The sequence below is a fragment of the Asterias rubens genome, chromosome 6 (assembly GCF_902459465.1).
Source record: "Asterias rubens chromosome 6, eAstRub1.3, whole genome shotgun sequence".
Taxonomy (NCBI): Eukaryota; Metazoa; Echinodermata; class Asteroidea; order Forcipulatida; family Asteriidae; genus Asterias; species Asterias rubens.
In genome coordinates, this window is record NC_047067.1 from 5,926,775 (window position 1) to 6,186,800 (window position 260,026).

The 260,026-nt window shown below is 38.0% G+C and overlaps 13 protein-coding genes, 1 long non-coding RNA gene and 1 pseudogene across 17 annotated transcripts; 9 read left to right on the forward strand and 6 right to left on the reverse strand.

Moving 5' to 3' along the window:
- Window positions 1-2,098: 2,098 nt before the first annotated feature.
- On the reverse strand, window positions 2,099-31,049 carry LOC117291626 (cryptochrome-1-like). Of its 4 annotated transcripts, none has more exons than XM_033773457.1 (13): window positions 30,775-31,049; window positions 17,108-17,286; window positions 10,501-10,574; window positions 9,407-9,472; window positions 9,022-9,164; window positions 8,235-8,410; window positions 7,948-8,048; window positions 7,400-7,540; window positions 6,646-6,813; window positions 5,731-5,871; window positions 5,180-5,325; window positions 4,511-4,704; window positions 2,099-3,520 (listed from the first exon to the last, which is right to left on the reverse strand). In XM_033773457.1, the coding sequence occupies exons 1-13, from the start codon at window positions 30,918-30,920 to the stop codon at window positions 3,402-3,404; spliced, it is 1,794 nt and encodes a 597-aa protein (XP_033629348.1). In that variant the 5' UTR covers window positions 30,921-31,049; the 3' UTR covers window positions 2,099-3,401. The 4 variants fall into 4 exon arrangements, with proteins under 4 accessions (XP_033629348.1, XP_033629347.1, XP_033629349.1 ...); XM_033773456.1 differs by having other exon boundaries at window positions 5,180-5,337; XM_033773458.1 differs by lacking the exon at window positions 30,775-31,049 and adding an exon at window positions 22,648-22,723 and having other exon boundaries at window positions 5,180-5,337.
- A 6,639-nt stretch (window positions 31,050-37,688) lies between these two features.
- Window positions 37,689-59,744, reverse strand: LOC117291692 (circularly permutated Ras protein 1-like). The gene is made up of 20 exons (XM_033773539.1): window positions 59,593-59,744; window positions 58,577-58,676; window positions 52,636-52,694; window positions 52,050-52,103; window positions 50,998-51,135; window positions 50,672-50,728; window positions 49,981-50,147; window positions 49,400-49,570; window positions 48,170-48,307; window positions 47,642-47,731; window positions 46,838-46,989; window positions 46,348-46,554; window positions 44,928-45,012; window positions 44,594-44,700; window positions 43,571-43,695; window positions 42,790-42,840; window positions 42,139-42,309; window positions 41,343-41,557; window positions 40,880-41,002; window positions 37,689-40,417 (listed from the first exon to the last, which is right to left on the reverse strand). Exons 2-20 carry the CDS (start codon window positions 58,654-58,656, stop codon window positions 40,307-40,309), a joined length of 2,301 nt encoding a protein of 766 aa, XP_033629430.1. The 5' UTR covers window positions 58,657-58,676; window positions 59,593-59,744; the 3' UTR covers window positions 37,689-40,306.
- A 736-nt stretch (window positions 59,745-60,480) lies between these two features.
- LOC117291597 (protein phosphatase 1 regulatory subunit 32-like) lies at window positions 60,481-67,335 on the forward strand. The gene is made up of 12 exons (XM_033773413.1): window positions 60,481-60,626; window positions 61,241-61,479; window positions 61,651-61,804; window positions 61,950-62,081; window positions 62,466-62,526; window positions 62,894-63,006; window positions 63,177-63,248; window positions 63,694-63,795; window positions 64,216-64,404; window positions 65,030-65,118; window positions 65,630-65,794; window positions 67,147-67,335. Exons 2-12 carry the CDS (start codon window positions 61,256-61,258, stop codon window positions 67,241-67,243), a joined length of 1,398 nt encoding a protein of 465 aa, XP_033629304.1. The 5' UTR covers window positions 60,481-60,626; window positions 61,241-61,255; the 3' UTR covers window positions 67,244-67,335.
- Window positions 67,336-69,819: 2,484 nt separating this feature from the next.
- On the forward strand, window positions 69,820-70,617 carry LOC117291300 (annotated as a pseudogene).
- A 572-nt stretch (window positions 70,618-71,189) lies between these two features.
- On the forward strand, window positions 71,190-77,287 carry LOC117291687. Its single transcript, XM_033773534.1, has 2 exons — window positions 71,190-71,274; window positions 75,746-77,287. The coding sequence occupies exon 2, from the start codon at window positions 76,037-76,039 to the stop codon at window positions 76,841-76,843; it is 807 nt and encodes a 268-aa protein (XP_033629425.1). The 5' UTR covers window positions 71,190-71,274; window positions 75,746-76,036; the 3' UTR covers window positions 76,844-77,287.
- Window positions 77,288-80,068: 2,781 nt separating this feature from the next.
- Window positions 80,069-81,691, forward strand: LOC117291301 (branched-chain-amino-acid aminotransferase-like protein 2). Its single transcript, XM_033772938.1, has 2 exons — window positions 80,069-80,182; window positions 80,859-81,691. The coding sequence occupies exon 2, from the start codon at window positions 80,909-80,911 to the stop codon at window positions 81,689-81,691; it is 783 nt and encodes a 260-aa protein (XP_033628829.1). The 5' UTR covers window positions 80,069-80,182; window positions 80,859-80,908.
- A 3,933-nt stretch (window positions 81,692-85,624) lies between these two features.
- Window positions 85,625-133,883, reverse strand: LOC117291302 (sn1-specific diacylglycerol lipase alpha-like). The gene is made up of 16 exons (XM_033772939.1): window positions 133,789-133,883; window positions 102,292-102,500; window positions 101,435-101,536; window positions 100,606-100,768; window positions 99,757-99,841; window positions 98,755-98,967; window positions 98,151-98,275; window positions 97,179-97,689; window positions 92,001-92,162; window positions 91,256-91,336; window positions 90,629-90,771; window positions 89,916-90,057; window positions 89,359-89,567; window positions 87,761-87,887; window positions 86,663-87,488; window positions 85,625-86,390 (listed from the first exon to the last, which is right to left on the reverse strand). Exons 1-16 carry the CDS (start codon window positions 133,881-133,883, stop codon window positions 86,062-86,064), a joined length of 3,522 nt encoding a protein of 1,173 aa, XP_033628830.1. The 3' UTR covers window positions 85,625-86,061.
- Window positions 133,884-135,456: 1,573 nt separating this feature from the next.
- On the forward strand, window positions 135,457-139,111 carry LOC117291181 (39S ribosomal protein L10, mitochondrial-like). Its single transcript, XM_033772761.1, has 4 exons — window positions 135,457-135,536; window positions 136,213-136,397; window positions 136,909-137,218; window positions 137,867-139,111. Exons 1-4 carry the CDS (start codon window positions 135,479-135,481, stop codon window positions 138,070-138,072), a joined length of 759 nt encoding a protein of 252 aa, XP_033628652.1. The 5' UTR covers window positions 135,457-135,478; the 3' UTR covers window positions 138,073-139,111.
- A 4,235-nt stretch (window positions 139,112-143,346) lies between these two features.
- LOC117291303 lies at window positions 143,347-159,886 on the reverse strand (the record flags this gene model as incomplete). The annotated part of the gene is made up of 5 exons (XM_033772940.1): window positions 143,347-145,860; window positions 147,512-147,680; window positions 151,049-151,134; window positions 151,521-153,824; window positions 159,865-159,886. Coding segments are annotated over 5 exons (2,904 nt in total), but the record flags the coding sequence as incomplete, so codon positions are not given.
- Window positions 159,887-160,141: 255 nt separating this feature from the next.
- Window positions 160,142-173,647, forward strand: LOC117291182 (mannose-1-phosphate guanyltransferase alpha-A-like). The gene is made up of 12 exons (XM_033772762.1): window positions 160,142-160,301; window positions 161,067-161,164; window positions 161,394-161,497; window positions 162,148-162,340; window positions 162,869-162,928; window positions 163,943-164,073; window positions 164,535-164,666; window positions 165,579-165,723; window positions 166,563-166,655; window positions 167,242-167,413; window positions 168,743-168,869; window positions 170,809-173,647. Exons 1-11 carry the CDS (start codon window positions 160,259-160,261, stop codon window positions 168,841-168,843), a joined length of 1,272 nt encoding a protein of 423 aa, XP_033628653.1. The 5' UTR covers window positions 160,142-160,258; the 3' UTR covers window positions 168,844-168,869; window positions 170,809-173,647.
- A 550-nt stretch (window positions 173,648-174,197) lies between these two features.
- LOC117291183 lies at window positions 174,198-176,650 on the reverse strand. The gene is made up of 3 exons (XR_004519136.1): window positions 176,489-176,650; window positions 175,679-175,701; window positions 174,198-174,616 (listed from the first exon to the last, which is right to left on the reverse strand). It is a non-coding gene; the product is annotated as an uncharacterized LOC117291183 (long non-coding RNA).
- Window positions 176,651-177,896: 1,246 nt separating this feature from the next.
- LOC117291237 (carbamoyl-phosphate synthase [ammonia], mitochondrial-like) lies at window positions 177,897-212,938 on the forward strand. Its single transcript, XM_033772852.1, has 34 exons — window positions 177,897-178,193; window positions 183,958-184,136; window positions 184,957-185,066; window positions 185,479-185,770; window positions 186,221-186,403; window positions 186,735-186,863; window positions 187,318-187,424; window positions 188,003-188,144; window positions 188,805-188,882; window positions 189,583-189,678; window positions 189,830-189,925; window positions 190,359-190,595; window positions 190,902-191,012; window positions 191,467-191,595; window positions 192,114-192,258; window positions 192,600-192,810; window positions 194,886-195,084; window positions 196,415-196,585; window positions 197,332-197,450; window positions 198,219-198,360; window positions 198,946-199,011; window positions 199,573-199,636; window positions 200,406-200,587; window positions 201,008-201,132; window positions 201,547-201,616; window positions 202,241-202,308; window positions 202,694-202,847; window positions 203,857-203,964; window positions 204,836-204,925; window positions 205,904-206,149; window positions 206,653-206,811; window positions 207,576-207,691; window positions 208,783-208,912; window positions 209,843-212,938. Exons 2-34 carry the CDS (start codon window positions 184,020-184,022, stop codon window positions 209,939-209,941), a joined length of 4,491 nt encoding a protein of 1,496 aa, XP_033628743.1. The 5' UTR covers window positions 177,897-178,193; window positions 183,958-184,019; the 3' UTR covers window positions 209,942-212,938.
- A 14,410-nt stretch (window positions 212,939-227,348) lies between these two features.
- Window positions 227,349-236,572, forward strand: LOC117291661. The gene is made up of 2 exons (XM_033773503.1): window positions 227,349-227,670; window positions 233,644-236,572. The coding sequence occupies exon 2, from the start codon at window positions 233,702-233,704 to the stop codon at window positions 235,070-235,072; it is 1,371 nt and encodes a 456-aa protein (XP_033629394.1). The 5' UTR covers window positions 227,349-227,670; window positions 233,644-233,701; the 3' UTR covers window positions 235,073-236,572.
- Window positions 236,573-243,167: 6,595 nt separating this feature from the next.
- On the reverse strand, window positions 243,168-249,842 carry LOC117291723 (protein FAM207A-like). Its single transcript, XM_033773588.1, has 5 exons — window positions 249,605-249,842; window positions 246,740-246,962; window positions 245,772-245,925; window positions 244,623-244,685; window positions 243,168-243,557 (listed from the first exon to the last, which is right to left on the reverse strand). Exons 1-5 carry the CDS (start codon window positions 249,710-249,712, stop codon window positions 243,425-243,427), a joined length of 681 nt encoding a protein of 226 aa, XP_033629479.1. The 5' UTR covers window positions 249,713-249,842; the 3' UTR covers window positions 243,168-243,424.
- A 140-nt stretch (window positions 249,843-249,982) lies between these two features.
- On the forward strand, window positions 249,983-259,217 carry LOC117291500. The gene is made up of 7 exons (XM_033773246.1): window positions 249,983-250,359; window positions 251,925-252,098; window positions 252,800-252,876; window positions 254,280-254,393; window positions 255,866-256,033; window positions 257,280-257,373; window positions 258,071-259,217. Exons 1-7 carry the CDS (start codon window positions 250,050-250,052, stop codon window positions 258,319-258,321), a joined length of 1,188 nt encoding a protein of 395 aa, XP_033629137.1. The 5' UTR covers window positions 249,983-250,049; the 3' UTR covers window positions 258,322-259,217.
- The last annotated feature ends 809 nt before the right edge of the window (window positions 259,218-260,026 follow it).

Below are 260,026 nucleotides of genomic sequence, written 5' to 3' on the forward strand. Positions count from 1 at the left end.
TTTTACGCATCTTTAAAACATGGTTTATAAACCAGAAAAATTGAAGCATCAAATTCATGGTTTACAAATCATGGTTTGTAAACCATTAAAAGGATTTGGCAACACTTTCTATGGTTTACATCTAATTGCTATAAACCATGGTAACAACATGCCTTATAAGTGACCAAACAATTAATTGACAGACGGCGCCCTAAAATGACTCTGAAGATTAATGGCAATACAAAATTAAGTATGGCAGCTCATAATGCGTTGAGAAACCTTTTGTTTTGAAGTACTGCAGTTATAAAAAAAGGTAGCACCCTTTATATGCCAATCTTTTTTTTCTTCTAAGAAGCATTACTGAAAGTTGTATTTCTCAGTTTGTGTATTCCACGTTTATTCCTCATGCGTAGACAAAACCGCTCCAGTTTTTATTTTTCAAAGGATTTAAACAAACATTGGTACTCAATAACCAAACGTATACACTCCTTTAATGTCTGCTGTAGTTCTGAGCCATTCAGAGATAACAACTATGACTGGCTCATGCTTAACAGCAACTCAAAACGTTGAATTTTGAACATCTCTCAAATAAAATACTTCAAAATCCTTATATTTTACTTTGTGCTGCCAATGAGGTTCCAAAACATCTACCTCAATAAAAAAATCAGTCTCGTCTACAAAATTATGAAACTTTGAAGTAGAAATGTTATAACTCTCAGTGATCATGTAGCATGCACTGCAGTTTCATTGCCTGTAAAAGTTGCATTGTGTGATCAAGGCTCTTAGAAAGACAAGTCATTTATTCCACTGAAACTTTGAAATTAAATAATCCATCAGATACCAAATTACCGGTAATAAAAGTATCAGACAATACTAAAAACAGTGCCTTGCATTCTTGTAAAAAGTCAGCCGTTAAAGTGAAAACATTTTTTTTTTATACAAAAGTTCATACAAATATAAAGTGCATTTGACAAAATACAGATTTTAAACTACACATCTTATTCACAAGGCATGCAAGCTCAAACTTAAAATTATGTTCCTTAATGCAATAGGTAATGTTTTCCCATTTTGTCAAAACTACAGAAATTTCCTATTTTGTTTAATACTATAAATAATACTTGAAGGATTACTGTTTGTGATTTTGAAAAGCAAATGTATTGAAAATCCTCTTGTTAAAAAGTACACAATAAATGAATATTAATAAGCAAACCTAAAACATAGGGGGAAACAAAATCTTGGCTAGGTTTACAACTAAAGCTTCTCAAATTTTGAACCACAGACCATTGGTCCACTTATTCAAACTTGAGCCAGGAATGTCTAGTGTCTCGGTGATAATAAACAAATCATGAAACGTACAAATCAGTCTCTCCATTGTCTCAGTGGTTAAGCCTAAACACCACAGAAATAACAACCAAGTCCTTGGACTAACTTTATAAAGCTGTTAGACAGAAAACATAGTATAGTTGTAATGAAGTACACTCTGTGGAGTCTTTTGGCTGACTATGAGTTTTTGCCAAGCAGTTATTTTTTGTGTGCATGCTTGATACAATTGGACCCTGCAGTGCTGTATTATGCCTAACACATACTTCTGAATGCATTCTTTTAAAAACCAAACCTCCACCTTAAAAGTTTAGCAAATAATATCTAAAAGGAACAAAATATTAGAGGTCTTTTGGTTAATAGAATTGCTTGTCAATTGAAATTTTCTAGCTACAAGAACAATACAGTACAGACTTTCTTGAAGTTTTATGTTCTTACTCTGAAGCCTGATTTATCCCTCATGCAAATTGAGAATAAGAAGCAATTGGTTTTTTTTGGGATGACCATTTGCATCATGTAACTTTGCTCACATTTGGAGCATAAACCTGGGCTCGTCTGAAGCTGCTTAAAGCATACGTGTCACATTTAATAGATGTTAAATTTGCATCTGGATTAAGAATATTTATTTCGGTTTTTACCCATATACACCGATGTGTGTTAGTACTGTATGCTCGGTACTTACCCTGAGTTCTGTGGAAAAGAATCAAAGGAACATGACTCGAGTAGGATTCGAACCCACGACCTTTGTAATTCTAGAGGAGTGTCATACCAACTAGACCACCGAGATTGCCCGGTAGCTAGAGGCAGTTCGAATCCTATGTTTAGCAGCAGGTATTGCAAACGATTTAATAGATGTTAAATTTGCATCAAGGATATTAATGAATGTGTCACATTGGTGTTTATCAAAGACCAGTATCAACACTTGATGTGATACCACATAATATGAAATAACAACCCTGTAAAAGTATGAGCTCAATCAGTCATTTTGAGTCACAAGAAAAAACTGCAAAAATACAGTTAAGTGTAAGAGTAAAAGGAAAATAATTTTTTTAATCCCAACCCAATCATTACATCAACTTTTAACTTAATGTTAGTCACACACATTAATTCTTGTTTCTTTAAAAGCATAACATACTTTATAAGGAAACACACACACTTTGCAGATCGTATATAAACACAATTTACATAAATTCATAGCAGATAATGGAAAGTGCGGCAAGCTTTTACATTTTGTTGAGTTGCTTTTGTTTAAGGTGAGTGAGCTAAGAAAAAAATACTACGAACAAAAAATTACATTAAATTTGCTGTCATTTATATATTTACTAGCCAAAAAGGACATAATAAAATATTACAACTTTTACATTGTATAAATTGCACCTTACTCTAGAGCTGCCAACATTTAATAATAAGTATAATAATAAAGACCTGTAATGCACACATATCCACCCTGCTAGCTGGGTGTTCAAGGGGCAGTAAAAATCCCTAAAAAACAAAAAAAACACAACAAAAATTAGTCCTTGACAAATTTGCATTTGTACCCCAATCAGGGAGATAGTTAGAATTACTTTCAACTTAATAGGAATATGGTTTCCATAGTCAGGAAGATGTTCCAAGTCTGTTTACCAAAACATTAAAAGATTTTATTTAGGGAACTTTTTGTAAAATAAGGGCGAGTTGACAGCTCTGTTAAATACTCTCACCTTCCAACAAAACAAGAAAATGAAAACACAAAAACTTTCTTAACAAATGAAATTTCCAAGTCTGTTTATCAAAAAGTTGAAAAATTTATTTTCAGTGAACTTTTTTGTAGAATCATGGAGAGTTGACAGCTCTGTTAATCTCAACTGCCTTCAAGAAAGACAAAAGTTGAACCACAAAGCCTTTCTTAACAAATAAGATTTCCAAGTCAGTTTGTCATAACATGTAATGATTCATTTTCAGGGAACTCTTTGTAGAAACAGGTAGAGTTGCCAGCCTTGTTACTCTCACCTTGCTAAAATACAGAAACAATTGCAACTCAAAGCCTTTCTCAACAAAATCCATCAAATGAACAGAAAGGGAGAAAGAAAGGGGCGGGCCAGAGGAGTGGTCAAAGGGAGGATCTAGATCCCAAGAATTTCGCACAGATCATCGGCAGTGCATTTATCAACTCCTCGGGCTGTTTCAGGCAGCCATGAGAACTCCAGAACTTCTGTCTTGCTGGACGGAGTGCAGTATGAAACTGAAGAAAAAAAAAAGACACCCAAAACAAAAAAATAAGTCATTGCTTTTGGAATCGTTGCCATCCTACCTTCATGCAAACACCCATTCTTATAGTTTGTCCACTGTCCCTGTAGTTAAGAACCTCCCATAGACTTTGTACACAAAAATCCTTGTGGAGCGCCCCAGTCTTCCCCTATAGAGACCCTTTGTTTTCCCTTTCTGTTTTGTTCTCCGTGAGGTAGTGAATATGAAATCAATGCACAGCTGTGTACTCAAGACATTCAAGATAGACCAATCATCAACTTTCTCATAATAAATAATAATAATAACAGTAGGTATTTGTAATGCACAAATCAATCTTTACAGATGTTCAAGGCGCAGCAGAGACAATGTAAACACAACAATACATGTACATACCCAGTGAATGCTAAACAAACAATAATAATAACACCATTTAAAAACAACAACAATGGGAAGAAATCAGAAGAGGGAAACCATGACCAGACCTGCAGCATTGAGCCAAAGAAAGTCCTGCCAAAGCCGGTCTCTCTATGACAAGAACGTGCAGGCCAAGCCGAGCGATACCGGGCACACACTTAAACATAATATGAAAGATAAAAAAAGCAAAGATCATCAGCCTCTAAGAGTGGACGCCCTCTCTTCAAACTCTAAGTGGGAGCTCTACTCCTAGAATGATTATCATAGGTTGATTACTCAAGGGGAAATAATAATATAACTCAAAATTGTAAAAACGCATTTTAGAATAACGTACCAATGCGCTTATAAGTGCCCTGGTCATTAAGCCAATAACATTCCTGTATTTTTTCTCAGCTCCTTGGGGAGTATACAGCCTGTGCTGCCGCGGCGCTCAAAATGCTCCAAGGGCTTTTACAAACACAATATCAACCTCTATCCTCGCAGGTACCCGTTTATACCCCTGTGCTTCAATGCTTGACGATCAAGCCACAGCCGCATTCGCAACTAATAATTCAGCCCTAGCCATACTTACATTTGTCTTCAAGACGAGCCACGGTTCTATTCATCTTCTCACGATTGCTGGATGCGGCAATGCGGTGCTCTACGATCGGTTCAGGGTAGTCCTTACCGATGATGCAACCGGATTTTTCCTGGATGGCAAGAGGGGCTTTCCAAGGTTCAAATAAATATCGCAGTGGCATGTTCCGAAGTACTGGCAAAAAATTCCTGTGAAAAAATACATTATTTTATTATCATTTTGTTTCTCTACACATGTTCAATCAAGTTACACACAAGAGAGATATCAAAAAGATACGGAGAAGGCTAGACTGAGGAGGAAAAGGTAAATTTTCCTTTAACCTAAAAGTTCAGCCTGCTGTTGAAAATATTTCTAAAAGGTACAGACATGCAATATACCCCGGGGGGGGGGGAGGTATTGATAACAAATTACAAAAGATATAAAAAGTATTTCTTAGAGCAAGTAAAACACGTTAAATCATACATCTTACCATCCAATTGATAAATCTATAATCTCCCAGTTTCAGAAATGTCTTTCTTACAAAAACGTCTTACACATAATCCCCCCCTCCCCCCCAAAAAAGAACATACAGCTGAATAATAAAGAGTCAGTTGGGCAGAGAGTGCACTCATGGTAGTTGCTAATGATTGTGATTGATTTAAGTACAAACAGAAGGACACCTACCTGACAAACTCTCCAGTGGGGTCCATACGACGGCCGTAGCGCACTGGACAGAAACAGTTCGGACACTGAAGGACCTTCTCAAATGCTGAGCTGGAGATCCACATCCAGTTGCCTGCACATATGCTCCAGTCTGCATCAAGAAGATACTGAAAGAACACCTGAAGATAAACGCCACAGTGAAGATTGCATGAGAGAAAAACGGACAGAAATTAAATGTCGGAAATGAGGAGAGGAAAAAAAAAACGAAAAAAAAACCCATTTACACTGATGTGTGTTAGCACTGTACACTCAGTACTTTCTCAAATTTGGTGATAAAAAACACAGGCATATTAATCAGTCAGGATTCAAACCCAAGAGCTTTGCTATTTTAAGGGCAGTGTTTTACCAACTGGGCCTCCAAGATTGCCTGGTTGCTAGAGGCAGTTCGAATCCTTTAGGACTCAAGAAAGTAATGAGTATACAGTGCTAACTCACATCGGTGTTAGGATAAAAAAACAAAAATGTATACTCTTTATCCCAAGAGGCACTCAAGAAAAAACAGACAAGCCCACCTTGAGTCCTTCCTCCCAGCTGATCCAGAGATCACCTCGAGTCAAGAAGCAAGCCACAGCATGCCTAGCTACTTGATGAATCCATCCTTCTTGTTTCAACTGTTTCATACACGCATCAATCCATGGATACCCTGTTTGACCCTGTGGACCAAACAAACATTTTAAGGTTGGTGAGTAAAAACAAGTAAATGATAATAATGGGTTATTAAATAAAGGAATCAATGTGTGGTGAAGAGGTTTTCAACTAGTGGTTTAACCCGCGTCGAGGCCTGGACTTGATAATTTTACCGAGACGAAGTCGAGGTAAATTATCAAGAACCGGCCCCGGCAGGTTTAAACCACTAGTTGAAAACCGATTCAACACACTTTGATTCCCATTCATAAATACCTTTTCGGTCAAAAAACAGCAACACTTCTTGGTCAAAAGGTAAAATAAATGCAAAAATTATAATTGTTCAATGATTTCCTCCAACACAACACCCCTCCAGCTATGAAATGGTAATGCCCTCGGGTAAACGACTCCTTATAAGGAGATGCTGTGCGCGTCGCGCGTATCGCGTGATGTGGCACAACTGTTTCAGCCGCTGCTCTTGACCAATAGGAATGAAGAAACTGTCTTATAAGCGCAGGTGCAAGCGCGCGTGTCACGCCCATATTATAACACTTTTTACTGGTGTTATAATCATCCGTTCAAACAACCCCTCGTGATGCCCTCTCGACCAATCAGAATGGATAAACTGTCTTAGGTATTTATGAATAGTGTTTAGCACCCCCTACAGGCTTTATCACATCCAAGGGGCATATTATTGATTGCTGTGCAGATCCAGCGTACCTTGTGACGCTGTGGCAATACAATTTTTAAGTTTATTAAGTTTACATAGATGGACAATGAGGAAATGGCCGGGGGGAACTTACATTGGTCCATTTCTGGAGTTTCTCCTGATCTTCGCTCCAGTCAATCTTAAGGCAAATGTTGTTTCCGTTCATTTGGTCAAAGTTCTTGTTTCCTATGGACATTGTGTAGAAGTATTCTCGCCAGATGAGCTGTGCTGTCAGCTGGGTCGGGGAGATGACATTATTCAACTGAAGAAAGAAAAAAAAAGGTGTACAAAATAAAATACATTGAGAACACCTGCAATAACAAGTAATAATAACAATGGACATTTGTAAAGCACCATATCTGTCAGAAAGACACTCCTGGTGCGTAGAAAAAAACTCTGTTAACGACAATATTTAAGGCTGTAAACGACTGAACAAGTGAGTTTTCAGTTTGGTTTTGAAGTTGGAGAGAGCGTCTCCTAGACTGAGGTTCAGTGGAAGAGTATTCCAAAGAGATTTCCCACATATGATTAGATCGAGGGATGTTAAGAAGCATGGTGTTTGAAAAGCGCAGTACTAAATTGGGAAGGTTGTGCATTCTGCTCTACCAGCCAGACTCCTATTGGTTGATACCCATGCCTACAAGGGGGTATCCCTCCTTCAGTCCCAGGAATAGGCTTCAGCATGCTCCTCTGGTGAATTTTGATTTGGGCCAAGAGCCCAAATCAGTTAATTTGTAGCTCTCACCATGAAGTAGCCATCCGAAGCCTTGTGGTGTAGGCGATCTGATAACCCACTCCCCTCATTCTCCCACCCTGCCCCCCCCCCCCCCCAAAGAAAACATCCTGACCTCGGTATACGTGTCATGAATTCGCCAGTAGAACCTCCTGACAGAGAGACAGCCGAAACGCAAGTAGGGGCTCAGACTCATGGGTGGGCCAAGAAGCTCTGGCATGTACTGATTCGGGAGACAATAACCAGCTTTGAAAGCCTGGATGAAAAAAGAAATGAGAACAAATACACCGTTATTATGTAGGCATGATGTCAAGCCCTTCGGGAAAAAACGTAGGAAATTGTGATTGAGCACAAGGACTGACCTACATACATGTACATAATAGAATTTTCAGGTTATTTAATAACAATTTTACATTTTTTTCTAGGGGCAAAACAATATATAGCAAGGTTAAAGTAGAAAGAATATCATGCTTGCTATAACGCCAGAGTTGTTAGAGTGTAAGAATGTTTTTATGAGGACTGTCTTAAATATAAACCCAAAGAAAAAAGGGGGCGACTGATTGGGAGGCATCTTGTGGGATGGGGGGCTAGTGGGGTAGGGACTGGTGGCACTGGCTGTAATGAGGGGGGAGGGGGCTTCTCTAGAGAGGGGTGTTTTCTTACAGCAGCTTCTTTGCGGATTCTGACTTCAAAGAGTTCCAAGGCTCTGGTTTCACCACCAATCCACAGCTGTCGTTCCTGTTCTACATGCTCCATCTTTACTCCTGTAATACAACAACAAAATCATATGAAAAATTATGCAGGTCAACTTATAGATGAACTCAAAATATGATAGGATTCTGCAGAGGCTGTGAAGCGACCAGGGCCAAATTTCAAAGCTCTGCTTACAGTTAACGGTTGTATGGCTTCTGACTGGTGCCCCCGAACAAATGAATATGTATTGTACTCACCAAAGTCTTCAAAAGGAGGTAACATGTAGGTACTAAAGGTTTCCTCACAGATGGGCAGTTTGACTCCCCTGAAGTCTGGCTCATCGTTGGCTCTATGAGGGAGTCCAATCATGGAGACCACCTCTTGGAACATGGCGTAGGTTACTGGAGGGGAACCACCATTCCTTGAGATTACTCTGGTGGCATTAATAAGGAGGGAAAAAACCAAGAAAACTTGAGTCTACGAACAATAGGGGATTCACAAGACCAACCAGGTGATATGCCAAGTCCTTCTTGAGTTATCGCTTGGACAGTGATTGCACACACCTAGATGCACATTCTCAAATATGCATCCCCGTGGAGACATCTTTTGTTCTATCCATTGTCCCAGTACTTAAGATTCTACCACGGACTTTGTTCACAAAATTCTTTGTGGAGCACCCTTGCCGTTAGCATTTCCCTATGGAGTCCTTTAATTTCCCCTTTTTTGTTTTGTCCTTGAACCAAATATGGGGGTACACACACGGACGGAGAAGGCAAACACTATTATGCCCCATGTTTGCTTCGCAAACAGGGCATAAAAAACACCGTCTGGTTCATGTCCATATCTGCAAAATGACTCTAAAGCCCGGTTCATACTTACGAATGAGACTACAATTTTTACCTCACAAGGCTGTTTTTGCTGCGCATTTTTCACAGGAGTTCAGCCAATTTCAACTGTTGTCGTCTTGAATTTGTGATGTCAAAATTTGTATCGCATTCGCATTTGCAGGAAGTATGAGCCAGGCTTAAGTGGGATGTGACTTACTCATTGGGATCCCATAAGGTGTGTGAGACTCTTTCGATGCATTTGATGCCACGCTCCTCACACAGCCTCTTGACCGCATTGTCCCGATCTTGCCAGATTGGTTCCGGATCTTGCTCAAACGTCAATAAGTTCATTCCCCATTCCTGGTAAATTCAAATCACACAAAATGTTGACTCCATAAAAAGGCCGACCGTGTTAGTTCGCGACGTAAAAGGAAAACCATGCAATTTCTAGTGATACTTGTGTGGATCATTATATTCTACTTGTAAACTTTCTGACCATGTGCATTTTATAACAAACGGTTTCAAACGCTTTCGACCGATCCAAGGCAACGTGTTCCTTTAATTTGGGCCCAGGTTGTTATTACAATGTACAATGCACTCACCTCAATTAATTGACTAAAAATCGTACATGGGTCACCCTTGAATGTGTACAACCTGCCACCAAACTCCTGCCAAGACAAAGTACACAATTGGTAATTGTGGACAAATAATATGAAGTCTGATAAACACCAAGATTAATTTATCCTCCCAAGAATTTTGTCTGAGATACACATTGTACCATCAAAGTTAAGCAAATAAGATTTCAAGACCTCCCAATTTACCATCGGTTCTTTATTCATTATTAAATATTTGACTAAAATGTATAACTAAATCATACGAATATTACAACAAAATATTGTAAGTAAATGATTATTCTCGAATAACTAACCAAAACAAGTATACCTAGGGAGGTAGAAAACCAAATAGTTAAATCATGATTAATTAAAAAATATTTAAAAGCCAAATAATTAATAGGGATTATTCTTATTGCCGCATTCAAAATAAGCGCATTTAAGAAAATGCACCATTCAAAACAATGATCAATAGGCCCTATGCACCCTTTATTCCCATTAATAATAACAATATTTGTATTATAGGGCTGGTACCTTGAATTGTTTCAAGTCAGGTTAAGTTCTAAGAGTTGTTGTTCCACAGGTGGGAGGTTTTATTTTTGGGGGGGGTATTTATGTGAACTTGCCCCAAACAAGGCTAAAAGGCCACTCTTGTTAAAGACACTGGACACTATTGGTTATTAACAAAGACCAGTCTTCTCATTTGGTGTATTTCAACATATGCATACAATACCTAGCCTGTGAAAATTTGAGCTTAATTTGTCAGTGAATAGCGAGATAATAATCACAGAAAAAACAGCCTTGTCAAACGAAGTTGTGTGCTTTCAGATGCTTGATTTCAAAACCTCGAAATCTAATCTGAGGTCTTGAAATCAAATTCGTGGAAAATTACTTCTTTCTCGAAAACTATGATGCTTCAGGGGGAGCCGTTTCTCACAATGTTTTACACCATCAACACCTCTCCATTGCTCGTTACCAAGTAAAGTTTTATGCTAATAATTATTTTGAGTAATTACCAATAGTGTTCACTTCCACTGCCTTTAAGAGGGGCTTGAGAAGAACAATTTTAAAGATGAAAATAATACCTTTAAACGTCTGTCAATGTCTTCCAAGGATTCATAGAGAAAACGCCACCTGTTGAATCCACAAACCTTGGTGCCTAAGATAAAAGAAGATCATATCAGAAGATTAAGAATGATTGGTTGCATTCATTTTGCTACGCACTCGATATCACAACAAGAATTACAGTCTGCAAAACAAATTACTTGAGAATAGATATCTGTCACACACAAACATTTCAATCCAGATTTATAGACTTGCCCAGTCCCTTTAAATCGGCTTCCGAAAAACAGTTGATGTTGCCCTGCTACCGGTGACGAATACAAGACAAACTAGGGTTAGGGTATATGTACATGTACATGTACATGTACAGGTCTCAAATTTGGGGATGAAATCCACAAGACCCCAGGGCTTGTGGCTCAAAATGTTTACTGGACCCGAATCAAAATGAGAAAAAAACAAAACCTTGTTTATACAAACTAACATGTAAACTTGGAGAATATGTGTATCTCGTCCTTCAGATGGGACGTAAAGCCGTTGGTCCCATGTGTTGTGTAACGCATGTAAAAGAACCCAGTGCACTTATCAAAAAGTGAAGGGGTTCGCCCCGGTGTTGGCTGTGGCTGCTGTATGCGCCGTAGCACCTTGTAAACCATTATAAGGTGCTGAATAATTGGGTCTCAGAGTTCATCACTGCAATAACCTATCTTTCTGAAAGTATGTATATACTCAGCGCCTTGAGTACCTTGTTTGGTAGATATGTGCGCTATATAAGACTTATATTATTATCTTCACTATGGGTAAACAGAATTGAAAGATATACACAGTGAGGCATTACATGCCATTGAAAAAAAAAGAATTCTGGACTAGTTCTGTCCTGAATTTACTAACGAAACAGTAGATGTTACATGCTAAACATTTCACTGGCCTCGGGCATGTGGTCCAGTGTTAATTTTGAACCCCAGTATAACTGACAGACCTTTCAGGGAGTGATTTTATCTAGATCCTTTTTGCAAAGCAAAATGTTTAGACTGAACATAAACACACTGGATCATGATAACGGGTAGCAAATGATGACGTTTGAGAAGCAAATACAATTTGATGTCACATTTTGCTATGCTATACTGTATACAAGGGTACGCCTTAAAGACACTGGACACTATTAGTGTTTGTCAAAGACCAGTCTTCTCACTTGGTGTATGACAACATATGCACACAATAACAAACCTGTGAAAATTTGAGCTCAATTGGTCGTCGAAGTTGCGAGATAACTGTGAAAGAAAGAACACCCTTGTCACACGAAGTTGTGTGCTTTCAGATGCTTGATTTCGAGACCTCAAAATCTAATTATGAGGTCTAAAAATCAAATTCGTGGAAAATCACTTCTTTCTCGAAAACTAAGTCATTTCAGAGGGAGCCACTTCTCACAATGTTTTATACTATCAACCTCACCCATTACTCGTTACCAAGTAAGGTTTTATGCTAACAATTATTTTGAGTAATAACCAAAGTGTCCACTGCCTTTAAACTTCACTGAAGCAAAGGAGGCCCTCATCTCCATGCCCCTGGTCATTGCCTTTGTGCCCCTTGAAATATTCCAATTGCAATTCAAATTTCTCCAATAATAATAATAACAAACTCTTAGTGCATATTACAATAACCGTTTGTAGATGTGCCCCTCAAAAAGAAAAAACAAACAAGTTTTACCCATTGCAGAAAAGGGGGAATAATTTCTCAGCCTTTATTGTGATACAAACTTCAATCACTCATTTGCCCGACAGTTCAGTGAACTTGCTGAAAAGACTTCAGAGATTGTTGTTTACGAAGCAACATATTAATAAGTGCAGGAACAGATTTTCATTTAAAGGCGCTGGAAACCTTTAGCTATTTTCAAAGACCAGTCCTCTCCCTCGGTTCACTCAACATATAGGCCTATATATAAAATAACAAACCTGTGAAAATTTGAGCTCAATTGATCGTCGAAGTTGCGAGATAATAATGGAAGAAAAAACACAGTTGTCACACGAAGTTGTGTGCTTTTAGATGTTTGATTTCGAGACCTCAAAATCTAATTCTGAGGTCAGCGGTCTCAAAATCAAATTCGTGGAAAATTACTTCTTTCTCAAAAACTACGTTACTTCAAACTAAAGGGAGCCGTTTCTCACAATATGTAGTTTTCGTTTTATATTATCGACAGCTCTCCATTACTGGTTACCAAGTAAGGTTTTATGCTCACAATTATTTTGAGTAATTACCAATAGTGTCCACTGTCTTTAAAGGCGAGGACACCTTTAGTAATTTTCAAAGACCAGTATTTTCACTTGGTGTATCCCAACATGCATAAAATAACAAATCTTAACTCAATTGGTCATCAAAGTTTTAAGAGAATAATGAAAGAAAAACACCTAAGTTGTAACACAAATTTGTGTGCTTTCAGATGTCTTATAAAAGGCTTCAGGCCTGAAGTCTTTAAATATTTGAGTGAGAAATTACCTTTTTCTCAAAAACTACATTACTCCGACATGTGTTGTACTATCAACAGCTCTCCATTGCTCGTTTACACCAAGTAAGTTTTTATGCTAATAATTGTTTTAAGTAATGACCAATAGTGCCTTTGAACACTGTTACTGTATACACCAAAATGATTGAGCGAAAACAATGATGTATAAATAGATGACAGATTATTTGATCGCGTTGTTATTCCCATGTAAGTACCCTGACTACTCCGGGGATCCTTTTTACTTCTTCACTACATCCTGCTTTCAAGTCCATACAAACACTTCCTTGCCCGGCTTGTCAAATCTATCAAAGAGCTTTGCAAATTTCCTTTCACTAATTTCCCCTGAGGGTGTTTTCTGTATTTATTAAAAATCGCACAACAAACTTGTTTTGTCCTTTGTGAAGTTGTCATACATTTTATAAACAACTATAATAAATTTGATGAGTGCATGCATTCAATTTGTTCTGCTTGAGCACATGTTAATCTGCAAACACTTATATATGAACAAGACTTTTAACAAACAAAATTTCTAGCCGTAGCATTCGTGAACGGACACAAACCCAATACAAAGCTGAGAAACGAATTGTTTCACAAGATTACAATTCATTTATTCATTCATTTTGTTGTTGTCTCAGATCATAGCCCAGAGCCAAATTCCAAAAGATAATTACATTGAAAACAAAAAAGCTCAAAAGCTCAAAAAAAGAATAAAACTTGTTTCTGACCAACAATTTTAGTTATTTTTGTATCAACAAGATGGGGTGCTTCTTACCAAGTACCGTAAGTTTTTATGGTCATTATTTTTTAGAGTATTTATCCATCTATTTTTGTTTGATAATCTCCTCTGAAAATAAATCTACATATTAGTGGCTGAGCAATCTGTGATTTTGCTATATTTTTTGCTTCTGTTTTTTGTTTCCCTTCAATATAATTATTCATAGGGAAAACCCTATTAGTGTCCACTGACTTTAAAGACAGTGGACACTATTGGTAATTGCCAAAGACGAGCCTTCACAGTTGGTGCATCTCAACAAAGCATAAAATAACAAACCTTTGAAAATTTGAGCTCCATCGGTCATCAAAGTTGCGATATTAATAGTAAAAGAAAAAAACACCCTCGTCAGTGTCACACGAAGTTGTGTGCTTTCATATGCTTGATTTCGAGACCTCAAATTCTAAATCTGAGGTCTCGAAATCAAATTCGTTGAAAATTACTTCTTTCTTGAAAACTATGCACTTCAGAGGGAGCTGTTTCTCACAATGTTTTATACTATAAACCTCTCCCAATTACTTGTCACCAAGAAAGGTTTTATGATAATAATTGTTTTTAGTAATTACCAATAGTGTCCACTGCCTTTAAGGCTAGAAATCTCTAGCGAGAAAAACAGAATAGATGGAAAAATAACAAGGGAGGAGTGAAATAAATTGGATTATTCAGATCCAGGATATGAGGAGAAATTTCCCTTGAATTTTTCTCTATTTACAAACAAATGTTGAGCTTAAAATTTGATAATCTCCTTCGGACAAATATCTACATGTTATTGGCTGTGTAATCTGTGATTTTGCTATGTTTTTTTGTGTAAGTTTTTTTCCTCTTCAATTTAATTATTTAAAGGGAAAACCCTAACCAGTTATCATAAATTAGCATTTCAGTTTGATAACCTCCTCTGAAAATAAATCTACACGTTAATGGCTGTGGAATCTGTGATTTTACTATGGTTTGGCTTTTTTTCCCCCTTCAATTTATTTATTCATGGAAAAACCTTAACCAGTTATCGTAAATTACTATTTTTGTCCAATTTAATTTTCTAAAGGTCAACTCTAACCAGTTATCATTAATTAGCATCTGATAAAAACCAATTAAAACTCAAACTTAAAAACAGGGGGAAAAGTACATATAAGATATGCACCCGAGAACTACATGTAAATGATACAAGATATTTGCGCTGAACAATAATTTGGAATTCCCAACCGGAACTGTTTTGTACTACTTTTGTACCTGCTAGAATACCGTATATAAATTGCAAATTATACAAATTGTTTTGTACATGTAGGTTCTTCATGCAAACAGAAAGTTCAGTGACAAATACGTTCTAAGGAGTTTAGGGATTTCCATTATCCCATCTCAATAGAAAACTAATTCGTCTGGGAAGGATCGGTAACGAAGGGAATTATGTTCAAGACGGATTCAGGAAACCAACTAGGTTTCTGAATTTTCTCTGGCCTACAAAGAATAATAAATAGAAAATTTATTCTAATAATAATTGCAGATGCTTACTGATGAGGAGTCAGTGAGATGAGTGTATAGAGCATCTTTGAGAGGGCAAGGCCAATTTCATTTTGTAAGGGCACTTCCTAGAAAATCTTAAAGTGAAGGCATATGTTTGGTCATCTCTCTTAAAATTAATGAGGGAATCAATCCCAACGAGGCCTGGTTCTTGATAAGTTCACCGAGACGAAGTCGAGGTAAACAATAAAGAACCAGGCCTCGGCGGGTTCAAACCACTAGTTGAAAACTGATTCAACACACTTTGATTCCCATTCACAAATACCTTTTCGGTCAAAAACATCATCACTTTTTGGTCAAAAAGTAAAATATATGCAAAAGTTATAAAGTGTTCAATGATTTCATTCAACACATTGCCCTCCAGCTATGAAATGGTAAAGCCCTCCGCTAGGCCTGGGCGAATTATTTGAATATCCGGTTAATGGCGAATAGGTTTTCCTATCCGTAACCGCGAATGCCTTTTTTTTCTTAACCGGATATCCGCATAGGGCGCGAATAATAACTATTTATAAACCGGATAGTTCTGTAATTACGACCAAGTAACCGGATATTCTTTTAATATCCGAATATCCGCGGACGTCGGGTGACAACTGATAGGAGTGTTTTGTCTGAATCCTTATGAAACTTCTATTCAGACAGCATAAAACAGCATAAATTAAGTATTTAACTATGCTCACCTCTGTGAAGAGTTAAAACAATGACATTTCTGACGTAATTTGTTCAAAGACTACTAAAGTTTTCCTTCACGTAGAGTCAATCACATCAAAAGAAAAAGCAAATCACCATCTTTAAATTAGATCCGGTTATTTTTATGAATGAACCGAGTGACACTGTCTAAAACTAATATCAATCCGCCCATACGATCTCATTCACAAACGAACAGCGCCCTCTAGCGGCAAAAAAATATATATATATATATTTTTTTAAATAGCGCCCTCTAGCGGCGAAAAAACTATTTGAATATCCGGTTAATTTCGGATAGTTGGACAGCGGTATCCGAATATCAAAATTTCACTATTCGCCCAGCACTACCCTCCGCCGCCCTCTGGTAAACCACTCCTTATAAGGGAATGCTGTGCGCGTCGCGCGTATCGCGTGATGTGGCACAACTGTTTCAGCCGTTGCTATCCACCAATAGGATTGAAGAAACTGTCTTAAGTACAGGTGGTGCAAGCTCGCGTGTCGCGCCCATGTTCCAACACTTTTTACTGGTTATAAACAAAGGTTTATACACACCCACGTGACGCGCTCTCCACCAATAGGAATAGCGAAACTGTCTGAGGTATTTATGAATGCCAATTTAAAGCTTTTGGTTAAAAGCCTAAACCACACTTTGATAAACATACATGTACATGTAAATCATTTTGAGAAACATTTCAAATCGAAGTAATGTGGTTATTTAAAAAGATCAGTTTTTATGCTCAAAAATTTAAATCGGAGAATCAGATTGTGTATTCCTTTTAGGAATTATTCTTCCTGCAATAGGAACTTCTGACTCAAATATTAGAAGACTTCAGGCCTCAAGCCTTTTAATATGCATCTGAAAGCACACAAATTTATGACACGAGGGTGTTATTCTCAAAATGTTCAGAGATTTGTTATTTTATGCATGTTTGGAAACACCAAGTGCGAGTGATAAAACTGGTCTTTGACAATTACCAAAGGTGTCCAGCGCCTTAAAACAGAATGCTGATGAAGACATGTCCTTGCCGATATGGGCATAAGTAATCAAGGAGGTTTCAAACTCTGAATCAGGCAGAAATCACTGCGCACATGATTACCTCTCATCAGCTTAAATATCTTATTTCTTCTTTTCCCGTTTTATGGCAAAGTACAATGTACTCACCAGCCACCTCGCCGTCAAAAATAAATATCGGATACAGCTCATCACCGAGGTTGATGGCGTCAAGGAGGCTTGGGTTGTCATGGAGACGCAGGCCATGGCGAAACCAATGTACAGCAATAGTGGTTTTCCTCAGGTCTAGACCCGATTTAGGTTTTGAAGGCATACCGATGAAACTAATCCTGGAAAACAAAAACATTATAAAACCATTTTATGTGTGTGGTTTTTTTTTTTCAGGAAGAAAATGATGCACAGAAATCAAAAGAGTGTGACTTTGGCTAAATTGCTATAGCTCTTGATTCCACATGCACAAGAGCAGGACAGGGGCGTCTGAGGCTTGCTAGTGACTGGACAAAAAACTTCCATTAACATTTAAAGTGGGGCCATTTATTTTTTAACTAAACAATTTAACAAGCATCTATACAAATCTTTCAAGGGAAGAGAACCATAAGTCTTATATTAATATTAATATGTATTGGGATGAAGGGTACTACAAATATCAAAACAACACAAAAAGCTGGGGAAGTGATTAGATGGTCTCAAGAGGGTTGCCATAGCAACAGCTTATCTGAGCAACAGGATGCAAGAATAAAAAACTTATAAGCCGTGTTGTTTTGTGGATTTGTGTACTCAAATAATGTAAAGGGAAAATACATAAAATCACGGTTTTTGTTGAACAGTAAGTTGATTCACATCCTCCAATAGTCATTGCAGACAAAAAAAGATCTGAAATTTAGATATAGTGTTTAGATGTGGTATATAGACTTACAGGCAAAGATTTGTGGAACAGTTTGATTGTTTCAATCCTATATAAATGGAGATACTTGTACAAGAAAATTAACCTGTTAAAATTTCTATCAAGGGTGGTAGCGTTTCTGAGATGCCGCTAAAAATCTATAGTGGAATGTCCACTCAGGAAGAAGAATCTGAAATGGAATACACAAACTGAACAAAATTAAAACAAAATTAATGCATACAAACTACATTGCTGACATATGAAAACAATTTTTTTTAATGTTTTTAAAAAGCTAACGGGCAGTCTCAATGGTCTGGTTGGTAAGACACTGCTCTAGAATGCAAAGGTTGTGAGTTTGAATCCCTCCTGAGTAATTTGCCTGTTAAAATTTTTCACAGACCCCAGGAAAGCCTCGAGTGTACAGCATGTACAGTGCTAACACACATCAGTGTGTATGGGTAAAACAAAAATTTATATTCTATTAAAAACATTGTTGGAGGTTGTCTGAAAATTCTGTCTGAATTTCTGTGCCTTTCCTGAGATCATTGTCATCTTGGTTTGCTCTATGGTATACATGTATACATTGATATGACAATATCAGCCTTCCCACAGGGCAGACAGACGGGCGTACACATGAATTATTCTTGACTTATGCATAAACTGTAAAACATAATTATTATTATTATTATTTTATTTGCCATAACAGTACAAAACAAATACATTGACAATATACCCCGAGATGGGCAAGGGACAACAAAAGCAAATACATACTATGATCCGTAGATCCGTAGATCTGTTGCCCCACATCTGGGGTACACAATAAAATTAATATAGATTTAACATAATATAGTACAAAGCAATAATAAAAGCAGATAATTATACAACAAATAGTAAATAATAAAGAATAAAAAAATAAATTAAAAATAAATTAAAAATCTAATAAGAATAAAAAATAACGTAAAAATAAATAAATAATGTAAAACTATGTGGTAGTTAATGAGAGACCTGTATCGCTTCGCACCACCTGCATTGAACGTCACAGTAATGGTTATTACAAAAATGTCTCTTTTTAAAAGCTTATTTTGGACAATTACTTCATAAATCTCTTTATGGTTGAGACGACCAAAAGACACATCCTTGCATTCTTTGGATCGGTGAGAACATATCTTCAAAGACTAATTTCTCCAAAAAGCTTGAACTCGTGCGTACTTCACGTTAGCAGGGAATTTTTGCTTGTACTCGTGCGTACTTCACGTTAGCAGGGAATCTTTGCTTGTACTCGTGTGTACTTCACGTAAGCAGGGAATTTTTGCTTGTACTCGTGCGTACTTCACGTTACTTCACTACAAGGATTTGTTTTTGACAGTCCCTACCAGACTGCTTAGGTTTCCCCTGGAAGAATTCTCCAGTGAAGAATTATCCAGCAATAGCTTGTTTTCTATCCACTGCAAGGCTAGTACACTGATTAAGCTCACGTTCTCTGAGAATCCTTGGCTTAAATTTTTTATTTTTTTTTTAAATCATGAAATAAACTGAGATATATGCATAAAATTGCATGTCAACGTCTGGAAGCTAGTACTGCCGCAGCCTTCACTTAAACTTGTAAGAATATTGTCAAGCTATTTTTTTCAAAAAAACAAGATTTGCCTTTACTCGTCTTTTGGGAAACATGTCTGCCATTTCTTTGCCAAAAAACCTCTACATCGTGAAAAAAAAGCAATTTGCTTTTGCTTGTTAATAAATATTAAAATTATTTATATTCATAAGTTGTTTAACTGAATTTCGGTTTTGCTTTTCTTGATTTTTTTTTGTTTTTTGTTTTTGTTGACACCCTCAGTTATTTCCTTTGACAGCCCCACACCCAAAATCTTGAATCAACGTTTTAAAAAATCTACAATTCTGAACAGCCGGCCCCTAAGGGCAAACAACTCACAAAATACTTCTCCCTGATAAAAAATTAACATTTGTTTTCTGATGTTTTTGCTGTACGTACGTTAGCCAAGAGAACCATTTTAACATGGGGTGCAGACTTTTTCCCCGCTTTCATGAGGACTCCATCTATGTTGGAAAATTAGTGGGTCACGAAACTCAATTTCACCTTGGAGCCCCTTTTTAAATCTGCATGGAAATTGTACTTGATATATTACAATTTTGTCCCTGTCACATCTGCACTGCATTTGATATTGTTACAATGAACAGCATGCATGTAATTACTTTGAAAGACATTTTCAAATGATTTGCCCAAGAGCCATTTCTGTTGCAATCATAAATGTCTCTCCGCAGACCAAAACATTTAAAGGAACTCGTTGCCTTGGATCAGTCGAGTTGGTCTTTGAAAAGCGTTTGTAACCGTTTTTTATAAAATGCATACTGGTTAGAAAGATGTTGTAAAAGTAGAATACAATGATTCACACAAACATGCCTCGAAATTGCACGGTTTTCCTGTTTACCTCGTTAACTAACACAATCGGCCATTTATGGGAGTGAAATTTTTTACTCCCATAAATGGCGACCGTGTTAGTTCGCGACGTAAAAGGAAAACCGTACAATTTCGAGTGATACTTGTGTGGATCATTATATTCTACTTCTAAATATCTTTCTAACCATATATGCATTTTATAACAAACTGTTACAAACGCTTTTTATAGACCAACTCGTCCGATCCAAGGCAACGTGTTCTTTTAAAGGTATAATGCATACTATACAGGAATAAAGGCAAACATTTTTATTTTGTTTACATAAATTTGTAAAATTACAGTCTGACAGCTTAGAGCTTACTGTATTGGGTAATCTGGGAAACAAGCAACAAGAGTGGCCAGACAAAAGAATCAGCTCCTTTAGCGTGATGTACATCATGACTGCCACGGTGACAACATTTAATGTGTTTTGAAAAGAAGCTGTATTTATAATCTGATACAGTGCTGTTTCTGAATGTACTGGAATGAACTTGTTTTTATCAAAAACGAGATCTCAAATCAAATACCATGACATTTGCATGGACTCCCAGGGAGGTTGAAAAGAATGTTATGGGGGAGTGAGTCAGTGAGCTACATGTACTGCCTTAATTACTGTTATAGAGCTACTATAAACTAGGGTAGCCAGGTTGTTTTTCCCCAAATTTACTATTAAGCAAGGGAGACAACATTGTTTTTAAAGTTGAATAGAGGTTTTCAAAACAAGTGAATAAATAAATCAATTGCAGGTTTAGTAGGAGAAAGCCTAAAAAGGCTTCAGGCCTGATGTCTTTTTTTTTAATATTTGAGTGAGAAATTACCTGTTTCTCAAAAACTATGTTACTTCAGAGGGAGCCACTTCCCACAATGTTTTAAATTAATAACAGCTCTCCATTGCTCATTACCAAGTTATTATGCTTACAATTATTTTTAGTTTTCATCAATAGTGCTATTAATTCAAATGACATATGTTTAATATAGGCGTGGTAATTCCAATCTTCATAATAAATGCACTTCGTTGTTCTAATATGAACGTGACATTTAGTTTAAAATGTTGTTAAAAATGTTATAAATCGCAGTGAAAAAAATAACGTTTTAATCGCGGGAAAAAATGTTGTAAAAAAAATAGTTGTTCATATTGGTTAAAAACAACCAAGAAGTGAACAAAATAGTACACGAAACGAAATGAAAAAGAGAAGAACAACTCACAAGACGTCAGCCCTCAAATAAACAGGGCCTGGATGGACACAAATGTGTAATTCAGACAACTAACTGCCTTCAAGCCGACTCAATGCCTTCTTTTGTATTTTGTTTTATTCCACTCATAGTCATTACATAATCCCTCACTGATGAGAACATCTGTTTCAACCATTCAACAACACAGTATCAGACCACGGCTCAATTTCACAAAGCACTAAGATTCATCATAAGTTGTCAGTATTTCAATAGTTATTTGTATTGAGGGACTGTATACTTTATTTTTTAAAGGCAGTGGACACTAATGGTAATTACTGAAAATAATTATTAGCATAAAACCTTTCTTGGTGACGAGTAATGGGGAGAGGTTGATGGTATAAAACATTGTTAGAAACGGCTCCCTCTGAAGTGCCATAGTTTTCGAGAAAGAAATAATTTGCCACAAGTTTGATTTCGAGACCTCAGATTCAGAACTTGAGGTCTCGAAATCAACCATCTAAACGCACACAAATTTGTGGCGACTGTGACACATGATCACCATTTTGGTGGTCAATAATAGGTTTACATGTAAACCCTGCGTCACCTAAAATGCGCACTTCACTGAATAACGCACAGTGACGTTGCCCACCAAAATGGCGCATTCAAGATTATTCTGATGATGACATGAGGTGAATCGGGTCAATAGTTTGTCTCGCAAAACAGCTTTTCAAACAACAAAAACCAAATGCCTAACTCTATTTCTCAGTTGCAATACATGTGGCAACATTTTTTATAAGGAAATCGTAACTTAAGAAAACCCACCAACATTACTTGCATTTTGTCCACTCGAATTTTCAAAATTAAATTGATTAATGGGTGACTTGTACAGTAATCTTGCTCATAATACTTGATAGTACACTTATAACACAATTTTTCCACTGTATCGAGTTAATTTTTTTTAAATCATATTTTCAAATTTCCGACTTTCATTAACAATTGTAGATTCAACAGAAAATGGAAGGCTAGAATGTACATCAAAACACAATTCATAAAGAAAATGTTGGCGAAATAACCTTTAAGAACACCCAAAGGGGAAATATTAAGCGATCTTATCTGAAACACAAAAAAAAAACGATTGAAATTAAAATAAAAACCATTAGTATCAAATAGTTTGTTACCTGCGATGGTTAAAGAAAGGTTGACAGAAACAGCTAGGCGTCTTTAAAATGTCAACCAGACAGAGAAGCCGACCGAATCCAGCCAAAGCCTCCGAGCTCACGATGAATGTGTGCTGTGACAGTTTGTGGTACGGTAAGTTGTCTTTCAGCAATTTGCATAAAAAGGGTTTTGAGATTTGATCAAAACGACACAGAGCAGAGTGATTTGTCAATGCCAAGTCTAATTTAAATATTGCAGTGACCAAATGGAAGTGAATGTGCCTAAGGAATACACATCATATAGGCATACAGGAAAAGAAAAAACTATTAAATTTACCTACTATGTGTTTCTGAATGTGTATAATATGTTTGTGAGTTTGAATGATCCATGGGTAACAGCAACACAGGTATAAATGTCTTTTGAATGACGTTTGGAGGGCTTGAATAACAACTTGCAAAAGAGTCCAAAAGTTCTACTAAGAATATTAAACCCCAAAAATCATTCAAAAATTTACCCAGTCAGTTTCCCTTGTGGTTATATTGATATCTAAAACAAAAAGTGGCACCCCTTAAGGTGATCCCCTGGCTCCCGCTTTCCAGGTTGTATCATAATTAGGGTGTGATCCCTGGCTTTGAGGCAATTAACCGTTGTATGGCTTCTGACCGGCACCCCCGAACAAAGATATTGACAACATAGGGAGACCGCCAATATAGGGCGAGATAGCTAAAATGGTAGAGCACGGGCACGTTAATCCGGGGGTCGTTGATTTTAATCCCACTGTAGTCAATTCTTTGGTCAACCCCAAAAATCAAGAATATTATTATTAATTTTTGTTTTTACCCTTACACCAATGTGTGTAAACACTGCAGTGCACTGTATACTCAGTACCTTCCTGAGTCCTGTGCAAAAATATCACAGGCATAATACTTGGGTGGTTTTTCGAACCAATGACCTTTGCAATTCTAGAGCAGTGTCTTACCAACTAGACTACTGAGACTGCCCGGTAGCTAGAGGCAGTTCGAATCATACGTTTTGCAGCGGGAACCAGAACAAAATAATAGTTGTAAATTTGCATCTGGGTAAAAAGAATATTAAAAAAATGTTTACACATACACTGATGTGTCACCCGTTTCAGACTACATTTGCTTTAAAGGATTTGGGTACTTTTTCAAATAGATTTACATTAAACTTAGATAGTGGAAAGTTTCTCTTCAAATATTACGTGCTGAGGTGCTGTAGTTTTTGAGAAATGAGTGTCATGAAATTACGTTTGTACATGCTTAAAATAATTTTCGTCTCATGAGACGAAAATTGTTTTCATGACATTGTTTTACTAATTTCCCCAAAACTACAGCACCTCAGCACGTAATATTTTCAGGGAAGCTTTCTACTATCATTATCTTCGAACTGTGTAAGTTAAGTGTAAATCTGTGGACATTGTGTTTTGTGTTCTACAAAAAGTACATACACCCGTTAAGCCGGGTTCATACTTCCTACGAATGCGATATGAATGTTGACGTCAAAAATTCTTAACGAAAAATTCGCAGAAGTTCAACTCTTGCGAATATCGCTGTGAAAGGAGGGTTGTGACAGGAGGGTCTATTTTTTAGTCGGTCAAGGGATTTTGTTTTAGATTGACATTTTTTAACAATCTTTTGGAAGCAGAAGGGACCTGACATTGCTTGAGTTTAGAGGACTGAGTGGTGGGGATCACACCTTTATAATGTTAAAGCAATTATTATCTTTCGGTACAGAAACAAAATTAAAGTTCACAGATTTACAAATAATTTACAGGGTTTACAGAAGGTAATGGTGAAAGACTTATCTTAAAATATTATTCCATGAAATGCTTTACTTTTTGAGAAAACATAAAAACAATATCAATTCTCGTTAGCGAGAATTACGGATTTATTTTAAACACATGTCATGACACGGCAAAACGTGGGGAAACAAGGGTGGGTTTTCCCGTTACTTTCTCCCGACTCCGACGTCCGATTGAGCCTAAATTTTCACAGGTTTGTTATTTTATGTAGAAGTTGTGATACACGAAGTGTGGGCCTTGGACAACACTGTTTACCGAAAGTGTCCAATGGCTTTAAGGCAGTAGGGATCCTAAATAAACTCAAATCAGTTGAGTTTTAAGGATTGAGGCAGTTGGAATCCTACATAAACTCATATAAGTTTTTTGCTGACTGTTCAGAGGGCAACAAAATCATAAATCAGGAAGAATATCAGGCCTGTTAATAACAAACCTTGTTCTTTCTTCTTATATGGTTAATATTTTAAGGGTATTATGCTGGGCCCAATTTCATGGCTCTGTTTACCGCCGAATTCTGCACTTACGATCGCGATTTCCCGCTTACGTGTGCAAGCGCCGAATTTCTGCACTAGCCTTGTAAGCGTAGAATGCCTAGTAACGTGAAGTTCGCACGTGCAGAAGCCCAAATTCGCCGCTAACCTGTGAAATACGCTTGCCGTAAGCACAGAATTCCCTGCTTCCGTAAGCGCCGATTCTGTGCTTACGGTAAGCAGAGCCATGAAATTGGGCCCTGGTCAGTGACCGATCCTTGAAGATGGAAGGATTGTTCCATTTTATGGACAGACAAAGGGGTGTCAATAAAAATCATTTTCTTAAATTGAGAAGACTTATATGTCAGCTGCACTCGGGCGTGGCATAAATCAATCAGTCAATTAATCAAAATATTTATATGGCGCAATATTCCAAGGATCATTGCTCATGGCCCTGTAGAGTAAGCTCTCGTACACAGGTGAGATTTGACGTCTTATAAATGAGAATAGGATGCTTTTAACAGGGAAATATACACTGCCCATGGTCTTCTTTCTAAGGTTGTTTATGTTTGTTTGTTTTTTTACTACTATCATATTTGACGCAAGTTAATTTTCAAATTCTTTGTGCACGTCACCATCATCATCATCATCATCATCATCATCATCATCATCATCATCAGCCCACGTCCGGACGAAAGCCTCTCCCAAACTGTCCCAAGATGTTTTGCTCTTTGCAGTCAGCATATCTAAGAGAGAGTACGTGGGCAGCTTATCCCCCCAACACCCACACCCACGAAAAACATCCTAATATGTATATGTCCTCAAAATAAGTGAATCAAACCTTTGCTGCGCAAAAATGGTTCTGTACTTCTGTGTACGGCTTTACCAGGTTATTGATCCCACACTGCCCACTATCTCTCGTCTTTCATTTGTGCACGTATACACATTACATGTAATAGCAGCCAGGCTTTTTCGCCACAAAATTATCAGTTTTTGGGGGTTCCCATGGCTATTGAGTTTTTGCGATGCTGATAGTGTCGGCAGAAATGATAACCCTCATTTGACTTGGGAGTGCCATGTGAGATTCCAAGCTCTTTTTCAGATAAAAAAAAGAAGAAGAAATCTTTAGGTTTCATATATCCGATGCGGATCTGGCTAAGGCTTTGGCTATAAGTATCAAGAAGCTCAAGAAGCAGAAGCCAGAACCTTCAAAAGATCCAGAGTCGGAAGTCATTCAAAGTTCTTTTTAAAGAAGTTTAGGGCTCAGAGCTAGGTTCATTTTCATCGCGCTGCTTACCACTTAATTTCTCACTCAAATAATAAAAGACTTCGGGCCTGAAGCCTTTTACTAGGCATATCTGAAAGCACACAAAGTTGTGCAATAAGGGTGTTTTTCTCTTTCATTATTCTCTTGCAACTCCGATGAGCAATTGATTCGAAATGTTCACAGGTTTGTTATTTTATGCATGATGGGATACACCGAGTGGGAATACTGGTCGTTGACAATGACAAGAGGAGTCCAGTGGCTTTAAGGGAAACCTAGGGTCATACAAAGAGGCCAACTCCTGGGAAATATATAGTCAGATATGTTATCAACAGTGAGTCAATCGGTTTTGGTTCCTTTGCTGTCAGATCATCGGGAAAAATAAGGTTCTGTTGCTGGTCATATCTTATCTGACACAAAGATAGTCAGTGGTTGCTGTCTAAAAATATACTTTTACAATCTTTCCAAAGAGAATCTAAAAAGAACATTCTTGCAGGCGTGGAATTTAACCTTTGAAAGGGTCAAAGGCCATGAAGTTATTGGTCAAAGGTTATGAAGTTATTCTGGCAATCCGAAGTTGTTCAGAGCGACCAAAACTGTCCGCTGTAAACCAGTTAAGAAAATTTTGGTGGGTAAGCATTCCAAAATTAAAGTGTGGACCCAATAACAAAGGAGGTCCACCATACATGTAAGGCAGGGATTTGAAACAATATGTGGACTTACACACATCCGCACAAGAATTTAACCAGTGTTTAATACATTTTAGAACTTTGTGTTCAGAACAAAGATATGTCCACAAAGTAACTGCAACCATAGCTCCATGCTGCAACAAAGAGCTTTGTGGCTTACACAAGTCATCCAACCAAATGATTACTGTAAAAGTTCATGAATTTAAGCTCTAAATACAGAGGAAAATGGCTCACAAAGAAAATGACTCATGGTTTAACACCATTTTTTAAATGACTGAGAGTGATGGTGTGTGTTTGAAATTTTGACATAGACCCAGATTTCTCAACCAATCATGCCAATCTTGAGAACAGGGTTGGTTTCAACCTGGTTTGGGCACTTTACATGGGTCAACATCGTGTTGAAATGTTGTAGTATGAAAAGGTCAGTCCAGATTACATAGGACATCTAGGTGAGATGCGACTTTCAAAGACTAATATTTTCAGTGATGTGCCTATAAGTTTTCTGTTGGCAGAACACGCCTATTATACAGTGTTCTCTCAAAACAGTGGTCTGCTGGCCAATTGCCAGTTAAAACACATGAAGACAAGTCAAAATCTACTCCAAGTGGTCCGGCTGGATAGTTCAGTTTTGAAACATGGACTAGGGAAAAAGCTGACAGACTTTTGTAACAAGCTAACTGGTCCTGCAGGGCAAACCCTGGTTATCAATCAAAGTGGTTTGGCAAACCTTGTCAAGTCTCGTTTCACTATATTTTCCTTTTCTTCCATTCTGAGCATTTTAATTGTGCATCACTTTATGTAGAGGGCGCAATATAAAATGTTAACGCATTTTCAGCTGTTCCGACATAGTACATCTGAGCACAATTGCTTGTGCTCCGTCTTCGCTACAGGCATAAATTGAACATGTGGACTCAGGGATGTTGATTTTCTTTGCTAGTACAATAGGTTTCTCCAGCCATAACCTGTAAGTCCAGACGATGCACCATATCATGGCCGACTGCTAAAAGCCCGAACTGTGGCCTTCATCAGACTAATGACCTGGCACTGGCAGTTAACTAGCTAATTACAGCATCATTAGCAAATCAGTGAAACCTTTGAAATGTCATCTGGTGTTATTATTATTATTACTATTATTATCCCCAAGGCACTAGTATGAGCATAATCACTTGGAAAACCTCCCCACCCCACAATTATAGTAAATCACAAAGGGGACGGAGCCAGCACAGGAAACCATAGGTACATGGCATAACTATCAAGACTAAGACTTGACCCCAAGGACTTGTGACTCGCGATTCACATATTTTCACCACCAAAACTTATTTTGTTTAGAAATAAAAACAATTCTGCTCATCATGCACACGAAGGAATCCATGATAATTTACAGTCCTTTTTGCAGCGAGTCCACTCTAACTTTCAACCTCTAAAGAAATCTTCATTGGTGAACCGCTCTCAAGTTAATGATTCTTAACTTAAAAAGATAAAATATTATTTATAGTTTTACCCTTACATCGATGAAGGTAAGCACTGTACATTTTGAACATGTACTCAGTATTTTGCCGAGTTCTGTGAAAACAATCACTTCTATTACTCAAGACTCATGACTCGACACAGGTGACTTGACTGCAACTCTGGTTCATGCTCATTTGTTCAACCTTGAACTATAGGATTTATAAACCAGTTCCCCGTAAACAAAAATTTAACGCAGCCATCCACTACTATCTGGTTAGGGTTTTGATACCTTTCATAGATCTATCAAGCTTTGCTCTGGCTAAATCTTTATGCATGTAACAGAAAATTAGAGTGCAACCTTATGGGAGATACTGACCTACACCGATCAAGAGAGGGTGCTATGCATGGTTGTTGCTAGACCAGTTTTGGTGGTGGGCAATAATTCATTTGTTTAATCCACAAGGGGGAGCATATCTACAATTTATGCATGTCTAAGTGAAAGCTTCCGGTAGGCATAAAGGCAGGTTTTGCAAATGTTATGGGACCATGCAACACGGCTTTTTGACTGTGGTCTTTCTCTATGACATTTTATACTGCTTTTAAAAACATTAACTGTGTGTCAGATCAATTTGACCAGTCCCAACTACAGTTGGGAGGATTCTAAAGTTGAGCCAGAACAGCCTGATGGTAGTTTAGATTACGTTATGTTGGCTGCGTAACATATTCAAGGTATGTGTACAAATTCACTGGCGAATTATTTTCCATGCAGTGTTTGTACAAACATGGGGTTTTCAAACTTCAAAGGGTCACATTGGTGACCTGTTATAGTGTTTCAACTCAACGGATGACTACACTATCTCAAAGGAGGGGTTCTAGGAGTGGATTACGGGTGTAACTGGAATTGACTCTGTCAATAATACATAAAATAATAATATCAAAAATATTTACTAAAAATGTGTCTTGTTGTTAAAAAGGCGGTCTCTATTGTAGCGGGGTGCCGGTAAGGGGCGCCATCATGACTCCCTGTCGGAGCACTACTGGCTGATCGGGGAACCCGCTCACCAGAGAGGGCGTCCTTGGCTTGGGCGTCCTCTGGCTTAGGCTTCTCCCTCTTTTAAAAATCATGTCTTGTCGAGTGTAAATAAAGCTCCCGAGCACGAGACACTAAGGCCAGTATTTGTATTCTTGTGTCATTTAAAACTGTGTGCATCGCAACCCCTGGTCAACGCTACACTATTTTCGAACAATTTTCCCTTCAATAGTGGACACTATTGGTAATTACTCAAAATATTTATTAGTATAAAACCTTACTTGGTGACAAGTACGGAGGAGAGGTTGATGGTATAAAACATTGTGAGAAACTGCTCCTTCTGAAGTGCCATAGTTTTCGAGAAAGAAGAAATTTTCCAACGAATTTGATTTCGAGACCTCCGGTTTAGAACTTGAGGTCTCGAAATCAACCATCTAAACGCACACAACTTCGTGTGACACAGGTGGTTTTTTCTTTCATTATCTCGCTAGTTCGATGACCGATTGAGCTCAAATTTTTACAGGTTTGTTATTTTATGCATATGTTGAGATACACCAACTGTGAAGGCTAGTCTTTGACAATTACCAATAGTGTCCACTGCCTTTAAATGACTTTAAAATAAGTTGAAAACCCTACATTTAATAACAAAATGTGTTATTCTGTAAACAAAAAACAAGTTCAATTGTCTATGTTAGGGTATCCAAAAAAAATAACCTCAGTAAACAATTCAACAAAAAAAAGGCAATATGAAAGGTACACGGAAGTTCATTAATTCATTATATAATAACAAAGGATAAAAAGGGCATTTGTGGGAATGAGGAAAAAGCCCTGTATGCTATGCCCCCCTATTCCTTTCCACAGTGCCTTTCAGCAATTCAGCAAAATCAGCCAGGCCAGAAGGGAAAATTGCGATACGGTCTAATGAGCATACCCCTTCAGGTCCTAGAAATATGAGGTTCGTTCGGCTATCGTCTCGTTCATGCAGTCAGTCAGTGCTGTAAGTCTGTCGATGTATTTGTTTGTTGTAGTGTCTGTCCGTAGGCGTAGGTACAGGAACAAAAGCCCTTGCTTCACCCTACTGCTATTTATTACTTACTCTTAATGTCCACTTACTTGCCACATCCAGCTGCAACTTATCCTGTGAGGAGTTTGTTGCAGTATTTGACAGATACACATACAGTGTTAAGTCTTAGACCCAGTAACTGGGGCGCTGTATACTTTTTTTTTCTCCCTTTTTTTAACATTATTTGTGATATGACAGATTAAATGTCAAAATTCGAAATGACAGATAATGTCCCAGGGCCCAGTTTATACTCAACTGGGTCACCTTATTTATAATATATTTATTACCGTGTACCTCAATCCTGGTTTACATATGTATTTAATTGTAGCAACATTAAAGTAAATGTATTATCTTTCTATTTACCTGTCCCCATCCTGCTCGGCTTCCAATCTTGACTCGCTTTCCATACACTGCACAGTGGCACTAGCAGCAGCAGTCTGAGGCTGACCATACTTTGATAATTTTGGCTGAGAAATGTCTTCTAAGTCGTCTTCAGTCTCACGTTTCATGATTGTTGATGAAGAGCAACACAGACACAAACACTTAGTTTTAGCTACAGTACACTAAATAAAGCAGACAACTTTTGTTTCTTTAAAACAGCTGCATTGTTGATGCCTCTTTTCTCCGTCTAGTCTAAAAATTGCTTGTATTTTGATTATGTACGAAAAACAGGAAAACAATGACATAACACATGTGATATAATAGGTAATGGGGTTGGGAACCCAACATAGTCGGTTGTGGCGTAGTCTTGGTTAAAAACGCAAACACTACACACGTTGCGACTATCCATCATTGGACCGTATGTAAAACGCGATAGTTGAGTGGTATTGAACAACAACGTCTTGCACTAAGACTACCTATGCTATGGCGTGAATGGGGACAGGGTAACATCCAGGAGACCGAGTTGGGAAAATCCATCACATAAAACCACTCATCTTCACCAGAGGGCAAAATAAGCATTTTTTTCACATGTAATATTGGGAGGAGAAATTTACTGGAAACAAAAATCAAAACTCTTCGGAAATATGACCTGAAGATTTTTGTTTAGATTGTGTACTGTCAGAAAATGTTGTGACGACGCACAGTGGGCCAGGCCGAAACCAAAGTGCGTCAAAAAGGGTGAAACGTGACCCTGCTAGTTTTAATTTTTTCAACATTTTTAAGGTTGCTTATACCCCATGGGACCATTTTATGGGGAAATTAAGCAAAAAATATATATATTGACTTGTCATGACCTCTTAAAGGTATGCAAATCCACAGAAATTGGCCATAAAATGAAAATAGTTGCAGAAATCTTCATAAAGCAAAATTAGACACCTTGCATTGAGTTACGGAGCTAAACTTTCACTTGGCCCTAGTTTAGGGTTCATATTTGATGGAAATTAAATCAGTTTTTATTTTTGTTGAAGTTTTCTATGAATAAATACTGACAATTGTGTCAACATTGACATGAAATATACGTTTTCTGTGTTCAGCAATACGGAAACTAAAGATTGCCGTCGATTGCTGCCTAAAGTCTACTCATTTCTAATAGAGCAACTTGTTTGCATCATTTTGGTACCAAATTTAGCTGCGACAACCTGCGATACACGATTTTAGAGCAGTTTTTCTGAAGCGATCACTGTACGTTTTCGCCCCTTTTCTGAGTATTACATATGGCGCGCTCCACTGAGAAACACGACACCCGAGCAAGGCTGCGCTCGCCGGAAAGGTGCAATATGATACATGTCTGATTGCGCAGTGGAAATTTCAATGTACTTGGTGTCTCATATGTTGTGATGAGGGATACTGCCGCTAGTTGTCTTTAAATGTATCTGTCAGCTGTACCACAGTGCACAATGGCGTCTTTACCAAGAAAGCGATTATTTGAAGTTGTTAGTTCTGTTGATGATGCATCAAACATTGAAAACTCTTGTCGTGGTTGCTTAGAATTATTCACAGATGCAAGCAATTAGTCACAATTTTACCGCGATAAACAGTCCATTACATCAGGACCAATCAAAAATCGGTATTTTGCTGACGTCATACTCCGATCTAATTATCACCATTGGATTGTACGGGTCGGAAAATCTAAGTAGGTGAATCTTCCTGCACAAAACTTAATGATTTTTATTTTTGGCGCACTTTCATCCCATTCTGGCCCACTGTGCGACGTAAGCCTAAACTGAAGATAAAAAAGAGACCAGAAAAACAACAGCAGTGTCAGGGTCCCAGGAAAGATAATTAAGGGAAAACTTAACAAGTGAACATGATTGTTAAGCGTCATGTTATAAACAAAAGTTGCAGAAATCCACCACATTATGCCTAGCAGTGTTGTTAATTAACCACGTGTTTAATACTGCTCTATAGTCCATCGTTTATATTTATTATAGGCCTATGCCCCAAATTCAACGATTTTGCAAATTCATTTATGCTTTATGTAGGCCTAGGTCTATTTTGTTCACAGAAATTGTCCGTGGCAATTGCGAAATTGTGGTTGCATTTCGTTTGTCTTTGAAGCAGAACTCTATCTGTCAAATTCGTTCAGAGAGAAAAATATGCATGGGAGGCAAAACGCGCAGCTATTAGTTACACGCGTCACGATCGTCTGCCATTTTGGAAAAACTTGCACAGTGCAGTTCCGAAATGTGCAGTTCCGAAATGTGCAGTGGGTCAATATAGCAAAGTGATCAAGTGCAATCAAAGGCCAAGTGAACAATAATCCCGATAGTGATTGAACATGTCTATAGAGGTAGCCTAATTCAAGCCAACCTTATGTGTGCCCATTTTAATTAGGTGGGGATCTGAGCTAATTAGTGGTTGGGGCGGCATATTGAAGATCGAAATCTGAAGATTCATTCTTTTTAATTGGGAAACTTTTCAAATGAAAATTATGTATGCCTAATGTTAAACAGAGTGAAATCGCATAATGGTGAGCGGGACAGTCTCAGATTAGTTTTTAGTCACTTGTAGGTTGGAACATCTGACGTCACACGTTGAGGTTTGTGAATACGCCAGAGATCTGCCGTTGCGTTGAGCCCACATCCATAATCACCTTTGCCTCGCACCATTGTGGTTCTGGGTATTCGCAGGTAAATCCGACGCATATACATACACGTATACATAAAATCAATACTTGTCCCTACCCTCAGCGGGAAGACAGGGGACCAGTCTAGTCTAGCCTATGATGGCCCTTTTCAAATCCACGGCTTCGGCTCCAGTTTCGGCTCAGGCTAGCTTGGCCCCGCGGTCATTAAAGATGCTATGTCAGATTTTTGGCCGATTTGACCCCAAAAATTTGATTTAAAATTCAATAGGTATTTTGATGGGGGTCGAGAAAGTTACAAGCTTTCATTTGAGCCATTGCTCGAAAAGGTCCGCCAATTATTAGTAGCAGTGAAATAAAGTGCTCAAAATTAGTTTTTGTCGGGATCCCGACAATATATCACGTGACCAATTCTTATGTGTTTTATAAGAAACGTTTTGAAATTTTGTCATGGTTCCTGACCATAAGTAAAAGTTAAACTTTTTTTCGTTACAGCGGGTGATACTCTTTATAATACCATTCACTAAAAAAAATCAATTTGTTAACGTTTGGGGCCAAAAATCTGACATAGATCTTTAATTTTACAGTTTGCACGTGCTTTGCGTACGGATGCTCGCAGAGCTTCAGACGAGAGGGGAGCCTGAAGCCGAACCAGAAGCCGTGGTTTCGAGAAGGGCCGATATATCACTGTATGCCTAAACAAATAATAATTGCACTACATACACTGCATTGACTCCTTGTTTCCCCAACCTCCTTTTTCTCAATCAGTGTACTCCACATCATCACCGTCAGTATTATCATACTCCTCTCGGTTTAGTATAAACCCATCTTCGTCTTGTTGCTCCGTATCGCTTTGGTACACTCCTCCTTCCTGCTCGTCATCATCCTCCGAGGTCCCGACTAACGGGAGGAACACATCAAGGTAGAGTTTCCTCCGAACACTTCCTCCATCCTTACCGGAGACTTCGATGACGCGTCTTAATTTGGTCAACCCCTTTCTTCGAGAAGAACGAGTGGGTGACATCGAAGTTCCGGATGAGGCAGATGGTCGCCGTGATCCTGAAGATGAACAAGGGGTTCGTTTTCGTGCTCTGTGTTTCGTTGAGAGGGGTGTTTGGTGGCGTCGCTTTGCACACACGGAGCGATGGTTGCCCCGAATGGGTTTTTCATCAATGGCTTTGGAAGATAAACTTGGTTCTATGTTTGTTTCTGTTGCACTGGCAGAAGTCCCTAAATCTGGATTTGGCGACATCATCACTACCCCACTGCTGCACAGATTCCTCGCCAGATGACGCACTTTTACCTCCCGGACAATATTTAAGATGCCGGAGGTGAACTCATCTTTAGGCCAAAGAGGAGGCACGATGGGCGAGGCGTGGACGTGGGGTAAAAAGTCCAGAAAGGTTCTCCGCTCTGGTGCCGGTAGAGAAGGGGTAAACCGCCGCGATGCTAAGATGCTATTGGAGACACCAGTGGGGTGCTTACTCCAACGGTTATAGTAGTCCCGCCCGAAGAATTTGTTTTGGCAGATACCTCTGATGATGTCTTTCTCCCCTGGCGTAAGAGATACTCCTGAGGAGCGGTTCTGAAAAATTTGTCTCCCCTGTGGCCGGGTCTGAAGATGGGGTTTGGATGAGTGGTCTTTTCTGGCTGTCATCATTTTTTTGTGAAGAACTTGTTAAAGTTCTCACCCATGCCCCAGACACCAAAGAGCAATTCTGCGTCCGCTTTTTAGTTTCACACAGTCGATGAGTTCAGAGGTTTTTCTGGAGTTGAGCTTTCACATCGGGTTGGGAAGTAACACAATATGGCACGTGTCACCAAGTAAAACATTCGAGCAATTTCATTCACCAAACTGTAGTTTCAAAGACAGCATGTTCCCGGGCAAAGCCGTCTAATTTTCACACAATTCCTTCCTTTGGGTTGCATTTCATGCAGTAAAAACAACAACTTAACAACATCCACCGCGAAAACCCCCCACCAAACTTGAACCTACCGACTGGTTTACGGTGAAAACACTGTGCTGTATTAATATCCATCAACATAGTACACGCAGGTATGAAGTGGGTTTCTGTTTTCAAGTTGAAGTGATCCCGCCAAAAAATATCACTCATTTATTTCGACATTAAACTCTAGCGTTGACGATAGTCACACTTGAAAACATAGGGTGTCAATTCAGAGTAGAACATTCTGTAATTGTATACTTCAAGAGCTTCTCAAGTACTGCCACGAGCAGAGGCAAGACTAAGTAATAGCCCATCATAAACCCTATCGTTATCGGGGGAGTGAGCAACTGTTGTATTCTCACGGGTACAGGGATACAGACAAGAGCAACTCTTCATATTAAATGTACCGTCTGTGATTTGCAGGAAAATGAGAACCCGGCAGTCATTACAGTGGTTAAGTAAAACACTTAGAATCCTCAACTCTACACAATTAGTGCAACTAAAACCACTCGTAGGTTGTCTTGTGTAAATGAAATCATTGAAATATTAAGATGCAAGCGTTTTTTTAGGTGTCATTTTTTTAGGTAGTAATTTTTGTTTCTAAATTCAGACGAAAGTTGAAAGATTTGTATGCATGTGAAACCCAACATGGTGAGACCTCATGGGTTCAACTCAGTGACTATATTGATATCCGAGTACCCATACCACATGTGACATAGTCGACATTGACACTTTAGAACATTCATGTATCGGTTTCAAGTTTTTTAATTAAAAAGAAACACATGATTCCTTTAGACTACCTCAGTAGGCCTACATGTACAATGATATCACTTGAAATTGCCCTCTGGTAATGCAATATACAGTTCAGTGAAGAAAACTTTATCTTACATCCACCAGCCATGTAAAACCAATTATGTATGGTACACCTGTACAAGTGGTGCACTGTCTGTGGCATATGCGAAAGAACATAACAACATTAAAGAGCCAATAAAGGATGATCCCAATACTTCAACTATTACCTTTTTATGGCCAAATAGACATCGTAGATACCGGTTAATAACCATTTTACTCTCAAAATTTGCATTTAGTAACGAATAACTCGAGTCGAAAATGCACCCGGCCGCGCGGCTTTTTTAGCCGAGAGTCAAAAACGGCTTATCTATTATAATGGCCTCTTGACGCCAGTGACGATATTCCCCTAATTGGGTGTGAACACAGTTCTACAGCTTTGGCAAACTGACGGCGCTATTTTCCACACCAAATAGCCGCCACTGACGTCACGATTCCTTTGTCGCGCAGGTTTGTTTGACCCTGCATTTTTCAGAAATTTTGCTATAGAAGCGTTCTGTAGAAAAAACATTTTTACCATGTTTTAACATGAGGTAAGAGACTCGTAATGTTTTGTTTACGTTTCCTATGGACTCCAGCTATTAGAAAACTGTAATATCTATATATTTGAGATCATCCTTTAGTGGCTGTTTAACAATAAGATAAACACCTTTGGAGATTAATTGTCCAGTAATACACTTTTTCACAAAATGAGGTGTCGGTTTGAACATGATTTTATTCTTTCTTCTGACTGAAAGTTATACCATTAATACTAATTTGAAGACATGTTATTAAAAAAAATATTATTGAGGTATTGTAGTACATAGACGGAAAATATCTAAGAAACCAGTAAATGGAGTACTTTGATTTCTATTGAAAAATATGATTTTAATTGAATATATACAGGCTCACTTTTAAATAATTTATAAAAGATTAAAAATAGTTTTGATCAAAAGTTCAAGGCACTACCACGAAGATGATCCTAATAATTACACAGTTTATTCATAGCAGTGAGTTACAATTGGACCATTTCACTGTAAGTTACAAAAACAAAACAATTTAGATTTCAAAAAAATAGCCAACTAAAACAATAAAAAGCAGATGCACTATAAAGTACTGCTGGTCAGTTCAAGTTCTGTTGTTTTGTTGTTTATTTATGATGGTGTGGAGGGTGTTAAGACGCCTGTTAAAAAAATATTTATTGAAAACTTCTTCTAAAGGCACTGTACACGTTTGGTAATTGTCAAAGACCAGTGTTCTCACTTGGTGTATCCCTTGATAAGCATAAAATAACAAACCTGTGCAAATTTGGGCTCAATCGGTCATCGAAGTTGCGAGATAATAATGAGAGAAAAAACACCCTTGTTGGACGAATTTGTGTGCTTTCAGATAGAAATAGAGAAATTACCTTTCTCAAAAACTACGTTACTTCAGAGGGAGTCGATTCCCACAGTGTTTTATACTATCAACAGCTCTCCAATGCTCGTTACCAAGTCAGTTTTTAAGTTAATATTTGTTTTGAGTAAATACCAAACGTGTACCTTCCCTTTTAATCTTTTTCTGGACCACCTTTTCCTGTCAAAGTAAATATTAAAAAGTTAACAGTAACCATTTTTGACATGTGAAACCGAGAGTTTGTTGCTAGCATAATTAAAGCCCACTGTGTATTTTCCCCTTGCATTAGTTTGATTTTACTAACTTATAAAGTGCAATATATTGCACCATATAAAGAACAAATACATTTGGGAGTTAAAAATCTTCCCAAATGGTCCAGCTGCATTGAAAAACCTCAAGATAAAAATAGTCATCACTGAAAAAAAAATATATACTCATGATTTGATATTTCGGAGTAGTTTCATAAAATTTGTCTGCACTAGAAGCAGACAAGTATATCAAATTATTTAAAAAATAATAAAAAATAAAAAAGAGAGGAAACTGCCTCAGAAATTTTTTTGTTTACAGTGGTTATCAGTTTTTCATTGCACACAACCATCCAAGAAAAAAGGAGGAAATCACTGATCCACTGAGTGAGTTGCATGCATGTGCAAGAAATACTGCTACAAATCTCTGTGTGTCCTCAATGAAGACCAGACTCCAAAATTTACCTTTTGATTTAAATCAAATCTCATCTTTCCAGTTACTGTCCTTTACGTTCGTTTTAAGTTTAACGTTTTTCTTGCAAAAGTTTGCTTTTTATCATGTTTTGATGTTCTTGTTGCTCGATATGTAATATCACCTTTGTTCATTGTCTTTTATAAACTAGCATCTTGTATCCTTAATGTATTGATCTAACAGTATGTGTTAATATTCCATTGAAGATGTTTGTACTTTGTTTTCACTGGTGATGAATAAACGGAGTCTTAGAGCTCCACTCAAAAGAAAGAAAAAAAGAAATACTGCTGATAAAACAGTACTTATAAGAACATTTGAAGTTAATTGAAGCTGCATACATGGGACTAAAATGGCTTTATGTCTTTACAAGCAGATCAAATATCCCTGGGTGTCTGGGTGTGGTTATCAAACACATTTGAGATAAAGAGAAAGGGGGGGGGGGATAAACATTCTTGAGCCGATCCTTTTTTCCTTATCAAAAGGCACTATGTGACAAACAAAAATCCTTTTGGAACATTTGAGAACTAGATGTATTGAAAATGGGGCCATTCATGATACAGTGTGCCCACTGCAGATTGCCCATAGCATGGGGAAAGGGTGACAAGTTTGTATTAACTTTGGACAAAGACAAATTGACTGGCGTTGAACATGCGACCTCTTGATTAGAGTACTGTCGGCTCTACCAACTGAGCTTTCTAGCCCTGTGTTGGCAGTTTCCCTTTTATGCCAATATCTTTAATAAGGGTGCCAGTCAGAAGTCATACAACCTGAAACTGCCATATAGCCAGAATAACACCAAGTTTATAAGACAATCAGGAAGCGACAACAGAGGGATCACCATAAGGGGATGCAACATTTTATCACGTAACAAGCAACAAGGGAAACTGATTGAGTAAATTTTTGAATAACAGAAAAGATTTTGGTGTCACATATCGCCAGCCGCATCCTGACCTGTTTGCGGTTTACATGTAGATAAAATAGCAAGGTTGAATTTCTCTGCTGGTTCTTTTTTCGGCACAAGATGCAATGTTTTCCATAATGTTTCACAATCATATAATCCTGCACTTATGGTTCCAAACTGCACACGCAGTACTGCAATGCGAGTGCCAGTTTTTTTAAACCCAGCTTTGCAGAAAAAAATTTCCCCCACCTTGGATAAATTGTTCTGTGAATCGTTCGCTTCTATTTACTCAGACAATCCTACATGTAGTGTAAATAAAATGTAAAAAAATATCAGTAAGCTGAACAAAAGCAGAGCTGACGAAAAAATGAAAGCTTTTTAAAAACAAGAACCATCTCATAGCCTCGATAAGTAATAACAAATAAACATGTGAATTAATAACACAAATAATTTGAACAACATTGTCAGTCAGCCAGTAACAGGCACTTATATAATAGAGGGCACTTCTTATCAGAAACAATCAACATGGCAGTTTGTGTAGAAGTATGTGGGCAAAACATAAAATAGTGACACATCTATATCATTTATCTTGACACAAGGCTTTCCAAAAAATGTCCGAGCTCACATATGATTTTTTTTCCATTTTTTTTCTCAGAATTATTTGTTTTTAAAAATATCGTTTTCACGATGAAACGATGCCTAAACCAAGTGAAGACGATGACAATTTCATAAAATGCACCAGGACTTGTTTTTCACTTTTGAGAAAATATAGAATGTGTTCAAAATATGGAATGTGAATTTGACAATCCTTAGCCAATAATTGGCCATGGTATTCGGGTATCTCGGACTTACCTCTGATTATGCTGAATGCAATGACAAACAATGTTGGCAGCATTTTGGATCTCTTTTATTACGAGATCCTCATTTGAACAACAAAAGGACGAAGGTATGGAATCAAGTAATACACAAGAATACCAGGAAAAGGGAGATTTCAAGCATGTATCCCAGTACCCTTTGTCCCTCTTCTAGGAGAAATTTGAATTGGTGCATGGGATGTGCATGCCTCTTGCTACACCATGTACTTCACATCTTCATCTGCCCCTGGGTCTTCTGAAACATCTTGCTCGTTGCATTCTTCATCTTGTAGAACAGATTTGCCTGCTTGTCTGTAATCTTCTGTCTCCTCTTCTTGGCCTGCACAAGAAGGAGGTGGAAAGGGAGATTGTGAAAAGGTAAAACAAAACTTTGAACATTTTAATTCCACTTCGTGCATTGCATTGTAATAATAATAGCGGACATTCACAAAGCACCAGTATCTGCTGATTTTTTTCCAAGAAAAGTGACTAAAACAATAAGTCAACTCTACCCAGATCGTGAAATCAAATCTTACTTAGCGAAAAAGTAAGAACCAGAGTTGAGATGATGCTGGCCTCCAAAGTTTCAAAAACAATATACCTTTGCCATTGGCAAAAAAAAGAGTCTAATATCCAAACATTGAGGCCGACCCCAAAGATTACATCATGCAAAACTTATCATCTTACAACTCTATCATAAACACTGACAATATCAACTTTTAATATCAAAATATTAACAAAATCTCTTCTGCATGACCCACAACCCCACCCCCATGTTCAATGAAACATGAAAAACACCAACCTTCTTGGACAGTCCTCTCTTAACGGATTTCTTGTCGCCAATAAAATAGGAGTAAATTGGTGCCTCATCGTCCATATCGTCTAGATCTTCACTTGGTCTTTGGCCAGGTTGACGACGTGCCGACTGGAACAAACAAAATAAAAATAAACAAGATAAATGAGATGATGAGTGAAATAGTGATAAGGTGATAGATCAGGTGGCAAGGCATCAAGTATTTTGGTTAACCAAAATTTAAGATGTGAGTACCGACAAAAGTGAAGCTAGTTTTTCAAAACTGTGAAGAAGGCGACTTATGTTTGCATTGTCAATTAAACAAAACTCCAATTTGTTTTAACACAATATTCAAGTTCTACGCAACAAATAATTTGGCATATACCTTACTTTGGCCACATCAATCTCTGAGGGAGAGAAAACACAAATTAAAACACTCTGAACATCATTCAATTTACATCATCGATCTTACCGTGTGAGCTCTGTACAGCTCCGATTGTATAGGAGCTAATGTAGCTACAAAGCTCTGGTACACATCCTCCCCTTCATCCCCTTGTTGCTGGGCGTGTCTCTCCACCAGTTTCTGCGTCACGAGGGCATTCATGCGCGCTTCACCGTACAGACCCTCCACAGCTAGCTTAGCAGCTGACTGGGCAGCGTGGGCTCCAAGAACACCAATGTTGGCATCTGAAGGATGAAGCATTTGATTTGATGTTCTTTTTACCGTCAAGAATGAAAATTAGTGTATAAAGTAACTGTTTCTATTCTTTTTCTTATACCTTTTATAAAGTACCATATACACCGATGTGTGTCAGCACTGTATACTCAGTACTTTCACAAGCTCTGTGAAAAAAAATCACAGGTATAATACTCGGTTGGTAATCGAACCCATATCCTTTGCAAATCAATGTACATGCACCATTTGCGAATGGTATCCTGCTAATTTTTTTTGCTTATAAGAAAACATAAGGCAACATTTTCTGCTTCAGCAGCTCTATGAACTTCAGCCCCCTTTAAAGCTTCTACAGGTGTTTTCGCATGTTTGCTGTCGTCTCTGCCTGTTGTATTTTTAATGTGTGATCATGGGTTCCCATTTAGTGGGCCTGCGTGCCTGGTCAGGGTTTCCCGTTTGAAACAATGTATTATCATGTTTGTGCAATAAAGGTAATAAAGTAAACTCAACTAAACTTTAATATCTTAATTATCTGTCAAGATCAAACATTTTTTGTCTACCGGCCAATCCAAACCCTTCACTTTCAATCACTTACTCAGTTCAGCAAAATGTCGATCTTTGGTGATTGGACGTTCCATAGTGATGACCCGTAGGTTTTGTGCACCGTCTCTTCCAGTATACCAGATGTGGAGCTGGAATGGAAGGCTCTCCAGCCCTTCAATCATACTCTTGGGTGCTACTGAGTCGTAGATTGGCTCTGCCTTAGCTGTAGAGGAAATAATAACATTGAATAATGTGAACTCATAAAGCGCAAGATTCCACCAAGATACAATTTAAAACCCAAGTTAAATAGAATTTATATGAGTAATTAACCAAGTATGATAAGAAATTATAAAACAAAGGAACATTGTTAATAATAAAAAGGTCTTTCACCCACTCCCCCCCCCCCAAAAAAAAGTAAAAACAATAATACCAAAAACCCTGGACCATCTAGGAGCGGAAGCAGAACAATTATTCAAAGACAAATAAAATAATATATAAAAACCTGAACAGAAAAAAATTAAACGGGACCTGGACCACTCTCCATGACCAAAGTAGAGGAGAGTGTTAAACTTGCATCCTGAGTAAACTGTCGAACAACTTTGCGGGCAGTTAAGTTGCCACATATAAATAATACCCTCAAAACAATACTGTGTGAAAAGTTCAGCAGAAATGATTCAACTTTGGGAATTTGAAAATATCTCACCTTCATCATCTTTGTGAGTTACAGTCAGACCACCGAAATTGTCATAGATAACTAAAAAAAGGAACAGAAATCATTACTTTTACAAGGATAAAAATTAGCTTGTATACTTCAAACTCATTTAAATTTCCACACCAAATGTGGTAATGTGGTTAGACTGCAGGACTTGCAATCACATGGTTGATCCGGCCAAAGCTAAAGGACTGATTTCAAAATGTTTAGAAAAAGTATTGTTGTCAAGGCCGACTGAATCACAATTTATTGATATGTGCAATTCGTAACCATGGACGTAATTAAACAAATATGTGTATGAGAGAGATTGTTTGGTGTTTATATCCCCTGTTGGTAAACAACATCAAACAAATGAAGAGCAATACATATTGCAGAAATGCGTCATGTTAAATAAAAGGAAATCTTGGATAAAGTAAACCAGAGGCTGAATGGGCACAGAGGCATCTTCTTGAAGCTGAGGTTTGTGGCAAAGTCGAAGGACAGACAAACAGACACAGGCCAGGAATAACAACACACAGAAGTAACCGAGACAGAACCAAAGTATGAAAACAGGCAGATGAGCTAGAATAAAAATCAGTGGTAAAACAAAAATGTTGAAAAGCAAATCGAGAAGCAAACTATAAAAGACATTGGGAGATGAGAGCCCTTTAATATAAAAAGGAAACTTAACTTCAAATTTCTCATGCTCATTTGATTCTTTATCTCAATTTAAACTAAACAATAAGTTGTCATCAGTTGGTCCTCTTCCTGTGGTGCATGTCTAATAGCTCACCTTCTCTGATGGGTTTTGTACGAACACCAAACTCAAAGGTGGTCTCCGAGTCCTTGGTAACAATACCAAGATTCCGAGAAGACTGACTCGCTTGCTCACCAAAATTCTCATCATTTCGGAAGTACCTGCAGAAAAGAAAAAAAACCCAACATATTTCACAGACTAATCATATTTGTCTGACTTCCGAAAAGGTCAAAAAATTTAAAATCAAACTAAGGAAGGAAGAATATCATGCCTGGCAATTTAAGACGGATTCATTGGCTAAATTGTTCCAACCCTGTAGAGACCAACGCTGCCGCATGCTGCTTGTATCAAAATAACCAATCCGGCCTATATTGTTGCCATTTATTTGACCTACTGTTCATCAACCAGTAGGGAAAAGTTAAAGTTGTGCTTTTACTCGTTTACTGTTAATTTCTATTTTCATAACTTTGTAAAAAACTTTGTAAATTTGAATGTTGTCAACCATTTTTTATTATTATTTTTTTTTATTCAAATGAACAAACCATTAATAATAAATATTACAGTATCGTGTTTTTTAATTTCTGATCTTACCAAGAAGCTGGCTTTTTATCATAATTAAAAACGCAAAGCAAACATCAGTTTCACATTATTTTTCAAGACTATTTTTTTCTAAAAAGGGACAAGAAAACAGCACGAAATCAGACATACCTTGTCCTTGGTGTATGCTCATACAGAAATTACTGGGGTGGATTTCACAAAGGTAGTCCTAACTTAGGACTAGTCCCAAGCAATGCTAAGAGATAGGACTGGTCCTAAGTTAGGACCAGTAACTCATCCTAACTTAGGACTGGTCCCATCTCTTAGCATTGCCTAGGACTAGTCCTAAGTTAGGACTACCTTTGTGAAATCCACCCCTGGTTTCTTGTGGGCTATGATGAATTTCAGTGCATACTTCATTTGATCACAATTTGAAATGAGTCTCATGACAAAACAAAAATATGACTTGAAATTATTTTTCTCACAATCTATGAGAGATTACTCAGTCAGAAATTTACTTACATTCCTTTGTGGAGGACCAATTTAGCACAGACATTGGTCGCCAGGATTGGGTGATCCAGTATGTTGGAAAACTCCTCGTTCAGTTTCAGTGGATCTACAACATTGACCTGGGTAAATCAGGAATATTTGTTTAGTTTGTTTAAAAACAAAAAATCTACCTGAATCCGTTTTGGGAAGTAAATGTTCACAATTAAATTTGCATGGCCAAATGAATTGTGTTTCTTATAACACATTTATTACTCGTTTTAAGTTTTCTTTATAATGTTTGGATTTTCTACAAATTTTTTGTTTGAACTTATGTGAACTTAAAAAAAAAAAAAAATAGAAGCCTAACCTGTCCACCAGTTTTATCAGCAACGCTTCCGAGTTCAATTACTCTGCAATCCTCTCCTTCTACTGTTAACACTGACACGCATGTCCTATGAGGTGAACACATACGATTACGAAATGAAAACAAAAAACAAAACAAAAAGTCTCCCCACAAAGTTCTACACCAAAGAACAGAAGTTTCACTAAATGTAGCAAATTAAATTTTAACTATAGATATGGATTTCTAAGAGCAGTTAACTCCTCAAAGACGACAGTTAATAGATTATAATTTTGAATTAAGGTAAAAAAATATCACTTGTTTTAATACAAAAAAGCAAAACAATATCAAAACAAAAAACCTCCCCACAAAGTTCTACACCAAAGAACAGAAGTTTCACTAAATGTAGCAAATTAAATTTTAACTATAAATATGGATTTCTAAGAGCAGTTAACTCCTCAAAGACGACAGTTAATAGATTATAATTTTGAATCAAGGTAAAAAAATATCACTTGTTTTAATACAAAAAAGCAAAACAATATCAAAACAAAAAGTCTCCTCACAAAGTTCTACACCAAAGAACAGAATTTTCACTAAATGTAGCAAATTAAATTTTAACTATAAATATGGATTTCTAAGAGCAGTTTACTCCTCAAAGACGACACTTAATAGATTATAATTTTGAATCAAGGTAAACAAATATCACTTGTTTTAATACAAAAAAGCATAGGTACTGAACACGATATGAACTGCCTCTAACTGTTGGACTAGCATGGTGGTCTAGTGGTAAGACATCTGCTCTAGCAATACTGAGGTCATGGACTTGAATCACAACTGAGTGATATTCATGTGGTTACTTCCACACTCGGGTGAGTACTACTGGGAAAAACATTGGGGTATGTATAAGGGTAAAAACCAATATAAAAAAAACACCTCAATTAAAACATTAAAAGAGACTCTAAAACCAGTATTTTCATCATTTATTTTAAAATTATATCTTGATTTGGTGTGCAGTAATACAGTCCTAAAAACCCCCCACCAAAAATGGTTTTAAAGCCATTGGACCCTTTCGGTACAGAAAAAAAAAAAAAAAATCACAGATTTACAAATAACTTACAGGGTTTACAGAAAGTAGTGGTGAAATACTTCTCTTGAAATATTATTCCATGAAATGCTTTACTTTTTGAGAAAACAGTAAAACAATATCAATTCTCGTTAACGAGAATTACGGATTTATTTTAAACACATGTCATGACACGGCGAAACGCGCGGATACAAGGGTGGGTTTTCCCGTTATTTTCTCCCGACTCCGATGGCCGATTAAGCCCAAATTTTCACAGGTTTGTTATTTGATATAGAAGTTGTGATACACGACTTGTGGGCCTTGGACAATACTGTTTACCGAAAGGGTCCAATGGCTTTAAAGAATTCAATGAAATATTCTTACCCACTGTCCTGGGCATAATGCCCAACGTGCTCGTAGAATTCCGAGGATGTGTTGTAGTGCTCATCATCCACAACGTCCAACTGGCCCAGGCCGACATTTGCCAACCCGTCTGTGCACACAATGACCTTTGACCCGACCTTTTGTGCTGCCATGGCAACTGACAGCATTAGGGCTGGTCCAAGAGCAGTTTGTCCTCCCTCTGTAAGGCTGTAAAATGGAATTCAAAATAAAGACAATAAAAATATTATACATGGAGTGCTCCCATCTAATGCTTCCTGTAATAGCCAAAACATTTGCACTCATGTCTTCGAGACCTTCTTAACCCGTGCATAGTACTATATGTTGTAATGCCATGCATTCAAAATTGAAAATAACTACTTTTTGTATAAACTGCAAGTCATAAATGTATCGAAACAATGACTGCAGATAATGCATAAACAGGCCTCAGATTTTTTTAAAAGACCAAAGAGATAAAACACCACTCATCTACCTGAAGACCTTGTCCGAAAGACATCTGCGGACTTCTTTGATGGGAGCTGGCAGAGGAAAGATCTGACCCAAGCTGATGATGCTCTGCTCATCGGTCAATCCGGCGCCCTCTAACGGCACCGGCTCTTCACTCCCGTCTCCAATCACCACCACCTGAATAGTTTAATTAAAAATTTGTTTTACTTTAATTTTTAGGACACAATGTTATGAGCAAGGCCGCCCAGGGAAAGGCAATAGTCAAATAACTATCATCAAAAAAGATGTGCCCTCCCAAAATAAAACAGACATCTCAAGGACACACATGACATCTCACGATTCCAACATTCTCTCAAAACCCATCTCTTCAGATTAGCCTATGCAGATATTGAATGAAATTTTCTTCTTGTTCTTGACCAGCGCCTTTGAATGTTCTACAGATCTAGTGCGCTTTAAAAATGCTGTATTATTATTATTATTACTCAAATAAATTAGGATTTAGAACATGATGTCTGGGATGTTAAGAGTAAGCAGTTATGAAATAACCCCCCCCCCCCCAAAAAAAAAAAAAAAAATGTTATCAGCAAGGAGTGTCGGTTCTGGATTACACTAATCTTTTGATGTTTCCTCAAAAATTTAATAAAAAGAGAGAACCTACAATCCTACAATCTAGACTGTTTGAAAGGAATAAAAATTCCTACCTTCACCTCCTCTTTTCATCTGAAACCCTTTTTTAGCACCTAGTTTAGCTTTTAGCCTTGTTTGGGTAAAGTTGCATTAAAAAAACAAAAACCAAAAACAAACAAACAAACAAACAAACAAAACTCACATTATCGTTGAAAGCAATGAGTCCCACTCTTTTGTTTGCTTGAAGTTGTTCCATTTTTGACAGCTGCTGGTCAATGGCCGACTGCATGGCCTGTTCAATTAAAAATCAACAAAAAAACATGACAAATAAAATTAATTTGTCAGTCGAAGTATGGATTTGATTAGGTATCTTCAGGTTAAGGTTACAGTGATAGTTGCCTTTGAGAATCCCGTTTTTATTATTAGACAAATATAACAATGATAATTTTTTTCTGAATAAAATTCGAGCTGATCCATTCCAAATCGTGCCTGTTGCAAGACTCAAACTACGGATCGTATCATCAATGCTTGTCCTATCTACAAATCCCCTCACTGTGTTTCTGGACTTTGAGTGATTGATGATGAGACAATTAGCTGGCTAAATAAAGATCTTCCTTATTTGGATGATGTATTCCTTGACAATCTTCAAACGAATGAACAAATGAACAAGCGAACAAACAATGATAATACTAAAACACTTCCACTATAACGTCATGGTGTGGGACCATACCTGCAGTCTTGATATGTAAGTGACAGTGGACTTGGGTTCTACAGAGTACCGGTCGTGTTCCGCCATCTCTTGCTGGTATGTAGACAAAGCAGCATTAGCATCATTCAATCTCTGGTTACCAACCACTCCTGTAGGGACCTGAGTGTTCATCAGTAATATTACAACAAGTTACGAACACAATGCAAACTTTGGTTACATTTGTACAGGATTTTCAGAATAAATTTTTTTATTTGGGGCAAATATAAACAAGTACATAGTCATGCCTGTTGGGCACTTCTGGACCAAACTGGCTTTCATTTGTCAATCAAATTTAATTTGACATCTATTTTTAAATACGGGGCCTACAAAACACTGCTTCCTGGGGCAAACGCAACACTTAATCCAGCCCTGGCATTTTCCCTCTCCCCAATCCAAACCAAACCATAACCTCCTTCATACTAGTTTAAACTGAACGTTTTTTTTCCCCACTAAGCTTTAAACTAAATAAGCCATTTTGATATATGGTTGACACATAACTAGAACATTATATTCGGTTCACATAAATTTTTCTGTATAGACCCTGAATGCACCTCCTAAGAATACGCGGCTACCATTTCCATCATTTTGTGCAGAATTTTGACACCAAAAATAGCGGACAAGATAGGCACATGCTAGTGTGCTGTGCCTTGTGCAATACACCGCCGCACATGTGAGCCTCTCCAATGCCATTCTGCACAACTCTGCTGCGCTCGCCAAGCATACGCACTAAACATTTCAGACTTATAGTGTCGGACTTTTGGTTGTGCAATGGGTTGTGATTGGTCAATACGCAATGGGGCGGAGCTTAAAGCCATTATACACTTTCGGTAAACAGTATTGTCCAAGTCCCACACTTCGTGTATCACAACTTATATATAAAATAACAAACCTGTGACAATTTAGGTTCAATCGGTCATCAGAGTCGGGAGAAAATAACTGGAAAACCCATTCTTGTTTCCGCGCGTTTCGCGTGTCATGACATGTGTTTAAAACAAATCCGTAATTCTCGCTAACGAGAATTTATACTGATTTAATGTTTTCTCAAAAAGTAAAGCATTTCATGGAACAATATTTCAAGAGAAGTCTTTCACCATTACCTTCTGTAAACCCTGTAAATTATTTGTAAATCTGTGAACCTTTTTTCTTTTTTTTCGGTACCGAAAGGGTCCAATGGCTTTAATGGATCGGTCTATTGATCTATCCAAAACCTACCTCTTTGGTGACAGACATACTGCCTGATATGTCCACCATGAAGATGACAGCTGTATCGTCCCCTTCTCCTGTGCCTTGGTGGATTCTGTATGTCACGTCGGACTCTGGTGGGAACCTCTGCATCTCAGTGGTGACGGGATTGTCTTGATCACAGAATTCACAATGCCACACCTGAGGGGAAAGAAAGAAACGCAAGACAGTTATAAACATCAAAACCGGAATGACTTTCTAAATACTTGACTATCCTTTGTGCATTTGTCAAAGGCACTAGACACTAGTTGTAATAACCCAAAATAATTGTTATCATAAAAACTTACTTGGTAACGAGCATAGGACAGCTGTTGATAGTAAAAAAACAGTGTGAGAAACAGCTCCCTTGGAAGTAACATAGTTTTTGAGAAAACTCTCACTCAAATATATGAAAAACTTCAGGTCTTAAGCCCTTTTAAGGCATCTGAAAGCACACAAATTTGTGTGACAATGGTGTTTTTTTTTCTTTATTCTCTTGCAATTTTCACAAATTTGTTATATTAAGCATTATGTTAGGATACACCAAGTGAGGATACTTGTCTGGGACTCACTTGTGAATCGTCTCCACCTGGAGTGACCTTACTGAGCACAGAGAACACAGCTTCACATTTACTGCAGAAGTCGGGCTTCGCTGTGTGAAGATGGCTTGGGTTGACCAACATGTCAAACTTAACGGCAACGATGTTGGTGTCTGCCCTTCTATGTTTATGGCTTGGATCTGGGATAAGATAGGTCGTTAACACTCACGATAAGTTTCTTTTTCATTTTCATCTGAAATATTTGATTCTCGAACCAACTTATCATCTTTTCGGGCAACAACAACGCAATGATAGCCTTAAATTTCCCGACATGAGGTCGGAAAGTAGCTTGGTGCCAAGAAAATCTGAAACTTTCGGTGCATGGGTTTCCTTCAGAAAAGAAAACATTATTGGATCAAGGTTCAATTTCATTACACCTGTTAGCACAAAAACTTGCTAAGCACAGAAAAATCTGGCTGACCCGAAACAAGCAGGCAGCCAACATTCAAGGCATTTTCTCCTTGGTAAAGGAGAAAATTGTATATGAGAAAATTGTAAACTTCTACTGGAGCATTTCATGGGCACCAAGGCAATGACCAGGAGGCATGGAGGCAGTCACCTTTGTTGCATCCCTTAATTATCAGACCTTCCATCAAACTTATTACTCGGTCTCAGAAAGATTTTAAACAAACACATTTATAAACAAGAGCTTAAGTTTTCCGACCTTTCCTCTTTGGTTTTCTCATGGGTGGAAGTGGAGGTGGCTGTTGGGGCGATCCTTCTGTAAGAAAAAAAAGAAAACAAAAGCTACATTTTTATCATCGGAAAGGTTTTTTGGTTTCTTTCTATTTTATTTTGATGGGGTTGGTAGTACACAGCCAAAGCAAGAATGTCGCCAGGCTTGGATTTTTAGTTATTGGATTCTTATTCATTTAGAAAGGACTATTGCTTTAAAAAAACAAATCCAAGAATTTAGAGTTGAACAAAATTTCAGGAAAGAAATGCACTGTTGTAAATTATCTTTGTGCAAAATATTGTAGACGTACTCACCACCCTGAATGTAGTAATATTGATTGGTTGGTCCCAACAAGTCATAGGCGGATGCATACTCCCCATTATCTTTCTTCTTAGGTTTGGGTTTGACCCTCGGAGGTGGGGGAGTGGGTATTGTATTGTCATAGATTGCCTCTGTAAATTACAAAAGGGAGTAATATATATTATTATTTTATAATAAATATCCAACAGCGCAAGCGCCGATAACAGGACGGATACAAATATTTTACATTTTACAAAAACAGAGAAATGGTATTCTTTATTCCCCTGATGCAAAATTTAACATTATTGAATCGTTGCGGTACCTACTGCTAAGGATTTAAACTGCCTCTAGCTAGCGGGTGAGCTCAGTGGTCCAGTGGTAAGCAATGCAAAGGTTGTGGGTTTGCATTCCACCTGGGTGATTTGCCTAATGCCCGTGAATCTTTTTTAACAGAACTCGGGAAAATACTGAGTATACAGTGCTTGATACAGATCGATGTATGGGTAAAAACCAAATTGTAAAAACTTGTTGGCTTTTTAAACCCTCCTATTGTCAATATCATCTATGTTGGTTTTGAATGATGCCAGCCTGGATTATGCAAGGCTGAAATATGGTGGATGCATCTACACAGTACATGGTCAACCCTCCTACTGTCTGACCATTCAGTATGATCCACTGTGGCTTTGAAAGGTAGATAAACTATGCCAGCCTGCAATATGATATCATGTGGTGAATGCACCTATACAATGTACACGGTGCACAGTCAACCCTCCTACTGTCTGACCATTCAATATCACCCACTATGGTTTTGAATGATGATGCACTTTGCCAAAGGTAATAGCCAGCAATACACCTGGGCGCCATGTTGACGCCCTATTTTTGTATTCTGTTTTGTGGTGAATGCATCGCATCAACACGTAAACAGTACAAAGTCAACCCTCCTACTGTCTGACTATTGAATACCATCCACTGTGGTTTACTAGAAACATTTCTTTAAGATGGATGGCTCAACATTTGAAAGTCATCCTTTCAATGTTCAGCTAAAAAAAATCTTTAAGTTCTTCACCTGTTCTTTGTGTTTGAGCAGGCGGTAAACCTCCACCTAAATTGTCGTAAATCACTGTCAAATAAAAAAATATATACAATAAAAATATGGAATGCAACAGTTTTATCTTGAAGTAATCCTATTCGACTGCCAGACTTAATATTTAAATTAACCTTCACAGTCTATGCATACATTGACAGTAAAGGGAATTAGGCACTTTAGGATATAAAAAACATTTGTTTTAAAGGGAATTGAAATAAATATAAGCTAAAGTATAAGCTAAAGTAATAGTCCCAGCTTATTTCTATACCATCCGCCCAGGTAATAGTTAATAAGCAGGACAGTTCTTTTCAGAACTGAGAAGTCTCCCGAACACCCGAACAATCTTCTCCGCGGTAGTAGAATTAAGCAAGACAGTTCTCTGAGAATAAACTCTACCTGGCAAGTACATTATACACACATGGTGTTACCGCATTCCAAATATATATATTGATACCTCACCATGCAATGCCTCAAATCCTTTATGAAATAAATATGTGAGAAGATAATTAACTTGTGTCTGTTGTTTACAATTTGTTTTATGAAAATAAGTACTTTTAGTCCATACCTTCTGGCGGGTTATTGAAACCACTCTGAAGTGACATGTACTCGGAACTTGCCTGGGCACTATCCGTGAGAGAGGGGGAGAAATAAAATTGTTAAAATAGACTGTAACTAAGTGTTGAATCCAAGCTTAGGCGTTTTGTAAAAGTTGGTTCTGGTTTAAAAACACTACTTGCACAACATTTGCAACCATTCATGGCCCAATTTCATGGCTCTGCTTACATGTACTGCCGAGTTCTGCGCCTACGATCATGATTCCCCGCTTCATGCAACCACAGAATTTCTGCACTAGCCTTGTAAGTGAAGAATGCCTAGTAACATGGAGTACGCATGCGCAGAAGCCAAAATTCGCTTGCCCTAAGCACAGAACTCCCTGCTTCTGCAAGCGCCAATTTCCGTGCTTACGGTAAGCATGGCCATAAAATTGGGCCTAGACTCATTCAACAATATGTTCTGTTGTATCAGGTGGCACGATGGCACAACTAACTGTGCACGAGACTCATTTGTACCATGTACACATATTTAGAGCATTCACCACATCTTCTATTGCAGATTTAAGCCCACTTCATACTTCAGGACTGCGAATGCGGATGTGAAGCAAATTTTGGTGATGCAATAATCACTACATGCTGTTTTTCCAATTGTGATGCAAGGAATTTAGCATTCGCACAAAGTTTGAACCAGGCTTTATGCATTTACACCAACTTTATAATTCACTCAAAACCACAGTTGTGCATGACACTGAATGATCAGACAGTAGGAGGATACCATATGATGTCAAAATGCAGACTGGCATATTAAACCAATGTACATGTATGTGGATGATATTGAATGACCAGATAGAAGGAGGGCGACTGTTCTACCTATAATATAAATACCACTTCCAACTTCAGAGAGCACAGGTGAGCCTACAAACTTTTCCACAAGCTGTGCATGCAGAAAATGAGTCCACAATCAAAGTATTCATTCATGAAACCTGAGACAATCCTTAGCATAATTTCATGACAGTTGTAAAATGAAATTGCTCATGATAACAATAACAAATGGAGTACATCCAAAACATACATGGAGAGAGTGAAGAAAGGGAATAGCCTACCAATATAAAACAACAGGACAAAAACATCATTCATAAATACCCCTGACAGTTTCTCTACTCCTATTGGTGGAGAACGCGTCATGTGTGGGTGTTCAAACGGTTGATAATGACCAGTATTTATAACCGGCTGGCTTCCGCATGTCGGCGCGCAAGATTATCACGCGGAACGCGCAATTCATAGCTGTGTAACAGCGCGTAATATATTTCTGAGCGCGGGGGGGTGTAATGTATTTCTAAGCGCATGCGTAATCTATTTCTAAGCACGTGCGCGCATATGCATACACACAACCCACGCACAACATACTCTTAAAAAAGTTTTTGAAAAAGATATTTCAAACTTTGAATTTTCAACTGTAAAGTGTCTGTAATTGTAATTTGTTAACGTTTTTTAACAAAAGGGCATTTATGAATGGGAATAAAAGAGTAGTAACTCGTTCTTACACGTCCGTTTAAAACCTTGCAGGGCCGTTGCCGTGTGATATTTTATTACACGGCAATTCAACCCTGCCAGCTTTAACAACTGTGTAAGAACTTGTCGCTACCCTTTTATTCCCTTATTTCAAATGGGACGTAAAGCTGTACATTTGTAGGTCCTGTGTTTACCCTCAATGCACGTAAAATACCCCAGTACGCACTTATAGTTAATAAGAGATGGGGTTTACCCCAGTGTGTCTAGCAATCAGTGCTGCTGGCTATGCGTTTATCTTCAATCATTTGAAGACTGCACTCAGTAAGAGAGAAGAAGAAGCAAATATGTGAAACATGCCTACTACATAGGAAAGGAAATATGCTTTTTGTAATCAAGATTTATGAAAGACTCAATGTTGTGCACAAACTTCTCGTTTGGGTTCTTGAATTCTTCAAGTGGAAGTGAATGCAAAGCAAATTACATGACGCAAACAACCAGTTAATGCATTGTTTGCCTATTTTGTCACAAGGAAATTTGCTTTGCTTTCACATTCCAATAAGTATGAACTGTTACTACACTGTGATTTATCAACACATTCAGAGCTCAATTGATCCCAAATTTCCATTAAAAAATCTTCAAAATGTCTGTGTGGTGTGCCTCAAGAATCTTCCAGTAGAAAACATCATCATAGCAATTTGGCTTTCTCTGCACAAAATGTAAATAAACAGAAAGGTTATTATAAGGCGCAAACTATTGCCATTCTACAAAGAGTGAGAAGATCCAATTCACCTGCTGAGGCATATTTGGCTACTTTGGAAGTTAGTTTTCACATGTTACTGTGCAGGGTGCATTTTATTATGCAATATGATGCAGGCATGATGTCCGACACTCTGAAAAGAGTAGAGCCATCATATTGAGTACCAGGGCTGAGCTACACTGTACATGAATTATACAATTTTATAGACTTTTAAGGCTAATTAAAAACTTTGCAGAAATCAGAATAGGTCGGAAGACTAGAGAATTAGTCCTAAAGAATATTATACAGTTTGTGTTATAACCTTACACTGATGTGTACTAAGCACTGTATAGGCCTACTCAATACTTTCCAGATTTCTTTGAAAAAAATCCACAGGCAAATCACTTGGATTGGATTTGAACCCATGACATTTGCATTGCAAGAGCAGATGTTTGCAGTACCCTCTGCCAGCACGTAGGAAATTATATTTGTTATCCCAGATGCAAAACAAATATTGTTTGTAGATGATGCACACCATACAGTTTGACTCCCAAAATTGCAGACAGTTACATAGTGTCAATTGACACTTCCTGTAACACAAAATGGACGACTTCCTATAGGCGTTTGATTACTTCCAAAAAGGTTTTTGATTTGACGAGAAACCAATTAGAAATTATCCCCTAAACTTGATTCTGGTTATAAGGCTTTTGTAATTTTACGATTTAACTTTTGTTTAATTGGCATGCCTACGAGTCAAGTATGAAGAGCCTGAGCCCATTTCATGAAATGCTAGGAATTAGGCCTAATCCTAACTTGAGTTACATGTAGGACGAGTAACTGAACTTGTCCTAACTTAGGATGGGTTCAATGCGTCCAACGTCTTTGGATACGGAATTGAACTCATCCTAAGTCCTAGGATTAATCCTAAGTTAGGAAGAGTTTGGTGAAATCGCCGGCTAGAAGGGTAAAAATCAAACTGATAATACTCATTTCAATTGATCCCTTGCCCAATAAAAACATTGATCATAAATTCCTCCCAATCTGTCTTGGTAAAATTTTCAAGCAAGTTGACCAACCACTTGAAACCATGAAACAGTGCATATGTGGCTTGTGTTTTAATGCAAAATTTGTGCAGTACATTCACCACGGCACTGTGTAGGTATTCACCATTGCGGGCTTGCATAGAAATAATGCATGGGGATACGTACATGTAGGCGTATTGTGTTACAAAACCACAATTGCATAACATGAAATGCTATGGGACGCCGAGCTCACGCAAACAATTTTCTGCACATAGATCAGCTTTCGTCCAATCATTTGCCTCCTTTGAACCCAGTGAGGCAGACCTACCAAGTCTCACGTATTAGGCGTGAGACTCACGCATTTGGGCTCTGTCTCACGCTCACACGCACAGCAACCATTTTCTCACGCATTGGGGCCTTGAGCTTTGAAAAATCTCACGCATAGCTGGTCTCTGGACTTGGCATTTCTGTGAGGGCGCTTTTTGACCCCAGTGAGGGCGTTTTTTGACCCCAGTGAGGGCGCTTTTTGACCCCAGTGAGGGCGCTTTTTGACCCCAGTGAGGGCACTTTTTGACCCCAGTGAGGGCGCATGCAAAAGGTCTATTTTGGATGATATTGAATGGTCAGACAGTAGGAGGGTAAAAACAATAAACATCTTCCGGTATTTGGATTATTCGTATGCAATAATATCCTCTTTAAAATCAACAACACTACATGTAAAATGTGCAACAAGTGCAATTGTAAAAGGGGATAGTTGTGTTTGAGAGTGAGGAAGTACATGTATGGTAGGCTCTACAACAAGTAAGCTTGGGCGATATCAATTGATTTTAATCACGATATATCGCGATATTCGATTAAATTTGACATCATCACTCTTCAAACTCCCAGTGAAAGTTGTAGAAGAGACAGTCATAGCATAAGAGAGGCGATCTAATGACCTATTCTTCTGGTTTTACTCCAAACCTATGGGGTGCAAGATGTCGCAGCTAGGAAATACATCGCGATATTGCGATACTTAATCGATATCGCGATATATTGCGATATATCAATATTTCGATTAAAACCAAATCGATCTGATATCGAAATCGTTTCCAAATTAGTATCGCGATATTTGATAATATTGTGGTATCGCCCAAGCTTAACAACAAGGTCCTCTTCAATGAATATACAAAGCAAGTGTACTATGTAATGCTCATTATGGAATGCAGCAAAAGCATTGATGTTCTGGCACAATTTCCCAAAACAAAGTGTGTAGGTCAACAGTTGAGTTACTAGTCAGTTACAATAGGGGACCTTAGTGCGTCACATGCCTGGAATTACACGCAGGCTACGAAGGTCACGGCCTCTGGGCCCCAGGTGTTGCACTGGTGCCCCTTCGAAAGTATTTACAATGGAAGTGCCCTTCGCAAAATGAAAATGGCCTTGCCCTTTCAAAGATGAAATCTAGGCTTGACGTAATGTAAAAGCCTAAGACTGCCTGTCGTTTGTAAGAAATGGGGTGGTTGCCTTGAAATCTTTAAGGCCGCCTCTTGACACAAGGTTATTGAGGAATGAACGTAAATTTATCTTTGTTGCCACTGTCTTTGTCTAGTCCCCTGCCAACCATATTTATTGTGAATACTGTTTGTCATTATGCCACAAAAGGGGCCTGGGTTTTTTCACTCCATGTTTCAGTTTGGTTATATTGATTTCAATGGGAGAAAAAAAAAGATGGCTGCACCATGATTAAGCCTTGCAAAGTATGTTCAATTTACTTGAAGAAAGAATGTCAAAATGAAATAATGTGAGAGACAAGCACAAAGAACCCAAAGACTAAGATGACATTAATCGAATTAACTGTCTCTTACCGATATGGTTGGTAGTGACAACTTGTGATTAAAAGAAATGAAATTACAAAAATTAAGTGAATATTAGTATAATGTTAGTACAAATGACTCCCAAGCGACTGGAAGGGGAGACCATACACTGAGTGGCGCAGCCACGAGGGCCTTTTGCAACTCAATTGAGGTTTTCTTTATAAATAGTGACTTTTGCTATAAACATATCAATCTTGACTCGAAGCAAAAATCAAAACCAAACAGAAGCGACGGGGGTGAACAGGTCAGCATACATTAATAAACAAATAATTATGCACCCTGCCCTTTGCACAAATTTTAAAAAGACCTTGCACTGTGAAATTTTATGAATTTCCAGACATGTAATACATGTTCTGAAAACAAAGGCCTGTGAACAAATTAGGACTTTTTAAACCATTTACCTCCTTAATATGGTTTGCCATAACCCTCTGGTAACATTTTTTTTACAATCAGTTGAACAAAATCATGTAGGAGAGGTTCAGCAAATTCAGTAATACAGGTTTTCAGATAGTATTTAAAGATTGACCAATTAAGCCTGGTTCATACCTCCTGCAAATGGGAATGCGAAGCGAATTTTGACGTCACAAATTCGCAATGTATATTCGCAGCAGCTCAACTCTGCTCAACTCAAGTGTGAATATTGCTTGGAAGGGCAGGGTGTGACGTCAAATTCGCTTCACGTTCGCGGAAAGTATGAACCAGGCTTAAGGCAGTGCAGGTTTCGTACTTAAATTTCGATTTGGGGTTGGGGGAACAAAAATGTCAAGACTAATATTTCATTATTAAGATAATATCAATTCAACATAAAATTCTTAGGAGATCTTACTTAAGATCCAGATCCATTTCTGTGATTTCTTCTTCATCAGACTCATCATAATTGTACACATGCGTAGAAGCAAACTCCATCTTGCAAGTGTTGCCTCTTGCTACATAAAGAGTAAAAAAGAAAACAATGAAATATTTATAGCGTTAATTCAGCACGAATCATACAAATCTTGAACCTAACACCTCTGTTTTCCTGGATTTGGAGATTCTACTCCAGTTAGTCTGGAGTTTTACCACAAAAATTACGAGCCCCGTTGTACTTGTAAGCCATGAAAAATTTGAGAATTTTTTTTTTTTACCTCAGAGTCAGATGCAAAGAAAACGTGCGGAAAAGTTTCTGTATGACGCCACAACTTTTTCAATTGATATGAAATAATAGTATCTAATTTACTTGAATGAGATATCCCTTTTTGTAAAAACTAGTGAAAAAGTGGTGGCGCCAATATACGGAAAGTTATCCAAAACGAGCAAGGCTGTACACTATGTGCACTTTTCTTGTAACAACATTTTAAAAATTATAAATTTTTAAAATGCAGCTTGTGTGGCAAGTGTATAGTACAGAAATTCTAGAATTGATGTCAAGATGTCAAATTGTACAGCACCCCAGTTCTGGGTTTAAAGTTTTGGGTAGGCTAATAGTTTCACAAATTGAAGAAACAATAATAATTTACAAATCTTGACCTTACTTGATCAGTTGATTCTTCAATTATTCACGTACTGAACTCATTGAACTTGAACTTGTCCAGAGCAAGCAAGAAAAGAGTCCATTTCCCAAAATATTCTTGCAATCTTGGCCCAAGATTATAAATTAGAACACCACATAGTAATTGATGAAACTTCAGCAGTTATGTAGAACTTACCGAAATTATACTAGATTGATGAGTTAGATCAATCGTACCCTTAAGAAGCAATCTCCTTCGAATCTTCTTCTCGCCACCAGTTTTAACTTAATTTCGGTGATGTCCTTAATTTTGTGACTTGCATTATTAATGTTTTCAATTCTGGAAATGTACTCACCTTTCTACGTCAAACATGTGTCACAAACAGCTTCGTTTATTCGCAAAATCTCTCAGTTGCGGAAGTGATGATTCAGATGAATGGCTTTTTTCAATAATGTACAAAAATATCCCATTGTGGAGATTTTTTTGGGTGTGCTCGCAGGTCGTGTATTCAATTCTACAGGGCAAAGTGAACCGAACAACACACTCAGTAAATAATAATGTTTATACAATAATAAACAAAATAGGTCGTAAATAGTTGCCTGAAAAAGTCGTTAAAAAATCTCCTCGGCGAAATGAATCAGTCTATTCACTCACATTGATTATTCTGGATGGTATCAGTGCAAAATATCAATTAATTTTTGCATTTGTACGAGCCGAATTGTCAAACAAAGTTATAAACCAATCCGCGAAGTTGGGAGGCTTTTGGTATAATATAGAGATAGCCTGCAAAACATAAACCCGTACCATAACTCTATGACCCGTACACATTCGCACGTGTACTATTTTTAGCTTGTTGATTCCCCATCGTCAGTAATAACTATGGTGCCCAAATAAGGCCAATCAAATTATTCATAATTTACTCGTCGCAACCCATTAAAAATCAAAACAGTGATTTGACCATTATCATTCCTTGAATCAAAATACTTTGTAAAATAATCTGTTGAAGTACTTAAGTAGTTAGAATATGAAAAATAAATTATTCTCTTTTTACACACTGCTAAACCTCATGTGACTGGTCTTGTTCGGACACCGTGGTAACTTTATTACTAGCCAATGAATGAACGCGCAGACAGGCTACGTCAGAAATTTTGATGAATATTTAGCATATGCAAAAATGTTACTTAGGTCGTCAGTGGCAACGTGTACAAGCAGCTCTGTGTGTTTGTTGTGATGGGGTGTGATTTACTTCCGCATGGCGTGGGTGCTGCGATAATTCCTCTGTGATCAAGTTCGAGTTTTCTATGCTCAGTTCTCAAGATCTGAAGACATTTTGTACCTTAACACATAAGAGAAAAGAAAACAACTGAAAGAAAAGGACGATTGTAACAGGTAAGGTTAAGAAGAATGATAGACAAAAATTGCGATTAATTTAAACCACCGGGCTATTTTTTATTTTCTGCACAATGTGTGTTGCTTTGGCGAGGCAGTCAGAGAAATCAAGCTAGTGCTACCACTGGAAAGGAGCTGCTGCATAAACAAGCAATTTATATCGACTTACAAACATAATTTATTCTGTAGTAATTATCTTCAAAACATACTATCATGTGAAAAAATTATAAAACTGTCACAACAGACAACAATACAAAGTCAAAGTTGCCTCAACTGAACTTGGTTGGAAGTCTTGACTCTTTGTTGGGGTTAGTTTAAAAAGAAATTTAAATTCTTGAAAGAAAGTGTTTTCTCTTCTTTAACTTCTTTACAGCAGTTGTTGTGATATTTCCCTTAGAATGGTTTGCCAACTGTAGTGTAAATCAGTTATCGTTTGATTAAGCTTCTCAGTAAGATATATTTTCTCCACGATTGTCAGGCCCGAATGAGGAATCCGAATGAGAGTGGAACACATAAAGTAGCAATCATCGTAAACACAGAAAAAAATATTTAATGTATGTAATATTAAAATTTTATGATATTTTGTATAATGACACGATTTATTTTATCCACAGTTAAAAAAACACAAGATGGGACGTCTACCCCATGGACAGAAGACGGCTCACGTTGATGCCAGCTATGGACCTGACGCAGACATCATGAAGTTCTTCTCAACTTCCTATGCTTCGTCTCATGGCAAAGATGGTTTCACTCCAAGAACTGGGAAACATGTCGGGACTGGATACCAGTCTAATTTCCGTCCAGGGGTATACTACAGCCATCGAATTGACGTCCTTGATAACCCAGCCATGGAGTGAGTGACACTGATTAATCTAAGAACTAGTTTCACCCTACTTAAATTATTGTTGCTAAGAAAAACATAACAAAGGTTCCAGCTATTTAAGGTCAAGTCCTTTAAAATGTTTAACATCATTGCCCGCACCTACAAATCTTTAGTCAAATAAAACTTTGAATTGAATTGCAGGAAACTTCTACGCAAGAACTACACGTCCATCACGAAGATGCACTTCAACCCAGCTGAAGATTCCGATGGGCGTGACCCCCTGTCTTCTAATCTGACCCAGGTCGGCAGTGGCTTCACAAGACAGGATCCCATCACAACACCAACATTCAACAATGTAAGAAAACATATTAATTTTTTTAAAGTTGCACTTGTTGTAATTCCTTCGTGGTGATCAAAATCTTCTTGTTTTATTCCCTTCAAAAAGTCATTTGTCAAATTGAGATGCTCTTATTGATTTTATTTTATTTTCACAATTACAGGTGCGGCATGTTTGTGTCGATACACGTAACCATGGTATGGGCCCAGCGATCAGCGGTGTCCTTCCTAAGCACCGACCACTCCTCCACAAGCTTCGATCTAAGGATCCTGTTGCAGCAGAACACGCAGCTCATGTGAGTTGATGAGCAAAAACATATAACTGAAAAACTAAATCTAGTTTTAATACCTTAAGGGAAGGTATACATTTGGTAATTTCACTTTGAAGTAATGTGGTTATCTGAAAATGTAACAGATTTTATGCCCCAAAGTTTGAGTTTGTGTAATACGGGTTATTCTTTCTGTTGAAATAGTCACTCTGGATTTTCGGCAATATCTCAAAAAACCCACAACCTTTTCAAATGAAATTTTCAGATGATAGTTATATTGTGTACATCTACATTTGTATAGGATTAAAACAATGGAATGCTTCCAAATACAAAAGGTATACTTTGCCTTTAAATTTCTTCTCCTTGAATGCAACACCTCTTCATTTAATTGTTTACTTTTCTTTCTTTCAGGGGCCAGGGTTCATGTCCACAGAATCCAAAGTCCGCTACCAGGGAAAGCCAAGTGTGCGCCGTAAGTCTTAAATCTTGAGGAAACTACAAAAAATATTTTTTGTTCCAGGCTTCCTCTTAAAATTTTCAAAGTTTTTACTAGAAAATAGGATTAGCTGTTGAAACTGCTTACCAACCTAAAGGAAAGATCAGGCCATTAACTATCAAGTTTAAACTACTAATAGTTAATGGTTGTATCGCACCAGAGTGACTTGCCTGTGGATCTTTTCCACAGAACTCGGTGAAAAGTATGCAGTAAAATTGCTTAATACTGACTGGTGTAAGGGTAAAAATAAATTATATAGGTCTAAATTCCAGTTTGCAACTTAATTTCTAAATTAATTCTCTACATTTATTCTCCAATTGAACTTTAATTGTTTTCATTTCAGTCGATACATCAACCAAGACAGTTGGAAAGAAGGAAGGGTCTGGTTACACACACGCCTACAATGTTGAACCAATCAAATTCCATCCAGGCTCCTCGCACTCCAATCAGTATCCAGTAAGTCTCAACCACTTCATGAATATTCATGAATTTTCTTCTCATCAGCAATTCCTTTACAATATTCCTTCCAAGGGCATTGAAGCAGTGAACATCGCTTCATTTATACTCTCGAATCAATCAATAAAACATTCAATATTTGACTGATTTTTTTCTTCTTATTTTCACAGGGTTTCTACACAGATCGCCCGACTGGTACGAGTCATATGAAAACTGCATATTTGCCATCCAAGTTCATGCAGGTAATATATTAGCGTTGACAAACAATTAATCAATCAATTAATTAGTTGTGAATCAAAATTGGGACACTGAAACAAATAAACGGTTTCTAGGTTTAGAATCTTCATTAATGTCATATTGGGGGGGGGGGGGGGTTGATTGTACAAACATTTTAATTCTTGAAAAATTCTTTAAAAATAAAAAAATGAGTCGAGCCTCTTTCACGTATGTGAAACTAGATTTGAACCCATTAAGGGTCGAGTCATTCCTCCATTGATAGTCAGTTCAAACAATATACAATGAAAATTAAGAACTGGACAAGACCTTTCAAATCGCAGGCTTTAACTATAATGTTTTAAATCTTCTTTCCATTTTAACTCTCTTTCCATTGCAATTTTTGTTCCCTTTTTAGAACAAGAAACTTTTGACAAAAATAAGCAAATTAGTAAACTATTATTTTTATCACAGGGCGATGAGAAGCTTCCAATTGTTGCCAATCGATCAGACAGAGAGACAGGGTTCACACATGAGAAAGCCAAACCCCTCTACGTCAACAGGGTCATGAGAGATGTAAGTTATTCCCTGGTGTCCTGGACTGCTAAAGAAATGCCGTTTTATAGTGTCATCCAGCCAGACAAACATTTGTCTGGTTGTCTCGTTTCCTGTCAGAAAAAAACTAAGTATTCAATAAGATTAAAAAGGGGCCAGTCTATGACTAAATGAACCTCATCTTGGTTCACACTAGGTTTTTTTTTTTTTTTTTAACTCTTTCCCTGGGATTCGTTTGGTGTGGGAAACACCATACAAAATGTACACAGCTCTAAAATGGAAGATAGAGACCAGGCAGGTTCAAATCCCACTACACTGATGTCAATTTTTCTTTGTTCAACCCCAAATAGTTTTGATATCTACCCATTTAGTTTGTTTGTTAAAATACATCAAAATTCGTTTCCAACTAAATGTTTTATTTTGTCTTCAATTTTTTTGAAGGCGTACACAACCAACGAGCAAGTACCCGGTGCTGTTGAGAACAGAATGAGGAAGAGTGACCCAGCGGAGTATCTCAACATGACAAACCCCGATAATCACTCCTCTATCACCTCTAAGAGTTTCCTTGGACAGCAGAGGCCCTCGCTGAGTGAACATGAACGACTCGGGAGATACTACGTTGGAAATAAGGTCAGTGGGGGTTTCTGAGACCAGGTTTGCCAGATATTAAAACAAGAGCAATCCGCTTGAGTTGGTTTGGGGTCTAAGAAGCCAATCTAACAAAGGACTTACAATTTCATCGGTTCAACACAATGATCCACAACGACATGCTTCTTTTTAATTTCCTTGGGAAGTATTAAGGAAAGTTCATAGTGGCCTTGGTTCAAGATAGTCCTGTTATTTATATACCCATCGATCCTGTTATTGATAACGCTTCATTGAGAGAAAAAAAATTGCACCCAAATTCCAAATGCTTTTGAGACTCTAAAGGGAAGAGTGACCATCACTTTAAAATATGATAATAACATTGTTGAAGTAAGGGAGGTAGTGCATTCTGCCCCACCAGGCTCCTAGTGGATGATACCCATACTTACATCATTACAGACTGTGAAGGGGGAACCTGTTTCAGTCCCAGGAGTTGGTGGCAACATACCCATAGCGGCAGTGGATTTAGGTCGATAGCCAAAATCAGATAAATGTAGCCTTCACCTTGAAGTGGCTGTCCGTGGCCTTGTGATTTTACGCGATCTCTCGTAAAAAATAAATAAATAAATATTACATTTACCTTAATAACTTGGGTTTTTTTTTATTGCAGGAGCTGTCTGGTTACAGCGATAACAACGACAAGCCGCAAGTACAGATTCCCATCGAGCCAATGCGATGGATCACACATTACGACACAAAGTAAGTTCTGATGTGGAATACACAAATATTGAACTTATAGAGTCTCAAGACTAGGGTCTAATATAATGGCACACAGCTTACTAGGCCCTACAGCTTACCAAAAAGTTCTGTTCTTATAGTGGCCTGTTGCTGACTGTAGATCAAGGTGTAATCCTTGGGCTCAAGTGGGCTTAAACGTTTCACCTTTCAAAGCTGATATATCTGAAAACTGTATTTGACAAACATAGGGCTTTTAGCCATAGCTCCATATTTGAGTATGTTTATATTTGTGTTAATAACTCTAGGGATCTCAATTGCAACCAATAAATATTGGGAACACAGATGCAATTTTAACTTGATCAATGAAACTCAGCCTTGTACATTTGTATTATAAAGTCATCAACCAATTGTCAGTACCCTCCACATATTTAATGTGAGTGGTTGTATCCTATTACACATAGCTAAAAAAAAAAAAAGACATCCAAACAATTTTCCAAAGTCAGTACTCATGTTTATTTTGTTTCTACAACAGATTCTACAACATGAATCCAAAAGGCAAAGCTAGGGCCGGACGCACATTTGGTAATGTGATGGACCAGCTACCCGATGGGTTTACCAAGAGTACATCCGTGCACTCATATGGTCCAGATATAGACTCCACAGCTCAGCTAAGAACTCTCCATCCATACGTGGCGAGGTGAGTTTAAAATCAAGAAATCCATTTGAATTATTTCCTGACATACCAAGGATGAGAAAACTCAAGAAATTTATTCTAATTTCCTCTTTATACTGAAATGTAGAAGAGGCAATTGCATGCAGTTGTTCGCCCTTACGTATGATTCTAAAACGATCTTGGAGTTAAAGGCAGTGGACACTATTGGTAATTGTCAAAGACTAGCCTTCACAGTTGGTGTATCTCAACATATGCATAAAATAACAAACCTGTGAAAACTTTAGCTCAATCGGTCATCAAAGTTGCGAGATAATAATGAAAGAAGAAAACACCCTTGTCACACGAAGTTGTGTGTGTTTAGATGGTTGATTTCGAGAACTCAAGTTCTAAACTTGAGGTCTCAAATCAAATTCGTGGAAAATTACTTCTTTCTCCAAAATTATGGCACTTCAAAGGGAGCTGTTTCTCACAATGTTTTATACCACCAACCTCTCCCAATTACTTGTCACCAAGAAAGGTTTTATGCTAATAATTTTTTTAGTAATTACCAATAGTGTCCACTGCCTTTAAACATGTATTTGCTCTTCTAATGATGAATCTTCTCATTACAATTCAATATTAACGATGAGAAAAGCGTGACTTGTGAATGGATTCAGACTGTTATGGTGCTAACTCAAGCAATCCGTGCTGGTAACTGTACAAAATAATTCAAAGTACATGGTTACTGAACATTCAGTCGAACAAGATTTGTCTGCCTGTAATCATGCTAAGAATAGGTTAAAGCTTGTGCGAGTTGTGTTCACATTTAAACATTTGGTCTTGTAAAAGTGTGCAATTGATTCTTAAAGACAGTGGACACTATTGGTAATTGTCAAAGACCAGTCTTCTCACTTGGTGTATCTCAACATATGCAAGAAATAACAAACCTGTGAAAACTTTAGCTAAATTGGTCGTCAAAGTCGCAAGATAATAATGAATGAAAAAACACCCTTGTCACACAAAGTTTTGTGCGTTTAGATGGTTGATTTAGAGACCTCAAGTTGTAAACTTGATGTCTCGAAATCAAATTCGTGGAAAATTACTTCTTTCTCGAAAACTACGTCACTTCAGAGGGAGCCGTTTCTCACAATGTTCTATACCATCAACCTCTCCCCATTACTCGTTACCAAGTGAGGTTTTATGCTGATAATTATTTTGAGTAATTACCAATAGTGTCCACTGTCTTTAATCGCAAATTCATGTTCAGAATGCTGGATCTGCGAAAAAAGAAAGACCAAGAATTTTATGTCATGAATTATTTTGAGAAACTGTGACGAGGTAGCAATTTTTTTCAAATGTACATATATCTCTTTTTTTTCTCCTTCTTCTATTCTTAGGAGTATCAAGGCCAGGGATGTCTACTATGACGACCACACTCACGATACTAAGAAACACGTCAACTTCGGCTTGCCTCAAGTCTTGGCTAGTGTGTAGTGTCATCCAACCCATCAACCTGCCGTCGATTTCACCAAACTCTTCCTAACTTAAGATTGATCTTAGGGCTTAGGACGAGTCCCAACCCTGCGCTGTAGCATGCAGACCTTAAGATTAATCCTAAGTTAGGACGAGTTACTCGTCCTAACTTGAGATAGGATTAATCCTAGCGTTTCGTGAAATCGGCTGCAGGTCCTGCCTACTGGTCAAAATAATCTATAAAGGTCTTGATCCTTACATTTCAACAAAGAAAGAAATCATATTTAGTAGGTGTCAATTTGAATTTTGCATCACGGATATAGAGTAAGCTAAGTATTATACCTATAGAGACAATACATGCTGTTATTTGCTTAGCTAATTCTTGTGCTTAAGCAGCTCAATGAATTTGGGCCCTTTTGGCTGACAACTTGTTCTCTAGAAACTTTCTTAAAGGCAGTGGACACTATTGGTAATAACTCAAAATAATTGTTAGCATAAAACCTCACTTGGTAACTGAAGTGTTGTAGTTTTCGAGAAAGAAGTAATTTTTCACCAATTTGATTTCGAGACCTCAAGTTAAGAATTTGAGGTATCGCAATCAAGCATCTGAAAGCGCACAACTTTGTGTGATAAGGGTGTTTTTCTTTCATAGTTATCTCGCAACTCCGACGACCAATCGAGCTCAAATTTTCACAGGTTATTTTATGCATATGTTGAGACACACCAAGTGAGAAGACTGGTCTTTGACAATTAACAATAGTGTACACTGACTTTAAAGGTCTGGTCATTGTTTGGCTTTTGTGAATAATAATGGCAAAATAATGAATAATATTGGCAAAACAAAAAAAGTCACATGAGAAAGATTCAGGCAATTACATTGTCTACAGCTTGTTGAGAAAACAGCCAGAAAAAAAAGTCCTGGTGTAGAAAAAAAAATTAAAAAATTATAGTGTCATTTAGCCAAACAATAACCATCTTTAAGTATTAATGATCAATTGAAATCGTCATAAAATAAAACCTTCCTAATTATCCACCGATTTAAAAAAATAATTTATTTGTTTTTAAATCTTATCTTTGCTACTACAAAATGTATTTGCACTTTATTTACCAAATCCAACTATTTTGTTTTGTAAATATTTTGGTATATATGCATTTTCAGACTGATGTCTTAAACTAAGTTCAAAGCATTATATTTAAAGTACTATATGCTCTTTTTTTTTTTGTATTTCAGCCATCAGTGAGACATTTCATGTTAATTTGTCTTTGCTTTGACATTTTTAGCTTTTTGCTGAAAATTTTTCAGAACTATGTAATACTTGTAAATCTTGATTTGCTTTCAAGATGTTTTTCTCAAGATGTTTTTTACTGAATTTGTTGCTTCTTGTGCTGAACTTCTTTATGCTGAATTGACATTAATTTCCGCTTTTTTCCTTGTCAGCTGCTTTTAAACATTTGTAATTCTACTTCTTTATTTTTCATACCACGCCCGCCTTTAAAGCTATAAATAGCTTTTATTTCTTCGTCTGACAAATCAAGTTATTTTAAAACATCTGTCTTAAATATGGTTATATAATGTGTAAATTGTAATATGAATTTAGTTTTATGGATGTATTGTTTGCCAGTTTAAGCACAGTAATAATGGAAAAGGTCATTATTTTTAAAAGTTTTTTTTTATTTGATTGTGTGAAATAACACTCATGCCTTATACTGCAATCCTGACTACATTGTCCTCTGTAATTGAATTTGACCATTACAACAAATATTTTTAACTCTGTATTTTGGTCAGTTCAGAGCATCAGTTTGATGGGGCGTCATGGCCGTGGGGTCTAGGGCGGTGGACTCTGTAATTTTCAGAGAGTGCATTCTAGACTACTGAAATGTTTGCACTATCTCAACCTCGCATCTCCAAATGTTACCCATTTAAGGCAAACAAAGCTAGACGTATTAAATATAAAGAGGATGCATAAAGCAACCATGGATACCCTCGCTTCGCCCCCATAGCCTGGCAAGTGGATGACTTATGACTTGATGCCATGATTAGGATTGTGTTGATCTCTGTCCTCTGCAACTTGAAAAAGCTCCTCCGGCCGAGTCAAAGGGACACCAGCCGTATGCTATAATTAGAACCAAAGGACATAATACACAACCACACCTGTTCGGGAAGGGGGGGGGGGGGGAGAACAAAGTTAATAACTAAATGTAAATTTATTTATTTATTTGTTTCCAGGCAAACAGTACATGCAGAGTAATAACACTAAAAATAAGACTACAGAGAACAAGCCTTTGGAGTTTGCTGGTATAATTATGCCATTTAAAGAAATAAATTAAATAAAATTAAAAAAACATAAAAATAAGACCAAATTAGTGTAGGCAATAAAATGTAAATAAAAACCAAAATTTATAAAATGTAAGTTATTAAGGCCTAAATATGAGTAGGATATACATGTACATGAATTCGCTTTTCTAAAAGATGTATCTTTTCATTACAACTGAGAAAAGCATGACTTGTAAATGGATTCTGATTAAAGACACAAGATAACCAGCTAAACACCAAGGGACATTTATTGTAAAAGATCTTTATAGGAACAGAAATCATCATGGCTACCAATCCAATTAATCAGAAGCGGATTTTCATCTGGTGCACTGCAAGATCTCTGTCGACGGTTTTCACTCGATCTCTCTCTCAAATTCCGGACTCCTACGCTCTCGTGGCACTGTTTGCCTCAGCTGGGTCATTTGGACCAGAGCGCAAGTTTCAAGATTGCAAGTATGAATACGCTGGCACAGATACCTACACATCAATGAAGGCCATCTATGAGCAACCGTGGCCAAGCCAGTCTGTTGTCATCGGGAAGGATTGCAGTTTTTATCTGGAAGGCAAATATGACTTCATACCAGAAGGTTACCAGCATGTTTTCCTGATCAGGCACCCTTTGAAGTCAATTTCATCTATTGCAGCACGCATCAAAACCCTCCCCAAGAAGTAAGTGTATCACTTCAAGGTAAATCAATACAAGTCTCTGCACAACCTCCACCAATATCTGAAGACCACCCATGGCATCAATGCTCCTGTGCTGGATGCTGACGACCTGATTGCACAACCTAAGGAGATACTACAAAAGTTCTGCAAGATCCTAGGTCTACCGTTCAGCGACAAGCTTCTCACCTGGGACTGGACTGATGAAAAGCCGGATAAATGGATGGTAAGAAACAGCCTTTGGGAAGATCATAAGATCCATGGATGGTATTCTAGTTGTCTCCACAGTACTGGTTTCAGAAAGCCAACAGAGGCAGCAAAGACAGACAAGAAGGCTCTGGAGCCAGAGTGTGTAAAGATGGTAGAAGAAGCTCTACCATACTATGACGAGCTCAGAAAGCTGCATATTAAACCTTGACTCTGAAGCTCAAAAAAAAAAAAAAAAAAAGGTTCTTAGTTGTTCCCCATTCTGTACTGCATTGTTAATAAACCATGCACAGTTTTAAGCTTTATCATTCTTTGATTCATGTTTATTTTCATATATCAGGTATGTGGTATTGGCTTATACTGAAACTTGCTTCCAGGGTTGTTTTCAGTTTACCTTATTATTATTACTAATTTATTCACACTTGGGATACTTTTTGTTGGACACATAACATGTCCACAGAATTTTACTAAACTCTACACGATTTGAAGATCATCATGGCAGAAGGTTTCCCTTAACATTTTACTCGCTGATGTGCTGTAGCTATTGAAAAAGGAGCAAAACAATGCCACGGAAATCAGTTTTTAAATCTAAAATAAGTTTTGTGAATTATTTTTACTAATTTCTCAAAAACTACAGCACCTCAGTAAGTTAAGGGAAGCTGCGATTTTTGCTTCAGCCCGCTTAGCTACACCCATCATAAATATTTCGTATTGTATATTTTGCACACACCTCATGTCAAAGGTCACACCATGACCTGCATTCCTAGGTTTAGTGAATAGAATGTTTTTTCCAGTATGGCAGCTCCCTTGCAATGTGTTCATTGTCTGCAATCCGATGTGAAATACACCACAGACGCTTTCAAACCATGTAAGTAATGCAAATCTGTAAACATTGTTTTGTGTCCTACAAAAAGTACCCAGACCCTTAATGTCAATGGACACTATCCATAATTACTCAAAATAACTGTTAGCATAAAAACTTACTTGGCAACAAGCAATGGAGAGCTGTTGATAGTATAAAACATTGTGAAAACAGCTCCTTTTGAAGAAACGTAGTTTTTGAGAAAGAATTAAATTCTCACTAAAAAATATTTGTATTGAATTCGACAGCTGAAGGCACACAACTTGTGCGACAAGAGTGTTTTTTTACTTCCATAATTATCTTGCAACTTCAACAACCAATTTTCACAGGTTTGTTATTTTATGCATATGTTGAGATACACTAAGTGAGAAGACTGGTCTTTGACAGTTACCAACGGTGCCCAGTTTCTTTAAAGGAATAAAGGAAAGTAATCTTGGTGTATAAATAGTTAAAATCAAAACAGTCTGCAACTTTGTGCGAGTGTTGGAAATTTGTTACGAACAAATAAAATGTATTTGACAAATCTATGTATTTATTATGTATTTCAAAAAACTTTATTGAGAAGGGCAATTCCAAGCAAACATGGACGTGACACCAAAAAAATCTAATTTTTGTCACAACTTTCTTTCCACTTAGAATGTATAGCTGACATATGAACAACTTGCATATGAAACCAATTTATTTTTAGTTGTTGACAAAGAATGAACCAAATTTTGCCAAAAAGGAATTCAGCTTGGGCTCCATGTAGGCGCGGCTAAATTGACTTGAAAATAGTAGTGTGACTGACTGTAATGTGACTGACCATGGTTTTGCCATCTATACCTACAAGTTCAAGTTGCTGACCATTTATAAGTATCCTGTTCTATACCTAAAAGTTCAAGTTGCTGACCATTTATAAGTATCCTGTTCTATACCTAAAAGTTCAAGTTGCTGACCATTTATAAGTATCCTGTTGGATACTCATGTATAAGAGTTGTGTGTTGCATGTAGTAAAACTTTCCTAAGTTTTTTAGTTTCAGGAATTTTTTTATTTGTGAAAAGTGAAATTTGTCCATGTCCTCTTTGTGTAATGCGACTGATCACTTTTTACATATTAATAACATCCAGAGCACAATGCCCACAACATTCATTCAAAGCCTTGGGTGTCAAGTACAAATCCGTCCATAAACTTAGTAGAAAGAATATATCACACAGAACTACTAGCACCAAGATCAAGAAATGACACATAAAATTTTAATGCGACTGACCATGGAAGTGCCCAGAAGTATTTTTACAAGTTTTATTTTTTTACCATTTGAAATTTGAATTTTTTTTTTTTGTCATTCAAAAAGTATTTATTAAGTTGTCGGGAAAAGAGGGTGGTAGGCCCTAAAAATTCACCAAGGAGACCAGAGATACTTGGATCTCAGTTCGGTAAGAGTCAAATGGCTCTAGCAAGTCTTTTGAACAGGCTTTCCACTCTTGAGTAGCCTTTTAGAAAATCTCAGCCAACCATCTTGCGCCCTTTTCTCTTAAAATTGTCTGTCCTCTCTAAAAATTCTGTTTTTAATTTCAGTTTCATTTTTCTTTCAGTTCAAAGCTTTTAGGACTCAAATACTTTTCTGTCTGCATCTGGTTTGTTTGTTTTGTCAAATATTTGTTTTTATCCCTCAAAGTTGTTTTTCTTCCTCAAGAAAGAAAACTTAGTCAACAAATCATCGCTATATTTGAAAAAAAAACAATATTTTTGCTGTTTGGTTTAAGATGCATGCTCTGTATCTTAAAATCTTTTTGAATTTAGAATGTTTTTCTTGTCATAAATTGCTTTTAGCACTAAATTCTGCTCAATGCAGAATTTGTTTTTGCATTGTGTTTTGTCTGTAAAGTGGATCTGTTAAATTTCTTTACAATTTCATATTAAATAGGCCTACAAGCAAGAGAATTTCATTGGCTGCATCAACCTAGTCATTTTATAAATACTATTTATAAATTCTAACAGGATATTAACTTTGTTGATGTAATGTCTGCAGTTTTAAAGATTTAGAGTGTTTTCCAGAATCATTGATGACAATTATTGATGATTGTTTGTGTTAAAAAACTTACACTTATGTCCTAAAACTGTGATCCCAACTACATCTTGATTCTTTTATTGTTTCCAGTGAAACAACCCTTGCTTTTGTTGAGATTTTATTGTTTGTAACTTAAATACTATGAAACTTTTAACCAAACAATTCTCTATGATGGTTTGATCCCAGAAACTGATGGTCACAAATAAAAGTGTAAGCCCTTCATCTAACTTAGAACAAACAACATTACACCATAATAGACCCTTCCCATGAAATATGTAAATTGCACATAGCGCGTGCGCGCTAACGTTTTGGTTGGCAAAGTGAGGGAACATCGCGCTGTTTTGTACACGGTTAATGGGTGCGTGACGCAGACGCGATTGCGCGTCTGCTTAGTGCACAACTCTATGGCGTTTGCCAACCAACAGGGTCTGTACGCATGCGTGAATGTGATTAGCATATTTCATGGGAAGGGTCCATTGCATCACATTTACCTGTACATTGTACTCTACTAGAGAGAAAGCATTTCAAATGCATGGCCGGTGTCGCATGCAATTATGTCCTCTATGCAATTCTATCTGGAGGACATGCGGGACGGTTTTGCATATGCAATCACGTCCACCCGGACGCTGCTGCATAATTGTGTCCGCCGGGACACATTTGCATATGCAGTTGTGTCCGCCTGTGTGCAAAACCGTCCTTGCAGTAAATTAAACGCACTTGGTCGACGGAACACGTTCGCCATTTTTTTTACAAGCTGTAAGTGCCGGTCATGAATGACATGGGAAATGTTCGGCCGTAATCATAATATGTGAATATTCATGCTGCAAACGTGGGTTCAGTGCATGCACGCTTGTTACCTGCACACATACACGTACAGTCATGTACATGTCCGCTGGACGGTTTTTGCATAGCCCCGGACACGATTGCATGTGAAAAAGTGTCTGGAGCGGACAGTATTGCATGGCTGACACAATTGCATCTGACACCGGCTGGTTTTTGCATAGCCCCGGTCACGATTGCATGTGCAAAAGTGTCCGGAGCGGACAGTATTGCATGGTTGACACAATTGCATCTGACACTGGCACCCGATGACTTTGACACTTTCAACAGTGAACTCCTTTTGTGATTATTATTTGGCCAGCCGACCAATCTCATTATTTGTTCAACATTGAGAGTTCACATAATTCTTCTACACTGTATGAAATCTTAAAATTTTGGAAGTGTGAGAAATAAAAAGTATGAAATAAAAAAATATTAAAGGGATATTGAGTGGTTTGCATCGCCTATTACCAACACATTTCTTCGATCATAATTCCTAACATGGCCCGACTTTGATAATTTCTTGACTTTCTTACAGTCCAAACAGCAAATTCACAGAGTTTTTTAAAGCCATTGGACACTTTCGGTAAACAGTATTGTCAAAGGCCCACACTTCGTGTATCACAACTTCTATATAAAAAAATAACAAACCTGTGAAAATTTAGGTTTCTTTTCTGTACCGAAAGTGTATAATGGCTTTAAAGGGTTTTACGACCAAAGTTGAAATTTTGGGTATGACAAAAGTTATCTGTTTTTTTTCTTCTATCAACCAAAACCCCCAGTGTTTGATTCATTGACACTTTGTGAGCTTTTTGACCTTGCAGGGGAGAGACTGTGCTCCGAGTGAGGGGCGACAAACAATGTGGTTAAAATTTCACTACAGTACAAAATTGTCAGAATTGATGTGCATGACTTGGTTTGACACATAGTGACCAAGGCCTGATTTCACTATAGCTGTTATGTTCATCTCTGCCCGGGCCCCCAAAGTTACGCCTTTTTGGTCTAGCGCCCTCTCGTGTTGCCCTAGTGCTTTTCGCCAATAAGTTTTCTGAAGTGATTAGTTTTCAACGAACCACTCCGTAGAAAGTGCCTCTTTTTCACCTTGAAGGCCGTTATATGACTTGTTGTAGTTACTATGAAGTCTAGTGGTAAGCTTGGATTTTATTGTAATGGTATTGTAGATTAATTTTCAGTAAATGTTGTCTATTTAGGGTGTACTTTTTAGACTTGTTTTCCCGCCGTATCTCCTTTACAGCCTCTTAAGTTTATCTCTCATTTACGTAGTTTCCTTATTTGGGCCTTGCCTGCTTATGACTGGAGGGCTTTCACTCGCTGTGTGTATTGAGTGCATTAAATAATTTATGCATTGTTGTTTATTTTTCGGTTGAAGATGATGAGAAGAGTAGTGTTTTGAGCAGAGGTTTATATAGTTAAGGACATCTTGAGCCCACAAGAGAACAGTTCTGTAAGAGAAATTTCATGCTATGGAAATTGTTTTTTCTTTAAAAAGTTGGTTTTGTGATCTTTTGTTAATCTTAATTCAGATTTTGTACTTAAAACTATTGCTCTATGTACTTATAGTTGTTGTACTTTCTGCATTAAACTTTCAGTTTTACCGTTTTGTGGTACACTACACATTGGTTATCTGTTTGGAGTAGAGGGCGCCCCGGCTCCCCAAGTCCTTCACAATAGCTATTCATCTCTTTAATTCAGGCGTGGAACTGGACCCTGGATAAAATATCAGGACAATACTATTGTGAAGAGCAGTTGACCTGCAGACATCAGACACGGTGTAGGATTTTAGAGGCTTCTTGCATAACCTGAAATTTGGCACATACCTTTCTCAAATGAAAGAGTGTTAATGTATGCATCCTGGTTGAACTTTTGGAACAGAAGTCATCATGGCTACCAATCCAAGTAATCAGAAGCGGATTTTCATCTGGCAAACTCAAAGATCCCTGTCGACAGTGTTCACTCGATCTCTCTCTCAAATCCCGGACTCCTGTGCTATCTTGGCACATTTCTGTTCGGCTGCAAAGTTTGGCCCGGAGCGCAAGTACCTACAAGACTATGAGTATGAATACGCTGGCACAGATACCTTTGAATCAATGAAGGCCATCTATGAGCAACCTCGGCCAGGCAAGTCTGTTGTCATCGGGAAGGATTGCAGTCACTATCTGGCTGAAAAATATGACTTCATACCGAAAGGTTACCAGCACGTCTTCCTGATCAGGCACCCTTTGAAGTCCATCTCATCTATGGCAGCACGCATCAAAACCCTCCCCGAGAAGCAAGTGTATCACTTCAAGGTAAATCAATACAAGTATCTGCACAACCTCCACCAATATCTGAAGACCACCCATGGCATCAATGCTTCTGTGCTGGATGCTGACGACCTGATTGCACAACCTAAGGAGATGCTACAAAAGTTCTGCAAGATCCTAGGTCTACCGTTCAGTGACAAGCTTCTCACCTGGGACTGGACTGATGAAAAGCCGGATAACTGGATGGTAAGAAACAGCCTTTGGGAAGATCATAAGATCCATGGATGGTACGATAACTGTCTCCATAGTACTGGTTTCAGGAAGCCAACGGATGCAGCAAAGACAGACAAGAAGGCTCTGGAGCCGGAGTTTGTAAAGATGGTAGAAGAAGCTTTACCATACTATGAAGAGATCAGAAAGCTGCGTATTAAACCTGGATTCTAAACTAATGTCTCCTAAAGCAAACTCCACCTTGTCCAGTTCAGGGAATATGGTTCGGATGTAAAGAAAAACCAAGTTTCTTACAGCTATCCGATATTTTGTGGCTTTATACTATGTTGTTTTATACCATAATACACAGTTGTAAGCTTTTGTTCGATTTCTGTTTTTGTTCGTATATATATAGGTATTGTGGTATCTGAAGCCATGTGTTATCCTGAAACTTGCTCCCATGGTGTTTTCTGTTTACCTTATTTATATTACTCATTTATAAGCACTTTATACTTTTTTAAATAGCATGATATGCATGGAGTGCCTAAAGGGAAATGAATGAATGGAAAGTTGGGGTTGGGATGGAGAAAACTAGTGGCTGCTTAAAGCCATCGGACACGTTCGGTAAACAGTATTAGGCTCAATCGGTCATCGGAGTCGGGAGAAAATAACGGGAAACTCCACCCTTGTTTCTGCACGTTTCGCAGTGTCATGACATGTGTTTAAAATAAATCTGTACTTCTCGATATCAAGAATTATTAATTGTTTTAATGTTTTCTCAAAAAGTAAAGCATTTCATGGAATAATATTTCAAGAGAAGTCTTTCACCATTGCCTTCTGTAAACTCTGTAAGTTATTTGTAAATCTGTGAACTTTTTTTTCTTTTCTTTTTCGAAAGTGTATAATGGCTTTAATATAAGCATTCAACTGTTACTTGATTGTGTGAAGTTTTTTTCAGTTTTGAGTGGTACAACTTAAAGCATGTTAACATGAGCAACATTGGAAAGTGTCAATAAGCCATTTGCATGTTACATTTGAATCAGGTCTGGTTCAATGACTTGCTTAGTCACAAGTTACCACTTAAGTTTGAATTCCTCAGACTACATAGAGACAGTTGATGTGTCAAATGGTTCACAGCAAGCCTTAATTGTATAGCAACCTTCAGTTGAGCAGACCCTGGGGTGAATTTCACAAAACGTTGAGACTAGTCTTATCTCGAGTTAGGACGAGTTACTTGTCCTATTGTAACAGCAAGCCTTAATTGTATAGCAACCTTCAGTTGAGCAGACCCTGGGGTGAATTTCACAAAACGTTGAGACTAGTCTTATCTCGAGTTAGGACGAGTTACTTGTCCTAACTTGGGACTAGCCTTCTATTTTGTATAACTCTTTGTGTAATCGACCCCTGTACCATTGTGCCATACAAATTCATTCAGAACTGTATGGGTGTTCACCATCTGTTAGCTCACTCCTGGGCATATCAACTGTATCTATAGTCTGATGAATTCAAATTTAGGTGGTAACTTGTGACCGAGCACATAATTGTACCAGAAAATGATCAAATCTAACATGCAATGGCTTATTCAGGATACAACCTTTAATTTAGTCGGTAAAATCTTGTGACCATTATGAACGAAAAAGTGTAGATTCATGGATAGAATGTGCGAGCCTAAGGCTAGTACATCGTAATCACGAATCTACACTTTAGAATCTTTAGAATCTTAAATCTTTGACTTAAACTATTTCCCCATATCTTTGTCAAACGATTGGTCACATTTGTAACTATTTAAAAACAAAATTATAAGCATATTATATAGTGCTTGCAACATTATCGATTCCATTTTGTTTTTTTTAATTATGTCAATTAATAACATAAATGATTTAACTGGAAAAATGTTTTGAGACATTGAAATAAAACATGTTTTCAACTGAGTTTTTTACATCATGTTATTTGTGTAAAAACAGTAGTTTTCACCTACCGGTATCACTTTAGTTTGTACACTCAACTGTACATTCATAACAAATCTACAGCTAAGTGTAGATTTGTTACGAATCTACAGTTAAGTGTAGATTCGTAAAAATAATCTACACTTTCATCAATAGAGTGACGCCATAGAAATAGTTGAATTAATCTTACCAGGTAAATCCACTGATAAATGTCGTGCACTCTGCTGCCACCAAGTATCTCAATGTATCCCAATTACTAAAGATTTTTCTCCGTGCCTCCCAAATTTGACGAAGCTCCTCCGGGCCGGGTCAGAGACACCAGGCTCTTGTGATAGTTATAATGAGCAGGTTGTACACAACTTTTTCCTGTCAGAGGAATACAAAACAAAATGAATTATTTCATGCAGATTTAACAGATGTAATAATTGCATCAGGGGATAAAAAATAATATTTTTGGTGGTAAGAGCACGGTATACTCAGTGATTCCTCCAAGACATGCAGACAAGAAATCAAAAAGCATAGTAACTCAGGGAGTAGGATAAGAACCCAGGACCACCTGCACCTTGGAGCAGATATTTTAACCACTAGAGACCATCGAGATTGCCAGGTGATAAGAGGCCAGTTAAAATCATTGGTTTGAATCTCACCTGGACCCAATTTAATAAAGCTGTTCAGCATAAAATACTGCTTATCAAATTTCTTTGCTAAGCAAAAAATTAGTGGGGCGCCTGGTTGCAATAATGTAAACTTCATGGAATTTTGACTGGTGACCAGTTTCTGTTAAGCAAGTTTTTCAGTGCTTAGCAAGTTTTTATGCTTACAGGCTTTATGAAATTGTGCCCTGATTTCATGGCTCTGCTTGCCGTAAGCAAAGACTTCCGCGCTTACGTCATGTGTATTTCACAAATTAGCAGGAATTTATTTCGCTTTGATTACAAGGCTAGCATGAAAATTCAGCACTTGCACAGTAAGGGGAGAATAGCGATCGCAAGAACATAATTCAGCAGTAAAAGCTGAGCCCTCAAAATGGGTCCTAGATAGTAACACCTTTGCATGCCTTTTCTGCAGAACCTACCGCCCAAAGATGTATGGGGGGGGGGAAGTTAAATAAAACTAGTGCACAAGTTACCTTTGAACAATGTTTTTTTCCCAGTAGTATATCATTGATTGTTTGTAACTATTAGGTGTCATGCATGTATGCAGAGATTTTTCTCCATGGCAGGACCATTAAAAACGAATTGAATTGAATATTGAATTAAATTATGGGGAAGTGGGGGGGGGGGGGGGGGGGCTGGGACTTGTGCATGACTGAGTTTGACATAATTTGGTCAACTTCAAATGCCTTTTCAATGCATTTCATTTGTTAGAAGGCTGCATAGAAACCTTTGACATGACCTGATCTCACAGACGTGGAATTTGATCATTGGAAAAACATGATTACAGTACAGGCCAACCACCAATATATCTATTGTGAAACAACCTTGACCTTTATTATGCAGACATGATGCAGACATGTTGTGAAATTTTGCATGAGCCTTCTTTATGAAAGATAATGTGAATACCAGCATATAATACTGTTTAATATATCAAGTTTGAAGGAACTTTTATAAAAGAATGCTTGATAAAGGTAAGGCACTTTCTTTGTGAGTTAGAAGTTATATTTACATTGCTTTTTAGACAACAATTCAACATATGCTTCATATATAGCCATGTAGGAAAGATCTTGAGTAGTAGAATGTAAAAGTTTGCGTGGTGGACTTCAACTCAAGAGAAGTTTGTGGAAAGATCCCTTAAGATTTTTGTTAGATCTGAAAATATTAAAAATAGTTAATGGCCTGAGGTTTCGAACCTAGCAGTCTTACTCAAAAGGCTAAATGACAACATATCAAACATGAACGGTTCCTGTTTGTAATGTAACACAACCAAACGGTTAATGCTGGTTGAGTTGATATTTAGCCTTAGAAAAAGACTCTGCTAGGGTCGAAACGTCAGGCCATTAACTATTTGTTCATTCTATTTTAGCTCATTCTATTTTCTCTGAAAGTAATCAGTCTTTTTGAGATATTTTCATGATGCTGCAATACACCGGTTTCAAAACGTTTGAGACTGAATTTCATTATTTTGTTGGTACTTACCTAAGCACCGAGTTCTTGATTGCAATAACTGGGCATTTTGAAAACCAGTGGGAAAACATGAAAAAGAACCGGAAATACAAAACAATTGGATTACAAAACAATTGGGTTTGCATTTTCTAGTTTGAAAATGAAACTTTCACATGCATTGGTATAACATATTCACTGCAGGTTTGTTTCTGCTATCACCACGTTAGTAGATCTTTGGAACAGAAATCATCATGGCTGCCAATCCTAGCAATCAGAAGCGGATTTTCATCTGGCACACTGCCAGATCTCTGTCGGCAGTTTTCACTCGATCTCTCTCTCAAATCCCAGACTCCTGCGCTATCTTGGCACACTTCTGCTCTGCAGGGAGATTTGGCCCAGAGCGTAAGTATCTACAAGACTATGAGTATGAATACGCTGGCACAGATACCTATGAATCAATGAAGGCCATCTATGAGCAACCTCGGCCAGGCAAGTCTGTTGTCATCGGGAAGGATTGCAGTCACTATCTGGATGGAAGGTATGAATTCATACCAGAAGGCTACCAGCATATCTTTCTGACAAGGCACCCTTTGAAGTCCATCTCATCTTTTGCGACACGCATCAAAACACTCCCTAAGGAGCAAGTGTTTCAAGTTGGGTTAAATCAACACAAGTCTCTGCACAACCTCCACCACTACCTGAAGACCACCCATGGCATCAATGCTCCTGTGCTGGATGCTGACGACCTGATTGCACAACCTAAGGAGATGCTACAAAAGGTCTGCAAGATCCTAGGTCTACCGTTCAGCCACAAGCTTCTAACCTGGGACTGGACTGATGAAAAGCCGGATAACTGGATGGTAAGAAGCACCTTTTGGGAAGATCATAAGATCTATGGATGGTACGATAACTGTCTCCATAGTACTGGTTTCAGAAAGCCAACAGAGGCAGCAAAGACTCTGGAGCCGGAGTTTGTAAAGATGGTAGAAGAAGCTTTACCATACTATGAAGAGCTCATAAAAATGCATATTTAACCTTGACTCTGATTTACATAATTTTTTTTGCAGTTTATTGAATAAATTTAGTACTTTGAAATAGCCTATGTCTTTAATGTGTGTAACTTTTGAACATCCTTTGATTGATTTAATCATTAAATTTAATTAATTATTTTGGTTTAAGACACATGTCATATCTTTTCTAGACTGGTCCCCTGTCTTTGATAGAGACAGGCACCGGTCTTACAAACCCTATGGTTGCATTGGATTGACATGCAGCGATTTAAGCTTTCTATGCAAGTTATGATTGGTCTAAAGCAGTGTAGTTCCTCAGCTACTAGATAATAATACGCTATCTTGCTCTTGCAATTTCAATCGCTGCCTATATGCGATGTTTGAATTGAATGTACATATCTCTGTCTGTGTGTACAAAGTGATTGAGAGACATAGTGTTCAACTTTAACCACAACGACTAGTCCATCTCATCCACTATGATATTGTCTTTTGTGTTTCAAACTTCTTGTGATTAAACCAGCCCCTTCCTTCTTCTCTCCCCCAACCCCCGACTCATTCTTTTTTTGTTCATCCCTTCCTTTTTCTGTGAACTTTCTGCCTCTTTCTCTTTTTACCCACTCGACTGCTTCTGTCACGTGTTCATGTGTGTTGTGTTCATTTAGATTTACACGGGTCAAAATTATCAGGCCATTAATTATTTTGTAAAAAATAATGAGACTTTCTAAAACTAAATCAAGATAGTTAGAGCCATCAAATAACAAAACAGTCTTGCTGTTATTTCAAGAAGGAAACAACTTTATTCCACCTGTATCATCAAAGTTCAATTCGTTAATCATCTTAAGAAAAAGAAGTGAATCCCATTAAAAGAGTGTTTTCAGCAACACATTGAAACTATAGTACTACTTCAACTTCATCACCCAATAAAGTTCTCACTCGAAACTCCAACATATGTTAAAAGTGTGAAGAACTTTAATAGACTTTCATAGCAAATTATGTCCTATCAGTAGGGCGCCCTCACCTAGGGGTAAAAAAAATAGAGGTTTATTGGCCGCACCTGTGCGCCGCACGTACAAAGTCTGTGCGTTTTGATTGTTTAGCCATAGTTTTACCTCTTAAGATGGCTGCTTGATGACGTCAATGCATAAGGTGTACAAGTGACCTCTGACCTTTTTATTTGTCACAGCCAATCAAAAATACTACAAGATACTTTACTATTCACACGGTGTTTGAGTGACAAGAAAGTAACTTTACTAAAACATTTGCACCATCTAATGATACAAAGCAATTTTTATCAGAATTTATTCTTCTGATGGAAATAAAAATCATCACCACCGTTCTTTGTTCCTAAAAGCTCTTCTCACTGTTTCCAATAACTTGGAATAACAACAACTAAAAAAAGTCTTTAAAAAAGGTTAAAAGACAAACAGTATATTTAGTCCATTATCAAAATGGGTCTAGTCAAAACTGACAACATAAAAAATAAGTAATGATCAATTTGAAATTTGTGAGATAAAAAGTCAATGCTCATCTTTGGCAAATTTACAGAAAAAAAATCCAAATATACACAATTCTTCAAACCAAATTCTTGCAAATAAACATGTACACCCAGCTCCTCGCATACCATAATTATGACAAAAAAAACTCCTATAGCTTGTCAGTGCCTACTCCTAGAACTATGAGGTTCATTCCGCTCATGTTCGTGGAAACGATAGAGGTACGAACCTCATGGTTCTAGGAAGAGTCAGTGCCACTCCCATGCTTCATTGAACTGTCCTCCGGGACAGCTTAAAATTCAAATTCTTTTTTAACCATAAATAATATTCAGGGCAAGTTTTTAAGAATGTTGAAAAAGCACACAATTTGCCTAACATATAAAATTGATTGTGAGACATGAATACAATCCAAAATGCAAGCATGATAATTAGTTCTTACAAAAAAGTACTAACAATTTGATTGAGAACAAGGGTTGACCTACATGGACACATAGTGTAGGTTTTTAATAAACTTTGCAGGTTATTTAAACCTAGTTATCAGATTCGTCCAAGGTCGTGCCTGAAAATGACAAGTACATGTTTATTGCTTCAGTTCAGCTCATTGCTTACTTTTGCGAAGCTTGAACAAAACACTATTTGAAAGTCTTGTTTTTAAACAAGTGCAGTCTAGAAAGAAAACAAATCAGTTAGTTTTTTTACCAAGCTTAAAGGGAAACCCGTACTCAATAGTTACATTTTTTTAAATTTTAATTTTTACCTGTTTACTATATTTCTAGCCCAACTTTGGCCACAAACGTGGGACTGTATCATTACATCTGTTTTAATGGAAGTTGCGTCCGACTACAAATTATTTTGTATTGAAACATGAGATATTCTGTGGTAATAAATTTATATTCTGTTACATTACAAAATGATATACAAATTTGTGATTTATTGGGAGTGGTTGTGGTTATGGCATTGTGAGAATTTTTGAGAAAATGTTGAGTTGAACTAAATCCCCTGTGAATTGTGCTTTGCTGTCCTTATGGGTTGAGGATTGCATAAAACATATTGTTCGAGGAGTATAAGAATATTTGCATCAATTTATTTTTATTTGATGTGTGCATACCTGTACGTAGAATTACTAAAAAACCTTTAAAAAATATAAATAAATAAATTAATTAAAACAAATTGACACACAATGGAATGTAAGAAAAGCAGACCAAATTCAAAACCAAAGGTGGCACCTAAATTTCTTTCTAATCCTATGCACAGTACATACACTTACAATGTAGTATGGTTGCATGGCATACAAAAAAAACAAGTAAAAGAAATTTTTTTGCTGATTTTGGCAACTACATGTATATTAAAAAAAGGATCTTCCAATTTACTAGATCTGTCTACTGAATGAAATGATTGTATATATTTCTAATTTCTTTGCATTTCTAAATTAAAATGCTTGCAAATGGATAAACTTATATGGACAGGAGAGTTATGAATAATTTTTGCACAGTCTATTTTTTTGCCAACTCCTATGAAAACAAACTTCCTGGCTTTTATGTGGAAACTGCAGAATTTTGCATATTATGGGCAACATGTTGATGAATCGGGGAAAATTCTAATATTGCATCAATCAATTGAGGAGAACTTTAAAGATTTTACCAAAAACATTATCTATTCTGTAAAATATATCTTCATGAATAACTATTTATCAATTTTTTCTTCATTCAAATGATCTTTTGACATCATTGTAAATTATGAAATATATGAATACATTTTATTTGAATTTAATCCTTAACGGTAATACCTCTCCTCTCATATTGCGATGTTAATCATTTTTATGATTTATATTTTCAATAGTACTTTGTCATTAAAGTACTAAAAGAGGCCAAAATTGACTTCATAATGGGAGTACAAAAATTAATCGTAAACGTAGATAAAAGTTTTGGGACATTTAAATTTCTGCTTATAAGTGCCTCTACAAAGATTGAAATAGTCCAGAACTAAACAGAACTAGTCTTTAAAGTGGTCTGAACCAGTACAAACCAGTCGGAACAAGTCTCCACAGTGCCAGACTACTTCAAAAGTATGTACCAGTCTAAACTTATTTAGAATCACCTCTTAGTCATAATCTGAATTAGCACTACACTAGCCTGAACTAGACTGCACAAGTCCGAACTACTCTGAACTAGTACAGACTGCACAAGTCTGAACAAAGGTGCACTAGACTGAACAAGACTGCACTATTCTGCTTTAATATACACATGATGACTGACAATCAGGTAACTAGTGTACGTCTATTCCCCCCGTGTGACTTTTTGAGTGACTAGAAGAGGGACCTATTTCCCGAGGCCTCTTCTTGTCACTCACAGGCCCGAGGATTTATAGAAGTACACTAGTTACCGAATAATGCCAGTCAATGTGTTTTATAATACACCTTGGTCTTAAATGTGAAATAAGGACAGAAATCTGGAAAAGAAAGGATGTTTTGTAGTTGCTGTTCACGGTTTAAGTCAAGAGAGGGCGCTGTAACCAGGCACTATTTTCAAAGACCAGTGCCCGCCCAGGTACTATTCTCGCAAAACATGCATGTGTGATCACTAGACTATTTTAGTTCATCCCACGTGACCGTGTTTCAGCCAACCAGAATACTGAACAAGCAAGAGGTGTGTTATAATCTGAACTAATAGGACAAGTTATTTCTGTACTGGTGAGGAGTCATAAGAAATTAGGTTTTGTTGGACAGTGAGTTTAACAATTTGTAAAAACCTAGAGCCTTTTCCAAAGGCTTTGTCTCTGGCTTAGGCTTGGGCTCTGTCTTCGATTTTGGAGCAGAGCGCATTCTACATGATGCTTTAACTTTAAAAAGAGCCTGGAAGTGCAGCCTAAGTCGTGGTGTGGACAAAGCCCCAAAACTTTCTTTTAACATTTTGTCTCTCCATATTTTTCCCGCAATTGTTGAATTCTCTCCGACGGCGCCGACATCCTTGGTCCCTTCCTCTTCTGCGAGTCATCCGTTTCCATAGTAACACCACCTGCTTCATTGTTTCTCTGTAGAAGCTCCGTGTTTTCCATGGGTACTTGGCCGTAAAGGTAGGAACCACCTGGCCGCAGGGTACCAGTTGGAGTCGGGATATCGTCTTCAAAGTCTTGACTACTGTCGAAGGAGAGAGAATGATAGCAGGTGTAGGCTTGACCGAGGAGTGCCTCAGGGCTGTGGTCGGATGATAAGTTGCCTGATGATGTGAAACCTGATGAGAGATTTAGATAAACTATAATCAAAACTTAAATATCTATGACTTACGATTAAAACAATCAAACGATTCCAAAAACCAAAGGTATTCTTTGCCTTTAAATCCAAAGTGTAAGAGGTTGGGGAAAATTGGAATGTGCTGGAGATAGGGTAAGAATTACTTGACGACAATTATGAAGTAACATTTATGCATGTGCTTTAAGACTCCTCAGAGCATTGCATGCTGGCATTTAAGGAGGAGTTGCCCAAGGACTGAAAGGGCCGACTTACTACTTCCATTGGTGCCTATGAACACGAGCTGCTCTGGCCGAACGGCGCCTTCTTTGTTCACCGAGTTCTGTGATCCACTATCATACGTTAATGTGTATCTATCATTTGTGGACGTTCTGCCTTTAATATTGCCATAGCGGTCAAGGAGTTTAGTGCTCCCATCCCGATGCAGTTTCAGCTGCTCAGTAGCGTTCAGACCGGTCCTGACCGGTTTGGGCTCGATAAATGCAGTCGTCACAATCCGATTATTTGGGTCAAGGCTCTCATCAAATTTGGTTTGCAGCTGAAATGGCGACACTGGAGTTTTGACGTCCTCATTCACATAGTAGCAATAACCATCGCGGACTCTAAACGAGAGCTGCGATCTAATTGGCTCCATGGGTACACTCTGGAATGACGACATAGATCCGATCTCGGACATCGTATCGAACCGAGCCAGCGGCGCTTTACCGTCCGTTTCGTCGTACCCAGGGAAAGTCGGTAGACTCTCACAGGAGGCAAACACGGGGGAAGAGCTCCCAGCCCTTTGCATACCCTCCGGGCAGCCTGCAGTGGTGCTGGGCTGAGTATACGAAGCCCGCTTGGAGATCGTTGTGGAAGTCTTTTCATTCCTGCACGGCGGGACCGTGTTAGAGTTCATATCAGGAACAGGATTGTTTGGGATCGCTGAACCCATGTTTATACATGATGAAGGTGAGGACGTACTGGAAGGTGTAGAACATCTCTCCCCCGTGGACTTTGAAGATGAGCGAGGTGAATTTTTTGGTCTATAGGACTCTCTGTTTGAAAACTTGGGAGGGCCATGAAGTCTTCCATAATTAAGGCACTAGCAGAAATAAAACAAAAAAGACAAATATATCAGTAATAATAGTGATGCACCAATTTCATAGAACACTGCTCCTCAAAACTCTTTAAAAAGTGATACAAATTGAAGCATAAAATATTTGAAAATAATAAAATATATAATTTTTTTTAAAGAAACCTCAAACTAATTGCAAAGAAACCACAAGCTGATTGCATCAAATGTATTCAAAGTCCCAAATGTCATACTAAAATAAAAATAGAATTTCACAGACTAGCGCAGCATGTAGCGCGTACCTTTTGTAAGGCGTTCATGACATTGTTAGGTAGATGGTCCCCAATCATTACTGGTGATATTAACACTTCATCGAATGCTGTATTCTTGCACCATACAGCATACCAGGCACAGTCTCGCTTATCCAGTCTGTCAAGAGATAAAGGTTGACAAGTAATGAGAAAGATGATGAAAGCAGGGAATACAAAAACAAATTAAGGATCCTTTTAACAAAACATTAATTTTAAAAAAGACTTTTTTTTTCATACTTCTAAAACTTGGGTTCTTAAAAAATTAAATACTTAATTTAATTTAATCAGTAAATAATCAATACTTCTACTTGTTAAATGTCTGTACACCCTTATATTTTGTATTATTTTTGTTTAACTTTCTTAAAAACTTTAAACAGGCCTTAAACTACACGGAGACCATAGAGACATTGGCGCCCTGTTGCCATGGCGCCCTGTTGCCATGGCGCCCTGTTGCCATGGCGCCCTGTTGCCATGGCGCCCTGTTGCCATGGCGCCCTGTTGCCCTGGACTGGTATTTGCCTTGGGGCCCCTTCAAAATTTTCCAATGGAAGTGCCCTTAAAACAAAATCATGTACCCTAAGATGAAATTCTAGGCCTATGGTCACATTATTAAAAACTTTTCCTGCCTAAGATGATGTAGCATTTGTTGCTGCATTCCAATAAAATATACTTATACATTCTGTAAGGAGATCACGTGGCTATGTTTAAACAAGCAATATAAACACAGTTAAGCGTCCTTAAACATGACCTGACCTTAATGGGTCAAAAGAGGGCGCTATCAGATTTATTTGGCATATCAGAAAGGACAATAGAAATATAGAAAAGGAGCAATAATGGCACACGCATGGAATTAACAAAGTTAATGAAATAACGGTGACACAAAAGCCTCCACCTCCATTGCCTCTAGCTATTTAGCTACATCCAAATGAATAAAAATATCTGTAAAATTGACAAAAATACAACATACAAAGACAAAGTATACCCCACAAGAAAATACACTAACACAACATCCAAGAAAAGTCACAAATCTCCTCAGGAAAAAAACAAAACAGAACAACAATATTTTTTCATACTTTCTAAAAAAAATACAAAAGATAAGGTGCAACCATGATTGAAATGAACTGAATCAGTTGGTAGTTTATGATGAAGACTCTGTAAGGAAAAAGAATTATCACGGAGCTGGTAAGAAAAAGTTCACTGACTCAGCCATAAGACAAGAAAACAAGAAGTAACAATAAATAAGAACTTGGTGGCCCAACAATGTGTATACATGTACTTATCATACAAAGCAATAATACTGGAAATTGAATAGTTACAAGAGAGATGTGGACTTTGGAGGAAGACCTGGGTTCAATTAATAGAGCTGCTTAAGCAGATAACTTTGCTAACAACTTTGCTTACAAATTTTGTGATAAGCAGGATGCCAGTCACAAATTGTGCATGTGACATGGTGTTTTGACTGGTAACTGTATTCCAGTACATGTAAGCATAGTTTTGCTGTTCTAATGTACTTTTTGTGCCTAGATCCAACTCAATGAAATTGGGCCCAGTATTATATAAATATAAAAATATGTTTATTAAAAACTTACCCTTCCCTCTTAGGATTTGTGCGTACAATCTGCAAGATCCTCCCTGGTGGGTACAAGGGATTGTGGGTAGTGAGTAGGAGCGAGAGGTTGGTCGGGTGGACGGCTTTGGTCATTCTCGGAGGGGAGGGGGAATCGGTTGAATCTCTCGGTGTAAGATTCTTGCTGTTGATCTCCCGACAGCAGAGTAGTCCGTCAAAGATGATCTTCCACTAATTTGGGAAAAAAAAAAAAACTTAGTTATTTTTAATACACTGTATTGTAAAACACTGTTTCTTTTGTAAAGAAAAGGTCAAATTCCAGTCTTTAAGAAAAAAAAATATCATTTAATTTCATGAAAATCTCCAACTGGATTGTAACTTTGAAAAGTCTGAATAGTGGAATAGAGAACAAGTAAAGTTGAACCTACAAAAAAAGATTGCCTATTAACTCTATCCTATAGAAAGAAGTGTTTGTATAAATATATCACTTTGTTCTCATACAAGTGAGACTTGCAGGACCCCCGCCCCATCCCGCACTTTTGTTCTGTAACAAAAAGTATTTTTTAAGCGGCCATGTACCTTTGTGTCTGTGCTCCTCTTGATGCAGTCTAGGAGATCCGTTCTAAGGCTCTCCATCTGAGAGAGCCCCATCCTCACTACGATGTCTTTCCCGACGACCAAGGACGTAATGAACTTCTTGGAGTACTCCACTGCTGGCATGCTGTGACCAAAGATGAGGACACTATTATTATTACTATTATTATTATAAAAAGCAGTGGACGCTATTGGTACTTACTCAAAATAATTATAAGCAACGGGGAGCTGTTGATAGTATAAAACATTGTGAGAAACAACTCCCTCTGAAGCAATGTTGTTTTTTAAAAAGAGATTATTTCAAATAATTCAGGCCTAAAAAGATGGGGAGGTTCATCATGGCGTAGGGTTTTGCAAACTTCATTATAATGTTTGTCATGAGAGGCTATTAGAATAGTCAATGGCTTTGTGTTATAATCTATACACTGAAAAACAAAGTCATCTCTCAAATATAAATACATACTTTAGATCAAAGGCATCCTACAACTTTTCATTTGTAGTGTACTCAAAAACAATATTGACAATCGTGGCCATAAATAAGCAGGATAACAGTCACAAATAATACATGACAAATCTTATTTCTACTGGTAACTTTATTCTGGTAAGCATACTTTTGCTGTACTTTTTAAACTTAAGCAGCTCTATGAAATTGGGCTCTCAGGAGGGCAGTATTTCACTCCTGACTACACAACACTCACCTGAGTAAACCACCGGGAGGTGAGTACGAGTAGCAGTGCAGATTTGGATAGTCTGGCCTGAGTAGTAAACTGAGTATGGACACGGTGCCTGCACCTAACGAGTGTCCCACCAAGACCAGGTCATAATTCTGGGTTCCTTTCACCTTCAAAAAGAGATGCCACATTTACACAAAATGAAAAACAAATTAATTGCCTGGCGCTTCACCTCTAGCAGATTAATACAAATAATAATAATTTATATTGCGCTTCTTATATACAAATGATCAAAAGCGCATTACACATGTTAAAATGCACAATATGGGAGAACAAAAATAAACAAAAGTATTGGTCAACTGTGAAATACAACCTACTTAGTACATAGGCCTAGCCTGCTGGCAAAGTTAATGTTTGATCTGTTCAAGAGACAGGCTACACTAACCCTACCTATGTAAAGAATCTAAACTGAAAACATACAAAAGAAGACAAATAAAAGACATACAAGAACAAAACATAAAAAACACCAAAATGTGTCATATTAAAAAGATATATTTTTATATTACATTTAAAAGAGTTTCCGCTCGCTACTTATATATGCATTGGTAGTGTATTCCTAGGGGAGATTAAGAACGGATTAAAGAGACAACTTACCGGATCATGTGTGAATGCTCTTGATAAGATCATCTCTTCCTGAAGTTTCCTCTTGATGTGTAACGCAGCCCCTACCATCCCCTACGGAAGAACAGACAGGACAAAATCAGAATCAGAGCCCATTTTCATGGTTTTGATTCTTGTTGAATTTAGTGCTTAATTAAATCACCATTCTCATTTTACTATACAATATAGTAAGTAGGGTAGATGGCCTTAGCTTTCGATCCAAACCGGACCTTCTTCAGAGGCATAAAACAAGTACAAACTTGTACAACATAGTACATGTATATAGGTTCTTATATAGCGCTCAAACCCCTAGGAGCATATCAAAGCGCAAAGTATTTTTTCCTGCAAGGTATGTGGAGCTACGATTGGAAGTATGAGACCTATTCCTTTATTGACCCCTTGCACGCACGTCACACGCGGCGACTGTCGTGCGCTCACCATTTTGGTTGGCAGTTATGTTTACGTGTAAACGTCGCTTTGTCTTACAATGCGCATTTCACTGAATAACGCACAGAGACACTGCCCACCGATATGGCGTATCCAAGATTATTCTATATGACGTCAGGTGAATTGGGTTAATAGCACCACGTAATGGTTTACAAGGTGCGGTGCCCCAATATGCTGTTGATCGAGCCAGGAACGAATATTTGGAGTACGATTTGCTGAAACGCTGTGTTGGAAGTTGTAGGAGGTTCTAGGGAAGAGAAGGGACCTCATCAATGACTTCATGGTAACTCACCTTGTGTCCGAACCAATCAGAGGGACAGTTCTCCAGTGGTATCTCTGAGGTGTCAGCGGTTAAATCTGTCAGCCAGTCTTGCATAGACAACGTGCCTCGCACTGAGACAATCACCTTACATCTTGAGTGATCCAAGGCGACGAAGAATGGCGTCTCCCACACCTGCAAATAGAGGAAGGCCAATCTGTATTCTTAACATGCTCAAGGTTCTTTTGGAAAGCCTTTTCTAGTTCTTCATTTGGTGATTTAGTTGATGGATGGTGGAATTGCCTTTTAATGCATTAATGAATCTATTAGGGTGTCATGGCTGAGTGGTTTAGAGCATCAAATTCAAATTCTGGTGGTTAAGTCATCAGGTTCTGGGTTCAAATCCCGGTCATGACACTGTTGTCCTTGAGCAAGACGCTTCACTATAATTGCTTCTCTCCACCCAGGGGAATAAATGGGTACCTGTGAGAGTTGAGGGTAATATTGTGTTCGAAAAAGCTTTTGGAGCACCGTGGCAGCCCAGGGATCTATACTCCCCAGGAAGCTGAGAAAGATTAGAGGAATGTTATTGACCAGAGCACTGATAAAAAGTGCATTGATACCTTATGGTAAAATGCGCTAGATAAGAAATAGTCTTTATTAAATTCGGGCTTAACTATGAGAATTGTTTCACTTGGTTTCTAAAGTACTTGTGGATAAATTTGGGTAAATCAAGACAAACTTGAAAAAGAACTGGAATCTCACCTGGTATGCAAAGAGGCGATGAAGAACCATCAATGACAACATGGGAATTTTAATGGAAATTTAAAGAAAAAATTAACAAGAAGTTAGAACAAAAAGTTGATTTAAAAATGCTAAGTACTTCATATTAAATGAAGTGAACCGTCATCTTGGTAATTAAAAATATATATTTATATGACATAATTTATTTTGAAATGCAAATTTGAAAGTAAAGCTGCAAACTTTTAAATAGTTCATTTGTTTTGCAAACATATTTTTGAGGTTTAATATGCAATATGCAAATGTATGCATGCTGGTGGAAGGATAGCTTCAGCATCAGAGTAAGGTTTGCTAATGCATATGCATGATTATGCAAATGAGATACATACCGCTTATTAGAAGGAATTCTGAAAGGGAAGTATCTGGGTTGATAAGAGCTTCAACTTCAATTCATATATTTATCTTAGCACAAAAGTTTTGTGAAGCTCAAGCTGAAGCAGAAATAGTTATTAGCAAAAGTATAAAAAAAAATTTCTTTTGAATGAAATCAATGATGTGCCTGAATTTTGTTTAACCAAACAAACGAAGCTTAATTGATGCAATTGCAAGAGATTGCAAGGGATATTTTCATGATCTTCAAAGTGAAGAAAAATGTATTACAAGGTTTTCAGCATTTCCTGTTTTTGTAAAACAAATCCATGGTTATGCAAAATCAGGGAAAGCTAGCGATTGCACACGCATTTTAATTTGCATTAATAAGAAGCAGTATTTAGAATGCAGCAATATTAAATTTCTGTTATCAAAAATGCTTTACTTCCTATAAAGCATGCATTATAGTATGTCACCTTACCCCAACGTTCTCAACCCACACCTACTGCAGAGTGGTATCGCCCACTGAAACTACTGCAGCTTTGGAGCTGGGCGGAATGCTCGATTCTCAAGTGGGGATGGTCAGCATGGGCAGAGAGGAGCAGAAGGAAAAGGGATGCTGGAGTGTTGTGGTTAGAATTCCAAGCAAATAGGAATGAGGTAAAAACACGCAGTGAAACAGCAAGCTCGGTCAGTAAAATCGTAGGGGCGGATGACTGGATTTATGAACACACCATATTGTTAGTAATCACTCAGTACTCAACTCAAGTTTCATATAATTTATGTACAAATCAAATTTGCAGGCGGATAAGAAACTATACATATTGAAGATAATGCAAGTTTACACAGGGAGAAACTATTTTCACTCAAAAATTTTCAGTGAACTGAGAAAACTTCTTGATCAATAATTTGATTCACCTTTTTTCATATCAAGTTTTGTAAACAAGATTTTTCTCTTGACTTCCTTTTGAAAAGTAATGACAGGTCAAAAATGTCCTTCCTGAATTGCCATTTTATCATAAAAAATTCTCTGGCTTTGACCTACAACTGTCTCCAATAGATCCTAAGCCAAAACAGTAGCCAACGCTTTGAAAAAAACATCAGATGAACAAATCTTGACCCAATTTCATGGCGCCGCGTTCCGCGGAATTCTGTTTTACAGTGTCCTGAAAAGCATGTGATGCTATGAGCGGAGAATTCAGTATAATAAAATTGAGCCCATGTTTTCTTTGTTTGAGCAAACCATGCATTAATAATCATAAACAGTTTATCATGCAGTCAACTTTTAAAACACACTCTCCCTGTGAATGTTTGTTTTCTTTGGGGACACCCCAATTAAAATTTCTGTTCAATACTTTTGAAGCCGACTATGAAAACCATTTTCAGTTTAACAAAAGAAATTTCACCCAAAACAGTGATTATGCATATATACAAAAAACACATGAGTTGCAGGGGCGACAGAAAACAAAAATGAAAAGATTACAACTAAGTTCAAAAGAATGCTCCGATTACTAAAACAAGAGAGAAGAAAAATAAATATCTAAACAAAATTTACATGCTCCAAGATATTCTAGAAAAACATCTCGACATCTAGAAGGGGGTCATTGTTGACTTACTTTGTGAGAAGATGGTGATATCAAACGAGGGGTAGCTTTCTGTCTGCGACGCTAATTGTTTTAGCAAAAATTAAAACAATTTATACCAACTGGGTCTACTTTTTACAGTGTCAACATTCCACTGTTTTGCTTTTTTTGCTAACTAGAAAACTGCTTCATGATTCTTGCACAGTGTCCATGCTTATCATGACATTGAGAGTCGTTTGGGGGGTAATTGGTGAGAAGGGTCATGCACCTACACGATGCAATACAGAATGAACTAACAATATGGTGAGGATGACTAAAACTCTGAACTTTGTATGCTTTCAACACTGGATTTCAAAGTAAAAATTTGAAGCCAATGGCAAATGAAATGACCAAATAAAAATAAAATATCCATAACGGGAAAGAAATATGGCCAGGATGAAAATCTGGATTCCAAAGTAAAAAATTTGAAGCTAATGGAAAATGGATTGACTAAATTTGAAAAAAACAATTCAGAAACTGGAAAAGGGAATGTATATCAATGGATCAGATACATTGATGGCTGATGAGCAAGAATTTAAAAAAAAAAAGGTCTTGGAGTAAAAGATGGACAAGTGGCCACAATATGATGTATAGCTACAACGGCCATTTAACCACTAAAGGCACACGGATGAAAATGGAAAATCAAAGGAGAGAGAAAGACCACTACATTCAACACCATTGTAAATATCATGTGCACCATGTTTGCAGAATGGATGACAAGCCAATAGAATGCTGTTATGTCCATAATAATTGTCACCAAGGAGAAATTGGGTAGAACAGATTCAAGTTATCATGTCATTGCAGCTCATGGACTTGGCATTGCTAATGAACTTGCTCAAAGAGAGAGCGAGTGGCTCTTTAAAAATATTGATTTTTTTTTTTACATTTGTATAAAATAAAATAAATGACTAAACAGAACAAAGCAAAAAAGGCATGAAAATTCACAAAATGCATGCAAAGCAGTTAGGAGAGCCATTACTAAGCAGTGATAATGGAACAAACATGCTGCACAGAAAGAGAGAGAAGACAAGTTACCATGGTTACATGCAAAGTGATGAACATGCTTCTAAAGAAATTAATGGCCGCTACTAATGCATGCAAGCAAACTCAAACAATAAGAGAAGAGTGTTTTGATTGTCATACTGTATTCATTCACACACAAAGACAAGTTCTTTCTCACACACAAAAAAATAAAATACACTGAATAATTGTTACCCCTGATGTAATTTTAAACTTATAATTTGTTTGTGTAAACAGTTGATTGGTTTCCCCAGGGCGTGGATCCATTTTCTTTTTTTCCCCCTTTTTTCTTTTTTGAGGGGGGGGGGGCATATTTCCGATAGTAATGCGTAGCTTTAATTTCCCCAAAAAACTATTTTTAAGGGCTGTTCTTCAGTCCTTTATATGAGATAAATGTTGTTTTTTTTCTTGAAGAAACCGACAAGACATAATTGATGCAATCATTAATTAAGGTGATCCATCTTTTTACAACTAAATTGATGGATTTGTGACGTGAAGTGCTTTTTTAAAGCTCTCGAGCATAATGGATGACCTGTACCATCGAGAGTGGTTGTAATGTTAGCCGGTGTAGCTTGGGGGCATATTTTTTATCACAGAGTGGTTCCGTTAAAGAGAGAGCTAAGAGGAGATCTAGTTCCCGCGCTTTGATTCATCTGAAATTGGCTTATTATTGGTGATGTAGTTCAGCGCGGTGCCGTTAATGGGACAGGTGGTCATGTTAATTCCAGAATTTTCTAAATGGGTTTTGAAATAATCGGGATTGGGAGTGAAGAGGCAAAAAAACTAATGCGTGATTTATATTGCATATTCTTTTTGAAGAGTTCATGTAAAATGCTGCAAGTAAAACAGATTAACACGCTTGATTTTTCAATAAGGTTTTCATGCTATTAAATCACAATTTTTCTGATTTTTCCTCGGGCAAAAAAAGAAAAAATCAAACTAAAGTAGGAAGAATGTCATGCCTGTAAACAGAACTGACATCTATGTTGCACAATGAAACATACAATAAAATGCATGTGAGTGAGACAAAAACTAAAGTGGACCACTTCTTGGACCATAAATGACACTCTAGAGACGAAATCAGACATCTGATATATGGAACAAGGCACATAGGATAACTCACATCACATGACCATAATGCTATCAAATACACTAAGCCGTGTCTGAAACGGTGACTTTGACTAGAGCTCCAGCTAGATCAGCCCCTCTGCCAGTGATGAAGAATAGGCAGACACACACTATCTAGCCGTAGCTGTAGCCAAAATCGCTCTTTTGGTTAAAGCCTTATTCTCACTTTACACACTAATTACACATCACATAAAAATGGAGATGTAGACTAAATTTATGCAGTGTATTGGGGTGAGGGATAGGGGAGGGGGAAAGAGTTGTTTGTGAGTGATTACTAAACAATTTGTTTTCTTTCCTCTCTTGCCGAGAGAGATCTTTTGAGCGATCATACCGTAGCAGTGGTCGAAGCCACATTCTCAGCACTGCTACCCGCCGCAGATGAACGCCGGGAAGGGGGGCATTCTGGGATACGTTGCGGACAAAGACACGCCATGCATGATGGGAATGACGATCGTGCAGAGCGCCCTCGCTTGTTTACCCCACCACCGCCACCTTCTGCTCCTCTCAGGCACCGCTCATCCATCTCCTCCTGGAACGATAAGCTCGTTTCCAGGCAGATCCCAGACTCCGAGGCCATGGTGGCCCCTCTGGAACAACCCCTATTATCGACAGTGGTAGAGCCCACCAGGTTAAGGCCCTCCATGTCCAGGCCGAACTCTGTACTGAGGCCACGGGGTTGATCGCAGAGGAGGCTGGTACTAACCGCAGAGTGGAATGTTGCATAGATGACGTCGGCGTCTTCTAGTCCGCTGAGTTTCTTAAGGGCAGTGAAGTTACAACGGCAGCAATTATCGTCTGAAAGGTCTAGATAGTCAAAACTACCGGAAGAACCACGACAGCATCTGAGCAACAAACAAATATACATTTAATTCTGGTACATAGCTAGACGTGTACACACTACTCACAAAAAGTTTAGTTACTCAAAAATTTGTTTGCAAAATTTGTCTTTCATTTCTTTGTATTTCATTTCAGTACTCGCTGCTAAAACATAGGATTGGAGCTGCCCGGTAATGTCAGTGGTCCAGTTGTTAAGACACTGCACTAGAATTGCAAAGGTCGTGGGTTTGAATCCCACCTAAATAATATGTCTGTGATTTTTTTCACAGAACTCAGGAAATAATAACAATGCTTACACACATTGGTGTAAGGGTAAAACCGGAATGAATAGATTGTCCACCATATATCTCAGAAAAGCTAACACAAATACCAACATTGACCAAAAGAAGTGAAAAACTACTTTAATTTGTAATGGTTTTCGAGTCTCCAGTTTCCATGTAACAAGAATAGATAAAATTGAACTCACGAGCATCTACCAATGAGATGGCAGCATCCTTTAGTTGGATGGAACATGGCGTACCCAGGCCAGCCGTAGGCTGCTGCAGCATACTTGTAATAATAAATCAGCTCCTCAAACTCTTGGCGTTCATCCTGAAGACAAGAAAAAAGGATGAGAAAAAGAATTATACTTATAGTAAGATTTGAAACTTTGCATGGTGGCAATACATTAAAGTAAGCTTTGCGGTAACAGCATGCAATGAAAACCTCTAATTGAGTTGGGGTGGTCCTGAAAAGAACTGTAGGTTTCAACTCGACCTTTCGATCAGTATGCTCTGATCGTCTCCTGGAGAAAGTTACACTTTGTTTATGTAAGGACACGGCAGTCTGTAAAGACAGGATATATATGTTTGGTAATTGTCAGAGACCAGTATCCTCACTTGGTTTATCACAACATATGCATAAATTAACTGAATCTATCGTATTTGTGATACATGTAAAAGTACTTCTACAATCCCCCATCACCACATTTCCACAAAATACAAAGCACTTGCACAAAAACACAGAGAACACAAATTCCTCTTGCTAACAAATCCTTTTGACTTCACATGTGGTTACAAAGCTATACTTACATGGTTGCTGAAATCCACAAACTTGGTGTCCGGCATGACTGGTATCCCGGAGAGAAACTTCAAGACTTTGTTGTTTGGGTTGGTCTCGGTGGCCCGCCTGCTTTGTTTCTGTTCCTCTCTAAGCAGCATCAGCCCAGCGACAATGTCAGACGGCACAATGTCAAGATCACGAAAGAAATCCGAGAAGAGTAGTCCGATCTCAGTGAACGCGCTCTATAGTATGAGGAGGGTGGAAAAAGTAAACTCTTTCTGTGAATTTTGTTAAGTTAATTTTGCCTTGAACAAAAAGGAAGCTGTGTCAACATTTACACTAAACTCTATCAAGCCTTTAAGGGAAGGTATCCAGTTTGGTAATCACACTTGAAATTCATGGCAGTAAGAACTTTAGGATCCAGAATGCTATACGAACGGGTTTATCATTTCATGCCCAAAGCAGACTAGAGGATAGTTTTAGAGGACCTCTTAGGATAAAGAGGTCCTCTTAGGATTCAAAATGTCCGCCAATTTATAATTTCAGGCCCAAAACTCTGGTGCAACAGAATGTCTGAAAGACTGAAACGTTTCATTTCAGGACCGAAGGTCTGGAGAAGCGAATAATTTTGGAGGACCTCGTACGTACAGAGTGTATGATAAAGATTGCTTAAAGATTTCCAACGCTCTTGATTAGAGAAAAGTTTTAGAGGACCTCTTAGGGTACAGAGTGGCGACCAGATTGAAATTGATTATTTAAGACCCAAAGTTGTCGCCTAGAGAACAGTTTTGGAGGACCTCTTAAATAACAGATGGTCTAACAGATTGAAATTTATCATTTCAGGCGCAAAGCTGTAGATAGAGAATATTTCAGACGACCTCTTAGAATACAGAATGGCCATAATCCGATTAAAATTTATAATTTCAGATTGAAAAATATAGAGAATGTTTTTTTAAGGAACTCTTGGAGAATGAAAGGTCCATTCTAAACCAACATGTATAAATTTAAATATTACTTATTATTATTATTACCTCCTGTGTTTCTTGTACTTGAATACAACAGCAATACCGATGAAAACGCTTCTCCCAATTGCGGTCATACAGTGCTCTAGTTTTTCTGAGAGGTTGGATTAAAAAAAATAAAAAAATCAGACTTAAAGCTACGTTACATTGGGAGAACCTTGTAAACAGAATAACTGATAAGGATCAAATAGCAAGTAAGGTGAAGTGATACCAAAATGTGATGGATAGAGAATGCTGCCAAGTGAAATGCAGCTTAAAACCTTGTAGAGACAAATCATTTCTGTATAGTTATCATCATACGACCTGCCATAGTTGATCTAAATTATTATTATACAAATTGGGGGTTTAATACTTGATAATTCCAAATAATTTCTTTAAATAAGCGATCATCCCTCTGCTGTACTTCCCAGGTTGAATGGCTTCTGATTGGCACCCTTGAACAAAAATATTGACAAAATAGGGGCACTGCCAACATTAGGGTGATTAACGTGTACATGATGCTCAGTTAGCAGAGGGTCGACACTTGAATTCGGTGGGCGCAGGTTCAAGTCCAGCTTGAGTAAATTTTGTCATTGTCCAACCCAATTTCGAAGTAAAAGAAAAACACTACCCTATGAAAGAGATAAGCCCAATTCATGCTTCTTGCGAATGTGAATGTGAAAAAAAATAATGATGTCAACAAATTTGCAATGATTTATTCGCAAACGTTCCTGTCCTCAAATCCTATGAAACATTCGCTGTGAAAACAGTCGCATGACCTTGATAATTGCTTTGCATTCACATTGGCAGGGAGTATGAACCGAGCATAATGCAAAGAGGGCTTTGTCATATTTGACAATGTTTGAAACAGCTACTCACATTTGTCTTACTCTGTTCCTCTCGACCCGACTCGCAGACCGTCGAATTGCACATTGCTTCTCCGTCCTCTGCAACTTGACGAAGCTCCTCCCGGCAGAGTCAAAGAGACACCAGGCTCTTGCCATAATTAGAATGAACAGAAGGATATTGTACACAACTATACCTGTTGACAAAACAAAAGGCACAACTAATTACTTCATGCAAATTTAATCAAATTTAATAGATGTAATAATTGTATGAATGATAAGCTATTAACTATGCTTTCCTCTAAGGGTTAATCTACAGGTCTGAATCTGAACTAAAGTTAAACAGTTGTACGTTTGCGTTTAAGAGGTAAATATTGGCAATGATGTGGCCGGATCTCACACGAACACATGCAATTTTATGCCTTTGAAGGATCTTTCATTAGAGACGAGCAGAATAAAGGTGAGGTGTTATTTTCTTGGCGAGTCGGTAATTATAGAGAATAAAATATGGATGTATGAAGCACACATTCTAATACACAATACTCATGGTATTATTTATATGTTTTGATGGTTTTGTTTTTACACATATAAAGATGGATTTCAAATAGTGTCATCGACCGCCATATTTGATGATAAACAACGAAAAAGTTTACGTGTGTACATGTAGCCAATGATACCCTTTCACGCGTGCACGTTTTATCAATGATGGTGGTCAATGACATTATGTGCAATCCTTCTATTGTCTATGTTCTCCTATATGTTTATGATTTCTTCAATTTTTCTAAATTTGGATATTTTATTGTAACATTTTAATGTTTTCTTATTTGATTTTATCTGTTAGAATTTATCTTGTTTGTTCTCACCTAGTACTGAATTCTTGATTAACATGACCGGGCAGTTTGAAAACCACTGGGTCAGCCATACTATGCCAAGAATTGTCCAAAGCAGACACAGCAAAAGCAGAACTGCAAAAACAAAATGGGGGAAAAAGAAAGAGAGAGAGAACAATTATAAAATTACTTTTAAACTTTGCCAAAAACATTTCATCAACTGCAATTTGTTTGGAATGTACATGAACAATACCTGTAAATGTGTACATATTTTGCTGTACCATTTAAGCTTGGGCGATATCACGATATTATCGCAATATCGATTAAATATCGCGATGTATTTGCTAGCTGAGACATCTTGCACCCCATAGGTTTGGAGTAAAACCAGAAGAATAGGTCATTAGAACACCTCTCTTAAGCTATGACTGTCTCTTCTACAACTTTCACTTGGAGTTTGAAGACTGATGATGTCAAATTTAATTATTCGCGATTATATTGAATATCGCGATATATTGTCGGCGATATATCGTGAATAAAATAAATCGATATCGCCCAAGCTTAGTACCATTGTTTCTTCAATCATACCATTGTAGGACAACTTTGGAACACAAATTATCATGGCTACCATACAAGCAATCGGAAGCGGTTTTTCATCTGGCACACTGCAAGATCTCTGTCAAGATATAAATTCTCCAGTTCAAGTTTGAGTCATCAGTGTTCGCCTTCCGCTCGTCTGGCCACAACCCTGCCGGTTTTAAACGAACATTTAAGACCTTGTCCCACTTATAATAAATAATACAGACTCTGTCAGTTTGACTGTTGGCATAAAAATTTGGCCCGACTTGGTCTGTTATTGGATAAAAAAGAACACTCTTCTACATTGTACCTACATGTTCGACCATACAGCAAATATTCCATCGACGATCGAGGCCGTGTGTAGAATATCGTTCCCCTGAGACTGATGAAGACGATCAATCCCTCCACAAACAGACAAGCTGAGAGAATGACCAAGTAACCGACGATGTAGTTTCGGAGACTGGCAGAGCATTCGTCATTCTGAGGATGGTCGAGCCCAAGGATGACTGACAGGACGATGAGCCTGGGCAGAAAATAATATCAAATCATACGTTTTATAATAATAATGACAATAAAAAAATTTAAACTTGGTGCTCTTATCCGCTCGGCCATGACATTCCACAAATGAAGCAAAAAAGAACGAAGGGTGCAGAGCCATCGCTTACAAAAATGTCTGAAACCATGCCCCAAATGTAAGAAGGTATGTTGACATTTCCGACTTTTAGTAACCCCTGGAATAATAGATTTCAAGGAGCTTTCAGAAACAGTATCGTCAGAGCTATTGAAGTATTTTCGGGGATAAAGAATATTATTTTGGTAAGACACTAACTGGTCATGGGTTTAATTCCCACCTGAGTAATATGCCTGTAGTATTTATAGGAAAGGAATGGGTATACATGTATCAACACCAAAAAAGTAGATCAAAGAGCAAGATTGCTTCATCTACAGAGAAAATAATAGCTACATTTTCAGAAGACAAAAAACATCTGATTTCAGATAAAAGCTTGAAAGATCTAATCCCTGGAACTGGTTCATGCAAAAAATCTTGGGTTCTTGCACCAGACCTGGAGCTTCATCTTTGAAAGGGCAAGACCATTTCATTTTGAAAAGGGCATTTTTTTTAAAATCTCATTAATATTTAGTTGTTTAGCCTCTTTGTTTAAATATATTTTCATGGAATAAATTGCTTTTTGGCTGTGGCAGTTAGTCACTTTTTTAAATGAGGCACTAAGCAAATAGTATGTTTCTAAAAAGAGTCTGCGCATAAAATACGGTGACATCAAATTTTTCATTTCGGCCAGGAGAGTGTTTGACATAATGGGGACTGTACTCTATATTGTATTGACTAGCATGTGTTAATGGCATTGATCGATTGTACAGAAAGCAAGGCACTTTATGGATGTAATTACCTCACTGTGAGATAAAGGCACACAAAATAATTTGAACGGCCCGACTTGCTGACAAGCATTTCAATCAATATTGAGTGTTTTTTAAAAGAAGATGATGATGTGTACATTTACAACTCACTGGTGCAATACCATATCCCCATATCCGCGATGCAATCGTACAATAATTTTAAAGACACTGGACACTATTGGTTATTGTCAAAACAGTCTTCTCACTTGGTGTATCTCAACATATGCATAAAATATCCAACCGGTGAAAATTTGTGCTCAATTGGTTGTCGAAGTTGCGAGATAAGTATGAAAGAAAAAACACCCTTGTCACACGAAGTTGTGTGTCTTTCGAGACCTCAAGTTCTAAATATGAGGTCTTGAAATCAAATTCGTGGAAAATTACTTCGTTCTCGAAAACTATGTCACTTCAGAGGGAGCTGTTTCTCACAATGTGTTATACCATCATCCTCTCCCCATTACTTGTTACAAAGTAAGGTTTTATGCTAATAATTTTTTTGAGTGATTACCAAAAGTGTCCACTGCCTTTAACATTCATGTACTTTGTAGTTGTATAGTACTTGCACTTGTGATACACATGTTACAACTGTCATGTGTACTCAATGTTTATCACATACACAAACAACATGCATGTGAACTGTTATCATATTAAATGTGGGCCAATACAATGCATGGTGTAAATTTTGTTCCAATTTTGTTCTGGCAAAACAAAAAATTGATTACATGTATAACAGCTAAGGCCACATAAAAAAAAAATTGTTGATCGTCCCCGCCCAACCGTTTAAAACCCCCCGACCCCATTTTTTTGTTTTCCCATGTCTAGATTTTTCTTTATACTTTTACTGCCCAGATTTTTCAGCTGATATTTTTTTCAAAATGTACAGGTTTGAAAAGATGTTTAGAGAAGGTTTTTATTCATGTTGGCAAAGCAAGAACAATTCTTCAAATATTTACTGGGGCTACACTGTGCTTGGTTGTTTGAAAAAGTTTACAGAAAATGTCATCTACATGTAGGAGTTAAATTTGTTTGACAAAACTATTGAAAACATCAAAAACACACAAACCCTCTGTTTTATAGTGATGATTTCTTTATTGTTAATTTCATATTTGGCATGTCAACAAAAACAAAACAAAAAAAATCCCTCCCTCCCCCATCCGCAAAAAAAAGGACGATCAAATTATTATTATTTTATGTGGCCTTAGGTAACATTATTTTTATGAAGTTAAAGAAGATCAAAATAACTTCACATCAAAAGCCACCACTTATTTAATAACAATAATAAAAACCTATAGGCACAATATGTCCGATCAATATTACTCATAGATGAAACACAAAAAGTAGAAAACCTATCGGAGTAAAAAATATAAGAAAGAGAGAAACTAAATAAATGAAAAAATCAACATCCCAATTACAATGTAGAATTCAGTTCAGCTACTGCAAAAACTCCATTTCCATAAATTACACACCTTTTTTTTCTACTGCCAATTTAACAATTTATCAAATAAAATCTCCTTCATACCTACTTATAATGCACACTGTCCCATAAGCCCCCTTGTCTTTCTTTATTTGACAACACAGTACTAAGAAAATGTCATCTTCCAAACCGCTTCCCTTTTTAAGGATCCAAGACGCTAAACATGTTTTAATTTTTTATTTTTTTTTTACTCTGCCTAGTAAATTACAGACATTTCTTTGTGGCTAGGCATGATGTGATATTATAATTTACTGTTTATCAAATAAAATCTCCTTCAGCAGACCTACATGTAAGCACACTGTCCTGAAAGCTTATAGTTTGGTATGCGTATACCTGTGATTGTATTTATTTATCATTCCATGCACGGGTGGACTTGCCAATAAAGCCATTCGTTTTGTAATTAACTGTATTTATTCTGTGGGGACATCCCGACAGCGATGAACATTAACACTCGCTGAGGCATTCCTCATGCAGTGATTGTACAAGATAAAATCCTGGCATATTCGCCACACTGATGTGTGCAAATTTACAATGACAACCTGGCAATATGTACAGTACATGTGAGTACCATCTCCATTACAACAAGACAAGGCGTATGATGCCTCGCTAGCTTAAAAAGCCTGTAATTTTAGATGCTTGAATCATGGAGGTAGCTACCTCCATGCTTGAATTGACGAAGATTATACACACCATCAACAAAGAAAAACTTCTCCCATTCGACTAATATCACATTATGCCTAGCCACAAATTACTCGACCAAGTAAACTTGCATTTGTTGACAGTTTTCGGTCAAGTGCAAAGTGGAAATGGAGGCGTTCCTTGTTATCTGCATAGTACAGGGCCTAATTGCATGGCTCTGCTTTCCGCTGAATTCTTGTTCGTTCGCTTACGGTCACCATTCTCAGCTTGCAAGGCAAGGGCTAAATTTCTGCACTAGCAATGTAAATCAAAGTTGCTGGTAATGTCGAGTACGCACGAAGTCAAAATTTCCTGCAAACCCATTAATTACGCTTGTCGTAAGTAGTGCAGAATTCTATGTGCACCAACTACACAACACACAGGACAATGGCTTTACATTCCATCCGAAGGACGAAGCATAAACGGCCAAGTGTCTTGCTTGTAAAAGGTCCGAGTGTCACGACCGGGACTCCATCCCATACTCTGCTGATCAGAAACAACTGAACTTGTGTTCAGTGCTCTTAACCGCTCGACCATGACAGGCCGTAAACCAGTTATAAATAATATTATAAAGCATTGTTGATGACAAGTCTTAATCCGAAATGGAGTGAATTTGGATCTGTCCAACATTAACAACTGGGCATATATACTCACTATTGCAAAAAGGTAAACTACATGGTTCCAACATTGATTTATTATTGCATTCCTTTTTATAAAGCTCTTTTGGTCTTGTTTGTATTGCAGAGTTCTTGTAAAATACTGTTTTTTGTTTAGTCCAAGTGTGTACGTGCGTTTTTGTTCCTTTATGTGTGTGCTGGTGTGGTGTGTGTCTTGCCAAAGGTGTGTGGTTGCTGTTTAATTTTATTCCCCTTTTTGCTTGTGAATTTTATATAATTATTTTTGTATATAAATTGTTGTTCTGTTATGATGTCCTTTTAATCTTTTTAAAATATTGTATCATAGTTGCAATTCAGTTTTTATGCTGTGATGGCTATTGTCAATAAACCTTTTTATCTATCTATCTATCTATCTATCTATCTATCTATCTATCTATCTATCTATCTATCTATCTATCTATCTATCTATCTATCTATCTATCTATCTATCTATCTATCTATCTATCTATCTATCTATCTATCTATCTATCTATCTATCTATCTATCTATCTATCTATCTATCTATCTATCTATCTATCTATCTATCTATCTATCTATCTATCTATCTATCTATCTATCTACATGTAGGTAAGAGAAGTCTCAGTGCCTGTAATCTCTGCATGACAGACCACAGGAAGGCAGGGCTGGCAGCTCAAAATTCTTACTGGACCAGAAAATTTGTTACATGGTAAGAATAGAAAAATCTACACACTCAAATATTAAACTGTTTTTATTTTTAAACAAGCACTAAGAGAAGAATTATCTTATACCAAATGGCATTTTTGTTGTAGCATACAATCATGTACCATTACAACAAATGGAAAATCATTAACAGTTACAACAGTAAATGTAGACAATAAAATGCCCTTGTCACAGGAACATACGAAGGCATATAAAATGAATTTGCAGTACTTGAATATGTTGCTACAACACTGCCTACTATTGTTGACCCTCAAGCCTTGGTTTAGTTACATTGATTAAATAAATAAAAGGGTAGCGACGAGTTCTTACACGACCGTTTAAAACTGGCATGGTCGTTGCCTTGTGATAAAGGCCCGAGCCAAAGGCGAGGGCCTTTAAAGGTTTTAAACGGACGTTTAAGAACGAGTCACTACTCTTTTACACCCATTCATAAATGCCCTTTTGTTAAAAAACGTTAAAACAACACAATTATAGACACTTTGACAATTGAAAATTCAAGGTTTGAAATATTTTTTTCAAAAACTTTGTGAAGAATCTGTTTGATGCGCGTGGGTTGTGTGTACGCACGCGCGCATATAAATAGATTACGCGCTGTTACTAATAGCTATTAATTGCGCATTCCGACACACTGTAGTCAGCCGGTTAGAAACAGCTCCAGCTGGTCATTATCAACCGTTCAAACACCCCCATGTGAAGCGCTCTCCACCAATAGGAGTAGCGAAACTGTCTGGGGTATTTATGAATGTCTTTTAAAGTAACACTTTTAAAGTATGAAACACAAGATGACTCTTTCGTTGTAAAAACTAGAGTGGTGTGGGTGTGTGCTTTCATTTTCACTACCATGGAGATCAAGGACAAAACAGAAAAGGGAAAATAAAAGGACTCCATAGAGAAATTCTAAAGACCTGGGTGCTCCACAAGAAATTTTGTGTACAAAGTCTATGGGACGACCTACAGTACAGAGACAATGGAAAGAACAAAAGATATCTCCACAGGAATGTAAACAAGGGAATGTGTGGGTTCGAATCCAAGTCATGACATATGTTCTTGGGCAATACACTTAAGCTATGTGTAATTGCTTCTCATCACCCAGGATGGGCAACTGCCACAGTAGAGATAAGCAACCTGTGTGCCAATTTGGCTGCATAACTCCAGAGGAGTTGAGATGGTTTCAAGAATGCATCCAATGAACAGGTGTAGTAACAGTAACAGTGTAACGCGCTTCAATACAAGGTTTCAAATGCCCCTTTATAAGGTGAACAAAGGTGATTGCCTCCGTGCCCCCTGGTCGTTGCCTTGGTGCCCTTGAAATGCTCCAGTAGAAATTTTACAATTTAATCATACAATGTAGGGTGCCCTTAACCAAGGAGAAAATGCCTTAGTACCCTTTTCAAAAAACGAAACATTACAGGCCTGATAAAGGTCAACTGCAAACAACAATTTTCATGCGCTCACAAAAAATACTAAGCATGAAGATTTGAGAGAGCAAGGAGTGTGAAGATAGCTGTACGCTAAGTGAGGACAATCTCGCCTTCTCCCCCATGGGGGAACCTCTACACTACGGACCCTGTTTAAAAAATCACACTGGCTCACACCACGGTACCATGACCACCTCCTGGGAAACCCCAGTAGACAGAAAAGTTGATGGAGCAGGAAGTGTGGATAAAATTGGCTCACGGTTAAAACCAATTTGAAAATCTAGACTAGTGTGCTTTCCAAAGGGATCAGGTTTGTGTTGAGTGCCGTCGGTAATTGACGTTTTCGCCAAGACTTGAAGTTGGAGTGACTTTTTGCCGAAAGTGTTTTGCAGTTTCAAAGCCGGCTATAATAAGCTGATACAGTGGCGTATGAAACACATTGTCAACAACAACTGAACATTCAGAATCCTTTCTTTACAAATCTTTCCAGAATTTTCAAAATGGATTACCCTACTCGAGGCCTATGGATTAGCCTACTCGAGGCCTACCTTTTTGATACAAGTGGTAGCTTTATCATTCAAGAAATTGCAGACAGGGTTTACCATTTAGTGCACAGACACAACCATAGGTACATTTTTTTTTTTTTTTTTTTTTTTTTTTTTTTTTTTTTTTTTTTTTGAAAAAACAGTTTGAAAACCAATCATTTGCCTCCTTTGACCACAGTGAGGGTGGTTTTTGACCCTAGCGAGGGCACTTTTTTAAGCGTTTGACGTCACATGCAAGGGGTCTATTGGTTTACAAAAATAAATTCATGTAGATCTGGTTGTATTTTAGATATCAGCCTTTGGTTGTGATGTTTGAATGTTTTGTAAAAAAAACATAATTAATAATCATTATAACAACATAATCTTGTTCAATATGGAAAATGAAAAGACGAATGCCACCATGCCTTTGAAATGCTCCAGATTTACAATTTCCTCATAAGGTTTAAGCCTTGGTGCCCTGCCGTTTCAAACATGAAGCATTTACAGGCTTGCACATAATGTAAGTAACATTATTCTTATCAAATTGAGACTGGGGTGAACACAGATTTGTCAAATTTTGGAAACCACTCCAGTCCTCTCCTCCACATGATCGAGTGCCCCATTAACAGCTCTCGGAATGAGACGGACTCAAAGATGACTGCTTGACTGCCTCCACTAACAGTGGTGGGAGTATACCCTCTTGCTCCTTGCCTCATCATGGCCCGGAGGTGATGGAGTGATTCTTAAGGAAATGGTGGCTCCAGGATGCAGCTGCTCTATTGATTTTAGAGGGAAGGGGACGCTGGCATTGCAATCAACAGTCTGTAACAACCAAGGATATTTCTTTGTCTGACACTTGCATCTCAACCACCCCCCCCCCCAACCAATCTAAAAAGACGGAAAACTATCTATACATGTAGATACATCAGAGATACATTATACAGTACATGTAAATAAATAGTCCTGTATGCTTCGTTTTTGAAAGGGCAAGGGCACCAAGGCAATTTCTCCTTGGTAAAGGGCACCCTATGATGAAATTGTGAAAAGGGCACGAAGGCAATGGCCAGGGGGCATGAGTGGAGGCAATCACCTTCGTTGCCTCCATTAGGTATCAGGCCTAAATGTACGTGTAGATGAATTCAAGTAACACAGCTTTCACCAGATCAGCTGTGGCTGAGAGATTGCAATGCTGATTTACAAGCTGACAAATACGCTCTACGATGAGCTTTTATTATGTACACGTTTGAGGCGATGTATAGTACATTGTACTGAGCGACTTGCTCCTTGTGTAAATTAGACCCTCTGGCAGTTTTGGCTATTAAAAAAATCAAAACCAGAAAAGTCCTCTGACTTTACAGAAATGTATGCACAAAAGGGTAACAAAACATTGAAAAAACAATATCAAATACTTCACATTTAAAAAAACGAAAGCAAATAATTTACATTAAAAAAAACCAAAAGCAAATAATTTACATTTCAAGCCAGTGCAAAATGTCTACATATGTGTGAGATTCCGTGCTCAATCGAGGAGGAGTCATGTGCCCTACTCATGGGAAGGTTGCAAGCACGCTTTACATAATGGGTGCTACACACCATTATTTATTAGTCTCGCCACTTGTGTGTAAGAGCGTGCACAATTTGGCTGCGTTAACATTGTGAATGTACGCGAACACTTGCGGTAAATGACATGAGGCATTGAGAGGTTGGCGACAGCGGCACCCATCGCAAATCAAGTATCACACATGTGTAGTACAGCACCTTCCATTACAAAATATCAATAATATATTATCAACAATTTAATTTATTTTCCTTATTGGTTAAAACCCAACTTGTGACTTCTGTTTTAAAAACAGTTTACCCATTTCTACTGACTCTTATCGGAACTACACGTATGAGCCCATCTGTAAAATGAGCAGTATACAAGGATTAAAATTATAACACTATAATAAAGCAATCTTTGCAGTCACAAAACCACAAGAACAACAATTTGTATGGGATTAAAAATTATGATTACCACCATTTGTTGATGGGATTAGGATAAGAAACATTCCACGAACAAAAGGGTTGTCAATCATTCTCCCTTGATAGTGTCTTTGACTAAGAATGTGTATCTTTTTATTGTAAATTTTCTTTAATCATTAAGGAAATTTTGAAAAGATTTCATCGTTTGTTCACAATTAAGCAGTTAACCGGTTAAACGTGCCAATCCTAATATGTCCACGCGGGAAAACAAACTTGGACTACACAATCTGTGAATTGTTACTGTCCGTAATGCTCCTCAGATTCAATTTTATGTCCACAACCACATTAGTTCAAAGTGAAATGATTCTCAAAATGCTTTCTCGAAAGCTGCTGCACTTCTAGCTTCTAGCCAAGCAAGTTTGTATCGCTGCCATTAATCTTTAAGGCAGTGGACACTATTGGCAATTACTCCAAATAATTATTAGCATATTGGGAAGCTGTTGATAGTATAATACACTGTGAGAAACAGCCCCCTCTGAAGTAACGTAGTTATCAAGAAAAAAGTAATTTTCACAGGTTTGTTATTTTATGCATATGTTCAGACACACCAACTGAGAAGACTAGTCTTTGACAATTACCAATAGTGTCCAGTGTCTGTAAGAGTGATACTCCAAACATATACCGTTCCTTTTTGTTTATTTCAGATTCACTGACCGGCAGAGATGACACCATAGTACCTCTACTAACAGGAGGATCCGTGGTGACACAGAATAATCGTGGGCCTCTCTCTCTCTAGCTCTCCATCAGAAGCCTAGTCAACATTGCATACCGTGAAAGGGGAATAGGTGAAGGCACTGCATGACGGCATACCAAACATTTACTTTCACGGGATGGATGTATTCTGCGCTGTATTACTCATGATTCTCTTTGGATGCAATCAGGTCACAGATGGATGGCTTTGTAAAAACAAAATCAAGCCAAGGGATTCCACGCTTGATTGGGTTACAGGATATCTGGTTTTATGAAGTTTATAAATTACTGTGAGTGGTAAAAAAACATTACCAAGTCTTGGGATATCCATCATCCAAGATTCAATTTCAATAGAATGTTTTTTTTCTTTTAAAGGCAAAGTATACCTTTGCTTTTTTGGACCTGATTGATTGTTGTAATCCTATATAAACATACATGCAGATGTATACAATAAAACAAAGGTTGAAAGGTGTTGCGTTTTTGAAATGTCAAAGAAAATCCAGAGTGAATTTACGTCTATGCAGGAAGAAGCATCCATAATAGGAATCAATAGACATTCTGAGAAGTGTTATCTTTTTACATATAACCAAATTACTTCGAAGTAAAATTCACTGTACCAACTTGTTTTAACTAAACTGATGCTCGAAGGGGAGAAGTAGTCAAGCCCTATCTTCGATAAAGGATTATCTCTAGTGGAACAAGACAAAAGATGTTGGCAATTATAAGAATGTCGGTCTAGTCTAAGACTTCACATTCCGATAGATTTCATGAAAATTTTCATTTGTCTGTTGTTAATTTTCTCAGGCTATTTTATGTGGTAATTCTGCCTGACTCAGTAAAACAATAATAAACCGTAACTTTTTATAATAGATGTTAAATTTGCATCGGGGATAAAGAATATTAATTTTGGTTTTTACCCATAAACCGATGTGTGTAAGCACTGTATACTCAGTACTTCCCCCGAGTCCTGTGAAAAAATATCACAGGCATATTACTCGGGTGGGATTTGAACCCACGATCCTTGCAATTCTAGAGCAGTGTCTTACCAACTACACTACCGAGATTGCCCGGTAGCTAGAGGCAGTTCGAATCCTATGTTTTGGCAGCGGGTACCGCAACGATATAATAGATGTTAAATTTGCATCCGGGATAAAGAATATTAATTTTGGTTTTTGCCCATACACTGATATAACAAAAAAACAGTTTCCTTGTTCCCCTTTGGACACATTCTGTGCACAGGCCAAGTGTTGTTTCCTTTTTGCATGAAGGAGTTCTTTTGTTGTAAGATCCAGACACATCCCTTTTTGTCATAACTGATGATAACTCACATTCCACTTGATCTACTTTTGATAAACACCAACTGGCTGATGAATCCTTTGGGGATATGTGCACAGGCCATAGGGAGTTCGCTTCATGAGGCCTACATACTAAAGGCAGTGGACACTATTGGTAATTACTCAAAATAATTTTTAGCATAAAAACTTACTTGGTAATAAGCAAATGGGGAGCTGTTGATAGTAAAAAACATTGTGAGAAACCCTCTGAAGTTACGTCGTGTTTGAGAAAGAGGTTAATTTCTCACTCAAACATGAAAAGACTTCAGGCCTGAAGCCTTTTTTAGGCATCCGTATTGCACACAAATTTGTGCAAAAATTGTGTTTTTCTTTCATTATTCTCTAGCAACTTAATGACCAATTGAGCCCAAATGTTCCCAGATTTGTTATTTTATGCATGTTCAAATACTTCAAGTGGAGAATACTGATCTTTGACAATTACAAAAAGTGTCCAGTGCCTTTAACCCACTTCACATGACACCCTCACGCAATAAATCTCGCTCGTACACCATTTCGGGAGTCAAGTTCCCTGTGTAATTAGGCAGTGCTGGTTACTGCGGTTACATGTAGAAGCGCTAAAGTATTTTTACTATGCAATTTGACTCACAAAATAGCAGGCCAGTTTTGGGTTGGTTTAATGAGGGTAGTTGGGGGTCAGTACAGTGAATTAGGGTCAGGTATAAAAATTATGAGCTCATTGGAGTATCCAACCATGTTTGTAGTAAAATATTTTAACCTTTACACTGATGTGTGTAAAGCACCATACTCAGTGCTGTCTGCAGGCTACTCGGGTTGGATCTGAACCGTGACCCTCTCCTTTGAACTAAGAAATTTTAATTGCTAGACCACACACTGTTCGTCAATAGTACTTATTTATAATGAAATAAATTTTATAACACATCCAACAGTGCAATAACTTTAGCAACAATAACAGGATATAGGAGATGATTAAGAAATGCTCAGTTACAATTAGATGTGGGTGGAAAACCCCAATGGGGAAGACAAAAATATTAGATAGGGACTGAAAACCCAATACATGAGCTCAAATTTGAGGTGGGATTCGAACATGGGTCCACAGGTGTGAAAGGTAAGGAACTAACCACACCAACCCAACACGATCCCCCATCATGTTTATGTGCATTTCAGTCTAATTTTGTGGACGGGTAATACACATCTAATGTTGCTGTAGCAGACACAACATTTTACAATGCAACCTACATGTAGACTATGTATGCAAACATGTAAGCCTTGTAGTTCAAGTTTTACAAGTTACAATCCATCATCACTAAGCCCGGCTCTATTACATTCATTCAACATGAGTAGTTACTGTACATTAAAATATGCCCTAATAATCAATGAAGCATGCAAGTTACACATAGCACCACACTACCCAAATACAGACCCAGCATGCTCAACGCTAGGTGACTTAAGCATTGTCAAATACATGTAATAACATTCCCGTATTAGTAATACATTAAATCCCTGAATCAGTCGCCCTTCAATGCCTCATTTCGCCCCCACAGGCACCCAGGGACTCAGCAACCCTTAATTGATTCTTAAGGGGGCACAGCGTTAAAATATTCAATCGTCTCACACCTATTCTGTGCAGTTTCCTCACCTCGAACTGGGAGGGACATTGGAACCTCGACAAGAAATAAGGAAAAAAGAGACAACAACTAAAAGGTCACTGCTCACTCCAATCTTACCCCGCAGGCAGTTCCGACCTAAGAATGCAAATTACAGTTTTGTATCAGAAGATGACTTTCAAGGTTAGATGTGCTTGCCTGCTGTGAGCTATGGAGGAAGGACAACTGAGGAGGAAGATTTCTAAAGAGTCTTGAGAATTTTGTTCTAATGATAACCAAAAAAAGGGGGGAAGCTGCAGCCCGGGCGACTTTCTACTCTAACACTTTACTAACAATGGGCAAGTAAAATCTTACTGGCTTAGGCGCCATCCTTGACATTATTAAGACCTGGACCTAATTTCATAACACTTATTAAGCACAACAAAATCATGCTTAGCAGAAATAGTTTACTAGACATGGGGGAAGGAGAACTGAGGAGGAGGATTTCAAAAGACACTTCAGACATTTTGCCGACGATTACAAAAAAAGGGAAGCTGCAGCTTGGCCGACTTTCTACTTTCTAACAATTTATTAGCAACTGGGCAAGTGAAATCACGTTGGCTTAGGCGCCATCCTTAACACTATTAAGACTTGACCCTAATTTCATCAAACTTATAAAGCACCCAGAAATAGCTGGCCAGCCATGAGGAAGGAGAACTGGGGAGGAGGATTTCAAAATATTCTGAACAATTTTTTCTGATGGTTACAAAAAACTACTCTAACAATTTATTACCAATGGGCCGTTGTATCACGCTCACAGGTTTTGGCTTAGACGTCGTCCATTACATTACTAAGACCTGACCCTAATTTCTTAAGATATATTGAGCACAAATGGTCATGCTTAGCAGAAACAGCTTGCCAGCCACGGGGGAAGAAGAACTAAGGCGGAGGTTTTAAAAAGACTCTAAAAGAAATTTTGCAGATAAAAAAAAAGAGAAAAGCTGCAGCACGGGCGACACTCTACCCTACAGTTTATGTTAACAATGGGGAAGTAAATTCACACATTTATGAGCTCTGGCTTAGGCACCATCCTTAACTTTATCAAGATCTAACCTTAATTTCATCAAACTTATTAAGCAAAAATTAAGTCATGCTAAGCAGATCTAGTTTCTAGCCAAGATGCCGTAAATTGTATATTACAGCTACTGGCGCACCACACTTTTTTCGTTTGGAAATATATTTGCTGAGCAGCATTTTCGGCTTAATTTGTTTAAAAGAAATTTAATCCTGGTTACAATTCCATGGGGAAGCTCAACTGTAGTCAAAACCATAAAGAAAGTCCTTGCTCTATGGTCAAAAAAAGATAAATTCCTCGCCCAATGGTCAAACTAGAATTCCTTTCTCTATGGGCACTGGGAAGCCTAGCATGTCAAGCATGCCTTAAAATTAGGCCCTGATTTGGCCAATGGTCTCCAAAAATGGCAGAAGGATTCACATCACAACCAGAGCCTTGGTCAACCAAGTTTTTAAAAATTCAGTCACTCTTTGAATTTCAGACATTCAGAGACCAAATCTTGCTCAAAGAATGGATGGAGTTCAAGGTCTAAGTGTAGCCTGTCCTCAAACACTTGGAACTGTAATCACACTTGAGGGAAAACAAAAAATCGCAATAACAACAAAGTAAGTTTCTAGCCAAAACATCTCTATTGTACAGGAGGTATGCACTGAAGAAATCTTCAAACTCATATTATGTGTGACTATGATATACAAATGTAGGAAGGCCGGAATTCACACAAACAAAACACCCCTCACAAAACTACTGTTGGAACCCAGTTGGGATGCACAGGTTATAAATCTCACACACACGACACGATAAACATGACACCACAAACAAACGCATCTGTGCGCCTTCAACCGTGTGTTTACTGTGTTTGTGCACGTGCTGTACTTGTATCATTGATGTACAGAAAAATAACCACTGTACATGTGCGCTGTATGATTATTATTATTATACATTTCTGGTAATGAAACCAAGCCAGAGGAAATTTGTAAATAAGGGTGCTTGCTTGGTGAACCCGTTGAGCACGGAAGTATACTTGTACCTATTCGCCGAATGAAATAAATAATCTCTTAGCGCTTGTTGTTGTAAGCTATGTTAATACCGTGTAGACAATTTTGTTCTCATTTTGATTCTGGTGTTGTTTCCGGTTCGGTAATAAATTTGCTCAACACGCCCTGCCCTGAAATATTGTGGAATTTTCTCCCAATCTCAAGCCCTGCATGTTGTCATGCTGTGTGTATTTCTGCATTCATGAATTCCCTTCAACATACCCCTAGTTCCTATACCACCTCCCCCCCCCCCCCCCAAACCCACTCCCACACACACACCAGAGAAATGAGAGGACGATGCTAGATGTTGGAAGAGCTGCTTGATGCTTTAGCAGAAGAGGATAGGAGAGGAAACTGCATCATGAAAATGCACCAAACGCGTCTTCTTCACCGGAGGCATTAAAAAGCCAGGATTTGGAAAGAGTGAAAGTGTAAAGACAGTTAATATTATTTCCAAAGAAGCCTCTTATTAAGAAGCCTCTACCTCTACCCATGGAGGAATGAAGAGAAGGAGCTCGAACGAAGGGACTTCAAAAGTCAAACCTGTGGTACCGCGGTCGTTTAACGACACCTCGTAATCACCAAAATACCTTACACAAACAACGGGCGACCTGGCGTATGTAAGTTTGCGCAGGCGCACTGGGTTCTTCACTCAACTATGGTGTCGTAATGGATATATAATAAAGGAAAAACAACTTTTTTGAGACCTGATAAAATTTGTGTACACTTTCGCCCACCAAATCGAAAACACAATTGAATACCAACCACCCTCGTCTGCTAATACCCAAATTTTGAACCACCCCTAGTGACAGGAAAGTTGCAAAAATGTAAAAATATGCTATGGTATTTCCATGTAAACACCACAAACAGTAAATGAAAACGTGTATATATTCAAAATTCTTGTCTCAATGATTCAACTTTACAAGAAGGCAACGGTGCGGAGTGGCGGTACCACGCCTTCTGTCAAAGAGATCTAATCGCGCTCACTAATCGGCCATCCAGCTGGAGGTCTCCTATCTTTTTCCACTGGTCAGAAAGGGGCATTGTCAGGGTCATTTTCTTTTGTTACTCAGCGGTTTTGCAGGTCGTTCGAACTCCTTCTCTTCCTTCTTCCATGCTCTACCAATCTAAATAAATATGAAAACTACATGTAGCTTACTGCAAGGAAGAAAATACTTTCTTATTATGAGCACAATTATTGTAAGTGCAATAAACAGTATACATTAGACCTGGGCGACTAGTGTGACTAGTGTCATAGTTGCGACTACCGTTTTTCAACTACTCGGTTAATCGTGCTACCACGACTATTACAAAAACAAGAATTAGCTGTTGCAAACAACTTACCAACCAAAAGGACCGAGGGTATCAATGCAAAACATAGTTAATGTCCTGATGTTTCGATACTAGTAGCAGAGTCTTTATTATCAATTAATGTAACTTTCTGAAAGCAGTTTATTGTGTACAAATTTATCTGTCTTGAGTCTTGAGTCTTGAGTAAATTAATCCCTAAACAGCTCACGTAGGAAGCTAATCTGTAAGGGAAGAAATAGTGTGTGTTATAAACAACCTTGGTTGCACAGTTTTTAGTCGCCCACAGGGCATATTGAGAAGACCGTGTGTAGTACTAGTAGTTTTTACTAGACATTGTATGTACAGTGCTTAAGTGTTCAGGATAAGCCCTGAAAATACATACTATGACATGCATTTTTTTCAAGAGCCAACATCCCTTTGTACTTAAAAGCAATAGAGCCGGTTTCGCTTTCATTGCTTTTCAGCAGATATACATGTAGTCTGTAGACAAAAGACAAAACAGATATTCTTTTGGCTTACTACAACTCCCTACATCCACCAATCTATAAGTAGCTTACTGCAATGAAGACATCTGATCCTAGCTTACATGTACTGCAACGAAGACATTTTCTGCAGGGTTCATTTATACGATGTATAGCTCAATCAAATTATTCAAGAGCCACTGTGAAAAAATTCATAATTGCTTTCGAACATGTACATTGACAGCCATAGGGCCAAGACCCATCAATCACAATGTGCCCTAAGATGAGGATAAAAGCCCTTTCAAGACGTCCCTATTAATCAAGCCTTGCTCATGTTTACTATTCTCTCTAAATCCAATTTGTGATTAAAATCTATAACACAATCACTCTTAAGTTAGTAATATATGACAGCCCTATAGGAGGGCCCTATTGAAGCCAATTCTCAGATTGATGGTTATTTTTGGCAATTTTGAAATAAAACCGCCTCTTCTTTATGTCGTTGCTCTACTCTAATTCTCTCCAAAAACAGATTTTGAACCTTAAATTAAAACCTAATTCATAAATATCCGAGTTTATTGGTTGAAAGGACTGGTCACTTGACTGTTTTATACTAGTCTTGGTGCAAGAAGTTTCTCATTGTCCACCAAGACTACTTTTATACCAGTGTTAAACAGCTGATAAAGAAATTAAATTTGAAAGTATGTGGAAATTACAATGCTTGAAACAAAATGTAGTTTCTCATAATGACCAACCTACAACCTTCCCTGCCAGAAAGGCCCTTGAATATAACAATGATAATAATAAAATCAAAGTCTTATATAGTGCACGTATCAACCAAACAAGGTACTCAAGGCGCTGAGTAATACAAACTTTCAGAAAGATAGGTTAATGCAGTGATGAATTTTGAGACCCAATTATTTAGCACTTCATACATTATGTAAGGGTTTTTACCAGGTGCTACGGCGCATACAGCAGCCACAGCCAGGAACACCTCTCTTCGAAAAGTGCACTGGGTTCTTTTACATGCGTTACACAACACATGAGACCAACGGCTTTACGTCCCATGCGAAGGACGAAGCAATGGTTAAGTGTCACTGGGGATTTATGGTCATTTATTTTGAAAAACACATGTATGGGGCCTACTTAGTCAAAAACGGCTCAGCCAGACAAAAAGCTCAATTAACCCATCTGAATTAAATAATAAATTCTTTTTTATTAGCTCCATAGTGCGGAAGCAATACTACTTGTAAATTTCCTCTTTATCTTTTTACCCAGTTGCTAATTTAAATCCATAAAAACTTCTTAGTGGCATAGTGCGGAAGCCGAGACTACTTGTGCTTCCTCTTTTCTTTTTACCCCAGTTTCAATTTTTACATTAAAACTGCAACTTCCACTTCAGTCGTCTGCGTCTTCCCTGTCATCGAAAGACAAGAAGTATTTTGTTATTCCCTAAACTGCTGAGGCTATATTTGATTAATTTGAATTAATAGAAAACTGGTGATTGGTGGCCAGCACCGCTTGCAGTCATGCTGGTCTAGTGCGTATAAGTAATATCCGCAGCATGCGCAATGCACTCCAATAAAAATACCTTCCAATTTCCTGGACAGCTAAATAAATGAAATCATGCCGTTGGAGAGATCCTTCAAGACTGTTTAGCAGACTGTGCACGTTTCGTCTGAATCCCTTTCTACTACATGTACACCAATGATATCTTGTTAATGTATTTCTCATTCTAATCTCTAAAGGGAACAGACTAGTTTTTTCCACCGACCTCATTCTGTTTACACTGTACATTTGTGAGTTAGATTTGATTATTTAAAGGTATAATTGTTTAGTCAAACTTGTAATAATAGTATTAATAATAATATACAGCACTTATAAAGCGCACAGAATCTGACAAAGAAAATGCCATTCAAGGGCGCCGGTTCCGAAAGTCAAGAGTCCATGATTAAGATAATTGTTTGAAGAGGTACAAAGTTTTGTGCAGCAACCTTCAGATGAGCAAAACCTTGGTGCCATTGTGCCATACACATCCATTCACTTCTTCAGAATGTTCGCGGTCTTTAACGTAATTATGCAGAAGCTTGCCCCGTGTGCCCTAGCAACTGTTCTGATAGTCCGAGGAATTCAATTTTAAGTGTAAACTTGGGATCAATCGAGTCATTGTACCAGTAAGTAAATTTTATTGCTGTTAATTTTAGGAGTGTGGTTATGAAATGTTTAACCTTCCCTTTAATTAACTCAATGTCTGAGATTTTTCATTGTGCCCTACCATGACACACTTTCATAACAGTACAAACTAAGCCCTGTGGTCACTCAAGACACATTTTTTCTCCACCATTCACCCATGTTACCCAATCCACCTCGGAGTCAGAGGTATACCTGTTTATTTATGAATTTCTCAGATTGCACAAGCTCATGTTTGTTAATGAGAAGTATCCCTTGATCATGGCCTTACTCCCCTTCTGGTTGAGCGACCTCACTGAAAACCTCCACACACTACAGACAAAGCCCTGTCCACACCGATAACAAAAGACGAGGCTGTTAAAGAGTGGGTGAGTGGGCGTCGCTTAATACAGTATTCAGAACACTGATTACGTGTTCTCTATAAAGTGTACATTGTTAATGGGCAAACAATTTTAAGCAGATTTGAGACTTAACAAGCCAAGCCCAACAATAAATAAAAAACATATCCTGTGAAAATTCATAAAAAAATAATAATCAAATAACTTACTTTTACATGTAATTTTAATTTTTACTCCCCCAAAAATTATACGACATGATGTCACCCCGCCGCCATTTACGAGGTAAAACAATGAGAACAAGATGGATGGGTCAGGGACTCGGTGAGGAAACACTTTTCTTCACCCACTTCATGAGGGAACCCTAAAAATCCTTAGATCATTTGAAGATCCATAACAAAAACCTTCACTTTTACATGTAGATTCAATTTTTGTCCCACGAAAAACAAATTGTATCATGGACTTAAATTAATTTAAGTCACCCTGCCGCAAATTTAGAAGTAAAACAATAGAAAACACACAAGATTGCCCAACGAGAAGATGTCATTTTTATAAGCTATTGACTCAGTGAGCAAACAATTTTCATCACCTAGTTCATGAGGGCACCCAAACATAACTCTGGTCAGAAAGGACCCTTGCATTTCTTTACTTTTGTTTCGTCAATTATTTCCTTATCATCATTTATCTTATCTTGGCCTAGTTCTTCCTCAAACCCACCAATTTATTTCGCTGAGTAAACAAAACTAGTGACACCATTCGCAGAGCAACGACGGGTCCGCGTAGTTGCTGTAATTTGCAGTACGGCCTAATCACCAAGCAGCAGACACATTACTGGAGCTCTCTTCTCTGGTGACCAGATAAATTATTAACTATGAACAGAACACCAACTTGATTGGTAATAGGATGAACGGCCACTGCACATGACCCGCATACAAGATGAGCAGTGTCTGCATGAAGTACCCAGCGTTGTTTTTAAAGGCAGGGTATACTTTGGGTTGGGTAACTACTCATGTCAGGTTGGTGTAGTGGTGTCTTGCCTCACCTTCCACCTTCTGGGGTTTTTCTCCCACATCTAAACCTGAAATTATAGTCTTCTCTATTCTCGCTGGGCTCTAATAAGAGCATTTAGGATAGATGTCCAAATCCAGACCACAAAAACTTATTTGGTAAAATGCACTGGATAGTTGTTGGTATATAAAACATTGGTAGAAATGATTCTCTTTACAGTCGTTTAGTTTTAGAGAAAGGGGTAATTTTCACCCCCAAATATTTGAATTTGAGAAAGGCTTCAAGCATGAAGTTTTTTTCAGGCATCTGATGAATGCAAATGATTTTTTGCAACAAGGGTGTTTTTTTCTTTTCATTATTTTCTTGCAGCTTCGGTGGCGAATTGAACCCAAATTGTCACAGCTTTGTTGATTTATACAAGTTGGCATACACAAAGTGAGGATACTTGGCCTTGACAATTACCAAGAGTGTACCCTGCCTTCGAAGGAGATGTTACAAAGATTTCCAAGACATGTAAAACTGGTTTTCTGTCTCTGTGATTTCAAGGAGCATTTTGTTTTTGAGGATCAACCCAGTTTGGGGAAAGGTCATTATGTAGGCCTACATTTATAATATAGAGTAATATAGAGTATTGTACATTTTATAAATGGAAATTTGCATCGGAATAATGAATACTCATTTTGGTTTTACCATTATACACCAATGTGTGGTTGCCCTGTATACTCACTTGCAAGCTCTGTAAAAAATAAAAATTATTGTGCATACTGTACAACTATCATCTGATTCCTCTCACCTCATAGGTTCCAATTCAATAAGAATCCATGCACAATGGATGATGTGACATCATTTGACATTTACATTTTTTTTACATGGATTTCAATTAAATTTACGGAGGTGAAACAACGTATGGTATAGTTTGAACAATTTTCCAAAACCCAAGTGTTGCATACTGTAATGTATGAACATGTAGTATGCTGGCCTATCCATGTATGGACCAAACAACCTAACCCTCAATTAATATTCTTTATCCCCGATGCAAATTTAACATCTATTATATCGTTGCGGTACCCGCTGCCAAAACATAGGATTCGAACTGCCTCTAGCTGCCGGGCAATCTCGGTAGTCTAGTTGGTAAGACACTGCTCTAGAATTGCAAGGGTCGTGGGTTCGAATCCCACCCGAGTAACATGCCTGTGATATTTTTTCACAGGACTCGGGAAAGTACTGAGTATACAGTGCTAACACACATCGGTGTATGGGTAAAAAAAAAAAAAAAAAAAAAAATTAATATTCTTTATCCCCGATGCAAATTTAACATCTATTAAACCTAACCCTCAAACAAAGTGAGGAAGCCACAACGTATAATTCAATCTTTTTTGTTTTTCCTCGAGCATTGGAGCCACACATTATTTCAGCCTTGAGATAAAAACCTTCGCACACTCTAAACTAACCTTCAACTTGGTTTGGAATGTGGACTGAATACTGAGGCACTGAGTCAGTGCAGACAAGTCACACTAAACACGAAAAACATTATGTTTTTAAAATGAAGTGGGAATTTGTTCGTGTTTTCTACAGGTATCTTCATATTTTTAACATCTCGGGCCTTCAGTTTCAGTCAGTGTATGACCTGAGAAAAAGGTCTTGATACATGCTACAGGGGGAAACACTTTGTACAGGTTTACCGCCCGTCAAGATCATGGCAACAAGTGTGTCAGTCTCTGTACAATGCGCCTTATTTTTGACCGCGCGAGGGCGCTATAAATAGTACTTTTATCACTTCCGGGGGTATACGCGATTCGCCCTGCACAGATTAATAGGCATTCTGTCACTAGTGTTGCGCCGTAGTTTCAATTTGTTTTAGAGGTGGATTATAACGGCTCCTTTAAAAGTCTTATTGTCCGTGATGGATTAGATGTCTGTGGTGGTAATGTGTTCCAATCTTTAATAACTGTTTTGGGTATGAATGAATATACCACCGGAAGTGATTGAGAGCGCCCTCACACGGTCAAAAATATGGCCCATTTTAGACAGAACAGTTTGAATGACACTGTTAACCAAACATGTACATCACCCTTTTCTCCAGACCGCCCTCACAAAAATAAGTATTTTATAAACAAGAAAATGTGAAAAGGATAAATAAATAAACAAATAATAAATAAATAAATAATTAATACATAATAAGTTTTAAATAATAAATAAATAAATAATTAATACATAATAAGTTTTAACATATATATTAATTATTTAATTAATAACAAAAAACATTAATAAAATAAAAACAACAAATAAAGTAAACAGACAATTTTTTTTTAAATAAAAAAATATAAACAAACAAATAACCAAATTAATAAATTTAAACAAACCAATTGCATTCGCTAGCATTTTTAATAAAATTGAACTGATTAATAAAAGTTTTTCCTAAATTTTGTTATTGTTGAAACACTGTTCTCTGTTCATTCAGCATGCTCAGTCAGACAGCTAAAGGGTAAGAAATGACCCATGAAGAAAGGTCATAAAAGTGAAGTCTGTCTGAATTTTGAACAAAAAATTCAGGGCTTTATGGTTAATTTAGGTCAGATTAGCTAATCCGAAGGATGCAGTAAAAAAGGTCAAACAATGAGCCTTTCTTGACAAGTAAAATATCCCAAACTACATACAATGTACATGTCATAGGCCTACACTGTTTATAATTCAGGCCTGACACACGGAGGCAAGGATGGCGATTGGTGCCCTTGAAATGCTGAAGTAGAAATTTACAGTTTCCTCATACTAGGGTGCCCTTTACAAAGGAGAAAATGCCTTGGTGCCCTTGCCCTTTCTAAAACGAAGCATACAGGCCTGTTATAATGCACAATTACACACCCAACTCTCCAATGGTGTGAGCAGTGTGCATAAACGGCAGGTATTTCTCCAATTCTTTACAACAACCCTGCAATCAATTGAATGTAAATTAATACCAACATCTGTACAGCTGCCGCAGAATTATACTTTTAGAAATAACTGAATGCTGTAACGCGAAAAGGGGATGACTGAACACAATTTAATGCAGTATGTAACGGTCTGTTCACTTTATGCATGAGGATAAATTGCGAGGATGTTTTCGCTTTATGCGTGGGGAGGATTGCGAGAGGATGTACAGTTATGTCATCAATTGGATGAAACTGGCATTCATGTGAGACGGCCCCTTAGTGTGGCCGAGAAAATTAGCCTCTTGGAAACCAAGCTGGGAAATATAAATAAATAACCCGAGTTGATGGGTTGGAGATTTGCTGTTGGAAATTTAAAATTAGTAGACTCTTTGGCGAGGCACTTCATTTATGAGTCATTCATTTCATTAAACTTGCATTTTATTCTATCATCCATCGGTACATTTAACTTCTTTTGCTCAAGGGCTTTTTAAAGAACCCTTGCACAGTACAGTTAACTGCTCCGTCCCAACACATGGTATCCCCTTAATTAAAAGAAACCCCAATGTTTAAAAAATATATTTTGTAATGTAATTTGACGAGAAACTTCCAGACTTTTTTGTTTACTTAGTTTTTACAAAGTGTTGAGATTAAAAGTTAAATTCACTTTGGAAAATGAAGCTTTTTACATACATATTTTTCTCCTTTTCCTATACTGTACACACTTTTGTTGCAGTCACATACAGATACTATTGTCTGAAAAATTCTGCATGTTCAACCCCTAAATGGAAAGGTAGGGCTCCCATTGTATTATATTACTGACCGTATTTTACTGATTTGTCCTGTTTTTATTAAATTATTGTTTACCTCTATGGTAACACAGATCCCCTTTTGATACAAATCTGGGCCAAATTTGAATAGGCACAACAAATGTCTGCTCAATAGTATTTATGAGCAGGATACCAGTAACCGATGGTGTACAAATGTATTTTGGCTGGGGACCTTGTTCTGCTTAAAAAGCATTTTTTGTGTGTTGTGCTTAGTTCTTCTTAGTTCTTTAAAAGTAGCTACTATGGATCATGGAAATGTTTTCATTGAACCCATCAGTGTGGAGCCGACAACAGAGTAGACTTGATTTCAAGTCTAAGATCACGGTTACTATTTCAAGCAATAATGTATTGGCTATCAGGTAGACTAAAAGCAACGATCGCAGACTTGGAACCAAGTCTAACAACAGAGTGGCACTAATGGTTTGAGTACACTAATAAAAGACAGTACCTTTATCAATGTATGCATTTGTTGCAATGTTGCATTTAAAATAAAAGCAATCACACTAAATCAATACTGAGTGACAACTGACTCCCAATTAATGAGTTGATTTTAAAGGGCAAGTGCAACAACACTTTGTGACTGTCCCCAGCCATCATTGCTTCCCTTTAACCAGGAGTACAAATGTGAGAGGTTGTCTTAGTATGTTCTGAATTTTAAAATCTCACACTGATATTTAATAAACCATCATACATCACATGGTTTTTTGGTTTTGTTTAGCAAAAATCTACATTTGAAGAATTTTAAAGTGGTATGTAAAATGTAAAACAGTCTGATACATAAAGTTACAGTGCATTGCACTTCATTTTATTCACAGTATCCAGCCCTGATATTTGATTGCCTTCATGCCACATGGTCATTGCCTTTGTGCCCTTTGACATGCACTATTACACATTTTAATTTCCTTTGCACAGAGGAGGGTAACCTTTACAAAGAAAAAACTGTCTTGCCCGAAGAAGAAGAATGAAATATCAGGCCTGAGTATCTTGGGCTCTATGTTGGCCCCTTCAGCTCTCCTCCACTCCCGCCTAAAAAATGCCCTCAAAGAGAGGGTATATTTGGTAATTGCATGTACTCCAATAAATGAACGACCATAACAACTTAGTTGGTAAGAAGCACTGTGAACCAATCTTGATAATGTTAACAGTTTGAGAAACAATTCCCTTCAAGGAAATGTGGTTTTAGAGAGAGGCATTCAAGAACATTTCAATCTAGACTAAGGAACGTTTACCGCATGAAACGTTTCTCAGATAGTGTGGCAACTTGCAAATTATTCATCCTTTTCAACACAACCACTCCAGATTTTCAGAGATGTCTCGAAAGGGCTGCCACCTTCTGTAATGAAATTTCCACAGGCTATTTATGTGTGTATGTGTACATTTTTTCCATTTTTTTTAAAGGAACACGTTGCCTTGGATCGGTCGAGTTGGTCTTTGAAAAGCGTTCTGTAACTGTTTGTTATAAAATCGGTATGGTTTGAAAGATGTTGTAAAAGTCGAATACAATGATCGACACAAATATGCCTCGAAATTGCGTGGTTTTCGTTTTACAAACACGGTCGACTTGACTCCCATAAAACTTGACTCCCATAAATGACCGACCGTGTTAGTTCGCGACGTAAAATGAAAACCGTGCAATTTTGAGTGATACTTGTGTGGATCATTATATTCTACTTTTAAAACATCTTTCTAGCCATATGCATTTCATAACAAACGGTTTCAAACGCTTTTCATAGACCAACTCGTCCGATCCTAGGCAACGTGTTCCTTTAATGGATCAAAACTATCGATCAGTTCCAGACACCAAAAACTTTAGTTTCAAAGGTTGGGTTTCAGAGTGGCTTGCCCTCCGCAGCTTATTTCTATGCGACCCAATAGTGCTTGCCTAGTGCCGATGCTGCTTATATCAACACAATTATTTACATGATCATTCAGCGGTTTTACAAGTATCAAAGCAAGAACACAAATTGTATGATCTGTTTGCTAGTGAGTGGATCTCTGGTGGTACACAAGTGTCAATTGTAGAATGTCTATCTCACCTACAGTATCAGGGTCTCTTATACTGATGGGACACCGTGACCAGGTTGTCCTGAGCGCGAATCAAATTTGTGTTTTGCCCAAAAACTCAAGTACCCAAATCTCTTGGAAGAATTGCCTATTTCTGACTACAATGATGGTACCAGACGTAGAAGAAACTGCACTAGACCAAAAAAAATGGTCATCAAATCTTGAATCATTTCTTAAATTACCACCATATAACTTGTATGGTATTGTTGAATTTTGTGTTGTGGACCTTTTTGTTTTGTTTGTTGCATAAAAAGGTATTACAGGATTGGTTGGTGTGGATAAAAAACATCAATGTTAAATTCTAGTCTGAAGAAAGCTTACTGATATGAAGTTCATACGAGAACCATTTTTTTCTTCTGTCAACTATTTATCTCTGATGAAATGAAGTCATTATTTAAAAAAATAATGTATCCTAAAGCCTAAAAAGACGCAATCAGCAGATTTTGGTTGTTACCAGCAAATGCTGAAAAAAAAGTGTGCGCATAGTTTTTCACTATTTTCTCATGACTTACACGCCCAAATGTTCACAGGGTTGTTATTTAATGTACGGTTGATTTAACACTGTCTACGACTATTTTGTAAGCTAACAGCTTTATATTTTTAATGTACCAAAGCTGTATAATACCTTTAAAGATCAAGTTCCACAAAAAGACCAAAAAATGCATAAAAGTAAAACTCAAGTGAAGCTCAACAAAACCAGAAGACCCACAGACCTTACAATTCGTACAAAATTACATTCACCTATGGGATAGCTAATAATTGCTTGGCAAAAAAACAAAAACTTTATTAATTTCATTGTACAATAACATACAATAGACACATCATTACTGTATTAAAAGATGCAAGTGCGACATCAAAATGCCATGAAGCTGCTTCTTCAAAGTGGTCATCAAACATTAAACAGTTTCTACTGGGCACTCTGAAAAATAAACACTATATTTACATTGAACCAAGGCCGTGTACACAATGCAGCAATTGAAGAAACACAATAGTAGAAAAAAAATTGTTGCTTAGTTACCTAAAAAGATGACTGCATATAATTTCTGGGTTTTTTTTTCGAAATGTACAAAGAAGATAGGCTGTCAAGTGCAAAAGAGGCAATCAGTGCACAAATGTTTTTTCTTCCATCAGTTTTGGAGAGCAAGTGATGTTTTTTGAGTTAGCAACCCCAAAGAAGTATTTTGTAATGCTACCTAAAAAGGCTAAACAGGGGAAATTGATCACAAGATTGAAAGCGATGACCAAGGGCAAGGAGGCAATGACCAGAGGCACCAAGGCAATGACCAAGGGCATGTTCATGAAGGCCAACCATGGGCACCAAGGCAAAGACCAGGTCTGGGGGTGGGGGCATGGAGGAAATTACCTCCATGAATTACATACACACTCACAGTAACATGCTTGCATGGGTACCAATGTGAAAAAATGGACACCTTGTATACAATGTGAATTCATATTGGATTCCATGGTTGAAATAAGGTTGGGCAATTTATATTGGTTATTATCCATTTCATCTGTGAGGATGCCATCCAAGTACAGTACCAAACACAGTGTGCTGAACATTTCATCAATAGCAAGCCCGAGGCTTACTCCACTGAGCTTCAACTATCAAGTGCTATTTTTCTGCCTACAACAATTACAGCAACTGTGCGGCGCATAATAAACACACAGTGTTTATGAGCTCAGGGTTCCCTCCAGTGCGGATATAACATGGTTTAAAGGATGGGACAGTTGCATTGGCTGGGCAACTCAAGCAAAGAGAATGTTTTGCATTTAAAGGCAGTGGACACTATTGGTAATTACTCAAAATAATTATTATCATAAAACCTTTCTTGATTACGAGTAATGGGGAGAGGTTGATAGTATAAAACATTGTGAGAAACAGCTCCCTCTGAAGTGACTTAGTTTTCGAGAAAGAAGTAATTTCCACGAATTTGATTTTGAGACCTCAGATTTAGAATTTGAGTTCTTGAAATCAAGCATCTCAAAGTTCAAATTTTGAGCTCAAATTTTCAAAGGTTATTATTTTGTGCATATGTTGAGATAACTGTGAAGACTAGTCTTTGACAAATTACCAATAGTGTCCAGTGTCTTTAAGTAAAACTATAACTTCAAAATTCAACTGTAATTGTGCAAATTAACAAAATGATAGCTTCATCGTCTCTGTCCTTAGCTATGTGGTACACTATGCTGTACATTTATGTAATTCTACGGATAATATTTAGTAGCCTACTACAACACTTCCTTGCACACTGCATTTACAGTGCAACCATGGTACAACCATGTTGTATTACAGTAGATACACGATTCTGCAATCTTCGGATTTGGTGGCCACTGACATTTACAGAAACATGCATGTAGCTACTTGGATTACACCGGATCAAAAGCAAGACTGATGTGCTCTATTTAGATACAGCTTATTGAACTGCCTGGGGCTACATGGCAGCAAATTTGTTTTCATAAGGATCAACAATGCATCCCCATTGAGAACACATCTGACAAGTTGACAACTGTAATTTCAATACACGTGGTTATTAAACGTGCCATTGTGGTGGTACAATCATAGAGAATGGATTCATTACAATGGTACAATACACTATAAAATTTTCAGTAATATGACAGATCAAATACTCAGTATTTTTATTGTAAAGAGAAAAATTACATTGGATATGACAAAAAGTGTTTAGAGATTGGATTCATTATCAAGATTTACGAACAGCCAACCTTGGGCAACTCATCAGGTTCTTGATTCTGATAAGTTCTAATGTGATATTTGTAATTTCCGATTTCCCTCATACAGAGCTGTACATTGGCCATCAAGTCCTCAATTTGGAGTTAACAAAAGATTTGTTTTTTACTGGACCAGAAAAGACAAGAGTCAAAATGACAACACAGTTCAAACATACCATTATAAACTGTTTTTATTTGAACAAGAAATGAGAGAAGGTTTCAACCTCATTATAATATGTCTTATGAGAAAACTTTGACAGAAACGCAACTATCAAACTCAAACTCAACATTATTACATTTGACCATCATTTAAAAAAAAACATAGATAATTCTTTTAGACAGGAGACTGCCAGCACAGAGTCTACAGTTAGGTTCGGCCTTGAGTTCACTGGCCCAACACAACTGTCCTCTGAATGGAACTTTGAAGCCATTACCTCAATACCTCCCATACAACCATTAGTATCAAGCGAGAGGTTATAATTAATTGTCACAATAGGGTACTGCCCAGAAATGTAAACAATACACAATGTAGAAATGCCATGGTGTAAGCTGCACTGCAGACATGCCTGTATTTACTATTTGAGTAATACAATTACACAAATTTATGTATTGTGTGAAAATTACATTACCTAATGTGATATATTTAAGTTTTACAGTGCTTTATAAATAATTATAAACATGTAGAAAACATGTAGAATGTATAGAATACTGGGTGCAGTACATAAGTTTTCTGTGAACTTTGATATTTTAGGAATTGAAGCACAAAATAATCATTAAAATCCACAATAAACAAACTTGGCAATCTAGGAAGTCTGATGACTACATCTGCAACAATAGAGTCAGACTGCATGTCCCCAGACTACCAGCAATTGTTATCAATTGTTTATTTTACCATTTAATCACAATGTTGAACAAACATAAGTTCAGTATTGTTTAGTTCTCCATAAAGCATAAAGTTTAATTATTCACTTCAGTAATAGAGCAACATTGCTCATATCAGTTACCACTTGAACTCCTCATATAAAGTGACATGCTAAAAATACCCACCCCTGATATTTTAAGTTGAAATAAATTAAATTTGTTTAAAAAAATATATTATATTAGGGGCTCTGTTTTAAAGGCAGTGGACACTATTGGTAGTTACTCAAACTAATTATCATCGTAAAACCTTTCTTGACTACAAGTAATGGGGAGAGGTTGATGGTACAAAACATTGTGAGAAACAGCTCCCTCTGAAATGACGTAGTTTTCGAGAAAGAAGTAATTTTCCACGAATTTGATTTCGAGACCTCAAGTTTAGAATTTGAGGTCTCGAAATCAAGCATCAGAAAGCACACAACTTCGTGTGACAAGGGTGTTTTTTCTTTAATTATTATCTCGCAAATTCGACGACCGATTGAGCTCAAATTTTCACAGGTTTGTTATTTTATGCATATGTTGAGATACACCAACTGTGAAGACTAGTCTTTGACAATTACCAATAGTGTCCACTGTCTTTAAGTCACAGAGTTCTGCCAAAGTTTTTTAAAAACGGTGCAAGGCATTTTAGACCCCAATATTTGTTATTGGCCGTGGCTGGATTGAGAAAAAAAAGGTTTTCAGAATGTTTTCTCCTTGAACTTGGTGTTTGGTTTTGAAAGCCCCAAGTCTGTGCAATCTAGACCATAAGATTATTATGTATGGTTTTCTCTCTTGAAAGAAATGCGTATCATCACGCAATTCAAGCATATCGGTCCAATACACTATTTTAAGTCATGCCTAGAACATCTACTGTCACTTTCCTTATCCCTCCTTTTAACTCCTTCAAGATATACTGTACCCTAATTAAATACCTCAACGTCTAAGCACAAGTAAGGTCTTGTTTTTATACTGCACACATCTCACTTTTAAACAACACTGACACAAGATCACCCATGAGGAATCTTTCCCTTAACTCGGATAACATTTTATCATGCAACATGAACTACAAGCTTAATTCAATCTGTCAAATTTGATGAAGATACTATTTCAAATGCGAAGAGTTTGTAGAAAACTGTCCCTATCACATGCTGTAGGTAGATTGTGTGTGGGCTGTATCAGTGCAGTTTCTTGTATCATGTATAATAGTGTCTTATATTGATTTTGTTTTGTTTCAGCTGTGGGGCAGATGGACTTCAGCAGACTTAGAAGAAACCGTTAAAGACACCAATGAAGCTTTGGTTTTAGATTTTATTTTTACAAACCTTTTTTTTTTATGAGAAAGGGTAAGGACTTCATTTCGCAGGGGAATTTGATTAGGAAGGTAGTTCAAATTTAAGCCTAGAGTCACTTTAAATGGCATTTCTGAGGTGAAATCAGTTAATGTTCATTACACTAAATATTTATAATGTGACAGACGAATTTTGAAAATAAATGCCATTGTTTTGGACCTATAATAAATTGGTTTGAATATTAATGTAATGAACTTTTTTTGTATCAAACATTTTATATTAATGGAAATTTAGAGATTCTTCATAAACAAACCAGGTGTAAAAGCAAAAAGTGCCATTGATGCATTGTACGGACCTCCACTACTGGACTGGCCTTGTAGTGTAATGTACCAGAATGTTTGCAGCAGGTTGGAATCCTCTCTAGAGGTATTACTATTAGTAGTAGCATGGTTAAGGTGTGGGGGGCACATGACACCCCCTCCCCATTTTTTTTATAAAGTTAAATATATTTTTTTATATAAAGTTTTGGAAAAGTTTCCGTATGGCGCCACCACTTTTTCATTCGATATGAAATAATATAGTATCTAATTTACCTCAATGAGATATCCCTTTTTGTAAAAATGAGTGAAAAAGTGGTGGCGCCATACGGAAAGTTATCCAAAGTTTTATATATTGATGAATAAACCATTCAATTCAATCAAATTCAATTCAAATATCTTTTACACAAGGGGAAATGTAAATTTTGATGTTACCTCCTGGAGGTAAACAAGAATTTGCTTTTAAAGACACAATAAAGGTAACAGTTGCAATAATTTAAATCCTCAAACCTCTATCCTCCCGACGATCGGAGAGGATGGACATATGGAGGGTGGAGGATAATGAATCGCAACTATCATTAAAAAGGGAGCACTTAATCATTGAAATGAACAGGAATTTGACAAGCAAATGCACCTGAAAGTGATGGAAACTGCAGTTTGAATGTGCAAGAAGTGCCCCAGCACAAAATTGTGTGTGTCCCCCCCCCCCCCCCCCTCCATCGATCCCAAAAAATAAATATTTATTTCAAAAAATGTCAGCAAAATTTCGTTGCTGCTCTGGCCCCCTCTCCCAGTGTCTGTGTGTGTTATTTTGTGTCATTGCTGCCTAAATCTGTCAATAGCACCATTGTGACATTTCATTGAAATGATGGGAAATGGTTTACTTACCAGCCAAGGTGCAGCGTAAACAGCACGGCTCCAGGCACGACCAAATCATCACTACCCAAAGACCATCGCCTTCCTAGTGCCACCAAACCAGGCATCCTTCTTGTTGGATTTAGTTCGTCAAAAGACAATTGAAGAATAATCACATCTTAAAAGCTAAGCTTTTGGTTGTCCACAACATTGAAGAAAACGCGAATTCAAGACCGATAAAAATACTCCTCCGATAGCTCCCACATACTCACACGTCAAGCCTCTAATACACACTAGGCTCTGTTCGGCCGCGGCGCGGTGGAAACAGTACACATGAAACGGCCGTACGTACAGGGTTCACCGTAATACGTGCAGTACCTGTTTCATGTTTGTTGTTTACATTCATTTGCTGCATGACTGAAGCATGCAGAGGGCGCCCTACCAGGTGAGGAAGGTGCGCGTTCAAGAAAAAAAGGGTATAGGGAAAAAATAGGAAGGCATCTCTCACGAACTCTCCACAGTTCTCATCTCATTCAGCTATTTTATTAGTATTAGTCTAAGCCTAGCCTAGTGGATGGTTTGTGTATTTGGGTGCCGAAATACACCTTTGCCTCAATGTAAGCATAAAAGCATGCATAATTGTGAGAACACATGTTTTTTTGTGTGCAACAATTCATGCTCTCCGATCTTATCATGGCCATAGGGCCATGTCACACAAGGCAATATTTTACGGGCAACCAGTTCCAGGCAATCTCCATGAAGAAAAGGCATTCTTCACATTTTGAATGTTCACCTATTTCTCTTGTGGATCGTAAGACAATGTTCGCAAATTGACCCGTAATCTACCTAAGTGGTCATGTAGTATGCACTGCAGATGGTTGCCACCAAGTTGCCTGCAAAAGTTGCCTCGTGTGACAAGGCCCAAAGAAAGTTCTCTAAAAATGATTTTTTTTAAGATGATCCCCTCTCAAGTTTGTTTTGTTGAGCCCGAAAATAAAAAAAGTCAGTTTTCCCATGGTTTTCCCATGGAGGTAGAAATAGTTTCTATTTAAACCTCCATGTTTTTTCCCATCTTGGGGTTCACTTTAATTTGTTATTCAAATTTTGTACTTTGTCGCAGTTCTTCTGCTGCCATTTCCCCGGCTGTAATTCTACCTCCATGATAGTAGTGTGGATGCTGCCCGGCAGACAGGTTGAATGACTTAAAACGTTGTATATAGCTCTATGATCTGTTGGTCTGTCCCCGCCCGGAAATTTGGTCACACATGGGTTATGGGCTGGAGATGGAGGTATGAGGAGGCTTTATTCAAGAGGGTGCGGTGTGTGTGCCGCACTGCATCAAAAGAAAGCCTTTTACCGGGGGGCATGGGTGCTAAAATGAGCATGTTAGACACTCCAAACAAATCAAAACAAACACTGAAGAAGAAAAACAACAATGCAGTACGACATTAGTATGACACACACCATAACAAAAAATGATCACAACGATATGTTTTTACATCAACATTGCTTTTGAGAAGATCGAGCCTCACTCGCCTGCTGCCAAAACATGCTCCGCAAAGCGTAAGTGAAACAACAGAGGGCGCTATTCAAAGTAACGGTCAGACTTGTTCCCAACATAAATATACCACATTACAACGTTACTTCTATTCAGGTATCAGACCACAATATTGAACCACACTCTTCTATGGGGAACATGCTGATTTAATACTGGAGAAGTGTGATGGGACTGAATGAAATCATGGCATCAAATATCTGTGGAAACTGTTTATCAAAATTAGGTGATGTATTTACTATTTTAACCTATAACCTAAGAATAAAGCCCTTAAAAACATAGAGCAAGGACTAAGCTAAGCACTGACCTCAAACTCGGAATTTATTGAAAGTATAGTTTTATAATAAACAGCAATTATATTGTGATCAACAACAACTCTGCCTGATTGAATCTGATTTGCATGATGTTAAATTCAATTGCTCCATAATTAAAAAAATTACAATAACTTATATTTAAACCGACCATTCTTCATAAAAACAATTATGACTAAAAAGTAAAAAGAATGTGTGATTAACGTTATTTTAGTAGCATTAGCAGTTTTTCAGTTTTTCAAGTGTTTTCTAATTTCTGTGGTGGAAGGGAAGAAATTCCAAATTATAAATACGTCATAAGTCAAAGGCAAAGCCTAGACCCCTTCTACCTCTAGAAACTGTAAGGCTCCCCTGTGAGGGAGCCTTCATAGTTTCTAGAAGTAGACCCCTACTGGGGCGCTGTACTCTTTTTTCTTCTTTCAACATTTTTTGTAATCGATCATCCTAGAAAATGAAACATAAAAAAAAAAAAAGGAGTACAACTTTGCTCAAATAACTCGGTCTAGCTAGAGCCAAAGCCATAGCCAAGAATTGATTTGAATCTTGATTTTACAATACAATGTCAATAATAATACAAATTTTAATTTTCAGTTCCAACATGGAGTCCATTTTTAATGCAAGTACGAGGAATGAAATCAGTCAACACACGCGTAAAAAGACCCATGCACATCACAAGGGCCAAGTTAATGGAACTCACCAAGTACAAAAGACCCAAAGATTTGCGGTCGATGGCAGAGCAATGCTCCATGCGTTATAAAGGAGAGAGAATTCAGGAGGTATACTTTTACAAGGTTTTAGCCAGGATTTTACATAGGGTTTCAAAATTTGTTGCAAGTTTAAAAACTGTGTGTCAAAATTGTTCTTACACTCGGTTCATTTGCAGGGCAGATATAGCAGGGTGCCCAATTTAAAACAGAGGGGGAAAAAAAAAACACAGTTACCCATTTGGCAAGGAAGGAAGTGGTAGCACTTAAAGACTAACTAACTATATACGTAAGAATCTGCATGAGCTTTTGTAGCAACTACTACTAGATAAACTACTTTGCATATGATGCAGTAGTTGTTGCTGCGAAAGCTAATGCAGGTTGTTATGTAATTAGTTAGTCTTTTAGAGTGGTACCAATTTCTTCCTTGTTTCATTAAAAGAAAATGGTATCATATCACTCTTGTGTAGACATTAAATGTGTCTATTATCACTGGAAAATAAAGGTATACAGATTATTTCCTTGTTTCTGCATTTCTATAATTGTATATTGACTTTCTAAAATTACTTGAAAATCCTTGCAGGAGAATCCAGTACAGACGTTCATGGCCAAGCAATGCAGAGAGCAGTTGACCAACAAACCTTTCATCGCAGTCTTCAACCGAGAGGGACTAGGCATGGATGAATTGTCTGCGCTAAGGAGAAGGCTGAAGAAGGCCGACATCTCGATCAAGTTATACGGGAACGATGTGACCAGAGAGGCTTTTCTTGGCACTAAACTTGAAAACATGATGCCGTTGTTCGTTGGGGAGAACATCTATGCCGTGGGTGAGAAACCAGCAGTGAAGGAGTTGCTCAAAGCGACCAAGAAATTGGACAAACTACAACTACTCGGTAAGTGTGGATAAGTCTGAAGATCAGTGTCATACATTAGCTATACCAATTTTAGTGGTGGGTTCTAAATCAAATTTATGACCTAGGGCAAGCGGTTCGACAACCTTATTCATAGATATGGGGCCATCATAGCTGAAGTGCAATCTGGGGAAATCTGTATTTTGCCCAGAGGGCTGGGTGAAATTTTTTTCTTGGCAGGCATGCCTTGCACTGCCCACCATGGCTACAACACTCTTTACAACATGCTTTAAGCCGGATGGTTGTGATAATTTTTGTAGATATAAATCGTTCCTGATAGACAACTTGGGCAACTTGGGTTTTGGCATGGGGTACGTCAAGCGTTCAATTTTTTGCTGAGCAGTCAAGTGGTACATCGACCAATCATGCAGGGAGTTGATAAAACTAATTTGGCTGCTTGCTTATATGCAAAATGCCTCGTTGTGCATTAAAACCCTGATTGAATTGCCGTAAAGATAACCAACTTTACACTGTATGACTTCAAGTGGGTCTTTCTTTACTTGATAATTCAGGCAAAATCCATTGTTATTTTAAGTTACTATGGCAATTGTGAGACTCTATTCAAAAGTAAACTTTCATCCAAATATTGCTAACCTGTTGCTGTTTATTACTTTTTAATTTTGATTCAAGGTGGACTGGTTGACAACAGACTTATGTCGGCCAAACAGATGAAAGATTACTCTAAGTTACCAGATATTGGGACACTCCAAGGTCAACTTGCCGGCATCCTGAGCCAATCTGTGGGCTCTACGTATAACTTACTCCAGAGGAATCAAGAGGCCTTGGTGGCCAATCTCGGACAGTGGATGAAACAGAGAGAGGGGACCAGCGTATGACCTAGGAATATACAGTTGGTCGGCTACCGTTATACAGAGGTTCTGCTTATAGAGAGTACATTCTGAAGTCCCGAATCTCATGTCTGCTTTTGTGTTTCTTTGTTTTGCTGTCCTCTTTATATAACAATGTTTCTGAAGAGGTAATACATGTAGATGGATTGCACATGACATCATTGACCACCATCTTTGGTGTAAAACAATGGAAAAATGCATGCGTGTACGCGCTGCACACGACCTTAGCCAATTGTTGCCTTTCACGCGTGCACATTTCATCAAAGGTGGCGGCTAATGTTGGGGGTCCCAGCGACCTTGTTATACATGTTGCGTGATTGGACTGAATTGAAAGACAAGCAAAATGACCTTTGGAGGAGAGATTTGTGTTGGGATTATATTTAGTGACCTGGCTGATGACATTTTTCTGTGGAGCGATGAGTCAACAAACTTCTCGAGTAGTGTTTGGTTTGGAGTAGTGTTGGTTATGATAAGAACTAGTCGTTTACCAACTCAACATTTTGATCAGTATGCTCCGATCGTTTTCAGAAAAATGCAATGGGATTCCTTGTGAAGGCGAACAAATCATACTAATCAAACTTCAAGTTGTCAACCACCACGGTGCACCGGTTCTTAGAACCAACACTACTCAAAAGAGACTACACATGGTGCTATCGCAAACTTACCCTAGTTGAACTTCATGAGAAAAGATGTGAAAATCACTCGATCCCAGTGTATCTTTTAACTCTTTATTTTATTTATATCTTTGCAATGACTATACACTTCCATGGTGAAAGCTGTGAAATAAAGCAAATATCTAAAATGCTTATCTGCATTTGTTTCCAATTGACACCCAGAAAATACAAGACAGACAAAATAATGTACAAGCAGAGCAAAACTTATGTCTTTATCAAATTAATGCAAATTTGTAATTTTTACATGTTATCAAATAGTCGTTTGAGAGTTAATTTTTATATATGCTATGGAGTTAATATTTCAACTATTTAATAGTTGGCTAGCAACGAATAAACCATAAACATTAAGTCACGATAACCCTCCTACTGTGTGACCAATCATTACCATCAATACCAGGCCTGATGAGGCAGGCCTGTATGTTTCGTTTTGGAAAGGGCAAGGGCACCAATGCATTTTCTCCTTGGTAAAAAGCACTCTATGAGTAAATTGTAAATTTCTAGCATTTGTATGGTACCAGGGGCATCGAGGCAATTGCCTTCATTGCCTCTGTGAAGCATCAGGCCTGCCTGATGCTTCATTCTTGAAAGGGACAGAAGGTTTTTCCTTGGCAAAGTGCAATTAAATGAGGGAAACTTGATAAGTTTTACTGGCACAATTCAAGGGGCAGCAAGGCAATCACAAGTGACCTGGAGTGTGTTTTGGCGACCCCAACCAGAAACATTAGTCATGAGTGAGCGTTTGCGTGTTCGGATGAGCACGCAGACGATGCGGTTCAGACCAACCGATAACTGACTTGGTAATTCAGTTGGGCTCGCCAAAACGCACTCCTGAACACACATCCCAGAGTTCCGGCTTGCACTTTTTTCCTTTTGAGTGAAAGAAAAGCTAAGTACCAATGGGAACCGGTCCTTTTTCACAGTTCTTGCCGGTGCTCAAACCTACACCCACAACAATACTGAGATTGCGCGCGCAAACTCGGAACCGAAAAAAAAAAGGACCATTATGTCTGCTGCCGCCAGCGTCTCAAAAGTCTCCCATTACATGTGCTGCATGCATCTGCACAGTATACAGCAATTCAGTGTAAACTTGTACCGAGTTTTGTCACCATTTGCAACCTGAACAGTTTATTTGTTTGTATATAAATTTTATTTGTTTATAAATTTTTAAGTAACTTCTTGTTTATCCTGGGGATACCAATCAGTACAACACCCTTACAAAAATGCCTAGCAATTACAATTGATCATTAATATAAAAGTAGAAAAGTTAAATGGTTCCCTAATGGTTGGTCAACTTACAGGAAAAATGTCAAATAGATTATAAGGGTAGTAATATCACTAATGTACCCACTCAATAGTTATAGTACAGAGCAAAGCATCAACAAAGCTGGAGAAAATTTGCATCTTATAACTTTAAAATATGCTATTGTTTTGGACATCTTAAACAAAGAATGGTGATGGAAAACAAAATGTTTATTTTCAAAGACAAAACTTGGGTCCGACAAACTTGTGTCCTTTCTATCCAGCAGTCTTGAATAGTCTACCATAATGTAAGTAAACTTCATTCTTGCAAGGCCAAGGCATTTTTGTGTAGTAAAGGGCACCTTTGCGGGAAAAAATTCATTTTGCGCTGGTATTTTTAACAGGCACCAAGACTAAAATAGCCAGAATCATGGAGGTAAGTTGTTGCCTTTGTGTGGGGCAAAATTGTTTCAACAGAAATTGGAAGACTTTAAGCCAACATAAATCTAATAGCAGGTGAATAACAATTAAAGAAATAAGCCATTTCATTAACTAAATACCACAATATACACAGTTAGCGAACTTAACTTTTAACATAGAATTTGATATAATAATATTTGAACAAAATATTGCTATATATGTTTACATCACTGCAATTAAAGGCAGTGGACACTATTGGTAATTACTCAAAACGATTATTAGCATAAAACCTTACTTGGTAATGAGTAATGGGGAGAGGTTGATAGTATAAAACATTGTGGGAAACGGCTCCCTCTGAAGTGCCATAGTTTTCGAGAAAGAAGTAATTTTCCACGAATTTGATTTTGAGACCTCGGGTTTAGAACTTGAGGTCTCGAAATCAACCATCTAAACGCACACAACTTCGTGTGACAAGGGTGTTTTTTTCTTTCATTATTATCTCGCAAGTTCGATGACCGATTTAGCTCAAATTTTCACAGGTTTGTTATTTTATGCACATGTTGAGATACACCAACTGTGAAGGCTAGTCTTTGACAATTACCAATAGTGTCCACTGCCTTTAAGCTTGTCACACTTTGTGTTTGAAATATAAATTCACCATCTGGACAAACATATCTTCTTGTTTTGACTTGATGTGGAAATTGATGTGACCTTTAAAGAACATAAAATAAAGCCATCAAGGCACCTTTTCAAAACCAAGACGTTACTTCAGTTCTTTCTTCACCACTTATTTTTGTAAATGCGTGCTTTCAGTTCAAGATCTCAGATAGGCGCACCAAGCCTAAGCAAGAGCTGAACCCACAATTTAAAAAAGGGCCGGGAAAAAAAAGGTCCAAGATTGGACACATTGTTATCAAGTTTTCATATCCAGCTTGCCATGTATCTTGTAAAAGAAAATCATTTACAAGAAAATGTCGTACACAAATTTAGTAACGGATTATTTCCCTTCACCTTAATTATTTAGTATATTATTTTCTCAAAATTATTTGGCCACCAGGGATTAAGTTACTTACAAAGAATATATGTTGTTTTTTAAACAATTTTTTGGCATGATTTTCTTTTTTAATAAACAAACAAAACTTGTGAGTCAATAATTTTTTTTTTTACAAACGTAATGCGTGCGTTCAGCAAAAGAAATTCACACAGATCTTTTTTTTTTCTATTTTAAGACCAATCTGGACCCAGTTACATACAACATGTAAGCACAAAAACTTGCTTAGCACATATGAATCTGGCTTAGCAGAAACAGGTATCCTGCTAAAATTCCATGAACAATAAAACGACTGGTGCCCTAATAATTGTTGCTAAGCAGTTTTTTAAACTTATGAAACTGGACCCTGTTCCTCAAACAATCCTGAAAACAGGTTTACCTTTATCTCACACAATCAACAAACAATATTTTACATGAGGCTTTTGATTATTTGCAGCCAACCCTTATCTACAGTTGGATCTCTTGTTTCCCTTCTTTCCTTTTGTGTGTGTTCAAAGTTTGACTTCCTAACATTTGGTCATGTTTATTTATATGTCTACATCTACACAGTGACATCTACACAGGAAGGTAATATACTACAATTAACAGGATATAAGAATCCTGTCTTTTTGGTCGACATCCAATGCACTTTCATTCCATTTTGAATAGTCATGTTTCCCTGTTTAGAAGCGAAGAACTGATTCAGGGCTAGAATTTAGGGGGGACAATCCACAAGAACAGAGGGCTTTAAGCTCAAAATGATTACGGGACAGAATTTTGTGTTTGAGACCAGAATTGAAAGGAGAAGGAAAAAAAAAACGTTCTCACAATTTAACAACTGTTTAAATTTGAACAAATACTAAGAGAACATTTATCTCATTATGTTGTGAGTAAGTTTTCTACAATAATCAACAAAATTTTGAGGGAGATTCAACGTTTGAACAAAAACACAAGACTGCCAGACTAGTCAAGTCATGAGTTTACTGGCCCAGTGCTAAACTCACAGGCCTCAGGCATGCAGTCCCAGTGAAAATTCAGGCACTGCTGATATTTTATCAACACAAGATGAATTAGTTTCAGTCGGAATGTCACAGTCTACATCATACATGATACAATACATGAATGTTACACAAACACTACCCAATCCAAAGCCTCATATCCATCAAATATTAACAGCTCCTTTGTCCTTTCACTAAAAAATTATAATAACTGGGTTACGCTCAAATTCGTTTGGCCATCTGCTTAGACTTCAGTGTACATCAAACTTAATGACATGAAAAACATATGGTTTTTTGTTTTCTTTTTAGTGCAACTGTTGTTGCAATCATTGTTTCAACTTTGTTCTACTGCATAAAATCATCTACATGTGATTACATTGCGTGCAAACATGTGACTTGTCTCAAATTTGGGGAAACATCCACATGTCCTTGTAGAGTTTGTAGCTCAGAATGAAGTCAATTGAGTTTAATTTCAAATTACAGGTACTACACAGTGGACTGAAAAAACCACAAGACCGCTGGAATTATCCAGTCGCTGAGTAGGAGGCAATTGTCTAAATTATCTCCCTTAAGTGGCAGTGGTCAAGTACACCAGACTCAAGCTCTTGTGTTCTGAGTGTGGGTTCGAGTTCCCGTCTTGACACTGGAGTCTTTAAGCAAGACACTTAACCATTATTGCTGCATCATAAGGATGGGACACTAAGCTGTTGGTTCCATGTGTTGTGATGTATTGTTTAAAGAGAAGTGATCAGCCCTGTGTTTCTGGCATGGTTGGGAATAGATCGATCCATTGAGCCCCGCCCCACTGGTATTGACCAATCACAACCCATTGCACAACCCAAAAGTCCGACACTATAAGGTCCGACATGCGTGCACGTATGCTTGACACGCGCGACAGAGTTGTGCAGAATGGCATTGGAGAGGCTCACCTGTGCTTGCTCACACGTGCGCCATGGGCGGAGCCTAATGGATCGGTGTACGCCATTTGACAGCCGACCCCGCCTATGTGACCCCAGAGAAGGGGATCCATCATGACAATAGACAAGTATCAGGCCTGTACCAATAGCAGCTAAGCAGCTACACTGTTCCACATAATTATTGGTGTCCTTACGTGATGAGCATAAAGCATACGTACATGAACGTTTTGTGAAACCAAAAGTTTCCCAGTGTTTGAAACAGATCCTTGGTTCTGACATCTACAAATCACAAATAATTACTACAGAAACATGATTCATTGTGATTAATTCATGCAGGCACACACGTTTAACCAAAAGGCAGTAGGCACAAGTGATGTTCATAGACAAATTGTTCTTTACCAATACGCCAATACGAGTGACTCCCTCCCCTCCATCCTCCAAATAAAGATTTTTGAAGGGAAATTTTCAAAAAATTAAAATGATCACTGGAATCACTAATGAAATTTTGCATCTCTGTAGAAAAGAAAATTGAGTTAATACATTTCATCTAATGCTGAACAACTAATGCTGCAGTTTTTACGTTAAACAATAATCAAAAGAAATGCTACCCTATGCACTCTGTAAGTACATGAGCTTGTAAACAAATCTTCATAAATGCATAACATACATAATGTATCAAAACATATTATTTACAAAATATCGTTGGATCCTAGTGAAAATTCATTGAGCCCCTGTCAGCTTAATTTTGTTGATGTTAGAGAAATTGGTGTATGATTTAAGGGTGGTTTTCGAATCAATTTTTTTGAGACAAATATACAGTGACAGTCTGTACTAGAACACTGGGGTAAATCTTAAAGTGCACTTTTTGTTGCCTTCAAAAGTTACAGTAATGTACATGGGAACTCAAAATGTTTACACTACAGACAAGCCTACAGACAAAGTCTATCAATGGTGCTTGATAATCTTGACTGATATAACGCATTCAATAAATTCTTATGGGTTCACCATCTCTTTTGGAAGGAGAGTTGTTTCTGAATTGAATGCGTAGATTTGTTTTCTCAACATTTTGACTACATGTAGTGTGTTCTAAGCCTTTATCAGGGCCTAATTATAGAGCTGCTTAACCAGAAAATATTGCTTAAGAATTTTCTGCACAGCAAAAATAAGCAGGATACCAGTTACAGATGATAACAGTTACAGATAGTACACATATTTTGCCTGGTAACCTTATTCTGGTAAGCAAGATTTTGTTGTGCTTGGCTACTGTTTGTACTTAAGCAGCTCTATCTATGAAACTTGGCCCTGGTGAATTTGTCTTAGTGAACTAGTAAAGTTCCACTGCTACCTAATTGATACGTATACATGTAGCTATTCAGGTATTCTCTTGATTTGGCTATTTTTATGATTTAACTTTAGCTACATGTAGGGACGTCCTGAGCGACAGCCTAGGTCAGTGAGAGTAACCCCTGGTTCATACTTCCTGAGGTACGAATTGTGACGTCATAAATTCACAACAAATAAATCGGAAGAGGTAGCTGTGTTCAACTGCAAAATATTTGCAGCGAAACAGAAGCTGTGACGTAAGTATGAACCAGGCTTAAGGGTATACTAAACAGCCACAGACTGCAGGAGGTAACAAACCCAGAATCTTCTGCAATGCCAACTCAAAAATTATACATATTCAAAAGCTTTAGGCTACCTAATTGATACGTATACATGTAGCTATTCAGGTATTCTCTTGATTTGGCTATTTTTATGATTTAACTTTAGCTACATGTAGGGACGTCCTGAGCGACAGCCTAGGTCAGTGAGAGTAACCCCTGGTTCATACTTCCTGAGGTACGAATTGTGACGTCATAAATTCACAACAAATAAATCGGAAGAGGTAGCTGTGTTCAACTGCAAAATATTTGCAGCGAAACAGAAGCTGTGACGTAAGTATGAACCAGGCTTAAGGGTATACTAAACAGCCACAGACTGCAGGAGGTAACAAACCCAGAATCTTCTGCAATGCCAACTCAAAAATTATACATATTCAAAAGCTTTAGGCAGAGTGCAAAGAAAAACTTTGTTTTCTAGATGGTGTGACATGTTGCTCCAGCAAGTTGTCATTACACTCGTGTTGTCGTGCTCCCCAAGGTGACTGTGAAATACTTACAGAGAAGGAGTCAAGGGTCAATGAAGAATGTCGTCTTGTGTATAATATTGTGCCTCCTTGAGATAGCTTTTCAATCGTTTTGGCAATGGTAAACTGTCAATGTGGTCAAGGCGAACGTGCTTGCGGATCACAAAGCGACACATGTGCTGCATGGAGCGAGCTTTCTGGAACCGTGAGATGGGGTAGAGGAGCTGGACCGCTGCGGGCGGGAACCCGGGATTTCGCGGGCGGAGGAAGTAGAGGACACGCCCGCTGCGTGAGTGGCGCATTGCTTCCTCTACAAACTCCACGATGGAGGCGCTGCCGTGGCTGCAGGGTTGCGACCAGAAACTAAACTTTCCTGTGGGATGAAACGTGAGAAAAGTGATCATAACTGAATTGAATAATGTTGTTTGTCAAGACTACTGTTAAGCAGAACAAATTATACTAAAACAGACATACTTAGAACACAGTTTTAAGCAAGTAAAATTTGGCATCTATGAGATACATATCACAGCCAGGCTCTTAGTGGATGATTTTGATACCTATGTCTCCATCCCTATGGACTGTGAAGGGGTAACCCTGTTTCAGCCCGGGAGCAGGTGGCAACGTGCCTCTGGTGGCAGTTGATTTGGGTTGATAGCCCACTGAAACAGAAGCTTTCTGCATTCTGTGTTTACAGGAAACCCAGCGTAACACAACTATATCATGGCATGGCTTCCTGGTATTAGATTCCTGCTTTTTACACATACGAAGTGGACAATTGTACATATTATGTTTCAAATAGTGAGCCGGTATCGTCAGCTTGGCCTGCACGTTCTCGTCATAGAGAGACCGGCTTTGGCGGGACATTCTTTGGCTCAATGCTGCAGGTCTGGTCGTGGTTTCCCTCCTGGTTCTGATTTCTTCTCAATGTTGTTGTTTTCAAATTGTGTTATTATTATTGTTTGATTAGAGTTTACTGGATATGCACATGTATTGTTGTGTTAACTTGTCTCTGCTGCGCGTTGAAAATCTGTTAAGATTGATTTGGCGCATTAAAAATACCTTCTATTATTATTATTATTATTATTATTATTATTATTATTATTATTATTATTATTATTATTATTATTACTACAGGTATAATTGTACTTGTACATGTACAAACATTTAAATAAACAAGTCCCAGACATTGGGGTCAAGAGGCCCAATGCAGAGAAAAGACATAACGTCACAATGTGTACCATCAATTGAACCGTTATGAAAAGGGCTTGACAATGAACCCATGCAATGGATTCCAAACATTTGGCTGAGAGTATTCGAGTGTGACGGAGAAAATATCTAAAGTTCAAAAACATGAACATATAACCTTACTCGTACAGTATTACATTCATGTACATTTGCCCTACAGTTGAGTAAACAACATACAAAGTAAACCCTTATGAAGGCTATGTGTACAGTGTATGAACACTGTACATTTTGGTGTAGTGTCACTTTTCGCTGTTGATGCAGTCAGTTTTAGGACAGATTAAACAGCTTTCAAAATGATTGACAAAAACATTGTTACGGAAGCTTTAGGCCTAACGGTATTATACAGGATTGGTAAAGATAATTTTTGATAATGTATTAATTAATTTTAGTCTGAAAGAAAAATTTTGACTGATTATGCAGTTCATACTAAAACCAATTGCTATGTGAAAATGTGGCGATGTTTTGTTCAATAAAAAACATTCATACTTTAAATTTGTTTTTCTCGATTTGGAATTTTTCTCAACTTTCCCAATTTGTGAACCAAATAAGGTACATGTATCAACATTTTTAATCAACAGAGGTTTTAACCATATTAAAGCATATATTATGCTCTTTTCAAATGGAAAAAAAAAGTTCCTGGGGCAACAAAACGCCTCGTTTTGCTTGATTGCATCACACCTACCAAAATCTGTTAAACAGGTTTTATTTGATTTTGTCTAAAACTAAACTACAGTCAGGAAAATGGAGGATCCACTGAACCAAGAAATGGTTTGACCTACCCATTTGATGTTCAACTCGTGTGTGATGTGTACTACCCTGCGCTCTAAAGCTGAGACTGAGCAAATGTCTGTCATCGGAGCTGTCTCTGACAAGGAATGAACCGTCTGGCATGTTCTCAAGACGGGCCTCGGCATCGTCCCAATTCATGGGTCCCCAGTACCATCCATACTACAACAAAACAACAACAAACATCATTACATTAGATACATGTACATGTACACTACATTGGGTATTCCCTTTGTTACTGTAAAGGTAGTGGAAGCACAAAAAGACTAACTAATTACGTGTAAAACTGCACTATATTTCGTAACAACAGCCCCGATGCAATGAAGGGGATGAAGCCAAGAACATTGTTTTTTATTATTGTGACTGAGTAAATAAGATATTTTACTCCATTTTGTTATTTAAAGGTAGTGGTAGCACTTATAAAGACTAACTAATTCCATAAAAAAAACTTCATAAAATTTATAAGGTTTCATAGCAAAAACTACTTCATTAGATGCAATGAAAGGGACACGCCAATAACATTGTTTTTGTCATATGTTACTGTGTAAATAAGACTAAATAAATTATTTAACCTTTTTAAAGAAAAACTGCGTCTGTATAATTATCATCATGCACTAAGACATACATGTAATTAATGTTGTTGAATTTACCCAATTTTTCAAGTAAGTCTTAAGTAAATATAATGGACTATACATTCGGTTTTGATTTACTATGTTAAACATTATGCAAACATGGGAATCATTGGCAAAAGTTTATTTAGAACATGACCTAGTCTTAGACCTCTACAAAAATGCATGTACTTCACTTTGAAACAATAGAAAATGTATACAATTAGGCCTACAAGGAGTACTTGCTTTATCCATTTCCAGAAACCCCCCCAAAGATTTTCTAATCCAAGAAAACTTTGTAAAGGACAAGTGTAAGTACACAGATTGTCTCAACACTTTGCAAGTGTTGACAATTTGTTTTTCACTCCAATGTCCTTCCTTGGCATGTTACCCCCCCCCTAAAAAAAGACACACACAAACACACAAACCCCACCACAACACTTTTAACATTCACATTGTATGTTACACCTTCTGAAGTATTGAATACAAAAACAAACAATTTTTGAGAGGCAACTAGAAACGTTTTTGTTTACTTTTTATTGTTAGTATTTTCATTTTTGTCATAAGAATACAAATACTATGCATTGAACAGAGTCAACAAATTTGAGAGATTTACAGTAACAACTGGCAAGTGGTGATACTTGGGTTATGACCTTTCCAAAAAATGACAAATAAATGCAAAAACCTTTGAATTATTACCTTATGCAAACATTTCAACAATAAAGAAAAGGGGAAAAGAACTGTCAAGCATTTTTGGGGTTCACAACAGTATTTCAACCAAATAAAGAATGTCTGACTTAAAGCCATTGGACCCTTTCGGTAAACAGTATTGTCCAAGGCCCACACTTCGTGTATCACAACTTCTATATCAAATAACAAACCTGTGAAAATTTAGGCTCAATTGGTCATCGCAGTCGAGAGAAAATAACGGGAAAACCCACCCTTGTATCCACGCGTTTGGCCGTGTCATGACATGTGTTTAAAATAAATCTGTAATTCTCGCTATCGAGAATTGATATTGTTTTACTGTTTTCTCAAAAAGTAAAGCATTTCATGGAATAATATTTCAAGAGAAGTCTTTCACCACTACCTTCTGTAAACCCTGTAAGTTATTTGTAAATCTGTGAACTTTTTTTTTTTTTTTTTCTGAACCGAAAGGGTCCAATGGCTTTAACAGGAAATATCTGTCCCTAACCGAATTTCAAAGAAACTTTGTAAATGTGCTGACTGTAAGCTACGTACTTAAGCTTTCCGTAAATTGTTTGAACTGTGTATCCGCTTTAGTAGAGAAGCTGTCATTTTCATTTCCTTGTTACTTTCGATAAAATCACCCACAATTTTCTCAATGAAATACAATTCTGTGTGTGTGAATACAGTAGTAACATGAATAAGGGAATCAATGTGTGGTGAAGAGGTTTTCAACTAGTGGTTTAAACCCAACGAGGCCTGGTTCTTGATATTTTTACCGAGACGAAGTTGAGGAAAGTTATAAGAACCAGGCCTCGGCGGGTTTAAACCAGTAGTTGATAACAGATTCAACACACTTTGATTCCCATTCATATACCTTTTCAGTCAAAATAAAATCAACACTTTTTGGTCAAAAAGAAAAATTCAATGCAAAAATTACAATTGTTCAATGATTTCTTTCAACACAACACCCCTCCAGCTATGAAATGGAAAGGCCCTCGGTAAACAACTCCTTAAAAGGGAATGCTGTGTGCGGCGCGCATATCGCGTGATGTGGCACAACTGTCCCGGACTCCCGGCCGTTGCTCTCGACCAATAGGCATGAAGAAACTGTCTTTTAAGCACAGGTGCAAGCTTGCGTGTCACGCCCATGTTTCAACACTATTTGCTGGTCATTAACAAAGGTTTATACACACCCACGTGACGTGCTTTCCACCAATAGGAATAGCAAAACTGTCTGAGGTATTTATGAATATCAATTAAAACCCAACACATCCCAAATCCTCCACAGTCCATTTTACAAAGTTGGCTGACTTTGGAGGGTACGGTACAGAAGGATTGCTTAACACTGGAACAAGTACCAATGTTATCCTAGTAAAACATAGCAGTGTTAAGTTACCATTTTACTATTATCATAATTTAATTGTTTGTTTTACGCAACTGCTAAAATAATACATAAACATACAGATACAGGAAAAGTACATTAAATATACATTGTACAAGAAAAAACAAACTTAACCAGGAGAGGCAAGGCTGTAGAGGCAACGCTTCAAGGAGAAAGTTAATTTTTCCTACAGTACATGTAAAATGTTCAACAACTGCTTTACCGTAGAGTGGAGAATTTTGAAAGTTGCATAGCATTCATCATCATCTAGGCCTATGTTTTTGTTATTTTATTTCAATGCTGCCATAAATGACAGAATAATGCAAAATGAGTCATAATCACATTGACTGTACTTATATCAATACTTTAGAACAAAAACTATGTTAAGGACAAAGACAAATGGAAAAGCAAAAGCCAAAGCCCCAAGGGGGTTAGGGTTAATAGCAACAATCAAGTCTTAAAGTTTAGTACTTCATTGCCTCATGTAAGGTTTATAGCGATTTAGAACAGCAGTGTGTTATGGGTAGGCAGAGGGGGCATTCAACGTGAGCACGGTGTTGTCATGCATGACGTGCGCACGCTCGGCCAACAACTTTGTGTGGGTTCAACAGCGCCATCTCTTGATCTTTTGCTTTTCCCAATAAACCTTATGGACCTGGGCCCAATTTCATAACTCTGCTTACCCCATAGTTCTGCAGTTACAAGTGCCGAAATACACTTGACGTAGGCGCAGAATTTCCTGCTTTCGTAAACACTGATTCTTTCCTTACAGTAAGCACAGCCATGACATTTGGCCCAAATCATAGTCTTGGTACCCTCAAAATGGGTTCGGTAAACATTAGTTTTCATACCTCACTGATTTTCCGAAGACTGACTGCAAATTGCTTTCTGGCCATATCCACTTCTAATTTGCTGGCCTCATCTTTGGACAAACCGTCTGAAAAAGATGAACATTGAAATATTACTGCCATTATCTTGCAATAAACAGATTGTTGCAATCACGTACCATAATATAAATCTTGAAATAAACATACACATAGCTAGCCACCTCTGGAGTTATCTTTCTACACTTTGTTTTACAGCAAAGCCAAGTATTTATGGTAAAGGAAATGTTTTAACTTCACAATATTTTCTCTGAATGAATGGTATGATTGCATTGGGTAAAAACAAAATTGGAAAATAAAAATATTTGGTTGTGTTTCCCTCCCACCCACATGTAAAACTGAAACCTCCTTCTTTGTCTTCTCTCCATCGGGTTCCTGGAAGATAATTTTTCAGAATTAATAAAAAAAACATATTGAAATGAAATCATAGAGGGTTTACCTTTAGAAGCCTGTTGGGCAGTAGCAGTCTCATCAGGGTTGGTCATCGCATAAGACGATAGACGTCTCGCTGCAGTCTCTTTGATCTTATTGAGTTTAGGATGCGGCGGTATATCAGGCAAAGGTCGATCAGGAAAGCCGTGAGTTGAATGCCTCTTCTTCTTACTACCCGGCTTGAACATTTGGGAGAACCGATTCCTCATGTTGACTGTTTTCACCCTCTTCATGGCCCTCATCTCCGGAGGAGAGGTCGATGGAAGTTGAGTGGCAATTCTCGGCAGAGACTTACTCTTGTTTTTGGTGTCCGGGTCGAAATCCAGTCCGATGTCACTCAGGAACTCGTGCGTTGGGATGTCGTCGTCGTCATCGTCCATGTACGGGAACGCAGACATGGTTCTGCGCATGCTGTCGCTCTGGCTGCTGGGTGTTGATGGCATTCTTGGGGGAAGCGGAGGAGGGTCCTCCTCATCTTTATGGTGATCATCTTCATCATCATCATCTGGGAGTTTCTTCAAACCCTTGGGCTTGGAGCTTCTATCGACCCTTGGTGCTGATGTCTCATTGGTATCAACACCCCCAGCTGCTCCCAAGACGTCTTGGAGATTGTCCGGGAGAACCTTGTCAGGAGGAGAGCTGATTTCTTCCTCAGACATTTTCATCGCAGCAAAGGCCCTTGTGGTGTCAGTACAGTCTTTCTGGTCTTCTTCCTCTTTGCTTGATTCCTTGGTCTCTTGCACAAGGGAGAAGTTATTCCATTTGATAATCATGTCCAAGTCTTGCTGGGACAGTTGCTTCACCGGAGAGTCTGCATCTAAAAACATGCTATTGCTGTTGATGATCATGGCGATATGCGGCGTTCTAGCCTTCGGTGGTGAGCCCAGCTCCTCTTCCATGGCGAGAGGAATGCTTTCAAGCACAAGGGACGTCTTCTTGTAACTACGGTCACTCTGAACAAACATGTACGGATGTGTTTTATTACCACATGTGCATGTACAGCAATGCTTTTTGTCAGAGCAAGATTGTGGATCGTCTTTAACGTCTGAACTTGCAACACTCTTACTCGCAGATTGGTCCAGCGTTCCCTCGGATTCTGAACTCCCATCTCCCACTGCAGCCTCATTGTTAGTGGTCACATCCCCATTGAAATACGTGTTGGAGTATTGATTACAAGGAAATGTCTGTGACTGATAGATGTTGGGTGTCGCGGTGGGCCTGACAGGAGGAGCGTCGACTTGGTGTGCCTGTGATTCTTCTGTGAGTAGAGCACCTTGTGACTTACTGTATTTCAGATCTGCTGGTAATGGCTCTCCATTCCCTTCCTCAGATGTCTCATCTTCTACCTGTGTATACGGCATACATGCTGAAACTAGCAACTCCTCCGGTACCTGCTGTGCAGGAGAGACCGATCTTCCAAGACGAGACACACTAAGAGGTCTCTCAGATGGAGGGTTTCTTGACTCCAGTTCTTTCATGTTCTCAAGAGTTTTCATACTTACTTCGTCCTGGAAAGCAGGAGGGACCTCCGCTTCCATATAAATGTTCATGGGAGCGCTTCCTTTTGAAGTGATGTCCCTTGGTGGTGGGAGCACAGCTGGTTTGCTACAAGGAACTGTTTGTTTACTCATTTGAAATGAATCAGAAGTTACATCACTGGTAGCCTTTCCAGTAGGACATCCTGAATTTTTGGAATTGCTGTCATAGTCGGTATTGTGGGCAGGGAGACAAGATTGATCCATTTCCACAGAGGGGAGAGAAGCAGGTGTCCCTTGAGGTTTACATCTCTCTCCATCAAGGGATGCACCTTTGCTTGCTACATCAACAAGATTTGCTACATCACCCTTTGAACTCTTCCGCACTTTAGGGCGCGCTCCCTGCTTCTCAAAGATACTGGAGTTTGACTTCTTGGGCTGATGAGCACCACCGTCTTGTTTATTAGCGTTCTCATCTGTTTTGCAATTAACGCCATTGGGAAGTTTCCCGTTTGTACATGTATGTGTGACCTGCGCGGAGTCAGTGAGTCCGTTAGGAGCCGTTGTTAACGAGCTGTACCTCACCGTGCCTGCTTTCTCAAGCGACGATTCTCGCATGTAGGACATGACTGTGTCAGCGTCCACTTGCGGGACAGACAAAGGACGGCTGCGAGTTGCGTGACTGAGGTCATCGCTGTTCCTGCGATGTTGTTTCCCACCACCAAGGCTCTTGCGCATTTTGACCAGTAAACCTATTGGTTCAGGTGCCATGTCCTTTGTGTTCCTTGGAGACTGTTTACTGGACAACATAGTCCAACGAAGACATTCTCTCAAATCTGTGTGAAGCAAAAAGAAATGAGAAAATAAATTAGCTGTTGCAAACCAAAAGGGCCTATGGTATAAAGGCCATTAAAATGGCCTGACGTTTCTGGACATAATGAAAATGAAACAGACGGCAAATCAATTCCTGATGAGTTAAGCGCAAAGAAAGTATCAAATTATTGTTTGTTAAGGGCTACTTACGTGAATAGATACTTAAGTAAATGTGTTCGAGTACCGTAGATACCAATACACTGTTATGAATATACGTGCCTTTGGATCTAAGACGTGAAATGTAGAACATTCATACAATACGCCTGTCTTAATATTCATGCATGAGTACGTCACAATTCAAACCAAAAACAAGGTCATAGGCGCAGCCACTGCAAGTGGTGGGGGACGTGCGCCTATAGCCTCATTTTGGGTAAGGATTATGACGTGATGCATGAATATTATGAGAGGCGTATAGGCCTACGTGTCTGCGTATGTACATGTACACAGTGTTCTCAAAATAACTATTAGAACTGGAGATACACAGAGCCCATAGACACTGCTGCCCTGGTCTTGGCGTTCCTTCAAAAGTTCTAACATTTTAAGATTTTATAATGGAAGTAAGCTTGGGCGATATCACGATATTATCGAATATCGCGATATTAATTTGGAAACGATTTCGATATCGGATGGATTTGGTTTTAATCGAAATATCGATATATCGCGATATTGATTAAATATGGCGCTGTATTTGCTAGCTGAGACATCTTGCACCCCATAGGTTTGGAGTAAACCAGAAGAATAGGTCATTAAAACACCTCTCTTATGCTATGACTGTCTCTTCTACAACTTTCACTTGGAGTTTGAAGACTGATGACTGTCAAATTTAATTAATCGCGATTATATCGAATATCGCGATATATTGTCGGCGATATATCGTGAATAAAATACATCGATATCGCCCAAGCTTAAATGGAAGTGCCCAAAGCAAAATTAAAATGGCCTTGCCCTGTCAAAAACAAAAATCCAGGTATGCATCTTTTTATCAGATAGAGATGATTAAAGACCTACATAAATTGTTTTGTGGGTTTCTGTTCTACATTTATTGTGCAATTTTATAACTGTGCTGTTGTAAAATTAATATCAGACCACTCAATTTGCTAACTAGTGCTGAGTCCAACTTCATAAGCCTTTTTGAGGTATGGCGGACACAATGCTACAACACTGTAAAGTTGTGGTAAATTTGTGCGTATTGACCATAGAAATAGAACGTATGTTATTCAGTGAAGTGCGCATTTTAGGCGACGCTGCGTTTACATGTAAACCTAATGACCACCAACATTGTGAGCGTGGCATCAGTCGCGGCATGTGACGCACACATATCACGTCCGCCATACCTCAAAAAGGCTTATAGAGCTGCTTCAGCAGCAAATATTAATTAAATGCTCAGCAATTTCCTGCTTAGCAAAAACCAGCAGGAAATCGGTAACAGACGGTGCATGTGACATGATGTTTTGGCTGGTAACTGATTTAGGCATTATTTTGTTTGTGATTAGCAATTGAGTTGGACCTTGGAAAAAACCATAATAAGCGAATATCAGCTATGACAAGTTACATGACTCTTTAACCACTGGGATTACATGTAGACTACAACTTCTAATAAATTGTACGTAGATTGTAGTTTCATAAAACAAGGAAGGAAATGTACCCATAAAACATCCTCATTGAACAAATACATGTAAATCACTCATAGGAGTGCACAAAGATCAATCTGGGTTTCACAACCTCGTCCAATTTCTGTTTCACTTCATTTGGACAAAACAACTAGAAAGAAAGACAGAAATTTCAGGTACAGATATGACTAAAAACCAACAATGTATCATAAATTAATTGTAAGAACTGTATGTTAGAGAGCGAGTATGGTTTTTTCAGCAAGTCAATGTTTTGATTGGACCCTTCAAAGAGTAATTGCTTACCTTCAAAATTTTCACATTATAGGCCTACAGTAGGTATGTGAGCAGTTTTCCCTGAACTCACAATTTGGTTTACTGTTAAAACAAAAATGTAGAAACTGTAGATTCTCTACATAAAACCAGGCAAACTGCACGTACGTATTTCAGCTCAGTATTGTCACAACAAACTTCCTTCATGCATCGCAGTAAGCGAATCATAAACTGCAGTAGCTTGGCAATACAACCCCTATAATAAGGCCAAGTAAAAAAAATATACCAGTTGATCGTCCCGATGTTTCCAAAAAAGAGGAGGATTGGGGCCTTTGTTCCCCCAAACATCAAAGGTGGCTGTCAAGCATTTTAATTCGAATTGGCCACCAATTCTTCAGTTTAAATTCACCATTTACTTTATGTAGTTATGTACAAGTCTTAAAAGATAACTAAGTTAAATGAAAAAAAGTATACGCAAAGGAGTTGTCATTCTGAGAAGAAAAAAAAAAAAAGGATGCAACCTCAAAAAGGATACGGGAGGGGACGATCAACTGCTACTTTTTTATTTGGCCTAATTGTTCGAAGTACATGGTCATGATGAATGACTTCCAACAATACAGACCATACATTGTAGGGAGTTTCACTAGGTGTGTGCAATACATTGAAAGTCTATTGTGTTATCATGACATCAAGGGTAATACCAACCTACTGATGGTAATGATAAGTAAATTGGGTATTTCCCCATCCATGCCCCTGTATTTATTCAATCTCTACGCACACAATGTACACTGTGGGTCTTGACACGCCATGAAGTGAAAATACCGAATGACCACGTTTGTATTTCTTTCACAAGATGACGACATTTGTATTTTTCTTTTCCATAAATGTCTTTTTCAGTCACTGCTGTCTGGACATTCAGTCAGCATGCGTAGTGTAACAAATATGAAGACCTGAATTTTCAAGATAATCTGCACTTTTAAAACACATGTGCCGTGTCCAATAGCCGAGTGGTTATAAAAGCATAGGAATGCAGCTCCAGTGCTTCTGATCAGCAGGGTATGCGTTCAAGTCCCACTCGCGGTACATCACCATAATAAGCAAAATTCTTCACCATAATTGCTTTGTCCTTCGGATGGGACATAGGTACTGTGAACTACAATATAGGATTGGTAGTGCACATACATGTACAAGAATCCTGTTGTCGATTTCACCAAACTCTTCCTAACTTAGGATTAATCTTAGGAGTTAGGACGGGTTCAGTTCCGTATCCAAAGATGTTAGGACGCTATCAAAGATAAGTGTCCTGCAGTCGATTCACGGAACGCTAGGATCAATCCTTATCTCGAGTTAAGACAAGTAACCCGTCCTAACTTAGGATGGGTTCAATGTGTCCTTCGTACATGTATTTGGATACAGAACTTAACCCATGAAACAGAAGCCTTGAGGTCGTCACCCAAAATGCAGGATGGCAAACAATTAGTTGTGTAGACAGTTACAAGTTGCATGCTGTGAAGGGATCCATGGTGTTTTGTACATACCCTCAAGGGAAATGGTACCCGAGGCAAAGTGTAACCTGGGGCCATTTCAAATTGTACAAAGCACTGGAAATCGACAAAAGGTGGGGACGATCAAGATACCAACCAGGTAAACAAACTCATGTTACCCTCTACACTGAGGGAGCGTCATGCGTAGTGCACACGTGACCTTTGCGTCTTTATATTAGGATTATATCACAGGATTGGTCTCAACCAATACATGTAAAACTTCACAATTTGTTACCGTGACTGTGGTATTACAAGCATACACACTGTACATGTATTCAGTATAATTATTAATCTACAAGTTACACTATGAATGGTTACATGTAGGATTAGGTTTGGACTAAAATGAGATATTGAGAAATGAGAAATTCATCTATTGGAGGTCAGGGCAAGACCATTTTTCATTTTGCACATGGCAGGGCCAAGGCCCTTTCATTGGAAAATATCTGAAGGGGCACCAAGGTCAAGACGGGGTCAACAGAGGCCATGAACTCTGTATGACTCCTAGCTCCAGGTGGTCTAATTAAATGTAACATGTAAGCCAGATGGATATTGGGCAGGATACATGTAATAAGAAAGCCAGACTTATAAGGTTACTGGCTGAATGATCAAATTACATAATATAAGACTTCAGGGACTTGTGGGTGAGTAAAGCTTGTTTACTACACTGCACAAAAAAATACATTAAACCATGGAGGTAGTACATTTGATTTCCAGAGACTACTAACTATACATGTACATGTTACAATGTACATAAATAGGGTTTGCACCAACTTGTTATAATAATAAGGACAAGTTAGCTAACTAAGCTTCAAGTCACTTCACTCGTCAGCTTTTTTCTGGTCCATATTTTTTTTTTTTTTTTAACATTGTCATTAGCATGGGGCTTTTTAGTCTACTAGTACTCCAGTGAAAAGTGGTTCACAATTGAAATGATATGACTTTAGTTTACAATAATAAACTAGCCAGCAGGACTAGTTGGATATAGTTTTAACTGGTCCACAGGTGTTTCAACTTGCACTTGGCCAGCGGACTGGTGACTTATGTGTAAATGTTTTTTTTAAGACCCTCATAATTTTGGCTGAATGTAAAGCAAATACAAGCTTTCAGTTATTGGTTTCTTATCCGACTCTAAGGCCCTGGAACAATATTGAACTTGTTGCATTTCAGAACGTTTAACCAATGTTTTTGTGAATACTTTTGGGATAAAAGCTTTTGAGTGAGTTTAGACTAAAAATTGTGTACAAATAGTTTGCAGAAAATGCTTTTGTTTTTGTCCCAATAATGTCATTCACTAAAACAATTTCCACCGTCACTAACTTTGGATGTTCAGAAACCAGATAAGGGTCACTCCAAGTAAATCCTTCATGACTGCCATTGACCAACGATGTAGTGTAAATAAAAATGTTTACCAAAAGAGTGACCTTGTGCATTCCAGGATATTTAACTTTTCAAATTTTTCTCTACTGTAGAGGAATTGTCAGCTGGAATGCTTAATTTTGACTTGAAAGAAAAAATGTAAGACAAAATTTCATCATAAGGACTAAATATAAGGACCTAAATTATGGGAGAAAAAGGTGAAATTGAATTCAAAAACACATTTATTCCCATGTACTTCCATAAAAAATATTGACAATGACATGTATTATGAAGTAAAGCAAACTAAATTTAAGGTTTTAATTTTACTTGGATAAGTTTAAGGATAACTTTCCGTATGGCGCCACCACCTTTTCACTCATTTTTACAAAAAGGGATATCTCATTGAGGTAAATTAGATACTATATTATTTCATATCGAATGAAAAAGTGGTGGCGCCATGCGGAAACTTTTCCAAGTTTAACACAGCCTCCGACTAAAACTCTGCATCAGGCATGATGGAACACTAGCCCTGGTAGGACATCAGTCAGTGCCACTGCGTTGCATGCAACGGAGGAGTCCAACCTGGGCTAGTCGAAACACCTTTATTTCCCTAAATTTGAATAGACTCAAATCCTTACTTAGTCTTACCTGTCCAGAAGGATTGACATTTACATAAATAAATTAATAATTGTCGACAGAATGCAGGCAGACACTTTTGAATATAGTTGCGGTAACGTAACACTCCTGGCAGGAGGGTTACGTTATCGCAACTATTTTGAATAGTACAACAACTTACAAGTAACAATACAAAGTGTTAAAATCTTGGGGAAAAAACTAATTAATAACTTTTTATATAGTCTAAATTCTGTTGTTTCTTAGTTAGGCATGTAAAATGGGTGAGAGTTATGTCCATTGGCGCAGTGAACATGGAGTATTTAAGCAAATTCAGCTACTTTAAGTTGTTACAATAAAAATGTAATGTTAACAAGTATGGACATGGTCATAAATGAATAGTTTGAAGTTTTATTACATTATTATTATAATTATTTGCATCGATTTTTTTTTTTTTAATCAATTTGTGACACTTCCCAACCAAAATCAAATGTAAATTTAAACAGGTCATTTCGCAAAACGAAAATGACATTTCATTGACACAAGCACTGTTCTAAAAGGTGAACATTATTCGCAGTTATTGGTAATGTATTTAACAATTTCATACTTACAGACGAAGAAGAAAAAATGAGTTAATAATCTCAATCTCTATGCACTTCCGCCATGATTCGTCTGCGCTTGGTGCTCTACTGTGCATTAAACGCACATCAACTACGTAGCTGTAGAACTTTGTAGATTTAGTCAGATACCCAACGTATTGATTCCAAAATAACGTACAGAGATAAATAGGGACACTGGGTACACTTACACCCATAAGCCAAAGCGAATCAATCATGACAGAATCAAGAGAGGGCGCTATAAAAGTTGTACGTGGATGAATGTCAACAACACAAATACAGACGACACATCCACATCATCGGTAACTGGCTGATACTTTTGGTAACTTCAAAAAGCTCTTTCGATCTATTTTTTTTTTGCAAGCTGTGTTCATGTAGCATCGGAAAGATGTTGTACAAAGCAGTTATTCTCATTGGAGGGCCACAGAAAGGTAAGCTGTACCGCGCTTCTTTAATTAATTCAGACTTTAGTTTAGTCTTTGAACCCTTTTTTCTGGTAGGCCTACTACTTTGATTTGCTAGCTAGAGACTCCTAAATCCTATTACTACCCTAGTCTTCATAATTGTTGTATTGTATGTTGATTGGGTTTCTATTTCCCACCTGACTGCATGGGTTGTCCTGTCCATGAAGTTAAATTTGTGGTGATGTTTTGTTTTAAAAAATTCCAGGTTTTTAATTTATTTGTAAATTGCATCTTCTAAGTTCTACTTCTATAGTATAATCTAAGTTTTGTTTACATTTATATTTTATTTATATTTTCTATTAATTTTTTTTTTATTGAAGTGAATAGAGTTAAATTGGATGCTTTGCTGACTAATGATGATTAATATTGTAAGAATAAGATAATGCAGATTCAGATCAATACTTGTGAAAGGACTATGACTTTTGCTCATGTAATGGAGTCTGTGCTTACACAGAAGAAGTTGCTTCAAGAAGACGTACTCTTACAGACTCTCAATCTCTAATCTCCCATTGAGTGTTGCTTCATCAGTTGGAGTTTTTCAATAATACCAAGACCAAGATCAAGACTGATGGCAGGCAGAATCAAACTAGTAACTTTAAAATGACATGAAAGGTCACCCTGCAAATAACTCAAAAGACCTTTTTCTTATCGCCAACTACACAAGACTGCAAGGGAAAAAAAGTTCATTTGAGAATCCACTGTAATTTTTTTTATTTTATCTTCTTTTTTCAGGCACCCGTTTTCGGCCTTTGTCACTGGAATTTCCAAAGCCGCTGTTTCCAATCGCTGGTTTTCCCATCATTCATCATCACATCGAAGCTTGTAGTAAGGTATGACCCATCCCAACCCCAACCCCGTAAAAAAGTCACTCATTGATTCATTGATTGCCTAGATGGCTTCTGGTAAACAATTTCTTAGATAAATAGTAATCGTTTTATTTATTGGCTTGGCAATGATCACTTCTTAATATGAAATAACATTTGATAGGTCTTTGGATTTGTGTATTGAAAAATATGAGCAGTCTTCTATGACTGTACTTTTTTTGGGCGTTGATTTCAGGTGAAAGATCTGCTGGAGATATTAGTGATTGGATTCTACCAGCCGAGTGAAGCGCTTAACCGTTTCCTAACGGCATCACAGAGAGAGTTCAATGTCAACATTAGGTTTGTCACTTCTAAGTCTTCAGTCAGCAAAACGGCTGCTCTGTTTTATCCAATGAAGTAGTACAAGTTCAATAGACCATGCAAGTCTTGTTCCTATTTTATACATTGGGACAGTTGCTCGCCTGTTGTGTTTACGGCGTGTTGTGGCCGAGATGTTAAGAGCACCGGACTCAAGCTCTGGTGTTTCTGATCAGCATGGTTTGGGTATGAGACATGCATGTGGCACTTGTGTCCTTGAGCAATATGCTTTTAAACCATAATTGCTTTGTCTTTCAGAAGGTACATAAGCTGTAAGTCCAGTGTACTAGGATTGGTGGCGCACATAAAAGAACCAAGAACACTTATAGTTGAAAAGAAGTGGTTAACTGTAAACACTGGTGTTTTGGTTCACATCCATAGCACCCTTCTGGAAACCGAAAATGTGTGGAAACTGAGAGTTCAATAAGCACTTAGAACAAAGTCCATATATAAAGAAGTTCAAATGATCATCATAGAAGTTTCAGTCTGCGAGTGTTTTGTGTGTATTTATGTTCACAGCTGACATGAGGGCATGCACAGCAGACACGGACAACATTTGAGATTTATAAGTATTTACAAGTCCATGTATGAAACCAGTATCAACTCGCCGGTTTATGTTTTTGATTGTCTAGATATCTACAGGAGTACACGTCTCTTGGGACGGCCGGGGGATTGTACCATTTCAGAGATCAAATTCTAAGTGGCCAGCCTCAAGGATTCTTTGTCTTCAATGGTGATCTGTGCTGCAAGTTTCCACTGGTTGAAATGCTTGAGTTCCACAAGCTGAAGGGCAATGGGAAACATTTCACCCTGCTAGCAACAGAGGTATGCCAAGAAAAAACCCCACCAACATCATTGTTTTAGCTCCTTGCACTAGAAAGCTTACAAAGCAAGGTTCAAGAAATTTCAACTACAGCATATAGTTTGAGTGTCTTTCTGGCCACTTGGCATGTAGCCCTCCAGTGGAGGGCAATAATGAATGACCATGAGCAGTAGCCATAGGGCACCCCCATGGATAATTGACTTTTAACAAATGGAGTCAATGGTTCTTCAAAAGTCAATCACATTAAATTTTTCCCTTATAATTGTGGCGGTAACCCTGTGCAAATGCACAGAATACAGAAGCCACGGCACAGAGTTAGAATGATGTGGACCTGGGTTCAAATCCCACCTGAGGAGTAGTACTGGCATGCCTGTAGTGGGTTATTTACACAGGACTTGTGAGAGTACCGAGTATGCAGTGCTTCTCACACATTAAATACAAATTGTAAAAATTAAATACAAATATTTTAGTTGATTTTGGTTGATTCTGAATACTGATTAATAATCAAGTTGTTCTAATTTTTCTCCCAGGCAACCAAGAAACAGTCTCTGAACTATGGATGTCTTGTGATGGACTCGGACACAAATGAGGTTAGTGGTCTGTTTTGTTTGTGAAGGTCTGTGAAGGTCTGTGTGTACTAACTTCCTGAGTATAATTAGAATTCACACAGTGTGATGCAATAATGGTAAACAGGTGTATTCACTGTTAAGACATGTAAGACAGAATTGCTTGGAAAAGCCGTTCTCAAGCTCGCCTGTGGGCGACCGAGTGAGTGAGTGATTGACATGTAAATGTGTATGTACAAATCCATCGGTTGCAGTGGTTTTAAAGCAAGTGTAACGGGCTCAACAACATCAAGTCAGAAAAGAAAAAAAACCTTGAAGACCGCAGGAGTTGTAGCTCAGAATCTTTACTGTACCAGGGGTCGATTTCACAAAGAGTTAGGACTAGTCTTATCTCAAGTTAGGACCAGTTACTCGTCCTAACTTAGGACTATCCATGCAGTTCAAAATAAGTAAAAGGTGTTATCATCTCAACTGTTTTAGTTGAACAAATACCAAGAGCAGATTTATCTATCTGTTTTATGGGTGATACTCGGCAGGATTGAAAGATATTTGTGAGGCTCAAACTCAACACTTGAATATAACTCTTTCAAATATTGATGTTGAATTGAAAACAAAACCCAAAACAAGACATGTCCTGTCTTTGGCTTACTTGCCTGACATTGAAATCACTGGCCACAGGTTTTTGGTCCGGTGTTCAATCTTAGGCCCGATGTAAGTGTAGAGGCACAGGAAGGAGGCCAGTCCTCTAATTAAAAAGGATGAGCATTTACCAAAATATATATATAAAAAAGCAGAGAAATACAGAGTGAAAACAATTTGCTCTCTCATGCTCACAGCCAGCTACAAAAGGTAAAGAGAGTGAGTCTACAGTATGCGACCCCCAAAGTTAACTTTTTATTATGGATTATGTAAACCAGAGCACACTTGGGCTCCCTACATAAAATAATTTAAAAGAAAATTCATAGTGGTAACTGCATGCATCCAGTGCTGTGCAAAACCCTAGAACTTCTTGTCTTTTTTTGTTTTGATTCTTCACAGGTGCTGCACTATGTTGAGAAACCCCAGACCTTTGTCAGTAGCATCATCAACTGTGGTCTTTATCTCTTCACGCCGGAGATCTTTGAACACATCTCAACTGTCTTCAAAGAGAACCAATCGATGATCATGAGGTAAGATGTGTTTTTGTTTTCTGTAAAACACAGTTTGTTGTTCTCAATCAACAGTAGCTTTTTATTGATTAGGAGGCCTGTATGCTTTGTGTTTGAAAGGGCAAAGACACCAAAGCATTTTCAACTTGGTAAAGGGTACCCCGTGAGCAAATTGTAAATTTCTACTTGAGCATTTCAAGACATTGACCTGAGGGGCATGGAGTCAATTGCCTTCATTGCCTCCATGAAGTATCAGGCCTGTATTAGAGAACTGCTATAGGAATTACCTAACTCAAGACTCTACATCTTTTGTTAGGGAATGGAAATATAAAATGCTGCATATTTCTGATGTGCGAAGTCCATGCATCAGAGGTTAACAGTCAAGCCTGTAAAACTCAAAAGCAAAAACAAACTATTTGGTATCGAAAGGTGTAGATACTTTTTAAGGATCGAAATTGAAGTGTTTGCTTTTTATCTTTCAGTGATGATCCTTTCTCCAGCAACAAGGACATCATTCGCCTGGAGCAAGACATTTTCTCCCCGTTGGCCGGCACCGGGAAGCTGTTTGTTTACAACTGTGAAGATTTGGTATGGAGTCAAATCAAGTCTGCTGGGTAAAAGAGTTCATCAATATTTTATGAAATTTTCATTTCTTTTATGAATTCTTTCTAGAGTAGAGAAAAATAACTAACTTTGGAGGTTTGTGGATGTACAATGCCACACAGTACGTTATTGGAGCAATCTTGGCCCACTTTCATGGCTCTGCCTAGCACTGAATTCTATGCTTACGATTCCCCGCTCACCTGTGAAATACACTTTCACGGAATTCCCTGCTTCCGTAAGTGCCGATTCTTTACTTAGGATAAGCAGAGCCATGAAATTGGGTCCAGCTTAGAGTAAGCTTGGGCGATATCGATTTATTTTATTCACGATATATCGCCGACAATATATCGCGATATTCGATATAATCGCGATATATTGAATTTGACATCAGTCTTCTAACTCCCATTGAAAGTTGTAGAAGAGACAGTCATAGCATAAGAGAGGTGTTCTTATGACCTATTCTTCTGGTTTTACTCCAAACCTATGGGGTGCAAGATGTTTCAGCTAGGAAATACATCGCGATTTTGCGATATTTAATCTATATCGCGATATATCGCGATATATCGATATTTTGATTAAAACCAAAACTATCCGATATCGAAATCGTTTCCAAATTAGTATCGCGATATTTGATAATATCGTGATATCGCCCAAGCTTAGCTTAGAGGGCACACACTCCTTAACTTCACTACCTCCTTCTGTATTTGAACCTCAGTTTTAATAAGGAATCTTCAAGAGCAAAAACAATGTTAAGTTTGTCTTGACCAACCACACATGAATCAGTCAAGCTTTCTGTGAATCCAGGATCTGACCATCAAGACGAAGACTCTGTCCTCCTATTAGGATGACCGTCACATAACACTAGCGTAGCAGACTGAGTCTGAGTTATTTAACTTTAAGATTATTGAACTTGTTTCCTACAGGTCAGCCATCCATGCCAACCGTCTCTACTTAGGACTGTACCATGACACTCATCCCGACAGATTGGCTCAAAACAACGACAATGGGCCTCGTGTCTTTGGAGATGTGTTTATCCATCCCACTGCTCGTGTGGATGCCACGGCTACGGTATGTAGGGTGTCACATAGGTTTACGCACATTACTCAACACGTAGTATCTATGGCTTTGTATCACCTCAAAAGGACAAAGCTATACTGATTATAGGCAGTGGACACTATTGGTAATTGTCAAAGACTAGCCTCCATAGTTGGTGTATCTCAACATAAGCATAAAATAACAAACCTGTGAAAATTTGAGCTCAATCAGTCATCGAACTAGCGAGATAATAATGAAAGGAAAAACACCCTTGTCTTAACACCCTTGTCTTACGAAGTTGTGTGCATTTAGATGGTTGATTTCGAGACCTCAAGTTCTAAATCTGAGGTCTCGAAATTAAATTCGTGGAAAATTACTTCTTTTATGAAAACTATGGCACTTCAGAGTGAGCCGTTTCTAACAATGTTTTATACCATCAACCTCTCCCCATTACTCATAACCAAGTAAGGTTTTATGCTAATAATTATTTTGAGTAATTACCAATAGTGTCCACTGCCTTTAAGTGTCTTGCTAATGACATAAGTGTCAGGACCGGGAGTTGAACCCACAGTCTGCTGATCAGAAACACCAGAGCTTTAGTCAAGTCCACTGGGCCGCTCGCCCACAAGATAATATTTTTTTTAAGTGCATGCACTTTTTTTTTTACGAGAAAAAATAACATTCAGCTGAGAATCACATAACTACTTTACATACAAATCTTGATTAAACTTTTATCCTGATCACGTCTTAGGGCTTTCGTACAATTGTGCCTAATTTCCTTTCTCTAAAATAGTCCTTGCTCTGTTAAAAAAAAAGTTTTTAAAAGTATATTGTTAACAGCAGAATATTGTGCATTTGCTTTATCTTTCCAGTTGGGTCCTAATGTAACTATTGGTGCTGCTGTCATTATTGGACCAGGGGTACGAGTCAGGGAATCTATAATCCTGGAAGGCGCCAGTCTACAGGTGAAGTGTTGTGATTGTATTCACTACAAACAAAGTTTCTGGAGGTTTTACCAAACTAAAATAGTCGCAAATTCTGATGGCTACCATGTCAACTTTGATCCTGAACAGTCACAAAGAGCTCAAAATGTGCTGAAAGGCATGGTTTATTCAATTTTTTTGTGTATGTAATTTTAAAAAATTTTATATCAGCAACCTACATGTATTGTTTTCATTCAATAACAAAGCAACCAAAGAAAGATCGTTGGCACACAAAAAATGAAGCTCTTAAAAAACTTTTTTATTTGAGCATCACTCAATAGACAGGAAAAGTTGGTGTTTGTCTATTTTATTGTTCTTTATTTTCAACTACCATTTTCACACCATGTTTCTTTTACAGGCATGAAATTCTTCTTACTTGGTCTGATTTCTTTATGACCTTGGAAAAATCAGAAAAATTGTGATAAAATAGCCTGATAAATCTTCTAAAGCCTGTTACAACTGTACATGTAGGTCATCACTTGTACTCTATAAAATTTTTCAACTTTTTTCAAAGGGTCAGATATCATGCCTGCTTTTAGAACAACTTCATTTTTTAAATTGACTACAGGACCACTGTTGCATACTGCACAGCATAGTGGGATGGAACAGCTCTGTGGGAGCATGGTCAAGGGTCGAGGGGACGCCACAAGATCCTAACCCCAACGACAAGTTTGCCAAAATGGAAAGCGACAACTTGTTTGACGAGCATGGCAAGCTAACACCATCAATCACAATTCTAGGTAAGCAGGCATTTTCCCCATTATCATTTTTTTTATTTTTATGGACTACTTACTTTTCTAAAAGCCCTTGTAGGTCATTGATTCTTATAGTGGTCTCTTGTTCACTTTAGAGTGTAACATTTAAAGGGTGTGTAGTTGTTTGGTAGTGACTATGAAAATTATCGGGGGTAAAACTTGGTAACAAATACAGTAGCATAGTGTTATATAACGGCCAAATAGTATAATGCATTTTGCTTACTTGGTAAGAAGTGCAGCAGCTTTGGATCAGTATCATGCATTTTGAGGAAATTTTCATTTTGAAGTACTGCTGTTATGGAAAAAAGATTTCACTTTGTATCCCCAAAAAGTTGGAATCTGAGAAGCGATGCTGCAGTAATGTTTCTCAGATTGTTGTGTCTTCCAAATGCAGATTATTCTTCCTGCGCTGATTATAACTAGACTGTTCTAGATTTTTCGGCAATATCTGAAAAATTTGACCAACTTTTGAAATTAAATTTTCACAGGTTAGTTCGATCACCGAACGCATACAATCTAAGTAATAACACAATCCCTTTAATTAACCAATGTATTTGCTAAGGATAAGATAAATCTTCCCAGGGCCCAAGGGAGAACAGTTCTTTGTCAACTGATCAATTAAGCTGTTAGATGAAAGAAAACCAAATAAAAAAATAAAACCTTGACAACTGTACTAAATAGCTATGTAACATTTCATTCAACATACATGTACACACCAGCTCTTACATTTCATATATTTTCTGCATTTTTTATCTCATTAATATTGGCTGCCTTGTGTGGAGTTACTCACTTGTGCCATTCCTGTGCCATATTCTTCAATAAATTTTCAAGTCAATGCCACCAAAGAGATGCAGTAATAATTTGTACCGCCGACAGTAGGTCTAAAAATAACCATCGTACCCCCATTCAACCGCCTCCATGCCCCCTGGTCATTGCCTAGGTACCCTTGAAATGCTCCAGTAGAAATTTACAATATCCTCATCGAGTGCCCTTTATCAAGGAGAAAATGCCTTGGTGCACGTGCCCTTTCCCAAACAAAGCATACAGGCCTGTAATTAACTCATGTATAGTGAATGAAAGATCACAAAGCTTTGCCATTTAGACACCATAGTCACACTGTCACCATCTTGGTCATGTTCCCTGTTTCCATTAACAGTAATGAATGCCAACATTTATTGCGCAAACATGGCACCAGACTATTATAGTTCGTCCAGCCTCAGTTTGGTTACAATGATTTGGAATGGAGAAAAATCAAGATGGCCATACCATGATAAAGGTCTATCACCCGCTGTTTTTTTCTTGCTGTTTCTTTAGGTTGCAATGTGGCCATACCTCCAGAGGTCATCATTCTTAATTCCATCGTGCTTCCTCACAAAGAGATTGGCTATAGCATCAAGAATCAGATTCTTCTCTAACGCCCTCCATTTTCATCTTCTCATCTGTATGTATTAATCCCAAAGATTTACTCAATGCAGTTTTGGGATGCACTCATTTTCCAATTGATAGAGTGTTTTATGAGAGCAGGGGAAATTAAATTCCCAGTCTCTAATCTCACGTTCAAATGGTTAAAAGGGATTGGGTACTTTTCGAACGACACAAAACACAAACATCCACAGATTTACATTAAACTTACACGGTTTAAAGAGAATAATGATATAGAAAGATTCCCTTGCTGAGAAAAGTTTTTGAGAAATGAGAAAAAAATTATTTCCCACAAATAATTTTCGTCTCAGTGAGATGAAAATTATTTTAGCATGTACAACGGACTAACTAAAAACATTGCTCTATGATTTTCACTTTTATTTCTAAAAACAATTCTACACGTAAATCATATTGAATACATCATCATTCACAGTGAGTATTGATTCATTTCATGGCCAAAAACTTCATATACAAAAGGTACTAAATAAAACCTTTTAAAATGTAATTTAATCAGTATGCTTTCAGAGAGATATTTAGACCACAACATCATTTCATGTCAACAATAAAGTGTGTCTGTACATTCCAAACAAAAGTTTGTTGCAAGTGAAAATGATTTAGTCAGCGCCAATTTGATTGAATATGATTGAAATTCAAATAAAAATTCCCGGAATGAAAATGTACAAAACTGTAAAGATTGATTTGGCGCATTACAAATACCTACTATTATTATTATTATTATAATACCATATTTGAAGTGTTTACATGAGGTTAGAGACTTGCAATTGTTATGCTTTCAAGGAATCTGATCTTTTGAAAAATGAGTGCACCACAAAACTTAATTTTATCTTCAATGAAGAACTTAGTGTTTGATTTTGAGTAATGGATTGGGTTTTGTAATTTATTAATTTTGTAATAATTTATAATAGTAATAACAAATGGTTCACATCATATAATCAGCCATAATCATGCAACATAATCAGCCCTGTTCATCCGACATTCTGGACCATTCCTCAAACTTTCTCGACTTCCTGGGGAACATCTCAAGATGGTTATATCAGCACTAAGGGGGTCAATCCAAAATAAAACCATCTTGGCACTCGCAGGTTCCTTATTTATACACCTGGGTTCGAACCCACACACTGATGACTAAGGCCTGGTTTATACTTCATGCGAATGTGATACGAATTTTGATGTCACAAAATTCGCAACAAATAGTCAAAATTCGCTAAGAGATAGTTCAGAAGAAGTGAGCCGTGTTCAACTTCTGTGAAATATTTGCAGCGAAAACAGAGCTGCGTGACGCCAAAATTTGAATCACATTCAAAGGATTAAGGAAGTATGAACCAGGCTTTAAAAACTGGTGTGCTAGACCACTTTGCCCCGACCATTATTAACATTATCCATTATTCCATTCCATTATGCCTTCACATCAAGTTTATCTTGATATGTTGGTAAGTGAACACTCGATAACAATGTTATAAGACAGCAATCAATGCAACTGGGAAACATCAGTGTTATTTTATTTTGTATTGAAACCACACAGAAAAGTTGCTTGACTGAATTAAAGTTAGGATTGTTGCTTTCCGAAAGCTTAGTGTCATGCAGTTTTTATTTGTTAATGACAGTTTTTTAATGACATTTTTTTTATTTTGGGGGGGGGGGGGAGGGGCTGGTTGGGGCAGACTGCACCTTCTAGTACAGGGAGCAATTTTTGTTGTAAAGAAGCAACATGCTACTCATTGTGTATCAGGGTTTGCTACAGTGAAAAATCATCATTTGCTGTTACAATATGTTAGCATTCAGTGTGCACAACTCATATTCAGTGTATTTTGCTATCAAAGGTGCAGTGTGAATCAGTGTCTGTCCTCGTACAACCTGTACATTTATAGGCCAGTTATTTCAATTCATTTTACCAATGGTTGATTTTTACTTGAGATTTGTCTTTCTTTGAAATGCAGGCAGCAATGTGTCTATTTCTGCGGAGGTGATGATCCAGAATGCTATCATTCTCCCAGACAAAGAGATCCGCGGATCATGCTGTGATCAAATTCTGCTTTAGAGGCTGTCAACAACTGAGCAACAATCTTCAGGACAAGACTGCACGGCTGGTGTCCGATATTTGTTCACAAGCCTAGAAGTGTGACATCAGATGTCCCAAGCCTAGAAGTGTGACATCAGATGTCCCAGTGACAATCAGAAACACACTTTGTCCCCCCTCCTAATCAACATTGAGTTGTTGGGAAAAAAGTAATAATTATTAAAGCTCTTCTACTGTCTGACATGCAATATCACCCACTGTGGATGTGTTGATGCTCCACTACCACAGCAACAAAATGTTGTGGTAAGTGTGGCGACTACTAGTCTCTACATTCCGACAACACTATGTTCACTCCAAGTGGTCCAGTTTTGACAAGCACTATTCTATTTGAACTGTGGACTAGTGAAGAGCTCACGAACTAGTGAAATGACAAGCTAACTGGTCCTGCTAAATAAAAAGGTCATGGGCCAACCCTGACAAGTGAAGTTGAATAGCTTGAATTTGTTGGTCAACTCACTGGAAAATGTGTCATTAGTAGGAGGGTTAGTTAAGACTTGGGGTGTAAGATGACCCAATAAATGTACTCAATGTACATGTATAGCTACAAATGTTTTACTATCAAGTAGAAACCGAAATGTTTCAAACCACCCAAGTAATTTTATGATGAAATTGGTATTTGTATAAAATTGTAAAAGATAATAAATATGCTTCTGGTACTTTACAACAGTATCTCAATTTGAAGAAATCTATATTTTTAATGTTCTTGTTTTGTAATTGTAGGATTAAGTTCTTTGATACGAATGCAGAAACAAATACAAATATTCTGATAATGAACAAGGAAACAAGAAAAGGTTTTACAAATCTGTATCCCGTTTTTTTTGCTGTATAATACTTGAATTTCATTGCAGGCATCATTTTTATACTTTATGCATGTATGTATTTGCACTTGTTTGTTTTGTATCAGTACAAACAATTTGTTGGAAGCTTTCGTTTAGTTGAGAAAAGTATACATGTACATGGATAATTTAGTAAACTGTGGTCAACATTTGCACGTCCATAATGTTGTAATCCAATCCATATTGAATTGAGGCAGACCAACCAAATTGAGGCAGTGTTGGATGTTACATGTCCAGACCTCTTTCAGATACTAGTTCATAATACCCGTTTGGCAAGCGAGTATTTAAGAGAACAACAGTGTACTGGTTGGCAACCATAATTTTTGGGTCTTGAAAAGAACACCGTAATTATTTTTCTCAGCAACGACTATGCATGAAGTGAGAAACTTGTTGTCGGCCATTTTGAAAAAAATTTCAAATGAAAGTTGGTTTGCATTTGGGAAAAAACGTATTTTGGTTGTGTAATTTTCTTACCAACCAAAAATTTAAAAGAAATCTGATGCATAGTGGCCCGATGCAATAGGTTTTCATCATGACCAATAGCCAGCTTAAACAGTATTGCATGAAATAGCAACCCCTTGCAGGTGAAGCAGAGACACCAAGTACCCAAGATTTAGTTATTTGCTCGTTCCATCACCTTTTAAACGCAAGGTGCTGGGATGGCTCCACGTGTGGATACAGATACAGATGATATGACAACCGTATCCGTTCACGTCAGTTGCGTGTTGGATTTTGTTTCGCAAAATATGTGTCACATGAGTGTGCCCGCATTCATCATGAGGGTTTTTCTCGACAAGCATGACCTATAGAGATCCTGTGTTTTATACACAGCATTTTCTCATCGTTTTGCTTGCAAATGACCTTGTTATCTATATCAAGAATGATACCACCCCAGTGAAAGCAATTCCGTGGGAAATGTTTTTGATCTGGGACAAAAACACAGCTAAATGGCTGCAGTATCCGTTTTTCTACGACAGGTATGAGCTCCTGCAGTAGCCAATGTGTATGCAAAATACAATAGTGCCTGATATGCATCACATGAACACAAAGTGTCGCCATATCGGTTTCTGTATCCGTTGACTTGCAAAACCTCTCTATTGACCAATTTCCCTGATCTACAGACGACCCCTTCTTCCCGTTTTTGACCTCTATCAATGACAAAGTAGCTCTAGACTATGGTGTAACAAAAGCAGGGACTTGTGGCCTATCATTTACATGCACAAATCAGTACAATCAGTCTATCGTGCATCACTATATCCTGAACATGCACGTCTACAGTCTTGGACAAGACCAGTGGAGCCAAGTTAGGACATTTGTACTGATGGCCAACGGGCCAAATGACTTTCTGTGTGGCCAATGCAGAAAAACAAATTTGAAATCTCAGACTTGCTATCAATTCTACTAGTACATGTACATTGTGAAATTGATTTAACATTTTTGAGAATTTTGTGTTGGCATTACTTGTACCACACATTCAATGTTACATAATTTGAAATAATTGGGCATGCGTTTTGTCAACTGGACAACTTCCTTTATAACATTTTTGTGATCTTAATAAATTTGTAAAAACAAATTTGCAAGCTTCCATTGTCGTTTTGTACTCGTTTGTTGTGGAATTTTTTGGAACATTTGGGCGAAACTTCCAAATTGGCAGTTATGGCATAATCAACGAATCACCACGTGTTAAAATGAACATTGCCTTTGGATTTTGAGCTGTAAACAGTGTAAACAGTGTACAGTACATTATAAAATGAATTTGGAAATCTTGTACAGTTTAAAACTTATACACATGCTCTACAAAGACTAGCACAAGACAACCTGGAAATTGTGTGGCGTTCCTTATAACAAACATGACCTGCAGTTGAACAAAAAAGTTCACAGCCCAATACGCCCAACCTGAAGGCAACTGGTCCCTTTAAATGATAACAATCATGGCCAGGCCCGTAACCAGTTTGGTTTGCAGTTAAAACACAAAATTAAGTTACCAACCCAAAACGCCCCTTGTCCCTTTAAATGATAACAATCAAAGCCAGGCCTGCAATCAGTACATGTACTATTACTGAACCCAATGTGCAGCCAAGTTGGATTTTATTAAATTGATGGCAAAACTTCATCCATTTGGTAAATTTTGCACATAGCTCTCGTGTTTCAGACGTTTCCTTTTTTGTTTCGTTATTTGGGGGAGGGGAAAGGGAGAGACGACGACACCCCTACATGCATGATTGTATCCATAAATTTTGTATTAAAGGCTCATATAATAGACTTTCAATTATGTAAATTCCTTAAAAAAACACACACGAGGAAACAACACATTTTCACCACAATAAAATATCAAAGTGAGACAATTTTTTTTAGACACATGTCGATGCTGCCTTTAATACAAATTCCACCAAACCATTCATGATTTTGTTTTCGCCACTAATCAAAGCCAGTTTCACTCGCTATACAAATCAAGTCCCTCCAACTGTTCGATAAGGACGGGCAGAGTGTTCGTCTAGTGAAAGTCTGTTCTTCACTTCCAAGAAACAAGGGTCAGACATCAAGCTAGCAGAAGACTCCCTCCTTGGTTGGCGAGAGAAGCTCGCTGATAAAGATTGCTGGTTGATCAATCTTGATTTCCGTTGTTTGAGTAAATGTTTGCAGTTGCTGGTCGAGTCTTGGTTATCGGCACTTGACTGAAGTCAGTTGCTGGATACTTGTTTGATGAGACTTTGGGAGGTGTGTGGATGGTGGCTGGAATGTTGCCAGTCAGTCCTTCCTTGGATGTTTCTTGGGAGAGAGCTGGCCATCTACTTGGAACGTGCACGCATCTTTCTCCTCTTACGCTTCAGTCTGCAATGAATAAAGTACATTTGACACATCAGGAATAGAACTCAAAATATAATTTAGCTATAGCATCTTAATGGTGGGTTGCTTCGCATCTTGACTGATTTTTGCTCATGGTACATAGTTACTGCACATTGAGCAAAAAAAAGAAGAAAAAATGTTTAGTATTTCTACCCACTTCCTTTTTAGAGGCAACCCTTTTTTGTTTAAAGAACAAAGATTGCAGCTTAAATTAAGTTGGGCAAGCATTAGGAAATCTAATACTCTTTCTGCTTTTCGTAAAGTCCTTAAAGCAATTGCACAACATCGGTTAGCAGTATTGTCCAAAGGCCCACACTTCGTGTATCACAACTTATATATAAAATTAAAAAAACCTGTGAAAATTTAGGCTCAATTGGTCATCAGAGTCGGGAGAAAATAATGGGAAAACCCACACTCTGCACAGTTCACCGTGTCATGACATGTATTAAAATAAATCCGCTATTCTCGATATCAAGAATTGTTTTAATGTTTTCTCAAAAAGTCAAGCATTTCACGGCTTAATATTTCAAGGGAAGTCTTTCACTATTACCTTCTGTAAACCCAGTAAGTTATTTGTAAATCTGTGAACTTTTAATTTTTGTTCTGTTCAGAAAGTGTCAGATGGCTTTAAGACTTACCTTTAGTTTTTCCAAGTTAATTTCTTTCTAGTGCGCTATGATCTTGATGGAATAGCGCCTTATAAATTTTAATTGTGTTGTTACGTTAAAAAAGACAGGACGCTATTCTGTTCATAATTTTTCTTAGGTTCGGCCTCAGCTTTAGAAGGCAAAGAAATATTATTAAATAAGTATTTCAATCCACCAGCATTTCCTCCAATCCACCAATCAACAGAAACTTCAACGATCTCTCCACAAAAAAATTTCAGCGCATGAATCCCTTAACTTCAACAATCTTATCTTGTCCCACATAAAAAATTGATTTAATTAAAAATTTAAATGGATAAATGAAATAAAAATGTATCCACACTCAAATCAAAATCAAAGTCTCAAAGATAAAATTTTGTTTAAACACTAATTTTGGTTTTACCTTCGCATACGCTTCTTCCTCCACTGCAAGATTCAGACATGAAAAAAGGAGAGAAAAACAAAAATTAGACATTGGATTATTTTCACTCCCTCATGATTGACCAACCTTGGTTTGGCTGGCACATGTGACAATAGATCACAATCATGACAATGATTTAAAAGCACATGGTCCTACAAATGGCCCCTACCTACTACAGTCTACACACAACTCATAATCCACATTAAATAAATTGCCACTAAACTTTATTTGATGTTTCAACAAATTCATTGAACCATGGGTCGTTATAAAGGCGTGAGAGATATAAACCGATGAGGTTACGGGCGACGATAGCCGGACGAAACCGAAATAGTTCTACGAGTACATTTTCCCCACATGTATCCATTGTCTTCTCCACATAAAAGTTGATGTTTCCAGGATGTTTAGTCGACTTTACAATCAAGATTCAGTAATGCCTTTGCATTTCAATAAATCAAAATGGTGGATTGTCCCTCACCCGTGTCGTTGGCGAGTGCGTGGAGTGACCGAGTCGAGCGGCTCAAGTGGAAAATTAACCACCCTTTTTAGTCCCACCATTTTAAATTAGAAGACACAATAATTCACCGTCAGCTCGACATATGTTTGATAACAATTATATTTAGTCAGTTTATCCAATAGTAAGTGTTGCAGTTATAAAAAGGAAACTAAATTTTTCCAAACCAAAAACCATCGCTCTGCTCGCCCAGTCAAACCCTATCACACAACACTGTAAACCATGCCTTGAAAAAGTTAGTCTAAAAAACGGAAAATAAAACAAGACATAAGTAATCTCACCTTATCCCTCATCTCCCTTCACCTAAGGAACCTGTCCTTATTATTTAGAAGAAGTTTCCTTGCTGGATGCCTCTTCAAAAAGAGGATTTCATCGGATGGAAATTTCAGGACATCTAGGCCGAGCAGACCTAGATCAGAAAAGAACGATGTATGATGACCTTTCCTGAGTGATGAGGTCAGCTACGTAACAGACATGCGCAGTAAAAAAAACACCATGTGATTATGGGCGGCGCAATGCATAAAAATGTTCTTGATTTGTATGCATCGACCAGCTCCTCATCTCAATGCAGAGTCGGCTGAGCAGTGAGCATGTATGGCACGCGTGGTGTCAAGATGAAAGCTTTTATGTATTGATACAAACAAAATCACAACTTTACAAAACTGAATTTGCATACATATAATGTATATATGCTACGTGTTAACGCCACTTGATTACTTTTGTATATTTAACATCATTTTAGCCTTCGAGAAAGGGGTCGAAACCTTCAGGCCATTAAGTTTTTGTGCAATAAACAAATATAAGCAAACAACCACAGAAAACATATAAATAAATAGAAAGTGGAAAGATGAGTTGGGGATTACTGGATTAATGTAAGATTTCATAAAGCATTATTGTTTTGCCTCTACACCTTGCGGACAATAATTTGCTGACATTTTATTGTTGTGCTTAGCAAAATGACCTTTTTTCGAGTGAGAATAATATTGGAGCTCTGGCTACGTTTTGAAATTGGGCCCTATGGGCAAAAACTACTAATACACATGTAATGTTAATTTCTTTGCTTAGCAAAAAAGAAATGTGGGGCCGTTGCTGCAACAATGTAAACTTTACGGTATTTTGGCTGGAACCAGTCAGCAATTTTTTGTGTGATAAGCAAGTTCGTAGGCTTCATGAAGTTGCTGGTCTCCCCCACATCACGTCAGCAGCCTACTATAGCCAAGAACATCATAAAGAGATCGAAGACAATGACAAAATATTCGGTTTTAGATTAGGGACGAAAACACAAGAAAATTATTCTAGGGAACGTGTTTACCATGGCATGAATATCATAATGTTACACTAGCCCACCTTGTTGAGCTGTTAATGGCTCCGCTTTTAACATCGGTCTCACTCTCATCACTGTCACCATTAACAGTGATGAGACCGATGTTAAAAGCGGAGCCATTAACAGCTCAACAAGGTGGGCTAAATGTTACCCGTATACATGTACTAACTTGTCACCAATTATTAGCAAATGCTTTTTGTAATACCATACACGCTTTGCTAATTGAATAGAAAGAACATCGAAACACCGAGCGAGGGCGCAATATCGCGCTTCCGTATGTTGTCGGGATACAGCATGTAGCAGCGATGGTATGCCACACGCATCTCGCTCGTGTTGTTTATAAAGGTGTTAGAGTTATGCCACGTGCTCTGATCTGCAGCTAGCTAAAAAGTCTGCACACACAGACTAGACTAGGGTTCGGCGCGCGCTCTGTCTCATCATCAGTGCAGGGCAAGCAGCTGTTGAGTCAATGGACGTGTAATGAGCGCCCATTCATGCCATTAAAAGCAAAGAAAGAACCCCCTTTGAGCATTGGAGGAGGCCGATAGACGGACAAGTACACATAGTATTACCAAAGATCGTATTGGTATTAAAACATACTGTACTGTGGAAGTTACAATTCAACTTAAAACATTCGCTGAATCGCCAGTTCCATCAGAAAGGTAAGCTAGGTCCATTTTTTAACAATGCAAACAAGGAGAGCTTGCTCTATCATTCAATACAACTGTCAACTGAGCCATTTGATGGATGGAATTGACATCACCTTTGGGGCTTGATGTTCTTTGCTCTTCTGTGAATTCGGGTCTCTTCATTCATCCATGGTGAATATGGATGCATGCACAGGCGTCTGTAAATATTGTTGGTGTGCTTGAAAAACACAATCAGGAATATTACAAAAGTGATGCGTGTGTACATGGACTGAAAATCAGAGTGACATTTTATAAAGTATTAAATTCTACCCAATACATGATGATGATGATGATGCAGTGGGGTACTGCATGGCAGGATGCTGCAGCACTGAACTATCAATATCATGGAGTTTTCCTCCATGCTATTTGTGGGTAGGGCGGGATAGGAGATTGGGATTGGATGAGCTACTGTCCTGAGATTATTGTTTGACCCTGTGTGGTTATTTTTTCATATTTAAATTTTTTACAAGGGATGACAATGAAAGGTTGAGTTACATTACATTTACAAAATACAATACAATTATGACAAATAATTTCCTAGTGAATTATATGAATTATGAATATGAATTATGATGATTGTTACTGCTTTTTTAAATTGTACCTGGTGTTAAATCGATAAAATAGCGAGTCATATTGGTCTTGAACAATTCATAAAATCACATTGACCTATTTAAAAACCTAGATACAAAGGACTTACTTCCCAAACTGAGGAATATTCCCTGCCCCAACTATGACTTTAAAAACTTGATTTTAAATTTACTACCTAGCACCGACTAATTTGGTGACGCAATAGTCAGTATGCGCCGTTGTTCCCGATAGTATTTGCATCCCTTTCGTGTGAAGTATGAACTTGGCTTAATGGATTCAATGTGTGAAATTTTAATATAAAAATGTAGCCTATTGAAAATAACAGCACCCTAGACATTGCCCTACTTAAAGTTAGAAGCAATATTTTATCTTTGTTTGTCTGGGTATTTCTATTTTTTTATCATCTTGATTCTTGACTCTACAGTAATTTCTTCAATTAAAAAACCCCTCTTACTTTGAAAAAGTAAATTTGGTTATGACTATGTTTTTATGAAATCCAGTATATGAATTGTTAATTCTTACAAGTATCAGATAAATTTGCATAACTAACAACTTGTAAAATACTATGAAATCTACCATTTGCAGTTTCCCTTGTGGTCCACTTTAATAAAATATGTTAACAAAAAGTAAATTACTTTTGGTGTTCAGAGATAAAAATGAAACTGAATTGACATACTTGTGAAGGTCCAGTTACCATGTGTGTACAACTCAATGATAAAACAAAAATTGATCAAACTCATAAAATATTACTGACATTATTTAGTCAATCCCCAAGTTATTCATCAAATTAGAGTAAAATTCCCAAGAGTAAAATGAAAGGAAATGAAAAAACATGCCCGCCACTCCGTCCCCGCCACCCTCTCAATTCCCATGCTGCTATTTTTAATAATGCAGAACACCTCTCGGCAAGTCGTTCATATTGATTTCCTGCCAAGTACCTGAATCACAAATGGTGGCCTATAATCACACAATGGATTTGTTCCCTCCATTGGGTGAACTCTTATAACCCCCCCAAAGGATGGTTGGACACGCCAGCGTGCACCTTTCTGTTTAGCTTGAATACTTTTTGCATCACATTACACAGGCTGCTTTCATATTCACCCTAAAGTGCAGGCAGTGAGTGAAATTGGTGTTAAGATAAAATGTTTGCACTGCAGGTTTGTGGGTGAAATCGGGCAGTTAGTAAAATTGGTGTGTCTAAAATATTCACACTACTGAGTTATTAATTAGGCATTTTGAGAGAAATGAGATGTAAGAAGTTTACAGATAGTGACTTTTTCAGAATTTTGAGGTGGTAGTATTGACATGAGTTAGTTAATGTCAAAGTTAAGTTAGCATTTAAAAGAGAATGTACTAAATTGTCCCAAATAACAAGTTACTTTTCAGTTTTTATGATCGACCCTGTAAATGTTTACAATTGCAGAGTACACTGCCATAGCTGCTAGCTATCTGCTGCCAACAATTTTTTTGACATTAATTTATTAGCATTCAATAAATGCAATCAGTGTTATAAAGTCCAATCATTCAGAGATAATGGCTAATTTCTGTGTTTGACAACCGATAACTTCTAATGTCAAAACAATGTCAGCATTTAAAAAAAGTGTAAGCAAATGTAATTGTGTTCATGTCATCTGGGCCAATTTCAAAAAGCATGTAAGCACAAAAACTTGCTAAGCACAGAATAGTAAATTGCTTAGAAAATTAGATTACCAGCCCAAATTACATTGAGTTTGCATTATTGTGGCTGGTGCCAGACTCGGTTCTTGCTTAGCAAAGAGATTTGTCGAGCAGTATTTTCTGCAAAACAGCTTTATGAAATTGGGCACATTTGGTTTTACTCACTCCCACAATAAATTAATGTTTCATAAAAACGTTTTTTATGTGGATTCTGGATTAGTGAACACAAATGTCTAGTGCATTGCAGCAGTGGAACAACATTACAAGTTTCACTCATCATGTCTTGGTTTACTGAATGATTTCAGATACAAGAGGAAAAGACTGTAGTGTCAGCAGAGACTCCAGTTTGAATATTATTCCAGCTGTCCTGGTGTGACCTTAAAACAACCTTGATGATGCAATCACACTACCCTCTATTTTAACTGGGTATGAAAGTGGCGTGGTTTGAAGTAGGATACATTCATATCACAGACTTGTCCTTGTACAACATGGGCAGCTTTCATGATTAAAACATTGTGAAGTAGGATACATTCATATCACAGACTTGTCCTTGTACAACATGGGCAGCTTTCCTGATTAAAACATTGTGGTGTGGGGGGGGGGGCAGTTCATGACTGCGCTTTACATGTTTTCCTCAGTCCGGAACTGCTCAGTATTCACTATTATTTGTTGGCGTATATCCAAGAATTGTTGTTGACAGTTGACTTTTAGTGGCACTTCACCACTTGACTTCCTGTGAGGAGTGAGGAGAATGTTGGACCCGTCCCTAACACGTGGGTGAACACATTTTACTGAGACATATTTTCTGTAAAGTGACAGCTTGAAATAACTTCCCCCATTACAATTTTTTATTGAGGGCCCCAGGAAGAGCTCCTTTTGACAACTGCCAGGGGTAAAACAAGACAAACTATGTAAATTAATCTATAAACGTTGACGTTCTCACTCTGAAGCTTCGTATAATATATCAAATTTTGATTAGAACAAATTTGTGATATTGGCACAAAAGTTATCATACTTGTTTGTTAATTAGTAAAACAGATCCATAAATTTATTTATTTATTTATTTATTTATTGGTCACAATTATTTGTCCCGCATTGTGAACAATTAATAATACAAAAAATGTACTTTTAATTGTTTTTTATTATAAACAAATGTTTAAGGATCTTGAGTTATTAATGTGAAATAATTTCAGATTAATTTCTTGATGTAATCAGATTCCTCACTATATTAAACATAACTACTATTGGATTGTACGCCAAGTTTGGAGTGCAGACTATTACAAGTCTAATCCTCTCCCTCCTTTACAGGCCAAATAAAGCAATACAGCGAGTTAGTATGGAGGGAGCATTTTCTTTGACTAATAGGAATACACATGGCCAACCACTTGAGTTTATGTTAAATAGGCATCTTCATCTTGAGGAGCTTAGGAAGAACTCTGTAGGGGTTCAAGGGGGATGAGATCAATAGTCTTCAGATTAAAGATAATCTAGGTGCACCTGCATGTTTTAAAATTCAGAGATATTACCTACTTAACTTTCGGGTGAAGTTGAGCCAAGTATACTTTTCAAAATGTCGAGACCACACGGGCTCATTTCAGAGCCAACACTACCACAAGAGAGATTTACACAATGTTGAACCCGAAAATTTACTACATGTATTTATTTATTTCTATTGCCTACTTTTATAGAATTACAGATTTGTGAAAATTTGACTTGAATGTAAATTGAACCTTGGGCGAAAACACCTGCCAAAATAATAAATTTAGAAATAATTTTTATACTGTAATTTATGGTGGTACTGATTCAAATCATGATTTCGTACACTTGGAACATCTCCCATCCAAAACAAATTTTCTTCAATTTTCACACATTTTTTGGTTTCATGTTAATTACTTAAAAGAAGAAATAGAAAGGAAGGGATCAGAAAAAAAAAAAGTTCACAGATTTACAAATAACTAACAGGGTTTACAGAAGGTAATGGTAAAGGACTTATCTTGCTTATCATGGTATTCCGTGAAATGCTTTACTTTTTGAGAAAACATTAAAACAATTATCAATTCTCGACATCAAGAATTACGGATTATAGTAAACACATGGCATGACACGGCGAAACGTGCAGAAAACAAGGGTGGGTTTTCCCGTTATTTTCTCTTGACTCCGATGACCGATTAAGCCTAAATTTTCACAGGTTTGTTATTTTATATATAAGTTGTGATACACGAAGTGTGGGTCTTTGGACAATACTGTTTACCGAAAGTGTCCAATGGCTATAAAGGCAGGAAGCATTTTAAAAATTATTTGCGAAAGGACTTTATTGATTGTTCACAGAACGATTCAATATACGAAAGATTTCCTTATCTCCGATGCACTGATAACATCAAATTTACAAATTGCACCGTTTCAAATGATGCATAAATGAAAACAGACGGTTGGCATTGCTATGGGATGGGATAACATGTGGTTCTTGCACTTATTTATAAGGGCTATATTATAATTTGCTTGGATGTGGACACAAATTAAAGAGAATTGAATTTTTTTTTTTATGAAAGAGTGTACAAAGTGATGTGGCGTGCGAAGGTTCCGTGTAGTGAAGGGGGGGGGGCGTGTGTTCAGCATCGAGAAGGCATTAGTAGCCTTACAAACAGCCACTGCAGCTTTGCTTATTATTGATGATACATGACACCTTGGATTCGATTTGTGAAGGGGGGGGGGGGTGTATTCGACACTGAGACAGCCTTGCTAGTACTGTTTCATCTGGCAAAGTCGGTTGTCATGGTTACTTCAATTTGACGAAGAATGGATTTTCTTAAACGTATTTGCAACCTGATTTACATGTGATGTATCTACTGGGTTTAATGTTATTGGGTCTCATTGGCTGTGAATGAGGCAGACAGACTGTGACTTTCTGTTTAAAAAAACCCAGGTTACTAATGGTTTTTAACTTAACTAAAATAAAAACAGAATTGCAGATACCTGACAGATATCATGCATGTATGCAGCATTATTCAAATTGCTAACATGAAATCATAAAAAAATATATGGTATACATATAGATCACAATGAAATACTTATTGATGTACAAAATTCTGCGCTGGTTGGGAGAAATTGTATTTTATGCTTTTTGTGTATGCCTGGAATTTAATCTTCAAACATGTTAAAGGGGAAAGCCATTTACATTTTGCAAAGGGGACTTCCATTGGAAAATCTTAAAGTCAATGGGAAACTTTTGAAGGTCACTATGGGCCAAGACCAGGGGCAATGGAGGCCATTGGCCCGAGTGTAATTCCAGGCCTGGTGAAGAGTCTGTAGATTGTGTTATTATCAAACAAAGTTTCTAACAGCATTTTATTCATTAATGGAAGGATCCATTAAAAAAATTACAAAACAGTCATTCCATCACTGATTTGACTAAACAAATTATCCGAATCGAGACCTTTCTCGTCATATCATTGTACAACGTCATTCCTTTCAGATTTGCGGAGTTGTAAAAGGATGAGTCAGTGATCGCCAAAGCAATCCCTACACATCACAAGAATGGCTCATCTAGCGAGGCTAGGGTCAATCTTAAAGAACCAAGTGGGACCTCAGCTTGGCCTCTTGAAGCTCAGGCCATTGTCAACATCAGCATCTGTATGGGGCAGCTATGAGAAGGTATTGTCTTAGCAGAACAAATATCTAATATTTATCATTTTGGAGGACGGATACTTCACAGAGGCAACAAAGGTGATTGCCTCCATGCCCTGCGTGTTCACTGCCTTGGTGCCCTTGAAATGCTCCAGTAGAACTTAACAAATATAGGGTACCCTTTAGCAGGGAAAAAATGCCTTAGTGCCCTTGCCCTTTCAGAAACGAAGCATACAGGCCTGATTTTGGCTAATGAGTGTAATATATCATGTAATTCCACAATCGTCATTGTCTTCCTGTTAAAAACGGAATAAATTCAAAATTCTGCTCCTTACAATCATTCAAAACCCTTCATGGATTAGCTCCATCCAACATACATGACCTGCTAGCAACTTCACAACTTGCGAAAAGGGCTCAAGTCTTTTTCATCACAGATATCTATCTGTTCCCAAAACTCGCCTGGCAAAGCTAAGGGGACTGGGCCTTTTCCAGCTGTGCACCAAGTCTCTAATGAATTCCTTGACCCAACTGATCTGTCATCATTCAAACGCCATCCTTAGACCTAATTTTTCAATCTCTCGATTGAACCACAGTGATTTGCTAGCAACCGGCGCCTTTGAACGGTCCTCCACATACTGTGTGCCATATAAATTTTCTGTTTTTAAATAATATTATTAAGGAAATGGAGGTAATTCCCTCTATGTTTCTTCGCAAATGTTGCAGTACAAATGTTTACTTTCCTCATGGAGATGCTCATTCACTGAGTAAATGCATAGGTTTCTTAAAAAAGTTGAGTTATTTATAAATCCTAGCCCGTTTATTGTTGTTTTTGTTTCCTTCTTCATAGCCAAGGGCTGCCTACTTAGTCCTTAATGATGGCAGCAAATTCAAAGGGTACTCCTTCGGCCATGAAACATCAGTTTCCGGGGAAATGGTTTTCAACACTGGATTGGTCGGGTGAGCTTCAGTGAACTGCTTTCTGTTTATTAATATTTCTCCAGTTGATAATCAATTTTCGGTCGAATAACCTTCTACAGGGGCTTTTGTTGTGCCCTTTTTAGGTAAAATTTTTTTTTCAAGCTGAATTTTGTAGCTGTTATCTGCAAAGTATTTGTTAACCAGGTCAATGTAATGCGTACAGTGTCCATAAAGTGTGACCAAAGGTTCTTTAGTAATTTTCTGTCAATTGTGTCAGATAGGAAGTAATTTTTATATCATATCAAAGTTAAGAATGTTCACAACTTCATAATTCAGTTTGTTATATAGAGAAATTGTTTAAATAAGTTTACTTTAATTGTAGGAGTAACTATGTTACTATTAAAAAGGGAAAACCCTAGTCTCTGATAATTGATGTCTTTCCTATAACTAGGTATCCAGAATCTATGACTGACCCCAGCTACAGAGGTCAAATACTGACCCTGACCTATCCCCTCGTCGGCAACTACGGTGTACCAGACACAGATATTGAGGATGCAAACGGGCTCCGGCTATTTGCAGAGTCCGAGAAGATACAAGTCACTGGACTCCTGGTTCAAGATTACTCCAAGAGGCCGAGTCACTGGGCGTCCGTGAAGTCACTGTCTCAGTGGTTGAAGCAGGAGGGTGTGCCTGCATTGTATGGCATCGATACACGGATGCTCACTAAGAAAATCAGAGATGAGGTACTTCTTAAAATCCTCCTATAAGTGCATTCTTCAAGAGGCCTCAAAATCTCTCATTCGCTATACACATAATAGTGAAGTTCAATGCCAAATTTTCCGTATATATTCCAATACTCCAATTTATTTATTCTTGTAGTGAAGTCAAGTATTCTCAAAACCAGGAACACCAGGGTTAACCCCTTCTTTTTTTGATAAGTGCACTGAGCTCTTTTACGTGCATTACACAACACCCGAGACCACTGACTTTACGTCACATACGAAGGACACAGCTTTATGGTTAAGTTTCTTGCCTAAGAACACAGGTGTCACGACTGGGACTCAAACCCAAACTCTGCTGATCAAAACACTAAAGCTTGAGTCCGGTGCTTTTAACCGTAGGCCATGACAAATTTCCAATTCAGAGCTAACATTTATAAATTTTTGTTTCAAACAACTCCTTTTGTCCTGAAGGGTACAATCCTGGGCAAGATTGAATTTGACGATCAGCCGATTGAGTTTGTGGATCCTAATCTTAGGAATCTCATGGCGGAGGTTTCAACCATCGATACTCAAGTCTTCGGCAAAGGGAATCCGTACAAGGTTATCGCCGTGGACTATGGCATCAAGAACAATATCATCCGCAGTTTGGTTAAGGTATGGATTAGAGGCTTTGATTGTTTGTTTAAGTTCATTTTAATTTGTATCCACTCAGGCACCAAAAATGAGATTCACCATGTTTTCTTGATTCCAGAATTCACTTATTTGTCAGTATTTGTTGTTGATAATGTGGGGTTGAACAGTGAAGATCTGACTAGAGCTGGATGTGAACCATCAGCCTCTGGATTAATGTGACGGTGCATGAATCAAAGTCGTCAGAAAAAGAACTCACTCGTCAGTTTAAATGGTATGTGTTTTTAACTGGTATATGTGATCGGTATGTAATGAGTATTTGTACCATTTCTTTCTTTGTTTTATGCCCACTCAGAGAGGAGCAGAGGTGCACTTGGTTCCATGGAACTACGATATATCCCAGGACACATATGATGGGCTTTTCTTATCCAACGGACCCGGTGATCCCGCCCTCGCATACGAAGCCATTGCTAATCTTAAAAAGGTACAGTTTGCTGACAATGGTGACTTTTAGGAAAGGAACAATATTTGCCCCCTTCTGTCCAATCCCCCTTTGTCCCCCTGCCTCCATCTTGGTCATGTTCCTCATATCCAATAACAATAATGAATGCTAATAATCATTTTGCAAATAGGAACCAGACTATGTCATTCTTCCAGCCTCGGTTTTGTAACATTGATATAAATGGGAGAAATTAAAGATGGCTGCACCATGATATTGGTCTATTCACTGTTTACCCACTGCCTTTTCTGTGTGCTTTCTTTCTCTCTCTCTCTATTCATGTATTTCCACTTCACTGCTTATGTTACAATTAGTTACTTGTTCATGTTTGTTGTGTTGTCATTTAGCCTTCGAGACTCTGCTAGAGGGGTGATACAGCAGACCATTAACTATTTATTGCATTTTTACAGTTAGAAAGTGATTTTTTCTTTCTTCGTAGGTCATAGACGAGGACAATCCAAAGCCGGTATTTGGGATCTGTATGGGCAACCAGTTGACTGCATTAGCAGCGGGAGCAAATTCTTATAAACTAGCCCTTGGTAATCGGTAAGTTACATACATTGACCATCTTTCAACTTGTTAATTCGTCTTGGTGTGTTTTTATCTGTCTTTCTTGGGACAAACATGTGAGATGGATTAGTGCTTGGGTTTAATCTTACCCACTTGCCCTTGGCATTAGGTGAGTTAATACATTGCGCAACTGCACAAACCAATTCATTTGTAGGGTGTCATGGCCGAGCAGTTTAGAGCACCGAATGAAAGTTGTGGTGGTTTAGTCATCGGGGTGTGGGTTTGAATCTCGGTTATGACACTTGTGTCCTACAATTGCTTCTCTTCACCCAGGGGTATTATAAATGGGTACCTGTGAGGTTAGAAGTTGGTATTGTTTTTAAAAAGCCAGTGCAGCGCCATGACAGTACTAGGCTATATATTTCCCAGGGTTAAGAGCTGAGAAAGATTACAAAAAAGTTGTTGGCCCAATGACTAGATTACTAATGTTATGCGCATTGGTACATTATTAGGAAATGTGCCATATACATGTAAGAACTAGTTATTACTATTATTAATATCATCTGTCACTCTAAATAGCCTTCTGACAACGTTTTTCTCCTCTAATTTTTCAGAGGACACAATCAGCCGGTGTTGAACATGATCAACGGGCAGGCCTTCATCACGTCGCAGAATCACGGCTATGCCATTGACGAGAAGACTCTACCCAAGGAATGGAAGCCAATCTTTGTCAATGCAAATGACCAAAGTAACGAGGTTAGTACATGTAGGTGAATAAAACAAAACAACAATAAAACAATAAAGGTCCTACAAATTGGGGGTTTCATTTCATTTATTAGTTAGTTATAGTTGTGAAGCTACGGACTCTCAGAAAAGTGAACTTAGTCACTATAACATAGCCAAGAACCCCCATTGGGTTGGATGTGCGAAAAAAAAACCCAGAGAATTATTCCAGGGAAAACCTGTGCAAGTTATTTAGGGACTGAAAAGCCAATCCACATAGTGCCCGGCGGTGGGATCTGATTTGGGGACCTAGAGTCGGAAGGGGAGGAAGAACACCGCTACACCAACCTGACACCAAACTCTAATTCTCCAGAAGACGATCAGAGCATACTGATCGAAGCGTCGAGTTGAAATCAACAGTTCTTTTCAGAACCACCCCAACTCATTAGAGATAGTCATTACATGGTGTTACCGCAAACCTTTCTATAATTCTAAGTCAAGTCAAACTTTAAAAAAAAAGTTACACGTGTACTTCTGAGTTGCGTTTGAAGAAACCTTTCCATTGATGTCCCGAGGGATAATGCACATTATGAATAAAGTAAATACAATCTTGAGAAAGGAGAGAGGCACTTTCTGTCTGATCTTTACAACATCTTCAAAATTGTAACTGTACATAATTGAATTTATCTTCAGGGCATTATGCATGAGTCGAAGCCTATATTCACTGCGCAGTTTCATCCAGAACACAAAGGAGGTCCTACAGATACAGAGGTGAGTATTTAAAATAATATTAATAATAATAATAACAATTCTTATATAGCGCTATTCACAATAACCATACATCAATACGCTTTACAATAGTGCTAAGTACATATGTATTAAATATGGGTTGGGGTCAGGGTAGGATGATCACCTTTTTTCCCCTGGTAGGGTGGGTACTGAAACATGGAATTATTTAAAAAAGATGCAATGGGGCTTTTGAACATTCAGGGGATGTGACCTAGTCATGGAGTAATCAAACAGTTTTGGGATTATATTCTCATCAGATTACAAGTAAACATGACAAGTGTTTGTACAACATTGCTGCAAACTGAGAAATGTTTATGACCCCAAACTCACTGGACAAGCAGTTTTGTAAATATCCCTTGTGTATTGGAAATATGAAGCACATTTCTGTTTAGTTGATGTAATAATGTAAATCAGGGATAACGACAAGTTTTGCTGCTTTTATTTTACCCGTACACCAGTGTGTGATAAGCACTGTGTACTCAGCGCCTTCCAAATCTTGCGGGAAAACAAATCCATGCTGCTCGGGTGAGATTCGCACCAAACGACTTCAATATTTTAGAGCAGGTGTCTTAACTGCTTGACCACTAAGAGTGCCATGTGTATATAATCAAGTTTGAATCCTATAATTAGAAGCGGGTATGAAAAAACAATGTTTTTGTTTTTGTTTTTCTTTCCTGTCTAGTTTTTGTTTGATACGTTCATGGAGCTTGTTCGGACTGGTCAAAGTGACATCAAATCTGCCATTAGTCCATCGTTCCCAGTGCCACAAAGATTGAAGGTAAGTAATAAATACCAAAAGCACTATTTACCTGTCAGCTATCGAAACAAATTTGGCTCATCTCTCCTCGTTTGCAACACTGTTGTGTATTATTTTTTTTCAGAATCAATATTAAGTCCTCATTTCCTTGTTTGTATTTGTCTATTTGTAGGTATCTAAGGTATTGGTTCTAGGCTCTGGGGGCTTATCCATTGGACAAGCTGGGGAGTTTGACTACGCTGGTTCTCAGGCCATCAAAGCTCTAAAGGTAAAGTATCAAGAACATTCTCCAGTTCAAATGATTCTCAAGGCAAGGCCATTTTCACTGGAAAATCTTGAAGCCTAAGGGAAAATTTGGAAGGGGCACCAAGGTCAAGACCAGGGGCAAGAGAGTCCAGGGCCTCCGTGTAGTTCCAGTTCTGTAAACTTTAAGATGCAACTCAGGAAGAGTTCTGATGAATCCAAAGAAAGTGTCAGTTCAGAGCAACAAGTACCAGGGGTCAATTTCACAAAGATGGTCCTTACTTTGGATTAGTCCTAGGAATCTTAAGGAGTTACAAACTTAACGCTAGTCCTAAGTTAGGATGAGTGACTTGTCCTAACTCGAGATAAGACTTAGTCTTAACTCTTTGTGAAATCCATTCCAGGCCTGTAAAGACGCTGCTTAACCATTGGCGACATTTCCCTTTTATTCAACTCAGGAAGAACATATCCAAACCGTTTTGATGAATCCAAACATTGCGTCCGTCCAGACCAACGAGTACGGAGAGAAACAGGCAGACAATGTCTACTTCGTTCCTATCACTCCAGAGTACGTCATCGACGTGATCAAACGAGAGAAACCGGACGGGATCTTGCTGTCCATGGGAGGTCAGACAGCGCTCAATTGCGGCGTGGAGTTATATAAGCAAGGAATCTTTGAGGAGTACGGTGTCAAGGTATATAATTAAAACCTTTCGGAGGTAAATAATTAAAACCTCTCAGAGTTTATAAAATTCTCATCACAGAGAAGTATAAGTCTCGTGGTCTTTTGGAAAATGACGATCATAACCCATTCGTGTAACATGTTTTATACAATGTTTAGGAAAGAGTTTTACGCATACGACACAAAATAAACATTTATCAATGTTTCTGCTTGTCTGTATGACAATATGAATGATGTGGGTTAGTCGCGTTTGAGGTGGGACTTGGTGTACCCAATAAGATGTGCTACATTCATAACCATGATCATTCATAATGGACAGGTTCTAGGGACTCCAATCGAGTCCGTCATGGCAACGGAGGACAGGCAGACATTCAACGACAAATTGAAGGAGATCGGGGAGAAGATTGCACCCAGTGTAGCCGTGGAAACGGTGAGTTATTATCTCTATACACAATGTAAATATGTCGCCTTATTTGTCTTCTTCAAAACTTTGGTTTGGTTTCATTGGTTAGTGTGGTAAAAAAAAAACAAGATGGCTTTACCTTGTGCTTCTCACTTCATAGGTTTCAGGGGAAGACACTCCCTTCTGACAATGCCATCTATTCTGAGAAACCTGGAATTAAAAAACAAAAAAACGTAAAAAGAATGTTAGTAACTAATAAAATAATAATAATTAGTCCCACATACCTTGCAGGAAAATACTGAATGTTAAAGCGCCTTGAGTGTCACTGAGTGACGGATATGAGTGACGGATATGAGCACTATATAAGAAACCAATATTGGTAACTGTCCCCCATAACTTTATGAAAAATCTGTTCCTTCGAAACTAGTCACACACACTCAGAAAACTATGTTTTGTTTTAAGTTTATGACTTTCTTTTTAGGTTGAAGGGGCTTTAGAGGCTGCTGAGAAAATCTCCTATCCAGTCATGGTGAGGGCGGCGTATGCTCTAGGTGGACTGGGGTCAGGGGTTGCTGAAAACAAGGAGAAACTCACTCAGATTGCTACTCAGGTGAGAAGTTGTTGAAGATGTTGATCGAGTAAATGATTATTATATAATTTGGTTTGCGGTAACACCATGTGTGTATCTACTTACCAGGTAGAGTTTGTTCTTAGAGAACTGTCTTATTCTACTACCGCGGGGTACATTTATTTAAATGATGTTTGGGGAAAATGTATTCAGCAGTTTCATCTTGTGATTTTGTGAAATATTTGCATCCGTTATTGAAACCACAAACTTTTTTTGTCATTTTGTATTCAAAACAACTCCTCCTCACTTTAGGTACAAAAAACTGAACAAACCATGGAAATAAAACACCAAATTATGCAAGAGATAAGGTATATGATTAATGCGTTCACCACATGATAGCATTGGTGGCTTGCATAGTTTATCTTTCATTCAAAACCACAGTGGACGATACTAAATTAATGTTCAGCCAGTAGAATGGTTACAAATTAAAGCGCGCATCTCCATTGTGAACTTCTTACAACTATTTGTTTTCTAAACTGTGTCTTGATCGATTTTGACAGGCTCTTGCTTTATCAACTCAACTACTGATTGAGAAATCACTGCTGGGGTGGAAGGAGGTTGAGTACGAGGTTGTCAGGGATGCAGCTAATAACTGTGTCACAGTCTGCAACATGGAGAACTTTGATCCGCTAGGTGTACATACAGGTAAAGGGTACTAGTTCCGACTGCTACCCAAATCACAACATTTTACATAAAGCCTTCACCACCACCCATCCTATGGGTCTCTAGCATATTTTAAAATTTAATAATGCTACTCAGTACTTATTCTACATAATATTTTAATGACAGGTGTGCTAAGTTTTTGAAAGGTGAGACTCATTTACATAGCACCTTGTAGAGCTTACAAGGCGATGCCAATTGACATTTTTCTTAAAGAAGTGCCCTTTGCCAGAGGGAAGTTGCTGTGCACCTACAAGAGCAAAGTTCAAGGCCTGTGAGTTGTGTTTGAAATGAATTTTATTGCTTGTTTTTCCCCCATCAATTAGGTGACTCCATTGTGGTAGCTCCCAGTCAGACATTATCCAATCAGGAATACCACATGCTACGAGAGACTGCGCTGAAGGTTGTACGTCACCTCGGCATTGTAGGGGAGTGTAATATTCAATATGCCCTTCACCCAGCCTCGTTGGAGTACTGCATTATTGAAGTCAACGCTAGGCTGTCTCGTAGCTCTGCCTTGGCTTCAAAGGCAACAGGGTATAAATTGGTTCACTTTTTTTGTTTACTGGTTTGTTTCTATCATAATTGTTAGCTAGGTTACATTTGTGTTGACTTGTTTTTTTAACTTATTATCTCTGCCCGTGCAACGGCAGAGATATTGTCCTTGTGGTGGATATTCTTCTTCTTCTTCTTCTCCTTCTTCAGCTTGCATTTGCAAAACCGTGGCCACATATTGGGCTTGGGCTTAGGCTCCGTCAGTTATTTAGAAAACATGTGCTTTTCTAACGGGGCTTCAAACAGGCAGACGAAGCCCAAGCCGAAGCCCAAGTGACATCCCAAGCTAAAGCCGCGGTTTCGTAAAAAACGGAACCAAAAATTCCAACCTCGTACCTAAAGCTTGTAAGCGGATCAGAATTGCAACGTAAAAATATAACGAGGTTGTTTTAGTCACGTGATGAGTGAATCCTCTACGCTGCGCTGCGAGACGATCACCACCGAAGCTTTTCCCCACGTTATTGCAATGGGGGATTTTCCGGTCGCAGTGTGACCTGCACCGTGAACGTTAAAAACACTCTGCCGTGGTCTGGAGCTTATTCACGGCATACGGGTTCGGTGAAAACCCGGAGAGCCAACGGATGTTAACCGTGCTAACCGTGTATGGTTGTTAGTTACATGAGCTTTAGTTTGAGTGAGGAAACTTCGCAATCGTCACCGTTAATCCATAAGTCAATAGTCATTCAATAACGGAGCATTTTTATAGAAAAATTGTTTTAAATTAGCTTATTAGCTTTTACAAATTATTCTTTTCACAGTGCATCTTAAGAAAAGGTTTTGAATGTTTTTGGAATTTATGTGAGATTCATTACCTTGCCAAATGTCTTTGCAATGAAATATGTTGTAAAACAACTGCATGATACTGTTGGTAACAGTACCAAACTTAAGTGTTTCTTAGTAAAAGTTGGACACTTGATATTAATAGTGTTATCACTTGTCCATGTAATAATAGGCAGCTGACTTTTACCTAATCAAAAAGGTACGGTGGCCCAAAAGGACATCGCATAACTGTAAACTTGTCGGCATACGTATGCCGTGAAAATATTTGGGAATATGTGCGCATGCTTACGTATGCGCTTGCGTATGGTGGGATTTCGTTAAGATATTCGCGAGTAACGTATGCGAATATGTTTGAGTTGTCGATGGTGGGATTTCGTTAAGATATTCGCGAGTAACGTATGCGAATATGTTTGAGTTGTCGAAAATTTTATTATACTTTGTCGCATATGTTTAATTAAAATTTCTAATATATATCTGTGGATTTTTAGCATCCAGTCTGATCGCGACATCATACTTATTCGCGAATAATTTCTTGACACCGCATACGTATGCGCAAACATTTGCGAATAAATTTGTGACATGTAGTTATTCTATTGATGGTTGTGTGTACTTTCATATAAATATATTGCTATTGTTACACGCTGTGCCTGCCGGAGTTATAAGCTTCATGTTACAGATTGTTCTGTATCACCCCCAAAACACACACAATTTTCATTTCTCCAAGTGCAACATAAACCATGCAGAATATTATGCTCCACCCCCCCCCCCGCCGGGCAGAGATACCCGTATTTTCTCAAATACAGCTACCGTGCTTTCTAGTTTGTTTTGTCTTTAAGTGAGATAACTTCACTGAAAATGAAGAATTTGGCAAAGATATTTTTAAAATGTAATTTGTCTGTCAAATGTTTTTGATGTGTATCCCCTTATTGTGGAATAGTCCATACACTATGTTTATATATTCTAGATTCAAAAGAAAATATCCATATGTAAAGGTAGACAAAAGAAAAGAAAGACTACATACTGAGCATGGAGTATTTTCTCCTGAAGACGAGCAGAGTATACTGTTCGAAATGTCGAGACCAAACTTGCTCTTTTCAGAGCCAACACTCCCACAAAAGAGATTTACACATGGTTGTACCCGCAAGTTTACTATTTATTTCTAGTTTCTTCCCATTTATCCGCACCATGCAAAGCTTAAAAAAATACTTATGAGCATGGAGTCATCCTTTTGAAGGCAGAACCTTGCAGTGAGCTTATTTTCTGAACATTTCATGCAGGTATCCATTGGCATTCATAGCAGCCAAGTTAGCATTAGGGATACCGCTGCCCGAGATACGCAATTCGACCACCGAGTCGACCACTGCGTGTTTCGAGCCCAGTCTGGACTACATCGTCACTAAGATCCCTCGTTGGGATCTGGATCGATTCCATGAGACGTCTAACACCATCGGTAGCGGGATGAAGAGTGTGGGAGAGGTGAGGAAATGAGAAATTCAAATCACAGATTTCGTGCTAGTTTTGGAAGAAAACAAAATGCCATGTTAATAATAATAATGATGATGACAGTTTATTTCTTATAAAGCGCTTTTACAAGAGAGATCAAAGCGCTCTATAAAAATAGGAACAAATATTTGGGTTTCATAAACTGTTTGGATGTTTCCTGAAAAGTGTCCTTTGTGATAGGTTGCCTCTGTTTGTTATGCTAGAGTTGTCAAGTTTGAAGGAAAGTTTACCCCGATGTTTGTTGCCCCGATGTTTGTTATCAACAAACCCAGCTCCTGAGTACTTCATAATTTTTAATTTATTTATTACACATCCAACAGCACATTTCATGCCAATGATCAGTTTTAAACATCGGAAAAAAACCCCAATGGGAGAAACCCAAGCAATCAGGTTGGGACTGAAATCCATATTCACATAAAGGCAGATGGGATTCGAACCGGGATCCTCTGAGGTGAAAAGCAGGGAAAGAAACCACTGTGAGCCAATGTGATCCCCTTCACGAGTTTCCACAGGCTCATGATGAAGCATTCTTGCTGTTATAGACTGTGCAAGTCTCGCGCGGATTTGAACTTCCGGGACCATTGTGGTCCCAACCTTATGGAGTTTTACGTTGGGGAGATTTTGTTTCGTCCCTTACTTTAGTTTAATGTAGTTTATGACCATAAAAATGACATATGTTGTTAAAAATGTAATACTAATTAACATAATATATAAAAGTAAAAAATAAAGTCAACATAATAACGAAGAAAAACCGATATTTAAACTTGACCTCAGGTCAGGTTACTTGGTAAAAAGAATTTGTGCCCATCTCCGATCACGAAACTTACGCAGACGCTTGTTTTGGTCGCGCGGGGTGACAAGCTTTTTCATTGGTCGTTTAGGCGTCGGCTTCCTCTTTAAACTGCGTCACGCGTTTATCTAATGCCCTTGCGACCATCGTGCGTCCGCGTATAAACCAGCTTTGAGTAGTTTCACATTCGGGCGTAGATTTACAAAAGGGGTTTCACAAAATTTAAGATCAAACAATCATCCTTGTCCCAGAGTTTTACTTTTGTCTATACATAGACTTTAACCGATGTGTATTTGTTTAAAAAGCTAAAACTAATTTAAACAAACTCTATAGGGTATTTTTGTTGCTCAGATTTGGCATTAAGAATAAATTAAAGCAAAGATTTGATTCATAAAAAAATAAAGTTCTTTAGTTGTCGTGTTTTCTCGCTCCGGTGCGCGCCAGACTTGCACAGTCGTATACCACAGATATTTAATGATATATTCCACGATTTGTTTATTTTTAACATTGTAGGTCATGGCAATCGGTCGGACATTTGAGGAGAGTTTTCAGAAAGCACTACGGATGACACATCCCTCCATCGACGGTTTCTCCCCAACCATGCCGCTGGGAAAATCTTTCCCTACGAACTTGGAGGAAGAGATGAGAGTTCCCTCTAGCCATAGAGTTCACATCATTGCCAAGGTAACGGAACTGTGCAACATATAAACTCGCCTTTTACTCCCTTGCTTGATGCAGAATTTACTTCTGCACAATACGCGTCAACCATTTCGACCCCTTTTTGGTAATAAAAAAATAATTAATGGTGCGACGTTTCGACCCTAGCAGAGTCCTTCTCAAAGGCTAAATGACAACACAACAATGTGACTCCAAGAGATGGTGTATACTCCAAGATAAAATCCCACAAGATATGCACACAATAGTATAGTAACCCATGCTACACTTTCCTATCATTGTATTTGTGTAAACGATTGATCAGTGTCACAGATTGCCAGATTATGAATTAGAGTGCCATGAGTGTTACCGAGTGACTGATTTGAAGGCTATATAAGAAGCCACTAATATAACTCTGTATAGCATGAGTTTGCCTCAAAATACTGAAGTGGCATGTGGGTTGGTTGTCTAAAGAAACTCACTGATAATAGGAACAGTGACAAGAGGAACATGGGTGGTGAAATTTGTACATCTTTTCAAGCATGAAACAATACATGATGAAAGACAGAGCTTGTTAGACAGAGCTTGTTAGACATACTGTTCAAAATGTTGAGCATCAGTTCTTTTCATAACCACACATATTAAAAAAAGAGGAATTTTTTGCATGGTGTAAGCGCAAACCTGTTCTTAAAAATAACATAATTATGAGATGCATGTGATGGATTTTTTTTGTTTTAGAGTAAAGTTATTTTTTTCCCCCTATGAAACATTTACAGGCTCTTCATGACGGCTATACAGTAGATGAGATTCATGATTTGACGGCCATTGATAAATGGTTCCTTCACAAACTCAAACGAGTCACCGATATTGATGTGAGGTTAAAAAAACTGGACCAGTAAGTAGACAAACCAGAGATGGAGCCTTTGTAAGTTTTCAAAGAATAGCCAATGTTCCCTGCAGGTGTGTAGGGCACTCTTATTTTGCATTTGTGTTGGTGTGTAAAGAATTGTCTGATATGTAGAGCCTGTGAGGTTCGAGGGGCCTAAATCTCAAGACCATGGAAGACACATGACCGAAACCTTCATTTGGTCAAGGTTGTGGGGTTAGTGCAGTGGTGTCTTGCCTCGCCTTCCACCTCTGGGACCCCGGTTCGAATCCTACTGGGGAGAGGGTTAAAGTAGTATGAACTTTCTAGGCTAGTCAGTGAGCTTTTAGATTGGTGTAAGTGGGGTCTTGCCTCACCTTCCACCTCTGGGACCCCGGTTCGAATCCCACCGGAGGCACTATGTGGATTGACTGCGTGGGTTTTCCCTGGAATAATTCTCTGGGTTTTCCTCTGAAATTTCTTCATTGTCTTCTCTCTTCTCGCTTGGCTCTAATTATAAGAGCGTTGAGAATATATATCCTCATTCAAAAATTTGCAGTGATGTCATTTAGACTCTATGAAAGTTATGAAATGTAAAGCTCTGGAAGTTTAGGGAGATTGGTCCTCAAAGCCCAGGACCAGTGCCAAATTCTTCAGTTTTTAAATTTCAAAAAGTGTCAAGAATCTTGGAAGTCCTAGCATCAAGGAATTTGGGAGCCTTATGTCATCCAGACCTTTGAAAGTACCAGGGTGCTATCCATCCTACTTAAAGGAATTTATTTGAATTGGTACATCCAGGCAAACCATTTCTTCTGAGACGCTCTTGAATGCCAAGAAAGCCGGTTTCTCCGACCTGCAAATCGGAAACAGACTGAATATCGACGAGACAGACGTCCGAGATCTGCGGCAACAGCATGACGTCAAACCTTGGGTGAAACAGGTGAGTACCGGAAGCAGACAACAAGGTCTGGTTGGTACCAAGTCTTATCTTTCTGTACCAGGTGTGTCTTTGACGATAATTTCTTGTCATTCTCTGAGCGCCTTTCTGTTTTAGGAAAAGACGCTATATAAATGGTGTTATTATTATTATCAAGTGGTATACATTTGTGGCGTGTCGTTGCTGAGTTGATCAAAGCATCAAACTCGAGCTCCGGTGTTTCTTATCAGCAGAGTGTGGGTTCAAGTCCCAGTCGTGACACCTGTGTACTTAAGCAAGACACTTTTATCGCTTTGTCCTTCTGATGGGACGTAAAAAGAACCTTGTGCACTTATTGCAAATGGGAGACTTTCTGGGACGATAGAGGGCAGCAGACTTACCGGGTAAATCCATTGTTCTCAGAATTATGCGCATGTTCAGAACTACGTAAACAATGGAAATTTACCCGGTATGTCTGCTGCCACCTAGCGTTGGAAAGTCTCCTATTACCTTGTAGGAAAATACTGAAAGCACATAGAGACCTCACGGTGAGATGCGCTATATAAGAATTTAATTTACATTTAATTTTATTCTTGTTTTCTCTGCTAGATTGACACAATGGCCGCGGAATACCCAGCCAGAACCAACTACCTGTATTGCTCATACAACGGAATGGTTAGTTCTTCTTAACAGATACTTTTGTATTCTTTGCTTCAAATGTGCTATCAAGTTGTCAGTTTGTCGCTAAGCTACAAGTTAGCAGGGCAGCATTCACAATGATGAAAGTTTGACTGCAGTTGGGCTGGTAAACCTGTTTTTGCCAAGCTAGATTGTGCTGTGTTCAATTAACTTAACTTAACTTAACTTGAATGCATTTATAAAGCCCTTTAACACTGTTTCAAAGCGCTGTACAGCCAAAAAAAAACTTCAGAATGTAGGATAAAAAACATGAGCATGAGTAATATGGTTTTAAAAATACACAACAGTTAAAAAAGAAGCAAAAATTTAGTAAAAAATTAGCATACTTTTGTGCTTACCATTTTTTTGGTAAAAATTAGTACCTTCTTACACAAATGGCCACATGCACCTTGTGTGGAGGCACGTGCCCTAGCCGACTTCATCCCCTGATTTTTGCAGCCAGAAGCATGTCAGAGTTTAAAATTAAGTAGATTATTTATAATAATGCAGCTTTCAGCAAATTCTATTGTTTCTCCTTTGGACTGTATTTCTTTTTAGGAACATGACGTCAACTTCAACGACAGGAGCACAATGGTGCTTGGATGTGGACCATACCATATAGGTAAGTCCTCAAGCCTACTTTATGTATTAGACTTGTTTCTGTGTGTTTGGCTCAGACATAACGACAGTCACGAAGGGAACTGGAAGAGAAACTGGATGGGTGCTACACACAAATTTTGTGAAAATTCTTCAATGTACACTGGAGTCGACATATGACAAGTACCGTACTGTATGGCAATGAACCAAAATAATTCACTATAATGCAGCAGCATCGTCTGAGACTCGCAGGGCACTCATACAGAAACATTAAAGAACCTGTCTCTCAGCTCAGCACCTGGTCACCAACACATGGAAGGAGGAATAGGGGAAGACAAAAGCTTGGCTATACAGATGTAGTTTCCATGGACATCTGGGTGCTTCCAATTGATCGCCTCAGCTTAATGAGGGATAGACAAGAATGGGCAAATCTTAACATGATTCCGACCACGTTTGACTAGAGAAGAGAGAGAGAGTGTGTATGTGTGTAGCAGTGCTTGCAGTGCTGTCAAATTGAATGTTTCTGTTCTGTTATTCTTAGTTTCTTGAGTGAAAAGTATTTCCACCTGGCCCGTTGTCACTTATTACTTCTCCGTTGCTGCCAAATTTGTTTCTTCTGTTCTTAAATTATTCTTCCAAACAAATTCCAATACATTTTCTTCAATTTTGCTCTAAACCCTTCTTCGTTATGTATTGACAAAAAAAATGTATACCCAACTCCTTGTTCAACTGTTTCTCAGAACTAAAGGTATTCAGCAAGAGAAATTCTTCTCTTTATTTCATCCTACTTTCAGGAAGTAGTGTGGAGTTTGACTGGTGTGCAGTATCCTGCATCCGTTCCCTAAGGGACATGGGGCACAAGACCATAGTAGTCAACCACAACCCTGAGACTGTCAGCACAGACTTTGACGAGTGCGATAGGTTGTACTTTGAGGAACTGTCCAGAGAAAGGGTGCTAGACATCTACAATCAAGAGGTATAACAAACCGCGAGGGTTGGCATGGTCAGCAAAATAATAACAATAATAATCATTGTGGCTTCTCATAATGCGCACATGTCCGTCACTAAGTGACACTCCTACATGATGAATAGTAAACGAACAATCAAAAGTTAAGTTTTAGATGTGGAAGGAAAAGCTAAAATAGGGGAAAACTCACCCGCTCAAGTTGGGACTGAAAACTCCTACCACCTTCATGCTCCAGTCGAGCTGGGATTCGAATCCTGGTCCACGGTGGTAAAAGGCAGGGAAAGAAACCACGGATCCCAACTTGTCGTCTTCAGAGCAGCATGTCTAACCTAAATAGAAGAGAGACAAAACTAGTCTTTCACTCCTGCTGTTGTGGAATCATCTGCTTTGCCAAAGTAAATTTTTGTCCACTTTTTATTTTGTTTACAGCAAAGTAGCGGGGTCATCGTATCAGTAGGAGGTCAGATTCCGAACAATCTAGCCCTCCCTCTCTACAACGACGGAGTCAACATCTTAGGCACCAGCCCCTTAATGATCAATGCAGCAGAAGAGAGGTATGTTATATTCCTCCTTGACTTACAAAACTTTGTCTTACTCCAGTAAGGACATCTTATAGTCACTTGATGATTGTTAATAATAATATTTAATAATATTTAAGAGATGTTAAATTTGCATCGGGGTTAAAGAGTATTAATTTTGGTTTTTACCCACACACTGATGTGTGTTAGCACTGTAAACTCAGTACTTTCCAGAGTCCTGTGAAAAAATATCACAGGCATATTCTAGACAATCGAGGTTGCCCGGTAATAATATCAATAAGCAGGATTTATACAGCGCCAAACATCAAACCAGTCACTGAACGCTTTACAATATAAGAAAAAAAAGGATTACACTATCTGTTAGACCAGACTGTCCTTATTTGGCAATGTTTGTTTCTATTTGTTTTGACTTTGATTATATTTCTGTAGGTCAATCTTTTCAGCCATCATGGATGAGATTAATGTTGATCAGGCGCCATGGAGGGCACTCTCCTCATTGGTGAGTTTTATAGTATAAGGGTCAGGGCTCAAGACCACAGGGTTTGTAAGTCACAATATTTACTGGACCAGCATTTATTTTACAAGACCAAAATGTAATGAGAGATTTTTCCACACATTTTAATATTTAACTGTTAACTGTTTTTATTTGAGCAAGCACTAGGAAAATATTTCTTTGATTTTGTCATGCTTCAGTACTCGATACAATTGAAAGATATTTAAGATATTGTTACACAGTGGATTTTTTTTCGTCAGTTAAAAAATACAAGACCACCGGACTTGTCTATGCATCAGTTTATTGGCCCAAGGCTAAAATCACTGGCCTGCATACAGTCGAGGATTAACTTCTAGACCTGAGGTGATTCTTGGTAACAGATTCAACTTTGGAAACATGATGCAATGGGAATTTTTTGAGTGCTAGGTGGCAGCAGACTTACCAGGTAAATTTCCATTGTTTACATAGTTCTGAGCATGCGCGCATAACCAAGAACAGTGGATTTTACCTGGTAAGTCTGCTGCCACCTAGCGTCCCAAAAGTTCCCCATTAAGCTGTATCAAAGGTAGTCAGATTAAGTTTGTAACAAATTAATATCGTTTATTAATGCTACATTGTATCTTTCATTAGGATGAAGCCCTTGAATTTGCTGCAAGTGTTGGCTACCCATGTTTACTACGACCGTCTTTCGTCTTGAGGTGAGTCTTAAGTATAAAACATACCAGAAAAAGCCAGTGAAAACTTTTGATGTTGGAAATGTTTGATCTGAAATATCTGGTTCATTTGAGGTATTACTTTATTCTTCGGTATATAGATTATATGGATGGGTGTTAAAAACAATATCGGGAAAAAAAAAGAAAATGCAAAAAATTCAGAGGAGCTGTTTATGGTAACTTATTTGTCGAGAAAATGTACTGTGGAATGAGTGGAATGAGTTATGGGTTATATGGAATATTAACCCATTTTTTTTGCATAGCCCCCCCCCCCCCCTTAAACATTTCTTTGACTTGAAAGCTCTCATGGTTCATGTAGGACAAGTGTCCAACTTATGAATTGGAATTGTCTTGTCATTTCTCCCAACAGTGGGTCAGCAATGAATGTTGCTTATGGTCCGGAGGATCTAAAGAGCTTCCTGGCTGCAGCTGCGAGGGTATCTCAGGAACATCCTGTCGTCATCACAAAGTTTGTTGAGAATGCCCGGGAAATTGAGATGGACGCCGTGGCTCAAGACGGAAAGGTAAAGAGAAATTTAGGTCAGAGCTGATGTGGAGAAAAAACATTGTAGCTCAGGACAGGAAGGTTAAGAGAAATTGGAGTTGCAAATCAGGCCAGTTGGGTTAACAAATTGTGGCTCAGGATCGAAACATAAATAGAAATTGGAGTTCAGGGTGAAAAGGTGAAGAGAAAAAGGTAAAGAGAAAATGTACAGCTCATGCCGTTGAAGTAATTATTAGTTGTGCCTCAGGGTGGCAAGGTAAAGAGAATTTCAACTTGAGGGCAAAAGGTACAACTTTAGCTCAGGCCAGAACGGTAGAAAGAAATTATAGTTCAGGCTGAAATGTGAAAAGAAAAATGGTGAAAGGTGGAAGCGAACTTGTACCATAAAGACAAAAAAGCAACATTTGAAGGGTTGTGGTTGTTCTCAGGATTGATTGATCCCTCCTGTGACATCATATACAAGAGCAACACCCTCACTGAGGTCAAACAAAAAATCCTCTTTGATTGACAATCGTAACATGTGTGGTACTTGTGTGCATGCATTTCCATTGTCTGGCTTCATCTAAATGGAGGATGGAAGCGGTTATTTCAAGTTTATGTGGTTTGGTGACAGGGATGAGATTGTTCAGACTTTTGGCTGAATTCAGACTTTTTATGTCGGCCTGGTGAAGAAAACCAGACAATATGTTTTTCCACAAATAAAGATATTCTTCTCACTGGTCTACTTCTCTATGGCTTTGGAAACTGTTTCCAAAGGCTCCTTAGGATCTACAACCCCAGGGGTACTTAATGGTAGAAATGGCATAGTTTCAACATACCTTTGAATTTGTATCCAAGTTTTAGACTTTTTCGTTAGTAATGACTCTCACCCCTGTCAGGTAAGTAACTATTTCATATAGACAACTGAAGATCAGTTGGGTATGGTCAGTGTGTTAAGCCATGGATTGAGCCACAGGTCAGACTCCTACAAATTGACTCAATATAATTATACTCGGGGGGGAAACATTAATGTGTTGTGTTTCTTTCAGGTTGTTGCTCATGCCATTACGGAGCATGTAGAGAACGCTGGGGTACATTCCGGTGATGCTACTCTCATTCTACCACCTCAGACCATCAGCAAAGAAGTTATCAAAAAGGTAGGATCAAAAATAAAGTCATTCTCAGAAATATGTGACGATTGTGACGTGGGAAAAGAAGTAATGTTTCATTTGAACTAAAACAATTTGAGATAGAGTGAGACGTGGTAGGTTGTACAATGGTTGTTCAATTGTATGATAAAGCCGAGTCAAAGAGCATGAATGTTCAAGCAGTGCGCCATGGCCGAGCAGTATAAGACCACATGACTCAAGTTCTGGGGTGCGTTCCACTTGCGCAATCGAAAAGCAACTGTTCATGCAAACAGTTATCTTTGGATTGGTGCGCACTACGCGATGTCCATATGGCGACCTGAAATGAAGATGGCGACACCGTTCGTAGTTTTGTTAATTGTTTTTGCTATATGTATATCCTCTTCTGTACATCATGACCGCAACTAATGAACTTAGTTATATCAAATTTGTATTATCAACCACGGAATATACACTGTAATTTCGTTTGTGACAAAAAAATCAATACCGTATGCTTGTCCGCAATTTTAAAACAACACGTTTGTCCGCCAACACCTCAAAAGTATGTTCGCGTAAAGTTGCCAACGTGATCCACGGTCGCGGTGCACAACTCTTTCCACTGGAAATTGTTGGCAAAGTATGCAACTGTTGGCACTGTTTGTGCGAGTGGAACGCACCCCAGGTGTTTCTAATAAGCAGAGTGTTGGTTCGAGTTCTTGTCTTGGCACTTGTTTCCTTGACATGATACTTTACCCAGTGTTTCTTACAGGTGTCCTCAGGCTTGCGATCTACAGTGATGACTTTATGGGGTATTTCTTACCAAATCTAATAACAATAATAGCTGTGTCTGCCCTTGTCTGTCTGTAATGGTTTAATGAGAAATGTTTTTCTCTTTCTTCAGATCAAGGATGCAACAGCTAAGATAGCCAAGAAGTTCAACATCTCTGGACCATTCAACAGTCAGTTCTTGGCCAAGGATAACGAAATCATGGTAAGAAATAGTTGATGTTTCTTGATAGAGGAGTGAAGTGGTTTTTTGGGGAATGGTTGGTGGAAACTCCACTACAATATTTTTTTCTTTAGTTATGCCTCAAACCATTAGGTGTTTTTTACAACATTACAAACAATTTGTTTAGATGGAAGTGGCCCGGCTCTAAAGGCCACTCAAGTGCGGGGTTCACAAAAGGGAGAGAAAAAGAAAGTGGAGACTTAGGTTAAAAGAAACCCATTCACATTACCCTGAACAGGGACAGATTAAAGGAAGCAGGAAAGCAGAATGCAGGCAAGGAAATCCAAAGTGAAGCAGTGTGTGGGAAGAAACTCATTGAATACATGAATATTTCTAATAACGAGGGACAGGGAGATCTGGGGACAACTCAGCGGTAACATCATTGACTGAGGACACCACTCCAAAGAGAAGAATAATAATAATTATAAATAATATTAATAATAATACAGACATTTGCAAAGCGCCTAATGCAAAAACCTCTAAGCGCATAAAGAGAACAACAAAATATACACTGAGTGAAAGATAGATTACAAGTAAGCAGATAACAAACAAGCAGTTTCAAACAAATGAGTTTTTAACGGAGACTTAACACAATTTAAAGAACTAGCCTGGTGAATATGCACATGACCACTATTCTAAAGATGAACCTTACTGAATCAATGGCCGGGTTTGAATCTATCGATTTCACAAGGGCCGTTGGCTGCAACGACAACATTGCAGAGTAAGCGTTTTTCAGAATTCCAGCCACTGCCGCAGACGTTAACAGCAGAACCACAGTGAATGGTCACTCAATTTTTGAATCTGTATAGTCTTGGAGCATACTTATGAAAATGTCAAATTGGTACATCACTGGCTCTTCTAAGAAAGTTGTCTCTTGAATTAAATTTTTTAACATGGGGCTGATGCAGGACTCTTTGACTGTATGACTTTAAAATTTCCTCTTATTTTTTTTGTTTAAAGGTAATCGAGTGCAATCTACGAGCCTCGCGGTCTTTCCCATTCGTCTCCAAAACCATCAACTGTGACTTCATCGATGTAGCAACAAAGGTCATGCTGAAGGAGCCATTCGACCCTAATATGCTGCCCTCGCTTGACAATCCATTTATCCCGCAGGGCTATGTCGGCATTAAGGCACCCATGTTTTCTTGGCCACGTCTCAGGGATGCAGATCCGTTGCTGAGGTGTGAGATGGCTTCGACAGGGGAGGTAGGAAAAAACCCAAATATCACTTCATAAGTTTTATAAACTCAATTCAATCCTTCCTCCTCCACTTATACAAAAAGGATTTGATTTTTTCGATAACCACTTTGTAGGTACCTACCACCTGGAATGCATTTCATAATGCCTGTAAGCATACAAACTTGCTAAAGCATACAAACTGCAGAAATATGCTGCCAGTCAACAGTCATGAAGTTTAGGTTGTTGATACTGGTACTGCAGGGCTTGCACTTATTTGAAGGGGCACAGCAAGTTTCCTCTGGTAAGGGGCACTCTATGAGAAAAAGATTAATTTGTATTTTTTTGGAACTTTGCAAAGGGCACCACAGCAAAAGCACAGGGCAAAACAGTAGGTGCCATGGCTTATTTTGAGGCCTGTCTCACTCGCATCACAAAGAAATCTCCTGAGCAATATTTAATGTTCTACAGCTTAACGATACAGAACCCTGGAAGTAAGATTACTCAAGGCCCATTTTCCTTCACACCTGCAGGTTGCGTGTTTTGGACCCACTGTAAACGCAGCATTCCTGAAGGCTCTTCTTTCAACAGGCTTCAAGCTTCCCAAACAGAACATCCTGATCGGGATGCAGAAGAAATTCCAACCGGTCATTTTGCCAACAGTCCATAAATTTCACCGGATGGGTTACAAGGTAATTCTTCTCAACAGAATAGCTGAAGTATTTTCCATTTTTTGAAGTTGGAAATTCTTTGCACTTGATTTTTTTTCTCCAGTTGATATACAATTCCATTCAAGTCAATATTTATTTCATACTACTCCACTCAAAATAAAACATCTGACAAAATATGGTCCAGTAACCCATCCTTTCATACAAAACATCCTTTGTCCTCGCCACTTCACTCCTATTGGTTCATAGCCACCAATATTGTTTCTGAAATAGAAACTTTGATTGACTGTTATTTTCCCGCGTCTTTCTGGATCCTTTCCTTAATCCCTTTCCCCTCTCTTTTTCTATAAATGGATATGTATTTGTTTGTACTTGTTTTATGCCTCTGAAGAAGGTCCGGTTTGGATCGAAAGCTAAGGCCACCTACCCTATTCATTACATATGACAAAATATGACAAAGATAAGCAGAATCAAAAGCACAGAGGAATGGAGGGAAATCTATGTAAATTATAGTAAGGAGAGTATGAGGCTGTCAGATTAAGCCAAGTCTTGTAGAAGACAGCCCAGACAGACAAACTACAAACAAGGAGACAAGACAAACAGCTAATAATAAGAAAACATGAAAAATAAACCAGACTGGGTTGCTATGAGAGAAATATATACATGTACACTAGCAGGGCTAAAAGCCAATGGCTTATGACAAAGGAGCTGGACTGACTTTAAAAGAAAGCTATGCCAAGTTAGTTTTCAAGTTGATAATTATGTCTTTTTGTTGGATTTTATTTTAGTTGTTCGCCACAGAGAAGACGGCGGAGTATTTGAACGATCATAATATCAAAGCGGAGGTCGTGGCTTGGCCTCTTGCTGATCAACACGAGAAAACAGACGCTCCATCGGCAATCAAGTAAGTATGAGCAAGCATTAGAACTAGAAATTTTGAATTAGAATGGTTTATTAGCCAATGATTAAAAACAATCGCAGAAGTTTTAAGTATTGGTCTCACTTCATAAAAACCTATAGTTATCCAAAATCAGTACAATAAAATTTTACCTAAACTCCAATTACTTCTAACATACAAAATCCCCATTAAAAATATTCTTAAGACGGTCATTTTTTGCACTACAAACAAGCATTACAAAGCAAGTGTTGACCCAAGATTCAAAGAAGCCGCAAAATGTAGGTCCTGAGACACTGTGTGAACTTGCCCACGTCCACACAATCTGTTTCTTAACTGCACAATCACAATGGAATGTAACAAAGAGCTGTCTGGTTATGTAAAATGGAAATAAGCCAAACAATTCAAATAGCATCTTGGATGAAGAGTACGATATACCATTTTGTTTATGTAATAGAGTGTTGTGGCCGAGCGGATAAGAGCACCGAACTCAAGCTCTGATGCTTCTGTTCAGCAGAGTGTGGGTTCGAATCCCGGTCGTGACACTTGTGTCCCTGAGCAAGACACTTAACTATAATTGCTTCTCTCCACCCAGGTTCTTGTGATTGATTTAGCCGAAGAGCGCACATTAATGTTGCACAGGCTGCATACTCCCCACCAGGGAGCTGAGATGGTTTAAGGAGTGAATTAAGGCCCAGTGACCAGGGGTAATAATGTGAAGCGCTTTGGGGCCTTCGGGTTTGAAAAGCGCTATATAAAAAACGGGTTATTATTATTATTATGTAACTGAAAAGTGTTATCTCTGTTATTCTGCCATTCTTCAATTTGGTCGGCCCACAGAAAAGCTGCATTAGTTACCTTTTTCCTGTGTAAAATATTGGGCAAATCATCAAGCCCCGGTAACCAAAGAGTTGCACATGACTTGGACTCACATGTTGTTCAAGGTTGGCAAAAAGGCATGCTCATGATGAGACCTTTAAAATACTCAAGTGAGTGCTTAAAAGATGGGCTAACTTAAGGACAAGTTCATTTTCTTTTGACTGTGGCAACAGAACATCCACAGAAATATATTATCATGACTGTTTTTGCTTTTCCACCAGGTTGATCCAGAGTAAGGAGATTGATTTAGTTATCAATCTACCGAATAACAACACTCGCTACACCCAAGACAACTACCTGATCAGACGATGTGCCATTGATTCAGGGGTTCCCCTCATGACAAACTTTGAGGTAAGTAGCGTTCCCTGTAGACGGTCACAAATCTAACTCTAATTCTCATTTCATACATTGGGACCAGCTTACTTGTCTTAGAAGCCCTGCCTTTGACTCAGGGGTTCCCATCATGACAAACTTTGAGGTAAGTAGCGTTCCCTGTAGACACGGCCACAAATCTAATTCTTATTTACAGCCCTGACATTGATTCAGGGGTTCCCCTCATGACTAACTTTGAGGTAAGTAGCGTTCCCTGTAGACGGTCACAAATCTAATTCTTATTTACAGCCCTTACATTGAATCAGGGGTTCCGCTCATGACAAACTTTGAGGTAAGTAGCGTTCCCTGTAGACGGTCACAAATCTAACTCTAATTCTCATTTCATACATTGGGACCAGCCTATTTGTCTTAGAAGCCCTGCCATTGATTCAGGGGTACCGCTCATGACAAACTTTGAGATATGGTAATGTTCCCTGTAGACGCACAGTTACAAGGCTAATTCAAATTTCATAACAAGTCTAATTCTAATTTCCATTTAATTTTTTGGGACCAGCCTATTTGTCTTTTAAGCCCTGGTTTGGGTACTGTACAGTTAAATTAATGAAATCAAGATGGCCGAATAATGATGAAGAACTATAAGGCTTTTATCAGTGAGAACATTTATTTGACAAATTTTGCACAATCATAAGTGATTTTTCTATAGTAAGCTTTGAGTAAGCTGCCACGTTAAGACGGACATATTTTACGCAAATGTAAACAAGAGCGTAAGCATGTGTATAACTTTCATGTCAAACCCATGAAACTTTCACTTGTACGTGATCAGATGATTAGAAGAGCACACGATAGGCAAGAATTGAGAGTGAAAACTGTGGGATATTGTGCAAGACTGATTGACACGTAACATGCATCTAAAACTAACTTTTGTATTATTTCTTCTCGTGCATGAAGGTGGTGAAGCTCTTTGCAGAGGCATTAAAAGATGTTGGGAAGCTGGACGCAACGACCCTGTTTCACTTCAAGAAGCCGAGGCACTCTGCCAAGCACTGAAACCCGAATGGAACTAGAGGTTCCTGTAACAGCACTCAGTGCTTCAACAGGGCTTTGTTGGCAGCGCTGTTCATTTACTTTTCCGATCACAGTCTTATGTAGAGTGGTGCTTGGGTGTCTTCCCGGTCACACGTTAAACAATTGTAAGTAAGCAAATTGGCAACCCTGGTTTGTAAATTTATAGCAAACATGGGCGCCTTATTTCAACACACATCAGGCGACCGCTTTCTGCAGGTGCCCATATGTTACACAGTTATCACTGTCATACTGCAACAACCAATATTCCAGCAATTATTGCTCAAGTGTCATTCGGGATTTTGTCCCGGTGTGTGCGTGTTTCCCCACTATGGTAAATTAACATAGGCTGAAGGAAGTCGATTTAAAAGACGACGCGAACAATTGTATGAATTTTCTAAACAATTCACTGTTTTGAGCACACAGAGGGGGGGGGGGGGAGTATTCTCCGACCACACATGCCACACTGACAACCATTGCTCCATGTCTACCAGTGCAATTATTTTCCAAGCAAGCAGTGACATCAACTGATGTATTGGAATGTTTTTTAGGTTTGCTTTTACTTTCTGGAAGATACCCGATACTGACGGTTAGGTTTATGTTTTAAAGCATTATGTGGGGAAGAATATTAATGTGGTTTCAAACAAAAATAACCTTGAATTTATTTTCCACTTTTTATTTGAAGAATTATAGAGGCTTAAACTGAATACTTAGAATCCCTGAAAAAAGCAGTGAAGAGGGATGATCTCATATTAACCCTTAGAAATATGGTCTTTGCAATTGAGCCAATTGCTCTAGATTCTAAATGGTCTTTGGTCATAGTTAAATGCTGAAATGTCAAATATCTTTATAAAAGATTTGTTTTTGTGTTTGTGGTAAACAGGGTTTATAATTATAATGATGTTTTAACATGGATAGAAATGAATTTACTCTTTCAAAAGAATAATGATGCAATATTCATTGACAGTAAACAAGAAATTGTGGATAGATAATTTACCCTATGTGACATGAAAAGGAGACAGTGTTCATGCTGCTGCTGTGCAATATGTACTCATACAAATGTATTTTTTACATCACTCAGAAACCAAACGAGTGCAAAAGAGTGTGAATGCACACAGCACCATAATTTACATTTCTTCAGGGGTAAAATCTTAAATGAGGCATTGATTTGGGTGTCAGTAGAAGTTAACACGATTCTTTAAAAAATTCAGTTGTGGAGGACTTTATTTATCTTTCAAAAAGATTCGCTCTCTTTAAAAAAAGGAAGTTACAAAATGTTCATTCATGGACTGAGTTATTTCTTGAAGGTAATTTATCATCAGATGTAGTACTCCTTTTTCCGATAACAATTATTTAAACTAGTCATAAATAGTTAGAGTTTCGACATGTGCATTGTAGAAACTCTTAACTTGCACACTATACATGTATAACAAAGTCATGTGATTCTGTCAAGGCTCTGTTTGTGTGTTGTTGTCTTTCTATCATGCAATTGTTTATATTTTGGTTGAACTTTAACTTTAGTCACTTTGAAAATGAAATAAAATGCAGCTATTCCTGTACACCAAACCTGGCCTACTGCCAAATCAAGGTTTGGTAAGAAATCCGAATTCAACATTTCATGCTTTAAGTACGCACAAGTCGTGACAATGAGCTATCACCATGGTAATCCCATGTTAAAATTTTCCATGGTACTTCAAAGACAGGACTGAATTATCTCCAAGCTTTCATGTTATTATTCATTGGAGGGGAAGTGTCTTTAATGCTTTATTCACTTTTCTTTGACGGGAGATATTTTGTAAGCTGAAGAAGACAGTTTTATATTTCCTGTCCACAATGAATTGACGAGGTATTTATACTTTTGACATGGTTTATGATAATTCTTCAGGCGTTTTGCAGACAGTTAGGAATAGCAGAAAATGTGCGCCATTTTTGTTGCTCTTATGAGTAGGCAATTTTGTTCATTGAAGCTAATTTTTTACAACTGAGTATTTTATTTTGTTCATTTCGTGATTACTATTTTTTGTTTAAACTTAAAGTGGAAATTGAAAGTTACATGCTTGGAATCTGAAGGAGTTGTTAAAATGAAATAATATGGATTTGTTTGTTAGGGTATTTGTTTGTTTTTGTTTGTTTGCCTTGCAGTGTTAATTAAATCTTGCATTTTGTTTAAATCTCAGTTTATTAATGAATTGTATCTTCAGTACTTTGTATTCGTGTATGCATCTTGAAATGACAATTGACAAGATGTAGAGCATTCACTGTGCACTAAAAATGATTCTTGCTAAGCTAATATTCTAAAAAAGATGTCTGGCATTAGGGAAATCAAGAGCAACTTTACATTTAAGAGGAAGATAAAAATGGAAACCCAATTCACAAGCATAAGACTAAATTTGAGCATGTGACGATGTTTAACTTAATATATTCCCAAGAAGCACTCGGGGTAGTGCTGAAAAAGTAATTTGTGAAATGGAAGACCGTGTTTGAAATGTATTCAATATTTAGTTGTCATGTTTGTCAATGTTGAAATATACTGTAACATATGTTAGTAGGAAAAAAACAGTCCTGCCTGAAAATATCCATTTCGAAAAAATTCTAAAGTTTGGGAAGGACACGAGACGGACAATCACGCCACAGAATTGTCCAACCCCAAAACGATTAAGTCGAAGGTTGTATAATTGAACATTAACCAAATATCCTTGTATTTTCTACTGAAATATTTGAGACTACGAAGACAAAAAAAACCTGGCATATAGAAATATATTTTTGCAGTGTAGGCTAAGCTTTAAATGAAGCAGGGTATTCGTTTGTAATTTGAATTAGGAATGCGCTGTACTCTTTGTGTAGTATTTAGTGAGTATAAGTCATCATGCATTGTTACAACTGTAGACAATGCGTATTATTACAAAATTGTAGACGCCGGAATTTATGGAGAATAAAAATTCAATCGGACAGCACTTCACTTCAAAATTACTGTTTTTGATGTTTTTTATTTGATAGATTTGTTTTATTCGATGTCCCCCTCCTTTAATGCGAACGGACTGTAACAGGGCGGGAAAGTCCAAGTGTATTCAAAATAATTATTTTGGGGAATGGTGTATTCTGGAATTTCCTGGAACTCTTTTGAGAGGTTGTTTGTTGTTGGTGTTGTTGGTGGTGGTGGTTTTGCTGTTTGTGTTCGTTTTTCGTCGTTGATTATTTTTATTTTTTTTCCCTATAACTTGTCTGTAATAGGAAGAGAGTGTATTAAAGTTTGGGAATATTTGGAAGGGGGGGGGGGGGGAGGGGCACAAAATCTACTACATATCTGACATGGAGTAATCAAAAGTATGTTTTCCAATATTCAATATTCCCCTTGCGCACATGGCGCACGACGAGCTCTACGGCAAAATGATGGAGTTATTATTACTGTTTGAGTGGACTCTGACCGGCGTCCTGCATCAAAAATCACCCAAACCTAATCAGACTATTGAACAATCACTTTACAACTGACAATAAAAGGCAAAAGGCCAACATGAATGCAAATAATAGTCGACTTGGCTGTGCGCTAGGATTTCTTTCAATGTGATTGCGCTTTTAAGCTCAGGTTTATCATCTCTGGTTTCACAAGAACAAAACCCACACCGGCTCCATAGAGTAGTTAATCCCGTCGGGTAAACAAAAGGGAACCCACCCTGCTTTTGGGGGTCTTAGACCAAGGGATATACTACAAAATTATAGCAAGTGCCCTTTCTTTTTGGTTACACAACTGGCCTGTTCAAAAAGGAATGATCTAAACTTACATGCATTGGTTTGGTAGATGGTGTTCAAGCGTTGGTTCAGAGAGGGGTTGATGGTGGAGCAACCAACGAATAGCGTAATCTGTAATGGAAAATAACCAAGAAAAATCATCAAAATGTGTCTTAAAGTTAACATCTTGTTTTGTTTCTAGGCTTCCTTATGCCATAGCTCCCATGTAAATAGAACATTTCAACATAATCTATAAATATTGACAAGTCAACGTATTGATACAGAGTTGTGTGCATTGTCGGGGGTTTGTTGTTGGGGCCTACATCTGAGTTGAACATTCCCCCATCTGATGGTCGAATCATAGAGCAATAGGGATGAATGTTGCTACCATTGACTGCATACCATGGAGACAGTGACACCTAATAGATTCTAATCATGACCTGGAAAGCTAGATGATGGCACGGATACGGGGCTTAAAACCTCCGGGAAGGCGAGGTCGCTTTACTAGCTCACACGCCGGCCAGCTGAAGCGGGGCAACGGCCTCGGTGTTGATAACGGTTTGCCCGGCCCTGCTTGAACCATCACCGGGGAACCAACTGTGTTAGGCAAGTATGGTATAGTAATATTTAGTTGTTAAAAATTGATATCATTATGGAAGTCAATGCATGGTTGCCACAGTGAACCTCGATGTAAAAGATTAAAATGGTAAGCTTTTGATGTGTATACAAAAACACTGAGGAGAGAGTTGATATATAATTCACTCCATACACAAGAGGTATTGTATTACGGTTAGCATAATAATATGTTTACATCTTGCCCTTCACACTTTTGCCCAAAAACAAAAAGCAATACAACAACACACAATAACTAAAACACAAAGTTAGCAAAAACACCTCAAACCAATTAAAAGCCAAAAACCCAAACAAAAAACAAATTTGAGAGAAATTGAGAAAGCGAGGGTGACAGATGAACTTGCGGCTAGCTCTATCCACACAAACAGGCTGACTGATCTTCTATAGTCATGAAACGATTTTCAGGCTTTTGGCGATTTTGTTTCTTCACAAAATGCTTTCTGTTGATTTAATTAAGGGATTTCAATCAAAATTTTGAATCAGTGTTTGCTTGCTTTTGGTCACGATTGTTGGCAAGAGATCTGTGCACCCATTTATCGTCATGTAACTTATCATAAGAAAAAGAAATTATTTAATTTCTTTGTTTCAATCTACTTCGGATTCAGCAAACCAATAAATCATTTAAACAACTCCTCTTTCGTGATAGGCGAATTAGCTTTTACAGCGCAATATCTAAACCTTTACATTGGTTTCATTTTGACCTCTAACCCGTAAAGGAATCCACAGCACGTTACCCATTAACTTCTGATGGATCCCGGATGCTATTTAAAACCTTTCAAGCAATTACACCCATCCTTGTCTATTTGTAACTTTCCCAATTCGGACAATCTACTGTACGAATGAGGCGCACGGTCTCAGGAGAATATTTCCCTATAATTACTGGCGAACGTCAAGTACCTATACTTTTCTACAGGCCTATATACCCGCCGCTTTTGACCAAAATGAACTTTGACAGACCATTAAACAAAAAGTAATTTGGGTAAATAAAATGATAAATCTTCTGTACAGGACATGCTCCGCATTTTGCCAATCCACTTGGCAACCACGATTCGAAGCCGCTGCTTGCCTGTTCTTTTCTAGGCAATATCTATATCGAAAATACGTTTACAACTTGAACCATTGTTTTATAGCTTGTCCTCAATGATTATAACTTGGTGGACTGTTTGCTTTCAGTGTTAAAGGTGTATTGATTGGTTTTATTACCGTCGTATGAAATAAAACACACGAAGTACTAATCAAATGGCCGTCAGTGAAAACAAATACCGGGTAGCCAAAATAGGCACAATGACGTTTTACTTGACTTAGAAGCCTTGTTTTGTTTTCACCATTCGATTGTTTTCATGCTACATAAATATAGTCAATACAATCAAAATAATGTGAGAACAATTCATTTCAAAAGGTCGCGTGTAATGTTTCTGTGATATTGCCGAAAATCTGGAGCGGTAATGCAGAGAGGATAATCTGTTTCTCAGATAAAAATTTGGGGGATAAAACTTGAATCTTTTTTGACCTAACCGCATTACTGCAAAGTGAAATGATCCACTATCATTCTTTATTCTATCGAAGGCTGATTCTCTTACAATATTGTTTTAGCATTAACTATAATTAAATCGCAGAATTCCACGATTAAAGTTGCTGTTCAAAAAACTTTCTGATATCAAATACAGCAGGAGTCCATTCACACGCAGCTGTTAGTGTTACGTCTGGAATGTAATTTTTGACAAACCCTTTTCTGGTAAGCATAATTGCTTTATGCTTGACTGTATGCTATACTCATGCAATAGACCCAGCTGTATAGGTTTGCACTCACTTTAAACGGATTTGGTTATAGTACACGTACGAAATGTCAGACTTACGTAAGTAAACGACTTCACCGGTGTCCATGGGAACCCCCAGATTCAGGTCTTTGAATGTTCACACAATAAGTCAATAGGGAAGGCTACGTAACCAATAAGTGCATTATGTTCGTAATGGTTGGAAATAGAGTTATACTTTAGTCCCTTTCTTTATCTGCAAGGATAAAGGAGGACACTGGTGGCCTAAAGTGGATACGATGATTGTATTGGATAAACGTACAGTGACGTAAGCTTTCCATAAATCTGCGTTTTGATTGGTCTGAGATGATGGTTTTGTACTATAAAGATATTCCAACGTCAATTTGGAAAACTAAACTCAAGTATGTTGGGCATGTGAGAACAGAATGGGCAGTGGCCGATACCCCAAAATTAGAAGGCAACATTGCAGGTAACAGACCAAGAGGAAGACCAGGAAAACGATGGCTGGAAGACATCAAGCACTTCTGTGAAGAGGCTGACATACCATCTGTGGCAGCAGCAGGACACCTAGCAAGGAACAGAGACCTATGGAGACTCTTAGTTGGGAAGCCATCTCAGGGATCTACCTCGGGAAGCCGGCTATGATGATTATGATGGGTTTATCAGCTTGCACTTTCGAAAGCTTGACGTATGCATGTATTAATGTTGTTATATTCAATGTGTACGTGTGAATTTACTACGAATCTTCGCATAAAATGATGGCAAGATCGAAGGTGAATTTTGCATCATCCGGTCAGGCAGGTATTAACGGACGTTCTTCACTAAGTGTGACACCAGACGCTGGCTACTGAGAGCGGGAACTGGAGATGGCCTGGCGCTTGGGAAGTTTCAAAGTACAAAATGGGGGATTATTGCGGGATCAAGTGGATCAAGGGGGATAATTGTGAATGTCATACAAAAAGTTAACAACTTCTATGGGTTTGAAGAAGTGGGCAGTTAAACTTTGGGCTCTACCATTCCGACCTCTCTTTCCCAACTTAATAATATCCCATGCGTCACTTGCATTGTACATTGTGAAGTTTCATTACAAGTCAGTTGTTTTATTAGACCCCTCCTTATTGGAAATTACTGAATGCCCTTTTTTATTTTTTATTCACGAGTTGCAAGAATTCCGAACATTTTGGGGGCATTAACCGAAGACTCCCTCTCAGCAGATTTGAGATTTAATCGCCCAGGGCAAGCCGCAGTGATGCACACAACAAACTGATATGCGTCGCGTGAACTTCATTACAGCCTAGCTTCAACTCCACTATGTTTGCCACAACCTGTCCGGGGATATCACGTTGTGTAATCATGGAGGTGTGTAATGAATGACACGGGTCTCTCCTTATCAACTGATCTCCAGGCTAGGTAGTAGTGTTACCATGGTTTTTTAATCTGATAAGTTTCCTATTAGGCAATTTACTCGCTCGCAGTTTATAAAGCTTTGGGGGCTTTCACCAAGTCTCAATGGTCAAATGGCTGACGACGGTGTAATAAATCAGTTATCTTTCTCTCAAACTACGAACATATTCGGAGTTTTTGAACCGTCTGCGCCTTTACCGTGAAGCCTATGTAGTATTTTAGACTGTAGAACAAGGTGACATGGTAGTTTATTCGCTTTCAACTTCAGTGCAGTATGGTTGTAAATACATTATATTCCTATTTTTGGTAACGAATGTTCACCACCATTTTGTATGAGAGGCACTGTGTACCAAAAACACCACAAACTGGCTTGGCAGAAATTCTCCCGGTCTTATTAAACTTGGACAGTCATGTTATTTATCAGTTAATATGGACATTTATAATTTGAAAGCAATATTGATAAATTGACTGGTTTTGCAGTAACTTTTATGCCGCCTGTACACACACGTTTGCAAACCTGGCTGGCAAAACTCGCAGCCGTAAAGTTGCGAAACAAAGACCTCTACAGAGTAAAAATCAACATGGCGAATCTAGCTACCTGTTTCATTGAAGAAAGTGAAACTCCCACCAAATTAGATCACCATGCCTTTTGGTGACTTGTTATCGGTCGTCGGCGGACTTGCCCACCTAGTAAACAGGGCTGTTTATAAAAACAGCATGATAAGAACTGCTACAGCAGTACTTACCATTCTGATGATTAAATGCTATATATAAATACATTGTAATTGCCTCAAGCAAAACCAAGGGGTACTGGCAAATTTATGTATTCTTGGTTGAGACACCGTCCAATCGTTTGATTGGAGCCCCTTCAAGAGAGACGGGAAATACTTCGCAATGTGCTCACTGGTATCATATCAGTCAAACGCTAGTCTAGGTTCCTAGACCATTGGTGTTGCGTGGTCACACACAACCAACGTTCCGATTATGCACGGCAAAAACTGTACACGCTTGTAATGAACGAACGCTAGCGGGCGCTCTGTTTCTCTGATTTCCTGTGCTCACCAAGCACAGGACATGGGCAGCACAGGACATGGGGAGATCCGGAAATCAGAGAAACAGAGCGCCCGCTAGCGTTCGTTCATTACAAGCGTGTACAGTTTTTGCCGTGCATAATCGGAACGTTGGTTGTGTGTGACCACGCAACACCAATGGTCTAGGAACCTAGACTAGTCAAACGCCTGCTATCAGCCCTTTTCATTTATCGAATAACAACTGTGAAAATAGTGTATAATTTATTCACAAGCCGCAAAAAGTACCTTCATCATGCTTACTCGATATTGGGTTTTTCTTAAGTGACAATTGTAGCTTTTTGTGTACAAAATGTAATGTAATTATATTCAATGTCTGTACCTTATAGTTGTTCAAGCTACATCATTTTAGCTGGTGGAAGCCAAATTGCTGCACTTTTGTATGATGCGTACAAATACAATATATATCTATCCATCTATCCATCTATCTAGGCACAAAACAGTTCTGCTTACCAGAAAAAAGGTACATGTTATAGTAACTATTTCACACGTATATCATCTGTGACTGGTTCCCAGCTTTTTTACTTGATAGAAAGTTGTTAAGCAAGATTTTCTGCCTAAACCCTTTGCGTTATCTTAACATCTATTCTAAAATACGCTGCTTATGAATTTAGTTTAAATCATTTTTTTTCAAACTTCAAGAAGAACACTCTTCAATTTAAAGTTTGAGTGGCCAGGGCAAGGTCGTTCACCCGCTGATTTAATTACAAGATAGACTAGTCCTCTGTCTCAAGTGAATTTACAATTGACTCGTACATAAACGAGCTCTATTTATTAGATACTCTGTCCAAGTGCATCTGCAATATAACACAACTATGAAGATCATAGCGCACATGATACAACCCCCCCTCCACAGAAGTGTGGGACGAAGTGAGCCTTTAAAGCTTTACGAGATAAATCAACAGATTCTGTAATGCAGGAGGATTGTTTCAAAAGTCATTGGTACAGCTTCGCTGAATGCTTTTTGACCTATAACTTTGTTTGCACGGGGAACACTTAAGTGAGCGATGTTAAAGATTACACAAAACACATAAGGTCGTTTCGGGGGATCGACGGCAGGTTCGCTGGAGAGAATCTATTAAGGAAACGGGAAACAGGGGATGCGTGCATTGCGATACTGGTCGGGAATTATGCGGATTAAGGCCAAGTGCACAAGGTCTTTGGATAGCGTTGCCTTAAACGCACACCAAGTCTCTGATGGATTTTGTTTGGTTTCCCCCTCTTTTTTGTGTTGGGGGGGGGGGGGGGTAGGGTAATCTCTGTATGCGACGTTCTAACTCGACTTTGTGCGCGTGACAAATTGTGGTAATCGGAGACTATTGCCTTTCGTAGTCTACGCGGACATCAGACCGAACGCCAAGGGCACGTGGTCCTCAGAGAAAGCGCGGGAAAAACGCTGGACCGTACGTGATGTTTCTAGTCTGGTCCCACTTGGCCGAAGCGTGTATGTATACAGCCTATTTGGTTAATATACAAAAGGAGGAGCTTTAATAACAAAATGTGCTTACTGTAATAACATTGATTATGACAGAAAAGCATCTTAAGAATATTTTGGTACTCGGTGTTGATACATGCCTTGAACCTAAATGAAAACAAATGGCAGTATGTGTCTCCTGAGGAAAATTATAGTCAAAACGTCGGGACAGAAGAAACAACTTCACCGGCTCTATTCGGAACAATTCCTCTATCTTAACATATATTTGTTTGGCGTATACTTAAAAGTAATATTTGAATACAATAATAATTTGTGATTAAGATACAATCGATATGCACATATAGTGTCGTCATTTAAGAATTACCGATCATTGGTTGCAAGGTAAACATAATTCAAACGCTTCCTTCCAGTTAAACAATGGTGGAATTATCAAAACTACATCAAATTCCATACATAGCAAAACGTTGATCAAATCAAAATGGACAGGAATTTGTTTTGCCCTATGAACAAGGCACCAATGTAAAGCCTATTTTGTTATTGCAAAACTCGCTAAAGAACAAGTTATATAACCTAATTATTATTTTTCATTGTTCATAATAATATGTACGAATGAGTTATACAACAGCCATTGAAAAAAGACGGTGGGGTCCATTACCGCATGTATACGACAACAGACGGATACATAACAACTCAAATGTTGTCTCATTATCTACCACAAACAAACGAGAGTAAAATTAACCTCCCACGCGACTCCCTAATGACAATAACTCCATATTCTGACAGATGTTGAAGGTGGACAAGACCTGGAATTCAGCTGGTACGTTTTGTCAAAATTGTCAAAATGTTGAGAGTATTATTGGAATGGATGTACTTATGCAAATAACAAGTAGAATAATGGCCTGACGTTTCGACCTGATAGCAGCAAAGCCCGAAGGACAAAGCGCCAATTCATTTTCCTGGGTCAGTCTAAATATTGTGATGAAGCGACACATGACAGTTGACTCACGCCATCTTTTACAGGATGATCGGACGCTCTTTACATGTCCTCTGTTCCCCCCCGTGAATGTTTAGTGGTGATCTTTTATAATTATTTCTGATAAAGTCTTGGGTTTAAGCTTTGACGCGTGGGATGGTCGCGAGGATCACGCCAAGGTCTTGATGTGATGTAACAAACTATGATGTTAAATAACCGTAACATTGTTTTAAAGGCAGTGGACACTATTGGTAATTACTCAAAATAATTATCATCATTAAACCTTTCTTGATCACGAGTAATGGGGAGAGGTTGATAGTATAAAACATTGTGAGAAACAGCTCCCTCTGAAGTGACGTAGTTTTCGAGAAAGAAGTAATTTTCCACGAATTTGATTTCGAGACCTCAAGTTTAGAATTTGAGGTCTCGAAATCAAGCATCTGAAAGCACAAATCTTCGTGTGACAATGCTGTTTTTTTCTTTCATTATTATCCCGCAACTTCGACGACCGATTGAGCTGAAATTTTCACGGGTTTGTTATTTTATGCATGTTGAGATACACCAACTGTGAAGACTAGCCTTTGACAATTCGCAATAGTGTCCACTGCCTTTAAAGGGATTAGGGACTTTTTTGTACCAACAGAAATATAATTTGTACATGCAGCGGTGAAAGGTATTGTTCGTCGAGTTTACATTGTCAGCCTGACCCAGATGTACTGTTAACTTAAGTGCAAGTAGTATCTGCGTGCCATAACTAAAAATAAGAGATACAATAAAACCACCCTCGAACCAAAGAAACGGTCAATATCAGATCAAAAAACATCCATTAATGTAATTACAATGCCACATAGTTACAAAACCCATGCATAATCATTGCACATCAATTTGTGTTTTGTTGGACGCAACGTCAATACATTAGAGTTCAATGAGAAGATTTTTTTTAAAAACTCGACAATAGTAATGAATCAATTTATGACCAATTGTGATCAGACAGTGTATATAAGATTGCAATCAGAAAATTCTACATTATTTATACTGTGAGTAGAAGCTTCGTGTTTAAAAATTCATGTATTTGTCCTAAGTCTTCTACTTGAATTATGGTGTCGACATGAACGTTTGTAAAGGCAGAAATAACAGAATATAAGATGTCATTTTATCGATACCACAATGTAACAAGCGTAAAGTGTCCCTTTGTAAACATCGACTCGTTGGCAAACAACTGTGAAATTAACGCGACGAAAAAAAGTGCGACGAAGCAGACTGAAGAGCTTTCATCAGCCAGACTAAAGGCAGTCTTTTTTTCCTCAGCGGAAAATAACTCCACGATGTTGATTTTTGAAAAGGGTTGCCATAGTGTTTTTTCTCTTCTTCTCTTTCTATCTGTGCTCGAAACTGCGGAAATCTTGCGTCGTTAGCGACTGAAGCCCATTGGCTTAATGGGAAACGAACGTGATAAGATTGTCAATTTAACAATATGCCCCTCGCGGGTGACTGATCGTTGAAAAAGGACAGTGATGCAGTGATTTTCTTCCGAGACGTTTCATTTGGCCAGTTCATCAATCTCTAAACCATCCACTTATATCTATTCTGGTGTATAATTTAGAAGCGAAAATAACTCATTTAAATTCCTTGAAATTTGTTAATACACGATTGGAATTAAATTCACAATACGAACGAACTTTTCGAACCGTCTTCTTTCGTCCCGCTCATACACTGCCGTACACAGTGCCAAGACTCATATTATAGTAATGCACAAATACACACAAAATAGAAAATTGTATTTCCATGGAAACACAGCTTGCAATTTGTATGTCCGGATATAGGACCGCAGTGCAATACAATGTGCCGTCTGTAATATAACAACGGAGATAAATCCCACAAGGTTGTTTTTTTTACAAAAGAATAAGAACTCCCACTTTTGTTAATCAGCGGTTTTACTGTGTTTTGGAGAGAAATAGTTATCGAGGGTGCGGGAAAATGCAATCCAATTTATGTATAAAAACAGCGACTGTGTTCGTCGCAAAACTGAAGTTAAATATCTCGTTTATAAAACAACACAGTCATCACAGTTCGGCGGAAAAGAACAACAATACGCGTAGATCACTAAATGCTTGATCTTATGCTTGATTACAAAATAACTATTTTTCATGTATGATTTATTTTTAATGACACTGGACACTATTGATAATTGTCAAAGACCAGTCTTCCCACTTGGGTATCTCAACATATGCATACAATAACAAACCTGTGAAAAGTTGAGCTCAATTGGTGGTCGAAGTTGCGAGATAAAAATGAAAGAAAAAAACCCACACACTTGTCACACGAAAATGTGTGCCTTCAGATGCTTGATTTCGAGACCTGCTTTATTTTGAGTAATTACCAATAGTGTCCACTGCCTTTAACAAGGCAACATTTATATTAGGCAACGGTTCATATTAAAGGCAGTGGACACTATTGGTAATTACTCAAAACAATTATTAGCATAAAACCTTTCTTGGTGACGAGAAACGGCTCCCTCTGTAGTGCCATAGTTTTCGAGAAAGAAGTAATCTTCCACGAATTTGATTTCGAGACCTCAGATTTAGAACCCGAAGTCTCGAAATCAACCATCTAAACGCACACAACTTCGTGTGACATGGGTGTTTTTTTCTTTCATTATTATCTCGCAAGTTCCATTACCGAATGAGCTCAAATTTTCACAGGTTTGTTATTTTATGCATATGTTGAGATACAACAACTGTGAAGGCTAGTCTTTTTTTCTTTCATTTTTATCTCGCAAGTTCCATTACCGATTGAGCTCAAACTTTCACTAGTCTTTGACAATTACCAATAGTGTCCACTGCCTTTTAGCGCCTAATTTGTTTTTATTTACTGTGTGAAGTTACAGTGCAAGTCTTCACATAATGTTTTGTCTGGTAACTGAACACGTTTCCCCTTCAACGTGCACGTCCCGATTTACAAACAAATACCAAATACATATGAGACGCTTGTACGTCTAAATTGTTTATACACGGCTAATGTGCGTGATTTATTGTTGGAATGGCCGACAATAATTAATGTTAAGTTTCTGGTTAACTATCACTTCTCGTTGGCAGATTTTTGTTGTTCGTGCATTACCTTTAACGGACGCAAGGTTGGTACTATTTCGCATCTATGAGAATAGTCATTTGAAATCAATATAAAGTTGTGGATTATTTCGGCCAATTATATTGCTATACACTTTGCCTTGCATATTAAAAAAGAAGCACGGTGTTAATATTAACACATAACCCCCCCCCCCCAAATTCGGTACATTTTTACTATATAAGTGTAGGTCCGACATAATGTGTTAAACGAGTTCGATTTGATTTTATACAATTGAATAGTCAGGCCCCTTACTGCTGTGTTAGTGTGTTACGGTAAGCGTAGACAGGGAACACACACATACGGCGATGGCATGATTACAAAGAGCATGTATACAGGGCTGTATGCTTCGTTTTTGACAGGGCAAGGGCAACAAGGCATTTTCTTCTTGGTAAAGGGCACCATATGATGAAATTGCAAATTTGTACTGGAGTATTTCAAGGGCACCAAGGCAATGACCAGGGAACACGGAGGCAATCGCCTTCGTTGCCTCCGTGAAGTATCAGGCCTGTGTATATGTTTGAAAACACACCAAACACATAAACGCGAGATTTTAAAAACCCTGAACAACGAATACAGATTATTCTTTCTGACGCATATCAGTGATTGGGAATATGATTATCATCTTTACAATAAAGGTTGAGCGACCCTCCCCTCGTTCTTAAATTACTTCATCTGAAACAATAATTAAGACATCTGACGCCTTTACATTTCTTACAATAATAACAGTATGAGTGAACTTTCACATTCATTATCTGTGCGCGAGGTCGCTGAAACCCAAGCGTGTCATTAGGGAGTGACAGTGCATGATTTCATGGTTTTATTTTTGTCATGGTTTTTTCTTCTTTTTCTGGATTTCGCCAACCACCTTATGTCTGCTAAAAATTTAATGTGAAATTTGACTTAATGTACTTGTGACGTCACAATATTAAGAGCGGGGTTCATGAAGGCAGAAGTGCTGTGTACTGTTAATTTAGATTATGTCGCTATAATAATCACACCGAGTAATTGAGTATACTACAGCTGACAAAGGTAATTTCAGCACTTTATTAAAATTATGATAATGTGATGAACATTTAACAAAAATTGTGTTTTTTCTGTCATCTGTGTGTTGCATGTTCTGCCACAACGACTGTTGAAACATGCAACGTGGTTAATTATCTCACCAGAGCTGTATGAGGATGGTAATGGTATTGCAATGCAAATATGGAAGCTGTTATTTCTACAGAAAGAAAAATCAATTAAAAATCAAATTTAAAACAGATATACTATATCTCTAGCATTTTCCATTTGAATTTAGTTATCTGACAGTAAAAAAATATGCATCTTTAGGTTGACGCAGTGGGTTTCTTTCATTGCCTTTCACCTCTATTGTCAATATTGATGAATCACGAAAGCAAGCTGCGGGAATTATTTTTGGTCCTTGCCAGGTTACAATAGGGACTAACTTATAACTTACATTAGCGTAAGGAAAACAATAAGGGGAAAGCAGAATGTGAACGCGTTATTGGCCAAAGACAAGCTTAAAGATACTGGACACTATTGGTAATTGTCAAAGACCAGTCTTCTCACTTGGTGTATCTCAACATATGCATAAAATATTAACAAACTTGTAAAAATTTGAGCTCAATCGGTCGTCAAAATTGCGCGATAATAATGAAAGAAATAGCACCCTTGTCACACGAAGTTGTGTGGTTTCAGATGCTCGATTTCGAGACCTCAATTGTTCTAAATCTGAGGTCTCTGCACTAGCCTTGTAAGCGTAGAATGCCTCGTAACGTGGAGCACGCACGCGCAGAAGCCAAAATTCGCCGCTAACCCGTGAAATATGCTTCCGTAAGCACAGAATTCCCTGCTTCCGTAAGCACCGATTCTGTGCTTACGGTAAGCAGAGCCATGAAATTGGGCCCTGTTTAGTTACGCCTAATAAGGGTTACAGTGAGCTAAGCTTCTCTATCTCTTCAAGGCTTACGACGAGATATTATAACAAAAACTCTTTCCAAAACAGCCCAAGGGGGGAGTATGACCCCGATGGGGGTAAACACGTTCCGAGTCCGCCCATGTCATATCTTCCGGCCAGCCTTGTTGGCTAAATGGATGTATATTTTATGCTTAATGCTGAATGTACGTGTGTCGACTCTTTTACTGATTGGATACAAACCACGGGGGACTTTTTTTCCGGCGTGTACGACAGAGCTTTGCACGCCGCTGCCTTGAAAGAAACATCGGCGTCTTGTGATGATAGGAAGTAGGAAATGCACGGTAATTCAAGATGCATCCAAAGTTCACCACAGTGGCAGCTCCTCAGTCCTAATTGATGTATTAATTTGTGCGAATGTTTTTTTTCTCTCTCTCTTTTGTTTTTGTGAGATCATTTCATGATCGATTCTGTTCTTATGTGGAGTTTATGTGGCGAAGGATGTTTTGTGGTTTGATGTTTTTGATTGTGTTGGTTTGTGGCATAAGGCACTTCTGATACCACTATGTAGCAAAAACTAGGAATAAAAACAAAACCCCAAAACAAAACTAATAAGTAAAAGAAGGAAACATTTTTAGCTGACGCAAATTATTTTCTAGACATGTATTGATTAACTTTATTTATTCTCAGTCATCCATGAAAAACCATTTCAAAAATCAAATCCACTCATTACATAACATTATACATATTTTGTTGACATGATGAAATTTAACAAAAAAACACCTGAATATTTTTGTTTTATGACAAATAAAAAAAAATTTATTATTATTATTTTTTTGTTTGCTTTGTTGATTTTTAAAATCCCCACTATGCCGTTCGGTTCTTTTCAAGACGAATTTGAGCAAGAATTTCTTTAAGATCTAAATTGCAACAATGTTTTGAATGCTCGATTTATATGAGTCATGTAGTGTGTTTACGTCCAAAGTGAGCATTAGAGCCAAAAGCTACGATCGTGTCGGGTTTCACATTTGATACGCCTTATCATACAACGTCAAGAAAAGGGTTGGAGATATTCATATGTCGAGTCAAAGATGTCATCAGAATAATGGTTTGTCAAAAACAAAAATTTAAGAAAGGGAAGAAAATGAAAGTGTACAACTGGAAAGGTGTAAAGGGATAAAATAATGAAACGCAAGGCGCGCTCTACGAGTTGGCTTCCTGTTTGTGCTTCATGACAAGGTTTCGTTCGGGTTGGCTCGACCGTGTATACTCCCTGCTGCGTGTCATCATTACATGAGTAAAAAGACACAAGAAAGAGACGGGCTTGCAAGAAATAATGGTCAGATCTGAGCAAGTCCCTTCTGTTCGTGACGTCATTGTGTCGTGCTCTTCAGGCAGAGCACGAGCAGAGAGGATCGGCACGGGGTTTTTCTAACGTTACCGGCCAGTTGACTTGGATGTGCCGGCCCATTCGCGTCGGGTATACCTCCTCACCAGAGTCTTCTACCCGTTATACGTGGATTCGTTCATATAATATTCAAACCGGACTTGTTCTTTGATAGCGGCAGAATATTAAGCCTGAATTGATTGTTTTGGATCGTATTTCAGAAACACGCCGTCTATGAGTGGCTTTTGACGGGTGAGTACAATATTATGATACCGTGTATGGCTCGGGGAAATAATATTATTATGAACGTGTAACATGGAAAATCTATTTCACGATAGAGTCATATTTTGATACACCTGATCCGTGGATTTATGAAAATCTGAAATCGATGAAGTAGTGTTTTTGAGCTTGGGATTGGGTCCGGTTTAAAAATAAAATTAAACTAAACAAATTTGCATACAGAATTTGTTTTCGTTTTTATTAAATTTGTTTATTATTTTAAGAACCAAAAATATCAAAAACATGAATGACGTTTGTTGAGACCCATAAGGGCTGATGTATAAAGCTGCAAAACCCTTAAAGCCATTGGACCCTTTCGGTAAACAGTGTTGTCCAAGGCCCACACTTTGTGTACCACAACTTCTATATCAAATGACATGTGTTTAAAATAAATCCGTAATGATCGTTAACGAGAATTTATATTGTTTTGATGTTTTCTCAAAAAGTAAAGCATTTCATGGAATAATATTTCAAGAGAAGTCTTTCACCATTGCCTTCTGTAAACCCTGTAAGTTATTTGTAAATCTGTGAGTTTTTTGTTTTTTTCCTGAACCGAAAGGGTCAAATGGCTTTAAAGACAGTGGACACTATTGGTAACTGTCAAAGACTAGCCTTCACAGTTTGTGTATCTCAACATATGCATAAAATAAAAAACCTGTGAAAATTTGAGCTCAATCGGTCATCGAACTTGCGAGATAATAATGAAAGAAAAAACCCACCCTTGTCACACGAAGTTGTGTGCGGTCAGATGGTTGATTTCGAGCCCTGAAGTTCTAAATCTGAGGTCTCGAAATCAAATTCGTTGAAAATTACGTCTTTCTTGAAAACTATGGCACTTCAGAGGGAGCCGTTTCTCACAATGTTTTATACCATCAATCTCTCCCCATTACTCGTAACCAATAAAGGTTTTATGCTAATAATTATTTTGAGTAATTACCAATAGTGTCCACTGCCTTTAAAAAAGAGTATTTTTTATGTTACAAAAAGATATGCACAATATGAATAAAAATTGAAAACATCAAATGTTCACAGATTTACACACAGCTAGCTTGATTGATGTCCATGGTGAACAACTTTCCTTGAGTTTTGCCAGCAATGCAATTAGTGTTTGAGAAATGAGTAAAACCATATGTTATCAGTTTTGACCTCGCGAGTCCGAAATTCGTGTTAGGGATTTGACGGCGACGACGGATTGATTTATTAAAAATTATAGTAATCATAAAACCATACTTGGTAACGAGCAATAGAGAGCTGTTGCTAGTATAATTGTGAGAAAATGGTTCCCTCTGAAGTAACGTAGTTTTTGAGAAAGAAGTAATTTCTCACTCCAACGAATAAAGACTTCAGCTGAAGTCCTTTAATATGCATTTGAAAGTACATGAAAGTAATGCAACAATTGTGTTTTTTCTTTCATTATGATCTTGCAACTTCGATGACCAATTGCGCCAAAATTTTCACCGGTTTGTTGGGATATCACCAGGTTAGAATACTGGTCGCTGACATAGTGTCCACAGCTTTGACTAATTGATGTAAATGTTGGGTCTCACGAAGTGTGGACACCTGTCTCTGGCAATTATCAATATCGCTTTAAAGGCAGTGGACACTATTGGTAATTGTCAAAGACTAGCCTTTACAGTTGGTGTATCTCAACATATGCATAAAATAACAAACCTGTGAAAACTGGAGCTCAACCGGTTGTCAAAGCTGCGAGATAATAATGAAAGAAAAAACGCCCTTGTCACACGAAGTTGTGTGCGTTTCGATGGTTGATTTTACTCAAGTTCTAAACCTGAGGTCTCGAAATCAAATTCGTGGGAAATTACTTCTTTCTCGAAAACTATGTCACCTCAGAGTGAGCCGTTTTTCACAATGTTTAATACTATCAACCTCTCCCAATTACTCGTCACCAAGAAAGGTTGTATGCTAATAAATATTTTGAGTAATTACCAATAGTGTCCACTGCCTTTAAGCCAACGTGCTAAGGGAATTGCGAGAGGGCATTTAAGTGCTAATTATAATAACTGGATCAGGAGAAGAGAATATTTATCGTGCATTACGGGATGTTTAAGAATGATGGGGCTGGGTTCGAATCCGAGTAGCCTTAATATATACTTCAAAAACTGGGGTGTTACACTTGACACCATTGCTGTTGCCACATAAACAGAAAAAGAACGCTCATCAGAATGTTAAATACCACTTATTATTTATGCAAAAACAGTTTGTGTCAATTTAAAACTCTTAAGTCTTTTATTTAAAACTCTTAAGTCTTTTATTATTTGAGTGAGAAATCACCTCTTTCTCGAGAAAAAAAACAAACAAAAAACCCCAAAACAACAACTTTACTTCAGAGAGAACCGTTTCTCACAATATCAACAACTCTCCATTGCTCATCACCAAGTTGTTATGCTCACAATTATTTTGAGTAATTACGAATAGTGTGTAGTGCCTTAAGGGACATGACAGTCATTTATTATTAATTGAGTGAGAAATCACCTCTTTCTCGTAAAAACCCAACACTTTACTTTAGAGGGAACCGTTTCTCACAAAATCAATAGCCAAGTTGTTTTGCAAGTTGTATTGCTAATAATTATTTTGAGTAATTACCAATAGTGTCTATGTGTCTTTAGGGACATGACGGTCATTGATTATTAATTTGGTGAGAAATCACCTCTTTCTCGAACTTCAGAGGGAACCGTTTCTCACAATATCAACAACTCTTCATTGCTCATCACCAAGTTGTTATGCTAACAATTATTTTAAGTAATTGCCAATAGTCTCTAGTGCCTTTAGGGACATGACAGTCAATGTTTTTTCTAGTTGAAGTCCAATAAAAAAGAGACCAAGAGCGACTCACGTTTTCGAAAACGTGACACGTTGTCGCGCTTACTGCCCATAATATTAGCAGGATGCTGTCATCGGATTTAAATAAATCTAAGCCTGAGTCCCAGGCTGAGATGGTGTGAATATTTCAGCAAGGGGGTGGGTTCCTAAGACAAACACCAAGGGGGAGCTATCCCCAGCTGTGACACTTGTGTCCTTAAGCAAGACACTTAACCATTGCTTCATCCTTCGGATGGGACGTATAGCCGTTGGTCCCATGCGTTGTATAACGCATGTAAAAGAACCCAGCGCACTTAAAAAGAGAAGGTGTTCGCCCGGTGTTCGTGGCTGTGGCTGCTGTATGCGCCATAGCACCTATCTTTCTGAAAGTTTGTATATACTCAGCGCCTTGAGTACCTTGTTTGGTAGATACGTGCGCTATATATAAGACCTCGATATTATTGTCATGATTATAATATAACTTAGACATCTCGCAACATATGTACAGTACAAAACCTTACACAATAGACTTCTCAACACAGTTAAAAACGAAACCTTACGATTTTCATGCTTATAAATATTTGATTTTAATCATGCATTAAAACGCATTTTATGCATTAAAACGCATTTTAAAGCAGCCTTCATTTGCATGAAACTACACGAGATTTAATTAAGTTAATTTTACAAATTTTGTTAAATTCACGCACCGTGTATATTAAAGCAAGATTATATTATCTGATAGAGAACACAAAAAATGGATGAGCAACGCGTCTTACAGATTTCTTAATTAGTTTTAAATTCAGAAGAAGAAATTTAAGCCCGTTGCTCACACTCTGAAGAAGTAAAACGCTGAGGGGACGTAGGTTGTCTGAACCAAACCAATCCATTATGTTTTAATAGTTACAGATTTTCTAAAATGTCATCTTGCATCATAACATGAGACTCGCAATGATAACTGTATGCTCCCACATGTGCTCAGTCACTGTCTGCAGATAGATCGAACGTATAGCGACATCATAGTTTATCTGTAGATTTATATTGCGGTCAAATGAAAAAAGAGAGAAGTTTTGGTCTGACAGTTGCAGCGTGATTGATGAAACTTCCGTAAACGGGGAATATAAAGTAAACTTGGACGCCACATTTGTCGATTTACAACCAATATATTTCTCAAAACTCTGATTTACATCTTCTAATCCAAAGTCGTTGTAACGCCACGCTAATCTTTATCTTGGCGTAGCCAAAGGGACAGGGGGAAACTGCCTTCCCGAAAATGGGCAAAACATTGTCAACATGTTTGGCACAGAAGGGTGGATAATGTGCGGGGACAGCATACAATACTTTTTACCCGGTATTAGAAAGTTTGGGTACTTATTATAAAGCAATATTTTGCTCATTCAATTAGCACCGTCTTCAGACAAACCTCTCCAATATTTCGTTCAGTTTTCCAAATGCCCTTGAATGAGCAATAAGATAGTACAAAATGAGTGTAACCAGACTACCAACATTAAGATTATTCACTCTTTTTTCATGGAAAGTTATCTTAAGTATGCATTTTGTTCTTCAAATTGCTTCTTCGATCACAGTGTTTTTAGTATACCGTTCTCACTGGGTAATATTTCAGTGAATTCTAAAGGAAGTTTTTTGACAATTGCCGATTCTTTTCCTCGAAAAACGAGGTATGATATTGCACATTGTAGACAAACGGGATGTTTCATCACATTCTCTGACGTGAAACTAAACAGTTCCTCCACCATATATTGCTTCCCTCCCCACAGAAATATAAAAACGCAACTTGGAATGAATTGCTCGTGCGTTTTAGAACAAACCAATGGTACATTTGAATATTATTTAGACGGTCTGAAACCAAACAAGTAAGTTTAAAGGTCCATGTATAAAGATTATTGTTTTAACCAACCAGTAGCCATGCAGTTTATACTTTAAATTGAAATTGCTTTGTACATGTTGTTTCAAATGGATATTACAAGAGCATAAACAAATTCGGATAGATTTTAAGGTTCTATTACTCTTCCTCGTGTAGTCTCTGTCTGGTGAATGAAATAATTTGTCAACAATGCAATATTTTCAGCTCCGTGGTCTTGGCCGACGATTTGTGTACTTCTCTTCAACTCGAACAATACATTCCACAAAATACTTAAATATAATTCTTCCGGCAAAATCGACAATAAAAATAAGAAGAAAAGAAGAATAAGAATGTAAATCGGTCAAAGGAAGAGTGAACGATATAGAAAACGAGGTCATTCATTGAAATCATACCGCGGAATCGGGTTGAGTGAGTAGCGCTTACATTCGACATGTCCGTCTTACGAAACGCCGCACTACACCCTACATGCACAATATATACATCCATCAATTACAACAATTTCCTGAGTGCCAACGGGGGAATCAAACCTATGCTAACGAATAACAACAAAATTATACACTGTGAATTGTGAATTAAAGACACTGGACACATTGGTAATTGTCAAACATAACTAACCTGTGAAAATTTGAGCTCCATTAGTCGTCGAAGTTGCGAGATAACAATGAAAGAAATAACACACGAAGTTTTGTGCTTACAGCAGATGCTTGATTTCGAGGCCTCAAAATCTAATTCTGAGGTTTCGAAATCAAATTCGTGGACAATTATTTCTTTCTCGAAAACTACGTTATTTGTGAGGGAGCCGTTTCTCACAATGTTTTATACTATCAACAGCTCCCCATTACTCGTAACCAAGTAAGGTTTTGTGTTAATAATTATTTTGAGTAATTACCAGTAGTGTCCACTGCCTTTAACAACAACCCAAGAAAAGCAAAGATGGAAATAATAAGAGAAAGAAAGCAATTGTCTATAGACACACACCATTAGTGGTGATGGATGCGAAAGGGAAAACACAATGTATTTTGATTGAGATTTTGTGGTAAATGTACCGGTAATGTAAACAGCACTTTCCAATCAATCCAGTATTTCACACTAATGTACGATTTTAAGACGCATGAAAACCACTTCTCTTCGGAATAGACGGGGTATGTAAATATTTCTTGAGTTAAACAAAATCGCACTCAAGTGCCATTTCCCCTGTCACCAAATATTGACATTTTATTTTGCTGTTTTTCTTTACTATACAGTCGCACCACTCATAGGGAGGACGAAGCAGTTGGCTCTCTACGGTGGCCTCAAAACAACATGCACATGAAGAGTCGCCACTCAGCAGGAAATACATCGTCAGAGAAAAAACCCAAGTGGTTCGAGGACGCGTTGAACACACACGAACATCAGGCTAAGTATTTGGATAAGATCCTTACAATGAAGGAGTCCCTTGCAAGAGATGAACAGCAACAACAGCAGCAACAACAACCGGGAGGAGGTTCACGGACCACCAGATACAGGCAGGGCAGACGAGACAGCGGGAACAGTGAGCCAAGCTCGGCTTCAACAGGATCTACCTTCTCGCACAGTCAAGCACCATCTAACTCAGGTTTCCCCAAGCGAGGAGCCAAGACAAAGTCACGGGAGATGGGGAAGGTGCGCTCCCCTCCAGAGATGTACCCGATTGATGTGGTACAGGGGCGGGCGATGTTCGACAAGGCAGCAGGTGAGACTGGTCGGGATAAACCGGCAAGATGGTGGCGCTCGGGAAGCCTTGACGAGAAGCACGTTATCAAGAGGAGCTCCAAGGATATGCCTAAGATTCTACCCCCGATGGCAACTATACCTGCCCTCGAGCGTCGTTCCGGTCACTGTGACAAGATAAAGGGGTACACTTCAAGCTGCACGGGGTCAAAGGTCAACAGAGAGGAAACGGAGAGGGACAAGATGATCGACCTCAAGATGCCTGTCAAGAAATCAGCCAAAGCAATGAGTCATGTTAAAGGGTCAAACAAGGCCTCCGGGAAACTGTGCAAGTCAAGGTCAACTGAACGTCCCTTAAGGAGAACGCAGTCTTTGGACTTCCGCTGCGAACTGGCCCCAGTTCACCATCCAATTACCATGGAAACAGGAGCACCGGTTGAATCAAACCAGCAAGGCCGGGGTCGAAACGCTACAGGACCTGGTACTACAGATCAGCCAAACAGCACTGCTCCGACAGGAGGACATTCCCTGACAGAATTAATGGACAAAATGGACGTCCTTGAGGGCGCTGTCGGTGGGTCAGCGGACACGATGGAGTACTCAGACGCAGCCACTGTTACCATAGCAACGCAAGACGAACCAATGCCAGAAGATGACCTTACAAATTGTGCCGACACTGCTGAAGACGGGGAACCGGGTGAATCTGACGAGAATCGGTTCGATACCTTCTGCTCCCTTCTGGAGATTCCCAACCCTTGTCTTGGCAAGCAGCGGCGGCACACGCTTCCGGTCATTAACCTGCGACCTCCAACCCCGAGGTTGAACGATCGGGAAGAGGAGAAGGTCGACAAGCATATTGGAAGGATTCTCCGGAAGGTCGTCTGCCAGTCGGTCATCCGCAAGAAAGAACTCACCAGGCTGTGTGAGGATATCGAGGAATTTAACGAGATCAATTCGGTCCTGTCAGATAATATTCAAAGGTAAATGATGGATACCATGGCCAACTCAGTGATGAACTCTGTGAACCCTAATTTGCACGTAGAGCGCCCTCTGTTGATGTGTTCCATGTCGAGTCGAACATAGGTTAACAATACACACACAACTGCCGAAATAACAACATTATTTTATCGAAATGGCGTGATGATCGGTTTTTGGACACATGACACATTCAATGAAACAATGAAACGACATTCACAGGCCTGATTTGGCACGATTCTGTGTGTTAAACTTCTCTCCAAGATTAAAGCTGACCTTCTCGGAAAAAAACCCATAAAAACAATTGGTAATTGGCCGAATTGAAATCAACATATGAGTAGAATTATGAAACATGGTAGACCCATTACTACATTACTACTTGGTTTCGGTAAATGAAGATAACAAACGAAGATAGACAATGTTTTAAAGGAATTCCCTGCACACACGTCATTATATGCATATCATATAATATGGTTTCCAGTTGCCAGAAACAAAATATCTTTAGTCACCTTTATCTTTGACAGAAGCTAGCAAACACAATCCAAGCTTGGGTCTGACACATTACCAATCAGGTTCCAATTTCAAAGAGCTGCTCAAGCAAAAAATTAGCTTAAGCACGAAAATAGCTCGCTTATTTTACACATTGTTACTGGCCAAAATGTCATGCCATATACATTGCTCGTGAGTGGTATTTAGCTGTTTAATATTGAGCCGGTAATCTGAATTTACTAAGCAAGGATTGTTTTGCTTTGGTTACCATTCATTTCCCATCGATTCCAGTTAAACCTCAAATTGTATTGATGAACATTGGTAACGTATTTTTAAAATGACAACTTCCGCCTCATCATTTTGATCATAATCACATTGTCATGACAACATGCCACAAATTCTCAGATTGATTACAAGCCCTTGACGGGTAAGATTAATTCACCTACATCATCAGCACTGACCAAGTGTTAAGGTCGGTGCGATTTTAATATACAATTTACGAGAATGCGTTTTCTTCATGGCGGCCACAACAATTATCTTAATTCAAGATTTACCGAGTGACAAAAAGCCTTTTAGCGTTTCTTCCCTGGTGCCCCATCACACATTTTAAAGTAGAAACAAAATTGAAAGTTCAGTTTGTGTATACATCGCTGCAATTGTATCCCCGTACTATTTTCGGGCATGATATTTTGTCCCTGGAGAAAGGGTAGAAATATTTTAGGGCTGACCACACATTGATGTACGCTCCGTTAATTGAAATTACAGGATGATTACAATTTGTTTGGTTTTTCCCCAAGTGCAAAAACCTGCAAATCAGACCAACGTAGAAAAACATTATGCCTGATTTTGACTGTCCTTGTTTGTTAGTGATAGCAGTACTTATATATGAAGTATGTCCTGAGAAAAATTGTCCCTCGGTCACACTACTTTTGCTTCATGCATTGGTTTGGCTGCATTTGCTTGTTTTTGTTTGTTTAAAGCGCAGTGGACACTATTGGTAATTACTCAAAATAATTATTAGCATAAAACCTTACTTGGTAACGAGTAATGGGGAGAGATTGGTAGTCTAAAACATTGTGAGAAACGGCTCCCTCTGAAGTGGAGTAGTTTTCGAGAAAGAAGTAATTTTCCACGAATTTGATTTCGAGACCTCAAGTTTAGAATTTGAGGTCTCGAAATCAAGCATCTGAAAGCACACAACTTTGCGTGACAATGGTGTTTTTTCTTTCATAGTTATCTCGCAAGCTCAAATTTTCCGCATGTTTGTTATGTTATGCATATGTTGAGATACACCCAGTGGGAAGACTTGTCTTTGACAATTACCAATAGTGTTCACTGGCTTTAATAGACAATCTCCACAGAGTTCTTTGAAACACAACAATGGACAATACCAGAAAAAATGCAATACAATAAGCATAAAAGACATAGGAACCTGATACGTTGAGGATAGCACAAAACATCTAGAAAAAGCTTAGATCTGAACGCACGAAAGTCAATATAGCTACATATGCTAAAGCTCGGTACCCTTTCAAGCTAAGATCTTTCATCCTTGAGGAAACTGACATGCTGCCATAGCAGACACGTCCCACACTGGAGGCTGATGAACCGACTGAACTTTTAGCAGTCAGTACAGGGTAGGATAGTACACACTAATCACAACAATCAATTTGCATCAATACAGCCCCGTGCGCCCATCAAATAATGTTTGATACTTCACAGATAGAGACTATAGTGCATGAGATATAATTATCTTACTTTTGGTCTGGAGCATCTCAGATGCGTGCATCTTGAGAGAAACTCCTACGTCATCATCTCACCATAGTCGGTTTGGATTTGAATAATCAGATATTGATGACCATGAGCGAAATGTTTGTTATTGATTTGAAACGTGTGAACACGTTGCAAGTATGATGTGTGCTTTTTCTTCCCATTTTACAGTATTGTTTGAAACTTTGCATGGTGTGAATAAATAAGAAGAAACTATAGTAAACCTGCAGGAACAACCATGTGCACATTTCTTAATACACCGGCTCTTTTCAGAGCCAACACTCCCACAAAAACGATTTACACAAGGTTGTACCCGCAAATTTACAACTTCTATATTTTGACAGTTTCTTCCTATCCCTTCCTATTATAGTGCGACATCACTAAAGGCAAACCTTTTATTTACTCATCACTTTTAATAACAAAACTGTTCAGGTAGATAATTTTGATGATAATGTGCCGTGACAGTGTGTATTGTTAATTTGGCTCTTGTGTTACCAGTTAATGTTTCTTGTCAAGCTTATAGAACAACTATTGTTAGTTTTCTTGTTGGGCAAAAGTGGAAAATTGGTTGGTACTTTTATGTCATCACACCTTAACAGTGAATGGTTAAAAGTGAAGGTAAAACTTTGTGTCAATATGCAACTCATTTTCCCTTTCGTCAAGGTGTTTTAGTGATAACTGGGAACACATTTTCAGGGTTTCGAGCTTCTTGATTTAGGATGTGCATATAACTTGTAAGAGAGAAATGTTCATGTTTAAAGACTTGCACACAACATACATGGTATAAAATTGGTTTATTATGGTTGTAAACTAAATTTTAATTTTGTTGAGAAATGAGAAAACCAATGAATTTTGATCTTGGGTTTAACAACAATATAATTTTTTTTTTAAAGGATCGAGAAAAAAAAGTGGAAAACATTTACATACAAGCCACACTTTTGTTCTCGCGACTCCAACGACCGATTGCGCCTTAATTTTCAGAGGTTTATTGTTTCATGTAGGTTATTATTACGGTCGGTCACTGCAAGTTTGGATGCAGGTCTTTGATAATTACCAGTGTGGCACATGTGCTTTAATTATAGGCTATTTATATTTTAATGAGTGGTAATATAAGTTACAACTTGTGAATTAAATTATTTAAAGGGTCACGAACAGGCTGAAAGGGGAAAGGGGCATAGGAGAGCGATAGAGGGGTGGTGTGTTAGATACCCAGCCCCCAGTGAATGCCCCAAAAGGGCTGGGCCCAATTTCATGGAGCTGCTAAGCACGGAAATTTGCTTAGCATGAAATTTCTTCCTTGAACAAAACAGGATTACCTACCAAATTTCCGGTTCCTGCATATCGCTTATTACTATAGTGTTCAGCTATTGTTTGCTTATCCTGCAAATCATGTGGAAATTTGTTTGGTAATCCTATTTTTATCAAGGCAAACAGTTTTATGCTGAGCAAATTTTTGTGCTTAGCAGCTCAAATGAAATTGGGCCCTGGTGGTAAGATAATTTTCTCTGCATTTTAAGAATGTTAACTCCCAGTATTTACCACTATTGCACTGGTTCACATTGTATTGGCTAAGTATAGATTATGATATTTATTCCTAAAGCTTTACGTCCCTTGTCGAAGTTTTCCGTCCATCAAGATTTAAGTAACATCTATACTGTATTAATTTGTGTTTACACAATTTTAATTGCACAGTAATAATCATTATATTCTGCATAATTTAATAGTCATTACAAAAACGAACTGAGGCCCGTTTTCCCGCCGAACTTGGGACAGCTTTGCGTTGCAACTCTCTAAATGTAAAAGAGTGAAAAACACCACTCTTTACATTTGGAGTTGTCCCTCAAATAGCTCTTTAAAAAGAGTTGTAGTTTTATTTAACTCTTTTAGAGTGGTTGTTTAAGGACAAAGTCAAAAAATCCCTCACAAAGATGCAAACTTCAATCTAAAGAGTGGAAGACCACTCGAAAAAGAGTTGTCCCTCATATCGCTCTTCAAAGAATGCTTTTGAAATCTTTTACATTTAAAGAGATGAAACAAAAAGGCAACTTATACACCGTACGTGGGTATTCATTGGATGCTTACAGAACATGGCGCAATGCTGGAAGTTGGCTGGAACTTAATTTGATGTCTGTATTTATTTTAAATATATTGCTTATCATAAGATTAAAATGTGTATGTGAAGTTTTGTAAAATTCTATGTTGACATTTTAAAGTAGAGTGGATGTTATTTCATGTGGTTATAAAATAATATACAAAACACGCACCAAAGTTAAAGCGTCAGTATGTTTCATTGTGTGGCGTTTCACAATCGAAAGCAGGACACTAAATAAAACAGGGAACCAAGTCCGTTCAGCACTAGACTTGATGGAGTATAGGAAGTATAAAAACAACGTTGACGGCCTTGCTTAAAAAAAACAATAACAAAAACTTACATTTTGCTTAACATAATCAAATGGAATATCGTTTAAGTACCTTATCAGATGGATAAATGACACAGAAATGCTTCAATTGAACATACTTTTCATCCATTCTTTGCAATGTCTAAAATGAGCGATGGGAATTTGTAACCTATACAAGTACCTTATCAGATGGATAAATGCCACAGAAATGCTTCAATTGAACATACTTTTCATCCATTCTTTGCAATGTCTAAAATGAGCGATTTTGTAACCTATAAGCCGGAAAGAAAAATATGTAAAGCCTGGATTAAAAAATGCTCGAATTGAACTGACTACACAATGTGGTTGGACTGTCGCCATGGCTCTTTCCAAATAAAGCCAAACAACAATCTTGTTGTATTGCATCTTAATGTCCCTTTAACCCGCTTACAAGTATTATCCCATTGATGACCACTTAAGAATAACGTCAAAACAGCAATATATCCACTCAAAAGTCTGACCGATTCTTTACAGAGGATTTTATTTATTCCGATAAGACGGAAATGCTCCTGTCTCGCTCCTGGTGCGATTCCTTTAAAAACACTGGTAAATAGCTCAGGCCTGAAAGGTATGTATCTTTATCTATCAAATGGATGGTCTCAATTAAAGGTGTTGCAATTGGAGAAACACAAAAACCCACACGAATTCCAGATAAGACAGATTTCTATTCTTATAGTTACCAATCTAATCTTGTCGGGTAAAACTGAAATGTATAAGAATAACTTCTAAAAAAATAACCATAGAGTCACTATTTTTTACAACAATCATCTAAACAAAATTATCTATGTTTCAACATCACTAAATTACGTAAACGGTAAGCCGGGTATGTCATTTTAAGTTAGTTATAAAGCTACTATGGACAGGGAAGTTTCATTAAATGCAAGTTTTCAAATATTTCTCCCCAGTAATACTACAGACAGCACTGTAAAGGTCACGTTGTGTTAATTTCGTCGTTTTATTTTGGTTATTTATCTCACCCCAAAACCAAGATTTTTTGAACAGAGTTTTTGACCTTTACGGTGGACGAAACGTTCTTTAATTAGGTCTGACATTTTTCAACAAGGCGATTGCTCCCAGTTTTAATCCAGTGAGGCTTTCTAATCAAGAAAAGCACTTGTTCGTTTGCTGTAATCAGCAAAACTGTATCCCGTCTCCAGTCACCTGCATGTAACACCTTTAACCTATAGGCGTGTATGATTTTATTACCAAGATGACCGCCTGACATTTCGTTTGCATCAGTCGTTCCAATTTGAAGATTTCCCGATCGAGTAGAATAATCTCGTTCTGATCTCAACCAACGGTCGTCCAATTTGCCTTGCATGAAAAAATGCCCATGTTTAAAACACACCCACAAAATCTACAAATATAGGCATAACAGAAATCTACCCGGTCGTGCATGTATATTGTGGGATTGAAACAACGCAAGCGTAAATTTATATTTATGTTTTTGATGCAACCACTTCCACCTCGACAGGTCTACATCCTGTAGTTTCGTGGTCATGGTCAGCATCTTTGCTTAAAGGAACACGTTGCCTTGGATCGGTCGAGTTGGTCTTTGAAAAGCGTTCTGTAACCGTTTGTTGTAAAATGTATATGGTTAGAAAGATATTGTAAAACACAATGATCTACACAAATATGCCTCGAAATTGCGTGGTTTTCTTTTTACCCTGTCGATTAACACGGTCCGCCATTTATGGCCGACCGCGATAGTTCGCGACGTAAAAGGAAAACCGTGCAATTTCGAGTGATACTTGTGTGGATCATTATATTCTACTTTTAAAACATCTTTCTAACCATATGCATTTCATAACAAACGGTTTCAAACGCTTTTAATAGACCAACTCGTCCGATCCAAGGCAACGTGTTCCTTTAACACAAGGTCGGTTATTACAATTGATGTTCCATCTATCCCTTCACCCATGGATAATCGGGAAGCGATGTCCAAGAAAAATCTACCGAAATTGCTAAATTAACTCACATACATTATCCCCTGTTACACTGTGCAATTCACAGATCTAAGAAAGCAGAAATCCGCTTTGAAATGGTAATTGAAAAAGGAGCACCCACCTGGGGGAATGGGAATGGCCTTGGCATTTATTTTAACGCTAGAACGGAGGCATTACAAGGAGACCAAGATTGGGCTATTAATGAAAAATTTAGCCCTTGATCTGTTAACGTTGAGGAGTGACATCTTGGGCAGTGTTTTAAGACGTGCCAATTTGAGATGGCAGGAGACATTGGAGATATTAAGTTGTTTCTACAGGTACAGATAGTCATGAGAAAACAAAAAATTGCATTGCAAATTCTGCCAAGCTGTTACTCATTTTTTTGTTTCCAGTTTATTTTCGCAACACATTATTATTGACTTCATACTAGTTTTCAGGGGGGACTTACTAATTATGAGGCACAAGCTCACTAAATAACAAAACAAATTCAAGCTCGAGGAAATTTGCGTTACTTTACATCAATCACAGCCTTTTCTTATTTATTGAGCACAATTTACACAATTTCCTTTCTTGCATGCCCAGAGCTAAAAACCTTCCGACAGCTCAGACTCATACCCAAATCAATATTTCCACAACCCATTCCAAACAGAAGACAAAACAGATTTATCAGCTCCAATTTGTGTAGATAACCTTTCCTTTTAACTGCCTTTTAAGATTTATACTCTATTGTCTATGCGGAGAGGTCTTTCCCCAGTCTTGTAACCAGTTTTGTACCTAAACACGGCTCCAATCCAACCCAATAATTGACCATAATGTCCCACCTGACAAGCAAACGATCAACCCACGTGTATTTCAAATCGTGTTTCGGACCTCCAGTTTCACAGCCTAACTTAATTGAACGACACTGTTTGTATACTCGGCACATTATTATTGAATAGGAGAGGGGTAATAGAATTACCGCATAAAGGAGTTTTGCGTTGAAATCGGGCAGAATTGTTGGTGATTATAATAAGTATAAAGGCCACCATAAATGCCTGCAGCAGAAGAGATTGTAGGTTCTAGGTTGCAAGTTCTACATAACTCTCCAACAGAGCTGCCAACAATTGCATCTTACAATCAGGAAGATGTTATACATTTTTCAAGAAGATTCTTTAGACTTCCAATCATTATAATAGGGACAATGGTTCCTTGATGAGCAAGTATACTCGAGAGGAAATTTCTGCACAGTATACCAGCAAGATGATGATGTAAGAGAAGTTAAATTTGCATCGAGGATAAAGGATACTTCATTTTCCACGAATTTGATTTTGACACCGCAGAATTAGTTAAGACTTTGAGGTCTCGATATCAAGCATCTGAAAGCACACAACTTTGTGTAACAGGGGTGTTTTGTCTTCCATTATTATCTCGCAACTTCGCTGACCAATTGAGCACAAATTTTCACAGGTTTGTTATTTCATGCATATGTTGAGATACAGCAAGTGAGAAGACTGGTCTTCGACAATTACCAATAGTGTGTCCAGTGTCTTTAAAGGCTGGTAAATATTTTCAATTCTGCTGAGTAAAAACAATACCCATAAACCTTCTCTAGTGCTTGTCCAAAGAGAAACAGTCTACATTTGAAACTGTGTAGCCCTTTTCTCAAGTCTTGCTAGTCCAGTAAAGATGTTGAGCTAAATGCCCTGTAGTCTCGTGGATTTTCCTCCCTAATTTAAGCTCTGCTATGAACCTGGTCTCTGGTCTTGCTGCTCCTGTTCCATTTTATTTTTAAGATGCTGCGTAATGGCCGCGAAAGGGTTGGTCTTGAAAGCAGAATGTCTCAGGACTTGCTTGAATCGTGACGATTCCTCTAATCTGAATATAAAAATGTTAAAAAATAAGGAGTGAGGAGTGAGATTGTATCATGCATCCAAGGCAGTCTGACCATTTATCTCGTTGCTATGGTAACAATAGACAAAATTGTGAAAAATTCTTTGTCATTTGATTACGCTTGAAAGGAAGCTAGAGGGCTGTTTTCGAGCGTGTTATGGGATGTGTCTCAAATAAAAATAAAAAAATAAACATAGCACTTCCTTCTTTAATTTTTTGTGCATTATTCATGATGACTTTTTTTTAAGGGCATCCATCAGATTGGTAAAAATTTAAATGTTCACAGATTTGCACACAACATACACGTACATGGTATAGTGGGAAACTTACCTTGAAAAATTGTTGATTTACATGGTAAATATTTATTAACTGTGTTGAGTATTGAAGCATACTCGTTAACATACAACAAATAAACAAGATAATCTCTTAGTGCTTGTAGGAACGGTTTTATAAAAATTGTTTACATGTACATTTTAAACTTTGTAGGAAGTTCTTTATCATGACTTTCTGGTCTTATCAAATAAATGCTGGTCCAGTATATGGTGTAACCTGCAAGCCATTGGGTCGATTTCACAAAGAGTTTGGACAAGTTACTCTTTAGGGACTAGTCCTGGGAGATATTACAAACACATGGCTAGTCCTAAGTTAGGAAGAGTAATTTGTCCTAACTCGAGATAGGACTAGTCTTGACCTTTTGTGAAATCCACCCCTGGGGTCTTGTAGACTTTCCAAATAAATTTGAGCCCTGTTCAACAGAAGACATATTTGTTCTGTGTATTAGTGTGCAGCGCTGTGCACAGTTAGACAAATGGTTTGACGGTCACCTTACTGGAATTTGCTACAAGAGTAGAAAGTTTTCGAACTAGAATCACACAACTATGAAAATCATAATATCAGACATAAATTTGTCATGTTCTTTGAAGGATTCAATTTCATTATCCATGAGACATCGAGAAGTGGAGACAACGCTTGTTTGTCTACAGTAGTGTTTTCCTAACGTTCTAAACTGCATGGTCATGCATCAACAAGATGAATGCGTTGACTACTTACAGGAGTTGTTGTCGTTCCTTAGCCTTCAGCGTCCCTTTGTGCTGTCTCTTGTCCACAGCCTTCCTGTCCAAGAAAACCAAACAAGCCAGGGATATTGGAATTATTTTACCTCTAGTGAGTCCTTTAAACCATTTACAAGAAATGCATTCTCCGTCTTCTCATAAAAAAAACCATACAAAATGAAAAAAAACAGCTTCTTTTTCTGTAGACTTAATTACTTTCCTGAATACACATATTACTAGAGAAAAAGACTTCATCGAAATAAGATAAATATGGAGAGAACTCACAAACGATCCCTCATCTTTGTGCTACTAAAAGAACATATTTTCCTGGCATTCAGCTGATTTCTAAAGATAGAATGCAATTACAAGACCAAACAAAAATACATCGTTGCTCAAAAAAACTAATGACTAAAGACAACCATTGTACAAGAATAATCATGACAGTGCATTTCATAGTACTGCATTTCATTAGCATAATTTTGATGAAGCCTATGCACAATACACATTGAACACAAATGGATAATAAATATACACATTTTTCTTCCCACTTACAGCCAACAAACCAACAGAGAATTTACACAAACTTGAGAATTGTTTACTCTAATACTAAGGAGGGAATTGTTTCTCAAAATGTTATACACGATCAACGGCTGCAGTGCTTCTTACAAAGTAAGATTTTGCACCTTAGCACATTTTGATAAAGCTGTTAAGCAGAAAATACTACTAGACAATCTTCTTTGCTGAGAAAAAAATATGTTGGGCACCAGTAAAATAAATGCAAACTTAATGTAGTTTTGGCTGGTAACCTGTTTCTGTTAAGTAATACTTGTATGTGCTTAGCAGGTTTTTGTGCTTACAGGCTTTATGAAATCAAGCTAAGCTAACCCCTGCAAGCAGAAATTACTGGTATAAACAGTAAGCAGCTCCATGACATAGAAGGGGAGGGGGGCAGGCATGTAGCATGAAACTACAAGAATACCATGGAGAATGGCCTCCATTGCCCCTGGTCTTGGCTTTGGTGCCCCTTCAAAAGCTCCCATTGACTTTAAGATTTTCCAATGGAAATGCACTTTGCAAAATGAAAATGGCCTTGCCCTCTCAAAGATGAAATTCCAGACCTGTGGGGTGAGAGGGTTTTTGAACTTACTGAGCTTCTTGTGTTTTCCTTTGGCTGAGTGCTATGATCTCAGACAGTTCAGGCAAGGCTTGATTGAGGGGATTCAAGTCACCGATGATGGGCCTCTCCGAACGCTTCTTGGCTTCCTTGGCGCTCCTCTTGGCCAATTGGATCGTCTCAATCTCTTTAGAGGGAAAAACAAGGAAACTTTAACAAATCATTTTAAAACTCAAAGGGTATGCGTGATATTGGTAAGATAGAAAAACTAAAAAATTTACATACAAAAGATGGTTTTGCTGGAAATTTAAGCACTTGGTCTCCAAACTGTTTACTTACATTGATAGATTATAATAATAAATATTAAAAAAACAATTTATAAAGCGCAAAAACAATAGCAGAAAGATTCCGCCTCCAAGGTGTTGGAAAAGTAACACAATGAAATTCTGGACCAGACAAATTTAAACAAAGCAAAGGAAATAACGGATAAAACAGGGAATCCAATAGACACCCAGGCCATGATACTTGATGTAGGCAACAAAGGCAATCGCCTCAATGCCCCCTGGTCATGGCTCAGTGCCCTTGAAATGCTTGACAGAAGAAATTTACATATAGGGTGCACTTTACAAAGGAGAAAATGCCTTGGTGCCCTTGCCATTTCAAAAAACAAAGCATACAGGCCTGCTGCCAATTTCACCAAACTCTTCCTAACATAGGATTAATCTTAGGACTTCGGACGAGTTAAGTTCCCTAACCATAGCCGTTAGGATGCATTGAAACCATCCTAACTTGAGATTGGATTAATCCTAGCATTTCATGAAATCGGCTGCTGGATACCCAGACATCACTATGGCTAACACTATTAGAAAGCCACAGGCAGTGAACATGCACCGTGTCCTGTCCTTCACAAGTAAAATACAACAACCCCAACTAATAACTTGTGTGCAGTCTGGCACTTGAATGTCCCTCCATAAACATAAACGAGAGTAGATGACACTTACTTTCCAGCCACTTATCATGTCTCATCTTCATCTTGTCCTTCTTGGTGATACGCCCTTGCCCTTTGATGCTCTTCTTGGAGATGAAACTCCTCCTGTCCTCCTCCTCATCATCTTCTCTTGCCTCTTGAGGAAGATTGGTTTGAAGAGATCCAGCAGGAGAAGTGGATGGAAGGTGGAAGAGTCCACGTGTTGGGAACTCGGCGCCTGGGGGTATCAGTGATGCCTGAAATAAATATGTATTATTTAGATTATAATACTATATCAGATTTGGTTCATTGCTACTTATAAACAAGTATACAATTCACATTACCTTAGTTCTTGTGTTTAAAAATACATAAAAATATGACATATATATCAAAATTAAGAAATACAAATATTAAAACATTGAAGGAAATGAGCATAAAATCAAAATAGTAGTAAGTTAAATAAAATTATCGTTACAACTACATGTACATGTGTATGAACGTCTTTAAGTAATTTCTAACTCTAAGGCAAATAAAAGACTTTTTTACGTTTTCGTAATGTCTGCAAGGAATTTTTTTTCGCATACATCAACATTTTGTCAATAATATGCATTACTATTTAACAAGTTTTCATTCATACCAGAAGCCTGTATTGTAAGCAGATTTAATTGATGAAAACTAGCTGCCATAATTTTTATCTTTCTTTCATGTTCCTAAGATCCAGATCACAGCTCTTGGTCATGCCCCTTTGACCTAAGGTCGATCATTGTTTAAACTGGGAAAATTGTGTCCACATTTTGTTGAAAACATTTAATGTTGAAAAAAAACTACACACAACTGCAACCATTGATTTACTTATAATGATTCCTTGTAACCCTCAGGGCCCAATTTCATAGAGCTGCTTAAGCACAAAAGTTTGCTTATGCGAAAAATTCCTTGCTTATTAGTAGAAATCAGATTACCGGCCAAGACTCCACTCAGTTGTTATGCTAGGTCAACAACAGCTAATACCAGTCCCAAGCAATGTATACGGCATGAAATTATAGCCAGTAGGCCCCTAACATGTGTAAAATAAGCGAGCATGCTTAAAAGCAAATAAATTCTTTGCTAAAGCAGCTCTATGAAATTGATCCCTTGTCTATGACCATCAGGAAGATCCATGGCTATCGCATCTGAATCAAAACAAACCGGGCAAAGCTTTTGTTTTTACTTGAAAAAAAACCCCAAAAAACAACCTGAATTTTAAGCGATTCTATATTTTGCGGCAAATTTGTTTAATGCTTTTACTGGGAACAAATTTACAGTAAGGCGTAAATCTGAGGATGCTTCATTTCACGGCCACTTAACTGGACTTTCTTCCAATAAAGAGACAAAATGACAAAATGAGACGAAATGAAGTCTAATGGATTGGCCATAAATCAAGGGTGGTTCTAATAAGCCCTACTCTTATACTATTACTTAGGTAAATCTTTGTGTGAAATGCCAACATCTTTCAAGATTATATCAGAAAAAGCTTTATTTTAATCAGGCAACTTGGAGGTAACAATTTACATGTGTACGTGTACACTGTATGCAAAAGGAAAACTGTGACAACACAAGATACATTATTCAAGCTGTACAATAAGAGAAAGTAATGAGAAATGTGAACATGGATTTTCTTATTAGAGTTTGCCTGGAGCTGTTAGCCTGTAAATTGCCTTGTGTGCCTGCATGTAAAATGGATTGATTGTTCAAACCTACAGGACAGAGAGCACGTCACATGGGGGTGTTTAAACCTTTGATAATGACCATTGTTTATAACAGGTTGTGAGTGGATACTCCGCGCTAGTGTTAATGCAAGACGTTTCTTGTTTCTTGTTGTCGGTGAGTTGGTCGCGCTGTGTTGCAGAATGTGTTGCCCAAGACTATACGCGCAATCGCGCACGAACGGAACCGGAAACTGTCGGAAATAGGCATGCAACACACAGATGTCAATTGCCATGCAATTCGACCCTGCCGCTTCTAAACGGCCGTGAAAGAACTAGTCGCTACCCTTTTATTCCCTACCTTAGTAATAACTACGATAACTACGGATAACTTTCCGTATGGCGCCACCATTTTTTTCACTCATTTTTACAAAAAGGGATCTCATTGAGGTAAATTAGATACTATATTATTTCATATCGAATGAAAAAGTGGTGGCGCCATATGGAAACTTTTCCATAACTACTAATAGTTAACCTGGTTAACGAAATTACCAATACAACACAATATCTACGTAACTAGTACAGTAGTAGTACTAGTAGTAGTACAGTAGTAGTGTGTGTACAGCTAGTTGCGATAACGTAACCTTCCTGCTGACGGCGTACTTACTTACTTGAACTTACTTGAATCCACCGACGCCATCACACAACTGGGGAGGAGACGGTGGTTCTGGTTACTGGGGCAGACAGCTAAGATAAGCTTATGTAGAGCCCCCGACGTTCTTTACTATTTAGGAATTTATCCACATGTCCCTTGAAAATGTTCACACTTGAAGCTTCAATTGCCTTTCGAGGGAGAATGTTCTAGTAGTTGACCACTCTCTGGCTAAACCAGAACTTCCTGAGGTTGAGGTTGGATCTTGATTTGTACAGTTTAAGTTGGTGACCCCTGTGCTGCACGGTTGACAAATCAAAGAAGTGTTCGGGGTTCAAGCCCTCAAGGTCCCGTACGCCGTCAGCAGGGTTACGTTATCGCAACTAATGTACAGCATGTCAATGTTCACTAAACACTGGTGCAGCATGCAAACCAAGTAAGTTGAAGTGCTAAAAATTGCTGGACATAGGCCTACTGCACTAAAGTAAAAGCACCCCAAACTCATCAAATTCAAACGGCTAAATAATTTAATGCTTTCTTTAAAAATAAAATTCATGTAAATTACCTTGATTTTGGACAGGTCTGCTTTCGTCGATTCGTCACCAGCTTTCCTTGCACTTGTGGCCCGTGCAGGAGTGTGCAGCTTGTGTCTTTTCGTCTTAATCTTACCCATTTTTCACCTTTTTATTACATAAAAAATATACGAAACCGGCCGGACGACGTGTTGCTTGCTTGTCATACACAAAACACCACCACATGGGTGACCTTTTTGAACGACTATTTTATGTCATGCTGTAGTCGACGATTTTCTAATGGAGAACAATAGGTTTGCATGCGTGGACGGAACGTTATCTGCGCACAATTCAATCATAAAACAGCCGTAAACATCTACGATGAAAGGTCAAAGGTTGCTGAATTTTAACACGTAAACAAGGATCACCAACTGTGCTGTGTGTGGTTGATACGCTCCGTTTGATGATCTTTGTAATAATATCGCATTTGTGAACAAAATGTCCAAAAGGAAATCAAGAAAACCGAATATCTCAGCATCTGAGATTAGTATTCCGAGTAAAACAACAACCTTCAGCGATGAAACCGACGACTTTGCTCACAGACAAAGTTTCCGAAAAGGCGGTTCGTCCAGACCCGGAAGTGGCCCTACCGCCGTGCCTACGGACTGGCGGATCGGCGTGATCATGGCAGTTTGCCTGCCGTTGTCGCTGCTTGTTCTATGGTACATAACACTGCCACTGATCGGGTGGATACTGTCATCAATTATTGGGTCGGGGCTCACACAGAAGTTGGGCTTCTTTAAACAAGGTAAGTCATTTTATAGTTTGTTTTGATCTGTATTGTTTGTTTAAATTTAATTTAAAAAAAAAGAGACTGCCTAGTAGTAGTACCAGTACCATCCAACAAAAATGAAAAGAATTGTTTGGTAATCAAATATTGATGTAGGTGGCCAAAAACAATAGGCTTCTGGCATGTATTTAGGGGGATCCGGAGACCTGAAAGAAGCATCAACAACCCAACCCAACTCACCACCATAAAATATATAAAATAAAATAGAAAAAATAATTACCAATAATTAAATAAAAGTCAACAACAACAGTTAGTTGCGATAACGTAACCCTCCTCCCGACGGTGTACCGGCTACGCCATCGGGAGGAGGGTACGTTATCGCAACTACAACAACAGTAAACAAGCAAGTATTTACTTGTTTGTTATGTCGTAATTATAATTGCCCCACGACTAATGTTAGGGCCCTAGGGTTACCATCTCCTTGGCTTATGTGTTACGAAATTTTATATATATCTAAAATGGCTCCACTATAGCTTATCATCAAAGATAGACTCGGTCGGAGCCTGAATATCAACATGCATCTTGATCTTGAGGTCTACCTTCTATGAGGTGGAAATGTAGCGCCTGTTATTTTTTTATTACAATTTATGACCAGGCAATTTGACACTCAACAAGCCCTCAAAATTTGCTTTAAATAAACTATGTTATGTTATATGCTGCTCCTCAAGCAAAGAAACTCAGAATTAATCCTATTTTTTTATTATACGAATGTGTTCCAGGATAGACTGTTTGGCAACAGTGTGGCCTATATCCTCACAACACCAAAGTGTTTGGATGTGGACCAATTCTGAATGCCTGACCCTGTTATGATAAGCAGTTTTCTATAAGCATTTTTGAGGTATGGCGGACATGATAGGAGTGCACTGTTTGGTTTGGGTGTCTTCAGACAAATTTACCCAAACCTTACAGTGTTGAAGCATTTTATCCACCATATCTCAAAAAGGCTTATGGCATGGGCCAAACTGCCCGGGCACAGTCCCTCTAAATCCTTCACTTTCAATTTGGCAATTGGTAAATAAGAAATTCGGATTGTACGGCTTACAACAAAATATCTAACCATCTCATCTTTTCAAAACCCAAGTGCAGTATTTGTTACAATATGTAGGACTGAGGACCGCAATCTAACTTAGTAAACTGATTATGCTTTGTATGTTATCAAATAGGCCCTTTACTGGCATTGTATAATCACAGTTTGTCAGTTTTGGTGCTGAATTACCAAATGGATTGGTTGTTGTTGGACCGACCTGAAAATGGATCCTAGCAAATCACTCAGTACATGTACATGTATTTCAATTAATAGTGTCCGACACTTTAAAAACGAATGTATTTTTGTAATAGCCATCAGTTTGTTTTACTATGTAAGCTAAATGTTCTTTTATGTACTTACTAGGACTTACTTGTCTCTATTTTCTAACTTTATCTTCTCCTTTTGTTATCTCTCAGAGCACATAGAGACTTCTCTGTGATTGTGTGATGCACCCTATGGTTCATTATTATACTTTGACATTCTATTTCCATTCAAGACATCTTGACAAGGATGACGTCTGAATGTCCATTGTGGATAGCAGCTGAGGATCGAGCTTTCCTTGAAGACAAGTCACATGAGGACATCCTTAGAGTCAGTGACGTGTCTCAGGAGAATTTAGAGGAGATTGTCAGACGTGGGGAGCCAGTCATTGTCACTGATGCTTTGAGGGGTAGGACTGGGTCATTATTTCTCTTTTCCCTGAACATGGCCAATTTATCAACTTTTAATTTGATCACAAAAACTGGTGTTTTACAGAACGTTCACTTTGAACTAAATTTGAGGGGTGTTATGGTTCGCAGAGGTTAATTTTGTTTTCACAACCCTTTGTGGTGTTTCTTAGACATTATGACCTGTGTACAACATGTGTCTGTTCTACAGATGACCATCCACGAAGCACAAGATTTGAGCAATTCACAATGCTTTATAAAACTTGAGATATTGACTTTTTTTGCTACTTTGCACCTTAAAAATGACTTCACTCAACATTTGTCATTTCATGTTTTGCTCTGAGCCTTGGTCCATTGTAAATATCTGTGTGAGAGTCTGTTTATAGAAAGCTCCACACACTTGCAATTCACGTTTTAATTTAGTTACAGGTTTGAGGCTTTTCTTTTCACCTTGAGCAACTGCATGTCAAAAAATCCTCTCCTTTCTTTTGTCCCTGTTCCAGATCATACATTCATGACATACATTCAGTTAGCTAGGGTTTCATTCTTTACATGTAGTAAATATTTAATTGATTTCCATAATTTGTCCAATTGGAATTTATTTTTAACTTTGTTCTTATGGCTGATTTATTTATTTACTTATTTTTGTATGGTTCGTTGTGTATTTTATTTGTTACCTTTCTATGTTTTGTTTTTTGTGCAGATTGGGAGGCGTTTGGTTTATACAACTGTGGATATTTCATGAGAAAATTCCCTGGCGCTAAATACTTTGATTGGCAAGTACGTTCGGAAACCAATTAATCTTCCTACTGTCTGACCATTCAATATCATCCACTCTAATTTTGAATGACACATAGGCCTAAATTATGCTGGCCTGCAATATTATGAATGGTGTTTGGGGATTGGATACTAACAGTACACACACACACACACAGGCATGTTTATGGTGCAGACCAAGGACTTCTCTTTGTTCTCCCATTGTTCAAACATAGTTTATTTTTTAGACGTCCCCATTGGTTTTGTACACAAAATCTAGCGAGGACTGTCCCCGGTGTGCCTTTTTCCCGGATCCCTTTTGTTAAAGTCCTCTGTTATCATTAGTCAATAGTAGACATGCCCACACACACACACATATTTATACAGTAAAAGTATGCAAAGCTGTGCAACCATTACAACCCAAGCAGTTGAATTATATTTGGGTTGCTCACTTAAAATAATTTACTGAAATATTATGTTTATGGCATAGAGGGGCCATGGGGCAGTCTTACACACCACACTCAAGCTCTGGTGTTTTTGATCAGCGGAATGTGGATTCGAGTCCAGGTCTTGACACTTGAGCCATTTTAAAAGCAAGATACTTTATTGCCTGGTCCTTCAGATGAGTCAAATGTGTAAAGCAACAGGGGCAGTGTGTTCTAAAATGCACATAAAAAAACCAGTTGCACCACTTACATGTATTACTAGATAAGGTTTGCCCTGGTTTTTATGGTTTAAGCAGCATATGTAAATGGGTCTCATAATAAAAAAAGGAACATGCCTGTCTCAAACATGTGCTTAAATATATAAGATAAAACCCCAAGAAACAGTTCTCTGTTAGATTATTTCATCTTTGAGGTCGATGAAAAGATTGTTGGATGTTCAGTTTTTGGAACTTTTACTGAAAGCCTTAGTTCTTCCTTTATCAATATGGATCTTCTAAAACAAAATTTCTTAAAGGATTCTAAAAAATACTTAATGAACATTGCTTAATATCATACATTTCTGGCACACACATTTTAAAAAGGGTTCTTCAATATAAAAATAAATGCTCTAATAAAATGTTAATTTCCTGTTTTATAAAAAACCCCAGTTATATATATATAACAATACAAGACTGTTTAAGAAACCTTGAATATTGGACAGAAAAAGAAATAAATTTTCCCAAATGGGGGGATAATCTGTACATCCCTCGGTGAACAAAAATAACCTGTTTCCTGTCGGCCCAATTTTCGTAAGAGCTTCATGTTGACATCTTTTGTGTGTGTTTGTTTTTTATAGCACAGCCTTCCTCAAATTTGTTTTATTTATATAATATCCTGCAGTGAGCTTGTTACTAATTTATTTTTGTAGGTCGTTTTAGTTTTCTAAATTGCAATAATTTTGTCATGTCATGCATTGTTGTTGGATTATTATCATTTATTCAGGGGCAGGAGTATGTATCCTTTGGCAATATTACGAAGAGGTCACCCTTCACTGGATTGCAGTGCGCCAGTGGTTACATGGACACATCCGTGGAGTCGAACAAGAAATATTTCAAGGTAGTTAAATGTTGTTTGTCAAATTATCATCTGGCGGAAGGGTGTAAATGAAAAAAGATATATTGTATTCTGGATTGTAGTATTCAGGCCTGGAATAGACCGATCCCCTTAGCTCCGCCCCATTGTGTATTGACCAATCACAACACAACGGTCCGTCAAATAAGGTTCGACATGCATGCGCGTATCTTGGCGCGCGGCAGAGTTGTGCAGAAAGGCATTGGAGACCCCACGTGTTGTTGCTCACATGCGTCGTGGGCGGAGCCTACTGGATTGGTCTATTACTTATAGAGGCCACAGAGGCTTCTATTGGCCCTGGTCTTGGCATCTGTTGCCCTTGTTTTTGCCTTGGTTCCCCTTCAAAGGTTTTGCATAGAATGGAAGTGTCCTTTTGCAAAATGAAAATAGCCTCACCCTTTCGACGAAATTCCAGGCTGAGTGTTATTTGTTTTTCCCCAGCATTAATTGTTTTCTCCCATCTGTTTGTGCATACCTAGTCTTGGTTCCAAGACCGTTGGTGTTGCGTGGTCACACACAACCAATGTTCTGATCTATGCATGACAAAAACTGTACACAACTGTAACGATCGTTGGTTGTGTGTGACCATGCAACACCGGTCTTGGAACCAAGACTAGTGCATACCCCACTTTGCCTCCAAAGCTCCCATTAAAAAGCATGTAATTGTGTAATAAAACTGACCCATGCTCAAGCCTTCCTTCATCCCAGCCTTTGGCGTTTTGAGCTAAATCACTTCGGGCAATGGTATTTTCTAGATGGGTTGGTTTTCTAAAGAAACACTGATGGGGTTCAACCCTATTGACCTCATTTTTAACCCCATTAGGGCGCTTTTGATGGTAAAATTCCATACATCATTACATTTTAAACTCGTATTCAATACTACCTTTAGGACTGCTCTTGTGTCAATGGGAGACTTTCTGGGACGATAGAGGGCAGCAGACTTACCGGGTAAATCCATTGTTCACAGAATTATGCGCATGTTCAGAACTACGTAAACAATGGAAATTTACCCGGTATGTCTGCTGCCACCTAGTGTTGGAAAGTCTCCTATTGCCAAATACATAATAACATTTTGTGGAAAGCCAGTTCCTTTTACTAATTTTGCATTTTGTATATTTAGTTCAAACATAATTGCAAATTGAGCAAAGCGTTCTATGGCTTTGTGTAAAAACCAACATAATCGTAATGTTATCTTGAAGCAATTTTTACATCTAAAATGTTAGAGTAGAAAATTTTACAGCCATGGATTATTTTTGTACATTGCAGGTGAAGGGCAGTTTATTTTGTAGTCTTGAGGTTTTTTATTGAAGATATTTTGCGCTTGTGTATAGCAACAGGGTAGTCTGGTTAACTTTGTCGTTAATTTATTATTTACATGTTACAGATCATAAACAGTTGACACTCTTTTTTTTACAACAATCTTAGTAAACAATTTATTTCTACCTACTACTCCACAGGAATGGCTTACAAAAATGCCCACGCCATATTTTCTAAAGGAAAACAGCTATATTCTGCGTCCTAATGGCCTTAATGACGAACCAGCTGTGACTGGATTTATTGGTGTCCCTGGGACTGGTGTGACACCTCATCTGGATGAGACATGCAACACAATAATGACAGTACAGGTAAAAAAAAGACTCAATCAATTAATTATTAAATTTATAAGGCGCCAACAACAGTTGTTGCTCATAGTGCCGTACAGCTGCCTTTAGAAAAAATGTGAGATTTAAGCAAAGTTTTGAAATTGGTGAATGAAGTAGATTGCCTGATGTTCTGAGGAAGATAATTCCACGTCATCACATGAAATTTCACATTAAAGGATTTGGGTACTTGTTCAAAATGCCCATAGATTTACATTAAACTTACAGGGTTTGAAGATAATGATAGTGGAAAGCTTCCCTTCAAATCTTACTTACTGAGGTGCTGTAGTTTTTGAGAAATGAGTAAAACAATGTCCTGAAAATACTTTTGTTAATGATTAAAATAATTGTCGTATCATGAGACTAAAATTATTTTCATGACATTTTTTTACTCATTTCCCAAAAACTACAGCACCTCACCACGTAATATTTTCAGGGAAGCTTTCTACTATCATTATCTTCAAACTGTGTAAGTTTAGTGTAAATCTGTGGTCATTGTGTTTTTTGTCCTACAAAAATTACATAGACCCTTTAAATACCAGTGATCTATCTCTATGATTATAAAGATAACTGTTGAAAAGGTTAAAACTATTTTAAGTCTTGTCAGAGATTAAATATCATTGTTGTTGACTCGAGTTTCATACCGACTTATACTTGAGTCAGGAGTGGAGTCACTTATTTCATTGAGTTGCGACTTGACTTGTGGAAAATGACTTGATTACAACACTGTTAAATACATAATGTACCCCATGTACAAAAATTCTCCTACTACTTTCTGACAATTCTATATCTTCCGTTGTGCTTACTGATTGTATTACAATAGCCTGCAACATAATAATTACTTAAGAGGGGAATGCATTGCTTAGTCATAGAACACACATTACAGGTCGTCAAAATGCTACGATGTGACCAAACAAGACTGGAGTGGGGTGATGTTCACCATAACAACTCGCAACAATCCAAAGCCTCGAGTCTACAGTGTGAATTATGTTGCCTCGATCAGTGAAGATACGTCATAATACATACTGTAATATCAGGTTTCTGCGGACATTTTGGTGAGCTAAAAAGTCCAAGAGTTTGAGAACTGTACTACAGTTGTTGCTTGATTCTCATGAAGAAGAAAAAAATGGTCGAAAAATCATTGTGCTCAAGGGGGTTAAAAGGTTTGAGTGTAGTTTTTGATAAAAATGTACAGTAGAAAATAAATTTGCCACTGTTCCTTTTGTTTTAGCTTTCTGGTGTTAAAAACTGGAGCATGTCTTGGCCAGTGAAGGAGAATGGCAGAATACGATGGCGGAAACCTATAGTTTTCACTCTTTATCCAGGTAAAAAATTTGAATTTGATAATTTACAGAAAAGGCTATGGATGAGAATTGCCAAGTTTTAAGCCTATAAGGGTGCACAACAGGGTGCTAAGCACAGAAAAGTGTTGCTCAATGAAAACAGGTTCCCTGTCAAAATTACCCTCAGTTTGCATTGTTATGACTGGTGCCCAACTAAGTTTTCGCTTAGCAAAGAAATTTGTCAGCAGTTTTTTCTGCTCATTAGTTTTACGAAATTGGGCAAGGTCTTGTGACCCCGCCCCCCTCAAAAAAGATGTAGTGGTATAAATACACAGTCCCGAGATGCTTCAATCTTATCTTGCAAGCTTAACAAGATTGATGATGTATATAGGGACTTGGCAAGGAAGTTTTTCTAAGCAAAAGGGGAACCCCTATGAGGAAAATTTGAGTTTGTACTGAATATTTTGACAGGCAAAAGGGCAATGCCCTTGCATTAGGGCATGTCTAGGCCTGAAAACAGCTTTGAATTTTTCTTCAAGAAATGATTAGGGATTTGTATGGATGATGAAAACGTCAAGGTAATTGTGAAGGTAAAACATGACTCCAAGAACGCAACAAGTCACCATACTGGAAAAAGGAAATAAAAATCTATTGAGGTAGTTGATAAACCAGGTGCAATGCTTGTATTACTAATAACTATTTCTGATGTTTTGTTAAATATCTGTTTCTTGTTCTGTAGGTGAAGCAATGTTCTGGTATGTCGCAATGAGGCACCACACAGAGGTAATCGATGATTGTTCGCTCAGTTTTAGCTTTCTTCTAAACACACCGGCACCAAGGGACTATTTAAAAAAACTTGTACAAGATCTTTCTTCGGTATCGAGGGAGGAACGTGACGCACTCTTTTTAGAAACAGGAACATCCAAAGTAGATTACATTGACAGTTGCGGTATTGTTGAAGATAAAGGAACTGATTTTATCAATAGTTAAAATTTATTTAATGTATTTTTATTTAAAACTTGGAGTAGAAATTAACTAAGCAACGGTATGGACCCCTATTCATGTTTTTCTATTATTTTTTCTACACATAAACACACATTCTGTGTGTGCTTGGCAAGATTTATGTGAGTTGTTGGATATGGCATCACTAGAGGGCAGTATAGCATTACATGTTGCCAACTCTTTGCAATTTGGACTTGGTAATTTGCACAGCAGATTCATCAGCTCTGTGGATTCCTGCCAGGGCAAAACTTCAGTAAAATGAAATACTTCACTTTTTTTCGTGACCTCGTATTGGTAAAGTGTCTTGGTCAATTTTAATATTTTATATGTTAATGGTGTACAAGATGATTTAGGCTTAAGTTAAAAATTCTAACTCATTTTGTTTACACTGGTTTTTGGTTACCCTACAACTCCTGGACAATGAGGAACTAATAATTGTTTTATGTGCCGAATAATGATTTTTAAGGGATCAAATTAGTAAGTTTATGGGATCATGTTATTGATTGTACACAGAGTGTGTTAAGTTAAGCTAAATGACATGAAGATTTTAGATAAAACCTTAGGTAGGCAATTTTTTTTTACAAAGGGCACTTTCATTAGAAAATCTTAGAGTTTGTTGGAAATCTTTTGGAGGGCACCACGACCAAGACAGGGGCAACAGAGGGTATGACATCCATGTAGTTCCAGGCCCATGCTGCAGTTTGTTTACATAACTGTCAGTCTCAGACTGACCATTATGCGTTTCATTATCTTTCTATTTATGTATTAACAGTTTATCTTTTTTCATTTTTTTTTTTTTTTTAAAGTTGCTTATTGTTTTAAAAATAACTCATAATTCATATGATTTTATATACTACTTTTATTTCACTACCCACTTGGCACAGTCTTTCCCAATAATGAAAAAAAAATAGTAGACATTTTCACAGCACTTAGAGAATATGCCCCTAGCGCTTAAAACTTAATAACTGAACCAAACTGAAAATGCAGGTCCTACATTTCTCAATGACAATGATGCCCTTTGGAATAAGCTGTTAATTCATGTCTCTAATTTTAAGAGCTATCTGCACAATCCCAAGCAGTGATAGACGAAAGTTCATTGTTTGGTTTAGGAAGTGACTACACAAAGATGCACATACCTCAGTTCCATTTGACAACCCTGCCGTATCTTTCCACGTTCACAGCTCCCGGCCGTTGCTTTTTGGATGTAAGTGTTGCGTGAGAAATGGCGGGCAGTTTAAATGCAACATTTTCTTTCTCACGTCCAAACTTCCTTCACTGGTTTTATAAGAAGTCAAGATTGGGCTGAACTCAGTTTGAAAATCCGAGTCGGTGGCTAATACACCGACCGTGTTTCTGTGTGTCCACTACACGGGTCAATATCACACCGGCTAATGGTGTACATCCAATGCATTGTCATTCCGTCCAGAACCATGCCGAGGGTTGCATTTCCGGAGCAAACTGGGCGTTTTCTTAAATGTATTGGAGTAACACTTACTGTTCACATCAATGCTTGATGAATCAGACATTTTATGTTATCTCGTCTCAGTATTTCCAGATAGGTATTTCCAAGGAGTAAATTGTGGCCACGTGGGTGGGGGAAACAACAGACATGTGTCCCTCATGCAGCCAGCGTGTTTAATGTACAAAAAACCAAGAGCTTGAACAGTCAGAGGTTTTCAGATATGCACCAGAC

Excerpts from the sequence above, each read along its gene's own strand:
- LOC117291182 (XM_033772762.1), top strand. The coding sequence starts at position 160,259 with ATGTTGTACAAAGCAGTTATTCTCATTGGAGGGCCACAGAAAG. Across the intron at positions 162,341-162,868 it reads TCACCCTGCTAGCAACAGAG|GCAACCAAGAAACAGTCTCT; the intron begins GTATGCCAAGAA and ends TTTTTCTCCCAG. Across the intron at positions 164,667-165,578 it reads AGTCAAATCAAGTCTGCTGG|GTCAGCCATCCATGCCAACC; the intron begins GTAAAAGAGTTC and ends TGTTTCCTACAG.
- LOC117291723 (XM_033773588.1), bottom strand. The coding sequence starts at position 249,712 with ATGGGTAAGATTAAGACGAAAAGACACAAGCTGCACACTCCTGCACGG. Across the intron at positions 244,686-245,771 it reads AGGAAAACACAAGAAGCTCA|GAAGGCTGTGGACAAGAGAC; the intron begins GTAAGTTCAAAA and ends TTTCTTGGACAG. Across the intron at positions 243,558-244,622 it reads AAGGAACGACAACAACTCCT|ATTAGAGGAATCGTCACGAT; the intron begins GTAAGTAGTCAA and ends TTTTATATTCAG.
- LOC117291597 (XM_033773413.1), top strand. The coding sequence starts at position 61,256 with ATGGGACGTCTACCCCATGGACAGAAGACGGCTCACGTTGATGCCAGC. Across the intron at positions 63,796-64,215 it reads TCAACAGGGTCATGAGAGAT|GCGTACACAACCAACGAGCA; the intron begins GTAAGTTATTCC and ends ATTTTTTTGAAG. Across the intron at positions 64,405-65,029 it reads GATACTACGTTGGAAATAAG|GAGCTGTCTGGTTACAGCGA; the intron begins GTCAGTGGGGGT and ends TTTTTATTGCAG.
- LOC117291661 (XM_033773503.1), top strand. The coding sequence starts at position 233,702 with ATGCACATGAAGAGTCGCCACTCAGCAGGAAATACATCGTCAGAGAAA.
- LOC117291181 (XM_033772761.1), top strand. The coding sequence starts at position 135,479 with ATGGGACTGAATGAAATCATGGCATCAAATATCTGTGGAAACTGTTTA. Across the intron at positions 135,537-136,212 it reads AAACTGTTTATCAAAATTAG|TTCCAACATGGAGTCCATTT; the intron begins GTGATGTATTTA and ends TTTAATTTTCAG. Across the intron at positions 137,219-137,866 it reads GGACAAACTACAACTACTCG|GTGGACTGGTTGACAACAGA; the intron begins GTAAGTGTGGAT and ends TTTTGATTCAAG.
- LOC117291301 (XM_033772938.1), top strand. The coding sequence starts at position 80,909 with ATGGCTGCCAATCCTAGCAATCAGAAGCGGATTTTCATCTGGCACACT.
- LOC117291626 (XM_033773456.1), bottom strand. The coding sequence starts at position 30,920 with ATGAAACGTGAGACTGAAGACGACTTAGAAGACATTTCTCAGCCAAAA. Across the intron at positions 10,575-17,107 it reads TTTTGACGGCGAGGTGGCTG|GCACCAAGGTTTGTGGATTC; the intron begins GTGAGTACATTG and ends CTTTTATCTTAG. Across the intron at positions 3,521-4,510 it reads GGCTCGTCTTGAAGACAAAT|TTTCATACTGCACTCCGTCC; the intron begins GTAAGTATGGCT and ends TTTTTTCTTCAG.
- LOC117291687 (XM_033773534.1), top strand. The coding sequence starts at position 76,037 with ATGGCTACCAATCCAAGTAATCAGAAGCGGATTTTCATCTGGCAAACT.
- LOC117291500 (XM_033773246.1), top strand. The coding sequence starts at position 250,050 with ATGTCCAAAAGGAAATCAAGAAAACCGAATATCTCAGCATCTGAGATT. Across the intron at positions 252,877-254,279 it reads CTAAATACTTTGATTGGCAA|GGGCAGGAGTATGTATCCTT; the intron begins GTACGTTCGGAA and ends TCATTTATTCAG. Across the intron at positions 257,374-258,070 it reads AGTTTTCACTCTTTATCCAG|GTGAAGCAATGTTCTGGTAT; the intron begins GTAAAAAATTTG and ends CTTGTTCTGTAG.
- LOC117291692 (XM_033773539.1), bottom strand. The coding sequence starts at position 58,656 with ATGGAGTTTGCTTCTACGCATGTGTACAATTATGATGAGTCTGATGAA. Across the intron at positions 43,696-44,593 it reads TTGGTCCTCCACAAAGGAAT|GTACTTCCGAAATGATGAGA; the intron begins GTAAGTAAATTT and ends TCTTTTCTGCAG. Across the intron at positions 41,558-42,138 it reads TCGACATTTTGCTGAACTGA|ATGCCAACATTGGTGTTCTT; the intron begins GTAAGTGATTGA and ends TTCATCCTTCAG.
- LOC117291302 (XM_033772939.1), bottom strand. The coding sequence starts at position 133,883 with ATGCCTGGTTTGGTGGCACTAGGAAGGCGATGGTCTTTGGGTAGTGAT. Across the intron at positions 90,058-90,628 it reads CCTCCCGGTGGTTTACTCAG|CATGCCAGCAGTGGAGTACT; the intron begins GTGAGTGTTGTG and ends CTTTGGTCACAG. Across the intron at positions 89,568-89,915 it reads AGAGGAGCACAGACACAAAG|TGGAAGATCATCTTTGACGG; the intron begins GTACATGGCCGC and ends TTCCCAAATTAG.
- LOC117291237 (XM_033772852.1), top strand. The coding sequence starts at position 184,020 with ATGGCTCATCTAGCGAGGCTAGGGTCAATCTTAAAGAACCAAGTGGGA. Across the intron at positions 188,883-189,582 it reads GAGGTCCTACAGATACAGAG|TTTTTGTTTGATACGTTCAT; the intron begins GTGAGTATTTAA and ends TTTCCTGTCTAG. Across the intron at positions 192,259-192,599 it reads TCCGCTAGGTGTACATACAG|GTGACTCCATTGTGGTAGCT; the intron begins GTAAAGGGTACT and ends CCCATCAATTAG.